Source organism: Anomalospiza imberbis, chromosome 11 (genome assembly GCF_031753505.1).
Source record: "Anomalospiza imberbis isolate Cuckoo-Finch-1a 21T00152 chromosome 11, ASM3175350v1, whole genome shotgun sequence".
In the NCBI taxonomy this organism is placed as follows: domain Eukaryota; kingdom Metazoa; phylum Chordata; class Aves; order Passeriformes; family Viduidae; genus Anomalospiza; species Anomalospiza imberbis.
The window spans coordinates 20,221,724-20,510,081 of NC_089691.1; the positions used below are offsets into that span (position 1 = coordinate 20,221,724).

Sequence of the window (288,358 nt, forward strand, 5' to 3'; positions counted from 1 at the left end):
TGCAGAAAAGCTAAACAAAATAACGTGCTGAACATTGGAAGTTTAATGACAAACATAATTTGCAGCTCTTGGGCTCTGTTTCTCCTTCTTGGGTTATTTTGTTTTGAGTGATTTGTCCTGGATGGAGTATCAGGTCTTTGATCTCTGGACTGGTTATGTGAGGTTAGCAAAATAATTGAAATGGAGGAAAACACAGATGAAATAAGAAACGAATCCACTGAACAATACAGTGTGTATTAAACTGGTAGTAAAACAATTAGGATGTGCACTCATGCAATAAGCAAACACGAAAATATCTGCACACAGAAACATTTTGAGCAGGGTGAGCAGAGTGAACAAAGCTAATTCCAAGCTCAGGATGATAATTTAGGCCATTTGATGAGCTCATCCTCACGTTGTTTGACTAATATCAGCAGTTTGCTCCCATAAGTATAAAATGATGTTGAATTCTAATGGCCACTTAAGTCATGGGAAAAATATAATTAGAGTAATAAATACAACTTCATGTTTTCATAATTAGAGTCATAAATACAATGCCGTGTTTCTATAATTTACCTGATTGTTATCTGCAATTTATTGTTATTATCCCCTAGAACTCGAGGGCCCAGGGAACAGGGTAGTGAATTGACAGAACATTCTGCCCGTCCTTAAAATTATCCTGATTCCAGAGGGGGAAGATGGGTGGGAAAGGGCTGGAAATGTCTGGGAAGGTTGTGGTGTCTGCAATAATGACAGAACAAGGGATGGAATCGCAGGATCCCAGAGTGGCTTGGGTCGGGAAGGACCTTCAGCATCATCCCAGTCCCACCCTGCCATGGGCAGGGACACCTTCCCCTGGACCAGGTGGGTCCAGGCCCCATCCAGCCTGGGCAGCTGGAATAGGACAGTGGAGATAACAGTCACAGTTTAGGAAAACTGCAGATTTTGTGAAATACAGGATGTGCTCAAATCTACCAACACTTATACCCTTATTCCCTTTGACTTTTTTTCCCTGTGTGGAGCCAGAGAATCCCCTGGCATTTCATCTCCCATGGTTAATATTCCTGTATTCCTCTGAAGAATTGGCTATTCTTTTATCACATCCCTATGGGGTCCCATGCACTCTATGGAAAACCACAGTAGCCCTTGTCACTGTGAGGCTTTCAAAAAATAAAGGTCCAAAGGGAAAAAAAAGCCACTGGAGCACTGAATTCCCCTTGATGCTGGGATGGCACTGCTTCAGTTTTATCTACTTTTTTTACACTATATTTTTAATGCAGTGTGAAGTCACTGTTAGCTGAGGGCTGGGTGGTTGTGGGTTGGTATTGCTTTGTTTATAATGTGTGAGGAAAGACAAGTCTGGGTGTGATCCACACAGCTGCTCCAGAGGAGTTAAAACCCAGGTAAATGGTTTTTACCACGTTCAAAGAGCTGCTGCTTCCATCCTTCTTTTAAAGGACAAATATCCAGGGACACTGTCACCCTCCCTATCCCCCAGCTGTGGCAGCAGACCTAATTCTGTTTATTGATACACGTTAGAGTGGCATAAATAAGTAATGTTGTGCTAACAGAGAGTATAAAATTCACTTTGTAATCTTCTAAACGTGCAGTCCCTTTTTTTTGGTTGATTTTCTTCTTTCAAGTTCACCTGTAAATCCTGTGCTGCAGTACCCGAGTCTCACTGAGGCATGTTTGGAACTCCTCATGAACACACTCAAGTGATTTGGGGATGAAAGTGCAACTTCCAGGGGAAATTCTAAACGCTCCAAATGTGCTAAAACACATAATTCAGATAATTTATGGGTGGGCAGCCTGCCAGCTTTGGTGTGCATCAGTGCTCTGTAGCTTGGCACCTGCTGCTGGGAAGTAGTAAATTTATTTAGGAAGTCCTGTGACTCTTTCTTTTCCTTTCCGTGATGAATAAATTATTTCTGTATATTAATAGGCATATTAGGCAGTGGGGTATAAAGTTCTTCTATAGATTTTTATTCCTGGAAGTGACAGAAGAATAATTCAAGTGTCCCACTCACCCATCCCTTGATGCCTTTGCCTCATCAGGAAATGATTCAGCCATGCTGCTGCTGATGCCAAAGCTTTGTTCAGAGGGTGACACATCAGAGTTTTTTGGGGGTTCATTTTGATTTTGTTTCCCTTTTTTTGTTCATTAGCAGTCTGGTTGCATTTTTGCACTATCAGAGAAAACCCATCATTGATCTGTTTAAGGGAAATGATGACATCACTGTGCTCCAAGGCAGATAATTATCTGTATTAATTACATACATGTGGAGTCATTGTCACAGGGAGTCCCCCTGAAGTGTCCCATGGGGGTCACAGTCAGGCACAGAACCTTCCATCAGAACAGAGCAGGCCAATACTTGCAAACAATTATTCCAACCAAAATTATTCACTAGCTGCTGGAAAACCAGTGAATAATTTACTCTGTGTGTAGCATTTGAAAAGCTAAGCAGTAGCAAAGTAGCATGAAAACGTTATTGTCAAAAAATTTATGAGATCAGTAGTGGGTAGGAAATTATTCATATAAATCCTATAGGATTCACTTCAACAGCTCTAATTCAAGATTTCTGAGCTTTTAAAATCATTGCACTGATTGATCAGCCTTTGATCACTGTTTATCTCGGGACAGGAATGTGGGATCCTTTCTGCTGGGACACAGCTGAGCTGCAGTACTGACATTTATGGTTCATTTCCTGGTTTTTGTCGCACCACAGGCACAGAATTCCAGGAGTTAGCACCCAAAAGTCCCCCCAAGCCTGATTTTTTTCATAGGTTTTCAATCTTAGAGGGTAGAGAACCCTATGGAAGGACAAGAGATCTTGGCTCTGCTTAGGCAAAAGCTAAAATAAAATCATATTAATAATAAAAATGAAGATACTCAGTGCTGGGATCAGTTTTAGCAGAACCCTGATCTCACATCCCATACCTGGGAGCTGGAGAGAAAGGGACAACTGCAGATCCAAACTTGTGCCACCGAATTGGGATCCATCTCCCAGCTGTCCTTTCTTACTTGATGCATTGAGACTGGTTGGGTTTTTTTAAATTGTTTTCAAGGGTTGTAGTTTTGGGGGTTGTTTCAAATTAGTTGATTAATATGTTGGCACTTTCAAGATATTCATCAAGTCACTGTTTCTTGCCTTGCAGGGGACATATTCACTTCGTAATAGGATTTTACTCCCATTTTTTCGATCTTTGAGACCAATAATAAAGAAATAGTGCACAATAACACCTCGATGTGTTTATTTTAAACCTAGGCTTACACATAGCACAGAAATACAAGTGGTGTACTTTGGTACACGTAAAATAGAGGCAACACTTAAAATGGGTGGGTTAGATTGGCATTTAATTTGCATTTTAAAGGCATTTTTTATTAGTTACTGAATCAATTGATTGCTCAAAGAGCACTTAGTGAGATTTATTGTCTTATCAAAGAGAAAGTCAGTAGCTAAATAAGAGATTGCAGTTGTGACTGTGTGACTGTGTGTGTACCCACTCAGGAAAGGCTGATTGAGAGAGCAGCTGTGGGCTGCTTGAGGGATGAATATTGGCAGAAACCTCTTTTAAAAAAAGCCAGACAATTGTGTTAGAACCCCAGATACTGAAAATTTTAGACTTTCTGTGCTGAAAGACACGGACCCTCAAGAGAACACTACATTTGACCAAAAGCCAGAGAGAAAGCTTCCAAAATTATATGATAGAACTAAGATTATGAATGTGTAGTATCACATAGTAGAAAACTTAGAGTTTAAAGTTTTAGAATATAATAATATATATAAAGCTAAAATAGAATTTTAGGGCAGTAGGTAATCCTTCTTCTTTATAAGTTTAAGTAATATTTTGTAATTATTGTAATTAAACAGAAAAGTCCACATGGCAAAACACAAGTGATTAGTTATTGAGTTAAAAGTAAAAAAAAATTGTGTAATTTCTTAATTAGATAGTTTTCCTTAAAAGACCTTGTAGAGATAGATACGGGCCATTTTATAACTTATTAGGGAAATAGTGTAGAACTCACAGCTTATAAGACTATAATATAGATAAGAAATAATAAATATCCGAGTCCAATCACAAAATACCATCTCAAGCACTTCCAACCCTAAGCCAAACAAAAAAAAAGATAAAAAAATCAACATTTAGTGGTGCCCCGTGTGAGGATTGAACTGACGACCTTCAGAGAATTGTACATAAATAAAATAAGAGCAAGCACAGGTGTAAAATAAGAGCAAACTCACACAGGTGTCTGAGTGCAGAATCCACCCGATGGTCCCCAGAGCACAGATCTGTTCACATCAGCTTTGGATTCAGGTTGGTCCTAAAAAAATGAGTTGAAGAGAACTTTCTGCACAGCAGCTGCCAAGCTACCCTAAAACATCAATATGATCTTGGCAAAAAGAAACCAAGGAGGACTGCACAAAATTTATAAGCTGCGCGATGTTTAAGCAAATGTCCAATATTTTATTTAGTGCAAAGATGTGTTGTTTTCTAGAGAGACTTGCTCAGTGTTCCAGTTCCCACTACCCACTGGATTGTGTTGTCTCTTAAAAGTACTTTGGTGGCTTTTCCTATCCATGTTTCAAAAAAGAAGTGAATTCCTTTCAAGGTCTGAAAGTAACTTATCAAACATCCCGACTCTTGATTTTAAACCCTTTCCTGCTTCATAATTTCAGAATTCCCTTTGAGTGTACCCGAGACTAAAAAAGTCTAAAAGTGCCTGAGACTAAAAGTCAGCTCTTTCCCCTCTATGATTGCTGCACCCCAGAAACCTGTTTAGGGAAAACTCTTCTCTGAGTTTTCTTTGTTTTCCTTCAAGTAATATGAGGCAGTCTGCCCTGCTTTCCTTTAGTAGAACTCAGCAGAAATGACATAATATATTTGTATTTTAGTTCTGTTTGAAATGCAGGTGCTTTGTTGTTCCTTTTGCCATATCTGCTGCCTTGGATTTCTATTTTCTCTTGCTCTGCCATCTGTTTTTAACAATAGCAAGATTATAACTTTCAATTTTTGGTGAAATAAAATGCCTCAGGTGGTAATTCATCCTTCACTGGTATCATCCTCTGCTTTATCAGTGCTAAATGTGGATCATTGTCTGACTCTGCATCCTTTTTCATTAGACAGTTTAGTATTCTGGCATGATTTGATTCACCTTATTGGACTGGAAATAATGGCCACAGTCTGATTTCTGTCTAAACCTGCACTGCAGGGAAAGCTGCCTGAACTTATGCATCCTAATTTGGATCCTAGAAATATTGCTATAACCACATCCAGTGTTTCCAAATAATGAACTTAATTTCAGTTTGGAACAGCTCATTTTCAGTGCAATGGAAATAATACTTCCAATCATTATCCTCCCTTATATTGTGCAAATGGAAATTCCAAGTTTTGCTGGGGAATAACAGACACTGTTTATTCTGTTTCTCACGTGGCAGCACTAACTTCTTTTATTGAGCGATTGCCATGGACTGTCCCCAGAAATATTTTCTATTAATAGTCTATTTTGATGCACCTTCAGCTATATTGTACATTGTGCTGCAATTATTTTGCATTTTGTGTTGCTGCAGAAGGGCTCTGAATCCATGAGCCGGTGGAAATGTCCCTGCCCATGACAAGAGGTGTTGGAGTGAGATGTCCTCTGAGGTCCCTTCCAACCCAAACCAATCTGTGCTTCTGGGATTTGAAGCTTTCATTGATTTAGAAGCAATTATAAGTTGATTTCTTTGCCACTAATTAGTTTTCCAAATTTTGTTAAATGTCCATGCTCCTCCCTGCTTTCAGCTGCCTGAGCTATGAAAATCCAGCTCAAAAGGAGAGGCTGTAAATCCTGCAAATCCTCCTGCCTGGCCATGCTGAGATTCCAGACATCCAATGCATCCTGGATGATGTTCTTGATGACAAGATTTAATCCTCATTGTCCAAATTCACCACAGAAAAAACAGATGTTTCCTCCACTGCAGCCTGTGTAAGGAGCTCCTGGAGGAATGAGCTTCTTCAGGTACAGGTGGCAACTCCAAAACTGACAACTTAAACAATTAAAGCTCAGATTCAAGCTCCATTTTTAGGGTAGCTGTGACAATCATTTCCTCAGGTGCATGAGGAAACCTTCAATACAGCTTATTTCTAAGTTATTTTAAATTTTAGTAGCTGGACCCTGGTGGGAAAATGAGCTATAAATGCAGGAATCTGGGCTAGAGGAGAATCTCTGCTCCTGAAAAGTGGATTTCCAGAGAACTGCACATCATTTTATGATATTGTATAATTTTTAAGGGATGCTGTTACAGACAACTCTGTTAGTGCTTATCCTGACTGTTGTAACTCTTTTTACAGGAGGAATTCACTGTGCTAAATTTGGAACAAAGCGCCTTCCAGGAATGATTCTAATAGCCAAGATAAAGAGTCTGCTAGTTAATAAAAAAGAAAAAAAAAAAAAAAAACCCAGAGAACTGTTGAATATGAATGTCAACATTTTTAATGGATTGCATTTTTTATTGTGTGCTGCATGTTTCTGTCAGGGGAGTATGATAATTATAAACTAGGAACAATAATGAGGGTTTGAATATTCATAGGCAATTAAAATATGTCTCTGTGCATTTTGTTGGTGCCCGGTGGGAAATGTTGCCCATTTTTTAGGAATAAATGTTTCACAATCCTTGGTGAAAAATGCGGGGTGGAAATCAAAACACCAGGCAGGGCACAATGCTAACAAAGTTCTGCTGATGATGGGGAAGGGAAAACAAATATCACAGCATTGATTAAAAACATATTCATGTGTAATTCCATGTTCCTATTGACAGTGGATTCTTAGAATTGTGGAATATCCCGAGTTAGAAGGGATCCACAAGGAGCAGTGTGGAATAAAATTGCTGCAGCTCAGATTTTAACAGGTGTAGGGACACTTTCCACAACTCTAAACAATAAATATCTCTTTGGAATCAAAGAATAAATGCAAAAATAGCCAAACAAATGTGGAAAATAAGGGGATGACCCAGTAGAAGGTAAGAAAATAAAAGGAAATGTTAAACTAACTGGTGGATATACGTACTAAAAATCCTTGAAGCAGCACTTGAAGCTTTTTCCCACAGTTTTATCTTGGTACAGCTAAAAGTTATTGGATTCATCACATTAAATGGACAGCTGGGCTTTTAGAGCTTGTCAGATGAGGAGGAGATGATCAGTTTGCTGCTGCAGATGAATGAGCCCGTGTTCTTGGGGGTGCAGCCACATTTTCCAGTGTTTTTTTTCTAATACTGTGCTTATTTCTGAAACTTTAACAGGGATTGCTTCAAAATTGCCCCCTCTTTGGAAGTGTTTTTCTCGGGAGATCCTTTATTTTTTTCTGGTTTGATGTTCAGGAAACACTGATGGCACGTTCATGTGCTGTGACATTGAACTGTCACAAGGCCAGTTTTGTTCTCATGCACATCAGTGCTTCATGAGAACCTTCCTCAGCCACTTCTCGGGAGGGATCTTCAGGCACCAGCAGCAGGGACATTCTGGCAGGAATTTTCCTGGGTCCTGGGCTGACAGCACCTGCTGGAATGACACCTGGGCTTCTCCTGCAAGCAATTCCTGAATGGCAAAAATGCCCAAGAAAGGTGAAGTGTGGTGTCAGCCTCCTCTCAGAGCTGACTGATGAGCTTGCAGGATGTGCTGCAGAAGAGTTTTCCACGGCAGTTGTTCCAATCCACTTTGGAATGCTGCATTTTAATTTAGGAGGAGGAATTTTAATGCCATTGGAAGCTGTGTCCTGGCCAGCAGAAAGAGGTGACTGCGATGGAAAACTGATCTCAAGGAAAACTTAGGCTTCTAAAGATAACTAAAAATATTTATCATTGCTCCAAAAGAATAAATTTGGTAGCTTTTCCTTGGCTTTAAAGCTCAGGAGAGTTGGGCAGAACTTGCACTCAAGAATCCCAAGGTGATTTTAATTTAAAATTTAAATTTTTAAATTAAAATTAAATTTAATTTAATATACTTTGATTACAGGCTGCATTCTGAAGCAAGAGACACTGTCGCCAGAGGACACAAGGAAAAATGACGCACCACAGCTTTGGTCACCATGAAGAGACTAATTTATTTTTTCTGACTCCAATCATTTATAGTTCTCAAAAGGTGCCAGTGGATTGGAGGGTGAACGTGCCACCTCTCCAGCGACACTGGACAAACTACCAGTCTATCAAATTTCTCTGCCTCTATGAAAGAATGCAAAACAATAGGTTGTTTACAGAAAGTTGCGTGAGAAAGTTCTCTACAAGAATGTAAATTCAGAAGGCTTTAGAAATCAGGGCGACAAGACACAACTAAAATGACAAAGAATTTTAAAATTGCCACATTTTCCTCTGTGACTATTTCTGTGGTAGGATCACAGTCCCATGTGATGCCCAGGTGTTCTCACATCTGTCTGTGGGAGCTGTGGCTGCAACCTCTGTAATGCAGAACCTGGCACTGCCCAAGCTGTGGCTGTTCCCCAGTGACACAAACAGAAGAGCCTCAGATGTGTGGGCAGCTTTTCATCTTCGTGTTTAAAGTAGCTTTTCCTCAGATATATTCAATTTTAAAAATGAGGTGCAGAGAGATGAAGTGATTGTTGTGTGTGCCAAGAGTTCCAGTCTTAAAAGAACTGTATTTAATATTTCTCCCACTGGGTTGTTCAGGCTGGGGCCAAATCCAATTCTCCTCCAGATGATGGAGCTGTAACTGTGCCTTCCTTAATCCAACATGGACTTTTGTCTGAAGTTTTTTTTTTTCCTTTTTCTTTCATCCTTTCACCCTCTTTGACCCAAAGATGTGATTTTTAGGGTTTGTGCTGGCGCTGCTGCGACACGAGGGAAGTGGAACGTGGCACTTCAGTCTGTGCAGCTTTTCAGTCACACAGCTGCTGCTTTTATTTGCATTTTTTTATGGGCAGGTTAATTCCTTGCAGTGAGGTGCACGTGAGGGTGTGCCGGTGACAAATCTGTGTGCACAGAGGGGACACAGTCCCAGCAAACTTTGCTATTCATGCATTACCCTGAATTTATTGTGTGGATCCAAAAAATTGTGAAGTTTGCCTCTCCAAGCATGGAACTGTGTCAGGTTAATGTCATCTCTATTTTCTTTGGTAACTTGTAATTAAGCATATATGTTAAAAAAAAAAAATCTTGAGTTTTATTAATAGTGAATTGAAATTCAAACAGAAAAAAGATGCAGTTAAGATATCCTTGATGCAAAATGTAATATTGGCAGGGAGTTTGGCATTGGCAGGTTTTTTTTATTTTCCTCTGCCAGCTTACTTAATAAAGCCCGGAAAATGTCCTTACAAACCCAGGGACTTTTTAATTACTTCAAGAATTTTATTTAGGAAATAGTAAATCTGAATGTTTCAATATCTTTAACACTTTCAGGGTTTCTAAAGGAAAATCAGTGCATATATGTGAAATATTTTGGCATTGCCAAATTTGCAGTGCTTGATTCAGAAACTATCAATAGGAGAATATTCCCAGCTAACTGTAAAGCCATCATAGAAGCATTATAAGGTTGGGTTTTTTTGCCTTTTTTTTTTGTTCTGGTAGCCAGTTGTATGAAAATAAGCATTTATATGTCCTGATCAGGCCTATGTTTAGAATACCTAGCTGTCCTTTTAGTGTGAAGTCAGGAATAATAAGAAATATATCCAGGAACCTCCAACCTGAGAAGTGTGGGGGGAAAAAACAACACAGGCAACGTAGGTAGAAAAATTAATCAACCCAAGGACTTCAGATGTGATTTAGTTTGCCAGGTTGTAATTTTTACTAGAGGTGTCAGAAAAATGAGGGATTTGTATTAACAATGTGCAGTCTATGTACTCTTTTCATCTTTCCTCCTTAACACAAAAAATACAGAATTATTACCAAAAAATATAAGCCAAGTCCAAACCCTGATAAACGGTTTAATTTTGTTCCCTCAGTTTCCATCATTTATAAATAATAAGATTAAAACCTGTGGCCATTTGCTGCACAACTTCTGGGAAGTCATTTTCCAGCTCACCTTTCTTTGCCTACCACAAGCTTGAAATCATCCGCACCTTTCCCATCTCACTTCCAACTTTTCTCCTCAAGGAGAGCTCAGAGCAAACTCTCATTATTTTGTCAGCAAAAATGATATTGGCTCTCTGAGGAAAGAAACACAGAAACTCACCAGGGACTAATTTCTTTAATATATTAAAATCCATTTTTACATGCCAGGGTATTCCATTGTTCTTTGATGTCCCAGCATGTAGCAAATGATTATGGCTTCGTTGTGGCTGTTTGCAAGATGAGGAGTGGTAAGGTAAGCTCTGTGCTTTCCAATTTTTTGCTTCTGCTTTCTGGGCCTTGATAAATAATACATGGAGCGAAATTACTGTCCCAGAAAAAGGCAGCCTGTTTCATCAGGCCTTTCACACTTTATTGATTAACACACATAATTTTTTAATGTGCAGCTTCCCTGGAGTTTTGAAGAATAGGGAGTTTGTTGCTCTCTTTCTCAGAATGCTCCAGCAAGGACTTCAGGAAAATTGGGACAGCCATGGAAATGTTCTTTTAGGCCAAAGGAAAATAATACAGCTAGCAGTGGAAATGATGCTGCTATGGATACATTTTAAGTTTCACCAGGTAATAGGAGAACACATGCAAAATTATACCAAATGGATAAAGAATGATAAGGAAGAAAATTTAATTATTTTGAGGAGTTAAGTGCTGGATGTGCAGCTCCTGTAAATCCTCACTTTTTCTTTCCACTCACTAGCCTGATGTTGATTTTTGCTGGTTGCAAATTTGATTTGTAGAAGGAGTGGGCTCTGTGATGGAAGCAGGAGGGAAATGGAGAAAACACTTTCTGCATATTTGCAAGCCTTAACAAGCATTTCCAGACTCTGTCCTTAAAAGCTGTTTTAAGGCAAAGCCCCAATAAACCATCAGTTCCAAAACTTGTCCCTTAAACCCCTGCTGGGTTTTTTCCCACCACATTTTTCAGTTCCAGTTTGAGGCTCTGAGGCTCTAAAGAGGAAACTCTGGTCACCTTCAGAGTGTTTGAATTTCTCTCATTTACAGGTGGAGTTGTATTCCAGTTATTCCAGTGCATCCAACTCTTCTCCTGTCACCTGTGCTGTGGTTCCTCACCCCACAAATCCTCCTGGAAGGTTTTCTCCTCCCTGGCCCAAAGTGTTGTTGGTTTTTAATAACAGAACAAATCCAACACCTTTGGGCTTCCTGGCACTGAGCACTGGGCAAGTTCTGAAAGAAAAAAAAAAAAAAAAAACCAACCCAAAAACCTACTTTCAAATGTCTGTGAGAAGTGATGGCAATTGTTCTCCTAGATATTAATCAATTCTTTTTTAAAAGGAAATTTCAAATATTTGGGAGCGACTGTCAGCAGATTGGGTGCAAACCCGGTCAGGGATGTTTCGACCCAGAAAAAAAGGGGAATTTTTAATGGGAGCATTAAGTTTGTCAAATTTATAATGCAAAAATTAGAAATATTTTGGAAGTTTTCAGAATATTGAAAATTCCTAGAATTTTCAAAACCCAATCCATACCAGTTCTGGAGCTGTTTTTATTTAAAAATTTGTACCCATAATATGCTATTGAAGGTTGTCAAGATTATCAAGAAAAACGCTGGAAGAGCTAAAATGCTTTTCTCTGATCATTAGTTTTTATTCTTCCTTGCAGAATATTTTAGAACTTTTATTCTAGCATAAGTACAATAATGCTAAACACAGCAATATTTCTTTACCAGTTATTTGAAATATTTCTGTGTATAAATGCTTGAATTTATGAAATTACTGTAGTGATTCCATTTTGATTTGGGAACATTCAGAACATGGATTAAGACCCTTTCTTTTCCTAAAGGAAGAACACTGATAGATTTAAAAACTGAGGTACTTTTCAGTTGAAAATGGGATGTAAAGCATGGATGGCCCAGCCCCTGTGATGTCTTTGCAGCTCTGCTAATATCTCTGTTATGGAATCACTGCTGTAAATTTTTACATCAGCCAGCAGTAAATGGGAAAAGGATGAAAATTTTGTGATGGCTGGTGTAAAAATGGGTTTCTTTCTAACACAGCAATACTAAATTATCCTCTCTTTTTTTAACGACTAAAAAAATGTAAAAATGGTATGTTATCTATGAATCATTCTCTGTATTTTTAAGCAGACTCTGAACAAGGTTATACTTTATTCCAGATGCATCTAGGCAAGATTCCAGTTAGGTATTTATTTAGAAGAAAGACATTTTATTTACAAGGCCTCCAGGATGTGTTCCGCTTTATGAGAAGAAATTAATGTCATTTTGAAAACTAGAGAAAATAGCTGTAATTGCAGTGTGCATGCAATGGGATTCTTGTGACAAAGCACCTGGCAGGTGATACAGAACCCTGTGGAAAAAGACATTTTTACTTAATTAACCAACTCCAGCCCAGCTCTAAGCCTGGGAATCAAATTTTCTACAGGGCTAAGGAGCAGCAGTTCTGCACGTGCCTTGTATATGTTGCATTTATGGCTCCATGATCCATTGCTTTATGGCTTTGGAAGCTGTGATCGCATCCTGCCTCTCTCTTCCCCATAAAATTTGCTCCCCTGACCAGCTGTTAGATTGCCGCTTTAGGATCTTTATTATCCACGTTATCCATTTATTATTGCAGTGCTGGGAGGAGGCTGCACTTTGTGCCTCTGGAGCTTTTGGCAGTAATTAATCTCTGCACTGCAAATTTCTTTTTAATCATGTCAGGACAGGCAGCAGATGAATGGCCTTTGCTGGTAAATATCTGTGTTCCAGTGTTGGATTGGCAGGAGCTCCCCTCCTGCTGGTGTTTTTTGGGATCAAGAGCTGCTGTTTTATTCTATCCTGTTGAATAACTCAGAATTAGAAGTAATTCTGTTGTGTTGTGGTAACTTTGGTTACCTTGCAATAACCAGAAGTGCTCCAGAACTTTGAGGAGCAGAAATTGGATGTTCTGCACCACTCGCCCATTATTTTATTTCACTTTGATCAGGCTCTAAAGGTGGGGTAAAATGAAATGTGAATAAAATGCATTAAAGTAACAAATATTTGATGTTGTGACACTCAGGATTGAAACATTTGGGGATTCTCTCAGGTTCCCCTTGCTGGGGGAATGGGTACAGAGCTCTCTGTGGTGGCTGCTGGGAAACCCTGCTCGGAATTAAGCCACAGCTTCAACTATTTCAAGGATAATCTCAGTTTAAAAATGAATTTTTGATACATAACTTTTGATCCAGAATACTGATTTATTGTTGTTCCACCCACCAGAACATTCAGCCAGCCCAATTCATTATTGTAACAAACTCTAAAAATTTCTTTACAGAATGTCTAATATTTGGGATCCTGTTGATGCTTCATTGGCAAGTTCAAATATCAGTCAATTTCTACGGAGAGGTTTAACTTTGTTCTCCTTGTCCTGAAATTGGAAAATTTCTCCCCACATTTCAGCAAAATTTATTGCAAGTGAGTAAAACACTTCTGATCTTTAAAATGCTGCTTCAACTAGGACTTAAGTGGAAACAAGGAAATGTTTTTTGTTTCAAATGTTGTTTTGTAATGCCAGCAAGATGTACCAACAGGATTTTTGGTTCAAAGATGTTTTCCCTTTAAGTTTTGGATTGGTTTTGGGTTTAGCAAATAGAAATTAATTTTTTCAAGGAAGGAAAAAAAAAAACCCTGAAAGTTACTTAAAACTTTATGTAAAAAAATAAAAACATATTTATCTTACTTAGAAGTTTCACTTTATGTAAGTGTTGTGGGACTGGGTTGGTGTGTTGTTTACATCTTCTGTTATTGGAAATAAAAATAATAATTGAAATCTGTTGAAGAGGACCTGATTAAAAACCAAATATTTCACTTGATGAAATCCTAGAGCTCGACCTAAAGCTGGCCAGAAATTCTCTCCTCATAATGAGCATTATTCTCAAGAGATTCCTTTTGAGCTTTAAGAAAATATAAAAGGTATTATAATAGAATTATATAATAGTATATAATATATAATAATCTATATTATCTATATTATTATTTTTTTATTATATATTACTATTTATTCTAATATAACAACTAGTGTTATTTAAAAACACGAGTTTTTTGTTGTTTAAAGAAATTTGGTGGAATATCTTGGTTAGAGACCAAAGCAGCTTTATGAGTCTGCTGTGAAAATGCTCAAGAGGAATTTCCTTGCTGGATTTTTGGGCCTTGATATTTTGAGTCAGTGATGACATCCTAAGTCAAAAAATCTACTAATCCTTGGAGTTTGGTTAAAAAAAAAAATCTGGTAAAATAACTAACAAGTAGTTATGGCTGTGTATTTTACCTTCAAGTATTTTTTTTTTTTAATGCTCCTGGTCGTTCAAGGAGTAGCCTTTAATTCTGGTATGGTTTACATGAAAGAGGAAAATTCAAGTTGTAGACTCATGTTGATAATATCAGTTTTGATGGTTGTTCTATTCCTTCTGTCAGAGGTTGTGGTCACCACTTGTCACGTGGGAGCTGAGGGAGGACAATAAATATCTGTAGAAGATGGTTTCTTTGTAATTAAGTGGATTCAGAAGGCTCCATTTGATTGAGTGACTTTCTAAGCTTGTTTTATTTTTTTTTTAGTTTTGTGTACTTGTTGGTGTTTTTTTTAGTCTCAACATGACTTGACAAGATGAATTCTTACTTTGTAATTATGTCTGTGCTAAATTCATTTTCCACTGATCATAATTCTTCAGGGAAATCTACTGTGTCAGAAGGAGTTTTCTGGTTAACAGATATAACTAGAGCTTGCTTTGAAATGTGTGAAATGTTTCAGTCCAAAAACAAATTAGGAGCATTGTGATTGCATATTCAAGTAACATCTTTAGCATCACATTTCATAAAGAGTTTGAGTTTTAAACCTACTGTCACTTGCACAGGCAGATGTAAAAGAATGAGAAAATATCTCTGGCATCACACAATTATATATAAATAACTAAATTTATCTTAAATACATGAAGACTGTAGTTTGCAATCTGTCATGGGCTCGTCTCTGTTACTGAGGGACATGTTTAGTTTCTGAAAAGCAAAAAACTGGTGATGACCTGATTTTTTTAATAGCATCAGTGCTGGAGGTTTTTCTGGCCTTAATTTAAATTTTGATGCAATCAAGTCCTGACAGAAAGTCTGTGACTCTGTCACCCTTCACCTCAGCTGGGGTGGCTGTCTGGGCTTTCCTCTGCTCATCTTTTCTTCCAGAATCACTTTCTCTCATCTTTCTCCTCTGGAGCCCTCTCCCATATCTAATTCTTCAGAACCTATCAAGGAGGGATTATTTTATATATTGATTTATGTATTGATGCTTATACATGAATATATTAGCTGATACAAATGGAGAAGGATTACATAAATTTTATCTCTGATTTAATTTTCTCCCACCATCCCATTCATTCTTAATGTTCTTTAGAATGTGTCAACCAGCAAAATCATTTTTCCATGGGTCAGAAACATCTCCAGAGAAGCTTTATGTCTGAAGCCCTGGATATACACATATTTGCTGCATTTGTGACCCCAGTGAGCAGCAGCAGCTCTGCAGGATGGGCTGGGCTCCAGGACAGGTTCTCCAAGCCATTCCCAGCTCCCTGCAGTGCTCTGCACTCCTCTTTGCAATGCCGAAAGCTCCCAGAGCTCTTTTGTCTTGAGCTGGATGTGGTTTGGCAGAACATGTTTTATATCAGCTGTAAAGCCCTGTGGAGTGGTGATAACCTGCTCAGCTGTCAGGGAACTCCTATTTCACAGGGCTTTTAGGTGACCAGAGCTGCTCATGGATAATTTATAGCATAGTGCTGGGGCGAGGGGCTGGTTATGCAGGTTATATATGGACTCATATCTATGGGCTCAGTATTTCCACATAGGGTGGCTGAGATATCAGTGCCTCAACCATGCAAAATGACAGGGCACCCATCATCATCAGGTTAATATTTTGCTGATACTGTGAAATGTTGGCATTTTTCACTGTCTGTGAAATCAGCAATCGAGAAAATCTCAGTTTTTCTCCCTCTTAATGGGGCAGATCAATCAGTTCAAACTGGGGACAGTGTTCTGCACAGCAGAGAGAAAACAAATGTTTGTGAACTAAATGGATGACAAATTTCCCTCTGTTTTATAGTCCATCATACACCAAAAGTGAAGTTTTTATGGCTGGTGGTGTGGGGAAAACAGCCAGCCCTGTTTGGGAGCTGAGGGTAAATCCAGGGAGGCAGAGTGCACATATTTCTAGAAAAGGGAACATAAAGAGTCTCTGCCTTGAAACACTGAATTCTTGGTTTAGTCACACTTTATTTTTGAAGCTTTCAGCTCACACATTTTGAGATCTACTGTTTCATCACTGTGTGAACCAAAGAAGATTGTCAGTGTCTAGACTACATCTACACACTCGTTTCTCTCTTGATTAATGCCTGAAATCTGCAGATGAATTGCTTGGATTTTGTCCTTGAGAGCTGCAAGGGGAAGGTTGCCAGCAGAGAATGGTATTTCTTCCTGTTAGACACATTCCTTGAAAAAACTGATTTTCTTCCGTACTTACTGAAACAATATTTCTCTTGATGTTATCACCCATTTCTGCCTTTTCCTTGAATAAATGAGTGCAGCTCCCATTTGTCAAGGGGGAGCACTTGGAGGGAGGAGCAGGCTCATCACCAGGCCTTTGCTGTGGTCCCCTCAGCCAGGCAGAGTCATCCCACCAGCCATCAAATCCCCTGGTTGGAATTTGGGACAAAATCTCTCAAAACCCCAAAGATTTATTGAAGAATAAAGTCCCTGAATCTTCCATCATATTAGAAACGGGTGCTGCAATGGTGTGAAATGGGTAAAGATCGTGTTGCCTTCCCCATCCCATAAATTTGTCCAAGGAATAGACCCTTCCATGCAGTTAACTAGGGTTTTTTTAAGCACTGTCTCAATATTCTAAGGGGTTTTTTTTCAGGATGAATATAAATCATTCTCCCAATACAAGCAGATTTCAGTTAAATGTCACGTTCAGATGAATTATAATGATCAGTGAAAAAATACACTTCAGGAAAAAAAGTCTGGAGAGGAAAATTCATATAATGAATTCATTCCAGGCTTGAGTTTTGGAATTAGATGACCAAGTAGGAAATAGGAAAGGTAACCTGTTCTTCATGATGGAATAACTGGTATTATTCCAGAAAACCAAGGGAGGTGGTAAATATAAATCACTGAATTTCTAAGCATTTACATCCAGAGAAGGGGTGTCTGTGTAAATCTGCTACTGCTAATATTAGTTAGCATTTTAGGGATGATTTAATTCAGTCTTCTACAGGAAAAAAAAAAAAAAAAAAACAACCAAACAATTGTAGTTGTTTTCTTTCTTTATAAAGTTAACAGGCAGAGATCAGTAATGTTTCAGAATTATGGCAAGCTTGGTTTTTGTAATTGTAACCAAAAACCCTTTCTGGATAAGAGATATTTCATAGTACACGTGGAAATACTCATCAGTTTGGACAAAGAATTAATTTGTAGCTCTTTACTTACACTCTGGTCTTTTATTACTGAAATGTTACATTAAGAGGCTTTTAATTCTTTGTGTTAAATACATGAAGCTGGAGGAAAAAATAGGAGTTGGTGGTTTCTCTGTGCACCTCTGAGAACACTGTGAGTACAATAATTGTAACACAAATGTAGACTCTTGTGCTGATTCCAGCCAAGAAGTAGTTGCAGATATTTCCCCGAATATATTAATTTAGAGTTTTAAATATATTAATATTTAATTTATTGAATCTATTCATTTAGAGCAATAATTTAGCTAACAAATATGGATAGAATGTTATTTATGTGTTGATTCCAGGGATAAAACATTTTCTCATGTTTCAGACAGGAATATTTTATGTGATACTATAGGTTTAATATAAATCCATTAAAGGCAGATAGCCACAGATATTTCTGCAGGTGTTTTGGAGTCAAATATGACTCAGTAGAAGACCCAGGAAAGCTGCAGCTCTAACCAGAGCTCTCCTCTAATTTATAGCATCTCTGTGGTGTCAATTCCCACCTAGCAAACAGAAATAAAGCTCTCAGATAGAAGATTAAGGAGCACAATTCCTGCACCACTGGACTGGAAATGGGATGTAAACTTGGTGTTTGGGCACTGCAGTTATAGAAAGGAGAATTTTGAAAGGTCTTGGTAGTGTTGCAGTCTGACTTATAAACTTTTGCCAAAGTTGTTGCTCTTAAAAAAAAAATATATATATATAATTTTTTTAGATTCCTACTCATGGATGAGTAGATTTTAATTCTCTGAATTACAGATGAGGGTTATGTGTTTGAATAAGTGAGGACAGCTGTGCCTGTCACTTCATTCCCCTGAGCACCAATGTCCCAGTCCTGCCTGGACTTCTTGCCTCCCAATCAAACATTAATGAAGCAAATCACTGCTCTGGAACTGCGTATCACACCTGCTTTTCAATATTTCAAATTAAAAATAGACCAGAAATGTACTTTCCATGCTGCCTAATGACGTTTTCCCTCATTGCCCCTCGTTTGGAGTGCAGGCTTTGGGTGGGAATTTGACTAATCTGCCATTTGGAGTTGTGAGGATGAAATGCTGGAAGTGGGGACGTTTCCACCTTGGCCCTGGTGGGTCAGTGCTGTGAGAGCTCTGCTTTCACACACATTTTGTGGTTGTTGGCTGCATCCCTGCTCTCCTCTCCATTCCACTCCTTAGATGATCCTTTCCAGAGCAGAACACAGCTGATGCCAGCCCCAGACAATTCCACAGGTTGTGCTGATCTGCTCTGCACCCAGGTGATTGACCTCCATCATTCCCAGCCCCACTTCTGGGTTTGTAGCCATACCCAAAACCTCTCCTTTTTATTCCTCCTCACATCAGCATTAACAGCTAATTACCCTCTTAGATTCCACTCCTCCTTAAATAATATTCAGGCGTATTTTTGAGCTTGTTCAGAACTTCTTAAACCATTTTTTTAGCATTTCTCTACATGTGGAGGGAGAATAAATAAGGAAAGTTTTTCATTAGGGGTTAAAAAATGTGACCCTCCTTTTCTGGATCCACTTGGGTGCTGTCCCTGAGTTTCCAAGGCAGGAATTCCCTGGTGAATTCCCACAGAATGTGGGATGTTATGGACTCTCCCACAGTAGAGCTGGGACTAACTTTGGTTAAAGCTCGAGTGCTCCCCAGCTCTGGGAAGGCAGAAATGTTTGTCCTTTTTTACATCACATCTGTAGATTGCATTCTGCATGGTGACAGCTTTTTTTCTTTTTTTTTTTTTTTTTTTTGATTTCTTGTATAAATATTCTGTCCAAGATATTTAGGAATCTTATCAAGGTTCAGCGGGTCCCATAATCCCATTATCCAAGAATCATTACTTAGTAATAGCCAGACAAGCAATAACAAAATCAGTAACTGCTCCAAAAGCCTGGACTGTGCTATGAAAATCTGCTTTTCCTTCTCATAACACTAATAAGGATGGTGGAGCTGGTTTTGGTACTCTGTCCTACACATCAATCACAACCTTTCAGTGAAAGATAAACTCAGCGAAAGCTGCACTGGAGTAGGAAGATGGGAAAAGGGAGTTGTGCTGGTGTAAAACCCTCCCTGTTTAATTTTTGCCAACATTTGAATCAGCAGATTTGTTATTTTTGCATGCAAATGGTTTTGCAGTACTAAAATCACCCTCTGAGAAGCTACACCTTGCTTTCAGATGAATTAAAGAGCACTGAGTATAGTAAAATGTGGCAAACCCTGGCTCAGGGAAGAAATGATGATGTCTGCTCCAGATCAGAAGGCTGAAGGATAGCTTTATTAAAACTACACTATATTACATTAATATACTATTTAAAGAGATACTATACTATTTTATATGCTTAGTTTTTACTTACTTATCTAACTATAAATTCGTGACTCTGCTGAGAGCCTGAGCCACAGCTGGATCCCATTGGACCAGCAAACAACCTTCACCAGGATCCAACCCAGCCATCACTGCAGGTGAACAATCTCCACACCACATTCCACATGGGGAAAACAGAGGAGCAGAGATAAAGATTGTTTTCTCTTTTTCTCTCTGTGCTTCTCCAAGAAATCCTGAGAGACAGAATTAGGTCTCTTGGTCCAGAGAATGTGAATGTCACACATTATGCAAAAAGAAAAGAGATTGATCAGCATCTCAAAACCAGCAACATATCCACCTGTTCAGTGTGAGCTGAAATGGCTGCACCGATTTCTGTAATGACAAGAAAGAGAGTGAAGGAAATAAAAACAAGTTGGAAGGGACCCTAAATCCCATCTCATTCCCACCTTCCACTGTCCCAGGGAGTTCCAAACCCCAATGTCCTGGTGCCTTGTGCAGGCTGCCCTGGAGCAGAGGCTGGGCAGAGTTACAGAATAAAGCAGGGATTTATTCAAAGGATCTCCTCCATGGATCCACCTTGGGCAGCACCAGAGCCCAGCCAGGGCTGCACCCAAGATGAACCCAAATGGTCCCAAAATGCACGAGCGCTCCCGGGGGCTCTCACTGTGATCAGCTCTGCTCCATTGGCACACTGGAGTTCATTGTCCCATTCCAGCTTTAGCCCGTGCAGTCCCATCCTGCTTGTTTTTCTCTCTCCAGCCCACGTTGTTTGTGCTCCTGGGCCTGAGGTTTGGATTATTTGTCCTTGGTCCCCAGTTGGAGCAGGAATTGTTTTGTCTCCCTGCTCTGTGCAGAGAGCTCACCCTCTGCTGATGTGAAGCCCAGACCCACACACTAAAGCAGCACAGAGTCTGAAAAATAGAAAAGCTCAAACCTGAGGCATCAGTCCAACCTGGCCTTGGACACTTCCAGGGATCCAGGGACAGCCACAGCTTCTCTGGGAATTCCATCCTAGCCCCTCCCCACCCTCACAGGGAACAATTCTTTCCAAATTTCCAACCTAAATCTCTCCTCTTTTACTTTAAAATAGTTTCACTTTGCCCTACTTGTTAGAAGCCAGCATGTTTTATGGGCTATGTAATTTTAACTGCTTTATGATAGACTAAAAAGGCTGTAATTATTATTTTTTTTTTCTGTGTGTTGTTCTTAATCAAAATGATTTCTTGCCTGAAACATTAACCATTAATTTATGGTTAATACTGAGAGGGATAAAGTTTTTTCCCTTGTCAAAATAAAATTTGTTTCTAATAATAATGAGATTGTCACTTCTCCTATTTCCACTTTGCTTTCTCTTTTGTTTCTCCAAAATTAATGTTTTCTGATACTCTTGTTAAATACAAAATTGAGCACACAGGAAAGAAAAATCAATCTCATTAATTACATGGCAGCTTTGTCCAGAATTCATTAACATTAATATCTTATTTCCCATTGTGCATTTTACATGGATTGTTTGCATTCATAGACATTCATCAAGAAGTGGTGGCTGAGATAAGACATAGAACAAAAGTGGCAGTGACCTTCTCATGGATAAGAGAATTCAGACAAAGAAAGGGTGAAGTCACCATTTAATGACAGATCTCAGGATCTTGGTTCCAAACTGGCAGGAGATCCAAGCCCTTGGCTTTGGCTTTGGGACAGAATTCCATGGGCTCATTTAGAGAACTCCTATTGGGATCCTTTGGACAAATTATCCTCAGCAAAGAATATTTCCTTTTTTTCTTTTTTGTTGAGGTTTTTTGGTGTTGTTCTTTTGGTTTTGGGTTGTTTTATTTTTTGTAGGCTTGTTTTTTTTGCACTGATTTTGACCTTTCTTTTAAGCACACAACACTTGGTATTTTTAATTAGTACTTTTGTGAAATCCTGTGAACAGTGGTGGTAGAGGCCCAAACCCATTTTCCAGGTGCCACAATCATCAGGAGAGGAACCAACATTGCAATAAATAAAGTAAATTTGCACAGTAAATTTTCTCTCTGTCTTAGGCCAGCCCAGACTCCGAATGGGCAGTCAGTGCCTGAATCTTGCTATTTACAAAGCTGAGAACTTTCCTCGAGGGGGCTCTTGCAGATCTTCCTAATTTCAGGGACATCCTGTGGCACATGAGGACACGAGGCTGCTGTGATCCCTGTCCAGGGCTCTGGGAGAGCTGCTCTGGGGCTGCCTGAGCACATCCCCTGTGAACTCTCCAGCTCTACCTGGAGTGACAAAATGATCTGACACGTGTGAATTCAGAGGCAGAGGAGGCTCTTCTCCACTGCTCCCAGGACCTGCAGCATGGATTCTCTGCTGACTGAAATCCTAAATTAAAAAAAAAAATTAAAAAATCATTTGGGCTTTAGGTTTTGGGGTTTTTTAAATATTCAGGGAATTCTAAGGCAAAGACCTGCGGTTTGTTTCCCCTTAGTGCAGACGCCAATATACTGGATTTTTATTGCCAATATCTATTGTCCCCTTTTACTGATTCCTACTGTTTATTATCCACCTCATGTACTATTCAAATTAACACATTTTAAATGCATTTTTTAAATACTATGCTTATATTTTACCCAGATATATCCAAAGTAAATTTCTGTAATGTGAATATAATGATTTCTGTAATGTCATATACTTTTGGTTCCATGTTAGTGTGTTTGTGACGTGTTATGGACTCTGTCCCATCTTCAGAAACCAAATTCCACAGAAAACACTGAATTATATTTGGTATAACATTTTTTAAAACAGCTCCACACACCACATTTTGTGAGTTTCCTTTAAAGTCTTTCTAGGAGGACAAAATTCCTTCTTCTTGCAAAGATGAGATTTTAGTTAATAATGATAACAATAATCACTAATAATGGTCACACACGTCCTTTCTTCAGATGAGTCATTTGGATTTAGAGACCTTCAAATTCTTTGATCTCCTGATTTACTCAACAGTCAGCAAGGTTAATGCTTAATAAAGTAAAATGCCCTTTTTATAATCACTTCATTAAAAGTGAGCAGCAAAAGGTACATTAAATTAAAGTGTTTGTGATATGGGATCAATTTGGTGGAATCCCAGAGGCCTCCCTGTGCCTCATAAAGAGCTCTCCACTTTGAACATATCCATAAGTGACCCATGGAGAATTTCTGTTCTCTTTAATTTGAGGAACTGAAATTGCTTTGATTGCCTCCAATGGTGGGAAGTACTGAGTGAAGGATAAATTGTCCTGGAAAGGAATTAGGCTGTGGGTGTACAGCTTTAATAATTCATACCCTTGCAGCATTCAGAAAATGAGTTATTTGTAAATGGGAACAAAATTAATAATCCTTTTCCTTAGGAAAAGTTTCCTTTTGCCTCCTGTAAGTGGGTAGAATTTGTAAAGGTTTGAATGAGCATATCCTGGATTATCCACAAATTGAGGGGAAAGATAAAATCCTCATTTCTTGGCCCATTCTGAATCCTTATAATTATTTGGAATGAAGCTCTAAAAGCTTTTAGTGACCTGCTGTTTTCTGATTTGTTGCCTCCAGGTCTTACAGTAGTTTTTCTACTTAAGTTAAATAGAAAGCAAAACTAAAAATATTTTACATATCTGTGGTGATCTTGTGGCTGCTGGGTTTTTTCTTTTAAAGTAATTCAAAGATGCTTGTAAATGTTTAATATAATTAATGTCTGTCTTCATAGCTCTATCCTCAGTTAAAAATATGGGATTTTTCCTTGAAGCTGGATAATTTTTGGAATATGCAGCCTTAAAAGAACAAGCTGAAGTACAAAAGCATCTCTCTCGTGCGTGGCTTTGTGAACCAGGGATTTTCTCAGTCAGGGCTTGACATGTGTGTGCCTGGAGCATCAAGTTCTGCAGCAAGAGTTTGGACACTGAGTAGAAAGCAGAGGACTGTGGTTACTCCACAGATGCTCTCAGCTCGTTCATGACCAAAATGAGCCTTTCCAGCCTCTGCTGCTTCCATCAGCAGCAGTCATTAACAGCCTGCTCTAATTACTGGTGCTACACATGAGGACTTCCATTCAGAAATGTAGAGGAATCCTTCTCTTCCCTTGTTATCACTGTGCAGCACTTCATCCTTATTCTTGTAATTAAAATTATTCCAGGTTCTGCCCCATTTCTTCTGGATATTTCTCACTGGCAGAGCTGAATAACCAGACCTTGCTTTGGCCTTTTACATTTTCCACTCCCTCAGTTATGACTGGGAGCTGTAATTTATCAAAGGCACAATGAGAGGTTATCAAAGTCTTGTTTCAGTAGAAGAAAGAGGAACATTACCCTCCAGAGATAAATCTTTCATTAAACTTTACAAAGACCTTAAGCAGTTTCTACCCTATTTATCTTCCCTGTCTTTCTTCCTCATGCTCCAGCTGCCAGTGTTTAGAAAGCAGCACAGGGCAGAGAGCCAAAATAGGAGCTGATTTCCCAGCCAAAGGGAGAAACTCCCCCTTCCACAGCTAACGTTTGACTTCATATTTCAAATTTGCTTTGACTTTCAAAATTATTGTTTTTTCATGTCAGGAAATTGTCCTGTACAAGACCAATATTTTTAGGATGCAGAGAAGGTCAAAGAAAATATTCATAGAACACAAAAGATTAATTTGGTGAGGAATAAACTCCTCTGGTTTTATTTTTTAAAATTTGTCTTCTTTAGGAACTTAATGTCATTTGCCATTTTGTCAGGTAGATGTTGGAATATTAAGGAATTGGATAAGGAATTTTCTCAGGTGGATCACATTGGAGAGGAATTACAGAGGCAAAGTAGGCATTGAAAATAAAAACCCTCCTCAGCTTCTGGGAAAAGACATTGATTATTTTTTTTTTTTTAATTACTGTTCTATTTTCCTCTTCCTTGCTTTTTAAAAGATGTTATTGAATAAGAAGGAAAAGTATAAATAAACTAGACAAGAGCAAGGAATGCAGGGGAAGCAAAATTATAGAGTTGTGACTTCTGTCATACCATGATTATGATTAAATACGAATTTGATTCTTTGTAGGAAAAAAAAAAAAAGACACAATATTTGTCCAGTCCTGACTCAGGCAATGCTAAAAAACAAATTTTATTTTAGGTCTATTGAGTTTCTTCTCATCCCATGGACATTCTCAGTAGGAAAACAAGCACAGGGTTCGGTTCCTCGGGGAGTGGTGGGGTTGGGATGAGATTGGCTCTTTCCACAAGGACCAATCCTGATTCCCCTGATTAAATCAGATTTCTGTGGGGTTCTCCTCGTTCCCCTTTGCACTGGATCCAAGGTGATTGTGCTGGCAGGGATCAGAGGGAATTGCAGGAGCTCCTCTCCTCTGCTGCCAGCTCTGATCACACCCCTGATCTGCACAACTCCCAAGCTAATGATCTTCCTTTGGGAAATTCATTTTCCATCCTCTCCCAAAATGATGAAATATTTCATGGATCTGTATCTTACCCCTATATGGGCTCTATAACAAGTGTCTGAAATTGTATTTAGTTGATTAATTGGTTCTGTCATGAAGTTGTATGAAATTAGATTTCTTTTCAAACTCTCCTCTTTTTCTCTGTGAAACAGTGATTTATTTAATGGCTGTAATGTACTCGGGCCAAATCCATTTAATGTTGTTATATCTATATTGAAATCCCTTCATTTATTCATAAAAAGAAGGTGCTCTCGCTTTTATTCAGGAATTTCAGTCAGAAGACAAGTGAGGCTTGACCTCTGCTACTGCACTGAGCCTTTTCAAAATGTGTAATAAATGTTAATATTTAAATTCAGATATATTTACCTTTAAAAAAAAAAAAAGTTAGTAATGGTTAATGACGAATAATGGATATTAAGTAATTTTCAGCACCGGTGTCTAAAATACAACATTTATTTCAGCAAGAGGAATTCCAAGGGTCAAATGCATGAAAAGTGAGGCTCAGGAACCTTTCAAAGTGAGGGGTGTCCTGTGGGATTTCTCTGGTGGTCTCCATTTCCCCAAATTCAGTCTGCCCAGGCTGTGACCTTGCAGGAGCTGGAGCAGCCCTGGGTTGGCTCAGGGTTTCAGGGAGCTGGGGCAGAACGTGGAATTTGGCCTGGGAGAGCCCCAGGGCCAGGGCAGCCCCTCGGTGTGCAATTCCCCTTCAGGCGGCACTTGGTGACCCAGAGCCACAGGAGGGGTGAAATAATTCTGAGTTTGTCAACAAGCAGCAGCTGCAGAATGGTTGAGATGAAGCCTCTCGCTTTTATTTCTTTCCTTTTTTTTTTTTTTTAAGTGGTTTAATACACTTTTAAAGTGTCCTTATATTAAAATACTTTCCAAACTAGCATTTCTGCCCCGACTCCTGCTCTCCCTGCGCTTGTCAGGATATTCCTGAGCTGGTTTTGGTGATATTTAGACAAAAACATGGCATTGTGAGGGGTTTTTTTTTTTCATTTTCTCCTCTAGCTTGGCAGGTTTCCTGGCCAATGCTCATCTCCTGAATGGCAGAGTAAAATCTTTTCTCTGTCACTTGTTGTTTGACTGTCCCAGAGAGCCTCTCATCCCAAAGAGCAGGCAGGAATGGGGATATTTCTGGAGGTGCATGTTTGTGAGATCCCAGTGACAGATTTAGGATTTTGGGAATGGCAGATGAGGCAACAGTGCTAAAATTTAAGATACATTTATGTGGTGTGGCTGTCCTGGCGCACTGGATCATATTAGAATAATGATTAATTTGTTGTTGTTGTTTTTTTGTTTTGGTTGTTTTTTTGGGTGGTTTTTTGTTTGGTTGGTTTTTTTTTTTTTGTTTGTTTGTTTGTTTGGGTTTTTTTGTTTTTGTTTTTGTTCCCAGGGAGTAAAAATCTGGAAAAAAAAGATCATTTGAAGAGGATTCAGCATTGAGGAGTGGTCCCTGCTGTGGTGGCAGAGGCTGCAGTGCTTGCAGCATCCTGGCAATCTGTTTTTTCCAGGAGAGCACATTCCCGATGGCACCTTCAGCTGAGAGCTCTGAGATCTGCATTTTGGGGAAGGTAACTCAGCTCTTGCCATCAGGGGATGGTGAATCTGGGGTGTGGAGGGAGGCACAGAGTTCCACAGAGTCTGGCAGGGAGCTGTGAACAAAGGGAATTTCTACAAATGGAAAGAAAGTAATCATGGAAGATCTTGGGAGGTTTTTATCCACATAGTGCCTTGTTCCCAAACTCTTACAACAGCTCTAGGGCAAAGCAGGTTGTAGAAAACATTAAGAAATTTCTTTTTAAATACTTTCCCAGTACTTTACTCTGGGAAATCAGTGGCAAAGCAGCCCTGACTGCAGCAGAAGTCACAGAGCAGGGCTGTGATTTTGATTTCCCCCCAGGAGCCCAAAGCAGGTGGAATCCATCAAAGGCAGCTTTGAGGCTGGGCTTTGGGAGAAGCTCCCATCTATTTTCAAACATGAAGTGGTGACAGGGAGTGAGCTCTGGCTGCCACTCATTTCTGCAGCCACAGTTCCTTTCCTTAATGACTCCCAGATAAACACAGGAGCTCATTCTACATCTGAGGACAGCAAGGGCAGTGTAATAATCCTTGCTCAGTGATGCTTTGCTTTAAAGTTTGCTACTTGGAAATATTTTTACTGTGGAATTGAATGTGTGAAGCTCAAATTAAAGGAATAAGTCATCACTCCTCAAAGGAAGCCGACAAACTTTGCGTATCTTCTCTCTTTTTTTCAACTGTAGTTTTTTAACTTAAGTTCTTTTTGTCTTGATGCTGCTGCAGTGTAGAGCTCCCAAATAAGCTGAGAAGAGCCTTATTAATCTCTGATTAGACAGACAGCTCTTTAGTTTTTACCAGAAAGACTTAACAAGGGCAGGAAGGCAGCAAAAACTTCGGCTGATCTCAGAGAACAACGCAAAAGCTTCACATAATGAGCTGCTTAAATAATGTCACACATTTTGCCATTGTCAAATTAGGCTATTTTTATTTTTTCCATGCCTTATTTCAGTTGCAGGTGCCTAAAATATTGAAGGCTTCACTTACTGAGTTTTCATTTCTTTTCTTCTTTAAAAAGGGGAGGGGATTTACCTAAAATAGGGCTAAAGATCATAACAAGGTTAAAGGTCTGGAAGTTAAAAGTTACACAAGGGAGTGAAATTTCATTTATATCTACTAAACCTTCCTGACCTTTGAGGTTAACACATTTCTAGCTGTTTATTCCAACTCATGTATTTTATTAAATAATAGTGGATGTTGGGATTTCAGACACCACAATTCCTTCTCCCTCTTTTACTTGGCTGAGGTTTATGAGAGAAGGATAAGGATCAACCCCTCCTATTTTCAGGATAGCTCAGGGAGTGAAGGCAAAGAACTCAAATTCCTCTGCTTGGCTCTGAGAATCTTGGTTTAAACCATCTGAACCCTGATCTTTATTTTGGGTTTCCTGGATTACATCAAGCTGCTACAGAGATGTGGTGCAGCAAATGTGGGGTTTGTTCTCCCTCTTGTGTTCATTCCCAACGCTGATTCCACTCAGAGCCAGGAAAACTCATTTTTGAAGCTGTTCCCACTCGAATTCTTCTTGTCATGGGTAAGGAAAATCGAGTTAAATTCTTGGTGAGTTACTTAAATTAGTTTTCAAAACAGGATGTAGAAAACTTCCAGGAGATTTCAATTTCTCTGCTGAAGGAAAAGAATGGAGAGGAGAAAGGGGAAGTTTCTCTCATGCTAAGAATCTGCTCTTGTAAAAATTTTCTTGTGTTTTCCACTTTGTTTCTGCACCAGTAATGGTTTCTGGAAGTGAGAATTTACACAGTAAATGGAGTGCCCCACTGAGCAGTGTGCTGGATGTTCAGAATTCGTGATAAATTTGTTCCACATAGAATTATTTGTACAATTCCAAGGTATTTCAAGTTTTCCTCAATCATTTGGGTTCTCTGAGAGAACAACTTTACCCTCATGCATTTTCTTCTGCAAAACCTGGCACTGTCCTGAATAATTATGGAAATGCAGCCTGATTTTCTTATTACAGGACAGTAAACGAGGCAGTAATAATAAAAAAAAAGGTAAAATCAGAGGAAAAATATAGATATGACCACAAAGACTTATCTGTAAATATTGAGCAGGGTGTATCTCCCTGTATTAAAATGAAACACAACCCAAGCCAGTGCCTTGTTCTGCCAGCAGCTCACTGACTCCAGCCTGTAAAATGCTGTGGGGTCATTCAGGATCTCAGCTGATTACCCTGTGCCCTGTCCTTGAGTCAGGACATGCATTTCTGCAGATCCTCCCATATGTATGTTGCTTTTGCAGGCCTTGGAACATAATTCCTGTTTTTCCAGCTGGTGCAAATCCCGTCAGGAGTCACAGCTGGCTTTACCCCGTGCCCCACGCGCTGGATGACTTTTCCTGGAGTGATGTTTCTGCTCTCGTATCTGCAGCTCTCAGTGCTGTTTGATGCTGCAGTGTCTGGGCTCACTCCCTGATTGGAGTGGCCCGGAAAGGTGGAAAAGTCTCTCTTCTAACTTGTGCCTCCAAAGAAAGACTCAGTAGTCTTCAGTGGTCCAGTCTCAAGGTAGTTTGTTGTGTGTTATCTAAAAGATTTCTCCCTGAGCTGCTGTGGTCCGTTCACCAGTCAGGCAAAGGCACACACTGACTCCCAGGGGGCTGGTGCCCTCTTTTATATCACACATTACGTGTTAAATGTTTATGGTTTTACCCCAATGCCTATCACCTATATTGAATGGTGACTTTCTACTCTAAACCAGTCTGTGAGTGCCAACATCACCAAGAACATGGAGGTTAGGAAGAAGGAAAGAGGACAGGGCACACCCAAGTCCCTGCATCTTAGAACTTCTGACCCCCATGTACAAAACTCAGACCCCTCTGTACAAGGCCTAAAACCCCCCTGTACAGCACTCAAAAACTCTTCCTCTCACTTTGTGACTACTTCTACTATAATATCTAAACTTTTGTGATTTCTTGTTCTTCCTGCAAGGTTGGTAAATTGTTCCATGGGTCAGGTTCAAAGCCACAGGGGTCTGTGGCTGCATTCCAGGGTCTCAAATGCTTCTGACCTGGGCCCGGAACATCCAAGAGTGTCCAAGGGACATTCTGGGTTCCGACTCTGAAGGTGCCCAAGGCAGCTGTATTTTCAGGAGATGATGGGGTGTTAAGATGCAGAGGTGAACTTGCAGGCAGCTGTGAGAAGTCCCAGCCGATGCTTACCTGCATTCCTTCCCCCCTGGAAGAGTTTGAAACCTCGTTCGTAGTAAATTGTGCTGGAGGGATGGGAGAACACAGCAGGGAAAGTCACAGAAGGGGGAAGAGGGAGAGTTAAGAAAACCAGCCAGTTCATCAAGTTTTTATTAATTACATTTTTCAGGAAAGACCTGCCCTGCTGAATTAAAGGGAGATTTGATAAGTGAGGTGCAGTCGGCACATGTGAGGTTATTCTTGCTCTTGGACATGGAGGGGTGGGTAATTAATGACTCTGCTTCATTACTGGGCTCCACCAGGAATTCAGGGCTGAGCTTTCCTGATTTGGCAGAGGACTGGAGGAAGAGGAGGAGGAGGAGGAGGAGCAGATTCTCCTGGTGATTCACCTCTGCAGCTTGAGGAACTTGCACTGTTTCACCTCTGCAGGTGAAACACAAATGTGCATTTTCCCAGTCACTGATCTTCATAAAATCATGGAATGATTTGGGTTGGAAAGGCCTTAAATCCCATCCAGTGCCACCCCTGCCATGGCAGGGACACCTTCCACTGTCCCAGGCTGCTCCAAGCCCTGTCCAGCCTGGTCTTGGGTACTGCCAGGGATCCAGGGGCAGCCCCAGCTGCTCTGGGAATTCCATCCCAGCCCCTCCCCACCCTCACAGGCAAGAATTTCTTCCCAGTATCCCATCTAACCCTGCCCTCTGGCAGTTTAAAGGCATTTTGAATTGTTTTCTGTGTTTCCTTCCCCCCAGGGCAGTCTCAAGCTGCTGGCAGAGGCTGGACCAGCAGCATCCTGATGTCCAGGAAAGGCAGATTCTCCATTTCTCTGCATCCCAGCTGCTGGGATCGAGGTTCTCCTCCTCCTCTTTGCTGCCAGTGGTACCAAAATGAATGGTGGGGTGTTGGAAAAGAAGTCATAAAAGGGACATTTTATAATCCATGATTCCTGAAAGTTGGGCTGGCTCCTTGCATAAACTCTGAGCTGCAGTTTAGAGCAGCCTTCAAGCAGAAGTGGATCATCAAATCATGCTAAACACATGCAAATTGTCAAATTATCTTTCTGATGATTCCCCCTAATTCAAAGCCCACACCAGAAAAGAACCCATTATTAGTTCTTTTTTTTTCTTCTTTTGCAGATTGATGAGATATTTTCTTGCTTTAATTGACAAAAATAGGTTGGATAGTTTTGAAGCATTTAATTATTTTGCTGCTATCTTTGATCTGTCATTTGCTTGATTAGCAAATTTTGAAGGGAAAGCTTGTTTTGAAATGGGAAATCTTATTTTAATTTTTAAAATGCCAAAAGAAGATATTTTGGTAATTTTTACCAACTTAGGAAATATTCAGATTTTCAGAACTTGCTGAAACTGGATAGTTTTTTCCTGCAGGGGCTTTGGTTTTGAGGATCCATAATTTTTCATTAAAAAAGTGATTTTTTTTTAATTGTTTTCCAGACTGATGGCATCTGTTTTCCTGCTAAAGTGACAAACTGTGAATTCATAGAGAAAATTTTTGAGATCCATCATTGAGGCAAAAGTGGACTTCAGAATTTTATCCAAGTCCAGCTTCCCAACAAATCCATCTCTTTACAGTATTTCCCTACAATTTCCATGCAGTTATCTGGTTTGCTTTGTTCTCAGATATTCAATGTACTCTTCAAACTCTCAGTGACTCTCATCAGATTGCTTTGCAGAAAGAACTGAGGAACACACAGAATTATTTTTGGACGAGAAACACTTTCTCTAATTGGTGCTGCAGAAGGGTTTAGGTTTATTAGGTTTATTAGCATATGATTGCATTTGGGAAGTCTGAAGTGCTGCTTTAATTGGAAACTAATTTAACAAAGAGGAGGGCAGACATGTTATCTAAATTAAGAAACAGAGAAATAAGTATGCCTGAAAGTGTTTAAATTTAGTAGGAAAAGCAGATTTCCATCCCAGAATATTTCAAAGAGCAGGTATTGCTGTGAAGTCCCAGCTGCACCATAGAAATAAAACACTTTGCCATAGCTGCACATCTCAACAAAGAGTGAGTTGCCCAGAATGCAGAAGCTTCATAAATTTGATTTTTAGAAATAAAACACACTTGATCTAGAAATAAAGTGTGCTATTGCTTTGGGATGTCTGCTTTTCTGGCTGCTTACCAGCCTGGATCTCTCCTCTCCCTGCTGAAATCACTGAAGCTGTTGTTATCCTCAGAAGTGTCCCAGGACTTCTCACCAGAGCCAGGAATTTGTGGGAGAGGTTTTACAGTGACTTTGTGAGCCAGAGAGAAGTTTGATAAGAGCATCCATGTTGACCCCTGAAAGAATTTTCTCCCAAGGTTGTTGACATAGAAACCAAGAATGAGGAGATGAGGAGATTTATATAAAATATATCCTCCCATCCACACATTTACACATGGAGGGGTGTGTTGAGGGAAACTTCTCCGAGAGTGATTGAATTATTCAGGTTTTGTCATTCATCATGTTGGTAACCAGAGCACACAAAAACCAAGGGTTCCTTGTAATATCCGACTTAGCTGGGCTTTGATCAGATTGATATTTTATATATTTGTTTTTCAGGCATCCAAGGCATCAGACAAAAAGGGTGAGAAGCAAAACTCCGAGTAGTCCATAGGACTGAGGTGGAATGTAGAGCAAGGTTCAGTGTCTGGCAGGCAGGCTCAGCCTGAGGCTGGGTTTGAATTCAGGAGTTCAGTGCCTTGTGTCCCTCATGGCTCTGGAGTGGACAACCACATTCTTCCCTCTGTTTTTAAATCTCCCTGTGTTTCTGAGACCGATATTCACAAATCCTCACACAAAGTTTCCTCAGCACTGATCTCCCACCCATTTTCTCAGGAGGATATTACCTCCTTTCTCTAGGCCTGGTCTGGGTCCTATTGGAAGAGTTTTTAATTTTGGTGTATTTAAGTTATTTGATGTGAAAAGTTAACTTGAAAAACTGATTCTAATTCATCTCCTGCATCCAAAGAAAGTCTCTAAAATTATCTAAATGTAAAAATAATTGCCTTCTGCCTTCCCAAGTTTGGATTCATTAAAGGAATTGATTTACTTTGAGTGGCTGTAGAGCTGGCAGAGTAGTCTATTAATAGATTCACTCTGGAGAGGCCCTGCCCTCTGTCACATAACCACTGCTGCCACTTGATGGGACCCTGGCAGAACAAATGTCACGTCAGCTCAGCAGTTGGGATGCAAATGGAGTTATTCCTTATAAATGATGCAATTTCCACCTGCCAAAATCAGCCTGTTGCTGCTTTTGTGGGGCCACTGCTTTTCCTGCAGGGATATATGGGAATCATTCCAGGTTCTTGTACTGCTGGAGATTTTGTGTGATGTCTTAATCCAGGAAGGAAGAAGAAAATAACATGGAAATGAGCTCCCAAGAGTGATTGGCAGAGGATAGGAAGGAAGAGCTTGGCCACCTTGGAAATGCTCGTGCTGGCTTGAGGTTGGGTTGACCTTCAAGCTGCCATAAAGGCTTTCTCCACCCTAGGATCTGCAAAAAGGACTAAAAAAATGGCTCACAAACCTCTCTCTTCTTTTCCTCCCAAGCACATGGTTGAGGTGGGGCTCAGTCCCTTCTGCTGTGGCACAAGAGAAAAGATGAGAGGAAATGGCCTCAAGTTGTGCCAGGGGAGGTTCAGGTTGAGTTTTAGAAAAGGATTTTTCACTGCAAGGTTGGTCAGATACTGGAATCAGTTTCCCAGGGAGGTGGTGGAGTCACCATCTCTGCAATTGCTTGAGAGGCTTCTGAATGTGGCTCTTGGGGACAAGGTTTAGGGGTGATTATGGCGGTGCTGTTGGACTTGATGACCTTGAAGGTCTCCTCCAATCCTGATGATTCTGTGCTTGCTGCTCATGGTTATTTTGGAAGCCCAGTCATGGAAAATATCCTTAAATAATTCTGCATCAGTGCCATGAATGCAGAGCTTGACTGGTTAGAGCTCCCAGGATTTGACACAAGAACCAACATTTTCCTGTTCTTTGCTTTCAAGAAAAGGTTTAAAATCTTCCAGATCTTGCAGACTTTAGGAAGAGTGCAGACAGACACAGAATGCTTTGAACTCCCATAGAAGAAGGCTGTTAAAGTCAGTCTCCGTTATAAATGTATTCTGCTGTGGTGGCTGTGAATGTCCAAAGCCAGACTTGGACTAGATTTATGTGGAGTCATACATTATGTATCAGCTATTAAAAAAAAAAGAAAGAATGAAAAGGCTTTATGATTTAGTACTAAATTTTTAGAAAATAAAAATTCTGCTGAAAAAGGAGCTGTGCAACATTAAAAATGCCAGGCTTGTGATCAGCACCTCCTCCTCCTCTCAGCTGTCTTTGATGCATTTCTATTTGGCCTCTTGCTGGTAGGGGTTGTTAAATTTACATTTCATGTCGGAGTCAAAAGTCAACTCCAAAAGCTATGGAATTAGCATTTAATTCTGAAACAGTCAGAAAAAACAAGAGAAGTAGGACTTCAGTCTTAGTAAAATGAAAGACTGAAATCAGTTATTTGTGAAAGGTTGATTGGTTGGACTCTGTGGAAAGGTGTTCAGCACTTGGAATTCTGCACTCCATGAACATCCAGGATCAGAGGGATGGAGCAGCTCTGCTGGGAGCAAAAGCTGGCACAGCTGGCATTGTTCACCTGGACAGGAAAAGCTTTGGGGTGAGCTCATTGTGGCCTTGCAGGGCCTGAAGGAGCCACAGAAAACATGGAGAGAGACAATGGACAAGGGATGGAGGGACAGGAAAGGCTTCACACTAAAAGGGAATCGGTTCAGATTGGATGCTGGGGGGAAATTATTCCCTGTGAGGGTGGGAGGCCCTGGCACAGGGTGCCCAGAGCAGCTGGGGCTGCCCCTGGATCCTGGCAGTGCCCAAGGCCAGGCTGGGCACTGGGGCTGGGAGCAGCCTGGGACAGTGGGAGGTGTCCCTGCCATGGCAGGGGTGGCACTGGATGGGATTTAAGGTTCCTTCCAACCCAAACCATTCTGGGATTCTGTGAGCACATGACACTTGAGTGTCTTTTCTGATAAAAATGTTTAATTTTAAATAAATGTTTGATAACGTCATAAAAACACTTTTCCAAATAGCAACAAGTGAAGATGCTCCATACTTGGATCAGATAATTCTTTAAGTACAAATGAAACCAAGACTACTCATTTTGAACTTCAGGGCAGAGCTGGAAGCTGCAATGAGGTTTGGAAAGAGAAAAGTGGCTCTACTGCTGGAGGTGTGACTTGAGCTCAGAGCGCCTAGAAATATATAGAAATAAATAGCAATCAATCAGAGCTACAGATCAAGTTTGACAGCACTAAAACTTAATTAAATAGTGTAATTTTCTTTTCAAATTACAAAACAGACCATAAATTGGGTAATTGTAAAACATTTCCACTGTGCTGATTAGAAAAGTGAATACACAAATGGATTTATTTTTAAGCTGAAGGAAGAAAAGTGGAGAAGGATGAGAGGACAGCGAATGTGAAATGTTTAGAGTGAGGAGTGGGATGTGTGAGACTGAGTAGGTCGTGGTACCCCAGGGTTGTGTGGCTGCTGTGCTCTGTCAGAAGCACTTCCATGGGGTCATGGATCTGCCTGGAAAAACTGGGTAAAAATGGTCTTACTGTAAGCAGTGAAACTTGCTGTGAAAGCTTGAAAATATTCCACTCTATTCTGCAAACAGGTGTCAAAACTTCAGGTTTTTCTTTGTCTCCACAAACACACCTGGGATTTTCTGGGCATTACCAGGTCACTGTCCCTAAGGAATGAGCCACAGTCCTGTGGGCTGTTGTTTCGTGGTCATTTCTGGATGTCCCCTCTTCTGGATGACCCAGAAATACAAGTTTGAGGTGGGTCAGGCACCAAAGTGCAACTGTTCCCTTCAGGGACAGAACACAGCCTTACTCCTGTAGGAATATATGAAAACATTTCCCTTCCTTCCCTTTAAAAAGTTAGGAGGTTTTTTTTGAGTAGGACTGAACACAAAGATCAGCACTTTGTATCATCTTGTTTGGATGATTTAGGTTCAGTACTAAAGCCTAAATCCAGTTTTATAGACTCATCAGCCTCAGCCTGAGTCTCTGGTAACACCCAGGTGTCTCAAACTGAAAGCTGCCACTGCTGTTTCAGCCTGAATTTTCAAGGAAGGATGACCTGGGTGCACAAGAAATGGGTGGAAACCTGTCTGGAAAGAAAAAAAAATTGTCTCTGCTTGTCTGTTCTGCATCTCATTTACTTAAACTGTGCACAAGATGGGAACTCCAGGGGGTAGAAAACATTTCAGAGGCTCTGCTGGGCATCTGCACTTCAGGCAACCACTGAAATCCAGATTTCTTTCGAAGAACTGGCTTTTATCACTCTTACATTAAAAGATCTTGCCATCTTTTTGCTGGAATATTTGATATTTATGCTACTTTTGGGGTCAATTACAATTAAATAAGTCCAGTTTGTCTTTGTCTCATATATGCATATCAGTGAGAAGGTCGAAAGGTTTATTTGGATCAATCTCCCACCAGTTTTGTATATGAGGGATATTTACTAATAATGTATGTAAATAGTAAGGAGAGTTTAAGCAATTCATTTTGGAAATGCCATGAAAAAGGATGGAAGAAAATAACCCCAGAGAGTTATACTTGGAAGCAGCTTTTCATTGGGAAGGTCTAGGAATTTTCTCTGCTCCTTGTTTAACATAAAGGAAAGCTATGTTGGATTTGTGACTGTCTAGAAACTTAAACTAATGAAAATAAAGCAGTAAAAATTATGTTTCTCATATGTAGTTATTGGAAACCTTAACTAATTTCCAGTAGTTTTTGGAAAGTTATGCCACAGAGCGATTACTACATAGTTTAATGCTTGGTTCTAATTAATTTGTACAAAATATTACTTTCTCAGCCTTTTATTGGTGTGGCAAATTTGCATTGCTTTTTTTTTTTTTCTTTTCTTTGCACCCTGTATATTGCAGCTCATGTAATTACTGCTCTTCCTGCTGAGCAATTAGTGGGAAGGAGTCCCAAAATTAAAATAAACAGAATTGCCTTTGAATTTCTCCTGGAGATTTTGAGCAATGCCATACACGAAGACATCAAATTCTTCCTGCTAAAATTGTGGGCTTCAGTTTTAGAGTTGTTAATCAATTTAATTGATTTAATAGGCTGTTAATTGATTTAATAGGCTGTTAATAGGCTACTTATCAGCATTTCCCAAGCAAAACTGGAGAGTCAAATCACTACATTTTCTTTTAGTGTCCAAAGACTGTGAGCATCTTGGATGGTCTTTACATCTTGCTCTGTACAGAAAATAAACCCACTTATTAGACAGATAAAAATAGAGAGAGAATTTCATTTTAATGTCTGTCTTTAAAAAGCCTGATTATTCTCTGCATGTTTACCTTTTAGCTTTATGGTTCTGTTTTCCCCAGTTTACTGTCTGATACTCCACTGAGCATCTCGTGCAAGGAATTTTATGGATGCATAACAGAAAAGCTGAACTATTTTGTTTGAACTGGCTAGCTAAACAGGAGCTGGTATCTCCTGGAAAAATTCAAAGTCTTATGTTTAAAAACACGCCTGTGAAAATCCTTGTAGAATTTATTCTCTTCTTTGTGCCCCCTGAGTCTTGTGGTGTGAGGAGGAATCCAGGTTTCCTTTTGTTCATGTCATTCAATTTTCCAGCTGAAAGCTCGGTCCCCATTTGCAATCCTGGGTTTCCACGATGGGGAATCATTTTAAAGTGAAGTGTACGTTCCAAAGATGAACTCCACACTCCAAACTTGATTCTTCAGTGGTTTCAGCATAAAAAGAAATGTTAAACCCCCAGAATATTTTAAGGCAGAGCTGCCAAACTTTTCCTGGCTTCCTATAAGGGATTCTGCATCTCTGTCTCATGAGTCAGCCCAGCCTGGGCATAAGTTTAATAAAATGCAGTTTATATTTGGTTAAAACCAAGCTATTATTTTAAAATTAAAGTTGTCAATTGATTCTTGGAGATGTATTAAAAATGTCACATTTGTTTCAGAGCAAAGCCATGTATGAAAGTAAATTTATAGTGTTCAATTTTTCAGTGATAGTCACTGGCATTGGATTTTGGTTTTGCTAGGGGCTGAGATTCAGGAATATCAGGAATATCCACCCACAGTGGCAAGTGGCTGTTACAGAAATTTGGGATGAAAACCCTGTGGATATGTGATTAAGTCTTGTTGTCCATGTTTATTGCTTCTTGATTCAGCTCCAGCTCAGGAGTTTGCAGCCTCAGGGATGTGTTCACACCTATTCCTGTGCCTCAGGAGGGTTTTTATTTGTAGAGTTTGCTCTACCTGTACATTAAAAATTCATCATTCTGGCCCAGAGTGCTCACTAATGATCACTCAAAACTAGCTCAGTGTCTCAGTGGCTGATTAAAGGGAATGGGAATGTTTTCATTTCAACGCCCTTTGATGCTGGGGAATTTTGGGTTTATCCCCTTCCCAGTGAAATCCTGGGGGATACAAAACACAACAGTCAGTTCAGCATGGAGTGATAACAAAAAATGTCTAAGCCAACCAAATATTGTTGTTTCTCCAGAAGAGGAGTGCAGAGGGACACAGACACTGGGGTGAGGTGACCCAAAACCTGAGCCAGCTCTCCTGATCCCTGGAGCTGGGCAGGCTTGGCATCATCTGGGCAATGGGTGCTGCTTTATCAAAGAGAGCCCTGAATTCTCTGGAGACAAATCCTTGGAAATTGCCCTATTAGAACAGGAAATTGTTTTGTTATTGCCCCAATTTTCTCTGACAAACTACTTTGTCTAATGAAAAGGCTCTGCTTTCTCACTTAGGAGGGAAGTATTAATAACTCTAATTGCCACTTATTAGCAATTATACAAGATGCTGAGCACATAAGTACACTTTCTAACAGTCTATAAAATAGAACAGCATTAAAGATAATACGATCCCTACTAATTGTTTTCTGGCTGGAAAAGAGGATTTTTATAGAATTACTTGAACATTTCACATGTGGCTGTACTGGGATGTGGAATGAGATCAGCAGCATTGGTATTTTCAGGACAGAAAGGGAGAGGAATCATCTGGTAAAACAAAAAATCCTCTCTTTAAGTTCTTTGCAGCCTTACACGTTTCGAAGTCAAGGCTTGAGTGCTGCCCGGTGCTCTTCTTGATGGAAGCAGTTGTACAGAAAAAACCTGCAGGTAAATGAGTTATAATCTTTATAAAAGAAGTTTGGCACAAGCATTTCTGCAGGGTAATCCCCTCAAGAGTGTTTGTTCTTATTTGGGGATATTCTGGTTTTATTTTGCACTGCCAGGTTCCAGTTTCTTCACGACAATTCTGTAATGATGCTTTGCATACAAAACTTGATTTTTTTTTAAAGTATGTTATGGATTGGATAAGAATTGTCCTTTTAAAAGTTCAAATATCTTGTTTTTACTAAAACTGCCTGCTTTTGCATTGGAAAAAGGAGATATAATAACAGGTGTGTGTGTGTATACAGAGGATCAAAGAATCATTAAGGTAGGAAAGAACTGGTTCTGCTGCCACACTGTTCCTGATGCACCATATTTATTTATTCATCTATCTCCTAACAGAAACTCCACAGAACAATGTCCAAAATGGATGAACAGGCTCTGGTACAGATCTTTCCTAAATGGATTTGCCTTTGCAGGAACAGCAGGCATGGGAAATTCCTCTGGAAAGTCATGAGCAAGAAGAAGGAAGTGTTGTAACCAACACTGAACTGCTCCTCTCTCACCAGGGAAGGCTTTTTGTCTCCTGTTTTGATCCAAATCCCTCCATTTATCCCCCAAACACTCCTGCACACAAAGTTTTGTGGGCCTTTCATACCCAGCCTTCCCTGGATCCATAAAGCCCTTTTGTCCTGTGGGGAGAATTGTTTCATTGGAACAGAGCACATGAGCACCTTGATGGGCCTTGGGAGCTGATAATGTGGCAAAGGACCCTTCACATCAAAATGTTATGGCTGCATTATCGTCAGAGAAAAATGTATTTCCCAACACTCATCCAAGTCGAGGAACACTGCAGGAAAGGCACTTGTGCTCAGTCAGATGAATAATTTATTTTGTACCGGCAGTGCTGCATCAACATCGGGCGTTTCAAAGGGGCATAAAGGAGGAAGGAGATCAGGCAGGGAGAGCTGAGTGCCTAATGAATTTAGCTATTCACATGTCCACGAGTATGTAAATGGATTACTTAGGAAAATCAGCAGTGCTGCTTGTACAGATAGGTAATAAATTCTGTTTCATTGCAGTGACTGGTATTTTAAGATTTAAAATGAAGACTGATTAAATCAAGTGAAATATGCACGTAAATTGTCATTATGTGGATGGATACACCTTACTCTATTAAAATTGGATTTTAGATTTGCTCCACGCTTTATTTTGCAGCTCATTTTTGATGACAGTTCATTCCTCCCACGTCACATTATAAATTCAGCTGTATTTTAGCTTTGGAGGGAACAGGGCTGGTGGAGGGGGGGGAAACTTTGTTTCTCTTTTTCCCCTATTTTCCTGTGTCAGTATTTTACACAAGGTCAATAACAAGCTCCAGTGTGTTTACAATTACCAAGAGGATGGGATTTGTTATTGTGCCCCGACAAATGTGCTGATGCTTCCATTATTTATGGAGAGGAGATAAAAATGGTGCAACGTTCTGAGACAGAAGTAAGGTGTGTGTGGTTTATATCTGTATTTTTGATGAGTTCTCTTAATAGGCATTGGGCAATGCACAGACCTGTGACCGTGGGATGTAAATTTTTCTTTGCAGTAAAGCTGCCAATGCTTTGTGGGGGGTTTTATGACTCACATTTATGCAAAAAAAAAAAAAAAAAATCTGGCCTCCTGTAGTATTTAAGCCCAGAACTGATTGGTTTTTAATGGCTGTGGTCACAGGAAGTGTGAAAATAAGACGAACATATTCACTTAGTACTGAGGGTACTTACAGGAACATTTTATTGTGAGAATTGAATTATTTTTTTTTATAAAAAGGGACACCATTTAGTTTTTAAAATCCCCATTAATATCTGTATTCCTGTGGTCCTTGGTTCAGCTGGAATTGCTGCATTACATCATGAGCCTTTTGGATCAGTCCCATGGAGAGGAGCAGAATCCACTATTGGGCAAAGTGTTAGGGCACCCACCCCAGCAGGGGCCATGACACAGCTGTGCCTTGGGACTGTCACCTCCTTTCCCTGCTGGGACAAAGTGGGATCAGTGTCCTTCACCAGATTCCTGTCTGGGGCTTCAGGGGCCATCAATGAATAAAATGGGGAAAAGCCCCATTTCTCCTGTTTGGAAAGGGGTTCATTCCAACTCCTTGGGAGCTGGGGGTCCCAATCCATGCAGAATCCCTTTCCTTGGGTCCCTCCCTGTGATGGCAGCCCCTCAGTCCCCGTGGTTCCCAGCTGGTGTGACAGCTCTGTCCCTGCCCAGCTGTTCCACCTGGGAATGCCAGAGGAGGGGATTGGGATCAGGAGTCACCTCCAGCTGAAGCTCCCCACGAGCCATTACAGCAAATTGTCCTTTCTAAGGGTGGGATGGGAGGGATTTTGTTTCGGGAGAAACTCAGAGCACCTGTCTCAGATTTATATTTTAAATTGCCCTCTCCCCTTTTCCATATGCTCAGGGGAGCAGAGGGTGCCTTGTCTCCTAGCATAGCCCTGTGGCTGGAATTTGGGAGCTGTGGATCCCTGTGTCAGGAACAGCTCCTTGTCCTTTGAGCTGCAGCTCCTGGAACAGGTAAGAGTCGATTTCACCTGCTGGCATTGGCTGAAGTTATGTGGATGTGGATTTTTCCCAGGACCAAGGATTTGCTCCTTTACCTCCCTCCAGCTCTTGCCACAAGTTGCTGGCTAGATGCAGGCAATGCTGCTCTTTCTGTCTTTATTGTCAGATGTAAAAGAATTTAATTTATTTGTAGGTGTTTTTTTTTATTGGGAGAATTGATTTTGTACTATATTTTAATAGCTTGGTTTAGATGGAAAAATGTTTGAACGTGAAATTTGATTGGGTTTTGCTTTATGTTCATCTCAGAGTCTCTTTATTCATTCTTTAGCTAACCTGGATCTTGAAAACCACTTTGAATTCCAGAATTGTACAAAATTCTTATCAGTCTATAAGACTTTCCTGAATGTTTTATTCCCTGGTGGAAAGGGAAGCTGACATCTTTGCTAAGCTGGGGGATCTCTCTAACTGACCACAGGCCTTCATTGGGATGTGAAGTCTTTTCTGTGGAGTTATTTTAAAGCTCTTGAGAGCAGCAGCTTTTCCACAACTGGGTGCTAGGTGTGCATTTTCTCTAGAACAAGGCCGTTCATGCACCTTTTTATTTTCTCTGTTGCCACTGCTGTGCAGCTCTATAATTATATTTGTTTCAACACTGCCAGACTACTTAAAATTTAATTTCTTCTCCATCACATGCTTCAGATCTACCTCAGCCACTGAACAGGTTATACAAGAGGGCTGGCAAAGTTTCCTGCTTGCACACTCAGCATTGTACTGTGGATGTAGCAATGGTTCCTGAAAGCATTTTTGATGTTGTGCTGTTCCTTTCCAGAAAACAATGAACTTTTAAATACCTTATATATAACTTCTGTGCTGCTCTGATATATGTTTGGTTATAGTTGAGACATGATGGGAATTCTTGAGTTAAGTTTCCCTTGAAATAATCTCAGAGGAATTCATACAAAGGGAATGCAAACCTTGATTTCCAGTAAAATTTCTATGGGAACCTTGCTGCATTTAGGACAGAGATAGAATTGGATGGTGGGGAGGGAAAGTTGTGCCTATTTAGGCTTTGAGTGAGAGGATTCAGTTCTGCCTGGTGTGAATATGAAGCACGGAGTCTTTAATTGCTTTTTGGGTGGGTTTGGGCTTTGTTTGTTTTTTCTATTCCAGGTTTATTAATGCTGAAATCCCAGAATGGTTTGGATTGGAAGGGAACATTCCATTCCATCCCTGCCATGGCAGGGACACCTCCCACTGTCCCAGGCTGCTCCAAGCCCTGTCCAGCCTGGCCTTGGGCACTGCCAGGGATCCAGGGGCAGCCACAGCTGCTCTGGGCACCCTGTGCCAGGGCCTCCCACCCTCCCAGGGAAGGATTCTCCCCAATTTGATTCTGCCCTTATCTCATTCTCCATTACATTCTCCCTGATGGTGTAACACTTTATTGTGATCAAAACTCTGTTGCTGGTATTTAGAGAAGCTTTGGGCAGCAGCAGGGATGGCAAAGCAGTCTGGTAACCAGAAAATTGATATTTTAGATCATTGTTGCTTTTCCTTTTGGTAGAGTGAGTGTTTGGTTGAAGGGTGAAGGTTAAGCTGAATTAAGCAGCAATAAATGACAGCACAGAGCAGTATCAAAAGTACCTAAATAAGAGTCAAGATAATAAACAAGATCCTTTGACTTGTTAACAGCTCTTAAAGTTTAAACAAACAAATAAAAATCAGAAGAAAATCTGTGAATTACTCTTCACTACGCAACTTTCTACCCAAATTCTACTTTTGCTGAGCAGGGATGGGAAGAGCTCTCCAAAGACACAATTTCCATGCCTTTCACTCTAGGAAATGCTATTTTATTATTAAAAGCCTTTTTTGTTGGTGTAGCAGCAAAAAGGGAAAGCAAATATTCACTGTAATGAAGTTCCTTACAGCTCTCTCATACATGGAAAAGATAGTGACAAAGTGCCAGAGGTTATAAATATCTGCTTATAAATATTTTAAAAAATCAGTCATTCGAGCATCTCCTTGTCATCAGCAAAGCAAACTCTTTAAGTTTACAAAAGCAATTCCTCTAATAAAACGATGGTTCAGAGCTGCCATCGGCTCCTGCTGGTGATTTGTCACTTTATGCTGACTCAGTGCAGCGCTGCCACTGCCATTCCTTGGGATGGAAATCTGCTGCTTTCCAGGGAGAAGGAACATTTGCAATGGGTATTCCTCACTCCTGGGACTGGAAATGAGGAGTCTTGTCCTGTTTTGCTTTGTGATGAACCAGATGCTAAGGGAGCCTCCTCAACCCCAGGGGTAGCAGGGGTACATCAGTGGGTGAAGGGGAATTAACAATTTGGGAGAGAAAAGTCTTTGTATTTTGCTTTTTTCCTGGGGTTTTATTGCCATAGTGAATTTTATGTGTCTCGGGAAAACGAGGAAATTACCCTTGATGTAAAAAGTGGATTGAAATAGAGTCAAGAATTCCACTACCTATTTCTCACCCCCAGGAACTCCCCTGGCAGCCTCTGCAGGTTCCTCAGGTGGAGTTGAGCCAATATTGCCATCACAGCCAGGCTAAAGCTTGGGGGCTCAAGAAATAACTCAGATGTGTGGGTGTCGAACCAGAAAACATCTGTCCTACAGTGCTGGATTTGCACAGGTTCCAGCTTGGGATCAATCAAATTAAATCATGGAGTCACCTGAGTCATCCCTAAAGAAACCTGGGTGTGGCAGGCACATTCTTCTCTCTTTCAGGATTTTTCATAGAGGAGCACAGAGAGAAAGAAAGAGAAAACAATTTCTATTTCTGCTCCTTGTTTTCCCATGTGGAATGTGTTTGGGGAATTGTTTACCTGGGGTGATTGCTTGGTTGGGTTCTGGTGAGGATTGTTGGAGCTGATGGCCGATCCAACCCACCTGTGGCTGGGCTCTCAGAGAGGGGCACGAGTTGTGAGGAGTTAGACATGGTAGGTAGAACAAGTAGGTTTGCAGTTTTAGTATCTCCTTTAAACAGTATATTAATGTGTTATAGCATAGTTATAATAAAGAAATCATTCAGCCTCTGGACTGGAGTCACACATCAGCGTTTCTTCCCACCGGGTTCACCTGCATTTACAGTACCTGGGAATTGCAGTCCCAAAACAATGGTGCTGGAATCAGTCCCGTGCAGCTGCCATAATTACAGAATTGTGCTGTGTAATTCTGCTCACAGGATGCTCCTGGATATCCCCATCACCTCCCACCCTTCTGGAACACCTTTGTAACCAGGAAGTTCCTCCTGCTTCCAGCCCTTGTGGCTCTTCCTCAAAATATTTGAAGTGGTGGCATTATTGTGCATCTGCAGTCTCTGCATTTCAAACCCTCTAACAAAGCCCAGCCTTGCCATGGAACCTGGGATGGCATAAAAACACAAAGTTGCCAAAATAGAATGAAATCTTGGGAATGTTCCTCAAATCTGGGGAAAACGTCTTAACAAAAAATCCCCAGTGCTGTTAAGAAGAGAGGGTGACTCCAAATACATGGATTAATCCTTCAGTTTTCAACAGGGAGGGGTTGGCACACCTGTACAAACAATAGCCAGTGTGGTGTTTCATGAAACATCCTCATATTTCACATCCTCACCCTGGTTTTTTGTTTATTTTAATTTACCTGCTTTGCTCCTGTTTTCAGTTCACACAGAGGTGTGTTGGAGGGTTCCTTTTTAACTTTTTTTAATGCAAGGGGAACTCTGGATGCTCTATAAACAATAAGAGAGAGTAACAGGAAAAATGTAATATCTGCTGAGCTCGGGAAGGACAGGACTGGTGAAACAAGGGAGGATGAAGGTAAAATGTAGCATATTTGATTTCCCAAGTCCAATAAAACTAGGTGGGAGCTGTGCCTTCCATTCAATTTGTGCTGCCAGAGTGGCTCTAGCGAGCTTTTTCTAAATAACACAAATGGAAATTCTTGGTAAATACAGGAATTAAGTGCACACAGATTATAAGATTTATTAAAAGAACCGTGTTAGGCAGCTCTTCAGTATCCCGGCAGGGAGGCAGCGGAGCTGTTTCCTCCTGGCATCACGAGAGGGCACTCAGCAATTGCATTTCAGCATCTTTTGCTACCCACGTCAGACAAATTCCGCCTTTCCCTCCTTCAAAATAAAAGGCAACACGAGATTCCACACAAAGGTTTCTCATGCGTCACAGCAGGATTTGTTGCTGATAAATAATTCTCGGCAGAAACGTAAAATAAATGTTGTGTATAAATAGTGCTGTGATATGGCACTTTGGGGAGGGAAGGAAGTTTTAATTCCAAATAACAGGTATTTATTTATGTCTGACCAGAGGTTGGATGCTCTTGAGTCATGGTGGTGCCTTCCAAATGTTCCTGCAGCTCATCTGAAGAGGGCAGGGAGCAGCTCCGAGCAGAACATTCTCAGAGAAAGGAAAAAAAATTCTGGTAGCAAAAAGGATGTTCAGGGTTTGGAAATGGAGAATGTGTCAAGGAAGAATGAGGTGGGAGAGGCAGCCTGGCTTTGGTGCTCTGTGATAAGGAGGGCTGATCCCAAACACCACTCGAGCTCCAGCCCTGCCCCTGAAAATACAAACAGTTAAATATAAATGTTTAAGAATAAATACAAACAGTTAAATGTAAATGTTTAAGGAAAAATACAACTACAAACAGTTAAATATAGACATTGAAGTATCAATACAAATACAAACAGTTAAATATGAACCACCCTGGATAATAAATTCAAAAACCATGTGCTGTGTTTTCCCTTCTGCCCAAGAACCATGGAGTCACAGAACCCTTGGTGCTGGAAAATATATCCAGGATCACCGAGTCCAGCCAAGAGGAAAGAGAGGTGGGAACAAAGCTGTCAGGACAAAGGTTTGGTTTTGGTGGTGTGCCTGGAGCTGTGTTAAGTTGTTGTAGCAGCATTTTATGGTGAGTGTGGAGCTCTCCAGGCACCTCCAGCTATGTGAGCCTCTCAGGAAATCCAGGAGAGGTTTCTGAAGGTCAGGACAGAGGATCCTGTAGGACCCTGTAGCTGAGGCAGCTCCCATAAATCCTGTGGCAGGACTTTGCCTGGATGCATCAATAATTGTTTGGATGAACCAATTAATCTCGTTGAGATTGCCTTTACAGGTGTTTTTTTTTCCAGATAAGTTATTAAGTGGGGGCACAGGCTGAGGTAGAGCCTTGTCCTGAGCCCTGCTGTGCTCCCAGCTCTGAGCAGGGCTCCAAGCAAGTCCACTTTGAGGCTTCCCATCACTCCACATCCTTTTTCCAGCTAAGCATTGGTACTGAAGCATTTGGAGCTTCTCTTATCTCTGGTTCCATGTGCCATAAGCTCTCTTGATTAAATTCAGCCCCTCTATTTTCACCAGAGGCTTTCCCAGTGAGAGAACTGCCCTGGCATCCTCTGTCCTCCTCCTTTAAAGGGAGTCCTCAGCAATTCTGTGTGATCCAAGTGTTCTTCCCTCTGTGCTATCACCAGGAAACACAAGGTTCTTAGCAGATTAAAGGTTCTGAAATTCTTGGCTGATCAAGCCAAAAGCCAGGCACAGCAAATCTCTACACCTGCCTCTGAGCCTGGCTTAGGATCCTTGGGGTGGTGGCTCTGCTTTAAGCAAAGCTGGAGTCACAAACCCAGTGTTTTCTTACAGGGAGGTTTTCTCCTTTGGCTGCTACCAAAATGGAATCTAAACTTTATCACAATAAGCCTGTTTTAAAGGATGCAATCATCCTTCAGATGAGATTCGAAAAGGACAGATGTTCTGTACAATATTCAGAAAGTACAAAAAAAACCTGGCCCCTGACCCTAGAAACAAGTGTTACTGTTTTCCTTCCTGTGCCATTCCTTTTGCTTTCAAATCAACTGTAGTCAAAAAAGGATGTGGTTTCTCTTTTTAGGAAAGAAAGGGGAGCAGGAAGTTTATTTATACTGAATCATGTTAATGACATAAAATATTTAATGTCCTTAAATGATCTAAAGTGTTCTAGATCTGAGATAGAGCTGCTGTTTGAGGTCTTGAGTTTGTGCCATCCTAAAACCCACAAAACCTTGATGTCCTGCACAGCTGTGGCATCACAAATGGATGAATATACAAGAGATGTTGGAACTGAAAGGTCATGAACCAGAAAACTTGCTCAACAAGAGTGCAGAGAACAGTGGGTCCTCTTCAGAGCAGAAACCCTGTGGTTACAGGGTGGAAATGCCAGAGTGTGATGGGTTCAGTCACGTGGGGTCACTCCGTACTGAGGGAGGATGTGTCATTTTCTTCAGGAAGAGAGCCAGAGGTCAGGGAAATGTTCAGGGAAAAGAACAATTCCAAGTGCTGAGTCATTTGTGTTAGTTCTGAGAGCAGATGCTTTGTGTGCTGGGTTTGTAGGTTTTGTACAGCACAACATCAAACACGGGCTCCAAAGGACAGAAGCGGTGAAACACAAAGGCAAAGAAATCAGGTGGGGAGCTGGCAGGGGAAGGCTCTTCCTTTCCAAACCACATTTCTAGGAGTGAGCTCTGCTATGATTTTTAACTGGAAATAATGAGAAATAAAAGCCAAACATCTGAATTGCCCAGAGGAATATTGCACAGCAGGCCCTGCTGTAGGTTGTTTGGGAGATTTCTCTTTGTGACAGTGGCGAAACCTCAACTGGTGGGTGAGGGAGAATGAGTCAGACAACTGTGATTTTCCTGGGAAAAGATTTGGTAAGAAGATGAAGGTGAGAATGTGAGGGGAAAGAAGAAGTCTAATTTGATGGCTTGCACTCCTTGGCATCTCTCCATATTGCAGTGATCCCACGTGTTTGGCATGAAAAGTCTTTAAAGTTTGGAGTATTCATTTCACCCATGGACTGTAACCCTCCAGAAGGAGATTTCCCTTTTTCATGGAATGCAGCAACTCATCAGTCCCTCAACCCTCTCCAGCTGGATTTCCTGCCTGCTATAGCAAATAATCAATAAATGAGGGCAAGAACATTGATTGGGGAAAGTGCCTTATGGAAAAATCTTATTTAGGCATTTGTGCCTGTCTCTTCCATGTGGGCTGGAGCTGCTAAAAACAACAAGCTAGAAAACCAATTCCATAATACACTTATGAAATTTTCTTTAGCTTTCCTAGGGATCTTGCCCAGATTTGACTCCTGTTGATCTAATTAGAGCTTGAGGTCTCCCAGCTTTGTTCACAGTGCTTGTTCACAGCAATTGCCTGATGCTGCAATTTGGCAACTTTGGACAGAGCTGTGGGAGCTGCTGGAGAAGGTCCCTGCCAGGTGAACAAGGACACCCAAAAAGTAGATACCTGAAAGACTTTCCTACTCAAAATAACAGATAAACACAGTGTTAAGGTGACTTAATAATTGCTGCTGGCAGCTCGGCCGTCCTGCTGTTGAATACAACCTGGGAATGTTTAATGCCTTCAATAATCAGATAGTTTTGATATATTTGTGGTACCTTCTGCAGGTTGTAGGAACCTGGCTTTCGGTCTGCAGGCTCCAGGGCTTTGGAGCAGTTTCCAATGAGTAATGGTGGATAATTTAAAGGAATATTTGCAATTACTATAATCCTCTCATTATATTGTGTTTTACATCCCCCAGCAACAAATTCCAGTGATAGCAGCAATGAACTAGCTCAGAGTAACATTTCCTAATAAAGATCAGGGTAATGAAGATGACAATTGCTTCTCATTTTTCCTGCATCCTGGCATGATGTGAAAATTCATAGTAATTTCACTACATAGAAATCTAATTAATCAATACATTGGAATTGCAGTCGCAGCAGCTACTGAAGTAGGGCTCAGAATTAATTTTTTCAGCTCTGAGATTCAAACAGCCTTTCTCTTTAATTCTGTTACGTATTTCAGCACACAAAGTGCTGCATTTAAATAGGAACTGGATTATTTAATTATTCAAGTTGATTAAGGTAGGTAATTAAATGCTACTACTAATATATTATGTACTTTACATTTTATTTCCATTAAAAGTGAATTTTAAGTACAAAGTAAAAGGATTATTTGAGTTTCCAAATCCACTTTTTTACTGCTTTTTCTGAGTTGCCTGATTGCTCATCCCCCAGTATTTCCAACTTTGAACCAAGAATCAGAACAAGCATTTATGGAAACCAGCACAATTTGCAGTTACTTGTTTTAGTGACTCTTTTAATCTGGCATTTTAATTCCACCTTTTCCAGTTGCCTAAAACCCTGCGAGCAAATTATCCTCAGCAATCACCCCTGTTCCCTAATTCACATAACCATCTTTTTGTGTGCTGCTGATTTCTCATTTGGGTAGGTTTTGGTTGTTAGTGTTTGGTTTGGCTTTTTTCCCTTCAATTTCTGTTTTCAGAGACAATGGAAGTGTCCAAGGCCAGGTTGGACAGGGCTTGGAGCAGCCTGGGGCAGTGGGAGGTGTCCCTGCTGTGGCAGGGGTGGAACCAGGTGTAGCTTTGGGTTTATCTGGTTTTTGATGCCTTTTCTCTTCCTCAGCTGTTTGAGCAAGGCACCAGGCCTGAGGGGTGACGTTTGAGAGCAGTTTCTGTATCTGGCTTCCCTCTGGAAGTTGGGAACAATCAGTTAAAGTTGAGCAACTTCCAGCCAGGAGGTCTCCATGGCTACCAGAAGCTCAGGCCGTTTTCTAGAGACAGTGCAAAACTGGGATGTGAAAACATTGCAAATGTCCCTTGTGTCTTGTACGTAGGGCAGTGAAATCCCTCCATAAGTAAATCAGCATTTACAAAAAAAACCCAAAAAAAAAACCAAAAAAAAAAAAAAAAAAAACCAAAAAAGAACCAAAAAACAAACCACCACACAGGCTGGGATGGGGGGAGTATAACACAGAATTAGGAGCTGTTCCTGGATCTGGAGTGATAACATCACCATCCTGATGTTTTCTGCTGGAATTCTCCTGCTCTATCCCAGAGCAGTGTGGTTTCCACACAGGTCATCACAAGCTGCCAGCCAGCTGCCCCTTGGCCCACGGCACTCAGGACCTCTTTTGGGAAGAACATGGGCAGCTGGGTGCTTTAACAGGAGGATGTGCTGTGATGCCTTGGGATTTCAGCTTTTCTATTTTCCATCTGTCTGTAACCCTGCAGTTCTTTAGTGTGTAACTCCAAACTCCACACACAGTGTGAGCTGCTGCTTCCCCATTTTGGGCAGACACAACAATTCCTCTCCAGGCCTGGCAGTCAAGGACACCTCACTGCCTCAGGCCAGAGAGATGGGAACAAAAGTGAGTCGGGGGAGCAAACTTGGGGTCAATGACTTCATTACCTGAAGCTGGAATTGGCAGATTCACCCCCAATATGCAAATGGACCAAACTTATCAAAGTGTGAAAACCTGTGACTCACTGTCCATTTTGGGTGTAGCCCTGGGGGGCTTTGTCTGCCCTAAATTTATCTGAAGTCCTTCAATAAATAGAACAGCTTTTTATTCCCTTCATTCTGTCTGGCCTCTGTTTTTAGGGAGCCCCAAAAACGCATCAGCTGTAGGACAGGTTCCAGAGCATCCCAGCAAGGAGCTCTCCCTGCTGCCTCCAGGGTGTTTGCTCTGCTTTGTGCAGGGATCACCCCGGGGCTGACAGAAGCCCTGGTGACAGAATGGGCCCTCTCCAAGTTTTAGGGCTGATCTCTTGTGCATGAATTGGGTTTCTGTTTGAATTTTGGCCCTCTGCGAAGCTGGCTGCTCATTTTGGTAAGGCAAACCCAGAATACTAAGCAGGTAATTAACTTCTGTTCTTTGCCAGGAGTCAAAAGGCAGTGTTCCCCAGGCATTAAAGACTGTTGAGGATTTTCATGAAGCTGAGCATTTAAAAATATATAAGTTACACACTGCTAGAATTTGTATGCAAATAACACAACCAAGTATCGCTGATACGCACAATCTATTTTATTGCTGCCTGTGGTTTTTTTTCTGGCTTATTTAAAAATGCTCTTTGTGGTGCAGTTTTGTTTGTTAAGAGGCTACAAAGCTCTCTAATGAGGTTGGGGTGTCTGGCTCACTTGCACCAGAGCAGTTTCCTTTTTGCAAGTAGGAAGGAGTGAGCCAAGCAGGAGTAGGAGAAGGCTCTGCCTGCAGGGATGAAATGAGACCTCTGTGTTTCCCTGGAAGATGAGACCAAGATGGAAGATAACCAAGGAAAGGAAGATGAACCAAGTCATTCCAGATTGCCCCAAAAACAGCCTCATGATCTCACTGTGGCTGTTTGGGCTTGGCTGTGTTTCTCTGCTGAAGGAGGAGAGAGGGGGAAGGGGCTGTGGCCAAGCAGCTCCTTGGAGAGCAGCTCCTGTTCTCTGCTCAGCTCATGAAAGAAGAAATGTTCCCAGTCAAAAAGAGAACTTAGGGAACTCCAGGCAGGCTGGGCAGTAAAAGAAGCCCTTGGAAGCAGAGCAGGAATTTTTGAGCTACGTGATGAGGGAAATCTCAGGCTGACTCAGGCCAAGGCTGTGAGCTGGGGAGTTCTTTGCTATTCCCAGCAAAAGAGTGGAGCTAAATAAAGATAAATCATCTTGTTACATGGCCGGAGTGTGAATTAAGGACTCCAGCCCTCTGAAATGGGGAATTAAAGACTCTGGCCTGAAGGAAGGCTTCTTGACCAACACACAACATTGAAAAACTCATTAGGAGATGTCCTGGAGAGGAGCTCAGGCACTTGCTCTGATTCCCCCAGTCTGGTTTTCCCAGTAAAGCTTCCTGAACATCTGCCTGCTTCTCACCATCTGAGCTGTCACAGAGCCACCAGGCATGTGGGATCTGAAAGGATAAAAGAGATTTGGAAGCCCTGGACCTGCATGTGCCCAACTTTCTGCAATGTTTTTCTGAGCTGAGTGAGAGGAGCTGACAAGACAAAGCCTCTTGGAAGCTCAAGTCGTCCCAGAGGGTCTGTGAAACACACACTTTTTACAGTAAAATCAGAACTAGGAAAGCTCAAACTTATTTTGTTTCTCAATTTGGATTGCAGGCTGCTGTTTCTGAGGATGTGTTTCCATGTGCTTAACACTCAGGATGGTTTTGACACCCTCCAAGTGTATGTGGGTATTTTTAGGACCGTATTTTTTATAAAAAATAAATGCTCCAGTACACATTTGTATCCACCCTGGCAGAAACTCCAGCCAAAAAAGAAGGCAAAGGCACTGCTGCAAGGCAGCATCTTTCCAACCCCATGTGTTCGGGAAGCACAGCAGAATTTAAGTCAAACCCAGCTTATCTCTCACCATTTTAAAGCTCTAAATGTCAGGAGAGCTTGGCAGCTGTCAATAGAAAGCATTTCCCCTTTCACACTGGTCATCATTTATGCCCACTAAATTATTTATTAATTTGCCTTAATAGAAAGAAAATTGTCTTTTTAAACTCCCACTAAATAGCTGATGGAATATATAAACTGAATTATGTCCAATATTGATCTGAACTTGTGTATATATACTGACTTCCAGTCACTTAAAATTAATATAATTGACTACAGAAGTGCCAGGCACGTTCCTGGAAGGCAGATTAATGATCTGGTGAAGTGATCAAGCACTTTGAGGCTTTTGGCTGATAAATCATTTCAGCTCCTTGATAGGTAGGGCATTTAATTATGGTCATTTAACCACTGTTGACTGTTGTGCCATTGTATAAACTAAAGCAATCAAAACATTAACTGGAGTGTGGAGTTGGAAATTATTGCATCCACAGCCTTGCAGTTCCTGGATGAGCCATGCTGTCAGTTAAACTGGGATAAACTTGGCTTTTTGAAGGAGTCTCAAATATTTCAGAGAACTTATTTCTTATTTAGGGGGGTACTAAATATTCTCAGCTATTTCTCTGCGCACAAAGCAGAGATGCAGGGTTATGTAGCAGTGCCCAGGGAAGCTGTGGGATCAATCCCTGGAAGAGCTCAGAAAAGGCACCTGGGACCATGGTTTAGTGGTGGATTTGGCAGTGCTGGGCTAATGGTTGAACTTGATGGTCTTAGGGGGCTTTTCTAGCCTTAAGGAAGGTTATATTTATATAAAATTTATATTTTATTATATTTATATTATCTATATTCATATAAAAACAGGAATAGGATAAATGCATCTTGTCCCACTGGAGCAGTTGGGAGGAAGGGCTTCCCTGGGGATCCCACATCAGATCTCCTGCAAGTGCAACTAAACCAGTTGTTCTCTGGCTGCTCAGGTATGAATTTGGGAGTGTCCCAATATTTTCCTAATATTCTTCTTTGGCAGGGTCCTTTGCAAAGAAAAACGTTGCAATAGAACCACAGGCTAATCAGTTTTAGCCCAGAAACAGTAATTTAAACCTGAAGCCCTAAACAAGGTGCTTTTCTTTCTGCTGGAAATCACTTTTATCTGCAGAGCTGGCAGCAGGTTTGGCTCTTCCCCAGGGAGAACCTGCCTGTGCTGGAGATAGAAAATCCTCCTTCCTCCCTGATTTCTGCATTCATGCTTGGAAAAATTGCTTGCCTGCTTAATTTTACTGTTTTCTGTCTGCTAATCCCCACCTTGGAAGGAGTTTTAAGGGGGTTCAGAGGAATGACAAGGTTGATACCAGCAGGCTGAGCCAAACAGGCTCTGATTTTTGGTGTTGTTTGAATAATAAATGAGATGAAATAGGGCTGGTGGCTGCAGTAGCAGCTTGGGGGCTCAGAGGGAGCTTGGGATGCTCCCATGGTTTCAGAACCCACCTGGGCTTTCCCTGGCTCCAGCAGCCTTCCCTGCTCAGGGAATTGGGGGTGCAGTTATTGCATGGGCTCAGAGCAGCCTGGTCCAGAGGAAGGTGTCCCTGCCATGGCAGGGGGCTGGGTTTAGAGGAGATTTAAAATCTCCTTGAGCCCAAATCATTGGGATTCTGCCACTTTTTGGGTTTTGGAGGGAAACTCAGAGGAATTGCTGAGGCCAAGGGAGACTGTTCCCCCCACAAACCACAGAATTCCTTTGGAGATGAGACAAGGTTCATTCTCTGGGGGTTTTGGGGGGAATTGCTTGTTTTGATGGAGTAACCAAGGTGCCAGTGGGAGCCTTTTTCCAGTGCCTCCATTCCCTGTTGGAGCCAGGACTGGGATGCTCTCGCTGCTCGAGGACATCCTGATGGCACTGCCAGACCCCTCAGTGTCCCTTTGTGTGGCAGTGGTGGCCTTGGGTGACCCTCAGCCGTGGCACTGGGCTGTCCCTGGCTGTCACATCAGGGGGAAGAGGGGCTGCTCCTCACCAGCCCAGCTCCCAGAGCTCCTCTCTGCAGGGAAAGCAAACAGCAGCAGGTTCTCAAAGCACCCACTAATTAAATCAGATTTCATTATTAACCTACCCGACTTAATTTTCTATTTTCATGTTCTATTCTGAGTGGGGAAATATAAATACAAACCCAAATAAGCCAGAGAGGCAATGTCACTATGAACTCTCTTGACTTTGGGAGTCCAAAGCTGCTGAGGTGGGCCTGGAGGTTTGGAGGGCACCAAGGAGGGAGGCTGGGCTTGGGGAGGGGTCTGGCATTGAGGCCTCAAAATGGGTTTATTTGGTGATGTCTTACACATTAAATCAAGGATTTCTTTGCTTAACCTTTTGCCGAGTAGGATTTTGTAGCATTTATGCTAGAAATGAGCACTTAGCACTTGGGTCCTGGTGATGTCGAGGTTATCTCTGACCCTTCTGGGGTCCCCACAGAGACCCAACTCCCCATTAACCCCAACTCCCTGTTGGAGTTAATGTGCTGAGCTGAAGATTACAAATTACAATTAAGCACTTGATGATGGGGAGGAACATCTCAGATCTTGGTGTGGGCTGAAATCAGGGCAGCCAGACAGGAATGAGGGGCTCTGCCTCCTTCTCTGCTGCTCTGGGTCAGTCTTTTCAGGGCTTCTCCTAAAAGGACTGGGAATTCCTGCTGTCAGCAGGGGGAGGAGCTGTAAAAAGAGCGTGACTTTTGCTAAAATGTCACTGCAAGCTGTTCCTGGAGGAGGAATGAGGGAAAACAACGCTGTGGTGTGCGAGGCACTGCGATGCCTTTGTTCTGTGCCAGCACAGCTCCCAGAGCCCGAGCAGGATTTCAGCCCTGCTGCAGTGACATTTGTAAATGAGAACATGGCAAGGCCTGAGTTTGGCCAGGATAAAATGCTCTTTTTAAGGGTGGGGATAAAAAATAAAAAAAGTCTGGCGTAATGGAAAAGGGGAATCAGTCAAGGGGGGAAAAATAAAAAAAAAAAAGGTTTAAGAAGCAAAACATAATTTAGAAAGAGCAGAGCATGAATTCCAAATCACACAGGAGAAAGGGTCTTGCAGAGGTAGAATGGGAAGGGACAGGGAGAGGGGGGAAACAGCTTCTGCAATGGCACTGAGGCTCAGAAAGCTCAAATGAAAACAAAAGGCCAAGGGGGAACATTCACATGGATATAAGGAAGAATGAATGGCTGAAAGGCATTTGAAGAATGCCTCTTACAGTGTCTGAACTGAGGATCCTTTTAAATTTGTTTGTTATGAATTTTCCCCTATGTGCTGTTTTGCTGTTCGGTGTGAGGCTGTTATGTGAAAAATACAGCCCCGTTTCAGGGAGCTGCCATTATTCCCTGGGATTTCATGGATCTTAGCACTGCTTAATGTCGCCTTTCATCCTGCTGAGGAAGTGACAGATTGACTGGGGGTATCTTTGACCCCCTGTTTGTGCACGAGCTCCCTCTGTGCTGTAACAAGGCCAAAGTCTGAACCACAAAATTTAAAAAATGCCATTTGGAGACCAAGAGGAGCAGCAGAAACTAACTCTGTCCCAGCACAAACCCTCAGCAGCAGCTGGTCAGGACTGGGGGCAGGGATGAGCTGTATCACCTTTGTTGTTCCCTTTCCACCTCTTTCTGCCTCCTGCCTAATGAGGCACCAGCTATTTGTGAGCACAGAACCACTCGGGCAGAGCTGGAAGGCAGCTGAGAGCTGCCTCCTGTGCAGGAGGACTGGCAGCAAGGCTGGAGAGCAATGCCAGCACTTCCATCCTGGAGGCCAGGGAAAATCTGACCCCTTAGGAACAGCCCCTGAACTTCACCAGGCTCCACCTGGACGGGGGAACACCTGAGGCTTTGTTCAGGCTGCTCTCAGAGGGGTTTGCAGCCTGGTCCCAGCAGAGGAGAGGTGCCAGGTGAGACTCTTGCCCTCAGGCATGGACAAGAGGGACTGTCCAGCAGCCCATGGAATGATCTCATGGAGGTTTGGCTGCTCCAGCCAGTCCTGGGCAACCCTTGGTCCTGCCTTGTTGGAAGGACATGGGACACAGCTTCAGGGAACCCTGCACCACTTCTCCATCCTTCCAGGCATGTTGTCCCATGGTGGAAAGTGGAAATTTAGATAGAAATTGAATTCTTGACATTTTTTCTGACTTAATGGGGATGGGAAGCCATGTCTTCCAACACTCTATATTAAAGAAACAAAGGCTTTGACTGGCAATATAATTAAAGCCTGGATTGATTATTAAATTATTGCACCTTCTGTCATCATTTGATGTTTGCTTACAAGAGCTGGATGTGCCTGCAGTGGCTGGGAGGTTTTGTAACCAGTTCTGGCAGTTTCATTCCAGAGCTTTACACTCTCACCCAACAATACAGTGATTTCATTAAATGGGGAGTTTAAGTAAACCTCCAAACTCAAACTCATCTGCTCTGACATTAGAACCGTGCAAAAATGAGACACATGGAAAACAGCAGATGAGATTGGGCTATTAAGAATAATTAATACTGAATTTAATTGACAATTACTTAGCAAGAGTGATATTTGGCTTTCAAAGGCCATCTACATTTATGGTGCTACACAGAACAATAAAAGAAGCAATCTGTTTTAGGGAGATGAACATAAAGGGGGGGAATGCAAATGCTGGGCTCCTTTATCCTGGGCAGTGCCTCCTGGAGCAGAACAGGTACACGATGGGAGGTGCACACACCTTAATCACAACTTCAGAAGGCATCTCCTGATTGTCTCCTGGATTCTAATCCTTTTGGGAAAGGAGGGAGAGCTTTTGGAGTCGGTGTTGTTTACATATAAAAGATTCATCTGTTGTGTTAACGAGGCTCCACGGGCAGGTGACTCACAGCCCTGGATAAATTCACTTTTATATTCAATCCCTGTTACTTTGTGATGCCTGGGAGTATTTTTCATGGTCTTTTTTTCCTGTTCATAGTTTGAACACTGATCTCCTACACTCTTCTTTGTTGCCATGCTCATATTATTAGCACTTTCTCACTCTTTAGGCTTTTCCCCCCACTTTGTGAAGCCTTTAGATGTGGGCAGAAAGGAAAGGGGATAGAAATGAACAAATTAGTGAACGAATCTGTAATGGAATGAATGAAAAAGCCTCAGCACCATAAGGAATCAGTAACTAATGAGTAGGAAGTACCGTACAGTATGTCATTCATTTAGCCCTCCCTGCTCAGGGTAGTAGCAGATGGTGCCCTGAGGGACTTGGATGTTCCCATCCATGCTCCAGCACTACTAAAGAGGTGAGATGGGAAAAAGAGATGAGATGGATCACACCAATCAGCCCAGCAGAAAAATGATTATGATTACATAACTAATGACCCAGGGAATTAGACAATATCAAAAATAGGAAGGATGCCAATTTGTGCTGTGACATGTCTGAGCAGCCAAAGCAATATGGGGGCTGTGTACTGGGAGTTGTGTGGTTAAGGGAAAAAAGGAGGGCTCCTCATCAAACTTTCAAAAATATTCCTTTTATTTGACAGCAGTTTCTCTAGATGCTGAGAAAACTCCACCACTGGGTATTCTGCAGTAATCCTGACTAGGTTGAGCACTTACAAGTTCTCTTCTTGCCATATTTAGCTCAGCTGGAAACTTGTTAGAAGCTGTTTTTGCTGCAGTTTTGTTAAACAGCTTTGCTGTGAGCGCAGTAGGGACTGAGGCCCCAGCTGAGGAGCAGCAGCTGCACAGGGACTGTCAGGGGGGTGTGGCAGGTACATCCTTTTCTCTTTCAGGATTTTTCATAGAGGAGCACGTAGGAAAGAAAGAGAAAACAATTTCTGTTTCTGCTCCTTGTTTTTCCCATGTGGAATGTGCTTGGAGAATTGTTTCCCTGGGGTGATTGCTTGGTTGGGTTCTGGTGAGGATTGTTGGAGCTGATGGCCAATCCAACCCACCTGTGGCTGGGCTCTCAGAGAGGGGCACGAGTTGTGAGGAGTTGGATATGGGAGTTTGAACAAGTAGGTTTGTAGTTTTAGTATCTCCTTTAAATAGCATATTAATGGTTTATAGCATAGTTATAATAAAGAAATCATTCAGCCTTCTGAGCTGGAGTCACACATCAATATTTCTTCCCACCGGGTTCACCTGCTTTTACGATAGGGGGGTTCCTGCTCCTGCTGGTGGCACAGGCAGTGTGGAGCTCCCACCTCCTCCAGGAACCCCTGTGTGACATGGAAGTGTCCTCTGTAGGACCAGGCAGAGCTCTTGGTCACAGACCTTAAAGGGATGGGATCATGACCCTACAGAAAACTGAAACATCCCACTCTGAAATATTCCAGGGAAAGGAATATTGGATGAAAATTGAATTTACTCAGGAAAAGCTTTTGTTTAGCTGATCTCCCTCCCCCAGTTCTGATCAGTTTTCTCCAATTTATTGGTTTATTTATTGAAATGTCTGGATTGAGATTGCAAACTCCTCCTGTCTGTGCTGTAATCTTGATTCCAGGATCCTGTTGGTGGCTACATATGTGCCTGCCAGCCACTCAAATGGAAAAAGCTGACTTTGTTGTCCCACAGCTCAGAGGTCTGGCTACAAAATGTGGAGCAGCCCAAAAATGATACGAAATGCAGCTTTTAGCCATCTGCTGGAAAATGCTAATGAGCTGATGATCTCATCCTCTATTTTAGACAGGTGTCCACATCCCCAAAAATGTGATGAGGAATGACATCTTTGTTGACAGTCTCATCAGATTAATTGGACTTCAGGAGTGAGCTAATTCTCACATCAAGAGGCTTGAGAACATACTGTGGGAGCTGTGTGAAGAACCTTGAACTCCTGCTCCTTGTGCTGCCGCCAGATCATAGCAGCTTTGATGGGCTGGATTAGGAAATCAATACCCACACATTGACATGCTAATCCCTCCAGGGACACTCATTAAACATCAAGGGCCACAACGGTATGTGTGCAATCAGGAGCTGCAGCACAGTGCCACGTTTCGTTTGGGTGCTTTCAAGAAACAAAGTGTTTTTGTAAAACATTAAGATATATATGAAGCTCCCCAGACCATGAATTCGGGCATTAAATGGAACCTAAGGTGTTAAAAGCACGAGGAAGGGCCGGGTTTTGGTGGTACCTGGAAATTAATGGGGAGAAAATCAGGAGTGAATGGGATCTGCTGGGTCATGGGTTCAGTCCTCTGCTCTAGGAGATATCCTCCATGCCATGGACAACCTCCCATGAGGTGCTCAAGTGCCCCTTGAAAACTAATTAGAATTTTGCTCCTCTTGGGACTCTGTTCTGTAACCTTTCCCCAATAATAGTGAAGAGGCTGTTATCTAATTTCAGAATAAATATATTCCTGGCTAATTTATATTAATTTTTTCCTCTTTTTTTTTTTTTTTAAACTTGCAAATCCTTTTCTCCTCACGGGGTGCATTTACAAACAGGACTATCAACTCTCTAAATAGATGGAGACTTTTCCTTCTAAGGCTGGATTGCCAAACTTGGTGGATGTTGTCTCATTAAAGCATTCATGACCTTTTTTCATCTCTCTATTCCTTTTATTTTGCACCAATTCCTGAAGGATTTCAGGCTTTTGAGCATCAGGGTGATGCAGTGACATCACTTTTCCTGTGCTCCACATCACCATCATTCCCCAGCTTCCATTCCTTGTCTTGCACAAACCTTCCAGTCCTGTTTTGGGACAGCAGATGTTTTTCTAAGGAGCCAGCTGGGGAGGTGGCAGAAATCCTGTCAGGACAAGTGTTTTGGTGGCATTACACTTGCCTGAGGGAAGGTGGGGAAAAAATAATAATTAAAAAAAAAAAATCACTGAAATATCCTCAGTAAACTCATTCATATTTTACTCCTTGGACTTGATTTTCTGTAAGAAGTTGCCGACCTTGTAATTAAATAAATAGAATTACTTTTGGTTTATGCCATTCTGGAATTTGCAGCAGAGATTCAAATCACTGTTAATATTTAAATATTTTGTAAAGAAGAAATAAAGCAGCAGCAGCATTTCAACTGGGTATTTTAACCAACTTTATGGACATAATTTTTCCACAAAATTTTGGACAAATTTGGACATAATAGTGTGCATGACACTGGATCAGTTTTACTCCACAAATCTTTCAGTATTCTTTCATTTTTTTAATATTTCTGTGGATAAAGATAGCTCACCTGAAGTACCTAAGGTCCCCCAAATGTGGTAATTTGAAGTTTCTGAAGTATTTTTGACCACAAAGGCCCAGTGGGGCTGCTGTTTAATGCTCTGTTTAATGCTTTGTCCAGTGAATTACTTCCTACAGGGTAATGACTATTGCAAGTCCCAGCTGAACGAAAAAATAGGATTTAAATGTTTGGGGAATCAAGTAGAAAAGGGAAGGACAGCAAAAAGATTTGGATGTCTTCATTCCTGTTCTTTATCAAATCTCATGCTTGTGTTTATTACTTGGAATGTATGATCAGCCAACAGGACTGATGGCAGAGGTTCTGGATTTGGTGGGGTTTTTGGTTATTTTTGGGGGGTTCTTTTGTTTTTTTGGGGTTTTTTTTTGTTTTGTGTTTTTTTTTGTTTGTTTTTGTTTTGAGTTTTTTTGTTTGTGTTTTGTTTTGGGGATTTTTTTGTGTACGTTGATTGAAATGTTACAATGACTCCTTATTCTAATTACTCTGACTACTAAAAGAGCATATTATCTCATCTATTTAGGAAAAAAGCAGGCTGTCCCAACACACAAAACACCTACATATGAAGTGAAATAGAATAATATTTATTTTCACATTTTCTCTCCTTTGTAGCTGGCTTCTACCAGATTTTCACGAGTTTACAAGATGAACGCAAGGATACTTTAACTCTTTTCCTCCTCAGTTGCTCCCATAACTTTCTTTTACCCCATCATGAGTTGCTGCAGCTTTCACAAGTCAAAGGGCTGCTGTGTTGTTTTTTGTTTTTTTTTTTTTTTTTTTTTTTTGTTTTTTTTTCCTGTAAAACCTCTTTTTCCAGGTTCCCAGCCCACTGAACCTAGACCCTGCTGTGACTGAGTCCTGCCCTGGAAGTTTTTCTCCAGCATGAGAGGCACATTCTTATCCCCCCAGGATGCTGAAGTCCCCGTTTTGTGAGATTGTGTTATCAGTTTGGACTTCAAATAAACATCTTACAGAGCTTCCCTGACTGTAAATTATAATTTTTTCTTCATTTGATCTCCCTGCTCTTTCTTGATCCTCAAAGCAGGCCTTGCAAGGCTCTGTTTAATTGATTATTTGGCTGTTAATCTGTTTCGTTTGCATGATTATCAAACGTTTTCTGCGCTGGCTTTGGAGGTTTGTTAGCGGAGGGATCAGCTAGATCAATAGCACAGAACAGAGATGTTAATTGCTTTGTCCACAGCTACTCTCACTTTTAGTCCCCCTTGTCAATCTTGCACGTCACTGTGGTGTGAACTCTTGAGAAGCTCTCCAAATATGCTGTAAATTCAAATTAATGCTGTTGTTTTGTGCTGTATGGGTAAGATTTAGCTTCAACTGACACAACCTTTGGGAAAAAATCTGAAGTTTCTGGGCTCTTTTCTGATATAAACCCAGATTTGTTCAGTCAGTGCTGTTGCATTCTGTGTTATTGACGTGCTGGCAGAATGTTGTGTAGAAAACAGGTGATCCTTGTTCCCTGTAATTCCACCCTCTCCATTTGTACAGGTTCCACAAAATTGCGTTTGTAGAGTCAGCGTGGGTCAGAGAGCCTTGATGGGTGTGGAACTTGTCTGACTCTGGGTTTAAAGTGACTTATTTTAATGAGCAGGTGGAAATTTACACTTCTTTTCAACCCGATGGAAACGACAACATCAGCACCTTTAGGAAAGCTCTCTGGGTTTGCAGACAAATTAAAACTCAGGGGTTTAAATTGTTCCAGCAAGAAATTGTTCCCTGGGAGGGTGGGCAGCCCTGGCACAGGGTGCCCAGAGCAGCTGGGGCTGCCCCTGGATCCCTGGAAGTGTCCAAGGCCTGGCTGGACCGGGCTTGGAGCACCCTGGGATGGTGGAAGGTGTCCCTGCCCATGGCAGGGGGTGGAATTAGATCATCTTAAAGGTCCCTTCCAATTCAAACCATTCTGTGGTGCTACAACTCCACAGCCTTCCTGCATGGGTTATGTTTGAGCCATTTTTATAAGTATTGATTATATATAATTCATGTGAGATACGAGAGAAAAATTATACATAAAGTTTCTAGCAAGCTGCCATGTAAAGCATAAAAGCCTGTTGTTATCACCAGTGCGGAGCATCCATTTATGAAAGAGATCAGTTTATTGTTTTCATATTTTATAAAGAGTTATTTGGTGAGATAGCATAATTGGGAGCGAAAAACAGCAGATTATTTTAGGTGCAGGTGACAAGATGACAGAGAATTACATATCATTACATGACACAGAAATTTGTGTAAATATTAATGCAGACGCAGGGAAAAATGTGAAAATTTGAAGGGAGAGTGTGGAGGAAGAAGAACAGACACGTGGGTCAGGTCAAGAGCATGGCGGCCTTTAGTGCAGTGCAGAAATGTTTTTATGTGTTGAATAATGAGGCACTGGTGGAATCAAAGGAGAGATAATGGAGACATAGGACAGGAATGTGACTGGTTTGTCAGCTCAGGGTTGGAGTCATTCTCTTTCTGCCTGAATCTCTCCCCTCTCACTCTCATTGCAAACTCAGCAGGAAGGAATTGAATTCTCAGGAGAAGTTTTGTTGTATTAAAAAGGATTTTGCTGCTGATGCCTTGTGCGGGCTGCCCTAGAGCAGAGGCTGGGCAGAGTCACAGAATAAAGCAGGGATTTATTCAGAGGATCTCCTCCATGGATCCAGCCAGGGCTGCACCCAAGATGAACCCAAATGGTCCCAAAATGCACGAGTGCTCCCGGGGGCTCTCCCTGTGATCAGCTCTGCTCCATGGGCACACTGGAGTTCATTGTCCCATTCCAGCTTTAGCCCATGCACTCCCATCCTGATTGTTTTTCTCTCTCCAGCCCACGTTGTTGGTGCTCTTGGGCTGAGGTTTGGATCATTTGTCCTTGGTCCCCAGCTGGAGCAGGAATTGTTTTGTCTCCCTGCTCTGTGCAGAGAGCTCACCATCCCCTGATGTGAAGCTCAGACCCACACACTAAAGCAGCACAGAATGTGAAAAATAGAAAAGCCAAAACCTGAGGCATCACTACAAACCTTACATGTGGTGTTATATTTTGAAAACAACTGTTTTAACTGGAAATGTTACAATATGGTCTGATCCCGTTTGGGATGTTGGCTTGGACTGAGAAATGCCCATACTTTGATCTTGCCTTCTCCTAACAAACCTGGGATCACTGAGGGAATATCCACACAGGCAACACTCCTTGTCCTTTTTAGTTTGTGTGGCTTAACCAACTTATCTTTGTCTGCATCCAAAACAAGAGAGCGTTTTTAAAGCCATATTATCTTCCCTCCCTTTCCCCCTTTTCTCAAGCCTTAGGTTTGAATAGAAATGTGTAAATAATTGGTCAATAACAGGAGGAGGCACTTACTGACAATCATGTGAGGAGCCTTCAAGGTCAGATCTGGAGAACAACCAGGGAGATCTCCTGTGAAGTTTGGTTTTCCTCTGTTCCAGCATTTTTCACCACTCATTTTTTAAGTGTTGTGGGAAAAAGGCAGATTTAATGTGCTTATCGATGTATTTTGTGTGTGTGTTTGTGCAGCACAGGTTGTGCACATGCACACTGGAGACACATCAAAGGCAATGATTGATTTGGTAGACAATGACCAAAGATGTTTAAAATACTCCTTGTTCTTGTAAATGATAATTGTTCCCTTTTTTTTTTTTTTTGTCTATCCTGAATAAATTGCCCGGACACAAAGTGTCATTAATGCTCCTCTTTTACAGCTTACCATTTCCCCATGTCCAAATTTCAATATTAACACTGTGTTCCTTTGTGAATTGAGCTTTTATTCATTATATTCCTTTTTAGACTAATAGTTATTATTATGCTGCTCATACTTTAGCTTCAGAGCTAATTATAGTCTTTGGCTCTCTCCTTCTGGAATATAGATACTGATATATATTAATACCACGTACCTTGCTCTCCAGCCAGCACTTATTTCACAAGGATGCTGTGATTTTCTCCTCTTACACTGACTAAAACATCCCAATTTTTTTTTTTTTTTTAATTATCATTTTGTCCTGCTGAAAAGCATTATCTGGGAGGAATCTCTGCAAAGAGAGATCACACCCCTCGCTGCCAGGATTGGAAATCCCTTAATACAGCCATGTACTGTCAACTCACACATAATGAAAATGTCAATAGTGCTCAGATTGGAGCAGTTTAAGGCACTGAAACAGATGTAGCTCCACACAACATAAATCTGTTGAGCAAAGAGGGGGGAGACTGCTTGGTCACACAGCCATTAAAGAAATAAAAATGAAACTCTAACTGAAATTAGCCCTGCAAGTCCTGCCAGCAGTCACACTGCAAATAATGCAGAGTGATAAAGTCTGGCCCAGCAGAGTCGTGGTTTGGGTGCTGCATCCAGGGGACCAAAGGGAATGAGATCCCAGTTCCTGCTCCCTGCTGATGGGATTGCAAACCCTGCAATCCCCACTTCAGTCCTCAGCTATCCTGGCAAAAAAAATTATAATTTAATTCTATATAATATGTATAGAATTAAATATTATATACATTAAAAATATAATTATATATTCTACATAATATTTATATGTTCTATATAGTATTTATTTCTATATTTTATATATATAATTATATAATTTTTATATATATATATATAAAATTATAATTTTGTTCAGCCTTCACCTTGCTAAATCCTTTGCAGGCAGGGTAGAAGGTAGACAGAGAAGTTCTGGTACAATCACAGAGACACAATTCCTGTAGAGTGATCTCTCTTTGCAGAGATTTCTCCCAGATGATGCTTTTCAGCAGGGCAAAATGATAATGCAAAAAAGAAAAAAAAAAAAAAACCACAAAATTGGGATTTTTTAGTCAGTGTGAGAGGAGAAAACCACAGCACCCTTTTGCAATAAGGCTTGGATAAAATTATTATTATACACACTTTTCTTGGTGTCTATCCCTGAACCATGCAGGAAAACCTGAGCTCTTCCTTTCATTTGCCATTCCTGCTTTTGGATTGGCTTCTTCAGATTTAGGTGGTTCTCAATCAAGAGATAAGGGCAACATCTGGATCCACTCAGGAAATTTAATATCCTTTAAACAGTGCTTTGAAATTTCATTTTTATTTCCTGTCAGGTCTTTTTAGATCAATGTGCATAATACACAGTTGGTTAAGGCCGGCAAAATAGTCACAAAATGATGTGAAAACTGCTGTTTAATAATCAGTGGAAAAATAACTCCCATGAAAGTGAGTGACCAAAAGGTCACACACATCCCAGGATTTATGAGCGGGGTAGTATTCACACAATTTATGCAATTTAGTAATTTCAGGGAGTACAGAGAAGACTCCAAGACTGGTGAAGTGCTTGGAAAATTTGTCTGTCAGTAGCAGACTGCAGGTGCAAGGAGAATATTAACAATTCACCCAATGGGTCTCTGCCTTTCCCTGTGAGAACCCAAATGTGGATAATCAGCTCCTTCAAAAGTTACTGTGAGATGTTTGTCAGGGGAAAAAAAAAAAAAAAAAGGAGTCACAGTCTCAGCAGGCAATTAACTATTTCAACTGCTGAATGCTTTTTGGGGATTTTCTCTCAACAGCACTTTTCTTAGAGAAAATTATTTCACCTCCCATAAGATCTGCTTTGCTCCAGCAAGGATTTATTCAAAAAGCTTCCAGGAGCGGTGAGAGCCTGTGAGGTAAAATGAATGACTGAGTGTAGATATCAGCAAGGTTTCTAAACTGCTTGTAGTGCTTGAGAACTTAACAGTGCTCCTGAAAATAGTTCAGGAAAGACTGGAAAGACATTCCTTTGAATTCAAGGGGATCTGGATAATGCTGTGGTGGGAGGCATTGCTTGTACCTGTGTTTGCAGAGTTTTACTTGACAGAACAGAGCTGTGATCAGCAGAGATCTCCTAATTCAAATGCACCTCAGCCTCACTTAGAGGGAAAAGGGAGCACTGATCCCATTTTTCCACATTCATCATTTCCTCGCTTGCCTTGCCTGCACACACACACAGAGATCATGCTTTCCCTCTGCATTTCCCCCCTGAAATCTGTAAGCTCTTTGTACATACCTTCTCAGTGGCTTACTCTGTGTTGTTTATGATATTTATTTACCTTTGAATTCCAAATCCCATTAATCCCATTTAAGGGGGTGACCACTTTGTGTGGCATTGATATCCTGCAAGGACATCGAGGAAGAGCATGGGCAAGATCTCTATTAATGGGAGATAATCTTAATGAGTGAAAAGGAATCAGCCTGCTGTTCAAAAAGATAACAATTAAAAGGGAATGTAACCACACTGGAGAGGTTTCCTTGTTGGCTAGAAATTCTCTTTTTGAGGGGTATTTACAGGACTGGGAGATGAAAAGCCTGCAGCAGCCAATACTTCAGTGTTGTGGGTGGGATTTGTTACTCTTAGAGCAACGTTGTTGTAAATTAGTCTTTGCCAGATGCTTTGTCTTGTGGCCTAAATTGCTGTAAAACCCATTAGGGTGTATAATGCACATAAAAGGGACAGAGGAGTTGCAGAATCACTGCGATAAGGGATTATGTGTTCCTTGATTGTTATCCATTAAACAAAAGGAATTTCATCATCCCACTTGAATCTTGCCTTAGATGCTTGTGTTTGAATCCTTAATGAAGATTAAAGGCTGGAGCTGCAATCTGCCAATGGAATTTCTCCTCTCTTACATTATTGTTCATTAAATACCAGTTATTCCTTTGTGCTTCTGCAAAAAAAAAAAAAAAAAAAAAGGCGTCAGGGAAGCACCTGGGATGTTTTATATCACAAATGCAGATGTTGGGGAAGGGCTGAGGGGCAGGGAGTGTCCTTGGCCCTGCCCTCACTGCCATCACCCCCCCCTCCAGACTGAGAGAGACACAGCTTATTTATCAGCCCAGCAAAATGATGTATTTACTGGAGATTCAAGGCTCCAGCCTGGCATACATCACATGCCTGCTTCTATATTGCAAAGGCTTCATTGCAGGCTGGCGTGGGCTGGAGTTATTGGGGAATTACTGGGATTTAGATATTCTCCCAAGAGCTGAATCAGACAATGTCACTGCTACCCATGGGTGTGTGCACCATAAAGTTGTAACCAAGCAACAAACTGCCTGTAGTATTTTCTTTTTAGTGGGTTATTTTTATTATTTACACTCTCGGTTTATTTATCTACTTGGTGTGGATCGCAATAATACAAAAGAAAATCTAAGAATAACTTTCAAAATTATTTCCCAGTACAATTTCTGTGGATACTGCCATTCTCCCATGAAAATCCATATGAAATACATCCTGTTATGAGTTTTGGCTCAGAGTTAACAGGCTGAAAGAATTGAAGAGAAAATAAGTGACCTGTGATCCATTTGCCTCAGTTTTCCTTCCATCAGTTCATTTTCACTTGAAGATCTGCAATTTCCTTCCTTGCAGTCTTGGCACTGTGGTTGTTTAGCTCTGAGGATTGTCTCAGGGAATTGTATTTCATGCCAGCAGCTGCTGGAAGTGTCACAGCTGATTCTGAGCTGTCCCGACATCAGCTGAGCTCCTGCAGGAGGTGATTAGGAGGAGATGAAGGTCTGGCCCTTCTCAGGCTGGTTTTGAGGTCACTTTTTTGGTAAAAAAATTGCTTCTGAAACTTGACAGGCTCGGATTTAACTTGCTCTACAGACTTTGCTTCTCGTGTTCTGGTGGTGGTGGAGAGCTGCATTTCCCTGTCTGGGAAGGATAACCCTCTCCTAAACTCAGCCTGGGGGTGGCTGGAGTTCCTGGGTGATTCAAGAGAGAAGGATCCAGCTGCACTAAAGCCACGTGGACAGACACCTGATCACACCACCCTGGAACAAGTGGGTGTTTTTCTGGCCCTTTTTCCCCCTGAAATCCCTGCTCTGGTTGGGCTGAAGTGCAGACACTGAGTTTAACATCCATGCTGAAGGAGGTGAAATTTGCTTTTGCCTTTTCCTGTGGTTCACCTTGCCATGACTAAGTTTTCTTTCTCTCTCTTTTATCAGACAAATTATAACTGTACCCTCTCTGGGGTACCTGTAGAGCCAGGTCTGGAGCTCTGACACTGCCACCTGTGAGTCCTGTTGAGATGGTCTTGTGTCACTGCAAATGGGAAGAAAATGTTGTGAGGAGAATGTAGATTGAGCCACTTTGCTATTCTTTCAGGTAGAAAGCAGATAATACCTCAGGGCTTTGTTGTTATTCTGTTCTTCCGAAAGCAATATTCAGGGCAATGTCTGCATCTGCTGAACCCACCTCCTTTCCTTTCCCAGCTCAGAACTCTGTTTCTTTGGGGAGACAACAAGAGTGTGAGTGTTGGTTTTAATATTAATTTGGAATCCTAGTGTGGTTTCCTTTCAAACAGCAGATTGCTCCCTGTGCTGAAAGATGCTGATGCATGCAGGGCTCAGAAAACAGCCTCGTGTCTTGTTTAGGCTTGGAAATTGGAAAAAATTCAAGATATGATGAGTGTGTAGGTTTTGTGATTCTTTTTCTCCTGTAAGACCCTTGGAAGATGAGTTGTTGGAGTGATTTCATGCTGTGTAATATCATGTCATTGGCAGGGTCTCTTTGGTAATGGAATTTGGGATTTTCAAAGAACAGAGGCTGCTAAATCAGCCTTCATGAAAAGCCAGGGTTTAGGGCTTGTAATTGTGACACTTCAATGAGAAGATAAAAACTGATGTTAAAGGTAGTGCTGCTGCCTAGGAGTGTCTCCCAAAGGTGTAGGACAGAATGGCCAGTGGAGGAAAAATACCTTAGAAATAAAATCTGGTTGCTTAGGATTTAAACCAACTCCATCTATAGCAACAGGATAAGATCTTTCACTCCACCTGAATGATCAGGAGGTAAAACTGGTGTCTGCTCTTTATTTCATTTTGCTGCCTATTCAAAATCCTCTTTTTAATACAAATGTAACCTTCCTCCACTAATCTTTAGTGGGCTTTTTACAAAAGGAAACTTTAAGTCAGAGTTTGGGTCCTTTGATAAAGTTCAATTTTGGGGCAAAACAGATTCCACTTCAATTTTCAAAAAGTTTGGAAATCTATTGAACATGGAGATAGGTGACTTTTCTTTTCCTAGGATTTTTCTCCCCAGTAAGGCACATGGCACTTTTGTCAAAGCACTAGTGAAATTGCTAAAATCCCTCATCATTATTTTTGGTTCTGTGTTGATTAATCATAGAATCATTGATTGGTTTGGATTAGAAAGGATCTTTTCATCCACCACCTTCCGCTATCCCAGGTCACTCCAAGCTCTGTCCAACCTGGCCTTGGACACTTCCAGGGATGGGAATTAAAAGCAAGCAAGCTGTTATCAAAACAACTGCCAAAAAAAAAAAAAAAAAAAAAAAACCCAAAAACACAACAACCCCACAATTCTTGTGGATTTTTCCTTTAAATAGTGTTTGCAATGCTTTTGAAAGAGGATCTGAGGATATCTTTGCGCGTGCTCACAATGGAGCCATGAGGCAGACCCTGAGCGTGGCTGCAGTTAGAAAAGAAAGAAAATTTGACCTAAGAAAATGTTTTTTTTCACCATTTTTTTCTACCATTTTCAGGGCAATGGAGTTTAGCCACATTCTCTTAAAGAAAAGAAAAAACAAACTACAGGCTGAATGGGACAGGGTTCGGAATGTTATAAAAATGAAATCGGTGTGGCCCTGGCCAGTTTTGTGGTGGATCCATGGGGTTCTTGAGCCCCACTGAGCCTGGCTGAAGGGCTGAAGTGCCCCTTCCTGTCCTCGCTGTTTCTGCAGCTGAAGCTTCTAAACTCTGCATGTCCAGATTGCACCAATTTGGATCTGGGTTTGGGGGTTTGTTCTCAGGATCAATACTTGTTATGGATCCCCAAGGCCTCAGCCTTCTGTTCCACGCATCCCTAAACTCTCTCTGCCGTTGGCTGAGGACGTGGGCTGAATTGGCATCGTCCCCCTGGTGCAGTTCAGCTCCACATCACCTGAGCTCAGCTCCCTCCTCCCCTTCCCACTCCAATTTGAGCTCAGCATCGCTGCCCAGGCCAGGGCTGCACACGCTGCTTGTGCTGCCCGTGGGATCTGTTTCCATCCCCCTGCTCTGAACACAAAGCAGGAATCCTCACAGGCAAGCAGTGGAGGAAATTGCCATGCCCAGGGACACCAACACTGCTTTATTTTCATGGGGTTTAACCTGAAGCAGGTCTGTGGCTCTTTCTGCTGATGCATGGCTTTTCCCTGCGGGCTGTTTTACTTTTTAATATTATATCATGTCCTGCAGATGGTCGTGTGGGCTTCCAAGGGATGGGCCAGGTGTTCTTCTACACTCACACAGAGCATCCACTGAAAGAGTTATTGCCTCACACAGCAAGTGGATGTGGCTGGATTTATTTTCACACTCTGCAAATGAAACTGTGGACTTTATTTGGGCTGGCTGTTTAAGACAAAATCCTTCATGAATCCTTGAATTGTGGTACTTAAATATTTCTGTAGAGGGCTGAAACAGAGGTTTTCTGGCACATAAAATAGCACTTGTGGAAATGATGGCACAAAATCTCTGCCCCTGTGTGAGCTGGCAAGAGGAAGAGGGAGGCAGAAGTCTGAGATGTGGAATATTTCTGTAAAATCCTGTAAAAATACGTCGATCATAGGAATAATAGAGCAGCCACAGCTTCTCACTCACACAGGACCCTTCTCCCCTGGGCTGGAAAGGGGACAGAGCCTGGTCAGGAGCTCTGAGAACAGGGGAGAGCAGAAAGACGGCAGCTTTGGGTGATGAAGAAAAAACCACTAAAATCCTTGAGTTTCCTCTCTCCTCCTTTCCCCTAATAATTTCTGAAGGACCCTGGCTTAGGAGAAGATTTTGGCAGATGAGCTTCTTGTTCTGTCTTGGAGCCTGTGCCGGGAAGGGGGATGCGAACGAGGGAGGCTGTGGCTCATTTGAGGTGCCCTCCATGGGCACTGACAATTAAGAGCTGAACGCACCAGCGGCTGCAAATGGCCTGGCTGCCATCATTCATGCCCTGACAAAACCCACGGCCTCATTAGCATTTGGTGGAACTTGAATGTTGAACTTTTTTTTCAGATTTCGAGGCTGAGTCGGGAGGTCTTTCCCTCTCCCACGCACACATCTGTTTGCACGCTGGGGATGGGTCTTTGAGAGGAGGTTTGGCTGCTTTAACTGATTTATTTGTCATTGAATTATCAAAGTGACCCAAGCAGAGATGAGATAACAGCAGCTTGAGGGAGCTGGTCCCATAGTCCAGCTGCTGAACGCTGGGGCACAGCGCTGAGCAAGGTACAGTGAACAGGAATGTCGCTTTTAAATGGCTTCACACAAGACAGAGGGGTTTAATTTAGTGGAAGAATGTGGATAGCAAACTTGCCCTATTCACTGGCAATGCGATCCGTGGATTAGATGGGTGTCATGTGTGACTAAATATTCATCTATGAATGGCAGTGGTCTGAAATCAGAATCCTGCCCAACGTGGAACTACATCTGAGCTCTCTCTGCAAATCTGAATTAAATAGGAAAAGCCGCCATGCACTCAGGGAAAGTGATTGTTCACAAATCAAATTAAACATAAAAAGCTGAATAAATGCTAAAAATTAGGTTTTGATGAGAAAGCTTTATTTTAACAAGGTCTATGAGGAATTTTGGGGATTGTGTTCCTACATTTCCTGTAATGAAAACATTCACGAATTGAGGCAATTTTTTGAGCATGACCATTTATTTCAAATGAACGGATTAAAAAAGCTTTGGGAAAGCAGAAGGTGTGAGCTGAAATGCAGAATGTCAGAATTGCTGCTGTGAAATCTATAATTCAATCTTGCTTTATCATCCTAAGCAAAAGATGGATTTCTGGTAATGGATTGTCAGTTTTAAACTGCGCTGCAGCTTTTTGTAATAAACACAAGTAGATTCTTGTCAACCAGACATGCAATATTTTTCTGCATAAATATTTTCCCTTGTAACATTCTGTCCCGATGCCTGCATTTAACATGAGCCCACTCTTTGTGAGGATATTTTCTCACATCACCCAGCATGAGGGGTTGAAAGACTGAGAGTAAAAATGCTTTTGCAATTAAAATTATCCAGTTTCAGTTGAAATTGTCCTTATTTATGCAGGGCAGACGCTCATCATAATTTATTCAGTGATTTCTCTTTCTTCTGTACCTGAAGACAGGCCTTGCAAGCCAGAGGTTATAACCCTGCAAAAAGGAGCCAGTAATTACACCTGCCAGCATCTCCCCCTGGCCGCTGGCACAATCACCCATCAAGGATAATTGGCAAGTAGCTAATAGGATAAGCTTTTGTTTCTTTGGGTTGTTTTCCTGTGTTTTCCCCCTGCTTAGCAAGGGGAAATCCATTAACTGCTGAGGCTCCACCAGCAGTGTGCTGCTGGGCACGCAAGGACTGAGTCCTTGAAGCAACGGGGAAGGGACAAACATCTTTAAGAGGGAGAAATAGATGTCTTTCATCTTCTCTTTGACATCTAAATTCCCAGCTCGCTGGCTGCTGGAGCTCAGCACGTGCTGGAGATGCCCCAAAGGAGCTGCAGATGCCATATGGGCTCCACCTGAGCTGGGCTGGGCAACAGGTTTTCTCTGGGGCCAGCTCAACAAGGCACAGCTCCCGGGTTTGCATGCGAGGAGCCAACAAAGCAGTTGTGTCTGGGACAGGAGGAGACCCCTGGACCTGTGGGGAGCACAGAATCCATTCCCTGAGAGCTCAGGGATGAACTGGAGCACCTGACATCCTTCTATTCCCGTAGCAGTGTCTGTTCACAGCTTGGTCAGAGCAAGCAGCGCTCACTGCTCGAGGTTGGCACAGCCAAGGTGTGAGTCCTGAGGCCAGGAAAAGGGTAAAAGTCAGGGGGAGAGGATTCATCAGAGCTCAGGACATCCAGTGGGATGTGGGGAATGAGGATATCCAGCTCCAGCGCTGCTGACCAGGTTTGTGGTTTACCCCCCAGCCCCACCCGTGGTGCTGCTCTGATGTGTGTCAGGTCCTCCTCAGGCAGAGGGGCAAAGGGAACGTGGATCTTTCCCCTCTCCAGGCCAGATCCATAGCAATTTGTCTGCATTTCAGTCAACTTCTAAAGATGAAATTGAACCCAAAATTCCCCAGGAAAGGGAGACCTTTGTGGGTCAGAGAGCAGCATGAGTATGATCAGTGTTCAGTGTTTGCTGATGGCTGGCTCTAAACCCACCCCTCCCTCAGTCTGGGAATGGTTTTAATGTGTTTTACCAAATGCCTGATTCCCTTCCTGCATTTTCCCTTCTAGAGCTACCTCTGGTGAAGCCTCAGGATTGAGCTTTTCTATTTTTCACATTCTGTGCTGCTTTAGTGTGTGGGTCTGGGCTTCACATCAGGGGAAGCACATCTGTGCTCTCTGCACAGAGCAGGGAGACAAAACAATTCCCGCTCCAGCTGGGGACCAAGGACAAATGACCCAAACCTCAGGCCCAAGAGCACAAACAACGTAGGCTGGAGAGAGAAAAACAATCAGGATGGGAGTGCATGGGCTAAAGCTGGAATGGGACAATGAACTGCAATGTGCCAATGGAGCAGAGGTGATCACAGTGAGAGCCCCCGGGAGCGCTCGTGCATTTTGGGACCATTTGGGTTCATCTTGGTGCAGCCCTGGCTGGGCTCTGGTGCTGCCCAAGGTGGATCCATGGAGGAGATCCTTTGAATAAATCCCTGCTTTGTTCTGTGACTCTGCCCAGCCTCTGCTCTAGGGCAGCCTGCTCAAGGCACCCCTGGCAGCTGTGATGGCACAGTGCAGTGCCAGTGTGCCATCCCTCATCTGCCCCCAGCTGCACTCACCAGACTGCAGTGATGCTCTTCAGATCCACTTCAGGGCTCTCTCAAGAGGCACGTTCCTCCTGTGCCTGTTCCCTGGGGATTTCAGATTTGCTCCCTTGCCATCTTCCCCACACAGCTTGATGCCTGTGTATCGAGGTGTGTTGAAAGTCCTGAAGGGATGTTATTAACTCATATTATTTGTGTTTAAAATATGCAAACCCATTAAGTGGAATCACCTGCTGGTTTCCTGCTGAATTTAGTCTCCGGACCAAATCCTGTTACCTTTGAAAGAGCACCAAAAAATGGGTTCTAAATAGCTCATGGTAGAAAGAAATAAAAATTATGAATAAGGATGTTTCAAACCCTTTAAGCCATCTGCATGCTGCCAGCTTACCTATTGTGCCTTTAATTTAAAAGGAATGCTAAAATGAGTGCAAACACTGGAAATTATGGCTCTCTGTGGAATACTAATCCGTAATATTTGCATTTTTCTGACATTTCCAAATTCCCCAGACTCTCATTCCTCCATGCTCCCGTCAGGGCAGTTTTGAGGATGTTCTGTGGTTATGAGTAAGGAATGAGAGCTGAGAGGATCTCATCAGGGTGCTCTCTGTAGCTTGGAGAGCCTCCTGTAATTTTGGGATTTGTCTGACTAAAATCAATACTCCATCCCTTAGCATTTAGGGAGGCTGTAAGAACAATGATTCCATCAGTAATGCAATAGGATTTTTTTTTAATCATCCTCTTTCTGTGTCCTGTTTCACATTGCCAGTGAGAAGGACATTTATCCTACAGCCAGTTCCTAAAACCAAACAGGGTCAGGATCAGGCTCAAGGTGTGCTCAGCCATCTATAAAACACCTGGACAGGATGGTCTGGATAAGGTGAGAATTTTTTGGAACAACTTGGAATTTGTATTTAAGGCTGGATTTTCCACAGTTTCTTGTGCCTCAGGTGGCTGTTGACTAAACTGCTCTCCTCTGTGGATCACAAAAAACATGGATTTTCTAAGAGGAATCCAGGGTGGACCCTGGGAAGGATTGTTCTGCTGCTCATCTGTGAATGTGTTTTGAGGTGTGTTGCTGTAATGTGTAACAAATTTTGGTCCTGGGAACTGTGTTTTGGGAAGAAACCAGTGGTATCAGTCATGTTTGGTTCTCAGGTTGGCCCTGCTTGGTTGCACTGAAGAACCTTGCCTAAAAATCAAGGCAAGAATTAACCAAACACATAGAATAAAAATCTGTGTACATCTATTTCAACTTCCAAGTTGAAACAGATGTACATAGATTTACACAGGTGTAAAACCAAAAGCCAAACGTGCTAGTTTGGAACTTACACCAGCACTAATTCCACACTGCTGCAGATATTTATTCCTCATTTTACCCATTCATTTCCACTGCAGAATTACCAATTACCAGCACTGCAGAACTTCTGCTGAGCTTTATCAGATCTTATCTCCATCACCCTCTCCTCTAGTTCAGAAGGATGTGGCTGCAAGCAATTAACATTTTGATGCACTTCACCACGCAATTGCCAGCCTTTATTTTCTTCCCATTAAAATCATTGGCTCAGTTTACAGCTGGCTTGGTTTTTAATCTGGTTTTTGCTATTCCTATGGTAATGGAATCCATTCAATTAACACTCTCTTGGCTGGAGGGGAACAACAATCATTAAGCAATGCCCATTTGCCCTGGCCAGGCATGGAGGAGGGGCTGCTTTTTTGCTCTGTCACGGGTAAAAATTTTGAAATTTTATGCTGTCAGGACTTCATTTTGTGAGGAATCCAGGTAATTACTGGGTTTCACTTGGCTGTTGGTGTGGGGAACCTCTGTGTTAGGATACTTGAGTGTAAAAGACACAGTTTGGCTTTGGGCTTCTATTTGGTGGTTTGGGTTTTTTTTTTGGAGGGAGAGCATATAATATTTTGGAGGTTTGGGTTTTTCTGGTTGGTAGTGGTTTTTTTTTTTCTGTTTCTTTTGGAATCAACCTTTTATTTTGTACAGCAAAAGAAGCCTGGAGGAAATGTGTTTGAATTCTGCAGTCCTGTATTGTGGGGAGATGAATAGCAAGAAAGAATAGAGCAGAAACCAGTGAACCTGAGGTAGGCTTGAACTTTCTGGACTTCTTTTGTTGTAGATTTCTTTTCATTGCCATGGCAGGCATCTCACTGTTGGCCAGTGCTGCTGAACTCATAACAGCCCCCCTGAATGGACACCTGGGGGAAAGCGGACCTTTAATGCTGCAAGCAAAATAGTCACAGAATTTGACCAGGATAGGGTATTTTCCTGCCCAAGAAGGAAGGAATCCCAGGAGGGAAGTGCCAGTCCTAGGAGATGCCTGGAATTGGAGCACAATTATTTGGGAATCACTGAGCATCCATCACTGATTGTCACCCAAGAAATCTTCTCTGGCTGCCTCCACGTCCTCTTCTTTTCTTCCCAGCTGCTTCAAAAAGGATGAGGATCATGGGCAATGTCCCTGTTTCATCTTTCATAGTTCTATTTTGCCGAGGAAGCAGATCTAGGGGCTCAAATATTCCGGTATGTATTCATTCAGTGGTTGGACTTGATGATCTCTGAGGTCTTTTTCAACCTTAGTGATTCCATGATTCTATGGAAACAGTAATAGGCTAGATAGGAATAAATCTGCCCTGCCTGAAATCCTGTTTCAAATCATGGTATGAGCCACTGTTTTAGTAATCATGTGGGAATTATGAATTTTTTTTTCCCCGGGGAAGAAAAAAGCAACAGACAGACTTAAGAAAATTGACAATATAACATAAAATGCAAAGTAAGTTTTGTTTTCCCAAGTCCTGTTCTAACAAACCTCAATGCATAATTCACAGCAGTTTCACACTCAGACCCATTACACAACTGGTGTGTGTTTCAGGAGGAAAACACACCAAATGTTTCCTATTTGCAAATCTCACAAAATCCAGGGTGATTTTCAGTTTCACCACAAAATAGGAGACCCACACTCCCATGGTCTTGAATTTTGTGGTTGGAATGTTTCATTGCCAGAGGGAAAAAAAAAAAAAAAAGCTGAACAGCCTGTTCAATTAAAATCAATGGAAAATTTCCCAGGGACTTCAATGAAACTGAACGTGGGCACCAGATCTGTGAAGATGGCTGGAAATGGTCCGTGGAGAATTCCAAGGAAGGCAGCCTTGAACTGGATATGAAATAAATGGGAAACTAAGTGCAAGTGGCTGCCAGTGGGGCTGTGATAAGGCAATGTGCAAGCACTTCCTCTGATAGCCCTGGAATTAGCTGCAATTAAGTGTGATTTTGATGAGGAACACATGGAATTTCCAGTTCATCACCGTGAGCAGCGCTTGTGCAAAATTACTGCAGCAAATTGTGCATGTCTGCAGGCACTTCCTGAGATTTGTTGTGTGCACAAAGCCTGTGGAAATTCCAAATTTCCAAAAACTGGAAGAAATTAGGACACACTGGAGTGAAATAGTTGCCAGATTGAGTTTAATTAGAAACTGGAAATGGAGGAGGCATCAAAGCCTCTGTGAGAAACAGAAAGAAGAAACGTGGAGGGCTGAAGACTGAAACATGGAGTGTCCCAAGCCATCACCTCTCTCAGGTGGATCCTGTTTGCAGGGCAATCCCTGAGCTCACCAAGGTCTATTTTGCTTTTATTTTCAGAATTATGCTCTGGTTCATTTAGTGCAAACATCAAGGCCAACAATCAGGTAGAGGCTGGGGCATTTACAGCACCATAAATCTGGCATACATTGTAAATGTAGTACACACAGTAAATATGGTGCTGAAAGAAAAACATTTTGATTTTTTTTTTTTTTTCTTACTGGCCCTTCATTTCTTCTCTTTCATGTCTTATTTTGGGGTAGGTGAGGTGCTGTTCTACCTCACTGCTTTAAAAACTGCTCTGTTTGCATGGCCCTGCTTAGGCAGTGCCTAACTTAGGGGATAGTGAGGATCCCTTAAGGAATTCCCTAAAAGGTAACCTTAATTAATTACTGTTTCCAGCTGTATGGAAATGTTCATGCCCCTGGCAATGCAGGGGATGTTGCTGAATGGTGACAACGTTGTCCTCCACCTCCTGAGCATAATAACTCTTGATCTTTCCTATTTCAGCACGTGGAGGGGCTGAGCCTGTCTCTGAATGTCCCTACATGTGCTTGCCCTCATAAATTATATCTGTACAGAGCATTTTCTCTGTGATTTTGCTTCAGGAAAAGGCAAGAAGCACATGCACTTAATAACAGCTCCAGCCCAGAACTGATCATCAAAGCTGTCCTGGATTTTAGAAACCCTCACAGAAAGTAACTGAGCCATGGCATTTGCAGGTGGAATTTAATCCAAATCAAAGCAGTGGAAATATGCAGTGTGGATGAGGCCAGGACTGGACAGGGCTGCTGGCAGGGCAGGTGAGGGAGAGCAGGGGGAGCTCACCCAGCTGCTGGAACTGATTTCTGCCCCCAAGGAACTTGTCAGGAGATGCTGTCGGCAGCTCGCACTTTGCAGTGACAGGGTTTGTCTTTATTCCCCCCAAATCATGTGCCTGCCTGTGTTTTTAAACGGAATAGAGGATTGTATTTTAGCTCACAAATGACAATTCTGTTCATCGTCAGGGTTTTTTGGATGAAGATTGCAACAAAAACGATGTTGCCTGAGCCCAGATGAAGCCCCTAGACATCAGGTGATTTGGACCGCACAGCAGCCAAGTTTGGGTTTAATGAACCCGCTGGCACCTCTGGATGTCCTGTGGGACCATCAGCTCTTCACTCTCTGCCGCTGAGACAAACTTCTTCATCTGTGGTCGTGCTTTTTTTTCAGGGGGGGCTTTTTATTGAGAATATTTGCTGGTTTATAGTTATTTTTCTTTTTTCTTTGCCTTCCTTACCCATATTATTGACTTTCCTTTGTTCCTGTTGTGCTGGAGGTGAGCTCTGCTGTTGATTAAACACAGATCAATGCAGAATTCCCTCACCATTACCCTGTACATTTTTACAGGTGAACAATTTAGGTTTTGATTTACCATGCAGATCAAACTGCTCCAAAGCTGGGAACTGTTTTTGCAGTTGTGCTCTTGGAGGACTTCACGTAACATTTAATTCTGCACACGGCAGAAGTGCTGAGGAATGTGGAGTTTGGGTGTGCCACACATGGAAATCTGCATGTTTGTACTGGCAAAAGCCTTCATGTAAATACAGTTATTCTTTAGTAGAAATTAATTTGGGCAGCTGAATCTACCTGAATGAGCCATATCCGTGCTAGGAAGGTGTTTTAGCAAGGTTTTGTAGTTCAGACAGCCCTTACATAAAAATGATGAGTTAATAGCATTACCAGAATTTCATGCCTTCATGCCCACAATTTAATCTACAATTTATGGTGGGATCCAAACCCTGCAGCTGCTACAGGGAGAAAACTTTTGTTCCTACCTTAGGATGTGCTCAGCATTTCCCTTTTGTAGCTCAGCAGGGTGAAAACCACTGGGGGAAGATTCCTTTTTGAAGGGCTGGAGAGCAGCATGGTCACTTTGGTTCCTCTCTGCAGGAAGGGAAGCAGGACCCCACATCTGCAGGGTTTTTGGAGGTTTTGTAAAGCCCCTCCAACAGGAGAGGGTCATGGAGGGTCCTCAGTGAAGATGCTCAGGAACATTGTCAAAAATTTCCTTTCAGGGTTGTGTAATGAGGAGCTGGATCCCACTGCTTTGACTCTTTTTCTCAAGTGAGTAAGAGCTTGGAGATTTAACTTCCTTGCTTTTCAGTGGCAATGTAATTGTATCTGGCAGGAGATCCATGGAGTGACATTCAGAACAGGAACAATATTCCTAGACTGGAAATATCTTGGCAATAATTAGAAAAAAAAAAAAAAAAAAACAATCCAAACAGAAAAGTGATAAATGGTGATGCCCTAAAATAAAAAACCCACACATTTTTTGGACAAATCTCTTCACCTAAGCCATGCAAGGTAGAGAGATACTCAGCATGAATGTTTGTCAGGAGACTTATTTTAGGAAACAATATTTTCAGTGCATCAGAGATGAGGTCACCCATTAAAACTGGCAAGCTGCCCATGGAATTTCAACACCTTGCTTCTCAGAGATGTATCACTCACTCTTCCCCAGTTTATTCTTTTCCTTGGTGTGGAGGTGATCCCAAGGCAGACGTGAGGGCTGTCCCTGTCTCGAGCAGTGTGGAACTCCATGGGCTGTGCTGGTGGCAGGGTTTCATTTGCTGCTTTTTTTAGGATAAATTACAGGTCTGCTTAAAAGGTTTGTGCCAATGGGAAAATTGTACACTGGTAACTGCTTCAAGAAGAGGGATAAATTATAGAATGAGTTAATGGTTTGTGTTGGAAGAGACCTTAAAGATCACCCAGTGCCACCCCTGCCATGGCAGGGACACCTTCCACTGTCCCAGGGTGCTCCAAGCCCTGTCCAGCCTGGCCTTGGGCACTGCCAGGGATCCAGGGGCAGCCCCAGCTTCTCTGGGCAACCTGTGTCAGAGGCTCACTGCCCTCACATGGAAGAATTCCTAACATCCCATCTAAACCCACTTCTGAACATTCACAGCTTTCCTTTTTCACTGGGGATATTGTAGAGGGTCCTGCTCAGAGCCAGAGTTCCCTGTAATGAATTTTAGAGACAAGGAGCTGGGTCTCTCCTGGAGAAGATGCTGAGTCTTCCTCAGAGAGGAAGGACATTGCAGGTGTTTCTTACATTTCCTTTACTCCCTGTGAAAAGTCATAATTTTCTTCAAAGTTGCTGAGAAATTTATGGCCAAAACCCCCAACCCCAAAAATCTGATGGTGGGGGGATGAGACCAGGCTGAGTGTGTGCAGTGGGAAATTCCAGCACTGAACTCAGTCACATTTCACCAATGCAATACTTTGGATTTCTTTAGCATGAGATTAATATAAAATACTCCTAGAGAAGGAAAATCAGCCGGTTCTCAAAGCTCCAGCACTTGGCATCCCAACAATTTGCACTGATAGCTCCAGGCTAGCTGTATTTTTTCTTGACAACTTATGCTGCTCAGCCCAAAGTAGGAGATATAATTTGTCTGTAGATTCATGGACAGAACGAAAAGTTGGCTTCCAGCTGGATCTCAGGACTCCTCAGAAGGACTCTTGCTGTGGTCTGGTGCAATGTTCTTTTAGCATCAGATTTGAGCTCTAAAACTCTTCATTACAAGAGGCATCACTTTGTTTCCATTTTCACAGTTATTTATTGTTATTTCTAAAGCTATTGTTTGGTGCATAACATTATTCCTTAGACAGTCAGCAGGTCTGAACATGAAAACGTTAAGATGCAAATTGCTGATATCTGGCACTGAATATGTATGTTTGAAACCAAACTCTGCTACTTGTGAATAATCATCACTCTTAGCTCTTGAATCTCCAACTGTTTAAAAGACAAAGTTCATTAAGTTAATTACAATTTCTTGATGGCAAATCATCTTGTTGGCAAAGTCACTCTCTATGGGAAAGCAAAAAAGCTGCGATGTAATCAGATGCTGCTGCAGAAAGTGTTTAAAAAGGCAAAATGATTGAAATTAGTGCATTTATAAACTCAGGCAAAGGCAGTGTGTGCCAGTCCCAGGTTTTCTGTGTCTTTCCTTTTGTCAAACAATTGATTTTTGTGTATTTTTGTTTTTAAGTTGGCCACTACAATGGGTAATTCATCATCACTGGGAGATAGAAACTCAAGCAGTCCCCAAAAATAATTGAATTTTTCAGAAATTCTCTAAGGGGGTGAAAAATCCATAACAGGCATTAAATCCTGCTCTTTGTAGAAGGAATATGAAATATTACAATTATGTTCAAGAAGAAAGAAAAAACCCTCTTTAATTCCAGTTGCTGAATCTAGCAGGAATAATTCGGTGTTTTTTTATGCTGCTCTACAGTTTCAATGGAATTGGAATGGAAAAATGTGATAACACATATCAAAAGATGTCATTTATAAGAGCAGAGAGGAAGCTGTTTAGGAATTCCAGACTGACAAATGCAGGAGATTACAGCCTTGATCTGGAGCTGTGCTGGGATCTGCACATGAATTGGTGCTCCAGAACTGAGCAAGCGTTTGGTGCTCGCCCTATTCTGGCATTTCTGTGGGATCTTCATTTTTAGAACATCTCCAGATCTCCTTTGAACTCTGCCCAGATGTGATTCCCAGGATTCACTGTGCAATTTCAGGCCATGGGAAGGAGAAATATCCACCTTGGAAGACCCATCTGCTCTTGGCAACGTCACAGTGCAGGAACAGCACCAAGAGTACGAGGAGGATCCAGGTTTGAGCTCTTTATCAAGGTGTTTCAAGGCAAGTATTATCAAGAAGGTTTCCAAAACACATGAGGGGAATTAAGACAGCTTCTCCAAGGTATTTTGTTCCTTTCCTCATAGGTATAGGACTTGAGTTGCCCATCATCTTCAAAAATGGATCAAAATTCTTTATAATTCTGGTGTTTATCAGTAAGACTTGAGGTCTAGTGGTCACACCCTGAATATTTGCTAACCAGGAGAGATATCACAAATATCTAAGCTTAAAAAGGGCTCACAAAGATTAGGAGAAGGATCCATGTTTTTGGAAATGGGCTTACACTGGCACGGGTTAAATGGGAAAGGAAGCAGATATTGAGGAGTAAATAGAGCTGTGGTAATTTATTACAAGCTGTTTTTTCTATATACATAATAGCATGCTGTAAAGCAATAGATCATGTGAGATGAAGCCATAGAATGACAAGATGGATCATTTAAGATATTAAATGATGCTTTTCTGTATACTATTATTATCCAAAGTCTATTAAAAAAGTATCGGACAGGATATTTTTTCCCATCACTCTTGTGTGCTTAGACCTGGCTTAGTAAATCCACTGCATCATTAGCTCCTGCCTGAGTTCATCTTTTAGAACAGTTTACAGTTATGAAACCATTTCATTGGAAATTGTCATTTTATTGGTGTGTATTAGGGAAAAAATCATTTGGGAACAAAGCAAGGAAGTGCCCATGCTGTGTTACAGGATCCATACCCAGTTCTAGCGGGAAAATGGTGTGGTTTGAGTTCAGGTACAAAGATATGATTTTGTGCTGGCTCTTGAGATGCTTCCCCTGGCTGCTGTGGGATTTGCTTTCTCTCAAAGAGGGTACAAACCCCAAACTGTGTGTGGGGCAGGGTGGAGACATGATGCAGGAGCCCTGCTAGGGTCTGCCCAACTGAAGGAGGAGCAGTTCCTTTAGAAGTCCTCTGATGACGCTCCAGGCTTAGTTTTCAGTGTGAACACAGCTTTAAAGCAATAAATCACAGAATTTCAGAATGGCTTGGATTGGAAGGGAAGTTAAAGATCACCCATTCCACCCCTTGCCATGGGCAGGGACACCTTCCCATGGCTTCACCTTCCCACCTGGATCCCAGGTTGCTCCAAGACCCAACGTCCAACTGGCCTTGGAGACTTCCAGGGATGCAGCCACAATATGCCAGAATATTTATTTTAATTTAAACCCAGAGTTATTTCTGTGGTAGCCAAGAAAATATTCACAGGGTTTGACATGATCTGTCAGATTTTATCTGAACCTGTCCCTAACAGAGACTCCCGGTTCTGGCTTGAGGGACTGTCACAAAGGAAGGGTCACTGAGTTGCCACCCTCTCTACCCCCCTTGGAGAAAGGGAAGAGTGACTGCCAGTAATACCCTTGGCTTTATGAAGTGGAAACATCTTTATTTACAAAGGGCACTGGGATCATAAATTTGAGGCAGGGTTGATGGGGAGCTGGGTTATAACCCAGGGGGGAAAGCAGCGCTCACTTCCAGCCACCCAGCTCCCAGCTGAGCTTGGCTCTACGATAGCAAATCTTGGCTCCTAATTAAACTATGAGCTCTCATTCTTGGCTTTTTCCAAATTTTTTCAAGGGCTGTCTTGCACTTTATTTTCCTGCTTCTTGTGTCTTGCGGCATTTTGTGTTTCTGAGGCGCATTATGAGAGGTGGGATTGTCTTCCACTGAGGAATTAACTAGCCAGTGTTGAAAGAAGGATATAGGATTTCATGGACGAGCGGGCTAATATGATGTGAAATCCTATTTTCCTATCATCCAAGTGTCTACAGAATTCCAAGTTGATGTACTTTATATTATATGGTTGCCACCTGTTTATATTATCAGCAGTTTGAATATTTAAGCATGACACACTCCATTTCCTACCAATTTGTCTGTATTTCCAGAATGGACTCTCCCAGTGTTTCCATGCTTGATTTTTTGTCTCCTTTTTTCCCCTAAAATGAGTATTGTGGCCTAACATGACTACATTTAAATTTTCATTAAAAAAATTATATAGTTCACAGCACAGATTTAATTGATCACACCCTTACCTGGTGTAAATCAACCCAAGCAGCATTAATCCTAACAAGATTTCTCACCAGCTGAGGATCTGCTCCTGTGGATTTTTGTGTTCTCAGAGCTGGGGAAGAGCAAATCTTCAAAAACCATCTTTGAAGATGGCTCCCTTTGAGCTGAAAAATCACATTTTGCCATCATAGGCACATTTGGGGAACATCATAAATCTCACGTAAACAGCCCCTGGTTTCGGTGCATACATTTAAATGCGTGATGATCCCAGGGCCCGTGGAGCACAGGCGGGTGGGTGGGTGGCTGTGAACACCCCGACCCGCACGGGGTCGTTGGATCATTCCCGCATCTGGACTAATAAATGGCAACTGCAGTTAATGGAGAACAATGAATCCTGGAACAAAGCGGGGGAATCGCGCATCTGCTGAAGGAAAGATGTGCCGAATACTGATTAGGAAAGAGATCTGGGAGTTGTTGGGGAAAATCTCTAAAGCATTCTGCTTAATGTGCAACTGCAGAGAAAAGGGCAAGCAGAGCGCTGGCTTGTAGTGCTGGGGGAAGGCAATATAAATCAAAGCAGCTGCCTTTGTTTCCATCAGGCATTGTTTTGACATCACCCAAAGAACTGAACTTTATTTGCTATTGGCCACTCTGGCTTCAGAAGAATGTGTTTCTTACTGGAGGGGATTTGCTGTGCACTAAAGTAAATTACCATCTTCTGCATTTTAAGATAAGGCAGAGGAAGAAACAGAACAAAAATCAGCTCATTAAGAAGTAAAGCGACCACTCTGATTGAGGCAATTGTTGTCAGAGAAGAGCAGTCTACAACTTGACCTGAGGTTCAACTCCAGGAAAAAGAGAGGATGTGGAAATATTACCTAAATCATGGTTAATTCAGATTGAGAAATAAGTGTTTTGTTGAAATTTTCATTTTGTGCAACTCTAAAATTATGTGAGTTATCGCTACAATGACAGCAAACGAAAGAGGAAAATGTAACTGCTGGGGAATGACAAGACCAGAATAATGAGCTCAGTGCTCTGATCTGCTTACCAGCATTTGGATTTTGTCATGTTTTAATTTTACAAGGTTCCCAGACCAAAGGAGGGGCAGTGCTGAACCCAAAACTTACAGCAGGACCTGCTGCAGCTTTTGGGGGCCATTCTCTCAGGGCTGCCATCGCAGCCCCTTGCATAGAGAAGTTGTTGATTCAGCCATAAATAATCCTGCTAGTTGGAAACCTGGAGTGCAAAATTCCAGCTCAAATTCAGCCACAGGGACTGTAAAATGAGACATAAAGGAGGTATTTTTAACAAGAAGAATTTGTCCTATCTATTCCTGCATTCAATGGGGATATGGGAACCTAAGACATTTTGGTATGGCCTCAAGCTCCACCAGGGGAATTTTAGATATTAGGAAAAACTTCTTCACTTAAAGGGTGGCCAGGCATTGAAACAGTCTGCCAGGGAAGTGGTGGAATCACCATCCCTGGAGGAATTTATCAAATGTGTGGATGTGGCACTTGGGGGCATAGGTCAGTGGTGGCCCTGGCAGTGCTGGGATGATGGTTGGGACTCAATGATCTTAGAAGGCTTTTCCAGCTTTAATGATTCCTTGATTTTTACTGGATTGAAAAAATAGATCTAGAATATTTATCTTATTTTCTTCTTTATACACTTTGAGCTTTAAGTGCCTCTCATGGGCTTGTTAAAAATTACTCTGTTTTCTCCAAAACCTTCTCCAGACAAAGAAAACCAAAGGTGTGGCAGGAACAACAGCTCTGGGCACCCTGTGTGGTTCTGCAGTGTTTGAAGTGGAGCTGTGACAGCTGCCCTGATGTGTTCCCTCATCCCTGGGTAACTTTTCCCAGAATCACTGAGGTTGGAAAATCCCAACAGGACCATTGAGCCCAAGCTGTGCCTGATCCACACATTGAGGAGCGTGTGCCACCTCCAGCCCTTCCTTGGACACCTCCAGGGATGGGCACCCCAAACCTCCCTGGGCAGTTCCAGTACCTGAGCACCCTTTCCATGGGGAAATTCCTGCTGGTGTCCACCCCGAGCCTGCCTGGCCCAGCCTGGGACCATTCCCTCTCCTCCTGTCCCTGTTCCCTGGAGCTGAACTCGACCCCTCTCTCCTTTCAGGGATTTGGGCAGAGCCAAAAGGTCCCCCTGAGCCTCATTTTCCCATTTTCCATTTCTATCCAGACCCTAAACCTCTCAGAACATCTCAGCATCACCAACCAGGCCCTTCTCTCCTTCCTGTCTATCCAACCCCTGTCTCATTTCTGACTCTGATGTATTATTTTTCAGAATTATTCCAATTGAAGTCAAACAACAGGAATAAATTAGAGAAGAGTGGTGAGTGGAACAGTTTTCACTTTAACAGTATTTTAGTAATCAGCAAAGTCACCCATGTATAGTAATGATAAATTGCTTTGCTACAGGGTAATATAAACTTTACAAGTATAATAAATATTTCTGCTTGGCCAAGAACACTGAAAAACTGGAAACTGCTTAAATATGTGCATCAGAATGAATGAAAATGAAAAACTGGGGAGTATTTTAAAAATAGCTTATGTTTTTTGGAAATTCAATCTCAACCTATCTTTTCAGAAACAGGAATTTGGGTCACTGATGTGTTTATAGTCTAGCTGAAATCAAGGAGAATTTGGTATCACATAGGTACAAAACTTAGATTTATTTCTTTTCATGTTGCTGTTATTGAGATGGGATTAAAAGATTCAGGGTTATTTAAAAGAAATATGTCCATTTCAGAATTTTAAGCTAGAGATTTGCTGGTGGCACACTGTGTTGTTGAGTCGATAAAACTCACTATTTTTTTCATAGGAGAGCTCTTTTTTTTTGGAGAGTTACAGATGTGATCCATATTAAAGACAGTATTTATTAGAGACAGAATGAGATTTTAATAACAGCCCTGCAAAATTACTTGTTAGAAGTTCCCACTTCCCATCAGCAGCCAAGGGATGACAGAATTTAATATTGCAACACCAGGAATAGCCTGGTATGAAAACACAGGTAACAAACCCAGAAAATGGTAATAATTTATTAGGTCCTTTAATCCCATTTATGGTTGGTTGGAAGTTAACAGGGAGAAAAGGAAAAGCTTCATCCCACTTGAAAACTGGGATTCCAAGCTGGATTCCAGCTTTGTTGTCAGTGCTTGTGACACCAGCCTCTCACTCATTCCTCAGAGGACATTCTCCAGCTTTATTCATTTTTCTTTCCAAAGTTATTACATTTCTCTCCTGCTAAGAAACATCTAACTTCAGTCAGAGCATCCAGCTGCAACAGCCTGGTTTTCATCTGTCTCTTTTCCCCTTGGATGTTGTCAGTCACTTCCATCTCAGCAACCCTTTATATCAGACATGTTTCATCCAGGCTTTCCCAATATTTTAAAGAGAGATGTAGTTTTTTATATAACTCTAGAATAAATGCCAGGGCGTTCCTGCCTCTCCCTGTGTACGTTTCCAACGTGGTTTTCTTTTCACTGGCTTGTATTGATTTTTCCTGTGCATCTTTTGTTTTGCTCTGTTGGTAGAAGTGCTGGATGGGGAAAAAAAAGCTTTCCAGTTTCTGCTTCTGGTTTTATTTCTTCATCACCTTTTCCCTTCTTTCTCTCCGCATCCCAGCTCTGTCTCCACAGGAGTGACAAGGCACTGCTGAGGGTTGATGTCACCAGTGTTTGCACTTCCTCTGAGAGGGACAAAGGTCAGGGAAACAGGTGCAGAATAATCTTCTGCCAACACCATAATCCCCATTGTGAAAGATCTTTGCAAGGTCGAATTATAACAAAGGATTTGTATATTTTCCAGATCTGGCCCTGGAGAAGAGTGGCATCATTCAGCTTATCCTTAGGACAAGGAGAGCTGGAAATCTGAATTGACCTTGTGATCTCAACTGTAAGTTTGAAACAAAATCTTGCTGATTGTCTCCTCCAGTTTTGTTTTATATTTCCTTCTGTATTCTTTGATATATGGATATGACTCCTGGAAGTGCAATTCCTGTCAGGAGTAAGCAGCATTCTGTCTTTGCACCAAATAAAGGGAGGGTGCTGTGCTGCAGGAGGGTTTTGGGTGCCATTCTGGTTCATTGCCCTCTTCTCCTGACTTTTCAACTCTGCTGAATAATTTCACTCGTTTCTGATTTGTGTCAATGCTGCAGACAAAAATCATTCTCTGAGATGCAGCAGCTTTCTAATTCCTGTGTGGGTTTGTAGCAGATGAGATACTCAGAGCTGGGAGGATAAAAATGAGAGCAGGTTTGTGCACTGGGGTCAGAGCTGGGAGCACTGAGTGACCCCGTCCATGACCCTTTTGGGAAGCCAGTGCTCATGTCTTTTCCAGCTCAAATTGACTTCAGTGCAGGAAGCAGCACATTCAGGAGCCTAATATACAAATAAAGATGATTAAAGGGAACAACTGCAACCCATTGACTCCCTCATTTTGTAAGAGTACACTCAGACTTGAAGCTTGATTGCCAGGGATGCTCTAGAGGTACTTACAGCACTCTGAAATTGTCTGTGCACGTCATTGATGCTCTTGGGGTCAAACCATCTCCCTGTTCCCCCCAGGACAGCCTGGAGGCAGCTGCAGAGTGAACCAGGAGGCCCTGCCAGGTGTGGGGAAACCCACTGCTCACCCTTAGGGGAATTTTGGTTTGGTACTGATTTGTGATGTGATTTACGAAGAACACAGAATTTCATCTTTTCTGAAAGGAAGAGGAAATTACTTTATGAAGTTCTCACTTGGTATAGAACTCAGGGAACTCATTTTTTTTTTTCTCTAGTTTTTCTTAGAATGAGAATGAATCCATGGACCCATTGCTCAGAAGGGAGGTGGGTCATACCCTGCTCTCTCTAGAAGGGCCTCTGATCACTCTTCCAATTGCTTTTCTGCTCGAAACACCCATTTTATTGCTCTTGCTGCCACAAATAGTGCTGGTATTCCTGCTTGGCACAGCACAAGCTTGTCCTTATGGGGCAGTAAGAGATTCCCAGAAGAAGGAATTCACAATTCCCACCCATGTTTGGAACACCTCACATCCCTTCTCTGTTTGCACAGGAGAATGGTGCAGGCAGTGGGGATTAATTAGGATTGATTCCTGCTGTCTCGGTGGCACACATGGATTCTCCTATAATTGAGAGAGATTCCAGTGATGGAATTGAGCTGATTAAGCTGAACAAAGTAATGTTGCATCCACATGCATCCTGCCTCCATGTAATTAGAATTGTTGGTCTTCCAACTGGGAGCAGAACACTGAGAACTAAAGGATTCTGTTCATATTTAGGAGCACATGGTTCCTTCTCCAAAGTACTTCTAGTCTAAAAGGAAAATTAAAAGGTGAGAACAGCAAGACGAAGAAGGAGGTGAAGGATTTTCCTGAGATTATATCAGGATAGCTGCTGTACTGGGTAGAAGGGAAATATCCAGGATTTCTGGTCCTGCGTTTTCCTCACTGTGTTACATTCAAAGGCTTTAAGCCACTGGAGTACAGGCACCTTTTAATTTATTTTTTAATTTCTCTCTGCCTTTAAAAGCAAAACTAAATCTACTGGCTTGCAAAGGGGGACTGAAAGGATGCCAAACACCCATGCAGGTGCATCCAGCCCTGCATGATGTCACCTTGCTTTGAAAATCAGCAAATTGTCAGTGGATCCATAAAGGAAGCACACAAAAGTTGGTATTTTATTTGCAATTTGCTGTCTAGGAAGATTCTAGCAAATCTTTTTTTTTTTTTTTTTTTACCCTGAGGATTGCTGTCCTCAGTCTTGGACAGGTGAAATCTCATGGCAAACCTCCTTAAAAGACAATTTCTTTTATTTATTCCTTCTTGATTTATTGAGGTATTTGAAAGGTTTATGGCAAAAGGAGCTCTGCCATCCCACATTTACATAAGCTTCTTATGTCAGACAATACCTTTGTTTGTTCCTGAATACACCATGTATTTTTCCTCCATGTTTAAATGTGGATTCACATCAAGGGATGATAAAAGCATTTGGAATTAAACGGTTCCTGAGTTAACCACGGCACCTTCTTTCAATTAGGCCTTCATACATTATAATAATCCCTATTTTGAGATTATTCCACCATGTAAAGGGAAGATTATGAGCAAGAATGATGAGAAAACCCCTCTCCCCCACCCTATTAACATCTTATCCTCTGAATCTTTTCATGTAACACCTTTCAACCTACTTGGATCCTGTTCTGCCTTTACCTCACTGAGCCTCACAAATGTTACACACTGGTGAAAAATTTCTGGGCACTGATTTTAAAACAGTTGGGTTTTGGCAAAATGCTTCAGTCCTCATCAGCACCTGGGATTCAAAATTCAGTTGGATGAGCTGTTAGAGCAAGATGTGCAATAAGCAGCTGAAGGAAGGGATAGGGCTCCCTGAGGATGCTTTTATTTTATCAGTGTTTTCTGGAAAATGCTCACAACTGAATTTGCCCTAGATACAAAAAGGAGTTTGCATGCAATACCAGTCTGTGCATTTGTTTTGGTTCAAGTCTGAGTGATAAAGGCAAAAATCTGTATTTGTTAGAGATGCTGCTTAGTAGTCGTGGCTATTCAGAGACCTGTGGAGGGGAATAATGCTCTGCATCATCTTGGACCTCTGCTTTGCCAGTTTATTTCTTTCCTGCAGCCAAACAGCTTTTGTTAGAGCAGCTGTAGACTGGAGACTGTCTCTGCATCTCCTGAGTGGTACACGTGAGGCTGGATGTGTTGGAGAGTGAGGCACTGCTCTGCAGGAGAAGAAAGCTCCAGCTGATGAACTAAACTTGTTCAAGGTGATGAGAGCTTCTCGTGGAATCTGAGGTGGCTGTGTGTGAGGAGGACTGGAGGAAGCAGCATGAGCCATGGGGAGGGGATGAGACTTGAAGAGTGATTTTTTACATGGTCAGGCAGTGATGGATAACAGGGAATGGTTTTAAACTCAAAGGGGAGGGATTTAGATTACAGGTTAGGAGGAAATTCCTCCCTGGGAGGGTGGGCAGGCCCTGGCACAGGGTGCCCAGAGCAGCTGTGGCTGCCCCTGGATCCCTGGCAGTGCCCAGGGCCAGGCTGGACATTGGGGCTTGGAGCAGCCTGGGACAGTGGAAGGTGTCCCTGCCCAGGGCAGGGCTGGGAGGTGGCACTGAATAATCTTTAAAGTCCTTCCAACCCAAAGCACCCTGGGATTCTCTGACCCTGCTCTCTTCCAGATGTCTTGCTGACCCAAGGACTGGCTTATTGTTGGTGGCATCTTCTGCAGAGGGACAGCAGGACTTTTATCCCATGTCTTACAGCAGATTCTTGGAAAGACTCAGGTCACTTTGTGCACTCAGTGACACGAACAGCGATGAGATCACGAAACACTGCACATCATAAAACACCTCCTTCATCTCCTGCCCAGCTCTGCTTCCCCAGCCTTGGTACTTTTTCTAAATATCTATTTAATGTCAGCTTCATTTGTTTTAATTCACTCCAATATTCCAAACCAGCAGCAGCTGAAACACCTATTTCTGCAATTAGTGCAATCTTGCTCCTGCATGATAATCTTTTCTCCAAGCTGTTGCCAGCTCTGAGAAGTGCACTTAGAAGAGAACTGGCTCTCAGTTGACTTCAGGATAACTGGAAGTGATGTAACCTTCAGGAGCAAATACTGCTGCAAAAATACCATGTAATTTAATTTTTAGGTGGAAAGACAGACAGTAGAATTCCAGTTTTCCCCTTTTCTGTACTGAAATTTGAGGTCTGATGTGCTATTCAGTAATAAAAAGCTGTCTGTTCATCACAGGGCTTTGTTCTGTCACTGTGCCATAGTGACCCAATGCTTCTCATGTGAATTTAGGAGTTATGGTCAAGTTTTTAGCTGACCACACCAAACCTTTTATCATCTCCAGGCTGAGAACACTGCTCGAGGAAAGAGCTTGTGTATCCTCTGGGGAAGGACAATCTTTGCAAAGAAGGGTCTTCTCTGGGTTTTGTTTTATGTTCCTAGGACAACTCTGACACTGATGTCTGTTCTGAGAGTCTGATGAATGTGGATCGACTTATTTGGGAAGCTCCCAGAGTGACTTCGCCCATGGAGCCAGGTCTGCTGTTCACGAGACTCCTTCCACAAGACCTAGAAAGGGGTTTTGGTTTTATCAACCTCAGGCAGTGCAGAGCAGCACAAAACCAGCCTGGAAGAATCCAGCTTGACATCCAAAGAATTTGTGCCAGCTAAAAACTCGGGATCATTTCACAGGCCAGAATGTGTGGCTGTGGTGCTTCCAGAAGGAACGATGAGCTCGTGGGTCACTGCAGCATCACTCATTTCCTGGCCAGCCCTGGCACGGTGACAGACCCCATGGATTGGCCACATTGCCTCTCTCGCAGTGTGGGAGCTTTGCTGACCGAATTCAGAGCTTTCACAGACACATAAACAAGCATCAGTAGCTGGTGTCAGTCCAACCCCAGTGACCATGCTGGTGGTGCCACTGCCATGGAAGAGCTCTGGCACCAGGAGAAGGCATCACAAGCCCTGACTCTGTCCCAGTGTGGCCCAGGGCTGGAACAGGGGTGGTATTTCCTACAATCCAACCCTTTCTCTTCCTTCATTCCTATGTCCAGCAGCACCCCACGATCTGACTCGGAAACACCAGGTTTTTACCTACGAGAGCTTGCAGCATCCTGAGCGAGTTAGATTTATCTGCAGGTATGACTGAGTGGCCAAATACCCCTCCAGAGGCTGCCATTCCAGGCTGGCACTACCCAGAGCATTGATTAGCAGCTTCAGCAGAGAGCTGAAGAGCTCCTTGAGAGAAGGGAACCGCAGACAATCTCGCTCCCACACAAAGGTGTGAGCTTCATTAGGGAAACAGCGCAGGGGAATTTGCCTTTCCTCTTTTCTCCTGCCGAGGCTGTGTGAATTGGCTTGTGATGGTTTTGTTCTCTGCTTAAATCTTGCAATCTGATTTACAGCCTTTGAACAGTCTGAGGCAAACTGTGCAGCTGAATAAAGAGGGAGGGATCAGCGAGTGAACCAAGGGTGCTGGGGAGAAGCAGAGAGGAGCTGCTCCATGGATGGACTGCAGAGAAGGTGGGCTAGAAAGCCCTCGGAGAGATTAATCATCTCTTTTGCCCTTTTTTTGCAATCAGACACATTTTCCTGGCCTGCTCACACGAGTCCATGTGTCTGCCAGCTGCCTCTTGCAAGCTCTGAAAGAAGTCATTGAGTCTTTCTGAGAAAACTGCCTTGGCTCACGGGCTCAGAACATCAGACTGACTCCACACAGGGCTGGAGCTCCAAAAAAACCACTCTGGTCTGCCAAGCAAGGAACTGGAAGCAGAGGTTTGGAGGATGCATGTTAGACTGGATGAAATAACAGACTTGGAATTATTATCTCCAGCCTTAGAGCACTGACAGCTGTTGAATTTCCTCAGTTGTCCTTCTCCAAATTCACTACTGTCATCCTGGCACAGGTTTGTATCTTCAGGTCTTTGATCCTGCAACTTCAGGAAATGAATGAAATGCGATTTAGGAAAATCAAATGGAGAAACATAAGGAATGTCCTAACAAAATGTGCACCAGGGAAAACAGGATGTAATGAGGCGTCCCCTCAGGCAAATCCTCTGGCACTCATTCAGCAGGGTGATGCTGCACATGCCTACAGGTGGGTACAGAAATTCACACCAGCAGGCTTTCCTATGGATATGGCCATCCTAGGAATGCCTCTGTGATAGAGCTTTTGGCTCTCTGTGCTTATTTAATCTATCTCCAAAATAACATCCTCATCTTTATTCAGCTTTGGAGCTGCACGGAGGGATTCCCTGTCTACCTGCCCTCCTTGCACATCCAGCATTCAGAAGCTCGGCAGCCCTTGGACAGCCTGTTTCCATAACAACAGAGGAGGAAAAACCTGAGAAGTACTCGGGAGCTGCATGCAGTTGGAGTGGCCTCCAGAGGGGCATCAGGCTCCTGAACACCCCCAGGCTGGGAGGAGACCCCAGAGAATTCTCCTCCCATCTCCCTTGAGGAAAACTTCAACTCTGTCGAGGTGGGAACTGGAATGAGCAGCTCAGCTCTGACCCTCACGCAGGCGCTGATGCCTTTCAGCTCTATCAGTTAATTTTTACCCATTATCCTTCTGCTGTGCATCCTCTTCCCCCCCCTCTTCCCCAGGGCAATAATAAACTCAATCCTCCTGTGCAGACTCTCCAGGCACCCCCTACTCCCTGGGGACCCTGAGCTGTGTTTAAAGAGCACCCAGAAGGTGTCTGAGAGCCCCAAGGACAAACCTCCCTGGCCAGTGAGACCTTCAGAAGGGCATTGTGGAATCACAGAACAGAATCACAGCATGGTAAAAAAAAAAAACAAAAAACCTTTATTCTATAAAACACACACTTGCATTGCCAGCATTCCCCATTCCACTGTCATTGTTTGCACCAGCCCCTGCCTGATCTCTGTATTTTTGGATCTTGTCTCAGGAGTGAGCATACAGCCCACACAACGCTAAACTCGTGGTCATTACTGCAACAGAAATAATAATAAATTATTCTGCAAGCAAAACAAACCCTGTGCAAATTGGACAGTGAAGATGCCTCTCTAGCAGCTTTAATTTAAAGCAGTTTGGCGTTTTTTCCCCTGGTTCAGAAGCGACTTGTTGACTTAATGAGCAGGGGTCTCATTCTGATCAATGTATCCCAGTTTCACAGGGGTATCACTCCTGATTTATCCCAGCACTCAAATCATGCTCCTCTCTTACTCAGCTGTCTTTTTTTATCCATTCCAGCTTGTCTTTGCCCTTTCTGGCATCCATAACTCCAGAGGCACAAGTGAGAGCACTTACTCAGCACAGGTGAAAAGGCAGCTGCCAATTAAATCCCTGTAATTCATTCATTCTGTCCTTCCCAGCCCAGACAGAGCCCTGGAGTGGCAGCAATCCATTTATCCTCTCCTTGGGTCACACTCCAAGCCAATAACCTCATCAGCGTAAACACCCCTGAGCTTCCTTATCCCCTTCATCACACTTTAAGCCATATTTTACTTTATCTTGCCTTTTGCAGGCTGAACTTGCAGTTTCTCCATGGCCTTGCACAGCTTATCCCACTGACTCTGCAGTCTCTCCACAGAGTGAGTGGAAGTCTCTGGCTTCCCACTTTTCCACCTAATTACCTCATTTTCTTTGGTGGACCAAAAATAGATTTTCTGGTGGAGGTGGAAAATATATTTTCTGGGAGGCACACAAGCAAAGTTTCCCTGGCCATGAAGGGAACTAATGCTTAGGACAAAGATAATTATTTCTCTTGAAAGATAAATACTTGCCATAAAACTGTAGGGAAAATATTGTATTTCACCTCTACCGTTGTCATGATCAGTTTCCAATGAGCTAAAACACGACATATTTTAAAGAGAAAACATAGTTCCTATCTAAGACTTCTCAATTTTGAGCTGCATTGGTCAATTAATATGTTAGGAACCATCACAGGTGCCCCCAGGGGTTATCTTGGCTTTATTAGAGCAGTATTTAAACCCAGCCTTGGCTGAGTAGTCTGTGGCCACATCTAGGCCTGGTTTAAAGGAGGCTTTATCTTCACTGGGTTTGTCACAGCCCTCAAAACCCTCTCTGGAGATCCACAGCCATAAATCTCCTGCAGCTTGCTCAGTGTTTTAAGTCCAAATAACATCTTTTAATGAGAAAACATGAGTCAAAACACTGAAGTGTAAGTATTTCTCACTGGTTTTTGGGGTTTTTTTCTTCCCCATTGTATGAATCACTGGAAGCATTCACACCTCCAGCCATTGCTTTGAATATTTCAGGGATTTTTGATTTTTTTTAATTTGAAGACATTAATTTTTTTTTTAAATTTTATTCTCTCTCAGCTGCTTGTGATATACACAACTCCCTATCCCATTTTACATTTCAATGTGGAACATTAAAAGTGTGTTTCAGGTAAATCAATACTGTCTTCTTTTTAAACACATTACCTGCTTGGAAATTGGAGTATATTTCTGAATCTTAGAGTTTTTTAACCAGCACTGCTAATATTTCATTGAAATTTAAATAACATTAAACAGCAAATCATTCTCTGGTGAATTTCTTGTGCCATCCACATGTCACCTTTGGGCATGTGGTGACACTTTTTCAGGCCACACTAAGGTGTCACCTAAGGGTGGCACAGTGGGGGAAAAAAAACAAATCCATTTGGGGTGGATTTACATCTCCAGTCTGGCCCCAGAAGAAGCTGAAACACCCCCAAATTTTGCCAACTCATTGGTGTTCCAGAGCCTTGTTTTGAGAGCTCGGAGCTGTGCCAGGGAGCAGCGGTGACAGCAGAAATTAAATTCCAGCATGTCCCTCTGCCCATCTGGAAACAGCAATTCAGGCTGTTTCCCATTGACCTCACAAGATTAATTGGCAGTTAATTGCCTTTATATTCTAATTTTCCACCTAAGGGCCCTGTAGTGTTCCAACTGCTGGGCCTGCAGAAAGGCATCTTCATGTGGAATTAAAACTTGTATGACTGAAACAATTCTGATCAGAGGGACCTGCTTATTTTGAGGTCTTATTTTGTCTTTTCATCCCAGATTACTCCAGCTTTGGAAGAGACAGGTTAGCTTACAAGGATTTCCTTTCTCGGTGATTTGTGTCAGGGGTTTTTGGCTTTGCTTTTGCTGCAACTGCATTATTTAACATCCTTCTCTTTATTTTCAGTCAGTTCAATTTCTTGGCAGTAAGGGTGGAGAACAAATTGATTTTCAAGAAATGTATAAAATTATATGACTGACTATTGCAAGAAGAGAAAATACAGTCCCGTAGTCACTTACAAATTAGGAGATAATTAACAAGTGAATGCTGCAACTATTTGGACTGGAATGAGATGTAGTCAGGCAGAAAAGTCAGAAAAAGTCAAATTTGAAAGAGTTTTTTGTTTTATTTATAATTTGAAAGAGAATGGTAACTTCACCCTTCCTGCTCCCCCCACCAAGGAAGCATGTAAGGCTTTTAATGTATTTTAGATGGTACAGGGAAGGAAACTCATTTTAGCAAAGGTAAGAGAAACATCAACAGTTTGAGTGTTCAGAGCTTTACAGAGGATTGAATATCTCTGTCTGGAAACAATTCCTTTTACAGAAGTTCCTTTGGTAGAGTGGTGATTACTGTCATCCTGGGAAAGTGATGCCTGGCTTGCATTCCTGCCCAGAGGTTGGATGTTGGCATGGGGATTTCTTTCTCTGCTGCTTCTCTAGGGGATGTGTGTGACTCCTCAATGTGGATTATCTGCAGGGCTGTGCCATGGACCTTGGGAAGGCTTGGTTCTGCCAGCAGGCAGAGAAATTTATAGTTCAGTGTAGATTATTGGATCTGCCATTTTTCAATGGCTACCCATTTGTGTTACACGTGCATTTAGCTCCCAAAGGAGGCAGGACACTTTTAAAATGTCCTTTCTGGTGTGCATTTCACTGCTTTAGTGTGTTCTACAGAGCCACTGCCAGAGAAACTCCTGTGAGCCCAGCAAGAAAAGGCAGGTGGCAGAAGGACTGAGAGAGCAGATTCGCCAAAGCTGAAATCTGGGAGCTGTTAGGGATGACAGAGACACTTAGAAAAGGATCCAGGATGAACTTCCAGTTGATGGGAAGTGTCAGAGCCAGATAAACTTCAAGGAGCCGGAAGTCAGCTCAGCTTGGACTTCATGGAAACTCTAATTCATTAAATAAGTGTGTCCTTTAGCAGGAAACTCAACACAGAGATTCCTGGATTTGACAGATTTGGAGGTTGGATTTGACAGGGGTTTTTTCCCTGGTTTTGCCTCCCCTCCCTGCTGGAATTACCCAAACAAGGATGCATTTGTAGGAGGACATCCATCTCTTTTTGCTGTGGATTTCTGAGGGAGCAAATTACCTCCCTGAGTAACTTTTTGAGTTCCTCAAGCAGGACATGGCTGTTGGAACAAGGTTTTTCCTGCTCCAGCCCAGAGCTGGACTATGCAGCAGGAGTAAGATGTGGGGTTTGCTACAGCTGCAGTCACTTCAGAGTTAGGAAAGTCTCAAAACCAGTTTCCTTTTGCTGACAGGACTTGGATTAATGAGTTTCTTTTGAGGTCACCTTTGTGCATCCTTGGCTCATTCCAGGCTCCTCTTGGCCTGGATCTTGTGCTGAGCTGGGCTCTTGCCACTGCTGGGCATCAACCTTTGTGATCAACTGACAGGAACTTCTCATGTTCTACATCCACAATTCAATCTTTTTTCTCGAGCTAAAAAGTGTTTTAAAGAAATATATCTGGTCTTGGTGTCATAATGGCCCATCACAAATGATTTACCACAGGTAAGAAAATTTTGCTAAAGCAAATGTTTTCAAAGCACAGAGTTTAACTCTCTGCTTTGAAAAAAAAGTCACAAAATACAAAAACAATAGAGACTTTGTAAAGCTATTTCATATTCTCTGCTCATTCAGTTTTGGATTTTGTAGCCCTCAAAGAGATAAGATGAAACCTGTGGCTTTTAAATCCCTCTGATTTATGTCCCACTCAGAGTGTAGGATCTCTGTAGGGATCCCAATCCCATGACTTGAATTCCTTGTCCTTGCTCCATTCCATTGCATTTTCTGGATACTCTGGAAAAATCTCCTGCTTGCTTGCAGCCAGCTGACCAAGGGGTTAAAGTCACCCTGCACCACCTCATTTACTCTGAGGTTTGATCTGAAAGTTTTGGAAGTATTTATCTTTTTTTCTTTAAATACTGAAAAAAATAATGCTAGACTGCCTGCACAGTCTACTGAAATAATTACTATATATTATCATTCATTACAAATACAATTCTGAATATTTGGGTAATCCCCAGCACTTTAAATCCTTACTTTCATTCTTGCAAGGATATAATTTTGACCCACACTCATCATCCTGCCTTAGTGACAACATTTTTGGTATTTACTGGGTGATTCTTATTTTTAATAAAATTTCTTGGTTTCCCATAACATGAATTATATAGATGCATATAAGGTAGAAGGGTTTGCTTTTTTAACAGGGTTTCCCCAATTATTCTATTTGATATTTCCATTACTAGTTTTTTTTTTTTTTTTTCTCATTGAATGTCTTGTCTGAAGGACACTGAAGAGGGATAAATTGTTTATGTGCTCTGTTATATGAGAATTGCCAATATTTTTAGAGAAGCCTCACGTTGTTGGTCAAGCTATCACTTCCCTGCTTGCATAATAATTTTGTAAAACTGCTCGTAGCCTGACTGTGCAAAAAAACAATTGCTTTAATACTGAATTATTTGTATGCTGTCGTTTCCTCAGACCTCTAGACTTCTATAACTTTGGTGGAATTTTAAAGCAGTCTGAGTTGTAATTGGAAAATGTGTATCAGAGCTTGTAGTATTTAGAGGCAAATTGTCTGGGCTGAAATTGCTGATGCAGGTGACCTATTGAACATGCTGCAAGCCACCAGTCACATTAAACTGGTAAAGGAACACAGGCAGCATCAACTGGTTCAGCAAACACCCATCTATTGTTTTGGGGGCTTTTATGTGGATCTTAATGCAGGTCATTGTAATAAAATCAGCTCCATGGACATAAAAAATGGGAGAATACAAATGACAGCATTAGCCAAGCCCACTGTCAGTCCCTGTCTTAGGAGATCGGGGCCATTTCCTCTTCTCTCATGAAAACCAAATGAAGCCCAAGGCAATCATCCTGTCCACGTGTCTGCACAATTTGGGAGGGGGTGCCTGGTAATTCTGGTTTAGCTGTTTATGTTCAGAGATGTGACTGCTCAGTTTCAAAGGTAGCTACAGTAATTCTGTCAATTGGGATACTGTCTGTTGTTACTGCAATCCAAATGGGTTTGATTCTCAGCTAAAAATGTGCACAAACCATTTCTTTACAATCCTTGCCTTTATTTTTTTGTGTTATATCAGCATAGGGTTTTGCAGTAGAAATTTATGTCAGTTGACCTTGACAGGAAGAAAGAAAAAAAAAAAAAAAAAAAAAAAAAAAAAGGAAAAATTGCCACAAAGCATTTTATTCAGCAGTTGGTGAGCGATAGGTCTCATGCACATCACTGCAAAAACACCACTGTGCTCATGGATTACCCAGGCAAAGGCTCCACTCTCCAAATCCCACCTCCACACTGGGCAGGGGTCAGAACAACTGCAGGACCTCGCTGCTGAGGTTTTGTCCAGTGAGTAGTAGCTTTTGTTCAGGAATAGGAAATCTTTATTCCTGGGCCCCTTTAATCTCTTCCACAAACGAATGAGATCGATGTCGTTGTCCTGACGTGAGTCACACTTCCATTTCTCTAAATATTGCAGCTTCCTGCGCCTGGGCTTTGTGCCAGTTCTTGCAGAGACCAAAGATGTGTTTTCACACAGCTGTTTTTGTGAGGTGCGCTCACTTTTCCTAATAAATGTCCTCGTTCCTCTGCATGGCAGAGCCCTGGACAGGGGCTGCTCTCCTGTCCTGCCCTGTGAGGTACAGAGAAGCTGTGGCTGCCCCTGGATCCCTGGAAATGTCTAAGGCCTGCTTGGACAGGCCTTGGAGCACCTTGGGGTAGTGAAAATGTCCCTGCCCAGGGAGTGGATGAGCTCTAAGTCCCTTCCAACCCAAACCGTTCTGGGATTCTATGGAAAACCAGGAATACTCTGTTGTGGCATCACTGGAGCTCAAACCGTCCTTCCATAAATTCTGTAACAAAAGTGAGGCCCAGTTTTGACCCAGCTTGGCTCAAGGGAATCTTCAGTTCTTTTCTGCTGGATGAAATGTTCTCCAGAGCTCAGTCTGTCTGTCCTGAAGCAGAGTACAAACTTGTGTGGAGCTTGCTGGTCCAGCTGGGAATTAAACCTAAATCCCCATCTCCAGGCTGAGCTCTCTCATCTCCTGCTGTGCCTGTTTTTCAAGGAAAAGAGACCACGACCTCCTTTTTTGATGGCAACATATGGAAATATGTGGTTGGCCATAGGATACACGAGTCAGCCCACTCTGTGAATTGTTTTCCATCCTGATCTTTGGGCCTGAACCTGTGGATGAGCCTCCATGCCTAAATGATCTTTCAGATGCACTGCTACATTCCTGCTCTTAAATGTTGTGAAGTTTTGTTTTTTTGGATTTGTTTGTTTTCAACCTAGATCTTGCTGCTTTCTTTCAGAGGGACTGTAGGAAACCAACTGGAAAATAAGAACCAAATATTTCCCTGAATTTGAGCCTAAATCTCTTCGTGTTTGCACAGCAGACAGGCAGCTCACTGTATTTTGGTGTCAGATTTGTTATTACAGATTAGATCAATTGTCTGGCTGCAGCAGCAAATCCCCCCGCCCTTGTAATGCACTTAGTCAATTGTGAAATCATGGACTCAGTGGTGGGAAAACCAGAAAATTCTCCATAACCCCTCCAAGCAATCAATTTATGCCCTGAAGCATGAGATTTGATTACCATTGTTATTATCTTAGCTTGCATAGTTACAAATGTTATTAGCAGTCATAAAATTATCCAGCCTTAAAAAAATCAGATTAGAAAAAAAAAAAAAAAAGTCCTAACATTTCACTCCAGGTTCTTCAAAGCCTGAATTCCTGGGACTGCTTTGAGCTGTGAAAAGTGGTAGTTCCTTTAATTCTCTTTAAATTTGCTGCCCTTTGATCACGTGGATTTCTCCTGGACTCTCATTAGGAAGGGATAGATGAGAATTTTCTGGTATGTCTGGAGTTTCTCTCTGGTCAGGACCCATCCAACTTTCAGCATTTCAAAGCTAAGTGTTGATGAGGTGTGTTTTCAATCAGATCACTCAGATCTGTGTTTAATAAACCATTAGCAGGATGTGCATCACCTTCTCTCTGTGTTTTTCCCTTAATGGTCCAAATCTTCTCCTGTGAACTCCAAGCTCCCAAAGCAGCTCAGTGCTTCTCAAGCTGCATCTCAGCTGGTATAACTTAAACACTCTAAAAATTCAAAAGTTAAGGAAAATACTGCAAAATGTTGCTACAGGGCATCCTTTCAAAATTTAGATGGCATCATGTCAATTATTTTAGCCACCTAATTTGTCCAGGACCAAACCAGATTCCCAGAAGCTTATATATTTTTTTTTTTTTATTCCATATCAAATTGTGGTTCTTGACATTCAAATACATTCCCCTTTTTGCATATCTACCTATTCAGAAAATTACAACATCTTTATTGATGAGCTCTGCTGATGGGATATGTGCTGGCAATTACAAGCAATTTAATTTCCTCCACAAAAAATCTGGCCAATCTGTTCTTTTGTCCTGAGTATTTCATGTGTCTTAAACGGCATTTAGAGTAGGATTGGGAATCTTCTGAGCCTGCCACCAGACTCTGGAACTGGGTTTAAGATGGTCTCGAGGGAGAACGTCCAGGGAATCAGGTAACAAGTTAGAGCTGGGATTGGCAAAACACACCTGCTGTTTCTTCTGACTCCTTCAGACAATGCCTGAGGTAAATATTCTGAGGGGGTTCTCTCACACTTGATTTCAGACAATATTATGCATTTAATGTGTATTTTAAATTTGTGATCAGTACCAGCCTAGAGAGAATTAATTTTTTCCAGTGTTTCCAGCAGTGTTGCTCTCTCATTCTCACATCAAGCAGAGGGTCTGATGAAAAGGCCCCTTGATTTTCAGCAGGAAATCCCAAAATAAAGAACATTTTTGTGAGATGCAGAGAGGACCACACTGAGCTTCTCTGTCTTTATTTTTGTTTGGTGCAGACTTAAGTGCCACGACATTTGCCCCATTTCATAGCCCAGTGAAATGTGAGGCACGATTGATTATGTCTGTTTACACTTTACTAAAGGCAAACCCTCTTCTCAAATAGATTTAGCTAGTGCCATGTTATTATCATTATTAACAGGAACACATTTTATTTTCTTTTGCAACTGTGGAGCAGCCCTGGGGAAGGTGTTGTACTTGGGCTTTGCCATCAGCTGGCTTCCAAGCAGAAGAAAAACTTTGTGCACGATTCTGTGCGAAAAATTAAAACCATTTAATGCTTTCCAATTTATGGCCTCAAACCTGAACATGGGAGAAGACCTTGGGAAAATCCCATTGACAGGGAGGATCTAAGAGCTGGGCCAGCTTAGCAGGGAGATGAAGGTCTAAGGGGTGGCTGCATTTTGCAAGCCCAGCTTCCCTCCCTCTGTGGCACGGGGGATGTAGGGATGGGCAGCTGGGAAGCTGGCTTTGGCAGCAGCCCTGCCTCAAGCAGTGTTTGCAGGTCATTAAATTGGTGCCTCTCTTCTTTCTGCCAGAGCCCTGCAAAAATCAACCTGGAGACTCCTGGTGCTGCTGAGGTATCCTGGGTGCAGCTCAGCATTGGCGAGAATTGGCATTGATGAGAAGTAAATAATTAAAGGTGGCAGTAGAAGAAAAAAATATCTGAAAAGTAGAAGGGAAAAGGGCAGAATAGTTTAATATATTTGTTAAGTAAGTGCAAAACAGTTCAAACAATGGCAAGTTTGCAGTCATGCAAAGTCAGGCAATTAATAAATAGCATTTTTACATTCAGCTATGCATGAGTGAACCAGCACCAATACAAATGCACGGAGTACAGCATGATGCACGGAGTAGAGCGTGGTGCAACAAACACTCAGGTGTTTGTTATTTCTTATCCATATTACAATCTTACAAGCTGTGAGTTTTGCAGCACTTCACTCACAAGCTACAAAATGGCCCCGTATCTCTACAAGGTCTTCTAAGGAAAAACCATCAAATTAAGAAATGACACCCAAATTATTTTTACTTTTAACTCAATAACTAATCACTTATGTCCCACAATGCAGAATTTCTAACAAATTGCAAAATACCACCCAAACCCATGAAGAAAAAGGACCAGCCACTGCCCTAAAACCTCCATCTTAGCTCCATATATATTGCTATATTTTAAAACCTTAAACTCTAAGTTTTCCACCATGTGATATTACAGACTTCTATTCGAGCTACGCACCCGCAATTCCAGTCCTATCAATCAATTTTGGAAGCTTTCTCCACAGCCTCAGGTCAAATGCAGTGTTCTCTTGAGGGTCTCTTTGCCTTTCAACACAGAAAGTCTAAAATTCTCAGCAGCCAAGGTTCCAACAGGGTGAGAGTCACTGGCTCCACTTTTCATCCTCCTGGCAATGGCAGGAGAGGCAATGTCAGCTCTCCCTGGCTCTCCCAGCTCTCTTATCTCTGCTCCCAAGACAAGCAGCTTCCCACCCTTGGCATTTCCAGTTATTGCCAAGGCTCCAGCGAATCTCCAAACCTCTGGATTGGAGTGGGTCTCTGCTGGCTCGTAGGTACTGGGTCAAATGGCTTTTCAATCCACAGGCAGTGCTCAGACATTCCCCTGGAGCTGCCTCCTTGTCCATTTATTTCCCGAGTTTCCGCTCACAGGGCACAGGTCTGTTGCTTAGCTGTTGATTGCTCTGGAAAGCAATGTGCTGTAAATATAACATTTTACTGTCTTTGGATGGAACAGTGACTCAATTCAGGATCTGGCGTGGAGGGCAGGATCCAAAGGGAGGATTCCCAGTCCTCTGGTGTGCTCTGGACTGGGTGTTTGCCACACAGAAATCTGCCCAACTTCAGAGCTTCCTCAGCAGCTTTCCATGCTCTACTCCGTGCATTTGTATTGGTGCTGGTTCACTCATGCATAGCTGAATGTAAAAATGCTATTTATTAATTGCCTGACTTTGCATGACTGCAAACTTGCCATTGTTTGAACTGTTTTGCACTTACTTAACAAATATATTAAACTATTCTGCCCTTTTCCCTTCTACTTTTCAGATATTTTTTCTTCTACTGCCATCTTTAATTATTTACATCTCATCCAAAAGGCAAGCTCACCTACTGAAATCTGCAGGAGATAAACGACACCAGTTGGCCAGTGCATCCACGAATTCCAATTGCCACTGTCCCAAAAATCTTTAACTCAAATGCTAATAATCCCCGGGAGTGCCACTGTGATTCGGTAGGGTGGGTTTATGGTTTAATGTCCGTGAATGTTACTTTATGATTATTGTTCACTGCATTAGGCAAGGCTCAGGGAAAAGAAAAGCACCCAAAGGTCAGCAGCGAGACAGAAATGTCTGAGGAGTCCGAGCCCTCATGAAAATGATTGTGTCTGACCTTCCCCACCTCTCGGAATGGAGGGCTTAAGACAATGAGTGACAGATTTGTGACGACTGTCTTTACCAATCACTTAAATATTTAGCCAATTCCGCGCAGGGCTCGGAGCATGAAGCACCCAGGCAGAGTCCGGGCGCTCAAGCGCACGCGTGAACCTGAGCTGGTTCTGTGGTCATGTACAGCACACAGGGCGGCATTTCCAAAAACAAACAAACAAACAAACAACCCAGCAACAAAAACAAGCAAACGAAAAACAACGACCATAAAAAACCGAGGAAAAGAGGGTTTTCCGAGGTTTGGTGTTGGGATGATTGGGTACGTGAGGGTTTAGTAGGGGAGAGGGGGGAAGGGCTAAACCCAGTTGCGTTTTTCTTAATCTTCATCCTTTCCTCGGAAATGCAGCAACAATTCTCCATCCGAGAGAGGGGTGAGACCAGGCGGGGACCGTGCCCTCCCTGGCAGCGCCTCGCTCCTCCTTGCCTGGATTTTGGCGGAGCCGCTGCCCGCCGGAGCGAGAGCATCCCGGCTCCTGCCGGGGCAGCGCCCTCGGTTCGGCCATCCCGTTCTCCCCCTCCCGCCCCGCTTCTGGGCTGGCCGGCCCTGGGGGCCCCTCCCCGGCACCTGCCCGGCTGCGGGACGACCTCCCCGGGCTGCGGGCGGGCAGGGGCTCCCCTCGCTCCCCTCGCTCCCTGCATCCCCAGGTGCCGCCCGAGCAGCGGGGGCGGAGGTGCCGCTGGCAGCCGGCTCCGGCCGGGGGGGTTCGGATCGGGCAGGTGGGACCCGGAGCGGGGCCAGGGCCGGGGCGGGGGTGGCTGTGCCCGGGGGAGGCTGTGGGCAGCGCGGGGGCTCGTTGCCATGGCTCCCTGCAAGCTCCGCCGGAGGAGATAGCGATGCCAGTCACGGAGGGACCCTCTCCCTCCTCGTGGGTGTGGAGCGGGGCTGGCTTTGGGGTGGTTGCGTTGGGTTTTTCCGCTCCCCCTCCTTCCCTCCCCCTTTTTTTTTTCGGGGTGGAGCGATTAATTCGGAGCGCCGGGACGGGGCTGCGGAGCCGCCGCCGCCACCGGGACCCCTCCGCCCGCCCGGGCTCAAGGTACGGCCGGGGGGACCGGGGAGGGGTCCGGGGGTGTCCGCCCGCGGGGCTGTCCTGCCGCCGCCCCGGCTCGCCCTGCCTGGCTCCCAAAGCGCTCTTTAATTATTATCGCTCTGATTTGAAAACTGGTTTTCCTGCTCCCGGCACCGCACCTGGCGCCTTGCGGAGCGATGAGGAAGCGGAGCCGGGCTCAGCCCGGACCGGGGGCGAGCGGGGGTCCCGGGGGTTCCCGGGGAGCCGGTCCGGCCCCTTCTCCCCGCACTCGGGTCTCCGGGCGGAGGAGCCGCTGCCCGCGGGAAGTTTCGGGGGTGCGGAGCCCTGCGGAGCCGGGGGACAGCGCGGAGGGGCCGGGGGACAGAGCCACGGACCGGGGGACGGAGCCATGGACCGGGGGACAGAGCCATGGGCCGGGGGACAGAGCCACGGGCCAGGGGACAGAGCCATGGGCCGGGGGACAGAGCCACGGACCGGGGGACAGAGCCACGGGCCAGGGGACAGAGCCATGGACCGGGGGACAGAGCCATGGACCGGGGGACAGAGCCACGGGCCAGGGGACAGAGCCACGGGCCGGGGGACAGAGCCACGGACCGGGGGACAGAGCCACGGGCCAGGGGACAGAGCCATGGACCGGGGGACAGAGCCACGGGCCAGGGGACAGAGCCACGGGCCGGGGGACAGAGCCATGGACCGGGGGACAGAGCCACGGGCCAGGGGACAGAGCCACGGGCCGGGGGACAGAGCTATGGACCGGGGGACAGAGCCACGGGCCAGGGGCTCGGCTGGGGGTTGGCAGGTCAGTCCCGTGTTGCTTTAGGTGGCCTCAAGTTTGCGAGCCCGGGTGTCCTGCATCTTGGCGAACACTTGTTAGTGCTTTTCCAAATGATTTTGGAGAGGATTTGGGGGGGTTTTGCTGCAGTTCCTAAATAATTAGCGAAGTCCCCAGGTTGGTTTCTTTCGCTCGTGTTGCACGGCAGGAGAGCTGCTGGAACCGCGGAGGCTCGGTGTCTGGGCTGTGTGTTATCGATTTGCGTTGCATGATCAGAGAGCATCGGGGAGCTTGGCAACGCAGACCGAGGAGATTCTGTTTTCCAGTAGTCAGACACGGCAAATGTACGTGGGCTTTGCCTCTGTCTCTTCCATCCTTAGGGATACTTGGCTTCTTTTGGTGTAGAAAGGAACTAAGCTGTGTTTTGTTGGATTATGTACAAGTGTTCAGCACTACCTGGGAATATTTTTGCTTGAAATGCGGTTTTGGAAAATTTCACCAGAGCGGTGACAGGTGGCATTTCTGTGTCGTTGCCAAGGGTTTGTTTGGTGTGACCGAGTTGATGTGTGCTGTGTAGCTCCCCCGAACCCCATTCCACAAGCAATAAATAATAAATGTTATGACTTCAGATACCAGTCCGAAGAGAGGAGAGGAGGTGAAAAGCTGTACTTTAAATTAATATGCATTTTTTTTGCCGTTTATGAACGTGAAATATTACCTTGTTGGAGCTGTGCTTGCCATCCTGTGGCCATTGCTTCCCACGTGCCTCTGCTTATCTTCTGATATGAAATACCAGAGTGCACAACTCCTGCTGTGGTAACGCTTCTCTCTTCCTTAAAAGTAGTAAATTTTCTTTATGTTTTAAAAAACCCACCCCAAACCAAATAAGCGCCTCTCTCAATGGGTCATTAACAATTAGGAAATTCTGGTTCACCAGTTTCTGGTGCTCATTTAGGCTGAGCATCTGCTGTCGGTGGAGTCTGGCTTGCAGAGGAACTACAAGTCCAGATCATGTGACTTTAAAATGAGATGCACAGGATAGGACACCGAGATTTGCAGAAGGTAATTTCTTTAGAAATATTGCCCAGTGTATATGAAATTATCATTAAATATCTTTAGTAAAAACACACCTGCCAGCAATCAAGAAGTTGAAATTTTGCCATATGCAGCACACAGCTTGGAAACTAATTTGTTTCTAAACTCTTCCTGTTCATTATTGATTTTTATCAAAATAAGGATGGGGTGAATCTTGAATATGAGGCTGAAATAAAGACTGTACTTCAGCAATATACATTTAACTCAGTGAGTGCAGTTATTGTGGGCATTCAGTATGAGTTACTTCAGTAATTAAACTTCATGAGTGAAAATATAACAGTCCACTTCTTTACCCCAAGAAAGCCAACAGATAAGCCTTCATTTAAATGAAAGATTGCATTATTCACAGCTTGGATGTGTACCTCGAGTGGCTTGGACTGGGGCCACCTTGTTTGCCAGTAAAAATTTACTTTATCACTTCTCTTTGGGAGAAAAAAAATGGAACAAAAAGGAATTTATTCTTTACATAAAACGATGTTGGGGACAGTTGCTCCTGTGATCAGAAAGGATCTGCTCCTTTCCGCAGTGGGAGAGGACAGGGACTACTTTAAACACTACTAATTAGATCAGTTTATCTTGCATGCATTACAATGCTGTAGTTAGTTAATTATAGCTTTTCCCATTAGCAGTATGTTAAGAATAATGGATTAACATATCACACAGATCAAAAGAACATCTACAAAGTTTATCTTAGAGGAAAGAAAGTGTTATTGTGTGTCAGGAAGTCCCCCTGGCTTTCCCAAGGCACAGATTTTGTTGGAATTCCTGAGCTGCTGCTTCGGAGCCCTATGAATGACTTGAATTGATCACAAACAAGTGACACTGGAGCTCTTGGTTGCTTAGCAACCCACCAAGATGCCACAATTTCTTTTGATATATTTGTCCAGTAAAGTAGAAATTCAGTTTTGTTACAGATCATGGGTTCTTTGCTAGCACAAAGCCCACCCTATAACGACCCTAAATCATGGAGAATGAAAATTGATGTCCCAGCACAGACTGTGGGAGCAGCATGGGAATGATAACAAAGCAGGAATCTTGTAACCATATTCTGGTGGTGATGTGCTCAGTGTTTTATAACGAGTTTCAATTGTTATAAACCCCAAATCATTAGTGGGACGAGTTCTATCAAAGAAATTCATCCACCAGGTGCTGTTTGAATGTGCTGTCATGAGCTGAGAGATCCCGCAAGTCTGTGGGGTTCTCCTGTGCTCCACTTTGAAATAAAACCTGGAACGTGTGGTCTGATTGTGGTCTGAATTATCCCATGGCCCACAGGGCTGGGGAGCTCTGCTGGCTTCTCCTCACAGCAGACCCTGGTCCTTAGCAGATCTTTTTCGGTAAGGGAATAACTCAAAGAGCAGAAGGATTACCTACCTGAAGTACCAACATGAGCTTCAATCTTCAATTATTTATATTTTGGCCAGTGGACTCTTTTTTGTTCCCCCTGGCTCCACGTGTGCTGCACCTTGGGAGGGAATCCTGCATCATCCCCACTCTCTGTGCTTTTGTTGGGGTTACAGGGACAGGAAACCCCCAGGGTGAGTTTGAGCCAGGATGCTTCAGGAGCACTTCAGCTGCTAATGGGCTTTTCATCCGTGGCCTCCTGAGCTGGAGCAAAGCTTTGCAGTGTGTGTGGGTGGACCTGGAGCTCCCAGCACCCTTTTGCTCTGCTTATCTCCACCCTTCTGAGCTCTGTTCCTTGTTCATATAGACAAATCCTCATCCTGCTCAAAGTGCACCTAGGAAAAGTCTGCTAGGGCTGGGAGAACTGCGGGGTGTCATGGCACTCATTCTGCTTAAATAGCAGTGAAGATTTCATCCCTCTGGATGAGAAACAGGAATCCAGGTACTTCTCTTTGTAGAACTTGGGTATTGAATAATTGACTGTGTGTGGGACTCGAGGGGGGTGTTGTGGCAGTGCCCACAGAAACTAAGACCACACTGAACCAAATCCCAGCTCGTTGTCACTATTCCTAGGCTAAGATTACTGTAGTTCATAATCTGTGTACTTGTAATTAATTGCCCTTCTAGGCTCAGACAGACTCAGGTGAAGAGCTTAGGTGAAGACCTGTGAGCTAGGCTGACTTTGTTGTGGGTTGTTTTTTCCCCTGTGTAACAAAGTCAGCGCCCAGAACTCAAGGTTGTTGTATTTAGCTTCTTTTTCTCCCTAGCTACTCTCTTCTGTTTTATTCATTGACTTCTGTAAGTGCATTTGCATTCCCAGATGCTGATTAGTGATTGCCTCTGCACAACAAACAGATGAAGGTGCTTGGTGATATTTGGTGCCTCAGGTTTCTCCTCCCAGCGTGTCCAGGCACCCTGCATGAAGCACACAGTGAGTGATGGCTGTGCTGATGTTATTTGCTGGGGTTTCAGCACTCCCTAGCAGATGTTTCCTTCTTCCTTCATTGCACCTGGATGTGTGAAGATCAAAAAAAAATGCAGATGAAGAACAGTTTATCTTTAAAAGCAGTGTTTATCATTACAGCTTAACTAGCTTGTGGTTTTCAGTGTGATTTCCAAGTGCAGATACTCTTCCATGAAAGAAGGACAAAATTATGTTGCTTTCTTCATTAGAGCTTCTCTTTCCATTTTCCTTTGACCCTTGCTAGTCCTCTCTTTTCTCCATTTATGAAGAAAAAGACCAACTTCAGGAGGTTTTCTCCATTTGTTTGTATTTTCCCTCTTGCAACAGGACAGAGTTAAATCAGAGGTGTGGTGAGGATGCGATTCAGGTTAAGGGAGGGTGAAGAGGAGCTTAGGGAGGATGGGGACGAGCCTGCTTGGATCCATCCCCACCTTTGCTCCTGGTCTGTGGCACGGCAGAATTGAGATGTCTGGATGCTGGCCTGAGCCAGTGGTGGAGCCTGAGCAGGGCTGTTTCTGTGAGAGAGCAGCTTTTGAGGAGATTTTCACCAGCTGGTTCCCAGTCTGGCTGAGAGAGCCCCAGCCGAGCTCCAGACAGGTGACCTCAGACAGCCCAGACTGTCCCTGTGCCAAAACCAGAGCTGCCAGTGTCCCTGCTGAATCCTGCCCGTGTCTGCAGCCAGGGAGCTGTGGAAAGGTGACACCTGCCATGATATTTCTCCTCAGTGCAGCACCAAGGGGCCTTTGCATTGCTCTGGGTGGGCTCTTGGTCCCCAGCCTGGCCCTGTGTCACTCTCCCTGCCTGGTGATGCTGCTGCTGCATTTGCTGCCTCCTCCTCTTCCTCCTCCTGAGAGCATCAAAGGCAGCACCTGGGCTGTTCATTTCTGCTTCTGAGAGGGCTTTAAAGGTGGGATGAACCCACGTGAAGGGGCTCTGATGGCTGGGGAGTCTCTGTGCCCTCCTGGAGAATACAAAGTGTAGCTACAAACAAGCCAAGCAGTGAGAGCACGAGGCTGCAGCCCCAAAGAACTCTAAACATTGCAGTGAGCCAAAGCCCTCTGACCCCCCAGTACAGCTTAGCTAGATGATTTTAATACTTTCAGAAATCTCATTTCAAGCTTCTCCGTTTTTTGGGAGGCCCACGGGATGACTCTGCAAGGTTTAAGTCCCTATTCAGAACACCATCCTGGCTGGAATGAATGGGAAAGGCAGAAATCTACTGAGAGGAGGAGGAAAACAAAGCAAAACAAAAAGGCAGAATTGGGCCCATCCACCTTTCAGTGTGTCTGCTTTGGTGACTTTTGGAGTGTGACACAAGCAATTCCCTGTCAGCCTTCCCTGCTGGCTGACACAGAAGAGGTGGCTTTGAATGCTGCCTGCTGTGCTTGTATGGCACTTGAAAGAAGAGAGGGCTGCCTTTAAGGAGAGTCTTCCCACAGCTTTAAAGGATATTTGAAAAATGCAGCGCTCTGTCCTGTCACGTGCTGCTCCAGCATTAAACCCGATGGAAACCTGGAACAATGTCTCAGTAAAAAAAATGCCTGGTGCCAGCGTGCCCCCCCAGTGCTTCAAATAAAATCAGTCCTGATGCAAGATTGCTCTGCTGATAGGGAAAGGAAAATTATTATTGGGGGGCAGAATTTTTTTCTGTTCGAAACCCCCCCCCCCAACAATGCTTTCAGCTAAAAGAGTGATTAACTCAATGGCTTTTTTTTTTTAAACACATGCATTTTTACAGAATGCACCATTATTTTTGCAGTTTACTGAAGTCAGAGAGTGGTTAATAAGAACAGATTGTCGGTAGGTTTGGAAGCAGCCACATGTTTGTCCCAAGGTTGATCTTGTAGGTCTGTCTGTCCATTGCTAAAATCCTCCCCTCTCGGGCAGTTTGTGTTGGTTGTTCCAGGTCTGTATGTCCACTTGCATCCACGGTTGTCTAATTTTGTTGATTTTACTTCTTTGTAAGCAAAATACTTCAAACCACAATCTGTTTGCTGAATTCAGTGAAGTTATTACCTAAAATTTGGTTTATTGCTCAAGTGCTTTACTGAATAAGGGCCCAGTGTTTTATTTTTCACAGGTTATTCTTTCATATCACTCCACCAATGACTTTGTTCCAGTAAAACTTCATTGAGAGGATAGATTTTGGAGGATTTCTGTTGTAAGTCAGAGGAAGTCCTGTCTGATTTTTTTTTTTTATTATTACTCAATTTTACAGGAATAAACTGTATTCAGTACTTGATTTGAGTTCTGCCAAGGCATTGGTCAAAACTGCAGTAATATTGGTCATTACCATCCCCATTCCTCTGAGACAAATATTCCTTTTGTTGCATCTGGGCAAAAGAAAATGGCACAGAACTGAACTACTGCTATCTGCCAGTTCCAGTGGCAGATTTTAGTGAATATATTTGTAGGATAATCCATGGTGACTCCCAGGCTGGATATTGCCCAGGCAAACCACTGGTGAAGTCATGGCACCACTGAAATGGATGCTCAAACTCCCAGTGACCTCAGCAGAGTCAGCTTTTTGTCCCAGGAGTGATGAAAATCTAATTTGCAGCCTAACCAGTTTGAGGAGGAGGCGTAATGGCTCAGGTCCTTGACTGATACAAATGAGGCTGGTTCAGCTGAGGGTGATTGAGTTACCCTGACTTGATCCATCTGGGATTTTGGAGAATCCACCATCCACTTGGGGTCTGCAGGCAGGAGAGTTGGGAGATCTGTGACTCTGCCTCCTCTCAAGTGTCTTGTGTTTTGACTGGGAACAAATACCTAGCAAAGATCACTGAATATTCCTGTTTTCTGAGCCACACAGATGACAACTGCGGTGTGTGGGGTGAGGAGGAACAGTGATTAAAGGGCTGTCCCAGCTGTACAGAGCTAAGCCATACCTGCTCCATTACACTGACAGGGTTAGCACTGAAATCCACAGTAATTGCTCAGGGTTTACCACCTGCATGACAAATGCACCTTTCTGTTATTGCCTGCGTGAGGCTGGACTTAGGCTTCCACCTAAATCTGGGATTTTTCTGATCTCTGCTGAGCCTGTGGAATTGCAGCCTCCCTGCTGTGTGTGCACAGTGCTCAGCTCAGGGTTCTGCTCACCCTGATTTTTGGCTGATTCCTGTCCAGACAGTGCCTACCTGCTGGGAGAGGCTCGCCTTCCCAGCTTTGCATTATATCCCAGGGAATTGCTGAAAATGGAGCTGTTTGAGGTGTATTACAGAGCAAAGCTTTGCTAAAGGTGAAGTGCAGCCAGTGTGGTGGCACCAGAAAGTAATCACAGAGGGACAGAGTGGCTTGGGGTGCAAGGGACATTAAAGCTCATCTCAACCCTCCCCCTGCCATGGCAGAGACCCCTCCCACTGTCCCAGGCTGCTCCAAGCCCTGTCCAGCCTGGCCTTGGGCACTGCCAGGGATCCAGGGGCAGCCCCAGCTGCCCTGGGCACCCTGTGCCAGGGCCTGCCCACCCTCACAGGGAGGAATTCCTTCCCAATATCCCATCCAGACCTGCTGTTTCAGTTTGAATCCATTCCCCCCTGTTCTGTCACTACACGCCCTTGTAAATAGTCCCTATCTTTTTTGTAATAGTTATTTGGTGATGCAGCACCTAAAGAAAAGGAAATTTCTCCCATTTCCTTCCCCATGAGCAGGATGCTGCCTTTTGGAGCATTGTACCTCATTATCCTGCCAGAGCAGCACATTTTCCCTGTCAGCCATTCCCCCTGTCAGACATCCCTGTGCAGTGAAACCACACAGAATTCCAGCTGCATAGCAAGAGGAAAATTTCATCTTTGGTGCATTAAATTATGCCTCAGTGTTCATTAAAGAAAAAACAACCATGAAAACCACAACAGGCAGCAAACCTGGAGGGTTATTCACAATCATATCATCTGTACCACCAAAAAAAAAAAAATAAATTGGAGTAATCTTTGCATTCAGCAGATAAGCAGTATTCTCCCTACAAACCTATTCCACTGTGATCCTCCAAAATGTATGCTGAGCTTCTCTGTGCACAAAGCTCCCTGAAATGGGTGGTTAGACCAAATTTTTTATCCCTGGTTAGGATATAGTCAGGAATGTTGTGTATTTTCCCTGCTAATTACATAAAGCACTCACTGAAAAGAATAATGTATGCAAAGTTTGGATGCCCAGGCAATGACAATCCATTTAACCATTTATAGCTTTATGTATTTTATAATCCCTGAACCCAAATGTCCCCGGAGAGCGAATGTGCCCTTAAAAATTTTAGGCCTTTAAATTAAGTGAATTTAAATTCACTCATTTGCATATTTTCCCTTTCTTTGTTCTGCCTGAATGAGATATTACTCCAGTAATTGAACTGTAATTTCAGCCCAGGTAAATGATGTAAGACAGGCGAGATTGCGGGCGCTGCCTGAGCCGCTAATCCGGCGGTTTGCAGCACACCTTGGAGAGGAGAGCCTGTCCAGCCCACTTAGGATCACCCAGCGTGGGGCTGCCACTTGCAAGTTCAATCAATCTCTGATGCTAAATGTGCTCCTGGAGCAGGGGCTCCGAGGGATGCCGTGGGAGGAGGGAATTCCTGGGAAACAAATTTCTCACTGAGTTGATGTCATACAGAATTCCAAAGGGGTTTGGGGTGGAAGGCACCTTCAAGATCATCTTGCTGCAGCCAAGCCCAGTCCAACCTGACCTTGGACATTTCCAGGGATGGGAAAGCCACAGCTTCTCTGGGCACCATGTGCCAGGGCTTCTCACCCTCACAGGGAACAATTTCTTCCTGATAATCTCACCTAAATCTCCCCCCTTTTCAGTTTGAACCCATTACTCCTTGTCCTCTCACTCCAGTTTCTGATTAAATACATAGATGGGTCAAAGCTGAATTCTCCTAAAAATAAAATTTTACAAAATTTTATAAAATTTAGAGATTTTTGCTGAAGAAGAGCACTGAAGCTTCTGAAAGAGTTTTCCTGAGCAGGCTCTGGTGGTGGCTTTTGATGTGTGGTTTTCTCAGCCCATGGCTTTGGCATCTCTGTGCCTGTGTGACAGCTAAACTGGGATGGATGGGCAGGAGTGGTGTGGGAGGGAGAGGCAAACTGTCAATATCTGTTGGGAAAAGTCTTGGTTATGGTCTTTGGGAAAGGCTGGGTCATACAAGGATGGCAAAGTGGTTTTGGCTCCATTATTCTGTGTATCTTCTGCAGGAAAACAGGAGAAGCCCGTGTGTAAAGGGGGAAAGCAGAAGAGGTCAGAGATGATTGTCTGGAGACCTTGGCACCAATCCCAGAAAAATAATGGAAAAGTTGACAGAGGACTGAATTAAAATAGAGCTAAAGAATAGATAATTTAGGCCTCTCTGGAAAGGGAGGAGTTACAGGTTTGATAAATGAGGATAACTGAGGTTTGTGTCAGGGTTTCCTGGTTTTAGATGTGGTATGCTGTGAAACCTCAGTTGAAACCAAACAATCCCAACAAAAACAGTGTGTGGAGCTGGCAGCAATCTTGTTTCATAGAATTATGGAACATTTTGGGTTGGAAGGGACCTTAAACTCCCACCAGTGCCACCTCTGCCACGGCAGAGACACCTCCCACTGTCCCAGGCTGCTCCAAGCCCTGTCCAACCTGGCCTTGGGCACTGCAGGGATCCAGGGGCAGCCCAACAGTCTGAAGGACAAGTAGGATCCTTTCACACAGGGATTTTATCTGAATCCATGAGAGTGCTGGAAAGCCAGGGTCAGTTGTGGTGTCAACAGCTGAAAGAAAGGGTTTACAAACCTGGAGAGTCAAGGAAATAACCACAATATTGATTTGAAGAGTGGAGGAAATTCCCTGCAGTGAAGAGATTTAGAGCTCAATCTGCTTAGCTCATCAAAAAGAGGATTGAGAGGGGACTTGATTACAGGGACAAGTATTTTCATGGGGAAAGCATATCCAGCTTTTTAATCAAGAAGAGATGAGAAAAATCAGATCCAATAGCTACAAGCTGGAGACAGACAATTTTAAATTAGACATTAAAGACAATTTTTTTTTAATCTGTGATTAACCACTGTAATGAATTGTGATGTGTTCAGATGGAGACTGGATACCTTGTGTGACACCATCAAACACAAGTTGCTGGATATGATTTGCAAAGGATAGGAAAAAACAGAACAAAATGTGCTGTACAGAAAGGTGCAAAGGCCTTAAAATGTGTGAGCATTGAAAGGGCAGTCAAAGGAAGAAGAAAGAAAAGGCAGGAACTTACATGGGAAGCACAAAAAGGAGGAATAGAAGCACTGAAAGGACAAAGAAAGGAGTTTCAGAGCTTCTGTTTCGGAGTATTGGAGCATATGTGTGAGCAAAGTGAGTTTTGGCATTGGGAGCACCTTGGGTGTTGGCAGAGCTGGAGTCATCTGTCTCCCAGTCAAAACAGCAAATTTGGATTCTGGGCTTTGTTAATGATGATAAAGAAACCTCCTGTTTGTGGTCTGGGTTTTGGCAGTGTTGTGGTGCTGGGGGAGAGGAGGGTGCTGCCAAGAGCAGGGATGGACCCGAGGGTGGGATCCCACCAGGAGAGTTGTGCCACCCTCCCCTGGAGAAAGGGCACGCCCTGTGTCCCTGGGCATGGGTGTGATGTCCCATTCCAGCACCGAGGTGTCACTGCGGTCTCCTGTGTGCCCCCCACTTTGCTGGCATCAGTGTTACACACACAAGTGTTAGAAGAAATCAAGAGCTTTATATTTCTGCCATTGAACCAAGTTTTCAGGATGATCCCTTGAGAGGCTGCCTGGAACAGAGGCTGGCCAGAGTTAAAGGAATAAAGCAGGGATTTATTAAAAGGCCTTCACAGGACACACCTTGGGCAGCACAAGAGCCCAGCCAGGGCTACACCAAGATGGGCTCAGAGTCAGGAGTTTTGACACTTTTATAAGTTCTGGTCCATTTCCACATTGGGGTTCATTGTCCAATTCCAGCTCCAGGTGATGCAGTCCCATCCTCCCAGTTTGCTCTCCTCCATTCCCTGTTGTTTGCACTTTTTGGGCTGAAACTGCAGCGGTGTCCTTGGTTCTGGGGCTGGAAAAGGATTGTTCTGTGTGCCTGAGCTGTGAGGAGAGCTGCTGACACTTTATCTGGAGTTCAGAGTCACACCAGTGCAGTGCAGAACCTGGGAAATATGAAAGCTAAAACCTAAGGCACCAAGGAAATCCCACAGGGAAGTCTCTGTGGTCTCAGGATTTTTGATGTGCTCTCTCTGTATGTTTGTCCTCTGAAGTTGTTTCACCAGACCAGGGATTGAGACTTCTTTTTTTCCAAGAAACATAACTCTATTATAACTGCTTACAGTGCCTAATAATGAGATAATCATTAATTTGCACCTAATATTGTGTTTTTTCTGTGGGGCACTGCAGTGGTTCAGTCATGACCGTGTTGCAGGTGACTTTGTTGCTGCTTTTTTTCCTGTGGATCTTCAGCTATAAGGAAAGTGAAACAGATGCCTGAAGGCTGTCAGTAATTTTGCTATCATTGGAGCTCTTTAGCCAGGACTGGAAATCACTTTTCCAGAAAATTTTCTAAAACTCATCTTTACCTCCACAGCAGAGAATATTCTGTCATGTTTATGTGAGGGGGAAATCACTCACATTACTCTTTTTTTACAACTCCATCCCAAAGGTGTTACCTTTGTTTAGCAACGTTTCCTGCATTGTTTCTGGACTGGAAGAGAGTTGCTATTTCAGGAACTTTTCAGTGGAAATAGGAACACGTTTTCTTTGGACTATTTAACAAAACCATAAACTCTTTGGGATCAGTTAGAGCTCCAATTACCTGCAGCTCTGTTTCTGCCTTGGATGGCCATGGACATTTTGCACAGAGTGTGGAATTGGGCTGGTTATGGCCATGTTCTGCTTGGAACTAGGAAAACTGCTAAATGGGAATAAACTGATTTATTGAGAAAAAAAAAAAAAACAAAGCAAAGGATGTGTGTCCTACCTGTAAGAATTGCCTGAGTGGGTGGTAATTATTCCAAAATCCTTGGAATATATCAACCTTGATGATCATTTTCTTTCTCAGCGGACATCCCAACAATTGCCTTTCCCTGAGGATCCCCTGGAAGCTGCTCTCAAATCAGAGCAGCTCTTCAGCACTTAACTCCTGCCATTGTGGCATCCATTAGGAACTCAGAGAGGTAGGAATTACCCTATTCAATCCGATTAAAGATCCAATTAAGTTGGAATCCTCTCTCTGTTAGTAACCAATACCACATGCTCAACACGCTGGGAAAAGCCCCAAACCTTCCTCTCTCCTCCCATGAACTTTGATCAAAATTAACGAGCAAATTGTCCCTTAAAGATTTAATTTAATTTTATTATTTAATTTTATTATTATATTATTTTATTTTATTTTATTTTATTTTATTTTATTTTATTTTATTTTATTTTATTTTATTTTATTTTATTTTATTTTATTTTATTTTATTTTATTTTATTTTATTTTATTTTTTCCCTTCTTCCCAAGCACTTCCAGCTTGGTTTCCATCCTGAAACACGAGATCAATAGCCCTTATAAATTCTTCTCCTGCCTTGGGGAAGTATCATTATTAGCACTTGAAATACCTAATCATTCTCTTAATCATCCTGCCCTTTGTATCAATAACTTTTCTTGTGTCAGACAGGTCGCAAAGTTAATTATTGTGATTTTCTTTCTTGTTTTAAACGTGCTGTGTCTTAATTCCAGTGTGATCATTGGAGTGGCTCTTTGACCTTGTTCCACCTGTTTTCATAAATGCTTGTGTCTGTCACGTCCATTCCTTGAAACACTTCATCTGTGATGAAATCCTGAGGATTCTTCTCATTCCTTTCTTAAAGGGACTTTTAATATTTTCCTTTGGTTTTTATCTCATTTAGTCCTTTTTACATCTCTGATTTTTGAATGCAATTCTGCTTTGTGTCAAAGGCAAAAATAAATCAGCGCATCTAAATTGCTAATAATTATTATCAATAACTCTTTCAGTCCTTTCTAAAGGATTCTGTACAGAATCCTCGTCTCAGTTGCATCTTGAGCACCTTGAGCTGCTGAGCAGATGCTTCCTATTGAAGTGATTTTTATTCATTTTTGTGGAAAGCAAAGAATCCAATTGAATCCCTCTTCTCCTTCAGCCTCCTCAAGTCCAGGGGCTATTTGGTGAATTTAACTTCAGTTACATTAAATGAAACAAATCCATTCTGACCCTTGAGGAAGCCTCATGTTTTAAATCATAGGTTGCTTCTAAATATAGGGATGGGAAATTAATGTCTCCCTGGATGGATGATCCTGTAACTGTCTCCTGCAAGGGTTTTCACAGTTTCCTTTGAACTGAGTGGCCTGGTCATTTCCAAACAGGCTGAAATTTGAGTGGATAAAGTGTTTATAAAAACATATATTTATGAATATATATATTTATGGTAATATATTTATGTTTTTCTATATGTGTGTGTGCACACAATTAGTTAAATTACTGTATTTGTATGGCTTTGCACAGAATTGTTTAACCATCGTGGCAGTACGTGGAAAATAAAATTTTTTGGGAGATATATCTATAGATATATCTTTATTTTTTGTTTCAAAACCATTTTGTGCAACAGGCAGTAGCTTTAGCCTTGGGCTCTTGAATCTGATATTACATTTATCTTTCCTGAAAATAATCAGAGTACATCAACATCTGATGTGCCTGAAAGGGAAACAAACACAAGTGAAGCAGCTGAATATGGAGCATATGAAATATTTCGAATTATTCCTGAGCTATGAACTTTGAAATTTGATATTACACACCTTTAATGTGTTTTCATGAATGTTCCCATACAATTACTTTTATACCTTCTATTTGTAAATAAAGATAATTGGGTTTATGCCTTTTGTGGACACATGAGAAGTGCTGGAAAGCTCATACACCAAAGTTAATTTCTTCCTAATAATTAATAATTCGGTGTTGCCTGAGAGGTGGTTCAGATCCCTTCTGTTTTGGGATATTGCTTTATTTGGGTGCTCCTCTCTGAGGAACAACTTCATAACTTCATCCTATCTTTGGCACTGGCACTCTCAGTGGCAGATGTTATGACTCAGAAGATTCAGATTTATATTTCTACTTTTTTTTTTTTTTTCATAAGTGACTTGCCCCCCAGGCATTTTTTGACAGGGAGGATATAATTTCAAATTAAATGTGAATGTGGAGGCTTTCCAGAGCTCCAAATTGCAGAAATTTCTCAGCGTGGCTCAAGGAGAAATAAAACTCTCCGTGCAGATGGGCTGCTGTGATGGGAGGGGGCAGCTCTGGTACCAAAGCCTGAGTTTATTGCCTCGTACAAATTTGGACACAAGAGAGGCCCTGTCCATCACTGAGCTGCTTCCACTTCAGTCTTTAACAACTCTTTCCCTTCTGGAAACCTCAGAAAGGCCAGCGGGGCACAGCTGGATTCTCCTTTCTACCTTTTCCCTTTCACCTCCAGATGGTGACTGGTGCTTTAACATCTTATTTATCAGGTGACTCTCTAGCATCAGTGAGCACAGGTGTTTTTAAGAGGAAGAATTTGGTGCCAAAGCAGGAATTCAGGGGGCCAGGAAGGGCTTTTTGTCCCTGCCAAGCTCTCATTTTGGATGGAGAGAGGTGCAATGAGAAAAGGATGTGCCTCATCATTGTGGTGGGGTTTTTTCAGCTATTTCAGGAAATTGGTGTCTGTGATTTGTATGTCTTTTGAAGGAAAAAAACTTAACCCTCCAGTTCTAAAACATGAAAGGATCTAAAACGTGAAAGGATGTCCCAAGTTTAAGAGCAGATCTTTCTTCCTGATGAAACAGAGCACAGAGGAACCTCCATGTTCCTTGCCTAAACCTCCAGATTCCTGTCCCAGCCCTAACAAGGTCAGGTTTGCATTGTCTGGAGCTGCTCCTCTTTGTGTGGGTTCTGCCTGACTGAGGACATGATATCTCCTCACAGTTTGCCTTTCGTTTCCCCACCTTTATTCTCTTTTTCACCTTTTGTTCCAGCATTTGGCCTGTGTTTCACCTTTTGCTGTGCTCCTCCCTCTGCAGTGCTCCTGTCCCCAGCTCTGCTGGCTCTCAGGGCAGGGGCTGGTTCTTCTGCAGCCCCTGGAGCTTTCCCAGCCAGGATGTTTTGGGGTCAGTGTGGTTTGATGCTCCTGTCCCCAGCTCTGCTGGCTCTCAGGGCAGGGGCTGGTTCTTCTGCAGCCCCTGGAGCTTTCCCAGCCAGGATGTTTTGGGGTCAGTGTGGTTTGATGCTCCTGTCCCCAGCTCTGCTGGCTCTCAGGGCAGGGGCTGGTTCTTCTGCAGCCGCTGGAGCTTTCCCAGCCAGGAAGTTTTGGGGTCAGTGTGGTTTGATGCTCCTGTCCCCAGCTCTGCTGGCTCTCAGGGCAGGGGCTGGTTCTTCTGCAGCCGCTGGAGCTTTCCCAGCCAGGATGTTTTGGGGTCAGTGTGGTTTGATGCTGACCAAGGACTGTTTCCACCCGGCATCTGTCAATTCATACATCTTTTGGAAATGGTGGAATTGCAGAAAACTGTGCAGGCAGGATCTGTCCCTCTGCACCAAAATCTCTCCCTCTGCTCCCTCTGGAGCACCTTTTGTGAGACATGGCCACGAATTTCCTTTGTGCCCCCACATTCAGGAGGTTTTTCCTTCAGTGCTGAGCATCCAGCCTCAGAAAGGAGTGAGAGCCAACTCGGAGAGCTTTAACCCATAATAAGTCTGATGTCCTCGGGGAGAAGGCAGATTAAGGAGCCCAAATTCTCCAGGAGACTGTCACTTGGCTAATGATGATCGTAGCCCATGGCAGTCGGGGATGATAGGGCTGATACTTAGCAGGGGTTGTGAACCAATTAGTCTGCTCAACAAAATACTTGGTCCATTGGGTGCAAGTGTTAGGAATATTTATAGGGCTGGCTCCAGTCAGCTAATCAAAACTGGAGAAAGCTACTTAAGAGCCTGTCCCAGGCTCTGCAGAGGCCCTGGGATTACACAGCTGACAGATAAACAAATGTTTGCCCATGTAAATATTAGGACTCAAAGACTGTATTTGAACTCTTTCTCAGTTTCCTGGTGGTGTAAAATCAATTAGGGGTGATTAAAGCACGCTGGAGTGCACTTCCCTGTGGAGAGCAGGCTCTGATGGTGGCTGTCCATGGGCAGTCTCCTGTTGGCTTCTCCCAGCCTGGATTTTGGGGTGTCCCATGGTCCAGGTGGGGGTGTCACATCAGCTGGCCAGGTAAAATGGCAGCAGCATAATGAGAATTCAGGATTTACTGACGTGGATTGCATTCATTAACTGCCTAATGCTTCAGCCCTGGGTGTTCCTACCAACTCCTTAACCCCTTAACTCCCAAACCTGCTGACTTTCCAAAACATGACACTCTTGGAAATTAACATTGGTCTCACAGTTAGAGCTGTCCAGCACCTTCTGCTGCTGAGGTAGAGACTTGGTCCTTGTATAAAGTCTAATAGTAGAGTTGGAGAGAACATAATTCCTCTTAATGTATAGGCTGGCTTAAATGTTTCCAAGGGTTTCTCTACTGGCTTGTTTGTTTATTTGCATTTCCTGTCAAAATTTCAGGTTTTTTCCCCCTCTGATCTCAGGCCTCAGTGGCAGAAACACCTCTGTAAAACAGACAAGAGTAAGGAAAATCCACAGGCTTCCCTGAAAAAGCTTTCTGAAAGCTGAGAGTATTGATTGTTGAGATTGAAGGCATAAATGTGGTTATACATGTCTTTACAGAGAATCTGCAAATAGAAGAACAGCTTCTAACCCTCCTACTCAGCTTCTCACCAAAACACTCTGCCTTGCTGTTTTCCAGCTGTTATTTTACAGCAAGTGATCATTTTGAAATACAACCATGGGGGCTCACGGTGGTTTTTCTCCAGTTTGTTTGAAAAATCACACATTAAACCGGGGCATTTATTGCACTTGGCAAGCTACACACTAGGTCTTTACTTAAAGAAAAATCAAATTTTAATAAAAGCCAGGTTTCAGATTGTTCTGGCGAGCACAATGTGATTTTTTTTTTTTTTATTATTGTTATTATGGGGTTTTTTACACCCTTCTGTGTGTAAAAGCTTTCTTTATGCTTCTGCTACTCTGTAAATGGCTTTAAGTGCAGCGGGTTTTAATATACAGATGTTCTTTCTGATGGCTCCTATGTGTTGAAAATGACATAATGTCTTTTTTGAGCCTGAAAAGCACCATTCTCATTGGTCCTGGTCATTGTGTTAATAGTGCTCTTTATTTGTAGGTTTTCTTCAGGTTTTTTTTTCTTTCTTTCTTTTTGTTCATGTGTGTATCAGAGACACAACACGCTGGCAGTTAAATGGGGTAAAAATGATCTTTTGGAGAGGACGGTCCAAGTCCATGGAGACTCTCCAGGGATCTCATTAAAGCATTCTTTCCTAATCCAGTGTACTGCAATATCAGCTCTCTGAATCCCCACAGTGTGCCTTCCTGATAGGTTAGTTTACACAGAATTAATTGTCTAATTTTGCAAACAACCAGTACAGTGCACATTGATTTTTATTTATTTATTTATTTATTTCGCTGTCTGTTTTTAATCTGGTGTGTTGCTCTTGTGGATTCTGCTTTGTTTTTCAAGGTAGTTTTTACAACCCATCTCTACTTACACCAGTTTGCCATAGCCTATATCACATAGGAACCATTATTTATTTTTATCATTCTTATTTTTGTCCTTCCAATATATAAGGATTGCTGGTAATTTAAGCAATCGTTTCCTGCATAAAAAAAAACCCCAAGTATAAGGAGGTTTCAGAAAAGCCAATTCAGATTGTTTAAGGCTTCAGTGGTTTAGATGCTCCAGAGACCGATCCTGAGTGAGGAGCTTGGATTTTCCTTGTCCTCAGAGGTCACCTGGCTGCTTTGGTGGAACTGGAATAGCTCAGGGAAAATGAGCCTTGCCCAGAACAAAGGACCAACAAGTTGATACAGAAGCAAAGGAAAATACATTTGAATGAAATCTCATGTACTGGGCTGTGAATTTGGATTGAACAGGTTTTTTAATATATTTGGAGGATCTGTTTTAAGGTGAAGTTATTGAAATGTAACTTGCACACAGAGGATTTTTGCATTAGAACCAGAGGATTATTCAGGTTCACAAAGGCCTTTAAGATCATCAAGTTGAACTTACTGCCTGTGGCTTTTAACCACATGAGAAAGATGGATTTACTCACAATATCCCCCAGCTTGCTTTGGGCAGGGCAGCTGCTAAAAACCTGCTGCTCCCAAGCACCTGCTCCAAACTGCTCCCAGCCTGGCTCCTCATTCTGCTGCCCTCAGGAGACAGATTCCCTTCCCTTCCCTTCCCTTCCCTTCCCTTCCCTTCCCTTCCCTTCCCTTCCCTTCCCTTCCCTTCCCTTCCCTTCCCTTCCCTTCCCTTCCCTTCCCTTCCCTTCCCTTCCCTTCCCTTCCCTTCCCTTCCCTTCCCTTCCCTTCCCTTCCCTTCCCTTCCCTTCCCTTCCCTTCCCTTCCCTTCCCTTCCCTTCCCTTCCCTTCCCTTCCCTTCCCTTCCCTTCCCTTCCCTTCCCTTCCCTTCCCTTCCCTTCCCTTCCCTTCCCTTCCCTTCCCTTCCCTTCCCTTCCCTTCCCTTCCCTTCCCTTCCCTTCCCTTCCCTTCCCTTCCCTTCCCTTCCCTTCCCTTCCCTTCCCTTCCCTTCCCTTCCCTTCCCTTCCCTTCCCTTCCCCTTTAGCCAGCACAAACATATTTTCTTATGCTAAAAATTCAGATTTTTTTTTTATGAGAATTCCCTTCCGTGTAGAAAGGAAATCATCCCTTGGCCCAGGGACCTTAAATCCCATCCAGTGCCACCCTGCCATGGCAGGGACACCTTCCACTTTCCCAGGCTGCTCCAAGCCCTGTACAGCCTGGCCTTGGGCACTGCCAGGGATCCAGAGGCAGCCCCAGATGCTCTGGGCACCTGTGCCAGGGCCTCACTGCCCTCTGAGTAAAGCAGTTTTCCTCATATCCCATCTAAACCTGCCCTCCTCCAAAGCCATTCCCCCTTGTCCTGTCACTCCAAGCTCTCACAAATAGTCTCTCCATCTTTCTTTCCAGGTGGGAGATCAGGCAGAGGGAATAGGAATGAAAAGATGCAAAAATGAGATAACTTTGGTTTATGTAAGTGAGGGATGTTAAGGCAGTAGGACAAGGTTAGAGAAAGAACAAGTCAGGCTTATTTGGAAGGGAAAAAAACCCAAACAAAGCAGCAAAATTATCCTCAAAGTCTGTTGTGATTCAGAAAATGTGTTAATCAACACTAGGATTTCATCTTCCGTTTCTCATTTACATACACAAAACATTTTCCAGTGAAAACTAAAACTTCTTCTGTAAGAAGTGAACATTTTGGACAATGTTCATGTTCTCTGTTTTCCTCCTTTGCCAGCATGTCTAGGATGGTGAATAGAAAAGAAGTCAGGGAAAGTTTGCTTTGGCATCTCATTTATTGTCCTTTTAGGTCTTGCTTCTATTAAAGGAATTCAGGAGCAGTGGGAATTTACACTGGGAATTTACATTGCCACAACTGTTCCAAGCTCCTTTTGCAACAGGGATTGTATCTCCCTGTTACACATTGGATCTGAAAAATGATAAAGGTAAATGGAATTTCTCCATCACCCCCAAAGTTCCCAGGAACTGCACACTGGGCTTGAGCAGACCTGAGGCTGTTCCCTGGTAGAAGGGAATGTGGGACAATCCTGTCTGACCCTGTGACAGGGATGTGACAGTGAGCAGAGCCCCCAAGAGCTGCGCCGCATCCTGGCCCCACTGGTGGCGTGCACAGAATCACAGAATATCACAGAATATCACAGAATATCACAGAATATCACAGAATATCTTGAGTGGGAAGGGACCCACAAGGATCATCAAGACCAACTCCTGCACCACCAGAATCCTGGTTTTCCTGATGAAAATCCCAACCCCAATCCTACATGGACCTACCCACACTTGCAGCAGTCCCGTCCCATTTTCCAGAGTCATTTAGGTTACTTTGAAGGTGAATTTTAAAGGTCAGATCAGCCTGGGGCTGGGTTGGGGGGAAGACGTGAGCTCTCCATTCCTGCCTTGATCTCATCAGGAATTTCTGCCAAATCCTCAGACTGAGAGATTTCTTCCTCCTAGAGCTGACCAGCATCCCACTAATTAAAAAGGAATCCCATGTGATGATGGAATTAATACATAATTAATAAGTGGGATCCTCACACCTGACCAGTTGAACCCCACAGCCCATGGTTCCAGTTTCTCCAGGATTTTCTTTTAATTCCTCTTATTCTGAGCATTCCCTCCTCTTTCTCTGCCATCCCTGAAAAACTTCATTACATGGATGAAGAACCTCACAGGTTTAAGTTGTTTTTCGTATCCTGCCTGTGCTCCAAGAGTCTTGGTCCAGGAGAAGCAGGAGCCAGAGGGTGGGGAAGATGCAGAAGGGACAGGGATCCCTGATGCTCTGGATGGGAAAATACGTTCTCCTCCTGTCAGTTGTTATCTTGGGCTGGTGACATCATACACTAACTAACACTTAAGACAGGTCTCTTCCCATTAAAAGATGAATTCCCAACACAATTGGAACCTCTGGGGCCTTTGTCACCAACTTCAATGGGCCTCAGCTCCCACCTCGTGGCTTCGTGGGAGGAGGGATAAATTGCTGCCACAACCGCGGTTGGTGGGGTGCAGGGGAAGGATAATTAGCAGTCAGTCATGGAGCTGGTTGTCTGATAAATAATAGAACTGAGTACAAGTGAAACGTTGCCTTCCAAGTGGGTAAAGTGATTTTAGCAGATTAACATGAGTGTAGGCAGCCAAGAAATATGGCATGAAAACCAAGTGTGAGAGGAGTTCTAGACAGAAGACATCAACTTTTCCGTCTGTCTGGCGTCCAAAACATGCTGTGGATTTTTATGTAAATACTGCACCAGGAAGTTGTTGGGGATCAAGAAGTCAAAGTCTTGTGTAACTAGGATTTGTTTCTTTATTTTTTTTGTGGAAGTGGGTTGATGTTCTTAGAGGAGCATGAGGGAGATTTCACTGTACACTCTTCTCCCTTTTTGCTTCTTGTCAGTAATACCTTGGGAACTTGTTAGAGGAGCTCCTTTGTGAGGTGTACAAGACCAGCTTGGATGGGGTTTGGAGCAACCTGGTCTAGTGGAAGGTGTCCTTGCCCACGGCAGGAGCTTGGAACGAGATGAACTTTAATGCCCTTTCCAAACAAAACCAATCTGTGATGGCACGAGGATGATGGACCATGTTTTATTGGAAACCCTGGCTTGGAAACTCTGATTCCTGACAGAAAGATGGTGAGACCAGCTGGTGCAGCGAACCTGTGGGACAAAGACAGGTGCTGGGTTTGCAGATCTGTTACCTCTGAGCAAAGCAAGCAACAATTAAAGCAGAAGAAAGGCAGTCCAGTGTAGTTTTAATCATGAGTCTCAGTTTGTCGTTGGTCTTAACGCTGCGTGAGGCTTTGTGAGAGCATAAAGGCAGCTCTGTAATGCCGAGCCTTTTAACCAGCCCTGTTTGTGGATTGTGATTGGCAAAGCCATTGACTTCATATTCTTTCATGTTCTTTCTGTTCCCCCCTGTTTTGATGTTATCCTGCAGTCATCTTAGCTGCGTATTAAACAAGAGACTACTTCAATATAAAATGATCAAAGGGCTGGGGGAACACAGGGCCATAAAGAATATATGGAGAGCTCGGGGAGAATGGTGAGTTGAATTTAAAGGCTTTTTCAAGCTGCTTAATTCCTGCTTAGATTTCTGGTGTCACCAATAGGCAACAGTCCCTTTCTTTAAATCTTTTACTAAGGATTGACTGGCAGAATCGCTGTTTTACATGAGGTTTAAAGAGTAAAAGGCCACCCTGAAGGTCAAACCCTAGGAGATTTCCTCTAAGAGCTCATTGATTCTCCTAGATTTTTGACTTGGAGAGAGACCACTCCTTCCTAGATCTGCAGCTTGGATACAAGTGCCTCAGTATGTGCCAGCACAGAAGGCAGGAGCCAAAGTATAAGGGCAGGAAAAAAATTAAAGAGAAAGATGCTGTGGGGCAGACAGACAATGATCTCAGTCTTGTATCATTCAAACTGGTGACATTATTAGCTACTGGTCCATGAAAAAAAAAGGGCAGTATTATTTTATCTGTCTCAGAAATGGATTATGCTAACAATGAAATTGGGCAGGATAAAGATTTATGGCTCCATCGTCAGCTTGAGTAAACAGGCAGAGGACCTGAGTGTGTGGGGATGGAAAAGCTGGGATGTAAATCCTGGGGATCTGGTTTTCTTCACATACAGACACAAATTCAAAGGTGCTGTGGCTGCACAGGCAAGTAACTGTCTCTCTTTTATACCAAAAAAATTCGGATGAGCATGTTTTGCCTCTCTAACCTCATTAGAGTGTTGGCTTTGTGAGCTGCCCAGTGCTGTGGTAGTGATTAGCAAAAGCCTACCCCATAAGCAAACTCTGTATTTGTGCTATTACCTACTCCTGTGATATTTCAATCTGATTCATTAGAGAAATTAGCATTTTTATGGACTAATTAGGGGAAAATGTTGCTCATACTCTTCCTGATATACAGAGATTTTTCATACAACAAAGCCACAAAGAAGTGAAACATGATTCCAACCCCCACAAAAAAGGAAGAAAAGCAAAATGATTATTCTAATTAACAAAGAATATTGGGGAGATTTGAACTTAAAACCAGGAATTAAGAGACGGTTAGATTGCTGTACTAATGGCAGTTTGTCCAGTCTTTTTGAATTTGAAATTCCAGCTCTCTTTCAGCTATTTTGGTTCTTGAGGCATAAAAATATTTTAAAAGCTGTCAGTCACTGTATTTTTGTGACAGTTGCAAAATGCACAGTAATGAGAATGAATAGTAATGAGTGCATTATTCAGCAGCTATAAATACCAATTGATTTCCACTGTAAGTTTATATATTTCAGTCAACATGCATTTTTAGCCTTTTTTTTTTCTCCTCTTTAAAACCAGGCTCAGGTTTTATTAGACTGTAGCTAACAATCATTCAAACATGTCTTTGTTTCCTTAATGAACCACTTGCTTTTGAAGTTTGATTCTAAATCTCTCTGTGTGTCACTTGCTCCTGCTCACATTTTCTGTTTGCCAGGAGGGTAAAAATGGGTGCCTGGGACTAAACATCAGAGGTGGGCTCTTTGCAGGGGAAGTGTTTTGTTTTTTTTTCTTTTCTGAGAGGGTGGAATAGCATTACTTTAATCAGTGCAGGCATCTCTTGTTTTGATGGTTATGTTCTGATAATGATCCTGCAGAAGCTCAGAGCAGCAAACCCCTCATTCTGGGCTTCTGTGGAGAAGGCAAAAATCTCCATCTTGCACAGAGGGGAGAAGTTCAATTAGTCCTTCTGGTGTCAGGGGAGGTTGATCAGCCTTTAATTGGCTCCAGCTGACTGGCTTTTAGGCCATGCTGTTCCTCACCTGCAGTTGGATGCTTCTCAAATATGTATGGAATTTTGTATCGCGTTTGAAAGCGTCACACAAAGTCAGAATAATTATTTAAAATGATACTCTGATACACTCTGACGAGCACAAGTGAAGGGGAAACCAGTGACATTGTGGAGGGATATAAGTAGGAAGGGACCTTTGGAGATCCTCCTGTTGAATGTTGGGATGACTTTGAACTTAAATCTGGTTGCTCTGGGCTTTGTTGGGTTGAAAACAGGAATTAGGCTTCTCTGTCCATGCTGGACAAACCCTGTTCTCCCAGCTCCCCTCCCAAGTTATGTGCTGCATTATTAGAACCCTAGATACTAAGAATTTTAAACTTTCTGTGTTAAAAAACACAGACCCTCAAAAAATCGCTACATTTAGCCTAAAACCATAAAAAACCCCTTCCAAAATTCAATAATAAAACTAAAATTATAAGTGTGTAATTTAAATAAAAGTATATAATATCACATAGTAAAAAACTTAAAGTTTAAATACAATAATAGATATAGAACAAAAATAAAAGTTTTGAAACAGTAACTAATCCTTCTTCTTCAACTTCCTTCTTCAAAAATTGAAATATTTTATAATTAAACAAAAAATCCACATTATGAACCACAAGTAATTAATTATTAAATTAAAAATAAAAAATAAATATTTTTCCTTAATTAAATTATTTTTTCTTTAAAAACCTTCTAAAAATAAATACAAAACCATTTTATAGCTTATTAGTAAAATACTATAAAACTCACAGCTTATAAAACTGGAATATAAATAACAAAATAAACATCTAAAACCAAACACAAAACACCATCTCTGCACATTTAATCCCAACCCTAACCAGAACAAAAAAAACCTAATAAAACCTCAGCACTGCATCTCCCTCACCATCCTGATCCCTTCTGCTGAATTTTTGCCTGTTTGTCAGAGTTTGGTAAAGGGGAAACCCAAACTGGACGCTGTGTTCCAGATGCAGTCTCCAGCGTGCTGGTTGAGGAGTAAGAATTGCTTTCTGACCTGCTGGCTCTGCTCCTGCAGATGGAACCCAGAGTGCGAGGGTGGCATTTGTCACCGTGGCTGCCAGCTCCTGTCCAGCTCCCAGGCTGTGTTCCCTGGAGCGGCTTTCTGCACCGTGGGTTTCAGTTTGCAGAGCTCCATGTATGTTTGTTGGCATGCTGGAAGGTTTCTGCCAGAGGCTTTCTCCATCTGGCTGAGCTCCCCCTGAATGGCTGCCCCACTCTCCAGCTCTGGTGTCATGTGGAAACCTCCTGCTCTCATTGTCCGAGCTGCTAATTAAGTTACTAAGAGGTTAAATGGATTGTAGTGAGGAAGATTTGCTCCGTAACCTTTGGGATTGAGGTGAGAGTCACCCAGCAGTTGGGTGTGGGTGTGCGTGTTTCCTTCTTGCCCACCTGGAGGATGGACATGGCAGTTGCCTTTTCCAGTCACCAGAAGGACCCACCAGTTGCCCCAGTGTTTCAAGGACACAAAGAGCAGCCTCAGGATGATGTCAGTGTGTCTCCTGAACACTCACAGACCTAATCAACAGCTTCATTAGGTGGTTCCTAACAAAGCCTTCTTCTGTTGCATATCAGACTTCCCTACCCCCCTGGAGATGGCAGCCTGAGATGAGGCCTTGCAGTGGAGATTGAGGCAAAGCCTTCTCTGAATGCCTCATCGCTCTCTTGGACCCTTTGTCAGCAGTTTTGGTGACATATTCACAAGTGGCTCACATTTCCCTGGTTGTTTCCTGCAGCTGTAGCTGTGGGTGAGCCTTTCTAACCAGCCACAGCATCCCTTGTCACCTTCAGCTCCACCTGGGAGCTGCCTTTCCTCCTTTTTTCCCTACAGTCTGGGCCAGGCTTCTGTAGTTCTCCTGGACAGTGCCCACTTCCACCTTCTGTTCACTTTCTTTCTGTGTTGGAGCTCGCTCAGGGATTCCATGTCCAGCCAAGTCAGCCTTCTGCCACGTCTGCTCCACTTCCCCCTCATTGGGGTGGGTTGTTCTTGTACCTTGGGGAGGTTTTCCATGAAGATCATGGAGCTTTCCTGTGCCCTTCCACCTCCAGGGCAGTCAGCCATGGCCTTACAACTCCCACCTCCCAGAGAAAGCCAAACTGCTCCCTGAATTTCAGTGTTGTCAGGAGATCCCAGTCGCTGGTGCATCACCACTGGCCATATTTTGTGAAGGCTGACTCAAGCTTTATCTGCTTCCAGTTCTTAACTGGGTGATGGGCAGCAAAGCCCCCAGCAGTATCCTCTTTGATGGCCTCTCATTCTGACCTCCAAGAATTAACTCCCAACAACCGTGTTTCACAGCATAATGTTCCTGAGAAATAATTCTGACTCAGTAATCTTTTCTGAGGAAAATTCTGTTGTCTTGGCATTGTTCTAAACTCCTTTTACTCCTATATAGATTTCCTTTTCCAGCAGAAACGTGTATTTTTTTCTGATAAAAAAAAAAAAAAAAGAAAAAGAAATCCTATTGGACTCCAAGTACTTGGAGTACCATAATAAGTTAAGCATCTTCTTGTTGACCTTTTTTGCTGCGGGATTGTTGGTGTGAAGTCTTGGTGCCTGTCTGTGGGCAGAAGGGGTTAACAGCACACTTCAAGCCTCGAGTGCCAGTGTAAAGCAGTCGTATAATTGATGACTTTTTTCAGTTGCACTTTCCTCCTTGTGCTTTCAGCAGTTCAGAAGTTGGGATGCTCAAACTGCCCATCTTGACCTCAGTTGTCTCCTGTGTTAATCAAATGCCCTGTGCTGCTACTTAGGCCATTAGCTGGGACTCGGAAGTTTTATTTCTGGCTCTGCAATTATCCCACTGCTGTAATTTCCTTATCTGGATTGGGGATAAATAACAAAGCTCTCCTTCTTTGCAGAAGGCTCAGAGATTTGATGATGAAAAATGCTATATAAGGGTTCAATGTTGTTATGGGAACAAATATCACTTTGTTTGCATGGCTTGACCATCTTAACAAGCAAGCAGAGAGTTGATGACCAAATCAAGATAAGAATTGAACAAATGAGGGATAATGAGCAACTTCAGACTACAGACTTCATTTTTTCCTTCTGCTTGAAAGTCATTCACTTTTTTATGTCTGTCTGTAGAGGATTTTTTAGTCTGTAAATTATTTGCCAGTTGGGTGTAGAAATCTTTTAATTCGCTTCTTTCGTCATTTGCTTATCATTTTAGATGCCGAATAAGTTACTTATTAGTTTGTGTGATCATTAGCAATCTCAGCATAGAATCACATATTATAAGGTTCAGTTTCCAATTTCAATATTGGACAATTTTCAAGTGCATTTAAAGGGCATTTCCTGGGGGAAAAAAAAAAGTGAAAATTATAGTTTAACAGTGAGCTATCTTTATAACAGGAAAAAAAATCATCCTTCATTAAAACTATGCTCTAAATCTCTTATTAAAAGGGCAGCAGAAAACTGATAATTTAAAAAGTACTTTCAAACTTCCTTGCCTGTTATTTTTACTGAGTGCAATGGGTTAGGTCCTTCTGATCTTGCAGAGTTCATGCTCATGACAGCTTGCATGGGATTGGCTTCTGGGTTGTAGAGTGGAAAAAAAAACCATCCTCAGTTCAATTTCCATACAATTTTTAACCAGGAGACAGAAGGAAATGGTTTGTCAGGTGGGGTAAATAAATTTTAACTTCAAAAACCTACACTGATTTCTTTGAGTTGAATGCTATTTACCTTAAAACTGAGAGAAGGTTTAGATGGGATATTGGGAAGAAATCCTTCCCTGTGAGAGTGGGCAGGCCCTGGCACAGGGTGCCCAGAGCAGCTGGGGCTGCCCCTGGATCCCTGGCAGTGCCCAAGGCCAGGCTGGACACTGGGGCTGGGAGCAGCCTGGGACAGTGGAAGGTGTCCCTGCCATGGCAGGGATGGCACTGGATGGGATTTAAGGTCCCTTCCAACCCAAATCTTCTGGGGATTCTGTTTCTCTATGCTGAGAGTTGTTCCAGAGTGCCTGAGAATGACCATGACTTTGGGTGTGAATAGCTGGGAAAATAGTTTTTTGAAGATTTTATATTTTATAAGATTTTATATTTTAAACACAGAGCGAAGTATTCTGGCTGCTTTCATTCCTGAAACCCCAACATTGTGATAAGAGTCCAAATGGTGGCTATTTCTCAGCTGCTGTACAAACCCTCAGGGTGCTGCCTTCCCACTTGGGGAAATCCTTTTTTCGGCCCTCATGCTGTTGGGTTTGCACATCCTCTGTGGTGAGGAGCTCAGAGAGGGGCTGTAACGCAGCTTTGAGCATTAGGAGGTTGTTAAAACCAGTGCCAGTGCTGCCTGTACCTCGGGGACATTAAGTGCAGAATCATTCTGACTAATAGGCAGGTGCTAAGTGCACCAAATTTTACCCCAAAGTGCCGGCAGGCTGCTGCGTGCTGTCGGTTTTGCTCGCTGACTTTTATGGACTATCAGGATTTATTGACCCAGCAGGGGAACACTGACAGAGGTGATTCTGCCCCACTCCCAGGTTCCCTTAAGGGGCAATAAGAGCACCTGGTGTGCACTGTAAATTTAAACTCAACTCGTGTGTGTCGTGGCACGGCGTTTAACTGCTGAGCACTCACTGATGGTGTGAACATGAAACCTGGGTGATTCTGCACAGACCTTGACATTTTCTTTAGGGAAAAAATGGCTCTGCTGTCGCTGGGTAATGACAAGGCTCAGAGAGAGACTGTGCAGCAATGAGCCTTTGCATGGGTGCTGGAGCCAAGGTGATTTTCTCCTGGTAACTATTCTAACAGCTTTTAATGCCCTGCATCCATATTATTAAGTTCACCACCTGAATTATGTACTGGCAAAGAGCTATAACATTTCTTATGCCTGAGCAATCGAGGACCCGAATCTGCCCCAATAGACTTGATTTACAAAAATGTGTTCACGGCTGCCTTCTTTTACTGGTGCAGTAAATCACAGGAATTGTCAGCCAACATCATGTGGTGGGCCCAGACAGCTGTGATTAGTATAGCAAGGCTCTCTTCATATTCTTTATATTCCAGTAATAAATAAACAGTTATTTGAGCAACTTGTAGCACTGTGCTTGGAGTAATTATGAGCCACCTTATTCTATGTCCCACAGAGTAGAAATATATTTTTATTAATTTCTTTTTCCTGGTGGGAAAGTTGAAATATGGGCAAAGCATGTCTGCTAAACTAGACTTCTTAATTTTATTCTTGTGAAATGAATATTTCCTACTGTTGCTAAAAAGAAAATAATCATATTATTTAAGGAGCAGAAAAATGCTTGTGCTGACTCTTCTCAGCACACTGCATCTTTGCTGGGTTGTGTTCAAAATGCACATGGGTAAAATTACATCGAGGATGTTTGTTTCTTTATTAAAGAGTTTCTTTTCTCTGTTGCTCTTCTTTTTCTCAACCCATATTAATTTTATGTACTTGGTGTTAGTCAGAAGACATCACTGTACTCCCCTTAGCACATTTGCATTGCTGTGGGATCCATAAGCTGTAAGGACCTTGACCTTTTGCTGGGAAAGTTTATCCACTTCACCCCGTGCTATTTTCCAAGCTGGTTAAGGCATCTTTTATTGCTTGTCAGAACCTCCTCCTTGAAAACCCTTCAGCTGTTACCATGCACAAGGGCAGCTCATGGCTCACTGGTGGAGCTGAGGGGACAATGCCCAGCCCTGAGTGATGGGATTTAGGTCCTTAAAATGTGGTGAACCCCAGCTCAGGGAAGAAATGATGATGTCTGCTCCAGATCAGAAGGCTGAAGGATAGCTTTATTAAAACTGCACTATATTACATTAATATACTATTTAAAGAGATACTATACTATTTTATATGCTTACTTCTTACTCACCTATCTAACTAACTCAAACTCATGACTCTGCTGAGAGCCCGAGCCACAGCTGGGTCCCACTGGTCACTGACCCCAAACAACCTTCACCAGAATCCAACCCAGCCATCACTGCAGGTGAACAATCTCCACACCACATTCCACATGGGGAAAACAGAGGAGCAGAGATAAAGATTGTTTTCTCTTCTTCTCTCTGTGCTTCTCCTGAGAGACAGAATTGTGTCTCTCTGTCCAGAGAATGTGAATGTCACAGGTCCTTTCATCCCTTTGCTACCCACACCTCCCTGAAATAGGATCAGCCTTGGTGTGTGCCCAGAGAGCAGAGTCAAGGCAGGTTTGATGTACAGAGCAGTGCTGGGGGAGCAGGTTGGCTTCAGGAGCAGCCAGAGCAGTGCCAGAGCTCCATCCTGGCCAGAATTCCCCTCCTTTGATGCCATTCTTCTTTCTCAAGTCCTCCAGGACAAATCTGGAAGGATTACCTTCCTCTGTTCTGCAGGGATCTGCAGCTAGCATAGCTCAAGTAACATTTATTTGTCATTTCCAGAACAGTATCTGAGCCTGACTGGCAGGTTTTGACTTTGTCATTTGTGTCTCTGTTGAGGAGCAATGCATGGATGGAATGTGAAGGTCACATAGCAGCAGGGACTGCTCATCCCTCTTTGTTTGCTCCTCCTGTGCCAGCCGGAGATGCAGGAGCCTGGGAAGCTGCTGGTGCCATCTGTGGCATGGCCAGAGGCAGTGGGTGATGCCAGCCCTGCTCCTGGTTCTGCTCAGACACCGAGCAGCCCCAGCTGGACACGGGGATCAGGGATGTCCCCAAGGCACCTCTGTGCCCTGCTGCCTCTCCCCTGGCTGTGCCACGCAGAGCTCACTGTGAGGCAGGAGCGACCAGCTGAGTGCAGGCAAACAGGAGCTGCATTCCCTCACCGAGGCAGCTGTCAGCTCCCTCTGACCTTTGGGAAACTGAAAGACAGAGTGACTGTCCTTGTGGGACATCAGAACAATAAAATGGTTCTGCAGGAGCCCAGACATGCAGACACTCTGCCCATACCCACAGAGGAAAATATTAGATTTTCATTTCTCGGCTTTAAAAACCCCAACAGATTTCCCATACCAGGGAACCTCACTTTGATTCAGGCCATAAGGTTTCCAGGACAGTCAGAAATCCCAGTTAGGAAGGGTGCAGGTTTTTCCCTTGTACTCAAGGCATGAAAACCCAAGAGGCTACGTTTTCAGTGCAGACTGCAGACAGGTTTTCTCATTAAGACAGACCTGGTTTCAGTTATTCCTCAGTGAAATAAACCCCGTGGTTGATTTTTAAACTCAAGGAACTTGCTGCAGCCAGAGAGCCCAGCTAGGGAGGCCAGAGCTACCTGCGCCTTGTTGTTCCAAAGGAAGAACGATGGTCCTTCCCTCCCTTTCCCCTTTCCCCTTCCCCTTCCCCTTCCTACAGCACCACCCCAGGTGGGAAGTTCACCTGGAACAGAGGCTTCTGAGTCTTAATTTTTCCTTCATGTTACAGAAGAGTCTTGGGCAAAATACTGGATAAACTTCCCTGGGGAGTTGCAGCATCACTGCAGGAGTATTGGATTCATGGAGTTCTTTAAAGAAGGCATGGGAAGGTGTCCCTGCCCATGGAAGGAGAGTTGGAATGAGATGATTTTAAGGTCTGTGTCAACCCTGCTGTGATTCCATGATTCTCTGACAGCCCCAGGAGCCTGCAGTGAGCCCCTGAGCAGGCACTGAGCTGAGGCAGTAGCGGTTGCACTTGAGTACAGAAATCAGCTCTGCCCCTGCTCTGCCTTAGTCATGGGAAATATTTCCAGTGGTTTTGGGGAGCAGTGAGTTCTTATTGCTTTAACTCATCCTGAAACCACAAGAACTGCTATAAATTGGCTGGCTCTAATAAACCCAGTGCTATAAATCAGCTGATTGATACTTGTATAAATCTTGTATTTTTCCCCCAAGTTTTCCTACACTTTTCACTGGAAATATTTTTGATATAAACCTTTCATTCTGACAGCTTTTTTTGCCTGTCCTCTGTCCATACAGTCCACTAATAACTTCAGCCCCACAGACCTTCTCTCCAGGAAATGCCATTAAGATTTTCTTTTAGCAAAAGTGAGCAGCCCTTCAGAAATCCTTTATCAGGCCTAGTTTTTCCTGTTGTGGTTTGCCTCCTGCCTTTTTTTTTTTTTTTTTCCATGGATAGCTGTAATTTAAAGCTTACAAGATCGATAAGTCCAAGATGCACAGCATAAATGGGAGAAGCAGACAAACAGCTGGTAAAGATAGGAGACAGCTGATGAAAATGAATTCAGCTATAAGGAATTTGAGTTACTGTTCTCTGCTGTGATTTCTGAGAGAGATTAAAAAATAGGAGGAGGGGAAGACACAAATCATCATTCTTTCCTCCCTCAGAATCTCAGGTTGAAATAGTGTTGAATTTCTTCTTTTTCCTCCCCTGTCTCTAAATAAACAGGAGATTTTTTTTATTTGGAGGAGAGCTTTGAATCAATTGCAGGAGACTTGACTTAATACAGAGCTAACTGGGGGCAGTGTAATGGCAGGAAGTCTGGACCTGAGGTAATAACAGCATCTTGTCTTGAGCTCCCTGCATCCAGCCCTGTGGTGGACTGAAATCCTGACAATAGCCTGTTCTGTCCTGGTTCGTGGCAGGAGGATTTTTCCACTCTGCTTTGCAGCCCTGGTGATTCTGCGTGGGGCTGGGTTGGGGTTTGCTCTCTTTTCCAGCCCAGGCATGTCTTGCAAAGCTTGGACCAGGCTGGCACAGCTTAGTTGGGCTGTGCCCAGCTGGCACAGGCTGTGGCTGAGGAGATCTGCATTTGGCATTACAAATTGCAGTCACATTGCTTTGGGGAGGTGGAGGCTCTCTGAAAGGCTGAGTGCAGTGCCAGCAGGAGAGCAAACATTGCTGAGCAAAAGCCTCAATAGAAGTCAAGAAGGATTAAGGTGCAGCTGAAAGTAGAATTGGGGTTCCTAAATCACCACAGAGCTTTAGAAAATGTTTTCTGTTCACACCAAAACCATAATTTATCGACAGAGGGGTCAAACTGTAAAATATATGTGCTAGTGAGTTGTGTTTCAGTGAAACTGCAAACTTCTATTGATGGGGAGATTCTTATAAATGTTCCCTGTGTGCCCATGGCCACAGAAACTCCCTGAAAGGCTAAAGACGTGTGTGGCAATAAGCACTGACATTTTATATGTTTACATCTGTGCGTGCTGAAGTTGGCTCTGCTTACCCCAAAAGATCAGGAGCACTTGGCAATATGAATTTGAAACACTCTGGGAAAGGAAGCCCGGGTGCACGTGGGCACTTTGGGAGAGGGATTGGCCCTGTCCATGGGGAAATAAGTCTGTCTGCACCTGGTGAGATGAGAGCAGATAAAGAGATTATCAAGCAGTGACAAGAAAGAAAATAGGTTAGCTGAATTCCTCTTTATCATTCTTCTCCCTCAAGACGTCTCTGAATATCTTGTCATTCATACAGAGAGGCTGGAAAGAAAATCACTTTTAAAGGTGACCCACAGAGATAAAACCACACCAAAATGGTGCTTGTGTGCTCATGGGTGACACAGGAATTGGTCTGGTGCTTGCACTGTGTGGGTTGTAACATTTGGGAGAGCAGGAAAAGCAGGATTGGAGCTCCAAAGTCTTTTCCACACTTTTGCTGCTCCCAGCACACTGTTGACCCAGCTCTAGGTGGGAATATCGAGGTCAATGGCAGAGGTGTGTCCTGTCTTTGCAGTAAAGGTACAGAAATGCAGCTCTTGGTCAATGTGTTTAAAACAGGTGGAATGTTTTGGGGAAAAAAAAAAAAAAAAAAACACTCAAGGGATCTGTTTCCTCTTGGATGTGCTTTTCTTCCACGAGCCCTTTTTATTTCTTTTCCTTTAAAGGAAAGTAACTATTGAAAATCACTTTGAAATGTGTCTCATGTTAGGAGAGCAATAATGTAGGTGGTGATTGATAAGATTTATTGTTTCTGGGTTTGTGTTATCTTGTGATTCTGAGAAAAGCTGAATCTTATCTGTTTGGTGCTGTATAAACACCTAACAGACTTCAGAGAGCTTGTAATGTAAGCAGACAAGGAAGGCAAAGGAAGAGAGGGGAAATGTGCAGAAAAGTGCCTCGTTCCAAGGCCATAAACCAGGTTTAGAATAAAAATCAGATCTTCTCACTTCAGCCCATTTTTCCTCTATTCCATGGGGTATGTTGCTTCTGTTATTCAAATATGAAAAACCTCCCCTTTTCCAGGTAAATGAAGGGCAAAGGGAATGAGATCAGACAGAAACTCAGCATATAGGGAAAAAAAAATAAAGCAAAGGAATTGTACTGATAAAGGTGCTGGTTTTAGATAAATTCAACATATGACATGCCATTACACAATTCACATTTCTGTCTTTCTTTCTAGATGCAGTAAAGTGGGGAGAAGGATTCAGATGTAAAACTTCAGCCTGACCATGCACTGATGAGGAAACAGCCCCATGTACTGGTTAGGAATGCATATTTTTCTTTTCAATTGAATATTTCTGTTTTGGATGTCGATTTGATTTGCCTCTCTATCTGAATCATCACAGTTGAAGTCATTGTAACCATTTTGGACCCATTTGATACCATTTCTGTCTGGAAAAAGCTCTCTGTAAAAGCACAAACGTGTGTGTGTATGTGTTTGTGCAGGTAGGTAGGTTCTGGAATGCTTCCCTGTGATTTTAATTCCCTGGAGGGTGTGGACATGCTTTCAGAGCCTGACAGCTCCGAGGTCAGATGGAGCTTGTTTGTCTTCTCTTTTTGCAGCTCAAGCAAACATTCATTTGTTATTGTGTGTGGGCCTGAGCCCTAAGCCAGGCTTTATCCTGTTGTAGCAACTAATTGGTGAGGAAATTGTGATTTTACATTTAAAAAACCCCCTCAGTTCTGTAGAAAAAGGTGCTGTGACCATTCTACCCTGATTATTTCAAGGTCAGTGTCCCATTCTGCTCTCCAGCGGCTGCTGGTGGCCATCGGGGCAGGGAGGGGCTGGACGGATTTCCTTGGATTTCCTAAAAGTAGAAGAGAAATAGCGGAAGAGCGGGGGCCTCATGGTGGCACTGCCAACAACCGTTCACCAGGGAAAAAAGGCTTTGGAGCCCTGGAGATATTTATGGCTTGGACTTCTCCAGGACAACTTGTTTCCACAGGATTTCAGTGCCCATGGGCCCTTCCTGTAGGGAGATGTGCCTGGAGGAAATAATCACACTGGCAAGGGGGTTCTGTCTATTTATTTAACTATTTTTAAATCCTATTCAGAAAACAAAAAAAACCAAAAAAAACCCACAAAAAAAACCCAAAAAAAACCCCTTCTGTAATCTTTTTGTTTGTGGCTGCTGAAAAGGGAGTCTTGGCTACCAATATGTGCATTTCCCATGGACTTTTACTAACAGCTTCAAGGTGAAAGCTTTGCCTATAATGGGAATTATGTACACCATAAGTTCCTTTTGAGCTGCCATTTTTTAGGATTTTGTGTTCTGCTCACTGGCCTTGACTACTGTAGAGAGCAGGTTTCTTACGTATCTGCTGCCGAATTTAATTTTGTGAACTTTGGTGGTCTGTAAAAATCAGAATTATAAAGTTATTGACAAAATGAAGTTTGTCTGAATAAAATGTTTTATGATTTTTTTTTTTAATTCTTTTCATATACCCACTGATAAATTGATTTATTTCCATTACAGCCAGCAATTGTTCCAAGTAGAAAATAAGTTACTAATTTCTGATTAACCCCAGCTAATCAGGCAGGAAGTGGGATCCAGCTGCTGTGTAAGTCCAGATCTCCATAAAATCTGGTTATATTTTCATTTATCTCAGTGTGGGAGCAGCTCTGACCTGAAAAGCTGACTTCCTTGTATGTTTGTGAGGTAGCTGATAAACTTTCCCTCTTTCAAGCCCATCCAGCTGGAAAGGCCACCATGGAAAGCTGGCTGGTTTTTGGGTATGAATGAAAAAGAAGAAAGATTTACACTGCTTTTCTTAGGGGACAGTCTTTGTTGTTTCTTCTTGCATACCTCCAGAACCTTCTCCTACCTTTTATCCCCCAAACCTTCTCCTCAGGTATTTATTCTGTTTTCTTAAGGGCCAATCTGTGTTGTTTCTTCTTGCATACCTCCAGAACCTCCTCCTACCTTTTATCCCCCAAGCCTTCTCTCTGGGAGGGCGTCCCATGGGCTGAGCTGTTCCATTTCCAGGGAGGAACAGTGAAATGCAGGTACAGCATTCCAAGTGCAGCCTTGAGCAGCTTCCTGCATGGAATCACAGAATCACTGAGGTTGGAAAAGACCTTTAGGGCCATCAAATCCGACTGACTGCGGCAGCACTGCCGAGGCCACCACTCACCCCTGTCCCCATGTCCCCAAGTGCCACATCCACAGGGTTTTTGAGTATCAAGGAAGTCCTAAAGTGCTGCAGCCTTTAGAGCTGTGCCTGCAGTGCTGGTGTTTGGAATTGGAGTATTTCTTCCCTTTGCATCCCAACTCAAAGCACCCACTTCTGTGTTTTTGTGCCGTTTCCTCTCTGACTGAACCCGTTTCTCAGGGCAGGGATCTGAGATAGCCCCGTGACCTCCTTGCCCTGCCTGACCAGAGAATGAACCCAGAGCCATTCAGATGGGGCTCCAGAGCGGATTAATCTGTGCTGCCCCACAAATAACTGCATTTACTCACACAGGGGCTTTTTATTTAAATACATTTCTCCTCTTTGTCAGAGAGAGGAATTGTAATTAAGATTTCATTGTATGATGAACTCCCTATATTTAGAGCATTATTGCTGAATCTTTTGCCTTTCTGAAACCTTTTAAAATCTGAATCTGAAACCTTTTAAAAGATATTTGGCAGTGGGGAAGTTGGTAATCGTTAATTTTCATTTAAAATTCAGGGCATGATATGTGAAGCTGTGTTTATGAGGAGGGTACATGGTCCTGTCATTTTCTACTTGCTTAAAAGCTACATAAGTGGTTGAGGAAGCTCCCATCCTGAGCAGAAGAAAGGGCTCATTAAAAAGATTAGCTCATAGAGAACAAATTAAACTTCAGTGCCCTGCATAAAGATTATAATAACTGTAATAATAAATGAATTAATAATGCATTAAAGGAGAATTCCTCCAGTCAGCTTGTCACACGCTTATCCTTGAAAATTGACTTCAGCGAGGTGTGTCACATGAGCTAATGACCTTAACTGATGGATTTGGGATTTTTCCACACTCCAAAATCCACTCAAACCCATATTTCTGAATTTTTGACAGTTCGTTTGCTGGATAGACGTGCAGTAAGTGGGACCATGTGGTACTGCAAACTGGGGAGGAAGCTCTGGTTTTAACCTCAGGTCATCAGAACTGGGAAATCCTGAGCTCTTGGAAGGGGAAAAATTGGCAATCCAGCGCTGGAGGCTGCACAGCTGCTCCAGAGGTGAACACCTTGGGCTGATATGGGATACAGAATTTATATGGAACTGACAGAGAGTAGGTTTAGATCAAATATTAGGAAGAAAATTCTTCCCTGTGAGGGTGGGCAGGCCCTGGCACAGGGTGCCCTGAGCAGCTGGGGCTGCCCCTGGATCCCTGGCAGTGCCCAAGGCCAGGCTGGACACTGGGGCTTGGAGCAGCCTGGGACAGTGGGAGGTGTCCCTGCCATGGCAGGGGTGGAATGAGCTGGGCTTTGAGGTTCTTCCAACCCAAACTAGCCTGGGATTCCCTCTGGAGAGCTTCCATAAATCTGAGGGTTTTGTTCCCACTGTTATAAATGTGGGATCTTCAGGATTTAGGAACTAGTTACCAAATTCAGCACTGAAATAAGAGGCATCCGTAGGGGTTTAGTTGAGGAATTGTAGGTGCTGAGGCATCTCTAGACAGCAGAGAAGTGAGAGTTTGGGGATTTCTGCAGTCTCCCCTGGGTAAGGACTGAGTTTCTCATGGTTATTACACTGGGGAAAAATCAAATTAAGGGAATTGATTATCCAGACATGGTAAGCCAAAGCTGGCTGTAAAATGCATCTTTAGGCACCTGGGTACCTTTAAAATTCATCCATTATTCAATCCTGCTCCTCTAACCCCAGGCACTGCTGAAGATGGAGTTTACGTGAGCCATGAGGTGGTTAATTTTTAGAATCTTGAAGTAATTGAGGCTGGAAGGGACTGGGGAGGTTCAAAAAGGAATCTGTGGGTTCCAGAGATTATGGGGAACGCTTGCCCTGTTCCTACAGAATCGTGGAGTGGTTTGGGTTTGAAGGGACCTCAAAGATAATCTCATTGACATTTTCCACCAGCCCAGGTTGTTCAATTTATAATGATTGTGTCACGCTGGTGCTTCTCTGTGTCCTCAGTTGCACCTGCAAACAGGTATTTGTAGGTGTTGATTTAACACTGAGCTTTGCACCTGAAAGGCATGAAAGCAAATTCCTTCTGGGATGCTTTTTTTTTTTTTTTTTTTTTTAATTTGAAAATAATTGAAAATGCATCTCTAGTGTTTTGTTGCTTTTATTGGAAGGGTATTTTTAATAAAAATCTCATTCAGCATAAAAAGGACAACATCAATGGGGTTCTTATCAGTGCTTTGCATCATGTTAATACCAGAGCCAGCAATGAGTTGTGCTGGTATTATACCAGAACAAAGGAAATTATTCCAGGGGTTTTATCTGAGAATACTTTGAGTTTGCTTGTCAAGCCATGCAATATATGCTCTGCTTTGTTTGCTGGCTGGTGTCAGAGCAGCTGAGCAGTTGCTGGAGTTTGCACAGGGATTCTTTTCTCTCCCTACACTGGTTTGCTTTGGCACATCATTTGATCCACGCTGGGAAAATAGTGAGATATCAAGTAAAAGTGATGCATTAATACCTGGAACTGTTACAGCTCAGAGCAGTGTTGCCTCCGCACATTTGAAATGGTCACTCGGGGTGCTGGAATTACAATCCCTTTTTTTCAGCCTTCCCACAAGAAAGACTGAGCAGTGAATTCTGAATTTTGGAGCGGAGCAGGCTCCTGCAGCAGGGGTAGCCCGGGGCTGGCAGTGGATAACGAGGGAAGCACAGCTCTGCCTGCTGGGCTGGATCTGCTCCTCCAAACCTCCCCGACTTCTGCTCTCAGGGCAGCACAAGGAGCTAAATGCTGAGGTGTTCTTAAATTTCCAGTAACGAGGCTGGGCTCATTAGCACTCTCATCAAATGGCTTTCAGTTGCTATCGGTCTGACTTGGATTTGAATTGATGACCTTGAGATAAAAGGCTTTTCATTCTATTACCCTTCTCCTGAGCCATCAAGTCTTTAATATGCCGTGTAAAATCAGTTTTCAGATGGTATTTCTTTTATATAATATCGTCGTTTGTTACTAATGATGTCTGATTTTGGGTGCTACAAGCTATAATCGTGCACAATAGTACTTTTGTTATTCCTATTATTTCAGATTTATCTGCTGTATTACCAGCTACTTGTAGACACAGAGAAAATAGATTGGTAATAGAGTAAAATCCAGTTTTATATAAATGAGTTAATAAAATCACACAAAAATACAAAGTTAGGTTCAGCATCAGCAAAGCTCATCTGTTACTTCAGTAAATTGAAGTATAAAATTCTGCTTTGATGCTGAAATTTTGCTTTACTGCAAAATGCTATATGAGACCACCAAATGTATGGAAAATTGAGGAAAAATGAGTAAAATATGTAATACAAACATCACAGTGAAGGAAGATTATTGCATGCCACCCTTTTCTTCCTGAAGGCTTTTCCCTGAGGATAATCTGGAGAAGATCATGTTAAAAACCCAATGTACACAGGAGGGTCAGAAGTGGAACAAGGGAGCTTTTCCTATTTTGGTTTTATGTCACTGTGTTTGTTTGGAAAAGATAAAACTGGGAGCACTGGGATAAAAAGCTGCCTTTAGGGAGAAATGCTTTGTGAACTCTCATGTATGGACAACCTGTTGTCCATAGTTGCTCTGGCTTGAAGGTATCCAATATGAATTTGAAAAGGAAGATATTACAAGGCTGGTGCTGCAGCAGTTAGTTGTGCCAAATTAAATGGTTTTCTTCCAGAGGAGATAATAACGTTTCTATAAAACATTATTTATTGGGTTTTGACACTAAAAAGTAAGAGGTAGAATGCAAATCTGACACACATTTTAAGGGGTCAACCAGCTGAGCCCTCTGGAGCCCAGTGCACCTCCTGCCTCCAGCAGAGGTGGTCGTGTCAAGGTCATTGTAGAAGCTCTCAGCGATGGGTCACAGTAGTTTTCTTGGAGATAATGTATGAAAATGATTCATTGTAAAGCTCAGATAGCTTTCCATACTGTCTGTCCTCAATTTCCCTCTCAGTGAATTAAGGCAGCCACTGGTGGTGATCCCAAAGTACAACTGATTGGAGCCTTCTTAATTAAAGCTTGTCATGTGTTGGAATATTGCTGCCTTGTCCCTTTTCCAGCCCTCTCTTCATGGAGTGAGCAAAGCTCCTCCTTTCTAGGTCATGTTTTCTGAATCTCACATGGATAATTGCCTCCTGTGTCCTGTGGTTAACATCTGGTAATATTTCCCCAAACGCCACTTGTGTCTGGCAGCAGCCTCTCCTTGCTGATTCACACTTGGGTTTTATCCTTTTCAACCTTTGTTCCCACTGACTGTCTGAAAAAACCCCCATATTTAAAGCTTGCCCTTGATTATTCCCAAAATAAGTAGGGAATATTTTTATTAAATATATATTTTGATTTATTAAATTATTATTTTATTATATTTTAAAATATTTTTATTAAATTATCTTCATTATTTCAGATTGTTTTTCACTATAAGTGTTGTCCTTTAGGGTCCTGGTGAATCCCTCACACTGTGTCTGACTAATGAAAATATGGGGCCAAGTCAAAAACCTGTGCAGGTGTGCTGGTGAGGGCCCTCAGTTTGGAAGTGGACAGACAAAAAATAATCTTGGAGTGTGTTTATTGTCGGTGTAAACTCACAAGTTGTTGAATGGACCTTGCTGGGACAAACATATTCTGTTTTTCTATTCAAAATGTACTCAGAATCTAATTCTCTCCTGTGATAGGGTGATTACCCTGATTTAAAAAAAAGAAAAGGTTGGGTTGACATGATTACAACCTCACATCTTGGCAGTTTCTTCTCACTCTGTGTTCCTGGAGGCCCTTACAATTTAATTGTTTATTCATTTATTCCTGGGTCTTCCAGCAATCTGTATTTAGGCTTATGGACACCTCCTTTTTCCCCTTTGTAAAAAGAGCTGCTCTGTTTGACCATCTCCTGCCCTCAGTCATTCCCAGAGAATGCTAAAAACTAATTCCTGGTAGTTTAAAGAGAACTTCAGCAGATTCAGAAGTATTTCAAAAGGAATTTAATCCTGAATGACTTACCCACCTGTGTCTTACCCACGCAGTCCTCAGCTCTCTGCTCAGATTGTGGTCTGAGCTCCAAGTTAAAATGAATTCTCTTGAGGATCTGGTCACTGTAGAACATACTTTTGTGAAGAAAGAGGTTAAAAAAAGATGTAAAAAATGCCAACCTTTTGTGATTTGCAGTTCTTTCCCAGGTCGATAATGGACTAATGTTGCCCTTTACCTTTACATTCCCTTTTTGCAGGCAAGGTAGGAAGAAAGGATCTTGTCACCAAAAGTAAAAGGTTCTTTCGTAAGTGACCATCTTTTTTTTTATTATTATTATTAATCATGGTTAATTCAACTACTGAAAGGTTAGGAAAACTCATTAGGATTTATATGAATGACTTCTTATTGCTTAATTAGTCTTCATTAGTTGGATTGGAAGATTTGAAGATCCACATTTCTGCATTACTCACCCAAGCCACGATAACCAGGCAGTTTTGCTATTATTTTTATAAGTGCACTGCAGGTGTGGTTATGTTCTCCTATTGCATTTTCTGCCCTTTCTTGCTGTCCTGGTGTCTGATCCTCACTCAGGTGCAGGTCAGTCCATCTGAGTGGAGCAAATCCAGTTTAACAGCAGCAGCAGGAGGAGGAAGAGTTGGTTTTGGGCAGCTCAAGCATCCAACACAGAGGACTTAGAGGGGTGGGAAGGGTTAAACTGGAAATCTCACCCATCTTGTTGTGCACTGGGATTTTTAGAGCTTGGTAACACTGCGCTGTTTCTTATGAGGATGGCAAAAGGCATAGTGGAATAATACATACAGGGTAAATCAGCTAAATGTATTAAAACAGAGTGATAAACCACACATTCTGAGGTCCTCTCAAAAAAACTGCAGCCTGTTTTTTTTTGTTATGCTTCAATAGTTTATTCCAAGTCCTGCCCCTGCAGGTTTGGAACTTTAATGTATTTCATTCTGCTATGAAGAATATACCTCTTTTCTGCAATGCCACCTTCCACTTAGGGATTTCTGAGACAGATGTGATATTCAAGTACCTTCAGTCCTGTGCTTTGGAAAAAAGAAAATATTTTAAAAGCAAAAAACAGCACAGTGCCCTTCAGAAAATGGAACTATAAATTCATTTTCTGAAAGTGAGTGAGCTACTACTGAATTATTTTCTAGATTCATTATTTGACAGAATAGCATAAGAAAATGCCAGAGAATGGAAAGTGATTAAAAATGCTAGAATTAATAGCAAAAAGTAGATAAGCAAATGCTGTGTATACAGATTTGCATGCAGTGATGGAAGGAGGATTACAGAATTAATTTACCAATGGCATTTATTTTGGAAGCCAGTTCAGATAAATAACAGCCTTAACGAAGTCAGTGGGGCAAACCAGAAATGTCAGTTGAAGAATAGGAAAAAAAAAACCAAAATATTTGTATTAATTTTTTTTCCTTATCAGGTAAAATCTTAAATCAGTGAAAACCAGGAAGATGATCAGTGTAGAAATTAGAATTGCAATTTTCTCTGGAGTTGTGGTAACTTGGAAGGCCCCAGAGAGCGGCCGTGTGCAGGTGGGATTTGTGAGGCAGAGCAGTGGCACTGCCCACATCCCGGCTGGAGGCAGCCGGGGCTGCTGGGGGTGGGATGAGGAGGAGCTGCCTTGTGTCCTGCCAGTCTGAACCCCAGCTCTGACACCGAGCCCTCCTGGGTGGGATTCCCGATCCGGCTGGGATTCCTGATCCAGGTGGGATTCCTGATCCGGGAGGGATTCCTGATCCATGTGGGATTCCTGATCCGGGAGGGATTCCTGATCTGGGTGGGATTCCTGATCCAGGTGGGATTCCTGATCTGGTTGGGATTCCTGATCCGGGAGGGATTCCTGATCCGGATGGGATTCCTGATCTGTGTGGGATTCCTGATCCGGGAGGGATTCCTGATCCGGATGGGATTCCTGATCTGGGTGGGATTCCTGAACTGGGTGGGATTCCTGATCTGGGTGGGATTCCTGATCCGGGAGGGATTCCTGATCCGGATGGGATTCCTGATCCGGGAGGGAATTCCTGATCTGGGTGGGATTCCTGATCCAGGTGGGATTCCTGATCCGGGAGGGATTCCTGATCCGGATGGGATTCCTGATCCGGTTGGGATTCCTGATCCGGGAGGGATTCCTGATCCGGGAGGGATTCCTGATCCGGATGGGATTCCTGATCTGGGTGGGATTCCTGATCCATGTGGGATTCCTGATCCGGGAGGGATTCCTGATCCAGGTGGGATTCCTGATCTGGTTGGGATTCCTGATCCAGGTGGGATTCCTGATCCGGTTGGGATTCCTGATCCGGGAGGGATTCCTGATCCGGATGGGATTCCTGATCTGGGTGGGATTCCTGATCCATGTGGGATTCCTGAACTGGGTGGGATTCCTGATCCATGTGGGATTCCTGATCCATGTGGGATTCCTGATCCGGGAGGGATTCCTGATCCGGATTGGATTCCTGAACTGGGTGGGATTCCTGAACTGGGTGGGATTCCTGATCTGGTTGGGATTCCTGATCCAGGTGGGATTCTTGATACATGTGGGATTCCTGATCCAGGAAGGATTCCTGATCCGGGAGGGATTCCCGATCCACGTGGGATTCTTGATCCGGATGGGATCCCTGATCTGGGTGGGATCCCTGAACTGGATGGGATTCCTGATCCACGTGCGATTCCTGATCCACGTGCGATTCCTGATCCATGCGGGATTCCTGATCTGGGAAGGATTCCTGATCTGGATGGGATTCCTGATCTGTGAGGGATTCCCTGAGCTGAGCTTTCTCCAGGAAAGGACATCCAACCGTGCATCTCCGGCCGGGGCAGAGGTGGTGCAGGTGTAGAGTTAATAATGAGAGGTGAAAGTTCATAATAATCCTAGAGCACAAAATTGTCACTCTTGTGTTAAGGACGCATGAATAAGGTGACATAAAGCATCTTAGGTTCTCAGGAGGTGAAATATATCAGTTTATTAGATACCACACACTCCTTTATAGGCAGTTCTGACAGAGCTGGACCTGATTGCTCCTTAATCAACACCCCTCACGCCACTGGTTAATTAGGAACATCACTTTTCTTGTAAACATCTTACAAGTTTAAAACACTACTTGTGAAGATTATTTTAGTTCTTTCTCAGAGTTTTCTTAAGCTCCCGCAGAAAAAGGCTTGGGAAAGTTTATCTTTCTCTCTTTGACTATTTCACACAAAATAACAGGGAAAGCAATTATCTCCAGGTAATTAAAAATGGAGCCTTTCTGACAAAACAAGGTATTCTGTAACCTGTGAACCTACAAGGCTGTCGTGGTTTCCCACTGCCTGACATCCTCAGTCCCTGCACGGGGATGATGCATTGGCCATTCCCTGCCTGCCCTGGGGACGTGCCAGCTCTGGCAGCACCAGCCCTGCCCCTCTGTGCCCAGTGCAGTGCCCATCTCTCCTGCCTGTGCCAAGTACTCGGGGTGGTGACAAGGAGATGCTCACACAAGTTGTGTTTGCTGGGAGCTCCTTAGGGGATGCCCGGGACGGATCCCTGCTTTCTGTGCCACAGTGTGGGCTGAGGAGACCCCCAGGATTGTCCCCTGCCTGCCCAAATCAACACCTGGCAGCAGCAGGAGGATTGGAAGTCACTGCAGCTCCTGTTTCCAAAAGCTGCTGTCTCCTTACAGAGCACCTCACCGAGACTGGCCCGACAGAGACGTGACAAATGACTTGGGGGTTTTCTTTAAATGCTGCTGAGCTAATGACATGTTCCCTCCAAACCCTTCTTGTCAGGCCACATCATAAATTGCTGCAGCAGAAGTTATTCCTGAGCAGCTCTAAGATGGATCGTTGTTCAGTTGTACTGACAGCCCGTGGGTTTTAATCTGTTTATTTGGCTGCACCATCTCCTGTGGCTGCCTGGAAATAGGATTTCCATCTCTTGGAGAATTCTCACTTTACATATTTCCTCACTACTCCATTTGAAAAAAAAATCAATTTCTTCTTAACACTTCCATGCAAGCTTAGCATTTTTTTGTCCTGCCTAGAACAAAATCGTTGGTTGTGTGTGAGCATGGCAAAGCAGGGCAGTGAGTTATTGCTCAGTGGCCTGATGCACCTTTTCCCCTCAGTGCAGCTGTTCCTCTGCCCCTGCACAAGGCTAAGGGTAAGGACAGGGCTATTCAGTGCCTGCAATGGTGTGGATGGAATTTATTTTCATTAGCAGGAAGGGCAAAGCCAGTTGCCACAGGAGTTCATTACAAGGGAATTATTTCCATATACACATTTAGGAAGAGGCAGCCTGAAGTGCTGTTGCCTCATTAAATTCAAGGACTTGGGTCCCGTTATGGCTCTCCCAGATTTAACAGCCACAGCCTCCCCAAAAAGCTCCTTTCCCTGGAATCTGCTGGTTCCCAGAGGAATCCTGGGTGGATTCCTGCATGGGCTGAGGGCTGGAGCTGTGGGACAGGGGCTGCTGGAAGCAGGGAGGCCACCAGGATGGGGAGGATTTTCCCTGGGAAGAGGCTGCTGAGGAATGAGCAGGGCTCTTTCTGGCGTTGGCTGGAGCTGCCCACGAGGTCTCTGTCACCACCCCACAATGGGGACAGGGCTGAGGGGACACCACTAACGAGGGACTCGGCCAGGAGACAAAGGGACACTGTCTGCGCCCAACACCCCTCATTTGGGAATTAATGAACGAGACACGAGGGCTATGAAACCTCTTCCACTGGGCAAGGAGAGCTCTCTACCGAGTTCCTGCTGCCTAATGATTTCATTTCGGGTTTGAGGGGCTCTTTGTTGCCACAGAGTGGTTCTGGGCAAACTGGTTTTGGGGGAGGGATTGATATTTTCAAGGGTGCTTCATGCCTGTGTTTGAGAAATGCTTCTTTTTCTTAATTCTTTCATGAAATCCTGCAGATTAATGATGCAAAAAAGGCTTTTTGATCATCTGTTGAGCTGCTGTGCCCCTACAGGGTGGTTGTTTTCATTAACCAACTCAGGTTTACAGTTCTACAATGCAGATTTATGTTAAAAAGTTAATAATAACCCTAGAGCACAAAATAACAGGGAAAGCAATTCTCACCAGGTAATTAAAAATGGAGCCTTTCTGACAAAACAAGGTATTCTGTAACCTGTGAACCTAAAAGGCTGTCTTGGTTTCCTACTGCCTGACATCCTCAGTCCCTGCACGGGGCAGAGCTGGTGCCTGTTCTGCCTTCCCCAACAGGCAGGAGATACTCTGGGTTTACTCACAGCCCGTGTTCTGCACAGCCTGCCTGAGCTGCCTGCAAATACTCTGAGATTTGCCAGTCAGCTGCTCTCAAACAGAATTTGCAAAATGTCTTTTTTCTCAGTGGAAGCGCTGGCTGGAGTTTCTTTCTTTTGCAGCTCCCCTGCCAGTGGTGGAGGGGTTTGGATAGCTGGGACAGGCTGCACAAGTGTCAAGAGCCTCATTTCCTCAACAAGCTGTCCCAGAAAAGATCATTTCCTTTTTTTCCCCCTTTGCCAAGGGAAAAAAAAAAACAAAAACAAAAACAAAACAAAAAAAAAATCCCCACAATTCTCATTAATCCAGTCCATTTCAACATAATAACCTTTATCCCCCCAGTCAAGGTGTGCACTTTTTGCCAAACCCCTGCTCATCACACAGGATTTTCATCTCTCTGAAGGGTTTATATTTGAGTTTTTACCTTCAAGAATGTTGGTGACTTCTGGGAAAAGGATGCTTTTGGGGTGTCCTAACACCTCTGGGTGCTGCTGTCCTGTCCCCAGGGCTGGGTGAGGATGGGTCAGTCCCTGGGGCTGAGTGCTGCTGGGGCAGAGATTGGATAATTCAGCATTTTCAGTAAAAGTCTGAAAGCCCAGCCTGGAACCGAGTAAATGATAATTTCACCCTGAAGATGCTGACAGAGGCATTTTTTCCTTTTAAAACCAGCATTTTGGTTTGGAAAGATTACCAAATCTTTCTGTATTTCAGCCTTGGCACTGGTGGAATACCAAAACAGCCACATTCACAAAGCACTGGCAACACTTTCTGCTTGTTACTTGCTTTGCAACAAAGAGCAGCTCTCGATGCCACTCATTGAAGGATTTCTTCAGCCAAGGGGCTGGAACATACATGGACATTTGTCTCGCTCAGGGCTGCTGATGCTTTTGACAGATTTTTTGGAGCTCCCATCATGAAGCCTTTGGACTACCTGAGCATTGCTGACAATGGCCAGCCCTGAAACTTTATTTTCCCTTCTTGCAGGAGCTATTAAGGACCAGTGAGAGAAGGTTGCCTGGTGTTAGGATTAACCTGAGCTTGGGTTTCTCGTGGCACTGGTTCTGTTCAAACTCATTCTGTCACTTGCAGAAAGGTGAGCTGGAATTTAGAGGTGTGTCTGAGGGAGAGCAGATCCTCCTCTGGATCCCACAGGAGGCAAGAATCAAGGTCTGGATGTTGCTGATGGAAGATGATTGTGCCACAAGGCAGCAAAGGAGTGTGTGCCACCGTTTTGGGGAGAAATATATCAGGAAAGGATCAGTGTGTTAAAGGAATTGGGTTTTTTCTGTGTGTGTGAAAGGGTAAGGGAGTGTTTTGCTGTAGAGTGGTAGAACTCTCAAGAACAGAGATTTCCACTATGAAAATATCTAATTAATATCACTGATTCTTCACCTTGCTGTGAGTTAAGTGTCCTTTACAGATCACAGATGTGTGTTTAGATGTAGAAAGAATAAATCTTGTGTTCCACGTGCTCAGGTAGGAGCTCTGGCATCAGAGCACAGGCTGGCACCCTGATCCTTAGGGACCAAGCTGCTGCTCATCCCTGCTCCATTACTGGGAGTTCCTTTAGGAATCTTAGTTTGGTATTCATCTCTCCAGACTTCCATCACACCTCATTTCATTGAGAACTGTAACATAAGGCATTAGCTTAATTAGTGATTAGGGATTGTTAATTTGTGACTGTTTCTGTGGAGGAGGTTGTGCCGTTCCCTGCTGAGTTGACCAAATTAGTGACCTGGATGCACTGGATGTTATTTACTTGTTTTACAGCAAGGTATGGAAGCAAATCTCTTTCATCCCTCTTCCCTTGGGTTTGGATGAATCATCAGATTTCTCTGACTCAGTTGGGTTGGGTTTTTTTTGTCTCCAAGTCTGCCACTTTCATCCATCTGCAATCCATTGAAAAGATGGATTAAAGAACTTCCAGGCTTTTATCTCACCAGGAAGTTGCAGAGAAGCAGCAGCTTGGTGACGTAGCAAAGGCAGGTGCACACTTGACTTCTGCTAGAAAATTCAGAACAATCAAAAATAATTTACTGTTTGGAAATGTAACTGATAAAAAAGGTGCCTTACGTCATAAATTGGTGCAGGGTCTTCTGGTGAATCCTGAGATCCTCCTGGAAAGAACTGGTCCTCTCTGTAACTTGCAGGTTCAGGGTGGAAAAATGAAGAGGTAGAAATATTTCATGTTGACCTAAGAGAAATTGTGTGAGAGGCCTTCATAGCCTAGGGTGGACTTGTTGGAAGTGATCTTACTTGAGTGTTAATTGTTTGCACACTAATTACTCAGAGTTTCACGGTACTTTCAGTAATTTGGCCGCATAAAATTTATTGATAAACTGATCTTAAAAGAACCCCCCAGAAAATGAAGGCAGGTGTAGGGAATAGGATGCTGGTAATTGCAAAACAAACCCCAAAGCAAACAAACAAACAAACAAACAAACAAACAAAAATATTTGGAAAAGTTTCAGATAACTCTGAGAGTCAGAGACAGAAATGAACAGAGTTAAGGAATTAATTAAAAAAATGTAAAATATCATTTGCTCAGCTATAACAGAAGATAGAATTTATGTCTTTCTTGGCCAAGTTCAGCTGACTCCCTTTAAAAGAGGAGTTAATTGAGATAGGGCAGAAGGACAAACTCAGATATTTTAGGATCACCCTTTGCAAGTGCCACATACAGGAAAATCTGGTGCTAAACGCTTTTCCCCTATAAAAGTTGTTCTGCTGCCATCTGATCCATATTCCCAGCTCCGGGATGTATCACCCTGCAAATTGCAAAACTCGGGATTAAGAAATGTGCCTTGAAAATGTGCCAGGCCAGTTCCTTAAAAGGCTCCCAGAAAAGATGAGTCACTGCTTAAATGGCCACTCAGTGCATCTGCAGAGCATTTCAGATTAAATTCCCTGGATTTGTCAGGGCTCCCTGGGGAAGCTGCTCTGGAAATCTTGGAGGAAAGGAGGAGGCATCAACCCAGAAGGAGCATGAGGGGTCAAGAGAGCCATCCAGAGCAGTGAGGAGGAGGAGGAGAAGCACAGAGGCTAACCCAGGAAGGTCTGGAATTCCTGAGCTGGTTTGGGGGTCTCACGGCTGGTTGATGACTGGTGGCACCAGAAAGGGGCAGATGTGAGATACTGTCTGGTTCAGGGTGTGCAGGGCAGGCTTTGGGAGTTGAGGTGGTGTCAGAGCACCTTGGGGAGATGCTTGTGACATGTCCCCACAAGACTGAATTGGTGTTTTTTGGTTTTTCCCGTCCCCCCACCTTCTCTTGGTCTCTTTGCAGTTGTGTACTCAGAGCCTTGGTTATTGCACATCTCAGTGTAAGGTCAGGATTTTTGTCTACAAAGGCAGGATTTCCGAATTCCAGTCTTAGCCCAGATGTCTTGTGGGTTTTGTTGTTGCTGTTGTGAATGTTTTTCTTCTATCTCTTAACAAACCCTGCTTTGTCAGTCTCTCAGCTGTGCCTGGTGTCCTCTCAGAGCTGACGGGCAGAGCTGAGACACCTGAGTTTATTCTCAAGTGCCTGCCACTTTCTGCTTCTTAAAACAGTTCTACAACAACCTTTACTGGAACCATTCCTTTTACCTTTTCTGTCCTCTGGCTCAGAGAGGAATGAGATTTTTAGCCACGTGTTTGCTGACCAGATGCACCGGGTTTCCTTTGCTGAGTGTGTTTCTGATGCATTTGAGCTTTGAAAAACTCAGATTCAGGTGCTTTGTGTGGACCTGGCAGAAAACTTCCTGGGCTGAAACTCAGATTCTCTGCAGCACTGCTTGGATTTTCAGAGTGTCCTACCACAGCCATTTGGAAGGTTGAACATTCCCAGCTGGCACGAGGAGGTGCAGTCCCCAGGGTTGTGCAGAGTCCGGGCTAATGAGCTCCAGATTTGGCTGCTCTGGGATGTGCCAGGTTTTTTTCCCTGGCAGAGTTTTTTTCTTTTCTTTTTGGCTCCTTCTGAGGGAAAGCAGCTTCTTTCTGTCTTTGTAATAAATGGGGACAGCTGCACATCGAGGCAGTGCCCTTCCAGACTCTGAAGATTTACCCAAACTGTGCTGCAGTTTCCTGCAATTCCTTCTGGAGGTGAGAGTCAAACTCTGCTGGAATCTCTTGCTAACTTTGATATTACTTTAGTGGTGATTTTACATTTGGCTCTATATGGACAGAAAGCAAACATCAATTATTTTTTCAGACAGAGATCCTTGTAGGGATAGAAGTTTCTGATTTTCATCAGGAAAAAACAGTGATAGGACAAGGGGAAATGCTTCAGACTGAAAGGGAAGAGGGTTGATGGGATATTGGGCAAGAATTGTTCCCTGGGAGGGTGGGCAGCCCTGGCACAGGGTGCCCGGAGCAGCTGGGGCTGCCCCTGGATCCCTGGCAGTGCCCAAGGCCAGGTTGGACACTGGGGCTTGGAGCAGCCTGGGATATAATGAAAGGTGTCCCTGCCATGCCAGGGGTGGCACTGGATGGGATTTAAGATTCCTTCTAACCCAAACCATTCCAGGATTCTGTGCCACATTTAATAGAACTCTGTCCCAGCTTTTTGTCATGAAAGCTCAGACTAAAAGAACATAAGATATATATTTTTAAAATATTTTCTATATTCTTTTTTATATCTTGTTGATTTTTTTGTTTCTTTACTGTTTCTTGTCCAGTGTTGTTTTTTCTCCTTTTTACTTCTTTTTTGTCCCTCTTTCTTTTTTTTCCCCTTTCTTTTTGTTCTCCTTTCTTTTTTTTCCTTTTTGCTGCAAAGTCGCAGGTTTCCCAATCTGTGAGGTACACACCAGAATTTTCAATTAATTTACTTTTCTCCTTTGACAACTGCATTTTTGCCACTCCAAGTTTTGTTCTTCCTCCTCCCTCCAAGCTTTGCTCCACCAGAACTTCCAAGCTCATCCAGAGCATCTCTGCTTTATAATTACTTTACATTTCTTTATGGCTTCTCTTTAGGCAGGGGAATTGCATAAGTTAATGTGAATAATACTAATTATTTTGGATCTGTCACTGCACGACTGGTGATGAATAATGCAGATACTGCTCTGCTGCTGGATGCAGTTGTTGGAGATTTTTGCCTTTTTCTCCTCATCACCTGCCTTGAAGTATTGTGACATTGGATGACATAGATAAATCTGGGTTCTGTAATTAAGGTTTATTTTAATGAGCCTGGAAAATACTCAGTTTTGCATGTTCTCATGGTTTAAATGTGGTTTAATTAGTCCTCCAGCTTTCCTTTCTGCTCAGTCCTCTGCTGACGTTTCTCCGGAGGAATAACAGGATAAATATTCTCCACAGGAATATCAGGAGGATAAAGCTCCAGAATGCCCCACATTGGCATGTTTACATTTTCATATTAATGACAATAAGTTTGTGCATTAGATCAATGAATTTTTTCCCCATCTACCTGTGGAAGGCCTGGCAAATACCACTGAGGTGGGAATTTTAGTGCCTATGGATTTGACTTTTCTAATAGAACTCACCTTACTTTCCGTGAGCATTGGGATGATTAGGATTTTTTCCACTCCTGCTTCCATAAAAGAAGCTTTAATTCTCCTTGTGCAGGCTTTTTCAGCTGCAAAAAAATGAAATTTGATGGAAGCAGTGACTGAAACCATGGGTTCCTCACCCCCTCACTGCACACTCTGCCCAGAATCCATAGAATAAGTACAGGAAAAGCTCTGCTTAGGTGGGATCTTATTTTCCCCCACAGTTTGCCAGCAGAGCTGCTGGTTGCTGGGCTAAAGAAAAGTCATTTCTGAGTGGTGGGTGGGGAATTTGTGAATATTCAGCTCGTCTGTCTGAGCTGACACTGAGCTCTGAGAGCCCTGTCCATAACGGTCCAAACTGATATTTTCAGACTGGGTTTGATCCCCTTCAGGCACCAAAATTCAAGAATTTAACAGTCTTTTTACTTTTTTTCCTCCCATCCCCTCCCTATTTTTCCCCCCACTGTGGCTGTTTAATATCAAAATTCTGCATCTCGTGGTGGGGAAGTCAGCAGGGATGCTCCAGCTCCGAGGGGATGTTAATTATCAGCAGTGCAGGGTCCCAAACCCCTCCCAGGAGCAGCATTTTGGATGGGCTGAGGCTGCCCAGATTTGCTCTGGCAGGGTGGAAAGCTCAGCTTCATGCTCAGAGCTGATTCCTGGAAAAGGAGGCCATGGGAATCCAGCTCTTTCCCAGGAGGGAAGGTAGGAAGGATGATCCTGCAGCTCCAGAAAGGTAATTTTATTCTGTCTTAGACTTGGAAACAAATCTGAATGTGTCTTTGGTTTAGCCAGCTTTCTCAGAGTGTTTGGGAGTAGGAATGGTGAATTTCCAGCTGTAATTTTCTTCCTCACTAGCAGGTGAAAAGGCTGTTTTCAGCTAGGAAAAAAAAAAAAAAATTGGCTGTTTGTTGATCCTTCCTATAGGAGAACCCTTTGAAATTTAGCAACTCAACTTCCCAAAGTCACAATTCCCACTCAGGGATGATGTCTGCTGCAGTAAAAACCACCTTGGTGTTCCCAGAACATAATGAACTCAAAATGTGTTTATTGGCTGTATGGCTTGACTTCAAAGACCTTTAAATGAGAAAGAAAGAAAGAAAGAAGGAAAGAAAAAGAAAAGAAAGGAAAAGAAAAGAAAAGAAAAGAAAAGAAAAAAGAAAAGAAAAGAAAAGAAAAGAAAAAACAAGCAAATTTCCCAGCAGAAACATTTATAGTGGGAAGAAATAGTTTGAAAAATTTGATTTTTTTTAGCCTGAGGCCAAACAGAGCAATCCCATATAGGATGAATCAGATGGATTCCATGTACAGAATGCTGGGAAATCTGCTTTGAAGCATTAATCAACAGTTTCATGTTATGATTTTTAGCTTTGTAATTACAATCATGCAGTATTTGCCAAGTGTGAATACTTCCATTGCAAGGATTTGTTATCCAATTGGATGTGGGGCTTAATTTAGATTAAATTCAGGAACTCAGTGTCTGGAAATCACTCAGTACTTTGTGCCTTGCAGGCAAAAAGTGCAGAGGAAGGACGTGAGAAGGAGAAGAGGAAATAAACACCCCAACTGCAGAGAAAAGAATACACTGATTTTTCTTTTTTAATTAACAAGAAGGGTTCAGTTATGAGGATAGAAAGAAATCAGCTTGAGGTAAATTCATTGCAAATCAGAGCTGCACTGCAGATACCAAAAGATTAAATACTCCAAGCAGAGTCCTGTGGAAGCTGGGTTTAGGAACTGATTATTGTGAGGCTGAGCCCAATAAGCATGGAATATTAATTAGGCTCCTGGTATCTCATGAAACAAAGGTGCTTCAGCATTAAGAAATTAAATAGAACCAGATTTAGAAGAAATATTTCAAATTATTTTGTGCAATAGGCTAACACAAATATTGACTCCCTGGTCCATTAATACAAATAAATTAAATTATTAGGGATTAGTGGCCGGTTTCAACTGGAGAGAACCTAAAGCAGGATGATTTAACCTTTTCCCTACTCATCCCTGACACTTGGGATAAGCAGCAGTTGTGTCTCCTGTGCTGGAGCACTGCTGCTCTCCAGGGAAGTCCTTGGTCAAATTAGTCCCTAATCTTTGGTAATGTGCTCTCCAGAGGCTCCTGTGGCTAAATGCTCAGGTGAGGAACAGGACATACAAAGCAGCTCTGCTCTGCTTGGGCCTGGATGTAGAAAATGATGGAGCTCCAGCAGGGAAAGTGAAACCTCGGCTGGTAGAAATGTTCTCTGAAACTCAGACGTACCCAAGGCTTGGTTATCCACACTGCTGCAGGGAGGGATGGATGGAGGGATGGATGGAGGGATGGATGGATGGATGATGGAGGGATGGATGGAGGGATGTGGAAGGATGGATGAATGATGGATGGAGGGATGGATGGATGATGATGATGGATGGATAATGGATGGATGGATGATGGATGGATGATGGATGGCTGGATGATGATGATGGATGAATGATGGATGGATGGATGGATGATGATGATGGATGGATGGATGGATGAATGATGGATGGATGGATGGATGGATGATGATGATGGATGGATAATGGATGGATGGATGATGGATGGATGATGGATGGCTGGATGATGATGATGGATGAATGATGGATGGAGGGATGGATGGATGGATGGATGGAGGGATGGATGGTGGATGATGGAGGGATGGATGGATGGTGGATGATGAATGGATGGATGATGGATGGATGATGACGGATGGATGGATGACGGACGGATGGATGATGGAGGGATGGATGGATGATGGAAGGATGATGATGGAGGGATGGATGGATGGATGAATGATGGATGGATGAATGATGGATGGAGGGATGTGGATGGATGGAGGGATGTGGATGGATGGATGATGATGGATGGAGGGATGGATGGATGATGATGATGGATGGATGACGGATGGATGGATGATGGAGGGATGGATGGATGGATGATAATGGATGGATAATGGATGGATGGATGATGGATGGCTGGATGATGATGATGGATGGATGAATGATGGATAGATGGAGGGATGGATGGATGATGATGATGGATGGATGACGGATGGATGGATGATGGAGGGATGGATGGATGGATGATGATGGATGGATAATGGATGGATGGATGATGGATGGCTGGATGATGATGATGGATGGATGAATGATGGATAGATGGAGGGATGGATGGATGATGATGATGGATGGATAATGGATGGATGGATGATGGAGGGATGGATGGATGGATAGAGGGATGTGGATGGATGGAGGGATGGATGGATGATGGAGGGATGATGATGGAGGGATGGATGGATGATGGATGGATGATGTTGTCTGGGCCCTGCAATGAGAGAGGGAAAAGCACCAAAGGAATGAGGAATAGGGAGGGTTTTGACTCTCTGGGTGAGGAATTGGAGGGGAGGGGACGCTGCATTGAGAGGAGGATGCGTGATACCAGTGTGACTTTATCCTGTCTGTTAGACCTCTTGCAGGAGGAAGGGATCACTGGGAGAGCCCTGTGTTGTGTCATTGTCACTGACTGCTGCAGGAGGGACAACCCTAGATTTTATCTCAGCTGTTTTATTGCATGAGCTCTGTCGCCCCTGTCTGTCCCTCCAGGCTGGAGCTGTGGCTGGAACTCCTCTGTGGGTCCTCCCCCAGACCCCTGGGAGCAGCAGAGTGTGAGGAGCCCCAGTGGCAGTGATTGTCACTGGTGTCCTCCTGGCTCCTGGTGTCACTTCAGCTGCACTGGGCAGCCCGTGGAGGCTGGGAGCTGAGTGAAGAGCACGTGTGCCCTGCTCAGGTCTTCAAAGTGTAGAGTTCATTGATTTCACCTTGCTGAATACCCTGGGCACTTACTCATCTTATTTGCACAGTTAAATTAATCATTTTTACAGGATCACAGGTGCTGTCAAGTCTTTTACACCTCCGTGACACAGCTGTGACCTGGTTAACAACTGATTGGTTGACAAGGTTGATTCAAGCGTCCTTTTGTTTGTTATTAAAATCCTGAATTTCCTGGCAAATCTGGGAAAAATGCAACTCAAAGTGAGGCTTAAATAGTACTTTAAGGCTATGGTTTAATGTACTGTTATTAGAATAGACCTGTGTATCCATGAGAATTCCAGGGATAACATTCATTGCACACAGGTCCCATCCTGAGAATGGTATGAACACGAGCAGGTGTCCAACAGCTGGGAGAAGGAGCATCATGACACAGAAAGGTTCAGTAAGATCAGATGTAAAGTCTGTCAAAGCTGGAATTTGAATTTCTGAGAATTTCCAAAGCCATCTCCTTAATTAAAGACACCACAGTGATTTGGGAGAGGGAAGGGCTGCAGTGACAGGGTCAGATTTGAGATTTGTAATCCACATCATCCTGCCCTGAGCTCCTGTTCCGCCTTCCCAAATTTCCCCAGAGTGCAGAGAAGTGCTGGTTTGTGGCTGAGGCTGCCGGAGCCCAAGCCCAGTCTGCCATGGCCCTCAGCTCCCCACTCCTGCCTTGCTTTTGGCCCAGCAATTTTCCTCATGCACCACAGATATCATTAAGAACCACTGGCCCAATTTCTTGTTTCATTATGGATGACAAAATAAAACATTAATAGGTTTTTTAATATGAGCTGGGAGTTAAATATTAATTATTTCTTATTACTTCAATGTCACTAAGCCTTTGATGTGCTGGAGCTCAAAAACTCTTCTCCCTGCTCTCCACTTGTACCCTTTTAGCTGCTGAGTGTGAAGGGCACTGGGACTTTGCTTGTGGCTCCTTCCACGGCTCAGCAGCTCCTGGGGCTGTCCCTGCTGGTGGATGGGGTCTGGGATGCATCCTGAGCACTGCCTGACTCCTGGCTGAGCTTTGGCTCCGGGCTCACTCCTCCCTAGAGCCAGGCCGCTTGTCTGTCACTGTTTGTTTCAGTGTCACAGAACCGTGGCGTGGCTTGGGTTGGAAGGGACATTAAATCCCGTCCAGTGCCATGGCAGGGATGCCTTCCACTGTCCCAGGGTGCTCCAAGCCCTGTGCAACCTGGCCTGTGTTTAAAATTCATGGAATATTGAGAAATGTGGGGGTTTTTGTTGTTGTTGTTGTTGGGGTTTTGTTGTTGTTTTTTGTTTGGGTTTTTTGGGGGTTTTTTGACTAGGTTGGAAGAGACCTTCAAGATCATTGAGTCCAAGCCAGCCCCAACACCTCAGCTAAACCCTGGCACCCAGTGCCACATCCAGGCTTTGTTAAACACACCCAGGGATGGTGACTGCACCACCTCCCCGGGCAGCCACTCCAGAACTTCATCACCCTTTCTGTAAAAAACCTTTTCCTAATATCCAGCCTAAATTTCCCTTGGTGCAGCTTGAGGCTGTGTGCTCTGGTTCTGTCAGTTCCTGGAGAAAGAGCCCAGCCCCAGCTGGCCACAGCCACCTTTCAGGAGCTGTGGAGAGTGCTGAGGTCACCCCTGAGTCTCCTTTTCTCCAGGCTGAGCACCCCCAGCTCCCTCAGTTGTTCCTCACAGGGTTTGTGTTCCCAGCCCCTCTCCAGCCTCATTGTCTTTGTGTTAGGAGGGAAAAGAGAGGCCCTGGGCACTGAGGGTGCCAGGAGATTTGGGGTGGCAGGCGGGAGCAGGGAGGGGATGTCAAGTCCATGATAAAACAGCAGCCAAGGTGACAGGGATGGCTTTGCATTTTGTTTCTTAGAGCTATTTATATCCTCTCTTTCACCTTCAGAGCCCTGTTGTGTGTCTGGATTGTTGTCTTGCTCCTTTATAATCCCAAATCAGCTTTCATGCAACTTGCTATCCTGAATTTCCCCCTTCAGATGTAATATTTTTGTGCTGTCATGTGCTCACAGAATCACAGAATTATTTGGGTTGTGAGGAACCTAAAGTTCATCTGTTTCTACCCCTGCCATGGCAGGGACACCTCCCCCTGTCCCAGGCTGCTCCCAGCCCCAGTGTCCAGCCTGGCCTTGGGCACTGCCAGGGACCCAGGGGCAGCCCCAGCTGCTCTGGGCAACCTCAGGGCTGCCCACCATCTGAGTAAAGAATATTTTCCTAATATCTAATCTAGCCCTGCTCTTTCTCGGTTTGAATCCATCCCCCTTGTGCTGCCCCACATGCTATTGCAAATAATCCCATTTGTTTCTAAGTGAGTGTGTTCAAATGTTGACTGCCCACTGTCCTTTAATGCCAAATATTTTCCAGGAACAGGGCACTTGAATGCCATGGGTATTTCTGTGGCAGTTTCCCCAGAACAGGAGCACACTCTCTATAACTGTGGGTGAAATTTTGGTGTTTTACCCTTCCTCAGAGCACAGTTCATGCCAAGATACCACAATTACCAGTTGTGTAACTCCCTGAGGGGATGGCCTTACTTCTGCTGAGGGAAATCAGCAGCAATTTGAAAATCAGTGTTGAAAATTGGTTTTTTTAAGATGGGGAAAAGGTGTAAAAGTTTATTTTATTTATGAAGTATAACCATTATTTATCAGTATTGTGTTTGTTGGCTTGTTATTATAGATTATTGTCATGGAAGCTACATCCTATGGGTCTGGGCATTTTCAAGTCCAAAGTTCCTCACAGGCAGGTTAAAGAGAATTCTTCATCAGAGACATGATCTCCCCTGAAAGAAACTGCACACTCTGCTTTCTGTGTGATTAAATATTTTGCAAAATGATTTAATTTAAAGTTTGATTTGAAAGCGAACTGTTAGGTTTGTGCAAAGGCAGGCCTGCAGTGCAGCAGACACCTGGGGAGGTGATTGCTCTTCTCTGGTGAGCTGGAGTTTGGCCGTGAGTAGTAAAAAAAAAAAAACATAGAGGTTGAACAAGTGATAGAATGAAAGATATTTTGATAGTTTCATTTCATATTAAAAAAAAAAAAAAACTTCAACAAAATCCAGACTTCTGACAAAAAATCTGATTTCTTACCCCTGAGTGTTGTGTTTACAACCAGGAGCAGGGCATGGGTGAATTCAGGGTGGAGGGAGAAGCTGGAATAGCACCAATCCTGGGGACAAACTCCTGCACTTGATGAAAAAATAATACAATCAATTAATAGATAATCAAGTGTTAATAATTGAAATGAACTTGGCAAGGAGTGTTTTTAATATTTAAACATTATTCTGATAGATGAAAATGAATCACAGTATCACCTGTCTGTCTGGAGAGATGCTGGGGAGAAATTCAAGTCTGCTCCTTAGCACAATGAATCTGAAACCCACTTGAACATCAGCTGATGTTTTGTGGTTCAGAATGCATTTCCAATGTGTTATCTCAATTTCTGCATGCATTCAGGGAAAAGAGCATCAATATCTGCAGTGAAATACATTTGAAAGGAGTTGGGATTTGCTTTTGGTGGATTTTTTTGTCTGTTGGTTTGTTGTTTATTTTGTTTCGGTGTTTTTTTTTTTTTTTTTCTTTTGGTGGAGTTTTGCTATTATTGTTGTTTGTTTGGGGGTTTTTTAGTTGTTTTTATTTAGTATTCAGAGGATGTTGCTTTTATGTTGCTGCTTCAGGTGACAGGGCAGCAGCAGAGCCTTTTCTCGGCTGTGACCCCAGCATTTTTGGGGTGTCCAGCCCTGCTGGGCCAGTCCCAGGTGGCACTGGTGCTGAGCCATGGCAGTGCATGGAAAATTCTTGCAGCTGCTCTGGCTGTTTGTGTCAGGGTGAGCCAGGCTGGCTGTGACACCTGAAATCTGGAGGGAAAGAAAAGCAAACCTGCACAAAATTGCTCCTTCAGGTGTAGGAAGGGAACAGTTGAAAGATGAATTTACAGAGTGATTACTCTTGGTCATTGCAGCTGTTTCTCCAAAGGTTCTTCAGCACACGTTCATTTGAAATTTGTTTCCTTGCAGGATTTCCGTTCTGTAAATTGCTTCAACTAACACTGCTAAAAAACTGGGGGATTGGAATTTTGGTATGTGTTTTATTCATCAAACCTGAATGAAGGTGTTAGAATTCCTCACTGGACTGGATTTTTTGCTAAGGGCAATGAACAACTTTGGAAAATTGAATAGGTACCAGGTCACCAAGGGAAGCAGAGCGAAAACTACAAGAGATTATTTTGGAATAATGAGTAAAGAAGGAAGCATCTTCATCTTAGATTCTTAATTCATACATGCATGACTTTTTCAGATAATTTTAACCTCATAAATTCATAGCAATTAATACATTTCAGTCTTGAAACTCAAAGGTTTTCCAGCTCCTTAGAAAAACATGTTTCTGTTGTCCTCGTCCCCTTTCCCAGTTCACCTTTCAACTCTAAATGCAATAATTTATTTGGATTACTTTGGATTCCAGTAGTTGGTGCTTTATTCAGTGACTCTGAAAGAAGGGTTGGGATCAAAATTTGGACTCAGGAGAGAATCCAGAGGTTTTTATCCACCTCACGGATAGGAGCACTACACCCTTCTTGGAGAGTTGTTCTGGAAGACATTTATAGGAAAAGGTGGTTGAAATAGTTTGGAAATTAAGACTGTGGCAAAGGGGGAAGGGATCTGAATCTCTAGGGAAAAATCTTTATGAAATGGCGCCCAGTTTTGTGTTCCTTGCTTTCTCTCCTGACCTGTTTTAATCTTGTTTTAATTTTGCTTTAATTTGTTTCTTTGGCTGGGGGGATGTGTGGTAATGGAGGTGAGTGTTTGACAGACAATGAACCATGTAATGACAGTGATCAACATTCACAAAAGGTAATTCAGGTGGGAAAAAGCTCAGCAAGTCTAATAAATGCTTCCAGAGGAGGATCTGCCTCTTAAGTTCTTGAAGGGAAATACACAAACCACAAAAAGAAAACCCAAAACCCACTCTGGGATTTTCAAATTACCCCTGGAGATCGGGCTCACAGATTACTGGTGGTATTTAATGTGAGCAGAGCATCCAAATCCCTGGAAATGTTGGTCCCCATCATGTCAGATGCCTGGAGGAGTTGTCCTGCAGGGATTGGGGACTTTGTGCCCCTGCTCTGGGCTTCAGCTGCTCAGAGCTTTCCGCCTGCTGAGTCCCAAGGTTTTCAATGGGCTGTGCTGAGTGATAGGCCTGAAATTGTGAGTGAAATAGAAATTAGGGAATGTTTCTTGCGCTCTACAGAAGGCAGAGCTGGACTGGGGAGCTGGATGGGGTCTGATGTTCAGACAGCTTTTAGCAGGACTGGTCCTGTGCTGGCTTGTACAAAGTCACCTCTGATTGTCTGTTCTGGGCATGTCATCTGTCACAGCTGCTCTGTCTGCTGGCCATCCATGTCCTTCTGGACAGATTTATGTCACACCCCATCCCTGCACTGTGACCAGTGTCATAGGAAACAATGAAGGAAGCAGATGCACATTATTTCTTAATTATTATTACTTTATTGCCATCTATAAATAATTTCTCTTTTCCCCTCTCCAGAGCCAGGCTCATATTTGTTTTCTTTTTTCCTTTTCTTGTTGTTACTCTAATGGGCTGTCTCAGCTCCACAGCCATCAGAAATCTTGGCTTGATGAGGCTGCTATGAAACATTTAAAGATTTAAATTATAAACTCAGAGGGAGAAAACCAGTGATGCATGATTAGTTGAAAGTTTTAAACATAATAGTCGTATTTTTCATATGCATGTACAGAAATAGCTTATGTCAACTGTAATGTGATTTTTAATACATATTAATAGAGTCTGTTGCAATGTGGATGGTTTGAACACCTTTTGGCAGATGGCTGTGGTATTAGAGAACGCACAATATAAATTAGTCACTTAGGGAAAGAAAACAATGCTCGAGTGCTAACGTTGACTGTGCTCAGAGATGTGGTTCCAGCACATCGCTCCTGCAACCAGAAAAGTTAGAAGCAGGATTAAATTTGCCAGGGAGATGAAATAAATGAACAGATAAACTGCTGTGTCAGAAAGGAGCTCAGTTTTGTTACAGCTTGTTCACATCCCTGGCTGTGTCCCTGTCTTTTAGCTCCTGTCCCTTTAGAGGTCAGATGGTGCAAAGCCAAGGCTGGGCTCAGCTCATCCCTGCAGGGTTGGAGGGGAGCAGCATCTCCCACGTGAAGCCCCAGGGCTGTGAGGTTCAGGTGTGCTGGATGTGAGGGATGGAGCAGCTCTGCTGGGAGGAAAGGCTGAGAGAATTGGGATTGCTCAGCCTGGAGAAGGCTTTGGGATGACCTGACTGTGCCTTTCAGTGCCTAAATGGGCTCCAAGAGAGCTGGAGAGGGACTTCTGCAAGGGCCTGCAGGGACAGGACAGGAGGAAATGACTTCAGACTGAAGGAGAGTAGGTTTGGATGGGACATTAGAAAAAAATTCTTCCTAGGGAGGTCCTGGCGCAGGGTGCCCAGAGCAGCTGTGGCTGCCCCTGGATCCCTGGAAGCGTCCAAGGTTGGACAGGGCTTGGAGCAGCCTGGGACACTGGAAGGTCTCCCTGCCCATGGCAGGGGGTGGAACTGGATGGATTTTAAGGTCCCTCCCAACCCAAACCCTTCTGTGATTCTCTGTTGAAGGAGGCAACCACTGTCTTTAAAACTGATGTGAGACATGAAGGAAGTTGATGGCTGAGCATTGTCTCCTGTTTGCTTTGTGCTGTTCAGAGAACAGAATTAGCTGGTGATGAATCTGCTAGTGCTGTAAGTGTATTCCACCTTCCAGGTAGTGGCCTGACAAATGGCAGGGATTTTGTAGGAAATCACTTTAGCAAACGCTAAAGGGCACTCATCTCTGAGCCAGAGTGCAGCAGCTGCTTGGGCAATTTATTGCTGTGCTCAAATTCCTAATCGAGGAGCTTGTTTGTAATCGCTCTGCCTGGTAACCCTGGCATGGCTGGGGGAGCCCAGGAAGAGACATTTAAAAGCAATCTGCATTTTCTGCCTTGGAAATCTTCATAGCCATTCTCATTCCTTGAGTTTCCAACAGGAGAGGCAGTAGCTTGTTGGCTTCTGCTCGATCAGGATGATTGTCAGGGTGCTTAATGAGCTTTGTGCAGAGCTTTCGGAACATATGTGTGCACTGAGAACCTGGCTGCTGCTGGCTTGGCAGGCTGCTCCACAGGCAGCCAGCCTCTCCTGAGCCTTGGAGCATTTCAGTGTTCCCAGACACCCATTTGGCATTAGGGCTGATCTCCACTACCTCGAGCTCATCCCTTTGAACATTGCTCCATGGCAAAGCCAAAGTGGAAACAAATTCTAGCGTGAATCACAAGGTGTGAGCAAACTGCCTCTTTTTATGGATAGGGCTGTGTTTTCTCTGGAAGGAGAATTGTGCTGCAAACCTTTGAAAAGGAGCTTTGTGAGGTGAGGTGGTGGCTGATGGGAGTGCACAATCACAGGCTGACAGGTTTGCACTGTGCTCTGACACGTCGTGTCAGGGTTGCTGGAGATGGAGCTGAGCTCTTTGCTGGAGATGCAGCAAATGCAGATGGAGTGATATGTAATTTACTGAGCTGCTTGTTAATTCTGCAAGGTGATGAAATCTCCTGGGCATATAATTACTACAAATGTTTACTTGACTCTACCACATAGCTTGACATTATGCTCCACAAGTTTGTACCTCGCTGAAATTATGCCCTGGCTATAAAACGCCACTATTAGGCAGCAAAATATTAAAGAAGTATGGATGAGATTAAAGACATTTTTAAAAAGCTTTATACGCCTTGGAATTACAACCATTCATCCCACCTCCTGCTGGTTACACACTTTGTAATAGCTATTGTTTCCACGGCTGGGGTTTAATTTTCCTCAGCACGTTGGCAGTGCTGGTGATCTCAATAACAATCCTCCCAGCAAGGCTGCGAGGGCTGCGGGGAGGCCAGCGGGGAGCAGCCTGACTGACAGATATTTGAAGCCTTTTTGTGCTTCAGGATTAGTGAAACGTTCCCAGGCAGAGCTGTTGGAGTGGGTGATATGTGGGATCCTGGCTCTGTCACCTGCAGGGGAGCTGGGGTGGCTTTGGGGTCAGGTTGGTGTCATTCCTCCCTGCAGGTGACACTTCAGCCTGTGATCCCTGAGGAGCTGGGGCAGACGAGGTGCCAGATTTCCAGTGAAATTAAGGCCACCCTCTCACTACTCGTGGTTGAATTGCTGCTCAGGGGCTTTTCAACAACACAGGTCAGCCCCAGAGGGCAGGTATGTGTTTGAGCTGAATATTTTGGGGTGTAGGGGTCAGCAGCAGGTGCTAGGTGAGGCTCTGGGACATGTTCTGCAACACCATTTCCATCTACACAGCAGTCACAGGATTGCTGAGCTTGGAAAAGCCCTCCAGGATCACCGAGTCCCAGCTGTGCCCCATCCCCACCCTGTCCCCAGAGCACTGAGTGCCACCTCCAGGTGACACCTCCGGGGATGGGCACTCCAAACCTCCCTGGGCAGCCCCTGCCAATGCTTCTCCACCAGGTCGAACAGATGAGCCACACTTTGCGCCAGTCTGGATGTTCTATGGAGTCCTGGATTGTCCCTTTGGATAGGGAGAGGTGGTGCTAGAGACAACATTGAGTTCCTGGGATGGCTCCTCCTCACCTGCAGATTCCTTTCAGCAGCCCTGGAGCTGATTTTGCAGCAGGTGAGAGCCACTCCCAGACGCTTGCGATGCCCAAACTTGTCCTGGATTGTAGAAGCTTAAAGTATTTGTTGAAAACACTGATTTTTCTGAGTGCGAAAGTGGTATCCTTTGTGCCCAACAAGCTTCTGGGAGCCCGTTTAAACATTAGCCACGTTGAGAATGGAAACAACTTTCACTGTAATAAAGCCAAAGTTGCAAAATTAGAAATGCTGTTATTACAAATGAAAAGCAGACACAATTAGGAAACAGAAACTTCATGTGCACCTGGATTAGGAGCTGCTGAAGGCATTACCTCCAAAGGAGGAATCTTGTTTGTCTTTGCTTTAGTGAGTTCAGCCTGACAGTGCTTGGATTTTGGAGAGGTCTCCTGGGGGTGGAAGCCCACCCTGGAGACTTCAGTCTTTAATTTTTAAGTTTCTGGCTGCTCCATAATGTAAGGGACATTTTAGAAAAACTCTCAGGCCTCCCTGATTCCTGCACCGATCTGTAAGATCTCTGTGTGTTGTCAGCTTGGATTTACCTGCCTGGTGCCCAGGAGAGTGCCAGTGACCTTGGTCTGTGCTGAATGGATCTGAGGGAAGCAGAGGGAATGGGGATACTGCTGTTTCCTGCTCCTCTCAGCAAGCATTGCAGTTCTTTGGTGATGTTTATAAACATATAAATCATATTAATAAACCCCCCAAGAAAGATCTTCCTGACACAGGTAACAGAGAGTGGCCCCAGCCCTGTTTTTCTTCACCATTTGCTTCTGTTCCTGGAAAGGCAGCGAGATGTTGTGGTGCATGAGTGGAATTTGACAGGTTTCCCATGGAAACAGAAGATGAGATTTTTAATTCTTTGCCTGTGAAGCTGATGTCAGTCAGGAACATCTGTGCTGTCCTCAGAGGATACACCCTGGTGTAGACTGGAGTAAGTAAGGACTGAGTCCTCCTGTGCCCAGGTACTGAACAGTTTGTACAGTCTTGTCTGCCTTAGTGAATCTTATTTATATATATATATATTTAAAATTGCTTGGTGATATGACACTGGTTTTTCTTTTTGAAATAAATTCCCTCTGTGACTCCAGCCTGGGGAGTTCAGGCAGGTTTGAAATACTCTCAAATGCAGAATTTGCTGCTTTGCTCTCTGATCCCCCCAGACTGCCACTGCCATCACAGGCTCCCCAGTTCCCTGCTCAGGGATTGACTCAGACTCTCTTTCATTTCTTCCCCAGTGAGTTTCTGTTTCAGCCTCACAATTTCTCCCAAGTCCCTGTGCTGCCTGTCTCTGCTCAGCACTGATCCCTGCCCAGCTGTGTTCCCAGATTTTGCCAGATCCATCCCTCTCCCAGGATGTGTTCCTCGCTCACAGACGTGGAGCAGCAGCTGCTCCCAGCCTCGTTTACACCCCAGCTTGGTGTTGCTGCATCAGCCTCCTTTGGTGTTGCTCTCATTTCCCTGTGTGCTCCTCCTGCTGCCTCCTTTTTCCTGAAACCTTCCTCTCTCCCTCTCCATTTCACACTCCAAATCCTGTGCTCCTCTGTGCTGCTGCTGCTCAGCACTTTTATCCCTTCAGCCTCGTGGAATCGTGGAGTGGTTTTGACTTGGAAGGGACTTAAAAGCTCATCCACCCCTGCCATGGCAGGGACACCTTCCACTGTCCCAGGCTGCTCCAAGCCCTGTCCAGCCTGGCCTTGGGCACTGCCAGCGATCCAGGAGCAGCCACAGCTGCTCGGGGAATTCCATCCCAGCCCCTCCCCACCCTCACAGGGAGCTCATCCCTTGCTGCTTCCTCATTTCTGCATGGTGGGGGACCCCGAGTGTCTGTACCAAGTGTTGAAACAGCTTTGCTCAAAAAGCAAAAAGCTTTTGCTTCCCTTTTTTACCTCCAGTGTCAAACAGGCTCTAATGAAGAGTTGTGCTTGGGTTTTTTTCACACTGACTTGGCTCTGCTGTTTCCAGTATGGAAATAGGTGAGAATCTCAGTCACACCTGAACCAGGTAAAAATGACTCAAGGCACCTCTGCTGTATGAAACATCAGTTGGAGCTTTTCCCCAAGCAAGTCAAGCCTCTGCTGGCATTGGGTCAAGCCAGTGCCTTTAATGCTGTTCCCAGGGTTACCTGCTGGGAGGAACAGAGGGAACAATTCTGTGCACACCTATGGCAGAGCAAACCCAATGCTTCCCTGATCCTGCTTGGAAAATACCATAGAACATCCCAGAGGCATTGCTGGACCTGGCTGCTGACTAGGAAGAAATTCTGTGAGCAACAAATGTGTAAGAAACCTGTTTGAAATCTGTATTTCTCAAGAATTCTCTCATTCACGTCATGAAACTCACCTCTATTCCCTGCCTCTATGTAAACCTGCTTAGTATGGGTTGTGATATCATTTACCTGATCTACTCCTCTGTAATTGGTGGGAGAGAAGGGAAAAACCCCCAAAAATCTCTTTATGAAGTACTCTGCCAATTTACCATGCCATAAAAGAGATATGCCATAGTTAGTACTAAGGTCTAATTATGTAAATGACATAGTTTAATAATCATTATTAAATCCCAGCAAGCTTTATTTCTTTTCCTCATTGCTGATGGTTGTCCTTGATAGGAAAATGTCGCGATGCCTATCACAAAAATGAATTTTTGTGGGGATTTCACACCATTGCAGGGGCTTGGAGTGCAGGAGGCCTCGCAGGCGAAGGCGGAGGCTGATTCCTCTTATCTTTGCAAGAGCAAATGTTGTCCACAAGGAGAGCAGGGAGGGGAGAGAAAACTCTCACAGCAGCAAATATTTAATTAAAAAAGCTGCTTGGGCCAACTAGTTGTGGCAGCAGCTGCTTAAACAGAGATCTGTCCTCTAAATAACTTCAGCTAAATAAAGGGAGGAAATGGAGAGTGGAGGGGAAAGCTCCAAGGGCTTGTGCTGTAATTGCAGAAGTGGGTTTCATTTCTGCATTTTGGTGTCTTCAGTGGCCATGAGCTCCTTCTCTGCCTGTCTGGAAAAACAGGATGCTTCAAGCTCTGGGAGTTTTACAGAAGAGAATGTCAAGAAAGCCAATGCATCACCTGCTGCCTGTATTTGAGGTGTACAGGGTCTCATGAGGAAGGCTTTTCTGCCATGTAGAATAAATCAGAGTTTGGTAGGTACAGAATCAGCTCTTTTCTAGCTTCAGGGAGCTAAAGGAGAGGTTCAGGGCATAAACTACACGAGATTATCTTGGAATAAGGAGTAAAGAAGGAAGCATCATTATCTTAGATTCTGGATTTATACATGCATGACTTGTCCAGATAATTTTTTACCTCATAAATTCATAGCAATTAATACATTTCAGTCTTGAAACTCAAAGGTTTTCCAACTTCTTAGAAAAACCTGTCTTGTGCCCTCGTGCCAGGGAGCTGCCCCAGATGTGGGGAGTGTTCTGCATTTCATACCAGACCCCTTTGCACCTTCTGCATCTGCCACGTTGCGTCCTGGACTTCTAAAGGCTTCATGCCTTTTATTGAACGTGAAATGTTATTTATAATAACACAATCCCATCTTTTAGGGAGCACCTCAGAGCATCCCACAGGCTCCCGGCTGCAGTTCAGCTCCATAAGAAATGTTCTTTCACCAACCAGTTGGGCTGGGCAGGAGAAAGGACTGTGAGGTGTCCATGCATGGTCTGTGCCAGCAGAGCTCTTTGAAATGCTCAGATCCATGAGGAGTAAATCCAGCAGTCTCTGCCATGCTCTGGGGGCATTTCCAGGCTCAGGGCTGCAGGGAAGTGTTGCTATTGGACACAAAATGAGCACACAGAAGCTTGGGAAGTTCAAAAGTGAAAAAGACCCAGTTTTATTCAAACATCTGTATTCATAGAATTCTAAAGGTGACCATGGATTGGAGGATGGAATTACCACCTCTCCAACCACACTGGTCCAAAGATCAGTCAATCATTTCTCTCCACCCACAGAGAAATATGTAAACTGTTCTATTTACACATGAAATTGTGTGGGAGCTCTGACTTCCAAATATGTAAACATGATCAGAAGGTTAAAGAAGTTTTATGAGAACTATAAAACTTTTAAAAAAACTATAAAAGAAAACTTAACACTTTTAAAAATCAGGGCAACAGGAAAGTGTGAAGGAGCAGAAGTGCAGAGTATGGAAGGCTTTGTGCATAACTGACTCCTCTCTGTGATATTTTTAGGGGGTGTAGCCACTTTCTGCTCAGCCTCTATAAGGAACATAATTAGTTTTTGTGAGATAACGATTAGAGGACATTAAGTTTATCCATGATGTGACACAAATGAGATATAAACAATTTGACAATTTATAGACAATTTCTTCTTTATTTTTTTTAAGTAGATGGCAGAGCAATGTCTGTGATGCTCTAGAAGCTCTGGATGAAGTCTGTAACACAGTTCTCATCTGTAGAAGCTCTGGACGAAGTCTGTAACACAGTTTTCATGCATGTGGCATGAAAAGCACTTCTCCCACTTTGCAAATCATTGATTAGAGCAACACTTCTGCTGGGGGGCAAAAGCCACCCTTGTTCTGAAGAACTTGGTGTTGTGGACAGAATGGGCAGTGAAATCCTGGCACTGCCTGTTTAACATTTAACTTGAAGCTTCCCCTTGCAGTTTTACATAATTTCAGCAAATTTTAGTTGTTCCGGCAGAACTCTCCACTCCTGATATTTGCTTGCTGTATTTATAATTTGATTTCATTCACTTTAATTTCCAGCAAGGTGGAGTGGAGTTTTTTCCAAAAGTGGGGGATGATAATGGCGGGTTTGTGCTCAGTGTTCAGAAAGTCACATCACGGGGAACCAGCAGCAGCTCCAGCTTTTGAAACAAAGATTTCATATTCAGTGGTGGGGTTTAGGTGAGTGGATTTTGCTGTTCCCATGGAAAGCAAAAACCAAAAGTGAAGGAAAAGCAGGTACCTAAATTGCCCTCCAGTTAGTGGGCATTTCCTCTGGGTTGTTTCTAAACCCTCTTGTGTGGCCTTGGGAGATACTTTACCAACCCCTCAGGAGGTGAGGGAATAGATTTAGTTTTGCTCAGTTTCCTTCAAAACATTTTCCCCTGGGTACTGAGTGAACCGGTAAATCATATTTTTCCAAGCAATCTTGGTTTTCCAAGGCTTTTAGGCTGTTTGAAGAGTGTGTTTTGCTGCCTGTGTTGTTTCCTCATTGTTTCCTGCTCAGCCACCTAGCTGGAGTCAAATTGTACCTCTAAAGATCAACTGTGCCTTAAAATACACGCAGGGCTTGTGGTGTGCCCGAGGAAACAGCTCCTGTGATCACCTGAAGGCACTGCAGTCACTGACAGCTGCTTCTCTGCACCCTGCCAGTGCTGAAAGGGATGATGAATGTGGATCCCGAGGAGAGAGAAGCAGAATTACAGAGCCTCTTCCCTTTCTTTCACAGCTACAGTAGATATATTCAATATATTGTCATCCAGCTGTCTTCAGTGTGGTTGATGGATGTTTTGATTTAGTGCCTTGGATAAAAAAAAGGTATTAGTGGAGAAAAGCAACTGTTGCAGCTAGAAAATCATTGGGGTTTGGAGTGTTTTGAATGATGCTTTTCCCTTACAATGGTAAAACTACCAGAGCAAGTGCAGAAAATTGCTGCTGTGCTCAGAAATAATCCTCACCTTATCAACAACTTGATTTCCCTGAAAGCTTTGCCAAGAAACATTTCCAATAACAGAAGCTGTAGGAACAAAATGATGACCACATAAATGGCAGAATTATGCTGCTTAGGAGAATATCTCAGGTACTCCTGGTATGATTCTGAGCTCTTTCCTCTCTGGAGATCCTGAGAAAAATTTGTCCCATCTTCCTCATGAGTCTCTAAAGACGAGCTCCTAAAAATGCAGGTGAACCAAGAGTGTTCCCCCTGGTGGGTGGGCTGGTGAATGTTTGTTTATAATTAGCCTTATTGGGGGTTTTGTTGAGCTGTGAAGTTCTTCATGGAAAAAGGAAATTGTTGGAGATTCCAGGTGAAAACAGAGTAAGTAGGAAGTGCAGAATCAGGATGAATTTTCCATTAATATCTAATGCCATCCTGTTTGCTCAGCTACTCAGATTCCTAATGCACAAACTGGGCCAAATCCTACAATTATTGCCATAAATCAATTCCTGTGGTGCTACTGCCTTGGCAGACTGTGAGTCCCACTGGATCCTGGTAGAATCAGACCAAGATTCCCAAACTGAGAGATGCTGCTGGCTGTCCACACAGGCACATGAGGATTTCAAAGTGATGTGGATGGTGTTTCACTTGTACCCTTAAACGCTCCCATGCAGTGTCTGTGTGAAATCACTACATTTAATTCGATTTTTTCCCCCTAAGTAATCCCTTGTATCTCTGGCAATGTAGAAAATGTTGGAAGCTTAATGGCCTTGACTTATCAGGAAAAGCAAGTGTGGGGAGATCCTCTAGGGAGCTGAAAGAGCTGATCTCTGTTATTACACAGAAGGAGGAGAATCAGAGGCAGGCAGAGAGTAGAGCCTGCCTGCTGTGAAGCTCTCCCTGGTCACGAGTCACTGGCTGCAATTTAAATTAGGAACACGCCGTGTCCCAGTGACTTTCACTGCCATTGTGCTGCGATGCGGGGTAAAACTGAGAGAGGAGATTTGCTGCACTTTTGTGGTCAGTTTTTCTTGGGGTTTAAGATTTTTTGTGTGAAGCCCTCCAGGATTTTTCTCTCGAGGTCTTGGGAATCCACTGAGCATCTCCTGAGTCCCCGAGGCAGAAAAGCTCTGTGAGTGTGCATTTTTCCTGACACAGATGAAGCAGGGAGCTCAGATTAAGGGGTTTTGATATCTGACAGTATTGCCAGTGTTGTACATCTGAGTGAGTTCACCTGCCTGGGATGCAGCAGGCAAAGATGATCCTTAATGGATTGAGTGGGTATAATGGCTGTTTTCTGCTGTTTATAGAGGTAATTTATTTGCAATTAAATCCCTTTTCCCCCTGTTCATGTCACCTCGTTACCAGCACAGGGAGCTCTCCAGCACACACAAACCCACCTGTGAGAATCACCAAGTGGAGCCCTCGGTGCCCTGCAGTGGTTTCTGCCATTGTCAGGTGATTTTCCTGGCACTGGGATGGCTCCTGTGCCTGGACTGGAGCCCATCAGGGGCTGGGTGTGTAAATTTTCCCCCTCTGTTACCACCTGAGAGGGTGCAGGGTTCCTCCCATGGCAGAATCCCCGGGAGCCCTTGGCTGTGCCTTTGGAGTGTGTTTTGTGCTGTTCTCTCTGAGCTTTCTGCTGACTGAACAATCTCATTAGCCCCAGGCCTGCCAGAGCTCTGCCTGGCACGTCCCTGCCCACGTTTCCCAGTCAGTGGAGCTCTCCTGGCTCTGTGTGTGCCAAGGCTGTGCTCCAAGAAGGAGCTGGAATGGCTCAGACTGGCTGTGGCATGTGCTGGGTTCCAGGAGAGCCTTTCCAGGTGAGGCAGGGCTGCTTCAAGGAGACGTTGCTTTACTAGAACTCATGTTTGTTCATATTAACAGGAGAAAGCTCATTATTTTCCCATTATTATGTGTTTTGAAAGAGGCAGGATGAGAGTAAAAAAGAAGCAGGCACCGTTGCAAATTCGTGTTGAAATTTCAGAGAATTTGCATCACCTCTGTTGGCAGAGGCTGTCATTGGCAGTCTCATCTGAGCACAAACTGCAGCCTGCTTTCCTTTCTTTTCTTTCCCTTCTCTTTGTGCCTGGCTGCCACAGCCTCATCCCCATCACCCACCCCACCTGCTGCTGTCCTTTGCTTTCTGCTTTATGCTTGACCTATGAGCTGAAATGCTAATGGCTGTTGAAAATCTCAATTAATATAGAACTAGTTTCAGCCAGAAATGTGCTAAACTCGTTTAGGAGATGCAGCATCTCAAGGAAATGAAGAATGGCAAAAGCCTCAGACAACAGTTGAATTTGTAACAGGCTGTGCTTTCAGATGTGTCTGCAAAGCTCAGATATGGGTTGGTTTCTGACCAGCAGGGAGGATGATGGTCACTGTGTGTTTGTAGGTCATGGCATTCCTCTGCTACGGCATTACCTCCTCGTGCTGGAATAATTCCTGTGTTTCCATTGGTTAAAAAAGGAATGGTGTGTGGCCAAGCCTTCAGGTGAAGGGGATAAACCAGACATAGTGGGGGGATTAGGCTGCTCTTACATCTGTAAATATGCATATGTAAAGCCAGACCCTTATTTTATGGTGACTTGTACAGGAATCATGCAAAGTACACTTTATAGTGCAGTGAAGGAATACAGTCTAAAATTTCAGCAGGGTACTTTTAATTCCACTCTAAATACCCTAGAAACTTGCTAATTAAATACTTGTGGGCTTCTCAGAAGCCTGCACAACATCTCCACAAGCAATTTGTGCTGCAGGATGTGGTACACACACCTTGAGTACACTCCATTAAACCCAGATTTTCCCCTGAAAGAGAGGTTGTGCCACAGTAGAGCTGGAAGAAGGATTAAAGGAGATGAATGTATAAATATGGATTAGTTTCCACTCAGGAAAAGATTGTGACTAGTGACCTAAACTTGTCTGTCACGGGAGCTGCTGTAGTGGCTCAGTGCTCAGAGCTGCTGCCCAGTTAACCCAGTCCAAAAATGAACTGGAGAAGGAGCAGTTTTATGTGCAGTGAGGATGAGCAGGGAAGCAATTAATTAAAAGAAAAAGATACTTAAATTTATGGAGGAAAGACCTGTTGGCATTAAAGAGCAGATCTGGCTCAGAAAGTCCCCGGGCAGCTGCAGGAGGACAGAGGATTTCTGTTCTGAGCCACTGTGGGGTGACCTGGTGTCCCATTTCCCAGCTGTTCTCTTCAGATCAATACAGATGTTGTTGTCTATTTAAGAACTTCCATCAGGGCAGAATTTGGTGCAGGTTTGTGTGCTCCTGCTGGAAGGAGTGACCACGGGGCTGGTTATCTCAATTTACTGGGAGGTGCCATGTCAGTAATGTCATCACTAAGGTTTCATGAGGTGGCCATCATCAGCAACAGCCCACCCACAGCTCACATTTAATCCTTGGGCCATGAGGAGGCTAAAGCAGGTGTAGATTTCCACCCTGGGTTTTCTTGGGAGTCTTTACTGCAAGTGCTGTTCAGAGGCATTTTGAGGTTCCAGCAGGTCTGGTGGGGCTGGCAAAGCTGGGCTCCTGAGTGTCTTTGCAGGTTACAAACCCCATTTCCTCGTCTTTCCCTCCCTGTGTGTGTGTAAAAGCCATGCAAAGCTGCAAGAAATGTGGTCCTTGCGCTGAGTGCTTCAGCTGCCAGATGGACAAAACCAATTAAATCAGCTCTCCCAGGTGCTGGGCCATTATGTGGGCAGAGATACGACCAGGAGAAATCATTTATTGCTCCTTTCAACCATTTCAGAGCATAGGCTGTGATCTGATGAGACTTGAGGGGATTGCACTTCAGGGTTTTGTTGGGACCAGCTGGGAGCAGATAAGGCATTATTTGTGGGAATGGCGAGCTGGTGCTGGCTGCCTTTTCCTGGGGTCACACCCTTGGATTCCAAGATGCTCGTGCACCTCTTGCTTCCCCTCAGCTCAGGGTAGATCTCCAGCAGAGACACCAGAAACTGGGTTTACACAGCATCAGTGCAGCCAGGGGACAGCACCATCTGTCACCCTGCCCTGCCCACGGCTGACCTGCTCTCCCAGACAGCCAGGACCTGGCAGGCTGGCCTCCCAAATTCCTTATTCATTCCTTAAAACTTTGGCCCAAGGAAATTAATTTTATTGTGCTCTTTATTGAATTGAATGTTTTACTGCTGTATTGTGCTCCAGCCTTGCATATGTATTTATTTGTTGATTATATTAATTCCATTTTAAAAGTGTTTTTTTGGTTTGGAAACTGGAAGGCTGATGGATTACAAAATTGGGAGGGTGCAATAGTTGCAATCACAGCTGAAACACATACATTTTGTGAAATAATATTGAAGTTGTGTAACTACACTGAAAACTTTTCCTTTATATGTGCTGTCTGATAATGTTTATGAAGTCCTTGGCAAGATAAATAATGCATGGACTTTTCTCACTAAACCTCCTGAGAGTGGAACTGCATCTAAACCAAAAATATCTCCGTGCCTGTTGTGTGCTGCAGTGGGTTTGGAAACACTTTGCCATGGAAGGAAGAGCAGCTTTCTGATTTGGGTGATTATTTTAATCACCTCCAGCATATGCATGGGCTGCTTTTTTAAGAACTGAAAACATCCCAAAATAGGTGACTGGGGAAGAGTCAAGTGAAGGTTGTCCCCTCCCTGGTACTTACACTAGGATGTCAAATAGCTTTTAGGGGAAAAGCAATGGTTAACACTGACACCTGAACCAAATGGGGTCCTTATGAATATTCCCTCTCTTTTCCAAACTCCTGAGTGACTCTGCACCTTGGGGGCTTTTCAGGGGGGAAAAAAGATCTATAGCCGCATAGAAACTGGTGCTGGGGCAGTACATTTACAGCAGAAATGCAGCAGAATCTCCCCATTTCCCAGCTAATTGGTGAAGTAGGGAGCTCAGTGAGGTGTGGAGAAGCTCCGAGGTGATGGATTCCTTCTGTGGGCTCCCTGCCGGGGTCCCGGGGCTGCCATCCCTCAGCTGGGAGCTGCTCTGGGAACACTTTGGAGCACATTTCCACATTTGGAGCACATTTCCTTTCCTTACCTGGTGAATTTTCCATGCCCCACTTGTTGGAAAGCTTTGCAGAGGAGCCTCTGTGCTCTGTAGCACTGAACTCATCTTTTTCTACATTAACTGTTGATTTTTTTTTTTTTTTTGTTTTTGTTTTTGGGATAGGGTTGGGATTGACAGTTCTTGAGATGGTATTTTGAGTTTGGACTTAGATGTTTATTATTTTTTATTTATATTACAGTTTTATAAGCTGTGAGTTTTTACGGTATTTTATTCACAAGCTATAAAATGATTTTGTATTTATTTCTGTAAGGTTTTTTAAGGAAAAACTATTGAATTAAGAAATGACACTTAAATTATTTTTACTTTTAACTTAATGAATTGCTTATGTCTCGTAATGTAGACTTTTTTGTTTAATTATAAAATATTACTTAAACTTGTGAAGAAGAAGGACTAGTTATTATTTTAAAACTTCTATTTTAGTTTTATATCTATTATTATATTTTAAAACTTTAAACTTTAAGTTTTCTACTAGGTGATATTACACACTTCTCTTTAAACTATACACCTATAATCTTAGTTTTATTATTTAATTTTGGAAGTCTTCTCTATAGCTTCAGGTTAAATGTACTGTTTTCTTGAGGGTCTGTGTTTTTCTATACAGAAAGTTTTAAATTTTCAGTATCTAGGGTTCTAACAATTAACAATTCCATGTAGAATCATTAAACAACCAAACTTTTATTTCTTCCTACCAGAAGTAATTTTTCCCCCAGATTTTTTTCCTTTTGTTCCATAACTGGGGCCACAGGGGAGGCTGTAATTTCTAATTACAAATATTTACCTGTCCTGTCACATCCATGTCACTGGGAAATTAAACTTGGTTCTAGCTAATGAAAAGCTTAGCCAAGGGATGCACCAGTGTTAAGCTGTGGGGATCCATTACTTTCCTCAAGATTTGAACTGTAGGGGACTTAAACAAGGAATATTTGAAGAGGGAACCAAAGAGCTGAGGTTGATGCCATATTTAGTAGTGCATTATAATTTCTCTTGGAAGTGGTAGACCAGTAATCTGGGAATTTTGGCTGTCATCCTGCTCCTATTTATGAGCAATTTTAATGCAGTAATTACATGTAGGGAAAATTGTTCACTAGGTTGATGAGATAAATGGAAATTTAATCTTTTTTTCTTGTTTGGTTGTCCAATATTTTTATGGCAACCTTCTGGAAACAAGAGGATATAATAAAATAATCTGGAACTCCATTGCTCCTTGGAAATCCTGATAGTTTGAAAGATTTGCTCAGTGTAAGTTAAAGGCAGCTCATTAAACAAACAAATGAGCTGTCCTTAGAGCAATCAGTATTTACTATTAACTGAACAGCACAGTAAATAATGAATTGCAGGTAAGGAACTACAGATGAGTATTTGCAGTGAATTCAAATTACTTGACTTAAGCCTGAGGCAGAGAAAAGCAAATAGAAAGTCAGAAAGAGGAGGAGGAGGGGAGAAGAAGAAGGGAGAGGAGGGGTTGCAAATGTAACATTTGCTGTAGCAATCCGTGTTCATTTGTGGTGCAGGAGAAAGGTTTTCCTGGGAATCTGGTGCCCCCATACCTGGTGCAAGTGGTGCTGCAGAGTCCACGTGAGAGCAAAGGAGGATGTGGAATTCCTGGGGAAAAGGAGAAGAGAAGGCTTGGGGGAGACCTTATAATTTTTTCCAGTACTTGCAGAGGGGTTAGAAGAGGGATTTTGGACAAAGACATGGAGGGGCAGGACACAGGGAATGGCTTCCCACTGCCAGAGGGCAAGGATGGATGGGATCTTGGGATGGAATCCTTCCCTGTGAGGGTGCTGAGGCCCTGGCACAGGGTGCCCAGAGCAGCTGGGGCTGCCCCTGGATCCCTGGCAGTGCCCAAGACCAGGCTGGATGGGGCTTGGAGCAGCCTGGGGCAGTGGAAGGTGTCCCTGCCATGGCAGGGGCTGGGAGAAGGTGATTTTTAAGGCCCCTTCCAACCCCACCCATCCTGTAATTCTGTGAAAAGCAGGACTCTGGGCCTGACCCAGCTCGGAGAGCAGGGCTGATGTTTTTCCCAAGGTCAGGATTTTGCAAGTGGGTCCCTGGCACTGTCCTACCCCAAGGACAGAGCTGTGCTTTGGCACCAGCGAGACCAAAACCTGCCCACGGCTGCCAAGTGCCCGCACAGCTCCCTCAGTCATTTCTCCAAATTACTTAGGCAGCGAAATTGTTCATTTGCTGGGAGCTGGCACACGTTGAGAAGTTTGGCTTTGGAGTTTAATCATCGTTGGAGTGAGAGATTGTGCTGCCTGGAGTTTGGGTGCGTGGCTGTGTCTGAAGGCAGGATGGATGGGCTGTCTGGGGAATATTGCTCATTAAGGAAGCAGCTCGGGGTGTTTTGGGTGCTGGAGGTGAGAGGGAAGGCTGGGGATTTAATCAGGATCTCTGCAGTTTCACCTGAGGCCTGCTGGGACAGCCAAAGGCGTGACAGGTGTCCTAAACACCCAGAGCTTGGCAGCCCTGCCTAAATGTCACCTTAAAAAGGTGAAGAGCTTGGCCCAGGTCTCTGCAGGGAGGATGAGCCTCACCTGGCTGTCTGCTGAGCACCAGCACTGCCCAGAGCAGGGCACAGAGGAGGGAGCAGTGAGTGGGGCACGTCAGGGGAGATGTGTGTGAGGTGGTGGTATTCCATAACCAGCCTCTGCTACTCCACCAGGGATGAGAGACACAGGAGCACGAGGCTTATCTTGCTGGGAGGTTGTCACAGGGAAAATATCTCTGCAAAGAGCCTCTTGCTTGATTCCCATCACCCCAGGACTGCACCTCGTGGAATCCCCTCCCAATAAGCCAGCCCAGGTCCAAGGCAGCTGCAGGGAGGTTCCCAAGTGGAATTATCTGCTGGGTGTGCACAAGTCCATCACTGCTGGTCCCCCTGTGCTGCCTGCTTCCAAATGCTGCTGCTGTCAGCCCCCAGCATTAGTATTCAAGCCAGGGAACAGGAGTGAGGTGCTAGACAGGCCGACTAATTACAGCAGCCTGCAGAGGCAAGTCGGGCTGTGCCACATGATGAAGGATATCCTGCTTACTTGGAACGTTGCTGCTCTGCTGTGGCACTTCATTTTAAAAAAAATAAGAAAAATAAATAAGGTGTGCGCTAATTGGTTTGGTTAAGGAATCGAGTTGTGCTCTTGTGTTTTTTCCTGGATTTAATCTGAATTTATACAATGCTTGGTGACACTCATCTAAAGCGAAACTTGCTGTGACCTTAGCAAGCTGCACACCTCCTGTAGTGCCAGCTCCCCTGCCTCTGGCTGGCATCCTGACCTGCCTGCTCCTGTCCCCAGAGCTGTCAGCAGATGGGGGAGAGGAGGCTCTCGCTGCCACCAACGTACCATCTGCAGGCAGCAAGGCTGCTCAGGTTTTTATGAGCCTAAATTGCAATTCTGCATCCAGAGGGTTTTCTGTCAGAGCATCTGTTTTACTGCCATGACACAGATCTGGGGCTGAGCGTGTGCCAGGAGCAGGTGAGGAGGGGCAGAGCCCCATCCTGCAGTGACAGCAGCCATCAGGTGGCTGCTGGCTGGGGCTGCTGCGTGTCCTGTGTGTCCCCTGTGCTGTCACACAGCCCAGGTTTGGGCAGGCTGAGCTTTGGAAAGCTCCACTGCTCAAAAGGCAGAGGCAGGAGAGCTCAAGCTGAGGGAATATCTGCCACAAACAGAACTACTGGTGTTGTCTGATTCTGGCTGATTTACACCCAGGATAGCCTGGGGTGCCAGCTGAGCCTGTCCCTGTCCCTGTCCCCTCCAGTGTCCTTCTGCAGAGGGGGGCACTAAGCAGATTAGTCAGCTTCTTCCATCAGCAAATACTCCAGGCCTAAGATACTTAAAAGACATCTGGTTTTTAGCCTCATTTCTAAACAAATGAGGCTTATGTGATTATGGTGTCTGTCGCTTGCCCCTCATTGGCCAATTGCAATCCTCAGCCGGGGATTTTGGTCTCACAGATGTGAACTTCCAGGAAGTTTCCGTGGGCTGGTGTGAACACAACTCATCCTGGAGGGAGGGCCACAGCACAAGCTGTGCTCATCCTGGAGCTGATGTGAGAGAGAATGTGCTGGGGGAGAAAAATCTCAGTTTGTAGGGAAAAGCAGCCATGAGGAGAAAACCCCCATGGGCTGGAGGGTGTGGGCTGTGTGGCTGAGCTCTGCCTCTGCTCCAGCTGTGCTGGGCAAGCACAACCATCCGCAGAGCCACCTCCTGCTGTCCTCACATGCCAACTGCTCCTGTGATCCCGGGACTGCTTTTCTGATCCCTGGATTAACGGGCTGGGATGTGCAAAGATACAAGAGCTGTGTGTGAGGCAGGCTCAGCTTGGCAGGGGGCTGCCCTGGTGAGCTCTGCCCGTGGGCTCGCTGCCGTGGAGCAGAGCTGGCCATGCCAGCCTGGGCTGCCTGGTGGGCCCGTGGCTCCTGCACAGTGGCCTTGTCTTCAGAATTGTTCTTCCGCTGTTATCCTGACACCTGAGGTCTAAATTCTCCTGGGACTGATGTCCCTTAGCCCTGTTAGAGGGTGCACAGGTAAACACAGCTCGTGCTGGTTAATGATTCACTCAGGGGCTGTGGATGAAGTTGGTGACTGGAATCCTCCGTGCACCCACTTTTGCAGAATCCCAGGGTGCTTTAAAAGGGAAGGGGCCTTAAAAATCATCTTCTTCCACTCCCTGCTATAGCAGGGACACCTTCCACTCTCCCAGGTTGCTCCAAGCCCTGTCCAGCCTGGCCTTGGACACTTCCATGGATCCAGGGGCAGCCCCAGCTGCTCTGGGCACCCTGTGCCAGGGCCTCACCACCCTCACAGGGAAGGATTTCTTTCTGATTTTTCATCTAAATCAGAATTTTCTCCTTCACTTCTCTGTGAATTTCACTTAAATTCTCATTAGAGCTGGATCTGTCTCCTTTTTGCAGCTACACAACATTTTTTCCTTGTAATTCAGAACCTAAGATGTCCAATGAAATGTGTAAAACCCATGTAGAGTAGTTCTGGGACTGTGTGGAAAAAGCAAAAGTTTCATGTTCTGGTTCCTAGTAATGAACTAAATGAGATTATGTCCTTCTTTGAGCATAAATGAAAGATAAAAGGCAGATGAGATTTATGAACAAGGTCATTAGTGTACCAAATTTCTCTTATTAGATCTGTTACATTACTTTCCAACTTACACAACTCTCATTAGAAAAATTTATGAACTGGAATGATTACAAATGCACCATATTCTAAACCATCCCTACTTTTAATTGCCAAACCACAAAAAAAAAAAAAAATTATATTTCTGTTCTGCAATAGAACTGTACTTTTGTGCATGTGTTTCTTTGTTAGAATTTAAATACAGGTTGTTCCTGAAGCCAGGGGATGGGGCAAGAGGGAAATGGACCATTTAGTGCAATTAGCTGCAAACCTGAGGCATTGCTTGAATTTTATAACTGTGTCGGACCCAGGTTGATATTGCAGGCTAATATTACTGTTTGTTCTCCTCACCAGACTCCCACCCTCACATCCCTGTGCCTGATTTGAAGTGACAGTGAGCGGAAGCATAAGGTATCTCTCATTCTGTTTGGACTCCTTGTTTACAGAAGAGTGATGGAGATGCTATTAAGCACAAAAGGCATCACCATATGCCTGTTTTTCTTTGTATTGAGTTTGGCAGCAGCTATTGAAATACCATTATCAGGTGAGTTGTAGCTATTTGCTGTGCACTTTGCTGTTCTGTTTGGTATTTCTTTGCAGCTATCCCTGAAGGAAAAGTACTAAATCCTCCTTTCCAGTTGTGTTCCATTTGGAATTTAATCTCGCCACAATGTGGCCTTTGGGAAATTCAGGTCTGATCAAAAACTAAGCTGTCCTGTTTGGGCCTGCTTAAATGGAGCAGTAAAGTTGTCTAATAACATCTCTCTGGTGTTTGCCATCCAACACAACTCTCAGCTCCGAGGGTTTGGGTTTGTCCTTCACTTCAGTTCCTCATTTTGGCTCTGAATCCCCCTGAAGCTTGTTTGATGTGCCTATATCCCTCCTTCCATGTTGTGCAAGCTGCCATTCCAGCCTGGGGAAGGAGCAGGTGGATGTCTCAGGGCCAGTGTTGGTCCCCAGAGGAGGATTTCACACTCTATGCCCTGCCCCGGGGAGCAGCTCCTGCATCCCTCACCGGCTGGGAGGAATTCAAACTGCTTGTTTTACATGGATCATGAGCTTCCAGGACATGTGTAAAATATGGAATGAGGCTCACAGGGAACAATCCAAGGAAAGCCAGAGGACCCCTCTGCCTGGAGTACAGCCCAGACCTCCCCAGCATTGCATTTTTCAGACATAAATGGACCAGGAGTGTTGAAATCTGCATTTTGCTTTGTTGTTTCTATTGGGAAAAAAAAAAAAAAAAAAAAAAAAAAAGCAACAAAGCAAAACTCAACAATATTAGGGTTTGTGAATAATGGTGGGGTAAAATAAAGAAGTAAACCTAAAGAAGAATAAATTTAGGCTCCTTTCAGGGTCTCAGAGTAGGACATGGGTCAGATTCAGGGCATCCTGTGGATCTGCCATGAGCTCTGAGCACTCTGCAGCCTGCCAATAGCCGTGGCTGCAAAGAGGAAGCCAACCAAGCAGGTTTATAGGATATTTTTGTAAAACTGTCCATATTTGCATTGGGAAGTAGAGGTTTTTGGGGTTTTTTTCAGGAAGGAACTGCAGTGGCTCCTTGTGTTTCAATAAAGCCAAAGTGGAGCTGTGACTGTAAAGCACAGGACAAACTCTCTGGGCATCCACTGCTTTTATGAACTTACCCCAGGGAACTACCTAACCCTTAATTAGCTGTAATGAAGCATTTTATATTATAATAAAAAGTTATTTCTGATCAGTGGAGCTGGTGTGCTTGGAAGTGTTCAGCTTTGAGACCATGTGATATGACAAGACACCGTGTTTCACTCCATCTTTCAGCTCCTTGGACTTAAAGCAGCACCCAAAGAGCATTTGAATTCTCTTCCTGGCTGTTTATAACAATGGGGTGCCCCTATTATCCCAGCTCCACTGCAGGGAACATTCTCCTTCCTCTGTTACACAGGCTTTTGCAACATTTGAATTCCCTCAGAAAACACAAAAAGTTTGTGCAGCCTCGGTGTGTGACCGTGCAGCTGCAGCCTGGGACAAACATGAAACCAGCCTTGCAGTCCATGGGTTTTCCTGGCAATTTTAGCCAGGATGGAGGCAGCAGTTTGCTACTTCATGTGTGTGCACCTGAGTCTGGATTAAATCCAGTGACTGACTTCACCTATGAATAAATTTGCCAGGCCACAGCCCCATGCTTTGGCTTGAGCTCTGGCATGGTCCCAGCTCCCTTCTGCCCTGGGTGGGTTTGGAGGGGAATGAGGGTGGGCACTGTCCCTCTGCCAGGCCTTTCTTTGGCCATAGAGGCAGTGACAGTGACCAGAGGGTATTGTCCGTGCCAGGGAGGAGATGATCATCTTTTTCCCAAGGCAAGCCTCACTTTCTGCAGGAATAATGCAATCCTGCCATTGTCCCTCTCCACTCAAGGGGAGCCCAGTTTGGCTGGAATTCTGTTTTAACCCAGCTCCTCTTTGTGCTCAGTTTCCCAGCTTCCAACCATCACGGAGCAATCCCACACCCAGGTTGCCTACCCCTTTGATGAGGACTTCACCATTAAATGTGAAGCCAGAGGAAACCCCCAGCCCATGTGAGTACTGCTTGGAGAAGCAAACAGAAGCTGAGCTTGCTTTTAACCTTTGCCAGACATTTTTGTGTCTGTCAGGAGCTGCTGCACAAAAACCTGCTCATCATCCTCAGTGGGGTTAAGGTTTGGCTTTCCATTCAGGCCATTCATCTTTTGTTGCTCCATCACTTCCCCTCACCCTGTGAATAGGTATCAACATGGTTTTCCTTGCTGGGGAATGTTTAATTTCTCTGGCACGTGCCAAATTCACCCCGTGGTTTTAAAAAAACATCTTGTCTGGGTTGTGCTGCAATAGATGGACAGTGTCGTGGTAATCAAAGGGGCCCAGCTGTTCCTCTGCCTCTTCCACAGCAACCCTAAAAATCCCAAACACATTAAACTGTGTATTCAAACACCACATTTGCATTTTATCAGATACCTTGTCTGTACCTAACCTCAGCAGAGCCGTGGTGATGGTACAGATAGACACAGAAGGAGTTCTTCAGATAAATATCCAAAGATAAGCTCTGTGCATTTTACACCAGTGTGGAAAAGAGAAAGATTTTTAATGAAAATGTGATTAACAAGAGTGGAATAATAACACAGTAAAAACTCCTCCAGAGGCTTTCACCACTGAATGGTGTTTGGGCTAAATTAATAGCTGGTTTGAATGTCATTTTTTCCCTTTAATCCTTCCCTTCTCCTTTCTTTGCAATACAACTTATACTTTAAAAGACACTATTTTATTTAGATCAAGGCAGTTTGGTAATTTTTAATTGAGCTCTGAATGGGGATTTGTAGCATGATAACAAATTCTCTTTGTTCCACTGTTTGTCAGTGCATCAACGAAAAGTTTCCTGGTGTATTTAAATGATGTGCTAGTGCGTGTTAGGTGAGGGGATCCCGTATTCCTTCCATCATGGAGCAAGGATCCCATATTCCCTGCATCCTGGAGCAAGGCAGTTTGACCAACACCAGTGAAGTACCAAAACAGCGTTTTTTTTGTTAATTATTTATTCTCTTAAAACCAAAAAGAAAGGTACATCTGCCACTAAATTGATGATACACTGTAATTCCCTGCTGTCTGATTTTAAATCAGTTTAGGCAAATTTCAATCCATCTGAGAACTGCAGGTACAGGAACAGCATTTATCAAAATCACCCTGAAGCAGCATCAAAACTACAAATGAATCTATGGCAAGGAGAACCTCAATAGAATCACCTCAGTTTCTTCTGATTCTGCCATGGTGGAGGGTGGGAAAAGCTCTTGTGGATCTTTGCCATTCCAAAGGAGGAATTCCACTGCAGCCACAGCCTTTGCAAAGCTGCAGGTGTTGTTGGTGGCTTTCCCAGATGCTCTGTCTGTCACTGCCCTTGCTCCGAGCTCTGCGCTCTTGTCCCATGTCACAGCCAAGAGAAGCAGAGTGTGTGGAAGGAGGGAAGTGCCCGAGGGGCAGCACAAGGAAGAGGAGCACAGTGGTCACTCTGCCATTCAGCTCTCTCCTCTTACATACAGTTTTTCCTTTTATTTTGATAAAAAACCCTCTTGGCCCGATATTTACCCCTCATTGGTACCAAAATGCTTCCTGGGGCCTGCTCACTGTAACATTTCTTTTCCTTTCCAGCTTTAACTGGACTAAGGATGGAAAACCATTTGATTTATCATCTGACCCGAGGATAGTTACATCTAACAACTCTGGAACTTTTGTGATCCAAAACCGGGGAATCATCAACAATTTCCAAGGGAAATATCGCTGCTTTGCATCCAACGTGCTGGGAACTGCCATGTCAGAGGAAATTGAGCTGATTGTTCCAAGTAAGGGCTTTATTTTTGCTTTGAATTTGTAGTTATTACTTTTATTATTAAAATGAGTACTATCTTTCCTCAAAATTAATGGGAAAGAACCAGCTCACTTAGGTGGTGCATGGCAAAGCATGAGTTGTTTGTTATTCAGTCAACATTCAAAGAAGAAAGTGGTATTTTCTTCTTGGAATAATTTAACTTAATTCCTGATTTTGAGGACAGAAATTAAATCTGGATGCTGGATTTCAGACCACTGAACTATCAACTCCCACAGGTTATTACTGCAAAATAGCAACGGATGCAAATGTTTGAAAACTCCAGGGGAAGTGATTTGATCAGCTGTGAGTTCATTAATCTGATGTCAGCAGCATTCAGAGTTTGGGATAAATACTGATGGGGAGAAGAATAAAGTCCTGGAACTGAATGGAAAACAAGCTTAAAAATAAAGCAGGGAAAATTACTGATCCTAGAAATTTGTGATTCCACCATTAGCACAGAAGAAGGCAGAGGGAGAGATAAGGGATTAAGGACCAGGTTTGTAGGAGTGGAATGAAATTTATGGATAGAATCAAAGAATCATGGAGGTTGGCAAAAAGCTCTTAAAATCATTGAGTCCAACCCTTAACACAGCCCAGCCAGGTTCAGCATTCAACTGTGTCCCAAAGCTGAAACAGCTGCCTTGTACCAATCCAGTTAATCACCTGTAGTGATATATGAGCACACATTTTGGTTCTAAATTCAGGATTGAAACATACTAAATGAGAGGAGGAAAATCAGAAGCAGAATCTTACTAGAGGGAGTAGAAAGGACAAGGAACTCCTCCAGCTCCATGATGGAGCAGGGTGAGAACCTGAAGCAAGTTTTATGATGCAGTTCTGATGCCTTGAGCAGGCTGCCCTAGAGCAGAGGCTGGGCAGAGTTACAGAATAAAGCAGGGATTTGTTAAAAGGATCTCCTCATGGATCCACCTTGGGCAGCACCAGAGCCCAGCCAGGGCTGCACCCAAGATGAACCCAAATGGTCCCAAAATGCACGAGCGCTCCCGGGGGCTCTCACTGTGATCAGCTCTGCTCCATTGGCACACTGGAGTTCATTGTCCCATTCCAGCTTTAGCCCATGCAGTCCCATCCTGCTTGTTTTTCTCTCTCCAGCCCACGTTGTTTGTGCTCTTGGGCCTGAGGTTTGGATCATTTGTCCTTGGTGCCCAGCTGGAGAAGGAATTGTTTTGTCTCCCTGCTCTGTGCAGAAAGCTCACCATCTCATAATGTGAAGCTCAGAACTGGACTCTAAAGCAGCACAGAATGTGAAAGATAGAAAAGCTGAAACCTGAGGCATCAATTCAGTGCAAGAGATGGAGAAAAGCATCAGTGCAGTAGATTTTTTCAGATTAGATCCTGCATTTCCAAGCTCTTACAGTATTTTGTTATCAAATATCTGACAGCTCCATGCTCAGGTGGAATCCATGTGGCAGGGGATGCATCCACAGCCTTCTCAGCCCCACAGTGACAGGAGGTGGCTGCTTTTGTACAAAAAAAAAAAAAAACACTCCTGGCAGATCAATGCAGATGAAATGGGCTATGAGAAACATGAATAAACATTTTTGTCCTGTCTTCAGCCTAGGAAATAATCCTGAGAAACATTCCAGGCATAGCCAGGGCTGGGAGAGTCATGGTGCTGTGGGCACACTGAAAACAAGACATTGCAAGGGCTGGGAGGGTTCCTGGGAGGGAGCTGCTGAGGATGCCATGTAAATGTATTTTATGAGTGCTCCTCATAATAGACACATTTTCTTTTCCTTCCATCCAGCTTTATGGGTTTCTTTTTCTTTGGGAAATCTATTTTATGTTGCAATGTGCCACTCAGTAATCCCTGATGCCAGAGCTTGGTGTTGGGTGAGGAATTTGCAGCATTCCAGGTTGCTCTGTGGTTTACTCTCCACCACCTTGCAGCTGTTTTAGTGAAGAGCTTTCCAGAGCAGAGGAGAATTGCAGAAAGCTTTAGGACAGTGAGCTGAGGTTTATTGAACCTCAGGCTCCACAGGTAGGACAGGACTGCTGGTGGCAGCTGGAGTTTCAGGCAGGGACAGGAGAGTGATGCAGTTTAACTCCAGACAGGACATGGTTTTTCACTTTGGAGTCTGGCCAGGGCAGTGGGGTTAATGCAACTTCTCTTAAGTAATATATCTCAAACTCATTACATGTGAGAGGAGTTAAAGTGCTCAGTGTCATGTTTGTACCTCCAGCAGCAGAATATTCTGATATTCAATTGCTAGTGAACTAAAAAAGATGGGAAACAAGGAGTTTATGTCTGTATTTGGGATTATTGGATCTGAATTCAGAGAGGAGACTTTTGCTCTTAATGAAGAACAGTCTGGAGTAGCTTAAGTAGATATTAAATATATTGGGAGTGGATGGCAACAAATTTATGGAGCGGTTACAAACATGTTTGTTATCAAAAGCAAGAGGAATTTTAGTGCTAATATATGCAAATTCCTAAACCCAGCAAGAAAAAGACATGGTACAGATAATGTATTAGAGGGATTTACCCAACTCACACATCTTTTGAAGCACATTTGCTGTTATTAGAACTCTTCTGCCATCAGTTCTTTCATTTACTGGTGCAATGTAAAAGCTGCAAATTAAATCAGGATTCAGAGAGGAGTAGAAGGCACCTTTGATTTTCTAAAGTGCTCTACAACTGTGCCCCAGTGAAAGAGCTGCTGGTGCACAGATCTGCTGTAAATCAGAGCCTGCCAAGGCGGGGCTGGGGATAAATCACCTCTATTCACCCCCAGGTTTTGGAGCACAGACTGGTGCATGTGAGATCACTCCGTGCATTCATGATAACGATGCAGAGGTGGCAGAGCTGTGCCAGCTGTATTCAGGTCAGATGTAAAGCTCCTTGGCAAAGTCACCGTGCCAGGGAAGGGAAGAAAACCCCAGTGAGGCAGAGCAGGGCAGTTTCTTTCATAAATTACATTTCCACTGCAGAAGCAGAATACTGGGTCTGTAAGGCTGCTGCTAAAAAGGAGAACAAAAGAATGTTTACTCACAGTAGTCATTCCAGGGAAGCAATAGAAATGTCAGCAGAAATGATCATTAAATCTCACCTACATAATGAAAATACCCCACCTCCCCTATGTAGGATGACATTAAGGAGAGGAGGAAGAATGGGCTCTGAGGATCTCGATGTGTTTGCAGCACTAACAAAGGCCAGATTGTTACAAGATACATTCAGCATGAAAATGAATTTAAATGGTGAGAACACAGACTTCAGCTCCCCTCCTCCAGCATTTCGGGAATCTGCTGCTTGAATTAGTGAGCAGGCCCAATGCCAGAGGAAGGAGAAGAAGTACAGTTTAAACTTCTTTAATTAACTGTGCTGTAAAAGACTCTTCACGGCAGACTGAGTTAAGATTTATGCTTGGTATTTCTAAAGCTGTTGCTCCAAAAGACCAGAGACCTGAGGATGGAAAAATTGGCTGAATATAAAATTTTCCCGTGGCAGGCTGTGCTCTGATATGATGTTAGTGCAAGATTTCCCAAAGAAAGCCAGACGTGAGTTAATATTCAAACACTCAGGTGTGAATATCCTGAAATCAGTAAAAGATACTGAGCTGATACTGCAGTAGAAGGTCTCAGAATTGTGAAGGCTTTGGTGTAGACTTTATGGAAGAGAAAACAAAAGAGAGCAATTCACTGAGACTTTCCAGGTGATGGGGATGAAATTTAGCCCTCTTGCTTCCTAAGCCAGTGAACTTCACCTATGGCCACCTAAATCATTGGGCTGGCTTTGATTCTTGCCTGTGGCCATCATTTTGAAAAGGATAACAGAGACTGACACAGAAAAAAGCTGTCACTGATTGCATTCCACATCTTCAGGTGTGAGTGGACTCCCAGCAATACTCTTCCTGACAGCCAGGCTTTGCTAACTTTTTCAATTTCAGGCAGCAATTAAAAAAATCCATAAACAAGCAGGGTTACATCTCATAAACAGTTCAAAGGCTGCAATGGAAATTACAGATTTGACTACTGCTCCTGCTCCATGGATCAGAATATCAATTGAGGCACAGAGATGAGCCCTGGAAACTTCCCAAGCTTCACTCAGTGCAGTTCAACATCAGGGACTGCAAGTCATGGTTCAGATTCCTTAAAATGTTGGAGTGTTTGCTGTACATGATACAGATCTGTATGAAAAATCATAATTAGATACTAATTTAAGTGTCTAAGGAGCTGGAAATCCTGAGGTTACAGAAATTTCATTACTATATTGGCTTTGCCTCACTTTTGCATCCTTTAAGGGTTTATTTGCAAGCAAAAATATGAGACTATCCATGATGGTTCAGGCTAAACTCTCCTTTATCCCAGGATATCTTCAATAGAATCCACAGGGAAGGTTATAAAACCAGACCTGGGTTACAGTGATGTTTTTCTACAATAATTTCACAATGTATTTACTAATTGCTGATTTATCATCCTGAATTAACTCCCATTTTACACTTGATACTGGTAGAAACAAAACACAGGGATCTCAAGGACAAGTTACCTGGAGAAATGCTTTTCCTTTCTTCAATTTCTCAACACTTGACCCCAAAACATGGAAAATACCTGATGGAATGGGCTCCATTCTCACACAAACTGGAATAAATTATCATAATTGATACAGTTTCAGTGTGAAGTCACTGTAATCAGCAGTAGGACAAAAACTGAGCTGTAGGACAAAAACTGAGCTGTAGGACAAGATGTCCTAAATGTATCTCTGAGTAAATCTGGAGCAGTGTTGGAGACTGGAGTTCCCAGCTCTGCTTGCTGTATTTCTGAATCTCTATTTCTGCTAAACTCAAATTAAGCCTTTCTGTTGCACTGTATTGGTCTCTCTCCTGTTTGCTTTAGGTTGAGAAACTGCATATTCTGAAGGGATGAGGAGGAGAGACTAGGGCTCCTTTCTGGATTTTTTTTCCCAGTCCCCCCCAAATTTGGTGCTTCAGCCTGGTCTCAAGCACAGCTCAGTCACTGAACTTTGAGTCACCCCAGGGATTAAACAGATCCTGGCTCCTTGCACAAATTACTCTGGCCACTGATAATCTTCTGTTTCCATGGTTCACACACTGTCAGAGCACTTCAATTCTGGTTTTGAGTGCAGCCTTGCCAGGAAAAACCCCTTGATCAGCGAAGCTTTTCCCAGGAGTATTTGAAGAGGTGTCATGGTGGGATTTTAGGAGATACTCCATAGCTGGAGTTGGGAGTGCAGGTTTCCATCTTCCCTGTGACTGTTCCACTCACACCCCATGATTTGTGTGTGGTGAGAGCCCTCCTGGGGCTTTCTCAGAGTCACTAAATCCCTCTGCTCTCCCCTGTGCCGTGGGTATGTGGGAAGCAGCACCCGGAGCTGTGCTGGATCCCCTCTCCTCACATCCCCGTGTGGGGGATTCCATGGAATATTGATGGAACAGTGTCAGTGCCCTCACTGCAGGGACATCAGCTGGGTTTTTCAGTGGCCATGTGCTGCACTGAGAACTCTGTACAATATCAAACACTTCCATGGCACAATTTATTTTGTGTGATGCTGGGGAGTTGAACTCAGCTATGATAGTTTCTGTGATCAACCACAAATCAGTGGTGATTGATTCTGGAATATCCTCTAATTAGAACATAGGAGCCCTGCAAAAATAGCCAAAATATTGCCTGCATAAACGTCCTGAAGATTGATGTGCAAAAGGCAAAGTCTAATGTGACAGAAGCTTTTTATTTTGAATAAATCTGAATTCAGAAGCAAGTATTCTTTCTAGTCTTTGAGACCAGTGGGACCCCAGCAAAAAAATTATGCTTGTCAGTGGGTTTGGCTCAGGAATTTATCATGAGTTTTCATCTCTTGCAAAGCTTCAAGGATTAAACCAGTCAAATTCATCCATTATGAGGATGAAAATCAAAGTTTTTCAGTGCTTTTCATGGTGAACTAAGAAAAAAAAAACCAAACCAAAACAAAACAAACAAACAAACCAAAACAAACAAACAAACAAAAAAAAAAAACCAGCATGGAAGGACCCAAACCCCCTGACCATCTGTGGATCTGTAGTGCAAGTACTTGTTGGAGGTGGAGGACATTCGGGGTCAAATTGCTGCTTCCCCCAGTGAAGTCCAGCTGCCAATATCTGGGCCCCACGTTGGAGATGAGTGTCTGTGCTGCCAGCTAATGACACCAGGACTGTGACTTGTCACTGTCTCCTGGTGGGACTCAGTAAATTTCTGTATAATTCTGTAATTACTGGCCACAGAAATTCACTGAGAAGCCCAGTGGTTATGGCACCCAGCTGGGATATCAGAAACCCAGATTTAGTTCTGCTAATTGAGGCAAAAAATGGGTTTGAACAAGGGGTTCCAATGTCCTAAATAAGCGATCCCCTATTAGTCCATTTGCTGATCTCATTGGTTTGCTCAGAAATCCCTTTATCCTTCCCTGATCCAGCTTATTTCAAGTTTTGTTGTGAGTGACGTGCTTTGGGGAATAAATAAGCTTTAGATCAAGGAATTGGCTTTTTCCTGCTGGGAAATATTCCACCTCTGCAGTCAGCAGATGTATTTCCCAGGGCTTGAAGAGTGCAGGTTACTGAAGGTACTGGATATGAAAATGCAGCTCTTTTTTTTTACCTGAAATTTCATCTACAGAGTGGGTGATGCTCATTAGCTGCATTTTGCCTCTCCTAAGAATTCCTAACCTATTAATAACCCTCCTGGAGATAAAATCTCTGCAGAGTCTGCATTCAGGCAGTCAGCACTGGAGTGATTGCTTCTTTTCATGTTTACTAATCCTGAGATGTGTGAAGTGTCCTCAGAGTCCTGTCCCTGCATTTCTCCCCCTCTCCTTTCCTTTGCCTCCTGCACTGGGATGTTGCAGATTCCCTGCGGGACCCCCGATGTCTGAAGATGTGGAGGTGCTCTCAGAGCTCCCTGTCATGGCATAGGCACCAGGGAGGTGGTGATGGCTGTGCCAGTTTGACTCTGCACAGCCAGGACGTTCTCCATCCTTTGCTGTTTAATTGCTGCTCATTTTGCTGGTGGATGCTGGTCTCAAGTGAAACTTTGGCCAGTTTGAACTTGCCTGAAATGAAAGCAGGAGGCGACGTCAGCCATGAAACTGCCTTAGCTCAGTTCCTTCAAGGAGTGGTTCCATCTTACAGGCTGCTTTCTCTGGGATCATCTCCAAGCTGAGCTTCCTTTGGTCTGGGGTGGGCTCAGCCCAGCTCTACTCCCCATTTTCCCACATCAGCTCCAGTGGCATTTTGGGCATCCAAATTTCCCCAGGTGTGCCAAGCACGGATTAGGCTTTGAACAAAATGCTGGCATCAGGTGCTGTGGGTGATGAAACATTGATCCATTAACCATTTATCCTGTATTTAAGCCCAGCTAGACTAGTTCTGGTACAGCCCTGTAAGCTTTGTGCCACGCCTGTCCCTGCACCCCGAGCCTGCAGGAATCCAGGCTGATCTTCCATGCCTGAGGAGGCAACAGAGGCTTCACACCAGCCTTCTTCTGATCCTGGAGCTGGACGAGAGCTGGAACAGCTCCAGGCAGGAGCCTGATGTCTGTCCTCACCTGCAGGGACTTGCAGTGAGTCCTTAGGAACTGTGTTTTATTCCAGAACATTCCACACTCCCAGGCTGGTTTCTGATCTCCTGGTGATGCCTTGTGCAGGCTGCCCTAGAACAGAGACTATACAGTTACAGAATAAAGCAGGGATTTATTAAAAGGATCTCCTCAGTGGATCCACCTTGGGCAGCACAAGAGCCGAGCCACAGCTACACCCAAGATGAACCCAAATGGTCCCAAAATGCACGAGCGCTCCCAGGGGCTCTCACTGTGATCAGCTCTGCTCCATTGGCACACTGGAGTTCATTGTCCCATTCCAGCTTTAGCCCATGTACTCCCATCCTGCTTGTTTTTCTCTCTCCAGCCCACGTTGTTTGTGCTCTTGGGCTGAGGTTTGGATCATTTGTCCTTGGTCCCCAGCTGGAGAAGGAATTGTTTTGTCTCCCTGCTCTGTGCAGAGAGCTCACCATCCCCTGATGTGAAGCTCAGACCTGCACACTAAAGCAGCACAGAATGTGAAAAATAGAAAAGCTGAAACCTGAGGCATCACTGGAAGCAGCTGGGGCCCCACCAGTGTACAGCCCTCGGTGCCAGGCTTGTCCTTAGGGACCCTTTGGCCTTGAGTGGTCCCTTCCAGACAGCACAAAGGAGCTAAAGAAAGTGTTTGAAAAGAATTCTGTTAAAATAAAACCAAAGCAAAGCACAGGACATCACAAACAAGTGTTCAACGCCCCCATTCAGTGCCTGGCTTTGGATAGGATGCTCCAAGAACTTTGTGAATGAAGGGATTCCTATTCTGAGTGTCGCAGAATGTAGGGATTTCCTACTCTGAGTAAAACTCATCATTACACTGTGCCTCTGTGTAAATTAAAATCAGTATTAAAAGTATAGAATGCAAAGGATGAAGTAAAAGTAAATATTTTATTAAAACTGTATCAAGGGGAAAGCAAAAGGCAAAATTTCAAAAGGTACCAATAATAGAGGAAACATCTTTGCTGTTTTGTGCAGGTGTACCAAAATTCCCCAAAGAAAAAATCGAGCCTCTGGATGTGGAGCATGGGGATTCTGTGATCCTGCACTGCAACCCCCCAAAAGGCATCCCCCCGTTGCATATCTACTGGATGAATATTGGTGAGTAAATGGTTTTTGCACAATTCATACAAGGGGGCTCAAAGTAGTTGTCTTTCAGAGCAGCTTCATTGCAGATTCGTCATGGACAGGAATTGTAATTGTGCAAGTGCTTGGGACAAATATCTGCATACAGAAGAACAAAATTAAAAAATGGAGGATGGAGATCTGGTTTGACATGACCCAAAGTTAAGTTGTTGAGTGCATTGACACATCATCTCATTAAATATGAGATATCAAATAATTTATATATTGCTGAGTCTGTCAGTGATGAGGAGTCCTGCATTTAGAGGAGAGAGGATATCACGTGTCAATATGTTATCATCATTGTTTTCCTCTTTCCATAAATTGATTATTGATTTATGAGACTAAGGGAAAAATAATGCACCAGGTTTATATAATTAGTTCCTGGTGGGTTTCTGTCCTGTTATTCTGCAGCATTTGGTTTCTGCAGGAATTTCTGGGTTTTGGGGAAGCCAGAAACTCTGTTCCCCAAAACTCTTCCCCAATAACTCTGTTTTTCATTATCGATTTTTCCTTACCAGTTATATAGGTATAAATTATTATAATATATATCTATATGATTAAATATTTTTTATTTCTTGTATACTGAATATTGGTAAATAACCCATGTGCTCTGCTGGATTTTCTGCCTCTTTTGCTTCAGAGTTTCATTCTCTGTATCTGGAAGGAAGCACATGAGGGGAGCATTTGGTGAAACAGCCCCGTGTTGCTCCCACCTCACAATTACTTTTCCTTGCCAGATTTACAGCACATCCCACAGGATGAAAGGGTCTCCATGAGCCTGAAGGGAGATCTCTACTTTGCCAACGTGGAGGAGAGTGACAGCAGGAGTGACTATTGCTGCTTTGCAGCCTTCCCGAGGCTCAGGACCATCGTGCAGAAGATGCCGATGACGCTGAAGGTTTCCCGCTGTGAGTGTGGGGCTGAGCTCTTGGTTTGCTGCTGGTTTCTGAGCTCCCCAGGCAGCAGTGCATGCAGATGTGTGCCCTGGCTCTCTCAACAAAGGGCACCTTGCTGAGTTCATTTCCTGCACTATTAACCTCTTTCTTGGAGCTAAATTTCACTGAGAAAAGCTTCTTGCTCTAGCCTGTGTTCTAGGCGGCCATCCCATGGCATCAGTTTCTCCTGTCCCATCTGGGTCGCTGTTGGGGTCTCAATGCTGGGCTGATCCCAAGATTGTAAAAGCCCTTGTTCCCCAGCCCATGCAGCCTAAGAAGAAGTCTGGAATATGTGAGATCGAGTTTTCAAGGTTGTTTAATTTTCCTTATCTAGAACATTTTTTCTCTGACCTGCTGAGGTCTGTCTAGTAAAGAAGCCATGGAAGTCTGCCTGCCCTGCCGGGCGGTGTCTACTTTTTATACCAGAAATTACGTGTATTATATTTACAATAACGTGCCAATTACTATCACCTATGCCAGACTGTGTGTCTCTACCTTAAACCAATAGAAAAGTGTCACCATCACAGCAAGACATGGAGGGCAAGAAGAAGGAGAAGGAGGTCAGGACACGCCCAAATTCCTCCATCTTGTACTCCTGAATCACATTCTAAAAATCCCAAAATTCTACTTTTTTCACCCTGCATCAATTCCCCTATCACACTACTCAAACCCTTGTGACTTGTAATTCCTCATATAGTGTTGGCAACCTCTCCCCCAGGCTAAAATGGAAGCCACAGGTGATTTTGACTTCATGCCAAGGTCCCTGAGCCCCCTGCCAGGGTCTCGAGGCAGACAGGGCAGCCAGAGGGATGTCCTGGACTCTGACAGGTCGCCAGGAACTGATGCCTTGGGAAGGATGCCTAGAACAGAGGCTGGACAAGATTAAGAGAAAAAAATGGGTATTTATTAAAGGCATGGATAGGCACACCTTGGGCAGTCAGAAGCCTCCCAGAGGCTACACCCAAGCTGGACAATGGTCATGAGTTTTCCAGACAATTATAAGTTTGGTCCATTTACATATCAGGGGTTAATCCTCCAATTACAGCTTCAGCTAATGAAGTAATTTACCCCAAGTTTGCCCCCCAGCTTCACTGTTGTTTCCATGTCTCAGGGCCTGAGGCAGTGAGGTGTCCTTGGTTGCCAGGCCTGGAGAGGAATTGTTGTGTCTGCCCAAAACGTGAAGACAGAAGCTGACACTGAATATGGAGTTCAGAGTTATACACTAAAGCAGTACAGGATCTGAAAAATAGAAAAGTTGAAATCCTAAGGCATCACTGTCAGACCCCAAAAGTGCCCTGTCCTTCCTCCTGCTGTCCCCCAGAGTAAGGCAAGGATGCATTAGGGAAATCTGCTGCTCTTGAGTCTAGCATGTCCCCCAGCAATGGGACTTCACTGGTTTTGAGGACTTTGTGGCTGCCTCTTCCCTGGGCAAGGCCTGGTTTGGTCCAGCCTCAGCAGTGAGGTTGGAAGGATGATGTTTTCCAGGTTTTTCCAGGCAGCCTGGAGCATCAGAAACACAAGAGGTGTTTCCAGTTCCTTGATGAAATGATGTGTGGGGAATGTAAGATTTCAGTTCTTTGTTAAAACCTCTGATCTTTTGGGCCTACACAGCCCAGAAAGCCAAGCAGAATTTTGTCTTCATGAATGAAATCCTCATGTTTAATGTGCGATTTTTGAGAGTTTTCTTGTTGGGATAAAAAGATAAAGGATTAATAGTGGCTTTGTGTGTTTAATGCTTGATTAGACCGTATCTTGGGGTAATAATTGTGAGAAAAACATCCAAATTAAATGTTACTCTCCATGGCTTTTCAAATGGGTTCAGTCCCCCACACATGCACACAGAGATTAGAGAAAAACAAGATGGGTTTTGGCTGCTGGTAGCCCTGGAAGTGGCCCAAAAACCCACTTCAGTGTGTCCATCTTGTCATCAAAGCCACAGGACTTGGGCCAGGAAAAGATGAGAGGCATGAACTGAAAGGGTTCTGTAAACTCAGCTTGACATTGGCCACTCTACTCTGTGCCAAGTGCCTGGCAAGGGACTGCATTAAAAATAAATAGAACAAAAATAAGCAATAAGAATCAAGAGAATGGATAACATTATATAACATTTCTCTTTGTGGATACTTAGTGATTTTTATTATTATAGATAGCAAGGATGAAATGCTGATTATATCACCCATGAAGTATTTTTCAGAATAATGCAAATCTTTAAAGCATTTTCATTACATTTTCAAAACTCTGTTGCTCATCTGTTGCTTTCTTTTATATTTTTCATCCTTTCTTTCTTTTGGGGCAGAAACTGGGGGGTGGGGAGGGGCATGGTTTTGTTTTGGTTGATTTATGGTTTCATTTGATTCTGTCTCAACACTGCATGTTTGTTTGGTTGTCATTTTTATTTATTTCAGTAAAGCATGCTAATGACTCAGGCTCACCTAACGCTGCTGTTACCAAGGGTGAGTTGAATACATCTGTTTTTAGCCTTTGAACTGAGACTACACCAGCTGAGGTGAAATGGGAGCTGCTCAAAAACACATCACAAAAGCCTCTTGATTGTGATGGAATGGATTTAAGCAGTCCAGGGAGCACAACTGGCTCATCTTGTAGTTTCTGAGAGCAATCTGAAGGGTTTTTAATGAAAAAGGCAGGTTTTTTTACTTGAGAAAGGAGCTTTGTAAGGAGGTGGAAGTGAGGACGTTGGTGTTCTGGGTTTCTCATGTTATCAGTTCAGAGCAGGAGACAGAGCTGGATGCTCCAAATCTTTTTCTGGCAGTTAAGAGAACTCTGAGATGAGACAGCCAAGGTTTGACACCATGAACTCATATCCCATGGGTCACCCTGGGGCAGCATTGCTGCAGGATGAGCTCAGGGTGTGTACTTATGGAGTTTGGGTGCCCTGTGTCGGCTGTCCCCATCACCTCGATGTAGATGGGAGGTGGCTGTGTCTCTGTGGTGCCCTGTGTGTCACCAGCACAGGTGACACTACAGCAAAGCCCTTCTCATCCTGTGCATTCCCATCTCCCACTGCTTTGCCTGCCCCTCTCTGTGGAGCAGATCCTGAAAATATCCTGAAGGCAGCAGGTGCCTATCCCTGCAATTCTCCTCCTGCTTCGTTTTGTTTCAAATCTATGAAATTTAGACTCTATCTCTTCACTCTTCATTTCTTTGGTTAAATGCCTTTTAAGAGTATTTTTTTTTTAATGCCCAATTTTAACCTCCTCTAGGAGATTTTTTTTTTTGCCAGACAAGCACTGAAGTTTCTGAAAAGGTTATCCTGTTATCCTGGAGTGTTTTGGGATAACTCGGAGCACTCATCACTCCCCTGACTTTGCCCGTGGAGCTGAGCCCTGGGAGCAGCACAGGCAGGGCTTGTGCACTGTGGCTGCCACTCCAGAAGCAGAGAAGCAGTTTGTCCCCCCAAGGGATGTCTGAACTCGTGCTGGGAAGGGGGCCTGGCTGCCTTTGGCAGCAGGAGGTGGAGGGCAGATGGAAATGTGTGAGTGTGTCCAGAGGCACCAATGTGTCCTGCTGCAGCTCAGAGCACTTGTGACACAGATCTGTAGAGATACAAAGCAAGGGGAAATTAAAATTAAAAATTAGAAAATGGCTCAGGAGATCTATGTGGTCTTTTACCAAATCATCCATAACTGGCATTTTTTTTTTTAAGAACTAGCACCATTTGGGGACTGATTCATTAGTGTGCTAATTGTTATGATAGTGATAGCTGGGCAGCCACTGAACCCTGCATTTTTCATCCTAAAACCCTTGTTTGGCAGGCTGGAACAAATGGGCTGTTGGAATCAAATGTAGGTCAATATTGTTTTATTATTTTTACAGTCTTCCTTACAAATTGTATCTCCACTACTGTAGATTTAATAATTGGAACAGGAGGGATAATTCTGTGGGATGCTCAATTCAGGAAAGGTGGGGTTTCACCTGAGGTTTAAAAGATGATGGAGCCAGTGCAGAAGAAAGATGCTAAGAAAGGAGGTGTGGAGCTAAAGATCAGGAATTGAGAGGATCAGACTGTCTGAGGGGTGATAGAAGGGCCAGTGCTTGGAAAACTGGATCTAAAACTGTAGGAAAAGCAGTTTCCCAGCACTGCTGCCTGTTGATATCACTGTACCTCCATTCTGGCTGTTATCAGGGGAAATAGAGGCTCCTGGATTAGTCTCAGAGTGGATAATTAAAAAAAGAAAGCACACAAATGGCTGTCAGAAACCTTCTGGCAGCAGTGATGTTTGTGGCATTATTGAAGAATATCTGAGATTTGCCACCTAACTTCTGTTTTATTTTATCTTCCAGCAAATTTTATCAAGGAAAGGAAGCCCAAACTGCTGATCCCTCCTGAATCTGCTGGCAGTAGCTCATCAGTCACTGTCATCAAGGGAGGTGTCCTGCTCCTCGAGTGTATTGCTGAAGGGCTGTGAGTAATGGAAATGCTGCACAAACTTAATCACCTTTGGAGGGACAAATGAGCAAAGAAAACGGGATATTACAAATTATGCAACAGTTTTAAATGCAACTCCTGTGCAGAGCTTTCTGTACCTGTAAAGCAGCACAGAGTGCAGGCAACAGTAGTGTGTTGGTTATTGTTGTAGCTTGTAAACAAGTAATTAAAAACATAGTGTGGTAAGTATGGATTTTTTTTACTGATATATTAAAATAATTGAATTTTTTACACTAGTCCTACTTTTGAGATGTCAAGAAACTAAATAATATCAGCATCAGCTTCAGTGCTTTTGTTCACAACCTGTAATGGTTTTTTTCTGGTTTTGCCAATTCAGTTTTGCTTCAATGCTCAAAATTTAAGATTTTCCAGGTGTAGGATCTCAGGCTTTTTAAAAACAAAGTTCCTGAGTGATGTTACATAAGACATCCTTTAAGGAATGGTTGGGCCATTGAGGGAAAATCATCAATCTCAGTCACAGCAGGAGGTGCTTTTCTGTGTCCATTCCCCAGCGCCCAGAGTTTCCATAAAGGATGTTCATTCCATGGTGTCCTCACAAAGGACAGGACCAGTGAACCAGTATCAGCTGTATTAGTGTGATCCTGATCAATCCAGCAGCAAAGAGCAAACCTCAAACCTTGGGCACTTCCAGGCATCCAGGGGCAACCCCAGCTGCTCTGGGCACCCTGTGCCGGGGCCTGCCCACCCTCACAGGGAAGAGTTTTTTTCCCTAAAAAACGTTCCAAATCCCCTCTAAACCTTCTCTCAGTTTGAAGCCATTCCCCTTTGTCCTGTCATTCCAAGCTCTTTTAGATAACCTCTCTCTACCTTGCTGAGTCCCTTCAGGTAGTGAAAGAATAATACAGGGAAGGGTTAAAATAGCTGCTTTATGATGGGAAATCAGGACAATTTTTATGGGAAATGAATTCGTAGAGAAGTCTTAAAGCTTGACAAAAAGTTCATATAGTATGTATCTGTATACAAATTTTGAGATAAGAAATGCTGATTTAAAAATATTATAGAATAAGACAGACATTGTTGAGAGAGAAGTGGAACTAGAAATAAGTTTTAAAAGATGATTTTGTAAAAAAGCCTAAATATTTTAAAGAAATAAAACTATGAAAGATGTATTGTAGTAGGACCTACGAAGGGTAATTTTAGATGATTAGATTTAAAACATTTGTAACATAATGTGCTGAAAAGTAAGCTAAAAAACACTTATAATGTATCCTTGATCTTACAAATTCCTTGTAAATAACACAGGAAAATGAGGAAAAGTAAGGAAAGGGACTGGGAAATAAATGTCGAGCTCCACCCTCACAAGGTGCTGTGATTCCCTGCTCAGGGCTGCTCCAGCTCACTCAGCCACGAGCCCTGCTTTGCTATTCCAGTTCCCCAGTTTGTCCCATGTGCCTGTCACTGCAAAAGTCGAGCTGCCACCAGAGAAACAGAGAATCTGTGCACCCACTAAATCCCCAGGGAAAGCAGAGCCCCTTCTGGTTTGGCTGGGACAGAGCTTTGTGTAGAGCAGAGCTTTAAATCACCATCCCCTTGTGCTGGACGTGGAGCTGCAGACTCTGCTTCACACAGAGATAATTCCTATTAAAGGCTCTGCAATTATATTCCCTGCATAAAATTCCAAAGTCAGGATATTTATCTGCCTGCACATGTTTAGGGCATTTTGTTTTTCCATATGGGCTTGAAAGGGCATTGCTGGTGGAAGCTGGCAAGGAGCTGAATTGGCATTCCTGAAAGGAGGGGAATGACTTGTCTCTGTTGGATTCACTCCAGGTATCTGCAGTGAGTTTTGCTTCCCTGTTACAACATTTCCTTGTCTAATTCACTCCCCACCAAGCGAATCTGCCAGCCCACAAACCTCCCCCAAGCCACAGCTCTGATTTTAGAGGGTTTTCAAGGGGTTTTAATAGGGAAATCACCTTGGGAATACTCAAATATGAATTTTGATGCGCAAGCATGAATATCAGATACAAGAAGAGAAAGCCAGAAAAGTCTTTCTGCCCCTTTGGAAAAAGGTAAAAAGAAAGGAATACTTTTGTTTCACTCAAAAATTTCCAGGAAACTCTTTAGAAAATTAATTGTTTTAACAAAAAGAGGGTTTTTTTAAGCAGTCACTTTTGAAAAAGCACAAAGTACCTCTTTGTCGTATCACCAAGCACACCTTTTCATTGAAATCCTTCAAAAGTGCAACTTTTAGAACAAAACATTATTTTTCTTTGCTAAATTTCCCATTTTCAGCAGAAAAATGTTCAGCTTTGCCTACATCTCTGCCAATCCATCCTGCCAAATGGCCACAGACCATGGAAGTGTATTTCAAGGAACTCAGATCAGGGGCACCAGACTGCAAAATAGGGAATTAGGGACATTTGCAGCCTGTCATTTTTTAAAGATTTATACCCTGAGCAGTGGCAGTGTCAGGAGGGCAGGGCCTTGGAGCTGGCTTTGGGACAAGAGTGGGATGAGAGCTGTGGGAGGGAATAATGGGATATTTGCAGAGCTGGTGGAACACCAGAATTTCTGGGCACCGGGGGCTTTGTGCCTCCTGCCTGGGCGTGGAGCCACAGGGACAGATGGGCACGGGAGGAAGGCGGCTCTGGCGCTGCGGCCGCATGTCCTGTGCGGTGTCGGGGTCACCAACGTCTGTCCCCAACTCTGTGTCACTTCTGGCTCTTTCTAGGGATGGAAAGAGCATTTCAGCCACCTCCCAAGGGTCACTGCAATGGAGTCTGGCCCTCCTGGCTGTCCTCAGGTGCCCTTTTGGGGCAGGAGGGAATGAGCTCCAGCCCTGTTCCCGCTGTCCGTGCCAAGGCACATCTAAGGAATGCAGCTTTGCCCTGGTGAAAATCCCACTCACAGGGGTTGTGAAGAACAAGGAGCAGCAGATCAGCTGTATAGTATAACCCTTAGCTAGCCCCAGAGTTTTCAAAGTTTTAAAAGCTCAAAATCCTCTAAAAGCACCTCCCAAACCCTGGGTGTGAACAGCAGCTCTGCCACGTGAAGCATCACAGCAGCTTCTTGATTCAACGCAAATCTCCTTTTATTTTCCTTTGTTCTCAGCCCAACTCCTCATCTCAGCTGGGTCAAGATCACGGGAAACATGCCCAAGGATGAGCCAGAGACAGAGAATTTTGGGAAGATGCTGAAGATTGACCAAGTGACAGCAGCTGATGAGGGGACGTACCAGTGCACGGCCAGCAACCCCATGGGCAGGGCCAGGCACGAGTTCCACGTGCATGTGGAAGGTGCTCAGTACTCTTTATTAAAATTATTGTTTTGGGACTAAAAGGTGGGAAAAGGGAAGTGAAGGAGGCTCTTTGTAAATTTGACTCAAGAAACTCCACCAGTTGATGCCAGCCTCTTGGATTTGAGAAGGTTTGCACAAAGTAAACTAGTAAACGAAAATCTAAAACAACAGCAACAAAAAATGTGAATAATGCTTTTTGGTTTTTTTTCCCCTGAACCATGAAGGCCTTAAAAAGTAGGGAACAATATAAATATGTGAGCAGGTTCAATACTCTAAAGATGGGAGGGAGTCAAGCAGAGATGTTGATGAAATGTCTTGTACTAAGCTGAAGGTCAGAAGAAAGATCTAATTATTCTTTTTGCCCTTAAAAACTGTGAAAATGGCTATACTGGGCTGGATCAGAGGGACATTTAGCTCAAGTCCCTTTCTTTGGTTTCCACCAAAAGTGGGCTATTAGGGAGGGCTGTGAAAATTCAGTGAGCAGACAAGGTACCACACCTTGCCTCCTTCACCTGTTCCTTTACTCTGATTTTTGTATAGGCACAACCTGAGCTGGGAGTGTTTGCTGGAATCCCTGAAACGTATCATAAAACCTGTGAAACAAAGTAAAAGAGATGCTTTCTACTATTTTTTAGCTGTTAAAAAATGGAAATATGACTCTTTTTGTCACCTCACTGAGTACCCAAGGCTTCTCTTTCCCTTCTCCTCCTCCCCAAACCCTGAGGTGTGCATCAGGTGGAGAAGCCCTTTCCCAGGAGCCAGCAGAGCTCTGAGGAGTCAGAGCCAAGAACTCTCCCTGCCTCTTTCTCTGCCCATAAGTAGCTACAAACTGAGAATCCTGAGGCCCAGCTGAAAAACTTGCTGAAAACATTTGCCTGATGAAAAATGCTCCAACCTCTGCTCTGCGCTTAAAAAATAAAATAAATCCCTGGCAGTTTTACCCTGTTAGAACCTTCCAAGTGCTTCATTTCCATCAGGGCTCCTCATCCCACTGTGGACACCAGATTTCTGATGGGAGAAAAGCACTTTGAGCTCCCTGCTCTGTATTTGCTCAGCAGCTGAGGAAAAGATTTTCTCCCAGTGGCTGTTGAGTCCTCTCCATTCCCTCAACCCAAACTTGTCCCTTGCACTCCTCTTTCCCTTGCTGGGAGCGTGGCAGAGGCATGGCAAGTTCTCAGCTGTGGTGGAGGGGAAGTGCTGACTCCTAGAAATCCTTCCAGATGGTTTGGAGCATCTCTGCTGTAGCAGAATATTTTAACAATCTGGCTATGATTTTCTCGGCTGTAAAAATCGATTTTCTTCAAAGAAATTGCAGGAGCTGCAAAAACTAAAATACCAGAGAAATGACATTAATTTTGCAGTTTAGTGTTATTGACCTTCTTCTCCCACAGTTTGCAGAGGAAGGAAAACTTCCTGGCAAATTGTTATTCCTATTAACAAACAAGAACTTAGAAAAAGAAAAAAGCAGGAAATAATCCCACTCCAGCCACTGCAACGTAAAAAATCTTTTTCCAATTGCTATTAAATCCATTTTCCATGTGTGTAGCTAAAGGTGGCTCCTTTAGCAGCAGGGATTCTTCCTATTAGGAGTCACCTCACATCCAAGGTATCAAGGTAAGCCTGAGCCCAAACCCTGCTGTCTTCTACAATTTCTGAGCAGCAAATGCCGCTGTCGTTAATCAGAGATGGACACGTTCATCATTCTTGCAGAAGCTCCTGTGAGCACACTCAAGGGCACATCCTGAGCATTAATTTCAGGAGGCTTCAGGGAACTTGTGCTGGTGTTGGGCTCCTCACACCTGACAGGTTCCTCTCACAGGATGCATGCAGGGAGAAGAAAATTAAAAATGGAAGAAAAAATATCTGTTATTAACCTCCAGCCATCCTCAGTGGAGTGCTGGGGTGTAAATCAGGATTTTTCTGTCACTGTGCCACATTTTCTCTTCTACTTTCTGGTATTTGAGGACCTCAAACCAACCCCCCATCCTTCTAAATATCAGATTTAATGATATTTGCATGCAGCCCACTTCCTAATCCTGCCAAGTGTGAGGGCAAAGATTCAGGCAATCATTACCAAGCATATGAAAATATTCAGCAAGCAAATTGATTGACTGTTTGAGCATTTTAATCTCTCTTTGCAAGGGAAGATGTAGCCTGGAATACCTGAGCAGACGCAAAAACCCCACTGTTGTTATTAAAATGAGAGAGAATTATTTTTTAAAAAATAGCAAAGCAAGCCCACAAATTGTTTTGCCTTCAAGTGTTTATTTGGTTGTTGTCTGTAGTTCACCAAACCTGAAAGAAAATGGAAATATAACCTCCAACTGTTGCAGGATCATAATGATCTAAAGTTACTTTGATCTTGACTGAGGCTCCTAGGCGGGGTTTAATAGAAATAATTGTTACAATATAATGATTAATTATAGTAATGATGTAGTAGCTAAGGGCCTTGACAGTTATGTCTCATAATACTTTTATTACTCAGCCAGAGCAAAAGAAAAGAGATTAAATTAATGGGAAGCAGAAGCAGAACTGGGTGTTTTAATCAGGCTCAATCTTTCTGTTTCACTGGAAAATTGCTCCAAGAGGGATGCAGAGCCCAAGGTGGCAACAGCAGCTGCTGCTGGCCCTGGAGTGGGATAGATTCCCAGCCTTTGGGAGGAGAATTTGGAGAGAATTTGACAAATTGGGAAAGTGGTGTGGGATAAAAAGGATGGCTTCAGTAAGAACAAGCACAGAGCAATTCTCACCCAGGCAGCGCTGATTGGCCTCATCAGCACAGGCTGAGCAATGCCTGCTTGGGTTTAGTGGGAGAAGCCACTAGATGGCAAGAGGAGCATCTCTGGGAAGTGTTAGTCTGGCAGAAGAGGCAAAAATCATCCTGGAGAATAGAAGGAAAAGTGTTGTTGTAAGAGACTACTGAGAACTGAGAAGGCCTCACCTCAAGTAAGCAGATTTACAACTTCACCTTCTTCAGGAAAGGTCAGGAGAAGGCAGCAGAGGTGGTCACAGGGCTCGAAATCAGGGCATTTGGGATAAAAAATATAGAAATCTTTAATTTAGGAGAAATAACACCCGGGGAATGCACAACAGCCTTCAGAGGAATGGAAGATTCTCCACCAGGTTCCCTGGGGATGATGCAAGACAGGGGAGAGTTAAACTGCAGCAAGGCAGAAGCTGATTAGATGTCCCAGAATTGTTCTGCTCATGGGGAAAACACAGTGGGAGAGGCTGAGGGGAAGGTTTGGATCCTTTGTGGGTATTTTAGATGCAGATGATCCTGCTCTGCTGGGGATGCCCATTTTAGATCCCTTTCGTTTCTGGATCTGTCAGTATTTCCCATAAAGACATAAATCAATCAGGAGGAGCAAACTGATAACTCTTACCAGGAAGAATAAATGATACAGTGAAATAATTGCCATTCCAGATTAACTATTTGATTATCCAAACCCTGGATTTTGTAGTTGCTAAAAATATGTGAATATTTTGTTATATTTTGTATACTTTAAGCGGTGTAGCACATCTGCCAGGTGGAAAAGAGGTTCTTCAGCCTTTCTGTGAAATTGCATTTCACACCTGGCAAAATCTTATTGCCTCTGACTTCACAGCCTCTTCACTTCCTTGGAGCACCCACAGCAATTCCAGTGCTGAGAAAGGAGAGCAGTGACATCAAATATCAGCTCACAGCTCCAGAGTGTGGGCACTGGTGGAGACAGGAAGGGATCCTTCAGGTGGTTTTTATTCAGCCTATGCCTGGTGTCTCCAAACCAAGGAAATATCCTGTCTCAGTTTGTGGCAGATTTAGAGGAAACATTCCAAACCAGCAATTTAACCAGGACTCCTACAAACCTTTTCACCTCTGTGCCTTTGACTCATCTTTTCCTGATGAAACCATGGTGTATATGAGAGAGAAGGAAAAAGATTTGCAAAACCAAAATATTCTGGTGTTTGCTGAGTTTTTTCCTTGGAGCCAAATACCAGGAAGCTTAACAGATGTGGTCATGTCGCTGTGGGATGAGAAGAAGCACTGAGTGAGGATGTTGGTAGAAAAATCCCTGCTGTGTGAAGGAAGTGGGATGATTTTATCATTTTAAAAAAGCTTTAGTGGTTTGAATTTGACTTTAGTCTTTATATGTTAATTAAACCATTCCTGGGTGCTCTCCTGTGGGAATGCTGGTCTGGGTGTAGAAATGCACCCCACTTTAGGAGTGTTTTTTTAAAATATCTGTGTGAATATAAGCAGTGGTGTTTTGCTTTAGCATATCTCACTGATAACATCTGTTGCTGTATTACCAGGCAGCAGCTCCGTTAATCTTCAAAGCATTTTATGAGCATTAACTAATGAATCCTCACGTTTTCCTTACATCAACTCACCTCTTTAATAGGGAAAGAGGCCCCATGATCTTCCCAGCACTTGCAGAAGAGGCAGTGTCAGGTCTGGTGTTAAAATCTCTAAGTCTGGTGCCTTTCAAGGGGAAATGATGAATTCAAGGCTGTGTTTTGGGTTGAGGCTGCCCACTGAGGGCTCAGGGACCTGCGTTCAGTCAGAATTAAGCATTTATGAGATAAATTCCCTTGTTCTCTCCGTCATTTCTGTTCCCTCATTATGGACGTCTATTCCACACGAGGTTTGGGTACCCGATGCTCAGGGACTGCTCTGCAGAGCAGAGTTTTCCCAGAGCTTCCCCGGAACAGCTGGGAAAGGAGAGCACGGGGAATGCAGAAGCACTTGGCTGCTCCTCTACCACCACCCTGTGGCACCCACACCACTCATCCCCAGCCATGAGAGAATGTTTTGCCATTCCTAAATGTGTTATGGATCAGTCTCTGGTCTGAATACACCATGGAGAAACAGAAAATCAAGGTGTTGGTGCATTTCCTCAGCACAGGGAGAGGGGCAGGTGGATCAGAGGTGGATCAGTGCTGTCCTGGAGCTCTGTCAGCTCTCAGGGAAGGTGATGGGAGCCACTTGCTCGTGCCTGGAGAAGGGAATTCGAGCTGGATGGGTATTCCCACCTTGTTTGTCTTGCTGCAATAGCCTTACTTTAATTCATAGATCACACTCACATCTGAGGGTCCTTGTGGAAATGCCGACCCATTCCCTCCTTCCCAGCCTCTCCCACCCCTGTTCATTCGTTTCCCACCTGGATGAACGCTGCCCGTTCCCCCGCCCTGCCTGACACCCACCAAGCCTGCAGGACAGGACTGGCGTGTGCTGATGCTAATTTTACCTTTCCTTGACGTGGGAAATACGAGGAATCCAGCTCAGCCGCAGGATGGATGAGCTGTGAGCAGCGGCTGTGAAATCTTGGTGGCGTTTGCCATCTCCTGGAGAATCCCAGCAACAGCAGAGGCACACGTTGGGCTGTGGCTGTGGTGCCTTAGGAGTTCAGCTTTTCTATTTTCCATCTGTCTGTAACCCTGCAGTTCTTCAGTGTGTAACTCCAAACTCCACACACAGTGTGAGCTGCTGCTTCCCCATTTGGGGCAGACACAACAATTCCTCTCCAGGCCTGGCAGTCAAGGACACCTCACTGCCTCGGGCCAGAGAGATGGGAACAAAAGTGAGATGGGGCAGCAAACTTGGGGTCAATGACTTCATTACCTGAAGCTGGAATTGGCAGATTCACCCCCAATATGCAAATGGGCCAAACTTATTAAAGTGTGAAAACCTGTGACCCATTGTCCATTTTGGGTGTAGCCCCTGGGGCTGCCCCAAATGTACCTGAAGGCCCTTCAGTAAATAGAACAGCTTTTTATTCCCTTCATTCTGTCTGGCCTCTGTTTTTAGGTAGCCCCAAAAAGGCATCAACTGATCCCTGTCATGTCTCTTTCCCCAGAACCTCCCCAGTGGCTGAAGAAGCCCGAAGGTGGGGTCTACAGCGTGGGGACAAACCTGGTGCTGCTGTGCGAGGCCATCGGGAACCCCGAGCCCAGCATCCAGTGGAAGCTCAACGGGATGCCCATCGATGGTACGTGCAGGGGCCAGGGTGCTCCTCCAGGCTCTGCCCAGGTGGGGTGTGCCTCTGTATCACCCACTTTGAGGGGACCCACAAGTCCTAACAAGCTGAGTGATGTCTGGTTTGGCACCTCTTCAGATATGAATTGTTTATTTACCTAAATAAATGAATATTTAAATAGGATTCTTGTAGAGGGTGGCGGTGAACATTGCACATGTGGAGCTGTGGTACCTTTGAGGTGCTGCCCTGTAACTCTCCAGTCTTTTGGGGATCTGGGACAGCTCGAGGGCTCCTTTGTGCTTCTGAGTGAGCCCAGGTGGCTGGGGACCACTGGTGTAGCAGTATTATTATTATCATTTCACAAAGTCTCTGAGGTCAATTTACTGGAATTTGGTGCTCTGGAGCACTTTCCTCAGGCCATGGGACTGCTGGCCAAGGCAGAGCCCTGGAACTCACCAGTCTTGGGCACACTCTTGGTTGGATCCTCAAGATGCACTTTCCATTGGCTTCCAAGCAGTGAGGAGAGCCTGGGACCTCCCCAGTCACGGTGTACCTCCAGCTCCTGACACAATCTGGTGTTTTCCAGGCAGGACCTTCCGTGGGAGAATCTCCACCAGGGAGATCAGCCTGACCAACCTGCAGCTGCAGGACAGCGCCGTGTTCCAGTGCGAGGCCACCAACAAGCACGGCACCATCCTGGCCAGCGCCAATGTCAACGTCCTCAGTGAGTCCCCTGGGCTGTCCCCTCTCAGAGTGTCCCCTCCCACATCCAACAACCCAAGCTGAATCCTCAGAGCAGCCTGGGTCACCATCTCATGGTTCCTCAGGGTTCCTCAGGGTTCCTCATGGTTCTATGGTTTCTTTGGCTTGTCATGAACATCTCATGGTTCCGTTGGGTTCCTCATGGTTCCTTTGGGTTCCATGGTTTCTTTGGCTTGTCATGGGCATCTCATGGTTCCATTGGGTTTCTCATGGTTCCTTTGGGTTCCATGGTTTCTTTGGCTTGTCATGGGCATCTCATGGTTCCATTGGGTTTCTCATGGTTCCTTTGGGTTCCATGGTTTCTTTGGCTTGTCATGGGCATCTCATGGTTCCTTTGGGTTCCTCATGGTTCCTTTGGGTTCCATGGTTTCTTTGGCTTGTCATGGGCATCTCATGGTTCCTTTGGACTGGCCCCAGATTTTAGGAAATGTTGTCCAGATTGATGCCACAGGTTTTACATGGGCAGTGTTATGTGCTTAGCGCAGACACTCCTGAGCTCTGATATATTTTAAAAACGTGATTGTGGTTGGGCTCAAAAACTTGAATTCAAACACAGTGAAACCACTGGGGACTGAATTGTGACCACAATGCTGGTTTTGAATTATTAAGTGTATTTTTAATCTTTGATTTCAGTTGTCATGCTCAGTCTGTTCTTTGAAGAAAGGGAGACAGGGGAATTTATTTAATAAAAAACATCTCTGGAGGCAGCAGAACTGGGACTATTTTCTCTCCTGGATGTTTCAATTTCTGACATGTCCAGCAGTAAACCCCTGCTATCTCTGTCAGAGAAACTTCTGAGAGCTCAGCTGCTCAGTGCAACTCTTCCAAACAGCTGTGAAATTCCCATTAAACACCCCAGCCTCTCACCCTTGCTGGAAAAGGGCAGGATGCAGGGCCAATATTTATGTTCCTAGTTCTGAAATGCAGTGCTGCTCACCCTGAATTTTCTCCTGCAGATATTGCCCCCCTGATACTGACCCCAGATGGGGAAAACTACGCCACGGTCGTGGGTTACAGCGCCTTCCTGCACTGTGACATCTTTGCCTCACCTGCAGCAGATGTCAGATGGTAAAATACTGGGAATTGTTTTTTTTTTTTTTCATGTGAAACAATTTCCTTCCAAGTTTGAAAAGTCTGCTAGTTACTATTTCTACGGAGCTCAGAATAGAAATTTACAACAAAACTGTATGTAATGTAAATTCTCTGTGTTTAAATGCGCTTTAAGAATTCTGAAGAACTGGTTTGGAAAAACAAGATTTCCTGGAAGTCCCCATTACCCCAAACTTCCTGGAAGTTTGAGACAAATGCCAAGCTATACATTAAGCAAAACCATGCTGTTTATAGCCAAATCCGGCTGCAGTTTCATCAGTTTAATGCTGGCTACCCTTCAAGTTTGGGCACGCTATTGAGGTGGAAATGCAGTGACTTACAGAACACATTTACCTGGACAGGCTTCTATAGGCTTGGAAATCACAGGATTGTCACAGCAGGTGACAGGTGTAATAAAATTGCAGGTGGCAGCTGTAGATTAAAGACAGAATATTTTAAAGAACTTTTTAGGCTCTGTCCCTGTGGCTTTGGTGTGCAGGGCTCTTAAGTCCCTTTATGATTTGCTTCACGTGCATAAATTATCTCACTAATCCTGACTTTAATTGCTCAGTGGCAAAGCTGAGTCCCAAAATTCCCCTGCACTAACCCCTAACCATGAACTAACACTTTGTGCAGTAACCCAGGCCTGTTTTTATCACCTTTAGGACTAAGGATGACAGCATAGAGCCCCTTTCAACGTTTCGCTACGAGTTAAACAAGAACGGCACCCTGGAGATCAGGGACACGAAGAAGGAGGATTCGGGGTCCTATGCCTGCTGGGCTGCAAATTCTGTGGGGAAAAGAGCAATCACTGCTAATCTGGATATAAGGGGTGAGAAAAAAAAAAAAAAAAAAAAAAAATTTCACAGCTACTAAGATTTTATGTCGATTTTTATCTCTTTTATGCTAAGATTTTATGCTTTTCAGGAAGTAGTGACTATTCAGTCCAGGGTACAGATTTGTTCTGTGACTGTAGGAATTCTCTGGATATTTCAACCTGAAATTGTCACAGGTCTCATATATATATATATATATATATATATATATATATATATGAGCCTTTAAAACAGTCCCAACTTTTCAGCTGGATTTCTCACATGCTCTCACATGGTGCTCATTTTCTTCTGGATGCTTGCAGAAGCTGCCCAAGCCACCAAAAATTTGCATTTATACATTAACTTGAAAGGATTTTGCCTCCTTTTTGTCACTGCCCTGTTACACTCAGGGCATGCTCTTGGCTGACACTTGGGAGCCTTCCCTGTGCTCCTGGGCTTGGTGGGATCCTTGTTGATCCAGATGTGTTCCTGCTTCTCCCTCAGCTGTGGGATTCCTTTCCCTAAAATTCCTTCCTGATCAGAATACACATCCCAAACCAGATTAACTCCCACAGTAGGCACCAAACACGTTGCAGGGTGCTGCTGGTTGAAGGACTTTGCACTGGGCTTTTGCTTGTTTGTTGATAAATATTTTTAAACAGAGCAAATAAAAATCCTCAGATGTGTTTACTTTTAAATTTGAGATCCATCCCTTGTGCTGAAGCTCTGCATTAAGGGATTTGTGTGGTTGGTTGGCAGGAAGGGTTTTCCCTGGAGGGTGTGGTGGCAGTGGGCAGCTCCTGTTGGGCACACAGGTGGCATTTAGTGGGTTTTCTACAAATCTGTTTAGGATTTAGGGCTTGCCAATAAAAAAAAAACCAAAAACAAACACTTAAATACTCAATTAGCAAAGCTCTCTGATGTAGGTTTGCTGTGACAAACTTGAGGAAAAAGCCCATTCTTTGTGTTCCATTTCCACCCACTCCCTTGGCTTTGGGAATTTTACAGTGATAATAAACATGAAAATGTACAATGAAATTCTCACAGAGTAACATTTCACTGCAGAAATAAATTCAGCTTAGCGCTTTCTTCTTACTTATTCATCTGTTTCTGCATTCAGATTATAGTCAATTAAAAGAACAAACTTGATTGCAATAATTTTTTCTCACTTGACTTTAATATGCTTGTAATTTTTCTTGGATCATTGCCAAAGCTTATTTCAAATGGCAATTAGACATAAAAATCATATTCAAGCCTTTTTTTTTATCATCCATTTCATGACAAGCTGCTAACAAGGATTTTCACCTGTATCTCTTTTTATTTTTTTGGATTTTTTCTTCCTGGAGCACTTTGGTTTGGAGTGAACTAAAAAATGTTTCAAGATAAAAAATGTTTGAAGATAAAAAAATGTTTCAAGATAAAAAAAAAATGAAATCCTGGCAAATATCTATTTCAAACGCCACCATCCTTCACTTGAAATATTTGTATATATGACAAAAAAAAAAAAAAAGACATGATTTTTGCTCCTGAAGTTGATTTGTGTAGATGAAGTGCTTGGTGAAAATTTGATATAATAGCCCCTCTCTCACCTAATCAAAGTGTTTTTCTGTGATCAATCAGATGCTACAAAACTTGTTGTTACTCCGAAGAACCCCCGAGTGCTGAAATCACATTCCATTTTATTGAAATGCCAGGCTGAGTATGATTCCCACTTGAAACACAGTTTTAAATTATCCTGGAGGAAGGATGGAGATGAGCTGCCAGTCAACAGCACGGAAGGTGGCAGGTGAGTGGGGAAGGAACAAGGCTGTTCTTGATCTCAGCTGGATAATCTGGTGTGGTGCTGGAGCTGGAGCTCCATTAAACATGAGCCTTAATAGCTTGAAATGCAAATTTATGTCTGCAAAGAATTCTTCATGCGATACGTGAGCAGATCTGCATTTTATACACATCTAAATATAAATGCAGCAGTGTGAGTTTCGAGCCAAATGGGTTTGGGTTTATTAACTCTGTTACCATCATAGCAGAATATAAAGTTATATATTAATATATACATAATACATATATATATTTTTATGTATAATACAAATGTTGGCCCAACTCAAGAACACAACCCTGACCCCAGTGCAGGTTGTTTCTCCACTTCAGTGGAACCAGTATTTTCTTATAGTTTGCACTTATCTGGCCAAAGCAAAGTCTTTGCAATGTTGAAGTGATGGCAAGCAGGTTTCAGGGATTCTGCCATGAATCTTTCCTACATATGAGTTTAGGATTTGCAGGCTGAATTTTGCCCTATTTTTGGGTTTTCATTGACCTCAGGGGGCTGGAGCTCAGCCTTTATTCCACAGAGGGGTCCCATAGGGGGAAATCAGATGTCTTAATTAATTACCACAGGAGAGAGATGATTTCCTAAATACTGGAGAGGCTGAAAATCCCGCTGAGCCCCCGTAGGATGGTGAGGCAGTGCCCTGGAAACTCCATGTCTGCCACGGAGCCCATGGCCCTGGATTCTTGGCAGCTTCCCTGGTGCTTTGGACATCACACAAATGCCTTGGGAAAGCTCAGTTTCCCTCAGCCTTTCAAAAATTCTATCATAAACCCCATATATTTGTCTCATTAGAGACGTACCAAAATCCTATGGCCCAGACGCTCATCCAGTGCATCTCAATGTGCTTCTTTTCAGAGCAGGATTGACAGGCCAACCTCCAGCCACGGAGGCTAAATTGCCACAAAATACAAATAATACGCCTCAGCACAGTGTAGAGCAGAGCCACAATTGCATTTTGATGTAGCAGGCCCAGTGTGCAGCTCTTTAATGAAAGTGCCCCGTGCCAAGTTCTATTAAGAACAATTTTTCAGAGAACAACGTCTGTGTGTCATACTCATCTTACACATTTTCTCATCCTTATTACCTTTTTTCCCCCCATCTGTAGGATAATTCTGGACAGGGATACCCTGTTCATATCCAGTGTGCTCCTGGAGGATCAGGGAGTTTACAGATGTGTGGCCAGCACTGCCCTGGACTCTGCTGAGGCCGAGACACAGCTGATTGTTCTGGGTAAGGTTGATTTTCCTACTGCAAATCCTTGCAGCAGGAATTGCCACTGCAGCACTTCCTTGCTTCTTTTCACAGAGCCTCAATAACCCACTTTCACAGAGCCTCTCACTCCTTAAGCTCAGCTGTGCTGTCCCTTATCTCTGGGAATGGTGATGCTGACACAAACTCGATTTATTTGCATCTTTGGTGCAGTAGAGTGAGGCAGCATTTTTGCCTCAGTTCAGTGGCTACAGGAATTGCCCAGGCTGGAAGGTGTGAGAGCATACTAAGAATGGTTCTGGTGCTGCTTTGAAGTCCTTGGCCAGTCCTTCACAAGACTTGGACTGTTTTATAAAGGCCATCAGGCCAATATTTGGATGTGCAGCTCCTCAGAAGATCAGTGTGAGTTAAGCACCTAAAAGGAATTAATTCTATCTGTGAACCTGAACATGAATGATTGTTCAGGGGCAAAGAGCAGAGAAGAGCCTTGAGGTCTGAAGCTTGGCCTTCTGAGAGCATCCTGACCACCTGCATCCCTCCCTGAAGGACCCCTTGGAATTAAGAGGATGAACTTGTGGAGTGCTGTGCCCAAGGGCAGCAGCCAAAATTGTGCTTTGTGGTCACAATTTTGGCCAGCCTGGTCTAGGTGAAAGTGTCCCTGCCCATGGCGGGGGGCTGGAATTAGATCATCTTTAAGGTTCTTTCCAACCTGAACCATTCTGTGATTTTATGATTCTCTGACGGCTTTGCATCATTTTAATTACATTTATTTTTGCTTCATTTTACATTTTTATTTATTGCTGGCAGTGATTGCAGCAAGAAATAAATCAATCTGCCCTTCAAGATGTTTTTCCACTTTAAAGGAGTAATATTTTTCAGTAAATAGTAAATTAGGAAGATGCTGTGCACATTATTTATGGTGCTGTGTCCTTCAGTGCTGTATAATTCAAAATGTTTGTAGGTTATTAGTTACTTCACTTATGAAAATTTCATAAAGCGTTTTGTTCCTTTTTAAAAAGGTGCTTTGTAGAAGAAGAAAAACAGTTTTGTGCTCTTTTCCCTTGTTTATTGCATATGAGAAAGGTCTTGGTGAATTAACATCTTATTTTCCAAGTGAAAAATTCAGGATTTTGCAATCAAGGACTGGTAGGCTGACTGAAGAACTAAATAGAGACATCAGAGTAGGGGCAACTAAGAGTAAAATAAATATTCAGTTAGAACAATTCTAAGTATTTGTTGTGTGTTTAATGAACAGGTAGAGGGGTGAGAATACTTAAGATGCACCATCACCATCTTTAATATATTGAATTTTAACCAGCTGTACTCTGAGGATAGAGCAGAAACAAGCCCGCAGATTAAACTGTGCTTTTCCGATATTTTCCCAGATACAAGAGAAATAGGGAAAGAAATAAAAAGAAAATAAAAAATAATCCAAATATCTCTTTTTCAACTTCTTGATGTACCCTTAGACAAAAACTCAGTATTGTAATTTTAAAAAAATCAGTGCGAACTCAATGAATTTTTTTCACAATGACAAAGACAGTTGTGGTGGTGGAAGTCACTGTTTTTTCTGTAAGAAATGACATCGTCAGTCAAAAGTTTAGTTAGGACAGCATTAGTTGAGCTGGCAGGTAGTGAATTTCCAGTTCCCCATTAATGTAGATCCCCATGGCAGGGATAATGAATGTTCTCCTTTCCCTCACACCCTCAGAGGCCAAGTTCAGTAACTGCCAGAGCCGAGTCACCTTCTCCCATTCTGATTTGTCACAGGGTAAATCCACGTGGTGCTGGCACAACGTCCTGCCCAGAGCAGGGTCAGCACCCGCTAATGATTCAGCAGATCTTGGGGTTGATTTGGAATGAAAAATCTGTTGCTGCAAGCACAATAATGCAGGTAGAGAGAGATGGATTTGAGAAGGATTTTGTGTTTATAAGGGAAAAATCAGCACCAGAAGATTTGGGATCTTTTTGAAGCAATTCCCGCTTTCCACAACCTGTCCATCTTGAAATCAGGAGGTGTTTCACCACCATCTTCACTGACTGTGCTGTTCCAACCCTCTGGAAAATGCCAGGACAAACAGAAATACTTTGCTGTGCTCATGACACTTCTTTATTTCTCAGATGTTCCTGACCCACCAGAAGACCTCCAGCTCTCGGAAAACCAAAACCGGAGCGTTCGACTCTCCTGGAAAGCTGGGGCCAGCCATAACAGCCCTGTTAATGGTAGGAAGGGGTTTCCAGCATAACTTTTTGGGGCTGTTCAAAATTCTGGCACATCCTTGTTGTCACAGGACACAAACCGTGCTGATGGTCAGATTTAATCATTTTTACTACGACAGTTAATTTCCACCCGCGCTGTTCACGCTAAGTTATTTTTTAAATCTTTTTTTCCTTTGTTTTTTTTTTTTTGTCCTTTTTCCTGCCCAGAGTCAATTATAGAGTTTGAAGAGAACCGCTGGGAGCCGGAGAGGTGGCAGGAGCTCAGCAGAGTGCCTGGGAATGACACCACAGCCCTGCTGTCCCTGGCCCCATATGTGAATTACCAGTTCCGCGTGGTGTCCGTCAACGCCGTGGGCAGGAGCCAGCCCAGCACACCATCCCTGCGCTATGCGACCCCTCCAGCTGGTAAACCTGGCTCTGATTTCCTAAATATTAGTATTTTCAGTGCTTTTTTTGGAACATCTGTGCCCTCCCATGCTCCAGAGGGTGTGAAGGGATCAGTGTAGCTTGCACAGCTCAGTGGCAGCTTCAGGGATTATTAAAAGTAGGTCCTGTGGTGGGAATTACCCCCAGCTGGTTTGGTGGACTGGAATAACCCTCAGTAATTTTGGTGGGGCAGGGGACCATTTAAATGGACTGTATTAACAAAAGCAGTGCATTTTCAGAGAGGTAAAATCAGCTGGAGGATGTCTCATGACAAGACATATTCTGATATTGTTGGCATTAATGAGATGGGAACCCTTCTGGGGTGAATTCTTCAGTGATTGGTAAAAAAAAGAGCAGCCCAGTAGTTGCACATCAAATGTCCAAGCATTGTTTTGAGCATTTGATGTGCAGTTAGAACTAATCTAAATTTTAATGGCCCAACTTGCTGTGCTGCATAAAATTCCCAAGGATGCCAAAGGGAGGAGTCCATGCTGCTGAGCTTTCCTACACCCTCCAGCGCCTCACTCTGCTGATTTCCACCCTTTGCAGACCTTCATGGACAAATAGTTCCTGGAGAAGGGCTGGGTTTACAGGGAGCCTTTCAGGAGCACTAAGCTTGTCAAAAATCTCCATTTACAGAGCATTCACTCGGGCAGAAAATGTTGTCTCCCTGAAAGTCATTTTAGAGGCCAACTGTTCAGCACAGCATTTGCATTCCTTGGCATTTTCTCTCTTTTTTCCCCCATTTGCACCAATTTCAGGTCCCTTTTCAGCTTTCCAGCTGTGTGTGCACCTCTAATGATGCACCTTCTGTTTGCCATCCCCACAGGGACAAAAATCTCTTCCTCATAATCCCCCCACATCTGGTGCTTTCAAATCTAAAAGTCACAGTTCCGTGTTAGCTGGTGGCTCCAACCAACAGGGGCACTTAGGAGTCCAAACTGCATAAACGACGTGCATAAACAACTGCATAAACGACGTCCCATCAGCTTGGCTGATCCAAGTCATTCATCTCATGAACGTTTTTTGTCTAAGCGTCTGTCACTAATAGGGGAATTTCCCATCCTTTTTGGCATTTAAACGCTAAATGCAAATAAATGGGATGTGCAAACTAACCTTGCCACCTGTGTGGTTTCAGCTCCAGATAAAAACCCAGAGAATATCCGAGTGGAAGCTTCTGAACCCAATGAAATGGTGATGAAATGGGAGGTAAGGCAAGATTAGCAAATCCTATAGGAATGATCCTTTATTCTTCTGAAAGGTGAATTTGACTTAAATGTATTCTGCATTTTCAACCCCAGTATAATTTTTATTTCAAAAGACTCTTTTTTATGTCTGACTTCAGAAGATATTAAAAAATATGGAATTCCAGTAAAGCATAGTAAGAATTCACAAAAATTTGCTCTTTCCTGCTTCTTTTATGCAAGAAACTGCTTCAAATAATTGTGGTCTTACCCTGCTCTGCAATTAAAATGAGCAGTTAGGCCCAGGGAGGGGATGGGTGGCTCATGGCTTCTGCCCTTCCAGCCTGGAAGTTTAAAAACACCACAGATCCCTTGCCCAAGAGAACGTGAGCTTGAATTTTTACACCATGAACTAAAGAAATGTGGCTAAACCTCCAAAGCCTGTGATTTGCATCAAAGGAATTATGTAAAAGTCTTGAGGATGGTTTCCAGACTTCAATTTTCCTGGGTTTTAAGCCTCGAGCTTCTGTGCCAGCAGTTGAGATATGTGTTTCTTCGTTTAGCACAAATATCCACAGCTGTGGAGGGAAGCAGGTTTTTGTTGAGGCTGGAATTACACACAACTTGCATGAGATTTACTCCTCAATCTGCTGCTCCCAGCAAAGAACAACAAATGTTTCCCCAGTGGGAAGTCATGGTTTGGGGTAGAATTGCATCCAAAAGGAGATTGCCTTTAAGATCCATGGGCTTGGATTTGAATGGCATTTTTAGCCCAGGGTCAGGAGAGAAAAATTCTGCCTCTCAGAAAAGGTTGGATTTGATCTGGGAGGTCTCTTCCAACTTTAATGAATCCATGAAATGCAGAGTTTTAGTACCCAGTATGTTTACTGGGAAATACTGGGATGGCCAACACATCTTTGAGAACCAGAAACTCCATAACCACTGCTCAGACAGGGCAAGAGTGGAAGTGAAAGCTGAGCCTGAAAGGAGAGAATGGGATGGAAAGGCTTGGTTAAATCTTGTTGAATCATTAAGATGTTGTTAAACAGGATATTCATTTATTTATGGCATTTCCTGTGTGCTCTTCAGAGGAACTGCTGGGCACTGCACAGGCTATTTCTGACAGACAAAGGCTGCAGAATGATGTCAATCTGCCTATTTTGGATTAAGAGACCAGCTGAGCTTTAGTGACTGGGATTTTCAGCCAAGGATTTGCAGCTTTAAGGGAGATCAAAATAAAAGTCAAGCAGTGCTGCAATTTAACTCCATACAAGAAATCAGTTTTTTAGGAGGAAATTTTTACTTCTCCAGCTTCTCTTGCAAATCCCATTCCCTGGGGTCTGCTGTGGAGATGGTGCCTGTGAGAAATCTCCCAATCTCCCAATTCCTTTGCCTCAGAAATCCCAAAGGTCCTCACAGCAGAGCAGAGCAGTGGGAATTTTTGCAGATCCCCCAAATTTAGGTCTCCCCGTGCATGAGGAACATCAAAGGGGAATAAATTTCTACTGGTATTTGATGCTCTTTCCTGTCTGACCTCTTGGATACAAACCAGCTATTATATATTTCATATCTGCCTATATTTAAATATTAAAGGCAGCCTATATGGTGGGAAACATCCATAGCTTGTTCCAGTATTTAGCTTTTTTGGTAGGGTAGGTGATTATTTAACTTTCTTAATTAAAGTAGAGCATTTTCAGAGAAATAAACGCAACTTGGGGATGTCTCATGACAAGCTATTGCTATACATATCCTAATATTTTATAAATTCATATTAATTAGCTGGAAACCCTGCTGGGATGAATTCTCCAGCTGACTGGTAAAAGCAGAGTGGCCCAGCAGTTGCACATTAAATGTCCAGGCGTAATTTCAACCATTTGGTGTGTAGTTAGAACAAATCTAAATTTTAATGACCCAACTTGCTGTGCTACATAAAATACTAGGATAAAATGCAAATTTTATCTCTGCTAAAAAGCACATACAGCCTTATGCCAAACTATGCAATTCAGTAGTGCTGAAGGCATGTGGTTTTACCTCACACAGGAAAACCTGTGGCAAAACAAAACCTGATGTGTGTAGGAGGCAGAAACACAACTCCTAGTAATTAATCTGGATTTTAATCCAAGCCTTTCACCCTCCGAAATCTCTTGAAGTCACGTTGTTGTTATTCCAATCATCCTCAAATTAAAATGACAGCAAAAACTCAAAGCTTGGGGGTTTTGCCCCTTTTCTCTCCCAGTGTTGTAGCACACGTTCCAAAACCATCCCCCTCCCCTCGGCTGCTGGTTTGTGATTGCAGCAAAGGCAGACAAGATCTCTTTTAACTTTTCCCCAGCCACTGAAGCCCATGGAGAGGAACGGGCCAGGGCTGGAGTACAAGGTCAGCTGGAGGCAGCGGGGTGTGGAGACCGACTGGAACGAGGAGCTGGTGAAGAAGCACTCCCTGAGCGTGCGGAACGTGCCGACCTTTGTGCCCTACGAGATCAAAGTGCAGGCCGTGAATAATTTAGGATCTGGCCCAGAACCAAACATCACCATTGGATATTCAGGAGAGGACGGTGAGTGGCAGGAACTTGCCTGTAAAAATGGGGGTTTCTTGTGCTGCAGAACGCTCAGGCGTGGAGTGATGGATTGGGCAGCCCAAAGCTGCTGGAGTGCCAGTGCTCAGCCTGATGGGTCCATGAGGCATGGATGTGACCCATGCTGGGTGCCAGCCTGCTGGAGTGTGAGGGTCTTTTCTGGAAAGGTCACTTGTGCTCTCATTAATCTCAGTTGTTGGCTGAGTCTGGGTACTTGTTTGAAGGCCACAGTCCATGAGTAGTCTCTGAAGTGTAGCAGTAGGGTTGTACTTGGTAGGGAAAAAAATCTTTGAGCTCTCTGAGGCTTGACCCAACAGTTTAATGCTGTCAGAAGTTAAATACTTGGACAATTAGGGACAAACTCGCAGGCATCGAGTATTTGAGTGAATTTGCAGACAAAGCCACATTCCCACGTGTGCTGGTATTAGCTTGTCCATGAGTCCCTGAAGAATGTATCAACTTCTCCAGCCTGGGTTCCTGCCCCTTGGTTTTCCATGGCTCCCAGGTGGAGTTTCAGTGCTGGAAATGGACTCAGTGGTGGTCAGACAGGAGAATTCCCACTGCCCAGCCAGAGGAGGGAACAGGAAGGTCTGGTGGTACAGAAGAGGTGGCGAATAGCAGGAAAGAAGAGAAAGAAACTCCACAGCATGTTTATTTTCTTTGTCTCTCTGTGATGAGTCTAATTTTGCATCTACCAGTGGAAAATCTTCCTCACAATTCAGTTGTCAATGGATCAAGGCCTCCTTTTTTTCAGGCACTGTAATAGCTCTCTGTGTTATGCAGTGATTAAAATCCTACTGTTTAATGAGCTGAGTTGTAAAATGAAATTGATTATAAAAAAACCTTTATGATTGCCTTCTTGAGTGCTGTGTTAATCATTTTTTTATTCTTCTCACTGCTGTAAGCATTGCTTGAAACAGGAAATCATAAATACTGGTGAAGAAATTCATGTGTCCCAGTACACATGTATCTCAACCCTCAGCAGAAAAATACAGAAAAATAATGTTTATTGGCCCATTCTACCCACTGCATGCAGGTGGAATGGCTTTTTGCTTGCCCACAGTGAGACTGCATGAAGTGGCACAGCTGGATCTAGAAAGCCAAGCCCTGAAGCTGTGAACAGTGTGAATCTGGGCTTTTGGAAGTATTTTTAACACCTGGGACTTTTGTTTTTACAGTTCCAGATGCTGCTCCTTCGGGCGTGTCAGTGGAGGTTGTGAACAGCACCCTGGTCAAAGTCTTCTGGTTTGGGATACCAAGGGACAGAGTTCGTGGGCACTTAAGAGGCTACAAGGTTACAAATCTCTCTATTAGTATTTGTATATAGTTGAATAAGTTATTAAATGATTGCAGATTGCAGTCTCTTGTTTTTGGGAAGGTGAGAGTGATCATGATCATGCTCGTCCACATACTACATAATTTGCTATAGAAATCCCAATTTCCTCGCAGGTCAGCTGGTGGAAAACAAGAAGCATGCTGGATGGAAAGAGGCATCACCCAGAGAAACACTTCCTGACATTTGTAGGAGACAGGAACTCTGGGATGATTCCTGGCCTGGAGCCCTTCAGTGAATTCCGCTTGACGGTTTTGGCTTTCAGCTCCAGAGGAGATGGCCCTGAGAGCTCCCCCGTGGTGTTTGAAACTCCAGAAGGAGGTAAGACAAGAGGAAAATATGGGATGGAGGGTCATAAATTGAATTTGTCCTTGGGACAAGGTCATTGATTCCCTTATTTAAGGGGATAGTAAAAACTCCACTATTTGTAGAACCCTTCTTTCAAAAGGGGAGCTGTGGGTGTTGAGCTACATAATATCCTCATTTAACAAGAATTTGTAGGGACAGACCTGTTCACTCTCCTCTGAAAGCTCATCCCTGTGTCTTCCAGTCCCTGAACAACCACGTTTTCTCAGGATCCTGAATTTTGACAAGGACTCAGTCACTCTGTCCTGGGGACTTCCCAAGAAAGCCAATGGCCACCTCACTGGCTACATTCTGCAGTACCAGATAAGTATGTGCCTCGTTTGCTTTGAGTTCAGAATTGAAGCAGGATTAGTTAAGGAAAATTCCCAGTTGTGATGTGCACAGAGGCTGCCAGAGGGCAGCCTGCAGTTTTCCATGCAGTTTTCCATGCATTTTTTTTTTCCCATTGCTGCCATTCCCTGTCCCACATTTATGGGCTGATTCAATTATTTCATATTGGCAAATTACACCTAATGTAGTGGCTAAAAAGGCCCATAAATTGTAGAAGCATTTTACTGGAGTGAAACTCATGTAATACAAAGTGAATTGTGATGAGAGCACTCTATGAAGCCACATTAATTTAGATCTGCACATTGTATCAGGGGGTTTCTCCCCACTAAGGTGCCTCAGCAGAAACACAAAGGATCACCTGAGTCATGGTGTTGAGTAATCACACTGAAAATGGCCAAATACCAGGGGAGTTCTTTCTTTCTGCCTAGGAAAGAAATGAGAAACAAAGACAACCTCAGGCAAGACCCAGTACTTAGCCCAGACTGCCACAACACGAGTTTTGTGGTGTGGTGATAATTGGGTGTATTTTACATGTTCTTTGAGGGTGGAAAAGGATGAGTCTGTGCCCTATTTATATATTAAAAAAAAATCACCCATGTACTTTACACTTCTCTCTGCTGGTAGCAGAACTGCTCAGATGCCTTTGCATCTGGATCTTCCCTTTGGTTTTGCTGATTATGGGCATAGAGTGGATCTATTTACAGGATTCTAGACTGGTTCAGTTTGGAAGGGAACACAGAGCCACCTCGGTCATCCCACAGCACAGGAGTGTGTCCAGATGGCTCTGGAATATCCCCAGTGGTCTCCGTTCCAGTACTCCGCCTTCTCTGGTCTCTGTTCCATTACTCTGCCACTGCACAGGGAAGTTCTCCCACAGGTGTTCAGGTGGGACTTCCTGAGCATCAGTTCCTGCCCATTGCTGGGCACCACCAAGCACAGCCTGGTCCATCTTCTGACGCCTCCCTTCCGCTATTTCTGTGTATTTATAAGATCCTCTCTCAATTTTCTCACAACCCCTCCTTCAGCTGCCAGCTCACAGCACACCAACCACCCTCTGAGTTGCTGGCAAAAGTTTGCAGATGTTTGGAAGCAAAGCAAGGAGCAATTCATGGATATTTAATGATCTAGGAGACAGTCCTTCTTACCTGCCTCTCTGGCTGTGCATATGTGCAATCAGAGAGCTTTTCAAGAGCAGTGATAGCTCACCGAACCACTGGGAGACGGGCACGGAGGACATAAACCCCATTTAACACGGACAGGAAGGGCGCCTACACTCACCCAGCCTCGTTCCTCCCCTCTCCCAGCCAAGTGCTCCCTCCTGGGGGTGCTCAGGACACGTTTCCATGGCTCTGACCGAGGTGCTCTTCCCTTGCAGTCAACGAGACGCACGAGGTGGGCACCGTGAGCAACGTGAGCGTCGCCAACCGCTCGGCGCTGAGCTGGCGCCTGGCGGGGCTCAGCCCCAGCACCAAGTACAAGTTCTACATCAAAGCCTGCACGGCCAAGGGCTGCGGGAAGGCGGCCACCGAGGAGGGGCTGACGCTGGCCCAAGGCAGTAAGTCCACAAAATCCGGTTCGGTGTGGAGGAGCTCTGAGAATAGCGGGAAAATGCTGCGTGTATGTAAAACCTTACAAAATAAGGGCCTTGTTTACTCTTGTAAAATCATGGCCTGGGCCTGCTGCTTCGCCTAAGTAGAAAAGGACTGTGGGAAAGTGACTCAGCTGAATTGGAGGTAGGAAAACAAGTTATAGAGCCACGACGTGCTCACATCGTGGTTTATGGCGGTTGGGTGAATTACATTTGTTGTGCTTAAGTGGAATGCAGCTGATAACAGCCTAACTGCTTTAAAAGGCCTGGTTTTTGCAATAAGGAGATCTCCTTTGCACCTGCCTGGGGAGTCTGCATTACTCTGCTTTTCTTAATAGAAAAATCCATCAGGAATAATCCAGGCTTGACATTTCCTTTGTAATTAGGGGAAGTAAGTTTGTTTTCCTTGCCATGAGAGCAGTCAATGGACTTTTTAATGTGGCCACGGTGTTCTTCAGGGAAGCAGAGCTCATCTGTTTCATTTTGCCATGCAGTCCTGTTTCTGTTCCCACCAATCAACTCCTTAAGCCATGCTGGAATAAGTGAATTGCATTCAGGCACGAACAGAAAATTGAAGATGCAGATAATCTGTTCTCAGTAATATTATAAAAACAAATTCTGCCCATGCATGAAGATGGGGGACTGCCAGCAACATTAGGGTCAGCTGTTTGACATGGAAAATCCAGATAAACATCAAGTTGACTGCATTTGCTCCATTATTTATGATTACTCAATCAGAGACCAGGAGTGAGTGTTTGTGTGCCACTTACACCCTGTGCTGAAACACTGATGTTCAGTGATTTGAAGGAAAATCCCAAGCACTCTATGATAGCTCATCTGTCACTTTCAGCTGAAATGAAATAAAATGTACTGTGCTCAGCAAGTCTGAGAACTCCACAGTACTGAGGAGCAGCTCCTTGCTATTAATCAGAAACCATTGCTGTGCACTTACCCCGGGGAAGGAGAATGTGATAAGCAAAAGAGTCCTGACTGCATCATTTTAGCAAAGATAACAGTGTGCAGCAATGTTGATGGAAAATAGAAAAATGGCCCAAGTGCTGTTGGACTTCTAAGTTGCAGAATTCTTTTCAGTTACTGGTAAAACCAGGAAAAATGTATTTTAAACCTTCATGTCCCAGTTTCACATCCAGTCAGGAACTGCCATTTGTTTTCCCAAGTAGCAAAACTCCTTCTCAACTCTCTTTTGGCCTCCAGTCTCACTGTAGGATACAGGTACTCACTTGATAGCAACTATTAATCACCATGATTTATTCCTCATTAAGAAAAGAAAAATATCTCCTTTTTCTCCAAGATAAAAATACCCCATTTGCTCTCATTAGCTACCTTTTCTGGCCTTCATTGGGCAGCCAGAATAATGTGTTTTGACTCCTTATAATAACCTTGTCACGGTTTAGTGATGTTGACATTCATTTTGTTCTCATTCTCTACTTTTCTAAACTCTGTTTCAGCGGTGGCAATGCCTGATTCTTGTGAAATATTCTTAGACTAGAGCAGTATAATTAATGAAAGCTGCAAGGGTTCGGTTCTATGATTTATGTGTGCTCCTTGCTGCTTCTCAAGCCACCCTAAATTAGGGCACTGCATCTGTCACTGAGATGCCATTAGAGTTCTGTGTCATTATTTGCTGGCTAAATTGTTCAGGTATTTTTCACCTAAACATCATAGGCTGAAAAAAAAATTCAAAAATCACTCTTTTCAGTGACCTCCTTGGGGTTTTAAGCTGTGGTTTGGGGAGCAAGGCAATTGCTCAAAATTAAAACAATCTCTCTTTTTGAAGGAGGGGAGTGATTTCAGAAGTCAAAGTTTATCATTTCAAATGACCCACGTAAATGGCAGATATAAAATGTGGTGCCCTCTGAAATGAAACTCCGTGATGGAGCACTCCACGTTTCTTTGGGGGTTGATTCAGGGATTCTATAACCACTCTGTTCCAGTTTAATAATAAACCCATAAAGCTCTCGTTGTTCATTTTAAGGCTTTGGAAACTTCCACTGCTGCAATTCAGGCTTTGCCATGGGTATTTCAGAATTTCACAAAGCAATCTGCCAGGAAAGTGGAGATGTTGAGGTGGCACCTCTGGATTCATTCACATTTTTTTTTTTTTAACTTGATCTCCATCACTGCTGTTGCTTTAATTTATTTGCAGTTATCCCTTGTACTGTTGTCTGGAATTAGAATGAAAAAGGAATTTCCTTATTTAATATGTGTGAGAATTTGTGTAGCACCACTGAAAACAAATCTGTACAGGGAAAATAACTCAGAAATGAAACCCTTATAGGCAACCTAAGATCTTTATCATTTCTTGATAAAATGATTCTTGAACCTGAGCAAAAGGGGATTTGGATTGTACTGCAAAATAAATAATAGCTTAATTTCTGTGATTTTATCTTGGTTTCATTCCACAGAAGAAGATATGTTGTCCTTAGAAAATTACTCTAATCTCTGTCTTCATATTTTCAGGCAGTATGTCTTAAATGACCTCCAAACTAATTAATTTTCCCCTTGAAAATGTCAATTTCCCCAAGATCATTAGCCCTCAGAAACAGAACACAAAATAATGTTCTTCCAGAAGTGAAAAGATTAATTTAATGTAGCAGCCCTTCTTTAACACAAAGCTCCTTTTCATCTTGTCACCAGTCACTTGCTCAGGGATTACCAAACACATATTACATGTTGAGAATTATCATTGTGTGTCCAGAAATCCAAGCATTAATGAGAAATTCATCCACATGAAGCCACACAGTTGTAGGTTTATTCTCCAGAGAAGCCAGGAAATAAAAGTTCACCAATTTCATTATATTCCAGGGACTGTTGGCACGTAATTCCCAAGGGCTTTTGCAAAATCTTAGGGAGAGGCTCCTGTCCTTCAGGACCAGAGTAACCATTTGGAACAAGACATGTGGGTTCAGCTCTCTTTTGCCATGGGCACAGCAGAAAAGGAATAATAAAATACCTTTCCTGTATATAACCATTGGTGCTTTTAGCAGCAAACCCTATTTTTTAGCTCACAATCAAGAAAATCTAATGAAATCAGTGCAAATTTCTTGATCGCCACCTCACCTATAATTTTTTCTCAATAAATTTTGCATACAACAGGTTGGCTAATCTCTGTAGTATAAAATAATCCAAGTTTAACATGAATTACCTTCTACATTGAAAAGCCCTGAAAATGAAGGACACTTGTGCTGCATATTTATACATTTTTAACAGCCAGGCAGCAGGGGAAAATAAATGGAAGTTCAGCTTTGCATTTATTGCAGCAGATGTATTTAGACAGGTATGGTTATAAATTAAGATGCTGCTCACAATTAGTATTTAGCTCTCAGACTGCCAGGTTTTTTATATAAGTATATTTTATAACAGATGTGCTAACTTTTGGAGAATACTCTGGAAAATCTTCGGGGGTGGTTTCTATTGTTTTTCCCTTTATACCATAAGCTTCTATAAAAAATGTGTGTTCTGTTCTCCTCATAAATCTTGGAGCCTGGTAGGAATATTGTGAAATTGCAGTTCAGTGTTTAATGTTCATGCAAGTCCCATGGTGTGGCTGATAAATAGTGGGGGAAGATGAGAAGTGCTGGTGATATGCCTTTATTACTAATGCTCCTTCTCCCTTATTGGAGATTAAAAACCCAACCCAACTGCTTTCAATTTTCTGTAGCTAATTCCTGCAGCTTTCAGGATGTTCCTGGCCTTCTAGAATGTGGAGCTTTGCCTTATCTGTGTATCTTTGCTTTTATTTTTCAGGAGGCCACACTGTTTTTTTCTATTCCAGCCACCAACCCTGGCCCCATTAGCAAAGCTTTCTGCTCTGTTGTCCCCTGTTGGCTGTGTCACACAGACCAGGAAGATATGGCATGGAAAGGAAAAAACTTGTAATCACCCAGCACTAGACACCTGTTCTGAGTTTTAAAGGAAAAAAAGAGTGTTTTAGGATAGGAAATTCTAAATGGAGAGCTGTTGGTAAACCCCCAGTGCCAGGTTAGGCTGGGCTCATCCTCATCCCATGAGGTCCATCCCAGCCCTAAGCTGCTCCATGTGCCAGGGCAGCTGCAGCATCAGACAGAGGTGAGCAATAAGCAGACAGAAAAAGGGACTTTTTTCAGCCATCTCACTTGCTTCTTTCTGCTTCTCTGAAGAGCTGATGGTTCAGAGAGAGGCTGGAATAAATAAGGGGCAGAGAGGGACTGGTAAAGCTGGTTTAAGAATATGAACCACAAACCACCTGCCAGGTCGTCAAGGTTTAGGATTTGCTTCCCAGGAATTCAGGAGAAATTCTTCCTTAGGAGGCTGGTGGTGTGAACACTTTGGGTCATGTAGTTACCATGTCATGCACAAGTATTAGTGATATTTAACAGGTATTGGGTTGAAGGTTCGTGCTCAGTCCTGTTCCTTTATGGTTAATATTCCCATTTTTCTGATGCCTTGATTTTAGAGCATGTAATTAAAATGTACCTGTGGTATCCTGTTGCCTAATTTTTGGTTTGATTAAAAACTATAGCTGGGTTTTACATACTTCATTTAGCAAAAATTACCCATAGATGGATTAATTTATACTATGGAGCTGTGCTTCAGTATCAGCAGTGTTTCAGCTGGATGTGTTCTCTCTGGTCCCAGTGGTCTGCTCATTTAACTGCTTATTGTAATACATGGAGAGTTGCCTTGAAAAAACTTATCCTGAACTGCTGCTTTGACTGTGCTTGGATTTATCTTAATCTTTTTTCTTTTTTTCCCCTTCAGCTGTCAACTCAGCCTTAATCTCCAGCAGCTTCTTGCTTTGCTTATTTACTAGTTAGAGTATTAACGAGCATTGTTCCCCTGTCAGTGCTAATTGGCCGAGTAGTTTTCAGATTATATTTTGTGCTTTTAGATGGCTTTGGACAAAACAGGCAAATCAGGCAATTAAGAAGAATTCAAGAATTGTTTTTATTAAGTGCAGCCCCCCACCAGATTTCTCTCCTGCCATCGAGGACAGGAACACTTCCATGTTGTAAGAGATCCTTCCATGTCACACACAGTTCTGAATTTGCTGAGCAGGCTGTTCATGTCCAGGCAGTGATTGTCAGCTCCTGTAATGTCCTTTCTCCTGCTTTCCACAAAAGCTGTTCTGAGAAATCTTATTTAATGTCCACAGTCTGAATGCAGACAGGGCTACAGAGGTGTTTTGCAAATAACAAGGTAACATAACCAGAACTAGTGGAATTTACCTTCTTCTAATCAAATATTAAACTCATCAGCAACACTTAAATGCCTAAATGTCCATTTACAGGCAAATTGTTGAGTTGTTTCTAATCCAGTGCTTTGTGCAGGCATTGTGGAATTTAAAAGGACACAGAAAATCACTGTCAGGAGAGAAGCAAGGACAAATCCCGCTGTTAATTTTTTCTGGGAGACATATAAAGATCCATATCCAGCTAACAAGCTGTCTGTGCTTCCCTGCTGAGTTCAGTTCAATGGGAGAAGCATCAAACCCCAGATTATCCACACAAAGCAAGCCCGTTTGCAAGTTGTAATTTTTTAAGCAGGCATTAGTTAAAGAAGATCCATAATCCCCCATCAATATTAACTTTCATCCTGGGAGATGTACAAACATCAGGATTACTCTGGACTGCTGTTGATTTCATCTGATGGAACACTAAAAATCAAACAGAGGGAATGTTTGGGGGTATTTTTTTTTTTTTTTTTTGCTTTGGAAAATCAGATTGCCTGATGCCAAATGTTTAAAATTACGTATTTTATTTGTCTGTTATTTGTAACTGTGCATTTCCTTGGCTTCTTGTCCACAAATGCCATTAATCCCTATGCCTTGAATGTGTGCATTCCGTAGGTAAAGGCAGCGGCAGGATTTCAGACGCAGTAAAGCCCACCCCAAAGTTTCAGCCCAGCGAGGCCCTTGAGCCTGGCACTGAGTACACAATCCGCCTAGTGACTAAGAACTGGGTGGATAACAATAGCATTTTTGAAGATGTAATTGAGACCAGGGGGAGAGGTGAGACACGAAGCCCTTCGAGGTGCTGAATGTTTGTTTTTCCATGTGAATCGATGCTGAGGTTCCTGTGCCGTGTGAGTGTCCCAAACTCATCGTTCCGTGCTGTGGGGTTGAGGTTGGCCCTTGCAGTTGAATCCCATGGCAGCACAAACACATCCCAGGTTCTTGGCTGAGCCCTGTGCTTTACAACAGCCTGGGACAATCCCAAACCTTCACAAACCTGTGCAATGTGAGAGGGCAGCTGGGATAAAGCCCTTAAGTGGCCAGTTTGGTGATTTGCATGTACTGGAGGCACTTTTACCTCTCTCTCTTTCGCAAAACTGCTTTTGCATGAGAGGCTTAACAGCTCTGTGCTCAGCTTTCCTGTGTGGTGCTAATCCTGTGAGTCAACTGCTCTCTCAGAGCCACCTTGCCAAGTGTCTGTGCTGTCCCTTGTCACCCGCACGCTCCCCTCCAGTCCCAAATGTCATACACTCTGGACACATTCCGGCCTCGCGCTGAAGTTGAGCACCATCAGTAGCGGTAGACTGAGTCCATTAAGGTCCAGAGAAGAACGTGATGTGTTCGTGTTATCGTAGGGTGCTGCCCTTTCCCTCTGATTAATTTCCTCCCTTTTTGCTCCTCTGCCATCTCCCCAAGCCTACGCTGGCATTTACGAGGGGATTTCCACCCAGGGCTGGTTCATCGGGCTGATGTGCGCCATCGCCTTGCTCACCCTGCTGCTGCTGACAATTTGCTTTGTCAGAAGAAATAAAGGAGGCAAATATTCAGGTAAATGGGTTTATTGTCCTTTCCCTATGTTCACATGTTAATAACTAACATCCTTCAGAGGTTTCTCTCTGGGGGCCGCAAGGCTGCAAGCACAAACATCCAATTAGGATTTGTAGCTTTTGATAAATATCCACGGAAGGGATTTTAATGAATGCAAGTGGAGCTGTGCTGTGTGCTGGCCTCAGAGCCTGCAAAGGCCTTTCCCAGCACTCCTGGAATATTACAGCATTTTATCCAGCAAGATTCTTGCTGGCAGGACTCTCTGCCTGCTTTCCACCTGGGAACTGCTGCTGGACATGTAGACAGAACTTCCACAGGCAGCTTAACAGTGGAATATTTTGCTAAAAATCACCTCTGCCACTATCCAAGCAGTGAGTAAGGATTTAGGTAAATGTATTGAAGTGGAAATCTGGTTGCCCAAAGAGGTGATGGATGCTCCATCTCTGAAAACATTCAATGCCAGATTGGATGGGGCTTGGAGCTCCCTGGGATAGTGGAGGGTGTCCCTGGTGGCACTGGATGGGATTCCAACCCAAACCATTCCATGATTCTATAAACACTTGCTTATAATCAATTAGGGAATGGTCCCAAACTCTTGGAAGCTCACAGGTTGTGTCCAGCCAGCTCCAGGCCAGGCTGGAGGTGAGTGCAGATGATTTTCCCATTGCCCCTGGGAAAAGAAAAATCCATGGCAGAGCACAACACAGAGATCTGTCCTTTATTTTATTTGTACAGTGAAAGAAAAAGAAGATTTGCATCCAGATCCTGAAGCTCAATCAATAAAAGATGAAATCTTTGGGGAATATAGGTAAATAGGACCTGCTTTCACAAGCCTTTGTGTTTCTTGGGGTTTTGTTTGTTTCCAAATGCCATCGTTATTCGGGACATTTTTATGGCATGCAATTAATGCTGTTTTTCATTTTCAAAGCAAACCTCATAGGAGTGGATAAGAGTAGGAATATAAAGGTATATCCAGTATATTTCAATCCATCCAAGCTGGGATATAAGGAAATGTTGATGTATTGGTGGTTATTTTTCACTTTTTTTTTGGTTTTTTTTTTTAATTAGCATTGTATGAATAATGTAAATATATATGATAATCTGGGGTGCTGCTGAAAAGCCCAATGAAGTCAATGGATTGAATTCTCTGTCTTCAGTGGGTTTTTGAAACTCAGACCCAAATAATGTATTATGGGGAATTTTGGGGAAGAAAAAAAGAAAATTTGGAGTATGGTAAAAAATATTAAAAAACCAAACATCTCTCTACAGAAATCCCTGTAGGAGAATTGAAATAACCACTTTGACTGCTTTAAAATAACTAAAACTTCTAGCAATATGTAATTGTGATATGAAGAAAAATGCATAATTATAAGAACCATACTGGAAAACTGGTGTTGCTGCCCTTACGGGCATGAAATTGCTGTTGAAATCCCACCTATATATACTACATTATTTGTACTGGATTAGGGCTTTTTTTTTCTGCATAATTTCATCTTTATTTAATTTTTAATGCTTTCTAATGGGACAAATATTTAGAAAGGTAAGAAAGCCCTGAGGTTAACAACTTTGACCCCCTCCTTTCCCCCTGAAATCCAAACTTGTCTTTTTTCTGAGGTCAAATGCCCTGTTCAGAAAAGTAGTGATTTTTTTTCTGTGTTGTTTATGCACATATTGAGTCCATCCTGAAGTAATAAAGCTCGGGTTCATTTCTCTGTCCCTGCTTAGATAAAATTGCCAAAGATTTGAAACTGAGCTGTCATTAGCAGCAAGGACTGTACTTGAGTCATTATGTCCCTAATCCAGACACCTACTTTTTTATTTTTTATAAAGTTTTTTTATACAATCTTTTAATATTTTCCCAATCCCCCCAAATGTCCTGTTCTTGTTCCTCTTCTGTAGAGCCATTAGGATGAATGGCCAGCGAAATTCCCCATTTTTTCCCAGAATTTTTGTGGTGGGCCTGTCCTTTTTCGTGGAATTTTCACTGAATAGAGTCTGCAGCTGCAGGCATTCATTCTGCTTTGGTTTTTCCCAGTTCTTTCCCTTTTCCCTGGAATTTTCACTGGACAGAGACTGCAGGTGCAGACGTTGATTCTACTTTATTTTTTTCCCAGTTTCTCCCCTTTAGCAGAGGCAAACTCCAGTGAGATAAACTCTGGTAAAATAAAAAAACCGCAGAAAAAAATAAAAAGGGGAAAAGCATCTTTATTGGTCATTTAAACTCAAAGGGATGTTCCCAAAGCAGTGAGATGTGACCCACTGAAGTGATACCACTTCATTCACCCACCTCAAAAGGAAAATGAAATAAATAGGCCCTGAATGTTGTCCAGTGTTTTGTAAAATGAGACGTGTCTCTCTGTGAGGTTCCAAAGACTTGACATCAGCCCTGGTGGCTGGAACCGAGCCCTCCAGTCCTTTCCAGCATTCCCTTTTCCTTCCCCCTCCCTTTCTGTCCATTCTGTCTGCCCAAGGCAAAAACCCCCAAATAGATGGGTATTGATAATGCCCATTTACCAATAATTTGTTGGAATCATGACAAAATCCCGTGTGGGGGAGCTCAGGTGTGTGAGGAGCAGGGCAGGACTCAGACATCATCCTCACTGTACCACCCACGGGTCCCTCACTCTCCCCTTCCCAAGCCAAGAGCAGTGTCCCTCCTTGCCAGTGCAAGGCAGACTTTTGGAAAGGCATCTCTTTATTTTGTAGTGACAGCGATGAAAAGCCGCTGAAAGGCAGCCTCCAGTCACTTAACGGGGACATTAAAGCCACTGGAAGTGCTGATAGTCTGGTAGATTATGGAGAAGGGGAGCATGGCATGTTCAATGAAGATGGTTCATTTATTGGAGCTTATTCTGGATCTAAAGAAAAAGGATCAGTGGAAAGCACTGGGAGTTCTACGGCGACTTTTCCTCTCCATGCCTAAAACGATTGCTGTTTAATTGTGGTGTTCATCCTGGTTAGCTCCCACAGTTACCTCGTGTGCTGGGGAGCAGGGTGCCAGTTGAGCCAGTCAGGAAAATCCTGACATCCAGGTAATACAAAAACGAGTCACTGCCACTAAAAGATGTTTTTTTCATCCTAATTCCTGTGTGTTTTCTTCTCAATAAAACAGAGTAATTCTTTTTTCTACATGATGTGTTAGTCTGAGCAAACCAGAGTTTGCTCTGGAGGTACATATGTGTCCTTACCTGCTGCTCCAGGTGTTTCTTAGGCTTGGAATATGTTTCTCTGTGTAGTATTTTTGCCCTGTATGGCTGTTGTCACAGGTGTGTGTGTGTAAAATTCCCTCATGCCCAAGATAATGGCACCAACAAAACCTCGTTGTGTCTGCAAAGTGACACAACGAGGAAAATTACAATTTTAAATACCAGAGAAATATATTCTATATATTGTATAATTTTCCCTGAAGAATTAAACCCCTTTGTGTATGATATTAAAAAAAAAACTGTTTTAGTGGTTACAGATGACTTCCATTACCAATCCTTAGAAATGCAGTTTTACCCACAGGAGAGTGTGGGTGAAGCTGCTGCCCAGTAGCTGGCACTATTTCCTTAAATAAGTTAAGCTGCAGCTCTTTCCTGTGGCAAGGCAAAACAGGGTTCCCATCCACCATCACTCGAAAGATTTTTTAATTTTTCCCAGCTGCAAGCTGCATTTCTAAGCAAACTCCTTGGTGTCTGTCTCATATCTGTATATTTGTGAGCTAGCCAACATTTCATGGAGACGTTGTACATATGATATTAATATTGACACAAGTCCAGAGCGGCCTGGTTTTATTTTGAACTGAGACATGTTGCTAGCATGGGTCTGTATAGCTGTGTAGGAATGAGTAGATTTGCTTCTCAATATGGATTTGGACCAGCAAAATTAGTTTTCAGGAGTTGTGTGTATAGGAATCATCCAAACCTCTCACCGTTCAAGCAGCACCTAAACTAGACCTGCCTGAATTTCAAGAGTTAATTTCTTTTCAGCCTAATCACTGTTAAATAAACAAAAAACAAAAGCAAAGAGAAAATATTATGGTAGAGTTTTTTTTTTCCTATTTTGTTGACTGAATGCTGGTTTAAATCTGGTTCTTTTCCTCTCTAACACTAACTCAGCCGAGCTGTACAGCACATTTTTTTGGTCTTTTTGTATTGGAATCTCCTGAATCTCTTTTTAACAGCATTTGTATTTTTGAATCTGCTTGAGTAGAGCATCAACATGGCCTCATTTCTTCTGTCACTCACATTATAAAAGTTTTTCAGTAGTTCCTGCAGGAGGAATAGATCCTAAAAGCTGTTTGGCATCCTGATAGCAATTAGGCAAATATCCCCAAATGGCTCCTCCATGATTTCAGTGGAAGGAAGACAGGAAAAAAGAATTACTCACGTGGTTCTGAGTCTCCAGCAAGGGCTACAATTAAGCCCAGGGAAATGCAGATTTTTCCCAGTGGAAGGGCTGTGGATCCCACAGAGCTCCCCCCCAGGCTGGGGCTGCTCCTCAGAGCTTGGCAGTTTCTGGAAGCCTTTGGTGCTCAAGCTTCTGCTTATCTGTGCCTCTTTTTGGGGTTTTAATTGGAGCTTTTAAGAACTTTTTATGTAACCTCTGTTTGAGAAAAGCAAACCCCAAACAGCCACCCCAAAAGCCCCATTCAGGCTATGAGTATAAAACGGTGAGTGAAAATCTGCCCTCAATCAAAAATTATCCCATCCCCTATCAGTGACCCACATTATTCACTTTTTATTACTTATAAAGTTCTATTTTCTGTATTTCACTCAATCCAAAGACTGAAAAGGTCCAAAAGCCTTTTAATTTTTTTTGGGAAAAAAAGTAATTTTCCAAAGAAGGGAGTTAGAGAATTAGAATTAGAGAAATGTGAAAATTGGCATCTCATCAACAGACATTTCCCAGCAGCATCTTTATCTGCTGACTCTGTCTGCTGCAGCCCAAGCCAGATAAAATCTAAGAACTGATTAGGCTTGTGACAACCTACTGCTTGCTTTGGGCTGGTTTTAATGTGTTTCCTTTGGGAATCATCTGCAGTGATCAAAGCTCTTTGAAAATTAGGGAATAAAATGGGGATGGGCTCCCCCAAATCCTCACTTTGGGCTGGGGGGCTGTGCCTGAACACAGCCATCACATTTTCCTGTGGAGCACTGCAGATAAACCAGACCCTTCATCCCAGAAAATGCCTGTTAAACAAAATTAAATTCCTCTGTTCAGTTTCAGGCCACATTAGTGAGTGTCAAATGATCCAATAATGGATATAAATCCCCCGTGCAGCTCCTGCTCGGTTGCTGCTAAGAGGTGTTTGTGATGTGCTGTTTTTTCCACTCAGATTTTAATTCACAGCCTTAAATCTTAATGTTGATGTTCCACGATGCCTCAGGACCTAAAAATCAAACAGGGAGGAAAAGATGTGCAATGGAACCTAGATTTTTGAACACGGGTTTTGAGGAAGATGCCCAGTGAATGTTTAACAAGTGACTCAAACTCCCAGGAAATCTCACTCACCTGAGCTGTTTTCTCTTCCCCAGTCATTTATTTTCCTTTTTCTCCTGCACTGGGATTTTTTATGCTGTAAAGGTACCCTGGAAAGTGCAGGTTAGTGATGGTTTTTTAGAGATTTTTTTTTCAAAAGTATATTAACAGAGCAAGCTGAGGTTTTCCTGAGGAGTTTTTTGTCATTGCAGGGAGCTGGGCTGTGTTTTTGTCTTGGTCTGTGCCAGGTGAGAGGAAGTGTGACCATGTAGCTCAGTGAAAGTGTCACCAACTGCTCTGCAGTTATAGAACTTCCTGAGCTGGAAGGGATCCACAAGGTCATCAAAGTCCAACTTCTTCCCCTGCACAGGACAGCCCCAAAAATCACACCCTATTCTGCAATAGTGCATTGAGCATTAAATCTTTGCGTTGGTTTGTTTGGGACTTTTTTGGATTTTTTTTTTTTTTTTTTTAAATTTCTCTGTCCAGGGGTGTTTATTAAAATTAGCTGCTGGAAATCCGTGGGGATTTCATTAATTAACACCTAGCAGGGAATTCCAGCCTGCCTGCTGGGAGGAGGGAGTCCAGCCATGGGAGCAGAACAGGGAATCATTAATTATCCCATCTCAGGCTGTGGCTGGGTCTGCTTGGTTCTGACATGTTTTGCCCCAGAACAAGTGTGAGAGGGAAAATGGCACTTTCAGACTTGATATCCAAGTCAAGGCAGGATGTAATTCCACCCATCAGGGAGGAGGCATTTCCCTGGCCCCATAGATCCAGGTTTGGGGATTTAAGCAGCCTGGAAGAAGAGAGGGAGGGCTCTTGCTGAAAAAGTTGTGCAGTCTTGACTGTGCATAATATTAAACAAATAAAATCAGCTCTTCCTAAATAATGGGGAAAAACCCCTCTACCTCTCTGTCCTTTCTCCCAAGGGAGCTGTTTGGATTCCCAGAGCAGAATAATATTGATAATTTTTCTCTAGTTTATACATATATATATATATACACACACACATATATATATACATACATATATATAAAAATTTAATATCATTATCAAGGACTTGCAGGAACAGCCCCAGCTTCCCTCTCTGTCAAAATTAGGGGATCCAATCTCCAGAAATCCTCATGGCTCTGCACTCCAGCAGGATAAAAGTACAGCACTGGGCACCAAAGCCCTGCTGGGGCTGGAACTTTAGGAAGAGCAGAATTAGGAATCAAATCAGAAAATTACTTCTCCCTTCTGGATAAAATTGTTTGTTCATGTATAAAAAATTTTAAAAACCTTTGTTGCAACTCACATCTTAAATGGATCTGATTAGCAAATCATTTAATGATTAATGTTTGTTCTGCTGTGTTGATGTTACACAAATTCCAGTGAGTAGCTCTTTTCCTGGGAACTGCTTCCATTGGCTGAATGGCTTCAATCCAGTGCACGAGAGGTTTTCATCAAAGTTTTCAGGCCAATATTATTTTTGCCATGAAAACAAATACTAGCACAATCTTTCTATATATATATATATAAAAAGTGAGATTTTTAAACAATGATTCCACATTTTATAAAGAAAAGTTAGAATAAAATTCACTGCTCCTTGAGCTTTCGAGAGGAAACCTCAGCATTGTTTTTCACAGCCATTATTTTGCAGATGAGAAGTGTATTTAGGTTATTTTGCTTAACTGTAAGAACAGATAGACAGAAAGGAAATTCTTCATGGAGAATTCCCTTTGTTTGCCAATGGATCACACCCTCAGCTGCATCTCTGTCAGTGTTTATGACAAAAAATAAAGGTACAAACCACGCTGGAGTAGCAGGACATGTTTACATTGCAGCTCTGGATCTCTCATGTCAAATCTCAAGTGATCTGCACTGATTTGTTCTGTTTTCAGGCAGGAGCCCCTCGAGGGGTTTGAGCCAAAGCATTCTGTCTGTTCATTTTTTATTATTATGGTTCTGACTTTAAACAAGAGACTTTGTAATTTCATGAGAAAAAGATCAAAGCAAATGTGGTATCACCATCACAATGTTACTTTTTGGGAGCTAAATGTTAGTGTGCATTGATTAAAGTTTAGAGAAATGTGTTGTACTGTAGTTGCTGTTTGTACCACGCAGATGTGCACGTACGGTTTGAAAAGATATTTTCATTTTACATGAAATACAACTTTGCTAATAAAAGTTTGACTTGATGTAATCTTCAAAAGCCTTGGCTGCAATCAGCAAGTTTTTTTTGTTTGATTTGGGGATACTGTTTGATTCTTTTTTTCACTTGACACTGTTTATTTGCTGGGAATCTGATTTAATTGTGACTCACAGCCCTCTCTGTGGCATGTGGGTTTGTTTGGTTTTTTCTGTTGCACACCAAGTTTGAGCTGCCCTTGGCTTTCACTGGGATTTTTGGACACCATGGATCATCATCAGCTCTGTAGATATGACACCAAAGCAGGATGAACCTGACCTGCAAACAGCCTGAATTTAATTCCTCATTGATTCCATGAGAGCCTCTCCTGGACCAAACTATCACCCTGTATATTGTTAGCATCTCTCACAGGCTTTACTCACCCTGTTAACAGCACAAAACCTCCCAGCACACAGAGTTTCTACTCCTCTTCATTAAAGATCACCAAAATATTGGTAATCTTACCAATATTCAGGCTCACACAAACCAAATAATCCCTTTTTTGTTGTTTTTTTTTTTAGGGAAAACTACACTTGTGCTTCAAGTCTGAAAACTGTATGTATTCATTTTATAGGAATTTAGCAAATGGGCCTTGTTTGCCAAGGAAAATACCTTCGTTCTTTCATTACTCCCTCCCCTCTCCCCATCACCAATACTCTGTTCTAGGATTAATTCTACTCTGTCTGCCCATGGGAAGGTTCTGCAGGTGAACACAAATTCACCCTCCTGATACCTGGAAGCAAAACTGAGGACTCAATAAAAGACAGCAGACAAATCTGTGGCAGCTGACATTGCTGAAAAATCCATTTTTAATGTATTTAGCAGGAATCTGAAAGATCTGGTTGATGCTCAAGTGTGTTGAACATCACCCTTGATGCTGATGTGGCTTCTGTGCTGTTCTGAGTGAATTTCATTGAAATATTCTATGCTATTCTGAGTGTATTTCACTGTATTTCAGTGAAAGAAATTCTCCTCTTTTTTTTTTTTTTTTTTTTGGCCACATGTTTTTAGCTGCTTCCCTTCAGCAGGAAGGCTTCAGGACTTTTTTAATGTATTCTTCACCTGCAAGAACTGAATACCCTCGGTGGGAATGCAGGCCTGTGCTAACAGGCATTCACCTTTCAGGGAGGCATCAAGGGCATCCCAAGAAGGTTTTATTATAATTCATATCCTGGAATAATGAGATTTACACTTTTCTCAATAGCATAATGGGGAGGAGAATGTCCTACAATCATGTGCTTCACTGGAGTGAGAATAAAGGTGCTGCTGCCACCAGCAGGTGTGTGGGAGCAGATGTCACAGAAGTTTAAAGATAAAATATGGGATAAAATTCAATTTATATGAAACATGCATTTAAAAAATATTCCTGGGCTATTTAAAATGAGAGTGAAGTAACAGCTTCCACGGGTGCAGGAGCACTGATTAATTATGTATCATTTTGAAAAGATTTGATGTTTTGCTTTTGGGACAAAGTTGTCATTATTAGACCTGGTCTGGGGGCAGAGCATTCTTTCTAATTCTCAAATATTTCACTCTGTTCCTCGGTCTCACAAGGAAATGTCATCACATTTCCACTTCAGCATCTGTTCATCAGCTGGAAATACAGAGGAGTCCCCCAGGGAAACACCAGCATTTCACTCTGCTGAAATGTCTGAGCTCTGCACATTTCCAAGCCTCATTTAACAAGACCTGGGTGTTGTTTTTGCTGTGCTTGAAGTCCACATGATGTGGCTAAACCCATCCAGGAGAGCTGCCCCACCCCATGCCCTGGATGTAGAAATGGGCATTTCTGTACAAAAAACACCACTCTTTGCATTTAAGGCTTTTTTTTTTTTTTTTTTTTTTTTTCCTGTAGAGTTTGTACTTCTATGCTTCATATCCCTCCCAGCCTTGGGTTGCAGCATGTTCTTCACCATTTGTTTGGAACATTGGGGCAGGAATATCTCAAACCAGAAAACAGGCAGCAGTACCCTGAGTTTGGGTGGGTTTTTTTTTGCTTTTACCACCTGGTTTTGTTTGGGAGCCCCAAAACTTGTTTGCGGTAGTTTTATTGACTTAAAACTCTAAAAATGGATGGTTTTGGTGTATGCTCTTCACCTGGGATGGGGGTGGGAAGCAGGGATGTGAAGAGGAGTGAGAGCAAGGGGCAGATGTGGCTGGCACAGGAGCATAAGTGGGTCATGCCCAATTGCTCCTCCTGCAGGAAATGAGGTACAGGAGGAACCTATTTGCTAATTATCCCAGTGGCAAATCAGCTTTTCCTTCATGTTTCGGATGGAATTACCTTTGTGGCTGGGAAGTGGCTTTCCCCCAGCTCTGGAGTGGGGAAACTGTGCACTGGTGTTGCAGCTCCTCATGTGGGAACAGGAGCAGAGGCTGTGGCTTCCACAGATTTTCTGGGCTGGGATGGAGCTGGAGCTGCTGGAACCCCATGGAAAGATGGAGCAGGTGAGAATAACCAGCAGTGGGAACAGGGGTTTGGTGCTGATTTACCTGGAAGAGGATGTCTGGAAAAAAAAAAAAAAAAAAAAAAAAAAAAAAAAAAAAAAAAAAATTACAAGAAGGTGACAGTCACCAGGCTATACTCACCACCTCGGTGTGTCAGAAAAAAAAAAAAAAAAACTCCCAGAGGAGGTTTCGCTGATGAGACCAGTCCTCGAAGCCTCGAGGGTTGTCAGCCACCCTCAGAGAAATCCCACAGAAAATTGGGGGTTTTTTTCTCTCAGGGAACCAGAACAGTGACTGTGACTTAAAATCTAGAGGAGATCCAATGGAGATGCTTTCAAAAGGCTAGATAAAGCCTCAAGGTCAGGCCCCACGTTGGGCGCCAATTAAAAATTCAAGTGTTGGAGTAGTAGCTGCTGCTTCCTAAAATCTGTCCCCCACAAATGTCAGAAGACCCTGCTGAGGAGATCTGGGGGGCTGTGATCCCTCCCAGGGGGGCTTGCTGTCCCAGGGCTGGTTTTTCCCATTTTTCCCCTGGCTGGAAGATGTGGCTGCTCTGCTGTATTTTTTCTGGAATGTTTAAGTTTGTTTGTCCCCAAGGCAGCCAGGCTGCCTCTCCTGCACAAGCTTGGTTGTTTTCTTCCCCCTCCTGACTCAGTCAGGATTTATCTGTGTTGGTTGCTCAACTCCTCTGTTCCTGGGCTTGGAAAAATTCCAGCCTGTTTTGTGTCTGTGCTGTGTTGAGGCTGCTTCTTCCCCATGCATCTTTCTCATCACCTGAAACCTCCCTCATGTCTTTGGGGAAGTGGTATTTCATTGACAGCTGCACCTGGGATTTTGATTTTAGCATGGATCAAGGTATCTGAGCTTCCAGCCTTTTTGGTACTTAAAAAAAAAAAAAATCAATTTTCTCTTTTTTTTAAAGAGCACAACAATTTGTCCAAAGAAATTCCCATTTGCTCCTCTGGATGATGAAGAGAAGATCTGGGCAGGAGTTCAGGCCCTCCCCAGTGTGTTTCTGGTGTGGGACCTGCCTGAGCCTGGTCCTGGGCTGGGATTTAACCTGGGAATTGCTGGTGCTGCTCCCTCCTGTGCATCTCTGCAGGGGGCTGGACACATGAGGCTGCTGCTATTTAGAAATGAGTTTTTTTATGATTATTTATTAAATAATGAAAAGCATAAATGCAGTTTCTAATAAAAATCACCTTGCTACGTGTAAGCCTTTATGACTTCAGGCAGTCAACATTCTGAGCATTTATTTTCCTCTAAGTGGCAATTTATATGAAACATGCATTAAAAAAATATTCCTGGACTATTTAAAATGAGAGCAGAGTAACAAGTTCCAGTGGTGCAGGAGCTCTGGTTAATTATTTATCATTTTGAAAAGTACATTTTCCAAGCTCAGCATGGAGCCCAGAGGCCACTAAGTAAATAAATTTACATAAAATGCAGTAAAATCAGATCATTTGACACAGTAATTTGCCTAACTTTAAAAAAAAAAAAAATCTTGAGGAAAAAGAGTTGCTGCAGAGAGGAGTGTCAGCAGAGGGATGTGGAAGTGTCAGTGACAAATGGAATACTGAGAAGTGGGGAAACACCATGAAAGCTGCTAAAGCCACTCATTTTCATTGTCACCTCATCAGGATGAATTGAGGAGGAAATTGTCTCCTGGAAATATTTTCTTTGTTTTATTTCCCACAACCATTAGTTGTTGAGAACTTAAAATTTACCTATTGGTTTCTTGGAAAATATTTACTGAAAACCCTAAAACTCTTCACTTTTTTTAGTGCATTTTTTATGACTCCAAGGCTGCAAATTATTTCATGTCCCAAGGCCTCTTAGCTGCCAGGTTTTAGTCATTTTTCTGAGGGTGTTGTTTTCCTCTGCTGGGCTCAGTCACTCTCCTGCCAAGGTTTTCACTCTCCCAGGGCAGCAGCATCTCCTTGGCTTTACCTGGATCTAACTTTCCTGAACTTGCCAGCTCCTAGAGTCCCAGAATGACAGAGTTAAGAATAAGAGGAAGAATTCAAGTGTTGTGCTTTCAGATAATTTCAGTAAGGAAGAAATAGAAGTTCAAAATACCTCAAGGAATAAAGGTCATCAACGTTAGTCTATTTTATTGAGATTTTTACAGATTTTGCAGATCACACTTTTTAAAAAGAAATAGTTACGAAACCTCTTCCTTTTGACTACATAATGCCATGGGGGAATGGAAGAACAATGTGCTAATTCTTTAAATATTCAGGATTGTTCTCTCATTGACTCTGCCTTTCAAGATTGAGCATTTGAGTATTTGAAAAGCCCATGTTTGGGCTCATTTTGGCAAACCTCATAAAAAATGTGTTTCTCAGTCCTATTCTATCAGAGTTTAATTTTCTCCACATCTCTTCTTGCCGAATATTAATTTTATCTCACATTTGCCATTGAAGTTTGCAGTTAAGGAAACTTCCAACTCCATGGGCTCATCACCTACTTCTCAGTTTCCATTGTACCTGGAGCTTTGTGTTAGCCTGAGACAGAGCTGAACCCATTTCTTCTTCCAATCCAGATAATAACTGCAAAGAACGGATGGGTTTTGCTGCCATTGAAAATGCAGACTAATTCTTGCCATAATTATCAAGTCTTTAACTGGTAATTGCACTCTGTTCCCATCTATCTGCTGTCAGATTTATTTCTGTAATTGACCTCCTGGTCCAGGAATTAGAGACAGTCTTTGATTATTGGTTCAATTCGTCTTGGAGCATCATGGGTTTTTCTTTCTTCTTTTTTTTTTTTAGGTATTTTAGCTTTCCAGCCCATCAAAGGAAGTATAAAAAATGTCACTAAATATTTCCTACCTTTATCACTATTAGTACCTGCTGAGTCTCATTTTATTGTCTGTACAGATACATTGAGGAGGGTTTTGATGAGAAGGGATTGACTTTGTGCTTTTCTTGCTTTTAGCCTTTAGGGACATCTTTTTGGGGACAAGGGAATGGGTTTTCTGTGGTGGTGATGTTGAGCTGCTATAACCCCAGTGCTCCCCACCTGATGTGTTTGTGTGGAGTTTGAGAATTGCACCTAAGCTTGAGGGAAGTGGTGGGAGCAGCCCAAGTCATCTCTGACAGTCAACCTTCAGTCAATCCATTCATTAGATTATTAAAATGTCATAAGGAGTCAGGGAATTCAGAATTCCCCCTCTCTAACTTCACCACTGCATCAGTTACCAAATAAATGGATTTTTTTTCTTCCCCCCCGTACAAAACAACAAGCTTAGCTGCTTCCCTGAGACTATTCATTTTCACCACATCAGGAACTTATTAATTCTTGATGAGAATTCAAGCATTAATCAATTCTTGATTGAATTCTCCCCAGAGGGAAAGAGGAGAAACTGGGCCAGATTTGCCTTTTGGCTGCTTTGAGTTGTGTCTCTGACTGAGCACATTTGGAGCAGTGGGATAATCAGTCTGCTCCATATCAAGCACATCTCCAGAGCTGATGGGGTGCTCTGAAGATAATCTCCCTGTACAGGTGAGGAAAAAGGGGCCAGAGACACTTTGCAAAAATCCTATAAAACCTTAAGATAAAAGTGATTTATAAGTGTTGCTGATGTTTTCTCCCTCATGCCTGAAAAAAAAAACAAAACCCAAACATATAATCTTATGACAAATGTCAAAACAGCCCAAGAAAAGGTTGTTCCTGTTAATTGCAAAAGAGAAAGAGTCATGGAGGTCTCAAGTGGTGGCAGTGCAATCCCAGAATGGTTTGGGATCATCTCACTCCCACCCTGCCATGGAAGGGACACTTTCCACTGTTCCAGGCTGCTCCAAGCCTCATCCAGCCTGGCCTTGGACACTTCCAGGGATCCAGGGGCAGCCTCAACAGCTCAAGGAGCCTCCTCAGTGTGTGGAACCCTCAAGGTTAATCTCCACTTCCAGCCCTGCCATTCCCTCATGGTCCAACTCTGGAGCCTTTGACAGCAGAGCAGCCACCAGCTCTTCCCTGAGCTCAGGCTGTGAGGATGGACTTGTGCTGCTCAGCTTCTTCCTCCCTCCCTCCTTCAGGCTGCTGCAGCTGAAGATTATTTCATTTTTATTCCTTCCAGCCTTGGAAGCCAACCTGCTGTTGGCTGCTGCTGGGAGCAGAGTCCTCCCTGTGCTGGTGTGGCCCCACTCCCTGACTGACTGCAGGGTGGGAGGGATGCAGGAACTCTGCTCCCAGACCCAAAGGAAAGGCAGGTTTGAGGAACGATGAGGGAGCTGGGGTTGTTCAGCCTGGAGAAAATGAGACTCAGGGGTGACCTCATCACTCTCCACAGCTTCTGAAAGGTGGCTGTGGCCAGCTGGGGCTGGGCTCTTTCTCCAGGCAGAACCAGAGGACACAGTCTCAAGCTGCACCAAGGGAAATATAGGCTGGATATTAGGAAAAGGCTTTTTACAGAAAGGGTGATGAAGTTCTGGAGTGGCTGCCCGGGGAGGTGGTGCAGTCACCATCCCTGGGTGTGTTTAACAAAGCCTGGATGTGGCACTGGGTGCCAGGGTTGAGTTGAGGTGTTGGGGCTGGCTTGGACTCGATGGTCTTGAAGGTCTCTTCCAACCCAGTGATTCTGTGAATTCAGGTTCTAGAGAGATGGGACAAGGACTGAGAGGTTAGGCACTACCTCTGGGTTTGAGCAGAGAGCTGAGCTAACACCAGATCCAGCTGCTGGGAGGGAACAGAATTGGAGCAGCTTTTCAGCTCCTTTACTCTGATTTTTGGGTGTCTGAATTGTGCAAGTGTGGTCCTGGCTGCCCTGGGAAAAGCAGAGGGATTGGGATCAGCTTTCAGCTGGGTGCTGGAGTGTGGGTGGAGGATCAGAGCTGGAGGAGTGCAACCAGAGGGCTCTTGGTGGCCTAGGAAGGCACAGCTGCCCATGGCTCCATCCTGTCTTGTTTGGGGCTCACAGTAATGGAATTCTCTGACATTATTTCAGCTTTTGCCATGCTGGGCATCACCAGTGGTGCCAGGTGACAACGATAATAGATTCTGTAGAGGGTAATGGCAATGCAGGCTCTGGTTTCAGCTGTGAATGGCTCTAGGGGATTCAAATGGGTAAAAAAAGAGAAATACTCAAATTTACTCTTCAAAGAAACTTCATACTCAGTGTTAAGGAAAATCCCCTGGCAGTGATGGTGTCCAGTGGGATTGGGGGTTTATGGATTGCTGTCCTACCTCCTAGGGAAAGAGAGAACCTCTATTTCAACCAGTCTCAGCTGGGCAGGAAGGGTAGAAAACAGCTTTAAAAGGTCAGGAGGGGAATAAGAGAGCACTTAAAAGAAGATGGCGGCAATGAAATGGAGATTTATCAATTCTAGTGACCTGTATAAACAGACAAAAGGAGTTGTAGCTGGTCACTTAAAACCATGTAAATTTAATTAAATTGGTATTGCTTGCAGGAAAGAGAGAGCATTGAATATAACAATTAGTGGCTCTTTGTGCCCTTTTGGGAGCAGCAAGTAGGAAGCAGGCCCAGAGAGCAGCCTACAGTCCCAGGCAATTAATACAAATGAGCCATCAGCATTCCAGGTCAGCTTTCTGCTAGCTGGAATCCAGGGTGGGGCACTTGGCCATGGCTGCTAGGAAATAAACCCCACAGATGTTCTTCACTTGGGTTTTGCAGGGTGGAAGGAGCTGGTCCTTGGGGGAATTTTTGGGAAGCCAGCACAGAAGGTCTGGAGCAGCTGGTGGGAGATTGCCCAGAGTGTTACCTAAAAACTGTGGCTGATATTTCCTTAATTCAAGGTGCATCCCATCCAGCAGGATGGACCTCTAGATTAGATCCCATCTCCACAGCAAGAGAGTAATTGATCAATGCATGGAAAATTAGTGGCTTGCTTGCTTTGATTGTCTGGTTTATGCTAACAGGGAAAAAAAAAAACAAAACAAAAAAAAAAAAAAACAAAAAAACAAAAAAAAACACTCTATTTACTGGTCTCCAAAAGATCCAATTTCACTTTGAGGAAGACAATCCAAATCCCCTGATTCCTCCACCCTTCTCCTGTCCCTGGCAAAATACTCAATAAATGGCAAGTGGGGTGATCAGGAGCCCATGGCAGGGAATAGAAGCGAGGAATTGGGTAAGGCAGAGAAAAGAGAACATGGAAAAAATGTATGAGCAACAAGTTTAAACTTATTTAATAATGTTCTTTAAGTGTGATGGGAGTGAACAGAAGTGCACCAGCCCATTTTCAGGTGGGCTCAGGGCTGCTGGTGCCTCTGTCCTGTCCCTGGGATGGAGGAGGGTGATGGTGCTGCCTCACAGGATGGAATAATTTATCTCTCAGCAGTGATTAAGAGGCAGTTAAACAGCAGCTCCTCTTACCAGACTCTGTTAAATCAGTAGGTCTGCCTAACTGGCACCTAAAATTTTTAAGAGCCATCTGAGCTACTCTTTGGATCGTTAATGTTTATTTTTAATAAGTCCTGGCTCGCAGGGGAAGTTCCAAAAGGCTGGAAGAAAGCTCGTGCTCTGCCATTATTTAAAGAGGGTAAATGGGCTGACCTGAGTAATTATAAGGCTGTCAGATGAGCGGGCAATCAATATGTGTTTGATAGCACCAAATGTAAGGTCATCTATCCAGGAATAATGAATGGAGCTGGTGCAGGCAGCAGAGGAGATCTTATCCTGAGGAACAGCACAGAGCAACAGGGGAATGCTGAGCAGGGCTGGGGAAAATCCCTCACTCTGCCATGGGGATCTCCATGAGGGGATGCTGCAGCCCTGGTTTTTGTGTCTGCAGTTCACAAGGACACGTGGAAATTCAGGGGAAATTCACCAGAATGATGAAAGGTTTTGCAGTCCACCATAAAACTGGAGTCTGCTTAAGCCATAGAGGAAAGGTTTTATTAATTTTACTTTCTCTTCAAAAACTCATGAGCTTCATGGTTTTAAAGCAAACATCAAAATCTTGTGCTGTTTCTATATTTTTCCAGATTAATTTCTTACTTAATTGACAAAATTAGCAACAATAATATCTGCCCTATTCTTCCCCTTTAATTGGATCTTCTGAATGAAATTTGGGGACTTGGACTGTGCATTACCAATACACTTCACACCTTAATGTTGGGTTTGTAAATTGTTTGTGTTTCAAAGAGACTGCCAATGCCTTTATGGAAAAAAAGACATTAAAATCCTATAGTCCAGTAGGAACTGAGTGTGGAAGGGCTTCTGGAAACTGAAGAGCAGCTGGATCTTCTTGGGTACTCCCACCCTGATTTCCCACCAGGAGTTAAGGAAATGTGGAAATACATGGTGTGGTGGGAATAAAGCTTCTTTTGACAAATTTCCCTGTTAAAACCCTATATTTTTAAAGTATAGTTTGACTTTGTATTTAAGATCTGATTTTCAGGGTTTAAATGACAATTTCTGTTTGGCATTTAAATCCATCTTTTGGAAAAAGAAGCCTAAATGAAGTCTATCAAATCATTCACTAGGGGAAAACTCCAGGCTGCAATGTTTGCAGTACAACTTTCCCACTCCATTTTCCCATTTTCCCCCGGGTTAGGATTTTAACCTTTCATTTCATTCCTCGGCAGCTGAAATTTGATATTGATATTTCTCACAAACTAGGCCAATATTTATTTCCTAGACCTAGCTAGGAGTAAAACCCACTCTGTGAGGTGGAGGTCCCTGGGAGCAGCAGACAGTCAGGTTGGAATGTGGGTGTCTGGATGAGGGAATGGCTCCTAAAGGCTTTGCCAAACCCTCTCCTCTCTCCCCTGCTGTGCTGGGCTCACATCTGCTGCAACCTCTAGAATATGTTGGCTTCCAAAAATTCACTTTGTCAGACTCTCATTTGACTCTTTCTTTCCCTTCCTTCCAAATTCCATTTTTCTGCCTCTCCAGGGAAATTATCCTTTCAAGCTTCCTCACTTTATTCATAGTAAGGTTATTAAAATATTTGTTGGGTTCCTTCATGAATTCTCTGAGGAGGGTTCCAAGGATTGGAAATCTGGTTTGGCTCCTCCTCCTGCCTGGCAAATCAATTTCTGCTCATTTCAAGTTAATGAGCCTGATTATCAATATTTCACCAGCAAGTTAATGGAATTCTATTGACTTGGGTGGAGGCAAGTCAGATTTCTAAGTTAACTTTTAATCCACAGGATCCAACTCAATGGGATACAACTGGCAGGATAATATCACTTTTTAATCCAAAGCCATTATCAAACACCTTTGTTCTTTTTCTGAGTTCTCACCACCCTACAAATCTTGTTTTAATGTTTTTCTCAGTGTGCTCTGTAGCTCTTTAGTGTTAAAATTAAGAAAACAAGCATTCTTTTAATTATCTAACAGTGGTTGGTTTGTTGGCTTTGTTTTTTAATGAGTGTTTCTTTGTTCTTAGCATTAAAGAAACCTCTGCCAAAAGTCAGCTCCTTTGCAACTGCAGCATTTCCCAACGAGACCAGCAATGTTCAGGGTTATTTTTGGAGAGAATTTTGTCAAATAATGGTCACTTTGGGTTACTGTGGACAAAAACAAATATTCACTGATCAGCTGACAGATTGTCCTCAGTTTCCAAGTCCTAAAAAAGAGAAGATGTACTCTTTAACTCTTAATATTTCCAAATGTGATTTCCACAACTGGGCAAACATGGGATCAGTGAGCACACCTCCTGCTTTTCGTGAAACATAAAGAAAGCACTTTTTATAGGGTTTCTAATGAAGTCTTTGTTATTGTAATATGTCCATATTTTGAGTGTTATCAGGTTGTTTTTTGTTGCTGTTTGTGCTATAATGCGTTAGCTGGCAAATGGCTGTGAGTTCCAAGGAGCTGTAATTTTATATAAGAATTCTGGTTTCCACTTGAGTGACTTAGGAGGAAATTATCAGGAACTTAATACGGAACTTTGATCATGCAACCTGTTTTAGTTTATTTGTTTGGGGTTCTTTCATCCTTATGGAGATTCACAACCCAGAGAAATGAATAAAATATAATTATTTCACAGGGTGCATTGATCATCAGGAAGCGATTTCTAAGGAATGTCAGTCCTGCAGCATCTCTGTGGTGTTGCCTGTGGAACTGTGACATTTTAGAGCCATAAACTGGAGAACAGGAGTGGAGGATCGTCTGTGTCCTGGCCATCAGCAGCATGTCCCACCACGGGTCCTCTGCTGCTTGCTGGGATGGGCTGGGGAGTCTCTGCTATGCTGGAATGATCCGACTCATGATCTACTTCTGCCAGGAAAAAGCAGAGAAAGAAATGTGGCATTAAAAAGAGACAGAGCAAAGACTCCCAGGGCTGGGACGCTGCTGATCAAAGCACACCCAGGGACGTGAGCTTGGCTCAATGGCTCCAGCCACAGCTCTCGTTTATCCATGAATATATTCCTTCTGTTTCCTTCTCTACTAGTTATTATTTCTGCTGTCTGTTTTCCCTCGGAGATGGTTGTTATTTCATGGTTCTGCTCCAGTCATTACCAATTGATGGCATTGTTTCATGTTCTTCACAGAAGAATTCCAGTAGGATCTCTGTCCTGCAATTCCTGTTTGTGGCCAACACAACGGCAGTGAGGGGGAAGGTGTGAAGGCAGCTTTAGTTTGTTGGGTTTCAGTCCAGTCACTTCCCCAAGTTGTGTTCTCCAGCATCCCATGGATGCTGTGGCACAGATAAAATAATAATACCACCTGAATTTTGGGGTGTTTCACCTCTATGGTCTGAGAGGATTTGCAGCCCGGGACACAGATTCCCAATCCATGCTTCTATGCAAATTAGGGGTATTTTTGGAGAGCCTTTTCCTGCTTGCCCTGGAGGCTGAAGATTTTGGGGTTTTTTTCTGCTGCCTGTGTGTGGTTGGACTGATCCTGCTGTCTCCTGGGTTGTGATACACTGGAAGCTGATCAAAAACCAGTACAGGTCATCCCAACTTTCTAAAATGCCTCATGCAGAGAAAATATCTCTCCAATGATATCTTCAGAACAATTCTTGGGTCTTTGCATGATGCACAGGTGTCACCATGAGGCTCAGCAATAATCTTAATATGGATTTAGAGCCCCCAGGCAGGGAGGAAGTACCAGTTATGTGTTGCTAGCCCCTTGTTTCCAAGAAATAACTGAGACCTGTGAAAGGAAATATTATTGATTAGCTTTCAGGCTAAAAAATTAGCTATGTTTGCCCAGATATGTTCAGCATCATTGTATATTGACTAAATGCATGAAAGATAAGATACAACTGTGATAGGCACATCTTGTCTGAAGCAATGGCCTTCATTAACTTGATTATTAAAGTGAACATATTAACACTGAGTCCTGCAGCCCCTCTGCCTCCCTGTGTGAGCAGCAGCATTTCAATCTTGTGTTCACTGAGCTCTAATTCCAGTTTTCCAATGATACAACCTTTGGGATAACATTTTCCATGCTCTTCTGAGAGACAGGGAAACAGAGGAGGAATGAAAACACCACCCCGAGCAATTTGGACTAAGTGTAGGGAAAACATGTTTCCTTCACATTAATAATTAACTTTATTTTCACCATTGGTTTGAAAAATGGGAAAATCACTTCATTTTCCAGATAACCTGATTCTTCTGCTATTTTCAAGGTGCTGCTTGAGATCCAAAAATTAACATTTAAGCAGCAGGGATGTTGTCACTGGAAGAAAAACAAGGATGTGCTCACCTTGTGGCTGGATTTGCTATGCTGCACTGAGGCTGCCTGGGCCAGCTCCATTTATTCCAGACTTTGTGAGGAATTTGGCTACTTGCTGTGATGAATTAAGGGGCCAAGAAGATGAAGTGCTTTAATCATAATTGCCTGTTCAAGAGCCAAACTTCAGGGCAAGGATTTAATATCTTTAAGTGCAAGAGATAATAATAATGGCAAAAGTTACATTGTAAGGAGTAATTTCAGTTTCTAAAATAAGTCTCTGGAATAATACTCAACCAAGTAATTTGTGTAGCTACATAAATATTCCCTGTGTTCCTTAAAGCAGCTTTTTTTTTTCTTCAAGTCTGCAAATTACCCTTTTATGAGATGCTGTACAAACTAACTACTATATCTATTCAGAGTATGATAATATCTCCTTGCCTTTGAATGAAATATTTGGCCCTTGAGGATATGCCAGTAGCTCTCCTCACAAAATACCTGGAAATTGAATAAGATCTGCAGCTTTATTATGTACACATAATACTGGAACCTGTGGGATTATGTGTAGTAACCTTATTTACAGAACCAGGAGATGTATCTGCAGAATATATTTTAGGCTGGGAGTGCTCAGTAACACCTTTATAACATCCTTTGCTTATGTGGATTGATCTCAGAGAAATGCCAACAGTCTTAGCTCAGAAAAAGGACAAGGATCCCCAGTACAATCTGAGTATTTAAAGTGCAACATTTCAGAGTGGCAGGAATAAAATCTTTACCTGGCACAATAATAATAAATCAGTTTCTAAGTCGGTGGGAATCCAGGGCATCCCTCTGGCTGCCCTGGAAGGTCTGGGACCCTGGCAGGGGGTCAGGAACCACCCTGTACAGAGCCCCGAGAGACACTGTCTGATCTGATCATGGATCATCTGATCACAGACTGATCCCTGTCCATGGAAAAGAGTTTTCAGTCTTACAGGATGAATTACAAGCTCTGAGTGTTTGATATAAGTAGTAATCAGTGTGGCACGGGTGCAAAAATAGAATTTGAGGATTCTAGATAAAGGGTTCAAAGGGGGCAAGATAGAAGAAAGTGGGTGTGCCTTGTCCTTTTTCTTCTTCTTCATGCCCTCCATGTTTCACTGTGGTGTTGGCATTTTTCTGTTGGTTTGGGCTGGGCACACACTGTTCAACATGGGTGATAGGTATTGGCACGTTATTGTAAATATAGCACACGTAGTTTTTGGTATATAATGTTTGTAACATCCCACTGAGGGGCAGAGCCCCGCACACTGTCCTGCAGGACAGACCTGCTGCAGGTCAGAGAGAAAATATTGTAGATAGAAAAAATAAATAACCTTAAAAACCAACACAAACAAATTACAACTTCTTCTTTAGCAGTGGGGCTAAAAGACAGAGACTTCTACAATCTCAAGAGCATTTAAATATCACAAATCCCAACATAAGTCCTTTTGGCTCAAAATGCAAAGATCTTGTAAGAAAATGCAGCTTTTCTCCTATAAGAAAAGCTCATGGGTGGTGTGTGTATACAGATACTCTTCTTTTGAAACTGCAATAGGGCCATGAATTCTCAGGTATCAGAGTGATCACATTAGTGACCTCATACTTTAAATACTTGAATTGAAAAGTGAAATTGCTGAAAATACTTTAATTTCTTCCAAAAGTGGATTCCCTTCCCTCTGGAAGCAGGACTCGCTCTGGTGAAGAAGCTTTTCCCCCAGATATGCAATTTCCCAACATGAACTCCACTTCCTTTGGGAGAAAGGAGGAGGGGAAAAAAAATCATACCTCTCCAAATAAGAAAAAGGCCCATGTTTGGAAATTATGAGTTCCAAACTCTCATTTTTTGGGAAGAAGCTGGGAAAATGTAGAAAAATTCCTTTTTCTGAAGTGTGCACCTCAGCTACCCTGTGGGCATGAAATCCTCCTTGACCAAAATGTGGACACGTTAGGGCTTTGCAAAGCATTGTTGTGGTTTTAGCCATGATGCCAAAGGCCTTTATAGAAACTTCTGGGAAGTCAAAATACAGGACAAACCAGCTTTATCTGAGTTGAAGGAAAACAGAGGTTTCCAAGCTCTTTTTTCCCCCGATCCTCTTAGCAGTTCCTTCACAGATAAATAATTCCATTACATTGCTGTTTGGAACATGCAAGCATGATCACTTTGGTGACTTTAGCCATTCTATTTTTCTTTACTAAGCTGTTCTTTACGGGCCTTTTGAGGCACTGGAACAGAATCCATATCCAATCAAACTGATCAGCATTTTTGGGCATGACTTTTCAATCACAGCATGATGTTCAGTCATTTAATGTAACTTTATACCACAAAGCTGTTTGGATTATTCCCTAAAGATGATCTGCAGGATCTTCAGGAGCACTTTGGATAGCTCAGAAGTTTCAGCACTATATATATATATATTTCATTACTTCCCTGCTGTTCCTGTAATGTTTCCAAAGTGTCAGTGTTGGGTACAGTAACAGAAGAGTTTACAGTTTCCTTCACTGAGACAGCAATGCTGTCTAAGGTGAAATTAAAATAGACTTCACTTATTTGTGGAATTAATTATTAAAATATGCTCAGCAATCACTCACATCAACTCCCTGTGCTTACAGGGCTGTTTCTCCCCTTGTGCAAATACCACCAAAACAATGAGAGGTGGTGCTGGGTTGTTCTGCATTAGTGATGGCCAAACCTCCTCCTGCCTCTTGTATTATTTAAGATGTGCCTTTCATCAGTTATTCAGTGAAGTGCATTTGGGGGGACAAAGTAAACCCTGATTTGTCTGCATCAGCATCTAAACCTGGACATATCAGTCTAAAAAAAATAGTTTTGGAGTATAATTTTCATTTGGTTCTTTCTAGTTGTCATTTTCTGCATTAGGCTCAGCTAATGTGATTGGATTTGGGGTTTAGGCTTGATTGGGTTTCTGGTTCTCCATCTGTATGGCTGAGGTGATTTAGGAAGAGCCCTGTGGAGTCATCAGGGAGTGCCTTTGTGAGTCATGGCATAGTTTGGGATGGAGGGGACCTTAAAGATCACCCAGTGCCACCCCTGCCATGGCAGGGACACCTTCCACTGTCCCAGGTGCTCCCAGCCCCAGTGTCCAGCCTGGCCTTGGGCACTGCCAGGGATCCAGGGCAGCCACAGCTGCTCTGGGCACCCTGTGCCAGGGCCTGCCCACCCTCCCATGAACAATTCCTAATTCCCAATCTCCCATCCAGCCCTGCCCTCTGGCAGTGGGAGCCATTCCCTGTGTCCTGTCCCTCCATCCCTTGGCAATTGTCTCTCTCTTTAGGTCCTGGAAAGCCACCCTGAGCTCAGCCCAAAGCTTCTCCTGTGCAGGTGAACAATGCCAGCTGTGCCAGCCTTTCCTGCCAGCAGAGCTGCTCCATCCCTCTGCTCCCCCTGGAGCCTCCTCTGGGCTCTCTGCAGCAGCTCCAGCTCCTCCCTGGGCTGGGCCAGGGCTGGGGCAGCTCTGCAGGTGGGGTCTCACCTGGGAGCGGCAGAATCCCCCCAGCCCTGCTGGGACCAGCCCAGGGCATGGGGGGTTCTGGGGTCGGCACACACAGCTGGGACATGAAGTTGACAAAAGAAACCTCACCAGAGTTTCCTGAGATTCAACCTCATTAAGAATCCCTGGAATAAATTTTGCCAGTGGCTCTCAGCAATCAGATCTCCACCACTCTGTGGCTTCATTTAACAGCAAGTGTCTGTGTGTGAGCACAGCCTAAAATTGAGGAATTTGGGAGTGGGTGCGAAGCAGGACATTTAGGAAGCTCTGTGAAGGAGCAAGGTTAGAGGTCTGAAGTTGTGGTGTTTTTTTTTTTTGGGTTTTTTTTTTTTTTTTTTTTTTTTTGTTTTTCAAAAGAGATGATCTTTGAAATCTTTCCCATCAGTTCTCTCCGCATTCCAATTTCAGTTTTATGCCACCCCTCACTGTGCACGTCTTGGCAGGAAACTTGCCCATCTTGCAGAGCCTTGCGTGAATAATTCATGGCAGTGTCATGCTGATTCTCAAAAGGCTGGAATATTTCTTTGGAGAAAATGTTTAATAAGATTCTTCCAAACAACACAAACTATGGCTTTGTATGAATTTTATGGGGTAGTAGCTCTCAAAAAGTTTTGCACGATCAAGGATTTAATGAACTGAAACCCCAAACATATGGTAGCCCCTTCTACCTATTTGTTTCCTGGGTTGAAGCATGGAGATGAAGCTGCTTAACTGGAGTAAGAAACTCCAATTTGCCACATCTGAAGGCACAGAGAGAAGTTTTAAGAAGTAGTATACAGCTCTTATTTTGCTCCTTCTATTGACATCTTCATTTGGGCAATATTATGTGACAATGATGGGGTGTGAAACAGATTTTACACTTATTTTTTCCAAGCCAATAGCAAATATCACACAGCTCCTGCAAAAATTCTGGAATTCTCCCAGCCGCATTGTGTCCCAGAAATTGTGTTCAACCAGGTGTCATTTAACCCAGCAGAGAGAGGAATTGAGGCATTTGCAGTCTTTGGAAAGAAGGGTGAGTTCCACAACAAATTATGGATATCTGGACCTTCCAGAGGCTGAGGGTTGTTTTGGTTGTTGGTATTTCCTTTTGAAGACAACTTTTAAGCAGGCCTTGGTGATCTAAGAAGCTGGTCTGAAATGGGAAATCCCTTGAAATATTTCAAAATAATTGTTTTTTTCTTTTTTTCCCCAGGCTGTTTTAGAATTATTCCAGTTTTTAGTGGGTGCAACTTTGCTAGTAGGAAAAAAAAAATAACAGCAAAGCCTAAGAACCAGTCAGTGTAGTTAAAATACAACATCACGTCAGTCTTGGTGTTGGTAGGAAGATATTTCAGGGTGTATTTTGCAGCTAAAAAATTGGGATACGTATTTGGTGTTGTTCTGAGGGTGGGAGACCATAGAAATGTTTGAGAAGGAAAACTCACAAGGGAAATATTGGTGGTATAGGATTGGTTCTCATTATTGAGACCTCCAGTTTAGGAAAGGATGGGGAGCCCTTTCTCCAAATTTTCTCCAGAGCTCTGCAGCCAGCTGCCCAGGGAGCTGCAGAACCTCCATCCTTGGAGATTTTCACAATTTAATTGGAAAAAAACTGCACTTTATTTAACCCAGCAGGAAGAGCTCTACTTTAAATGGGGAAATTGTGACCTCCTGAAGTCCCTTCCAACCACGATTTCTGTGAGTCCATGGGATTTTAATGGCAAGAGTCATTTAGGATTTCAGTGATACTTTGCATGGAAGGGATCCCAGACCCAGGAGTAGGATAGAAATTAAATCTCCATGGATTTCAGTGGCAGGATTCCAGCAGAACTCCCTGGATCACCACCCTGACTATGCACATGTGCCTGGTCCCCACCTCCAGGATCCAACCTATTTTCTGCTCAAACCCTGTGACTCAGACTCAAAAACCTGCACATTCATTCCTACTGAAATGTATTCCTAGAAGGATTTTGCACCGTGCAGTGCCTTCCAGGGAGCTCATTTAAACATTTAAAGATTATATTGGTGATTGGTGGTTTTCAGTGCTGAAGTTGTTTTCTTAATCAGGATCTAAGAGAACTCCTTAAACCAGTTGATTCTTTCTTTCTTTCTCCTAATTGTCATTTAGTTGAAATTAATATTGTAATTGCTTTCTCTGGAGACTCTGAAACTTTGTGCACTCTCATTTAGGGAGAGAAATATGGATGATGGGTGACTAATGATGCATAGTTAGGCATTTTTTAAAAATAAATACAGAATCTGTCAATCCGCTCTCTGTCAGAGAGAGAAGCAGCTCCTGTTTTCACACAGTATCTTCCTTGAGGGGATTCTGTCTTGGGAAACACTGTAATAGGCAGAAGTGGATGGGATTTGACTTTTCTTGGCAGTTTTCACCCTTTCCTTTGCAAACACCCTTGCAGTTTTCCTGTAACATTTATGGGGGCTGAGAGTGCGTTGCTGCCAAAGAGAGAATGTCTCACAGTGACATTGACCACAGCAAGTCAAGTCCTTATCCTTCAATTTTATAAACAAGGATAATAAAAGTTGGACAAACAATATCTTTAGCCTGAGGAATTCAGTTGAGCTGTATTGAGCAGGATGTTGCTATGTGGATTCAAATTAGCTGGATGTGTCCTGGGTGGTTTGGACAAGGTGGACTGGTGTGTCTCACTCCCCCTCTGCCTCCTTTGCCACCTCCTTCCTGATAAGACTTTTATTTTTAGTCTATCTATTGTCTGGTGATTGATTAACTCAGTTCACATTCCTCTGCCTGCAAGGTTCAAAAGGACACGTTGTTGTTTTACTCATAAATATGCAGTATTTTATTTCCTTCCTATTGACTCCTCACTCTTCAAATGTTCATTCCTTACCTTTTCTCTTCTAGTGAACAGTCTTGTTTCCTGCTGCTTGAAAAATAAAAGGAAACACTTTCCAAGCCTTTCTAAGGGCCAGCCTCTCCTCTTTTTAAAATTAGTTGTGTGCTGCAAGGTGCAGGGGAGCAGAGGGTGGAGTATGGCAGGGTGAGCAATCAGCTTGGATCCAAACAGAAAAATTCATGACCTAAGTGATGCATCTCCCTCCAGATGTCAGAGCAGCAAATAAATGTTTCATAAACTTTGCTTTCCAGGTCAGCTCCAAGTCATGATTTTATGTTGGTGGTTTAACCCTTAATGTTTAGAGAAAGCAGCACAAGGAGCAGGGGATGTTCCTGGACATCTGTGCTCCTGGGAGTAGTTGTCGCATTAATGCCTCCAGCCAGGAAAAACAATATGCAAGACTGATACCATAATCTTGAGGATGAGGAATATCATCACATGGATTTACTTTGTAGAAAAATCTGAGGAAATTGTTTCCCACCCCTGTGAAAATACATCAATAGCAGGTTCTGCACCCTGGGGCAAGAGCAGAGGTGGCTGGTCCTACAGGAGCCCCATCAGCCTTCTGTGGGGTCCAAAACACCTCTGTCCACCCAGGAAAGCTCCTGTTTGTACAGTAGGATGGAGGAAAGTAGGCGGTGGATGGCTGCATGGAGGAAGTGAGGACACAAAGCCAGAATAATGTAATTATGTTTGTAGGATGAACACTTTTCCATCTACTCAATCCTCACAGCTGTAGAAGCACGGGGGGCTTTATTTGCCGGTGAAGGAACAGCTGTTGGGGCTGCTGCATCCTCAGAACTTGGATCCCATGTGCCAACCCTGTGCTGTTGAGCAGAGATGCCTGGCACCAAGGCCCTGCTCTATGCGGGATTCACCCGCGTGCTCCAAACCAGCCCCTGCCGTTTTCCGTGGGGCAGGAACCCTCCCATGGCAGCCTGGGCCTGCCAGCCCAGCCTGAGCTGGCTGTTCCTGTCCTCAGGCAGCCAAATGGGGCTGCACACCCTGCACTCTTCAAAAGGCACGGAGATTGTCAGCAGATTCTGTTAACAAGTGGCAGAATTGATGTGCTCGTGGGCTACTCCAGCGCTGGAGATTTATTGTATTCTCCCTTCCCGCTGTGCTGCTGCTGCTTTACAATTAGAGGGAAGCTGGCATTAAAAACATCTGCTGCCCATGTTGGCCTGGAGTTGCCAAACTTCTGGCTCTCTTTGTGCCAGGGAGGGCCTTGCCAGCAGCACGGTTATGTTTAAATGTTAGCTCCCGAAAGCGCGGCTCGCGGGCACCACTGAATCAGCGCTAATCCTGACATTTCACTCAGGGAAGGGGAAGGATCGGGGAGAAAGAGGCACAGCCAGGAGCTTAATTAGCATGGAAGTGCAGAAAAAAGTGGCATGTTGTACAAAAGAGCATGGTGAGAGGTTATTTCCTGTGTTTTCCTGAGGTTTCCCCACAGCTGCTGTGGTGTGTTGTTTCGGAGCCGCTGGCTCGGCTCCAGGCTGTGGCCCTGCGCTGAGGTTCCTGCCTGCTGGTGACATCCAGGATGCTCAGAGCCCGGTGTGGGTGTCCCATTTATTCCCAGAAGTGTAAGATCTGTTCCCTTTGTCCCTCCAGCTGTGTTTTGGTGAGTTTTCCCTGATGCCGGGATGCTCCAGGTGGGTCAGGGCCTGCTCTTTGTGATGTCCAACCAGGCACTGAGACTTGTCCCTGCATCCCAATGTCCTTGCCACGTGTGTTCACTCTATTTGAAAGAATTCCTGACAGGTAAAGAAGCTGTCAGTTCCTCATTTCCACCCCTTACTCTAAGAGACAGTGATTCTTTTCCTGATTGCTTCCCGAGCAATATCAACACCCCACTGGAACAAGCACAAGGCATTCTCACACCACAGAAGAGAAAACAGTGACAAAGTGCTCAGGATCCTGCACAGGAAGAGCTGAGAAATAGCAAAGCTTGGGAAAAACAATTATGAAGACCCTCTCTATTTTCTAGATATGTTTTGGCAGGGAATCATAGAATTGTTTAGGTTCAAAAAGCCCTCTCAAGGTCATTGAGCACAACTGTTCCTTCAGCACTGCCAATCCCACCACTAACCCATGTCCCCATGTGCCACATTTGCACACCCTTTAAAACCATCCAAGGCACTCTCTGCCGCCATTTAAAAACCTTTTTGGTGAAGAAATTTTCCCAAATATCCCATCTAAATCTCCCCTGGCACAACTCAAGGCAGTTCCTTCTCATCCCATCACCTGTTACCTGGGAGAAGAGCCTGACCTCCACCTGGCTACAAGCTCCTTTCATTGAGTTGTAGAGAGCTTATAAGGTGAAAATTCAATCTAAAAACAAGGAATTAAATATAAAGTTTATTAATAGACTCCAGTAATTCCTATGTGCATTTGTATTCCTCATGGAGTAGTGTTTCTTCTCCCAGTCAGTGTTTAAACTCAGGGTGCTGTCAAACTTCCTAATTAATTTTTTTTTCTCTTATTGTAAACATTATGCTTTTTTGTAGTTTGGTTTTGGGTTTTTTGTTTTTTTTTTTTGGTTTTTTTTTTTTTTTTTTTTTTTTTTTTTTTTTTTTTCTTTTTTAGGTTTTGGGGTACATTTAAGCTAATAGAATCTTCATAAATTTCTGTGACATTTTCCAGTAGTGACATCACTCAATTGCAGGTAAGATCCTGACTGTGGTAAGCTCTACAACACCTGACTTGTGAGTAAGAAGTGCTGAAAGCAAGTTAGGGACCATTTCTTTAGGAATTCCTGGGCTGGTTTTAGTCTCCTGAAAAATTTCCTCACTCTTGGAGCAGCCAAGTCTCATGGCAGGAGTTGTTTGCTCAAAGTGAGACCGGGTATCTCAATGTACAGCTCAATGTACAATGTGAACATGCAAATCACTCTTTCATAATGCATTAAAAATGTTCCACTTGATCAAAAAGGAGAAAAAGATGAAGTTTAGCAGCAACCAGAGGGGGTTTGATTTCTGATATGAAACAATGAAATGATTTTATGATATGGAGAGATGATTATATTTCCAGGTGATATTGTCAGGAGAGGTTGTTGCTAAATATCCCTGTTGTCTCTATTTCCCTGGAAAGATGGTGTTGAGAGCACAAATCCCTGCAAGGTTCTTCCCTGAGTGTAAGTCCCAGCCTGTGTTTGTGTGGGTTTGAGCTGTGTGCTGCAGAGTGGAGCTGCCAGCGCCAGGCTCTGAGCAGCAGAGGGCACTGGTCTAACGGGAGTGGGAGAAAAATCATCATTTCGCTTCAGCGCAGTCTAAACGGCCCCAAGATTAATCTGTTAATATCCTCTCATTCCTTTCCCTCCTATATCAGTGTTAATTGCCAAACAAGTGACAACTTTCCCCAGTATATTATACTGGTCCATTATACTCTGCTGCTGCAGATATGGTTATTTGCAAATTCGCTACAGACTCCTCCACAAACTCCTGAGGGTTTTATGTTGCTCTTGTATGTATGAATACAAATAAATAGAGGCTGCAGTTCCATCTATATCAAATTTAATCTGCATGCTGTTTAAAGCAGTCTAAATATTAAAACCAGATTATTGGAGTTTTCCATGGGAATAATTTTATTTTTCAGAGTTTACTTTCAAATCAACTTGTCTCTTTCCTTTAGGTTTGTTTGCCTCCAAAAAGATGCTTTCTTCTCAGGATTACAGTATTTTTATTGGCTCTGCACTCACAAGTGTATTTAAGGAATGGTTTATACCTGTTGTCAGCTGAGCTGATAAATGCACCCACCACGGAGACTTGGCATAAATAGCCATCATAAACCTGGCTGCATAAAATACATGGTGTAAAATCCAAAGGAAAAGGCCAGCATGGGTGTGCTGGGGTGAAGGAGGAGGCAAACAGGGGCAGAAGCTCCTGCTGGTGCTGCCCAGCCCGGGGCAGAGCAGAGCTGAGGGACCCCGGCGGCTGCAGACAGGGCTGGAGGCAGAGGGTGTCAGCAGCACTGATGGAGCTTGGCGTGCCTGCAAATTGCTCTGACAGCCAGGGCCCTATAAAATTTTAATTTGAGGAATGAACCTGCTCTAAACTTTGCGAGTCAAGCCCTGCAGCTCGTGACTTGGGCAAGATTTTTGCGAAGATAAATGAAAATAGACTTAAGGACTCTGACAGCAGCCGATGGGCAAGGCCCTGTCTTGTGTCTGACAAAGAGCCCCGACCTGTGTCACGAAATTGGGGTCAGTAAATAAATATCAGCTGCTGTAAGCACGTCTGCAGTGTCACAGTGTTATTAAAAGCCTTTCAGGGTGAGCAAAGGACACTTGTGTAGAGGTAGCCTTGAGGTCTGGCTGCCTACAAATGGTGGTTTATTGTCTGTGCTGTGTTAGTCTTACTGAGAGCATTATGGCAGGTATAACTGTACCCTGCAGAGCTTTCTGAGATTTGGCTGCTTCGTTGGTTTTGGAAGAGTTTTCAGTGGGAAAATCCTGTTACTGAAGGTGTATTTTGGTTGTTACAGAGTATTGAGGCTCAAACCCGGAAGGGGATCTCACTCTGAGCTGTTTGGGATCAAACCCCAAAACTAAATCCACATGAGGACACTTAAGTGGGACCACTAATGACAGCCCTTTTTGCTGTTTCCTAATCACAATTAAAGTGGGAAAACATCTTGAATAGCTGGGGAAGGGTTACCCCACCTCCCAAAACATGCTAAAAGCAACATGTTTAGTGCTTGCTTTGGGAAATTCCTGTCTGAATACAGGTCATACTGTTAGCAGGCAGCAAACAACTGTCAGCTTCAACAGAATAATACCAAATTAGTGCTCTCCAGCTGAAGACAGATGCCCACTTCATATGCTCCAACATATTCTTTTCAAATATGGATGTAGCACCTTCCCAGTTGATGGGTAGTGAAGCTTTGTGAGCCCTAACTACTTTTCAAAATAGAATATTCACATTACATGGTCATTTCTTTAAATAACTTTTTTATGTAAACTGCTTCAAATGTAAGTTTTGGCCCCTTTTTTCCTCCACTGGGTGCCGTTTTATCCCCACAATATGAAGGCAGCTGAATTTTGTGCTTAATTACATTTTATATGTGGCTTAGCAATGCCCATTTGACAGAGAACTTATTCATGACTCTGGATGTGAAGCAGAATCTGGCTTTGGTTCAGTCTGAGAGGCAGCAGGTCAGACTTTAATGCATGATGGCTTTCTGGTTTGTTTGTTTGATTGAGCCTTGTCTAGTAAATGCCAAAAAAGAATTTCCTCCACTGAGTTAGGTCATCTCAAGTGAGGTCAGTCAGAGTGGGCTGCCCAGAAAAATCCCTGATTTTAAGCTGTGTTTTAGTTTATTCCTGGCAAAGGGAGGCAGCCCAGGATTTTCTGCTGCTACAGCTGCTCTTGGGCACTGGTGGTGTCCATGAATTGCTTCCCAGCTTAGGTCCCACTGCAGCATCTGGGCTGGACTTGCCCAAAATGTGTGTGAGATACCTCCTGAGATGGATTCCCATATTTGATTAGTGTGAATGAAGCAGGGAGCCCAGCTTTAGAATGCCTGAGCAGAAGAATTAATGTAGACACTGCATGAAAGCCTGAAAGAACAGAGATGCATGGGAGGGGTTTATCAGATACCACAGAGTCCTGGAATGGTTTGGGGTGGGAAGGAACCTTAAAGCCCATCTCATTCACCCCTGCCATGGGCAGGGACACCTTCCACCAGCACAGGCTGCTCCAAGCCTCATTCAACCTTGAAATATCAGCTACTGCAGAAAGAGAAACAACACTCTGTATGTCAGAATCCAAAAGCAAGAAAAATTCTTTATTATGATCCAAAAAGGAGAAAAGGACTTGGTGTTTCAGGTATGGGAGCCCATCCTAGAAGCACTAGATGGGAACTGCCCTCCTAACATCTGAAAGGAAGGAGAAAAAGGAGAAAAAGAAGGGAAAAGGCATTTTACAGCAAATGTAGGAATGTCACCAAGTTAGGAATGTGAGGGAGGTGTCCAAAGAGGCCAATGGGCTCCCCAGCGAGGTCTGGATGTGTCCAAGGAAAGGTTGGAGGTGGCACTCAGGGCTGGGGTCAAGGTGGGGATCTGGCACAGCTTGGACTCTTTGGTTGATCTTTGAGATCTTTTCCAACCCCGCTGATTCTGTGATTGAAGGGGAGAATTGTGGCATCCATCATTTTCAATGGTCAGTGCAGAAAATTCAGCAATTTTTGCTGTATGTGATTTCCTAAAAAAATAACTTATTTTTCCTCGCCAGCCCTACTGACATTTCCCAGAAAACAAAGATATAGCCAGGAATAATTGCTTTAGCCTTTAGTTTTGAGTGGATTTTTTTTTTTCCTCTGCCAAACAAATAGAAAAAGCAGTTGGACTGGTTTAACATATACTCCTATCTAAGGAAAAAAATCCAATAGAGATGAAGATAACTTTATTTCTGTCAGCAAAGAAAAATATATATTTGATCCAATCTACACTAAACTTTTCTTTGCAGTTCTTGAGAAATAAAAATGAAAAAAAAATCTATATATCACATTCTTGGCCAGTATTTGATGACATTCCCCTTTCAGTTTTTCCTTCTGTTTTCTTACTAACTACAACAAAAAAGAGAGAGTGCAAGTTTATGTACCAGTAAAGGTAGAGCAGCAGAGTTCCCAGGCACCTCATTTTACAATTTGCTTTGACATGAAGTGAGAAATAACTGAGCACAACCTTTACTACAATAATTGGATTTTTGCCATCAGGAGAAGCTTGTTACATTTGTGTCCTCTGAGAAATAATAAGCTTTTTTAGGTTGGGTTTTATAGACTCCACTCTCTGTAACCTTAGAGGGATGTGAAGTGCAGGGGTTGGATCCTTCCCTGCCCGAGTTGATCATCTCTCATTGTTCTGTCAATAGTGGTGCTTGGTTTACACCACCACAGCCTCCAAATCATTTTGTGAGACATGGCTTAGAACACAGCAGACTCCTCTGTCTTCCTCTTTTTTTTTTTTTTTTTCTCTTTTTTTGCTTCTGTAGTTTCAGGTTTTGTCAGTGATTTTTTTGCCCTTTGTGCAATTTCCTTGAAGAATCGTAGGAAAATAGAATTAATTATAAAATCTGCATGGATATTGCACCTGGAAATGTCAGTTAGGTCAGAGCCCAAGGATGAGTGAGCTTTGTCAGCTGGGGATAGGAAATTTAATTTTAGCATCTCAAGTGTTTTGAAGTCGCCTGTGGTGTTTCTCTTCATCACATCTGGACTCCCCCAGTACAAAAAACTGCTTAATTTCATGCATCTCATTAAACATGTGAGCAATTTCATAGATTTCATTAGTATTAGCTAGAACTTTACTATAAACATTGATGATCATGTACAGGTTTGTCAAGGATTGTTTCTGTCATTTTCCAATCTATGCCTGAAGCTGAAATGAAACAAATGTTGAAAATAATATAATAAATTGTTACTTCTGTTTTTTTTTTATGATACCAGATCCCAAAATATTTGTACCTATTGTGATATGGCTTCAGTACTGTGAGTACATGAGCAGTGAAAAGATAAAATATGAATTTAAAAAAAATTGATTAGGATTTTTTTCATAATGTAAAAGAAGCAACAGGAACATTGCACACGAGTATCACCATTCATGACCCCAAGAGATTGGCATTTCAGCATCACCAGGATTATTTATCCTATGAGGAATATTAGATTTGATAAAAGGATTAGATATGAGGAAGGAATTGTTCCCTGGGAGGGTGGGCAGCCCTGGCACAGGGTGCCCAGAGCAGCTGGGGCTGCCCCTGGATCCCTGGCAGTGACCAAGGCCAGGCTGGACACTGGGGCTTGGAGCAGCCTGGGACAGTGGAAGGTGGGAGGGACTGGGTGAGCTTTAAAATCCCTTCAACCAAGTCCATCCTATAACATAACAAGGTCTGAACCTGTTTTATTTAAATATAACCATGCGAGATGGGAAGTGTGAAGAGGTAAAACACCATTTTAGGAGCGGGAGATGGATATTAAGTTAAAGTGCCTTGTACTCAAAATCAATTTGAATTTACTTCAAACTTTGCATAACCTTCTCCTCAGAGTTATACAAATGTCTTGATAGACTCATTAAAATCTGGAAAATGGGAGAGAAAAATCTCAAGATATGAGACTCCCGAACGAGAGGAAATAAAAATCTCTAACTGAAGTGTGAAATGAGAGTGGATCAGTGAGAATTTTAAGTTTCAATTTCTTTCACTTTGTGGCTTTATCACACGCTGTTACTTCACCACTTTTATGGAGCAGAAGGTACACGTTACAACCTATTTATTCCAATTTATTTTTGCAGGGTCTTCTCTTTGGGTGTGTTCTCATTCTACTTGTGTAGCTCAAGGTGAAGCCCTCTATGGTGTCTTAGAGAGTAGAGAAGTACCAATGCTAGTGAATCTATGAGAAATAATGATTTTTGAACTTTCCTTTCATTACCTGGGTGGCCAAAAGAGGGGAGATTCTGATTAGGGATCCCTTACAAGCTCAAAGTCCCTCTCCTCCTTCTAGAAACAGATTTCAAATGCAATTTTTCTCATCAGGGAATGTGCATGAATTTTTTTTCCAGAATGTTCTGACTTGTTACAGAGCACCACATCGTTTATTTCATGTTCCTGTCTCCCTCCAAATGCAGAACTGGCAGTATTTTATTTAGTCTCACAAACCAAAATTGTTTTCTCATATTTGCTGTTCTACTGTGCTTAAAACATGGCTCTTGTCCTTAAGGATACCTTGAAATGTGACTTTTATTCTGAGGTTTTTTTTTTTTTTTGGTTGCGACTCCCATTTACACCCCAAATTGATGGAGAAAAATTGAGATTTTCTTTATCATGATGGTACAGTATGAAACAAATTGCTTCAGATTACGATTCCCTCCAGTTTAAATTGTTCTATTGTTTAGACTGGAGCTGGCTGACAGTTTCTTCATTTATCTTTCTTGGCTAACGCAGCCCTGGACATACTTAAGGCATTAGGCTGGGGCTGGTTTGTCAGCCTTGACCTTGTGCCACATTAGCTCCTTGCAAAGCTGGCACTCTTCATTTCTTAGCCCTACAGTTTGTTCCAAGCCCTCTGAGCCAGAATTAGCCACAACTGCTTGTGGAATTTGTATGGGCAGGTATCAAAAGCCATCATACAGGGTTTTCTTTATCATACTCCTTGTTTTCACCAGATTGTGTTCTTGATCAGAAACAAAAATCTCACCATTCACACTTCATAACAAAATTTAGTTGCTATTTGTCTTCACTCTGATTTATTTTATAGACTTGGTCTTTCAACCAAGTTTTACACTTGAAATCTGGGCCATTGAAATTAGCAGTGAGTTCTTGCTACTCAGTGATTAGAAGTTATCTGTGAAGGACATCCTGGTGGTTTCTTCTAAAAATTGGCTTTGGTCAACTTAATCTATAGGCTTCATTTTAGGAAAGGAAGCAGCTTTGGAGCAGAAAACTGAGGAATTTGTGTGACTTAAAGCTGATACAACTGTGTAAGTATTTCCATGAGTGCTTGGAGTTTATTCCATGTTCACTTTAAATTGGATAGAACTAACCCCTGTTCCAAAGCCTCCTGGAGAGGCAGCCAGCAAGGTTTCATCTGTTTCTTTTCACCAGGAAGGTGGCCTCTCTTCTTCACAACAATTTCTTGCAAACTTTGCACGTTCAAAGTCTGAGGCTCATCTTTGCTCCTAATGGGAATTAATAGCACCAGGAAGTTCTAACAGCAGTTGTCTCTTCAGAAGAACGATTCTGTGACTCACTAAAAGTTGCCTGTCTGGTTTTCTTGCAGGTAGGAACCTATGGGAGGGGGAAAAAAAGCCGCATTATTCAAGAAACAAGCAAATCAACCAAATTCCCAATGACCCTACTCACAGGGAATCCCAGATTGGCTCATTTTCTATTGTAACTCACAAACCTTAAAAAACATCTTGGCCAGAAAAGGTCTCAGGTAAATTGTGCAGACCCAAAGCATTTGGGAATCAGCTGCTGAGGGAACATGAAAACAAAAATGTTGATTGCGTGTACTGGGAGAAAGCAGGTGAAGCTCATCCCAGCAGGGAGATTTATCCATGGCTCAGCTCTGGGGTGAGGAGCAGCTCATGGAGGAGAGGGAGGTCTGTGGCAGCCTCAGCTCATCCCTGAGCCCACACGCAGCTGTTTGGCTGCCAGATGCTCTGGTTTTAATGGGTGAATCACAGCTGCAGCCCTGAAAACGCAGCACTTCACTCTCCAATCTCTGCTGTTCAGTCCTGATGTCTCATTTTCACTCTGCAGATTATTTTCAGGTCTCTCTATTTTTTTTTTTATTTTTTAAAGCTGGTTCTTTCTTTTTGTTTTGTCCTGTGTTGTTAGAGATCTTTGTGGACCATAGAATTCTGTGTGGTTATTCAAGTAAAGCTTAAAACTGTTGAAGTCAAAGATATTTGAATATGTTTAAATATTACAGAATTTAGCCATAAATCAATCAAGTTCAAAACTGCAAGAAACTTGAATCAGCCATGTAGGAGGCCCTGGAGGGCTCTTTCTCTCCCCAGGATAAATGTTGTGTTTCACATGGTGACAGACGCCCAAAATGCAAATAAGGCTTCCCTCCTAAATTTGGATTGTTGTTCCACAGATTATTTACCTTTATGGTTCTTCATCTCTAAATGGATAAAGAACCAAAAATATCTGCCCTTGGTGAATCTCAAATAATAGAGGAAGGGTTAGCAAGCTGATCAGGAGAGATCTGAGTGGGAATCAGGGAACAGCTGGCAGTTTGCAGGAGCCTAAAATCAGAGAGACTGTCAAGGGCACAAAGTATGGGCATGTCCAGAAGTGGAGTTTCTCATGACTGTGCCCGTACTGTGAGGATAAAAATCTTGATTTTTATCGTGTCTGAGCTATCTCAGACAGTCTCCTTTCCTGACTGCTGAGCTTTCTGAACAAATCCTGAAGCAAAGACACAAAAAAATTCTATTTTCTAACTTGTCTTGGGAAAGATCCATCTCACCCAGCACTGCAGGCTTTGGAGAAGCCACACCCACCAAATTTTGTCTTCAGTGGAGCCTGGATTTCACCCTCCTTGCTGGACCCAGAGGAAGCTGTATCTGATAGAATAATCTAAAATTGAAGGGTTGGAATGGACTTTAAAGATTATTTAGTCCCAACACTAATGGGCAGGGACCACAGTCTCTTGTTTACCTGTGAGAAGTGAAAATGATAATTCCTCTCAAGAGCACTTCACATCTTGTTTTTCCTAACTCAAAACTATATAATATATTGCTTTTTATTGCCTTATTATGTCAAGTAAGACACAGATGATGCTATACAACATTTCACTTATTTCTCATCCTACAGCAACGATAATTTATGTCAAGAGCTGTAAGCTGCCAGACCACAGGAAATAGCATGAAATAAATATTTCCTAAAATGCTTTAATAGGAGAGCTAATACTTCTAATGTGTGTGTCTTGTAACTTGGTTTGGTCTGAACTGAGAGTTAATTGGATTGTCATACTTACATGGGTAAGTATTCAAACCTGTCTAAACTTCATAAAACCTCCTGGAAAGAGAGACAGGCAGTGTCAGAGCAAAATCAAACCCAAACTTTTAAGCCTGTTTGCACAGCAAGCTCAAGAAACACTTTTGCTGATCTGCCTGAAACCTGGACAATTTAAATGCCATTATTCTCTTTGTCAATGCCCAGGCAAGTTCTGGTACAATTAGAAAACCTAAAAAATATGAAAATAAAACATACTAAAATGGGCACCATGAAACTGAATTATTTCAACTGGAATATATACACTGGGGAAAAGCAAGATCTTGAATATTCACATTACAGCTCATTGAAAAGGCAATGGGCTATGCAACAAGATTGACAACAAAGGGAAAAATGATGAGGAAAATTGCCTTACTTATCTGCTAGAGTGCTCTTGACTGCCAACTGTAATTTTATGGTTCATTATATAAAAAAATACCATTAATGTTAGTACTTGTGTATCATAATCATGAGAAGGCAAAAAGTTCATTGAAATGTGCTCCATTTTTAATCAAGACACTATAATTGTGTGTTTTTCAGGCATCATCAATTTCCATCAATTTTACTGCTGCACAAATAATGTGCTGCTATAGTTCTTCCACAGGTCAATTCCTGCATGAGGTACATGGACTGCAGGGATGTAAACTGTAAATAAACAGTGGCATAACTTATCTTCTCTGATATTACTTGATACACCACCAGCTTTACGCTGATAAGGGGAGCAAATGGAAGGGCTGGGTTTGAATTGTGTGGTGCATCACAGACCTTGGAAATGGTTATATAAATGTTGTATAAAATGTCAGGCAACAGCCAATATTAGCATCACAGAGCCACTGTCACACAGCAAATGTGTCTGTCAATTTAGCTGGGTGTTTTTGGGAGTTCTGAAAATCACAGATCGGGTAAAATTGTCTGAAACTACAGCAGAGCTGCACTGGGACGTGTCTGCCACCAGCCCTGTGGATCAGCCAGCTCAAAACAGCTCTGGCCATAGGAGAATTTGGGTTCCTCGCACCCAAAGGGAAGTGAAGGTGGCACTAATCCTTCTCTTTTTGGAAAGGCAGCACAAGGGAGCTTAGTGCCATCTTTGAGTGCACAGAAAGTTTGTGCTGAACACGTTTTCCGAATCAACCTTGGTGTTTTTCCATAGGATGTCAGGGAACAAATCTACAGCAGTGTCTCAACCCCAGAGCAGAGGAGAGGCCTTTCCCAAGGACTTTCTTTGTGATAAAAGAGAGATGATTCCAGATAATGTTTTCCTAGATGGAGGATGCTCAGATTTTCTTTATTCCATTCCAGTCTATGGTTGAGACCGACCTTTGGTAAAAGCTGCTCTTTTCTCTTGGGAACGCGCTGAGTTTTGAGGCCTGGGTAAGTTAAATTTTGTTTACAAAATTGAACCATAAACCAAGTCACAGCTGCCCAGCCAAGTGCAAAAGGCTCATGTTAGGTGTGCTATCAGTGTTTTTGAAAGCTTTTTTGTCTACTGGTGCAGAATATTGATAAAAACTGAGGATATTTATGGGCAACCTTTGTGGTATCTGATACTTAATCCCATTGAGCATAACCCCTTCCTGAAGAATTCATCATGGTATCACAGAATGGGTTGGATTGGAAGACACCTTAAAGGTCATCTCATGCCAAGGCCCTGACTCGGGCAAGGACACCTTCCACTAGCCCAGGGCCAGAACTCCCACCAGCATTTGTCTTCCTGCTCATTTTTTTAATCCCAGTCTGAGACTGGGATTCTAACCCCAACTAGAACCGGGATTTTAATCCCAGTATGAGATTTGTTGCAGAGAAATCTCCATGAAGATGCCTGAGGATGGAGCAGGTTGTTGCACCTCATGAAAGCAGCCCTGGCACACACCACAGCAGGAACAAACACATTTTCTCTCCACTCTCCCTCTTTTGAAGCTCCTCGTGCTTACATAAAGGAGGAAAAGCTCAGTACACTGGGCAGAGCTGGTGCTGAGTAGCTCGTGTTATGGCAAACAACTCGTAAAAGTGGCATGGTTTGGATGATAGATTCAGTAAAAAGTGGCATGGTTTGGATGATAGATTCATGTAGTGTTTCAGCTGTATTAGTGTCAGACATGACTGGGTTTGTGGAGCTTTAATTATAAATTACTTGATAGAATAAGGTCAGCTGTCAAAAGCCCATTCCAGTGTCTGAGGCACTCAAAGTTTTGTTGTGGGGGGATGAAAAGAGCAGTTTATTTTATTCCTGAATAGTCCGGGGAAGTGGAGGATGGTGAGACTGAAGCTCAGGGGCTTTCCTGAGGCTGACAAGCCCTCCAGAAATCCCAGCACTTTGCCAAGGCAGCACCATCCAGGGCCCTGGGAACAAACTGCTGCCAACTGAAGCTCTCCTGAGCTGAGCAGTAGGCCTGAAATAGCCAAAATAATACAGATATTTCTGCCTATTTTCTAAATGTCACTGCACACCTCCCGCTTGGCAGTGGGATCCTCCTGCAGAGGATGCTGAGCAGTCGAGTAGGGAGTGCTGGAGCAGCCTCTGCTTCCTCCTGCCCCCAGCAGAAGGGAATGTCTGGGATAACACTTTGCAAATCTGCCTGGAAAAACATGGCATTATTCATAGTGTATGATTAGTCTTGCACGCTTTCCTTGTTATAAATATGTAACACATGCTCCAGTGCAGAATGTGATAATGTATTCCAACATGATCTTTATTGCTGATATTTAAAAACCTGTTCCTGAATATGCACAGTTTAAATTTCACATGAGTGTACATCTCCCATTTTTCCTGCTTTAAAGCGTAAAGTCTCTCAGGCAAAATGTAGGTTTTGTGTCAATCCATTTTTACCCTTTTCCTCAGCTCGTTTGTCTACAGTTAAATATTTTCTTCATCTTCCACAGGAAAATATGAATTATTCTAGTGCACCAAGTGCTGCAGTGTGTGCATCTGTGTTTGTTGGGAAGTCAAAATACAAACAGTGGAGAAGACATCCTCATTTGTTTTCCACTCCAGTTTTTAAGTGATACGTTAGGAAGCAATCATAATAAAGAGGAGCCAAAGGAGCCAAAGAAATTATTTCTCAGTGAGACAGCAGCCTGCTGTTATCTGTAATCTAAGAGGCACTGGATAGAGGTCATCTTCTGATCAATGAAGTGAATTTCACTTTATGATGCTACAAACAGACAGAGAATGCTACAATCAAGTGCTTTTGAAGAGAAAACAGAAGCAGCCAGAGAGCAAGGAGAGAACCATAATAAACATAAACAGATTTATTGCTATACAGAGCCTGTTTTACAAGGGCCCTGCGGTGTAGGAAGAGGATGTTGCCCTCCTTCAGCACCCTCGATATTCAGAGTATTGCTAAGACCTGAAATCACTTTACCTGCCCAGGACAGTCCTCTGCACAAACAGAGTTAACAGCGTGCTCTGCCACGTCCAAAGATTATCCCTCCTAAAGGAAAAGCAATTTAAGTTCCAAGCTGAACACTTCAGCATGGGGTGTAATGTAATGTGACTTTCAGGAATTTTGAACAAGGAATGCTGACAGTTTTTGTTCCACAGTCTCCGCACACTTCAGGGCCTGGCTCTCTGCTTTGCCCATATTTTGCTTTCTAAGAGGAATTTGATTCAAGTCTTACAGCACTGTCTGATATGATTTTGGTTCTCTAAATAATGCAGATTTTGAGGCCTAAGCAAAATGTTTGCTGCTGAAGTTTCATAGTTTGGAGTATTAAGCATGGACATGTCATGGTAATTGAGCAAGAACTGGATGTGTGATGCAGCCAGTGCCACAGGAAAACCTTCAAACAGTCTCTGCTTATTTTTTTTCCAGATCTTGCAAAATCAATAGAAAGGTAACGAGGGCCCTTGCTGTCAGCATGGATTAATCTGGAATTCCCTGGCATCTTGTGCATCAAAACACGAGTTTATATCAAAAGTTTGAACGGTGGCTCAAAGTGCTCAGGAGTTCAAAAAATGACAAGAGCCAGTGTACTAAAACCTCTCCAATTTCTATGGTTTGCAAACTTCAGAAAGTGTGATTGTGCTGGGAGGCTTTGATCTCAATATTACTTTTTTATTGCCTTTGAAGTCCAAAGCAAAGGGCCATTGCAGTGGGATCCGGAGGCGCCGAGAGTTAATTCCCTATAGCCACGTTTAAGGGACAGCATATTAGCTATTGACCACTGGATGCTAAAGAATGTAACCATAATAGAGAGGATTTTCTTCTTAAAGAAGGTTTCACACTCAGCAGTGTTGGTGCAGTTTGAGTTTTCCCAACAAAAAGGTCGCCAACGCCCAGGACCTCAGAAGGCATTTTCTAGAATATCCCACATTTTAACAATCAGCTGTTACAGCTAAGCAGGAATTGGAATTCTGTCAAAATTATCCACCAAATAGTGGTGTGTTGTTTTTGGAGCTGGTGAGGGAAACCTCCAAGGGGGAGGTTGGTGAGGGGCTGGAATCTCTGCCTGCTCCTGAGATGGGAACTTTGTAAATTGGCACCACCATCTTCAAACAGCAGAACTGGAAAGGAAAAATGGAAACGGCTGCATTTATATGGCTTGTAAAATATTCATTTATGTGCTGTGCTTGAGGAGAATCGATCTCTGGAGAGCAGGAGGTTTCTTCATCTCAGTCACATTGCATTAGAGGGAAGAGCTGAATGGGGTGAGATGTCATGGGGACAGTGATGGGGCCAAACAGGGCAACACATGCTGGCCCTGAGCTCTGGATGGGGCACAGGGAGATCAGGGCAACAGGAGAGGGACGTGAGCTCATCCCTGTGCCTCTGGGTTTTGATTCCACTCAGTGGCAAATTGAAACATTTTTGTAGATTTGGTCTTCAGTGACTCGGTTTTTTCTGCCAAATTATAACATGGATTTTTGGTTTTTGTACAGGTACATGCTGGGATTCCTGGGGTGGCCTGTGCAGGAGCCAGGAGTTGGATTTTGATGCTCCTTGTGGGTCCTTTCTAGTTCAGAACATTTAATGAATGTATGATTGTGAAAATTAATTGATTTTTGGATGGGGCACAGCAGATTTTGTTTTGCCCCTCCACAGTTCCCTGTTGCTTTCAGACACTGGATATGCTGCAGTATTCCATGTGATGGGATCTATGCAGCTGGATTGACTGTTTACTATGGCCTCTTGAAATCACTTCTTGAGTAGTTTCCTCATGAATTGAGGAAATCTCCTTCCACTGGATTCTCTAAACCTGCCAGAGCCCCAAGCAGGGCTGCACAGTGAGTGTGAGATATAGTGTGGGCAGGCACAGCTGGGTTTGCCAGTGACCAGTGCCACCAATCCAGTGGTTTTTCCACATAAAATACCCTTTCAAGGTTTTAAGTGAGGCGGTCTATTGTGAACAGGATTCTTCCACAATTTTTCTGATGTTAAACACTCATAAATATTTTTAACAACAGACTTTTACATAGATAAACTGAGAAATAGCTCCTCTAATGTTTTCAGCTCCTCCTGACAATAATGTCTTTACCTTGGGAGCAAAGTATTCATGCTGATGTCAATAAAGGCAGTGGTTTTGACAGCAGTTTTATACATCAGCATAGATCTGGAGTGCTGAATATTACCTGTGTTATCAATTGGCTAACACTTTCCACGAGAGAGATGTCTCTTTAGAAAGCTGTTCCTTTTATGAGTGTCATCAACTCCTGTCAGCCTGACACCGCTGGGTTTGACTGGGTTTGAAGTTTTTGTTGTTGTTTAAATTTGTGATAACATGAGTGAGCGCTTTTTGAGGAATGGATGTTGAAAAATATGTTCTGTTCACATATAAATGGCTTCATTCAGCTGCTTTTTTGTGAAAGCTCTGAGATCTGTGGAGGAAAATACTTAAGTAATAGAGTGATTTGCAGTGCTTTTGGTGCTAAAACAGCACAGGTGTAGCTCTCACAGAGGCAGTGACTTATTGCAGCTCTGAATGCCACTCAGTTTAAAAGCTCTGGGGTTTAAAGCTTTGTGCAGAATCTCTTTTGGATTTTGGATAACCCAAAGGCAGACAGGCCCTGGGAGCACAGGGAAGGTACAAGTGCATAATCCCATCCTAACAAGCAACACTTTATTAGCAAGTATCAGGAATATTTATTTTTCCATGTTAAGACACCAAACTGACTTTGTATTTCTAACAGTGCAAACTGGTGTGGATTCACAGTTTATGGATGCAGAAAGAGCACAGACTTGCTGGCAAACTTCACTGTTGGTGAAAGGAACACCAACAAAAACAGATGTAACATCTGGCACAGCTCAGCACCAGCTTGTCTGTGACTGCTGGTCCAGGCCACACTCCTGAAGAAGACTAAGGAACCATAATTCCAACAGGATTATGGCTAAATCTTCCCAAAATAATCACTGCCAGCTCGTAAGGGCCTGGTATCAATATAGAATCCCAGAATCCCAGAAGGGATTGTTGGGAGGGAACTTAAAACCTATCCCATTCCACCCTTGCCATGGCAGGGACACCTTCCACTGTCCAAGGCTGCTCCAAGCCCCAGTGTCCAGCCTGGCCATGGGCACTGCCAGGGATCCAGGGGCAGCCCCAGCTGCTCTGGGCACCTGTGCCAGGGCCTGCCCACCTTCACAGGGAAAAATTTCTTCTCAATATTTAATATATTGTACCAACACACTGAAGTTGAACATGGATGGAGAGCAGGGAGCAGCTGCTTTCATTATGGGAGGCCTCTTTCTGAATATTTACATCTGAGATATAAATCACCCCTAACGCATCGCTCAGTGTAATAGGTTCCTGTAATTAAATGAGAGCTTTATTGAATAAATTGCACACTGTTAATTATACGTGTAAGACTCTCTGGCAATTCCTTTGACTTTATTGCAGATAAAACAATGACCTTGTCTACTTTCATAGTGCTTGATAATTTAAGAAGATTGAAGAAGTGTTAATTGTGAGTTGGCCAAGAAGTCTTTAAAATGTTTTAATAGCTTTAATAGTATTAACTCAATATTGAGATAAGATTATTCTTTGTACTTTCTGTGTACTCACAGTGCCAGGCTTTGCTCCTCTCACCTCTGGAACTTACCTATGAGAGCAATGGAGCTTAGGGAGGGGAACAAAAACCAGGAAAATGTTGATTTAGTCTATAATAGCCACAAATCAATTTTTCTTGATGGAGTGAAGAGTCAGGAATTATCTGCATCAAATCAGCAAGGATTTTATGCAAATGAATGCAGAATTAGAATAGCAAAGTTCAACTTGATGACATTGGTCTTATTTTTTCATATTAGTCAATAGTTGCTAAGTTTACAATTTTCCCTTTCCTTTGGCATCTTTATTTATAATTAAGTTATTTATGCACACAAGTACAAACTCACCCATTGGGGACTGAAATTAAATCCCAGTGAGGCTTTATTTTTATTTACTGTTTCCTCCAATAAAAGCACATCTTTCAAATCTCTGCAGAGCTATATCGATTCCTGAAATATCATCTCCCAGTTTATTGAGTACAAGTGGTGACTGATTGTCCCCTGACACTTCGGCAAGAACTTCAACATTCAAGAAACAAATTTTAAACAGGCTACGACTTTATTAAGGTAACACAACATCTTGTAAGTTATTTGGGATGGTTGGGAATTTCTTGATAATTTTTTTGTCCCCCCCACTGGAAAAAACTGCTGATTTGCCCAAATCCAAGCTGTTTGCTAAGGAGAGTGGGGGATTCAACAGATCCAATTAAAAAGAAAAAGAAGCCAGAGAAGTTGCAGGTTGACACTGTTAACAGGAGATTGTGCTTTTCCTTGTGATGGCAATTTTTTAAACATTTTAATGAACTTCCACTTGAAAAAAAAGGAGAGTTGAAACCAATTAATTTGAGTGACCTGACAAAAAAAAAAAACAAAAACAAACCAACAAAACAGGAGGAGTGTTGGAGGGTGGCAATGTGAGATCACAGTTTTACACCCCGTCTCTTACAGAACTTCCCTGCAAAGTGCTGAAAACCAGTGGGAGAACTAAGCTCAATCCACACTCAGTGGGGAACTTCCTTGCGGCATTGCTGATATCCTCCAAACTTAGAGAAACTTGGGAATTTAAAGGGAAATCAGCACTAACAGCCTGGTTTTTCTCTTTTTGGTGTCTTCTGCTTTCCTGAGAGCAGCTTGTCTCCATCACCAGAGTCAAGCTTGGGGTCCTGCTTGTCTCTCATCTCTTCTTAGCAAATTCCAGCCCATCCCCAATCCTGTTTAGCTTTGCTGGGACCTTTCTGAGATTCTCCTTTTTTGCCTCAAACCTATTGAACACCATTTTTTTGTGCTAAACAATACTGATCCGTTTCTAATCACAACTTTGCTTGAAATTGGCATTGCTGCAACATCAGGATCCTATCAAGTTCGTTTGAAATCAATCTGGTTCACAGAAGACACTTGAATTTAAAGTTTGAAACCATCTTCCATTTTAAATAACATTTAAAAAAATTAATTTGCACCTGTGCTCAATAGGGCACAAGAAGTACAGCAAAGCTTTTCACCGGGGTTTGAAAACTACAGGAAATAACTTCTTCAGTCAGAGAAAAATAATCTAATAGCAGCTTTCTCTGGGAACTCACAGGATTTCTCTGTTCAACAGAGCAGGAAAATTCATGTGCTTTGTATGAATATACAAATGAAAAAATAATTTATCAAGCAAAAATACAGGTATTTCTTCAAGAATTTCCATTGCTGTGGAAATTTTTTCTTTTTTGACACAATTTTCTTGCTCTGCTTTTTGATAGATTGATCTAAGATAGGAGAAGAAGTGTTTTCCTTCCTTTGATGATAAAGAAAAAGGAAGAAAAAAATCCTCAAGCATTAAGATGCCAATATGTGTTTTATCTATTTCAGTTCTGCCTAAGAACTGTTCAGTTTCCCCCTTTTCAGAAATTATTGCTTTACTTTCTCTGCCTCTTTCCACAAGTTTTCCCATTTTTTTTCCTTAGTTTCCTATTTTTTCTTTTGTATTTTACCATTCCCAAGGGAGTAAAGCACCTGATCCCTAAGGTTATCCAGAAATACCCCACCTTGGCAGGTGAGTGAGGACAAAATTTCTGCTTTGCTATTGAAATTATAAATTTCAGATTTTTTAATTAATTAGTGCACTTCACCAGTCCTGTTTGAGAGGAATATTGATCATTTCTGTGTCCCCAATACTATTCTTCTTTCTCTGAGACCTTTTAATAGAAAAATTACGCCTTTCTCTAAATGCAGAGGTTTATTTATTTGAATCTCCTTCCCCAATTATTTAGATTAACATAAAGATATCAGCTGAAGACAGAGTGGAGGACCAGGGGTGTTTTTACTTGATTGAGTTTCTGGTTGTATATCTCCCAAAGCAAATAAATCCAGCTTGGAACTAAATTACGGAGATTCACACCATGTTTTGTATTGGTTCATTAAGGAGGTATAAAATCCACCTAATTTAGTTAATTCCATACAAGGTATGTCAGTTCATGTATTCAACCAGAAATGGATCTCTGTTATGGGAGTCGTGGTTTTCTGAAACATGAAGAATTGTTAAAATTGTGAACAATATACTCCATGTTTTTTAAGCAAAATCTTCTTTACCCACAGGGGTCTTTTTGAGAGCAAGGTTTTGGATTACTTGATACACACCTATCAATGGAGACATCCCAAATAACTTAAAATATTTAAATTTGTTGTCTAATATTACAGCTGGACTCTTCAGGCATCTCCAGAAATCAGCTTACCAGCTCTGCTGAATTTCAGTTTGAGGAGTTACTATAAAGCCTACAGAAACTTCAGATTGCCACTAGGATTAAGAAAATATTAAGATTTAATTTACATTTGGATCCATTCCAGACTCTGGGAGAAATCTGGTCTGGGTTTTCCCTTTTGCCGACTCCATTCCGAACTCCAGTAAAAATCCGCACCATGTTTTCCCTTTTGCCAACTCCACTCCAAATTCCACCTGAAATCCACTTTGGGTTTTCCCTTTTGCCAACTCCATTCCGAACTCCAGTAGAAATCCGCACCAGGTTTTCCCTTTTGCCGACTCCATTCCACATGCTGCCTGAAATCTGGTCCGGGTTTTCCCTTTTGCCGAATCCATTCAACACTCCGGCTGAAATCCGGTCCGAAATTTGCTTTTGCTGACTCCATTCAACACTCCGCCAGAAATCCAGTCTGGGTTTTCCCTTTTACTGAATCCATTCCAGACTCCGGCTGAAATCCGGTCCGAATTTTCGCTTTTGCTGACTCTGTTCCGAATTTCGGCAGAAATCCGGTCTGGGTTTCCCTTTTGCCGGCTCCATTCTGGCCTCTGGCAGAAATCCGCTCCGTGTTTCCCCTTTTGCCAGCTTCATTCCTTACTCCGCTCCGTGTTTCCCCTTTTGCCAGCTCCATTCCTTACTCCGCTCCGTGTTTCCCCTTTTTGCTGGCTCCATTCCTCACTCCGCTCCGTGTTTCCCCTTTTGCCGGCTCTGTTCCTTACTCCTCTCCGTGTTTCCCCTTTTGCCGGCTCCGTTCCGCACTCCTCTCCGTGTTTCCCCTTTTGCCGGCTCCGTTCCGCACTCCGCTCCGTGTTTCCCCTTTTGCCGGCTCCATTCCTCACTCCGCTCCGTGTTTCCCCTTTTGCCGGCTCCATTCCTCACTCCGCTCCGTGTTTCCCCTTTTGCCGGCTCCGTTCCTCACTCCGCTCCGTGTTTCCCCTTTTGCCGGCTCCGTTCCGCACTCCGCTCCGGGTTCCCTGTTCCCCACGCTGCATCTCAGGCTCACCCCTGGCTCTCCCTGTGCAGGAAATGCGGCCTCTCCCCAGCCGGACAGAGCTGCAGGAAATGCGGCCTCTCCCAGCTGGACAGAGCTGCAGGAAATGCGGCCTCTCCCCAGCCGGACAGAGCTGCAGGAAATGCGGCCTCTCCCAGCCGGACAGAGCTGCAGGAAATGCAGCCTCTCCCAGCCAGACAGAGCTGCAGGAAATGCAGCCTCTCCCAGCCTCCCTGTGCAGGAAATGCGGCCTCTCCCCAGCCGGACAGAGCTGCAGGAAATGCAGCCTCTCCCCAGCTGGGCAGAGCTGCAGGAAATGCAGCCTCTCCCCAGCCGGACAGAGCTGCAGGAAATGCGGCCTCTCCCCAGCTGGGCAGAGCTGCAGGAAATGCGGCCTCTCCCAGCCTCCCTGTGCAGGAAATGCGGCCTCTCCCAGCCGGACAGAGCTGCAGGTGGCTCCTGGGGAGCTGCTTTTGTTCAGCCTAACAATTCAAAGTGTGCTGCTCCTGCTGTTAAGCTGGGCTTGAGCCTTTCTGCGTGGGCTGTTTGTTCTGATAAATGCATTTGTCTTACAGATAAGATAAACCTCATTGTCTGCTCAGGGGAAGGGCTGCTCAGCACCTTGATTTTCATTTGCCCCTTGGAGCAGGGGTTTGGTTTTTTGCATGTTGTTCTTACTCCATGGTCTGGTCAAGGAAACAGGCTGAGAAGATTATCCTATAGTGTTTGTTTTTAATTAAATGGTGTAAAACACCACGACTTGGGGCATCACACCAAAGAACACGAGAAATAGCAAATATTAATGCTGCAGCTGGAAATGTGAGCTTGCAAAGGCAGGGTCGCGCTCTCAGCAGCAGCTCTGCCTTGTTTTCAGTCTCTTCACTCCAAGCGCGCCGGCCGTGCTGGTGACACCGGCCAGGGGCCTTCTGCTGCCACCACAGCCACAGGGCTGGTGGCACCGGCAGGGAGGGGTGAGGACGTGACCCAGGTCCCTGCTGAGGCCACCAGGGAGAGGGAAGTTGTTTGTTGGGGACGCTCAGTTCCTAAATTCGGCGCAAACAGGGCTGAGGTGACGGAAGCCCTGCCGGTGGCGGCCCGTGGGAAGCTGCTCGTCCCTGCAGCGTCACCTGCCACCCTGCAGGGCTTCCCAGCAGCTCAGCCACTGCTGCTGCTGCCTTCTGCAGCTCTGCAGCCCTGCACCCCTGTTTGTGCAGCTCCGCCAGGATGTGGCCCCATAAATGGCTTCACTGCCCTGTGTTCAGGAAAATTCCTGTGCCTCAAACCGTGATCCCTCCCTGCAAGAGTGGCCAGGCCCTGGAGGAGGCTCCCCGGGGTGATGGTGGAGTCACCATCCCCAAAGAGCTCAAAAACCACTTGGTTTTTGGATGTGGCCCTTTGGGATAGGATTTAGTGGGTGTGGTGGGATCTGACTGAAGGTTGGACTTGATGATTTTAGGACTTGCGAACATTCTGCAGTGATGAACAGAACGGTGACAGATCCCAGCGATGCCTCAAAGGAAGGTCAGCACTGCTCACAAATGACACTGCAGCCTTCAGCTGGGGCGTTGCTCTCCAAAGCAGCAATAATTGGAGGGTACCAAATTTCAGGATGTGAAGATCTTTAGCCTCAGTTTGACTCGATGACAGACAGTGGCACTGAACTC

At 43.3% G+C, this 288,358-nt stretch overlaps 1 protein-coding gene and 2 long non-coding RNA genes across 13 annotated transcripts; all 3 read left to right on the forward strand.

Annotated features, from left to right (window-relative positions):
- Positions 1-79,241: 79,241 nt before the first annotated feature.
- Positions 79,242-92,868, forward strand: LOC137480879 (uncharacterized). Of its 2 annotated transcripts, none has more exons than XR_011003154.1 (3): positions 79,242-79,430; positions 88,907-88,993; positions 92,297-92,868. It is a non-coding gene; the product is annotated as an uncharacterized lncRNA (long non-coding RNA). The 2 variants fall into 2 exon arrangements; XR_011003153.1 differs by lacking the exon at positions 92,297-92,868 and adding an exon at positions 91,746-91,901 and having other exon boundaries at positions 79,245-79,430.
- Positions 92,869-106,860: 13,992 nt separating this feature from the next.
- CHL1 (cell adhesion molecule L1 like) lies at positions 106,861-241,436 on the forward strand. 8 transcript variants are annotated; one of them, XR_011003148.1, is made up of 29 exons: positions 106,876-106,946; positions 107,187-107,263; positions 141,241-141,321; positions 187,591-187,780; positions 189,685-189,790; positions 191,391-191,581; positions 200,164-200,286; positions 201,048-201,218; positions 203,651-203,698; positions 205,548-205,668; positions 208,768-208,952; positions 214,795-214,926; positions 215,501-215,638; positions 216,633-216,744; positions 217,431-217,597; positions 219,201-219,366; positions 220,514-220,638; positions 222,739-222,840; positions 223,045-223,242; positions 224,402-224,472; positions 226,780-227,002; positions 228,202-228,317; positions 228,473-228,677; positions 228,907-229,029; positions 230,428-230,607; positions 236,489-236,650; positions 237,290-237,421; positions 238,157-238,961; positions 240,128-240,265. XR_011003148.1 is itself a non-coding variant. In XM_068202316.1 (29 exons), the coding sequence occupies exons 4-29, from the start codon at positions 187,690-187,692 to the stop codon at positions 240,342-240,344; spliced, it is 3,678 nt and encodes a 1,225-aa protein (XP_068058417.1). In that variant the 5' UTR covers positions 106,877-106,946; positions 107,187-107,263; positions 141,241-141,321; positions 187,591-187,689; the 3' UTR covers positions 240,345-241,436. The 8 variants fall into 8 exon arrangements, 7 of the variants coding, with proteins under 7 accessions (XP_068058418.1, XP_068058422.1, XP_068058424.1 ...); XM_068202316.1 differs by having other exon boundaries at positions 106,877-106,946; positions 238,157-238,229; positions 240,128-241,436; XM_068202317.1 differs by lacking the exon at positions 107,187-107,263 and having other exon boundaries at positions 106,861-106,946; positions 238,157-238,229; positions 240,128-241,436.
- Positions 241,437-247,330: 5,894 nt separating this feature from the next.
- Positions 247,331-272,961, forward strand: LOC137480876 (uncharacterized). 3 transcript variants are annotated; one of them, XR_011003145.1, is made up of 4 exons: positions 247,331-247,505; positions 261,822-261,918; positions 262,504-262,644; positions 272,775-272,961. It is a non-coding gene; the product is annotated as an uncharacterized lncRNA (long non-coding RNA). The 3 variants fall into 3 exon arrangements; XR_011003147.1 differs by lacking the exon at positions 272,775-272,961 and adding an exon at positions 265,187-266,868; XR_011003146.1 differs by lacking the exon at positions 272,775-272,961 and adding an exon at positions 264,739-265,178.
- Positions 272,962-288,358: the final 15,397 nt, after the last annotated feature.

Bases quoted from the DNA above. Each gene is read 5' to 3' on its own strand.
- CHL1 (XM_068202317.1), top strand. From the start codon at position 187,690: ATGGAGATGCTATTAAGCACAAAAGGCATCACCATATGCCTGTTTTTC. The intron at 228,678-228,906 runs GTAAGACAAGAG...TGTGTCTTCCAG, and splicing joins GTTTGAAACTCCAGAAGGAG to TCCCTGAACAACCACGTTTT. The intron at 238,230-240,127 runs GTAAATAGGACC...TTTATTTTGTAG, and splicing joins GAAATCTTTGGGGAATATAG to TGACAGCGATGAAAAGCCGC.